The sequence below is a fragment of the Ctenopharyngodon idella genome, chromosome 15, assembly GCF_019924925.1.
Source record: "Ctenopharyngodon idella isolate HZGC_01 chromosome 15, HZGC01, whole genome shotgun sequence".
Classification (NCBI taxonomy): domain Eukaryota; kingdom Metazoa; phylum Chordata; class Actinopteri; order Cypriniformes; family Xenocyprididae; genus Ctenopharyngodon; species Ctenopharyngodon idella.
The window spans coordinates 11,363,031-11,630,083 of NC_067234.1; the positions used below are offsets into that span (position 1 = coordinate 11,363,031).

General features: G+C 37.8%; 11 protein-coding genes and 2 long non-coding RNA genes across 19 annotated transcripts in view; 7 read left to right on the top strand and 6 right to left on the bottom strand.

The window, feature by feature from the left end:
* Positions 1-1,264, top strand: part of or55e1 (odorant receptor, family 55, subfamily E, member 1) — a 1,723-nt gene extending 459 nt beyond the window's left edge. Inside the window, 1 exon segment of the mRNA XM_051862446.1 lies at positions 244-1,264. Within this exon segment, the coding sequence (XP_051718406.1) occupies positions 244-1,264 (1,021 nt within the window).
* Positions 1,265-3,925: 2,661 nt separating this feature from the next.
* On the top strand, positions 3,926-4,870 carry or55c1 (odorant receptor family 55, subfamily C, member 1). The gene has a single exon (XM_051862587.1). It carries the CDS (start codon positions 3,926-3,928, stop codon positions 4,868-4,870), a length of 945 nt encoding a protein of 314 aa, XP_051718547.1.
* A 15,579-nt stretch (positions 4,871-20,449) lies between these two features.
* On the top strand, positions 20,450-21,951 carry LOC127495643 (olfactory receptor 52K2-like). The gene has a single exon (XM_051862588.1). The coding sequence runs from the start codon at positions 20,450-20,452 to the stop codon at positions 21,386-21,388; it is 939 nt and encodes a 312-aa protein (XP_051718548.1). The 3' UTR covers positions 21,389-21,951.
* Positions 21,952-26,001: 4,050 nt separating this feature from the next.
* LOC127495529 (olfactory receptor 52N2-like) lies at positions 26,002-26,961 on the top strand. The gene has a single exon (XM_051862447.1). It carries the CDS (start codon positions 26,014-26,016, stop codon positions 26,959-26,961), a length of 948 nt encoding a protein of 315 aa, XP_051718407.1. The 5' UTR covers positions 26,002-26,013.
* An 11,514-nt stretch (positions 26,962-38,475) lies between these two features.
* On the bottom strand, positions 38,476-94,825 carry arrb1 (arrestin, beta 1). 5 transcript variants are annotated; one of them, XM_051862569.1, is made up of 17 exons: positions 94,410-94,824; positions 94,257-94,315; positions 60,295-60,325; positions 59,616-59,676; positions 59,064-59,108; positions 57,571-57,767; positions 57,371-57,430; positions 57,181-57,248; positions 55,097-55,232; positions 53,525-53,609; positions 53,352-53,424; positions 53,123-53,260; positions 52,954-53,037; positions 44,970-44,993; positions 41,311-41,381; positions 40,784-40,835; positions 38,476-40,559 (listed from the first exon to the last, which is right to left on the bottom strand). In XM_051862569.1, exons 2-17 carry the CDS (start codon positions 94,274-94,276, stop codon positions 40,448-40,450), a joined length of 1,257 nt encoding a protein of 418 aa, XP_051718529.1. In that variant the 5' UTR covers positions 94,277-94,315; positions 94,410-94,824; the 3' UTR covers positions 38,476-40,447. The 5 variants fall into 5 exon arrangements, with proteins under 5 accessions (XP_051718529.1, XP_051718530.1, XP_051718528.1 ...); XM_051862570.1 differs by having other exon boundaries at positions 94,257-94,318; XM_051862568.1 differs by having other exon boundaries at positions 94,407-94,824.
* Positions 94,826-95,003: 178 nt separating this feature from the next.
* On the bottom strand, positions 95,004-138,498 carry LOC127495624 (protein Atg16l2-like). The gene is given in 19 exon segments (XM_051862565.1): positions 95,004-98,735; positions 99,892-99,993; positions 107,840-107,887; positions 108,745-108,894; positions 125,236-125,341; positions 125,475-125,595; positions 126,832-126,903; positions 128,418-128,488; positions 129,095-129,200; positions 130,970-131,075; positions 132,034-132,087; positions 132,203-132,292; positions 132,575-132,640; positions 133,873-134,124; positions 136,344-136,380; positions 136,383-136,416; positions 137,007-137,067; positions 137,371-137,440; positions 138,159-138,498. Coding segments are annotated over 19 exon segments (1,776 nt in total). The 5' UTR covers positions 138,295-138,498; the 3' UTR covers positions 95,004-98,641.
* Positions 138,499-140,850: 2,352 nt separating this feature from the next.
* LOC127495530 (uncharacterized) lies at positions 140,851-142,603 on the top strand. Its single transcript, XM_051862449.1, has 3 exons — positions 140,851-140,877; positions 141,348-142,168; positions 142,570-142,603. Exons 1-3 carry the CDS (start codon positions 140,851-140,853, stop codon positions 142,601-142,603), a joined length of 882 nt encoding a protein of 293 aa, XP_051718409.1.
* A 2,135-nt stretch (positions 142,604-144,738) lies between these two features.
* On the bottom strand, positions 144,739-187,352 carry wdr62 (WD repeat domain 62). Of its 3 annotated transcripts, none has more exons than XM_051862561.1 (32): positions 186,926-187,352; positions 186,579-186,670; positions 183,120-183,182; positions 182,973-183,030; positions 180,033-180,203; positions 178,978-179,115; positions 178,233-178,415; positions 176,603-176,763; positions 171,643-171,832; positions 171,405-171,554; positions 169,918-170,081; positions 169,748-169,839; positions 168,738-168,863; positions 168,584-168,654; positions 165,428-165,549; positions 165,180-165,255; positions 164,992-165,103; positions 164,205-164,268; positions 162,984-163,106; positions 159,284-159,423; positions 158,884-158,945; positions 158,535-158,804; positions 156,556-156,710; positions 154,949-155,070; positions 154,687-154,806; positions 152,666-152,777; positions 152,377-152,479; positions 151,581-151,638; positions 150,563-150,643; positions 148,314-149,039; positions 145,989-146,080; positions 144,739-145,672 (listed from the first exon to the last, which is right to left on the bottom strand). In XM_051862561.1, the coding sequence occupies exons 1-32, from the start codon at positions 187,079-187,081 to the stop codon at positions 145,412-145,414; spliced, it is 4,614 nt and encodes a 1,537-aa protein (XP_051718521.1). In that variant the 5' UTR covers positions 187,082-187,352; the 3' UTR covers positions 144,739-145,411. The 3 variants fall into 3 exon arrangements, with proteins under 3 accessions (XP_051718521.1, XP_051718520.1, XP_051718522.1); XM_051862560.1 differs by having other exon boundaries at positions 154,681-154,806; XM_051862562.1 differs by lacking the exon at positions 150,563-150,643 and having other exon boundaries at positions 154,681-154,806.
* On the bottom strand, positions 171,847-176,587 carry LOC127495655 (uncharacterized). Its single transcript, XR_007925158.1, has 2 exons — positions 173,716-176,587; positions 171,847-173,669 (listed from the first exon to the last, which is right to left on the bottom strand). It is a non-coding gene; the product is annotated as an uncharacterized LOC127495655 (long non-coding RNA).
* A 4,420-nt stretch (positions 187,353-191,772) lies between the features above and the next one.
* On the bottom strand, positions 191,773-230,910 carry urb1 (URB1 ribosome biogenesis homolog). The gene is made up of 41 exons (XM_051862558.1): positions 230,692-230,910; positions 230,137-230,276; positions 228,780-228,931; positions 228,449-228,578; positions 224,510-224,606; positions 224,343-224,428; positions 224,133-224,258; positions 222,131-222,252; positions 221,213-221,408; positions 220,895-221,032; positions 220,413-220,586; positions 220,201-220,309; positions 219,976-220,101; positions 219,775-219,887; positions 219,478-219,597; positions 218,023-218,139; positions 216,853-216,991; positions 216,565-216,735; positions 215,689-215,891; positions 212,893-213,105; positions 212,239-212,424; positions 209,818-210,083; positions 209,140-209,422; positions 208,693-208,954; positions 208,380-208,581; positions 207,464-207,641; positions 205,604-205,662; positions 205,288-205,478; positions 205,063-205,173; positions 204,914-204,977; positions 204,654-204,822; positions 203,523-203,631; positions 202,026-202,186; positions 201,214-201,325; positions 200,988-201,094; positions 200,661-200,804; positions 199,136-199,245; positions 198,821-199,018; positions 198,109-198,350; positions 194,005-194,580; positions 191,773-192,043 (listed from the first exon to the last, which is right to left on the bottom strand). The coding sequence occupies exons 1-41, from the start codon at positions 230,822-230,824 to the stop codon at positions 191,871-191,873; spliced, it is 6,708 nt and encodes a 2,235-aa protein (XP_051718518.1). The 5' UTR covers positions 230,825-230,910; the 3' UTR covers positions 191,773-191,870.
* Positions 230,911-232,373: 1,463 nt separating this feature from the next.
* LOC127495625 (nuclear factor 7, ovary-like) lies at positions 232,374-239,699 on the bottom strand. Its single transcript, XM_051862566.1, has 6 exons — positions 238,247-239,699; positions 238,044-238,139; positions 236,639-236,869; positions 236,539-236,561; positions 236,348-236,466; positions 232,374-234,448 (listed from the first exon to the last, which is right to left on the bottom strand). The coding sequence occupies exons 1-6, from the start codon at positions 238,649-238,651 to the stop codon at positions 233,964-233,966; spliced, it is 1,359 nt and encodes a 452-aa protein (XP_051718526.1). The 5' UTR covers positions 238,652-239,699; the 3' UTR covers positions 232,374-233,963.
* A 3,179-nt stretch (positions 239,700-242,878) lies between these two features.
* On the top strand, positions 242,879-247,364 carry LOC127495653 (uncharacterized). The gene is made up of 3 exons (XR_007925156.1): positions 242,879-242,961; positions 246,172-246,230; positions 247,057-247,364. It is a non-coding gene; the product is annotated as an uncharacterized LOC127495653 (long non-coding RNA).
* A 1,535-nt stretch (positions 247,365-248,899) lies between these two features.
* On the top strand, positions 248,900-257,367 carry LOC127495531 (serine/threonine-protein kinase pim-3-like). Its single transcript, XM_051862450.1, has 6 exons — positions 248,900-248,904; positions 250,130-250,349; positions 250,991-251,041; positions 251,441-251,819; positions 251,972-252,148; positions 257,360-257,367. The coding sequence occupies exons 1-6, from the start codon at positions 248,900-248,902 to the stop codon at positions 257,365-257,367; spliced, it is 840 nt and encodes a 279-aa protein (XP_051718410.1).
* Positions 257,368-267,053: the final 9,686 nt, after the last annotated feature.

A 267,053-nucleotide genomic window follows, 5' to 3' on the forward strand; every position in this document is an offset into this window, starting at 1 on the left:
AAACCCTTTAGGAAAGGCTGAAACAGGAGAATGTACCAGACAATTGGTGGATATTTTATAGATGATACATTTGCTGTAATTTGGAGTAATTGTTTCTAGTTCCCAATTCATGGAGTAGTTAAATATGTGATAATGGCCATTTAATTTAGAGGTCACAATGTGTTGCTAAACTAAATGGTTCATTTCAAACATGATGTTTATTTAATTCCATCAAGTGATGATAATGGTAATTTTGTACTTACCCTGTAAAATAGGTTGCGACGACCACATTCAGAGTGCCATGATTGAGGAACTCCAAGGAGCCAACATCTCACATACAAATTTCTTATTTATGGGATTTCCAGAGATTTACAAATACAGACGTCTGCTTTTTCTGCCATTTTTTCTAAGTTACATTTTAGTCGTGCTGGGGAATTCTTTGTTGCTTTTTGTGATCAAAAATACAGAAAGTCTTCACTGTCCGATGTACATTCTAGTGTCTGCTTTGGCGGTTGTCGACATCATTGTACCCACTGGCATTATCCCAGCAATGCTTCTTGGCTTCCTCTTTGACTTGAATGAAATATCTTTAACTGGATGTTTGACACAAATGTTTGTTACTCATTTCTTTTCTTCTGTAGAATCCACCATACTTTTAGCTATGGCTTTAGATCGTTTTGCGGCCATTTGCAAGCCATTGCATTACACCGAAATCATGAACTCGTCCATGTTTTTGAAACTGCTTATTTTTACATTGATCAGAAGCGGCGCTATAATGTTTACACTAGTTGTTTTGGCTTCAACTTTGTCTTTTTGTGGGTCTAATGTTATCCATCATTGCTACTGTGACCACATGGCTCTTGTAAGCTTGGCCTGTGATTCAATAAGCAAAAATAATGCAATGGGTTTAGTTGTGATAATCTGTTTTGTGGGGATTGACATATCTGTTATTTTCTTCTCTTATGTGAAAATCTTGCATGTTGTGTTGAGAGCTGCAGCCGGAGAGGATCGTTGGAAAGCCTTTCATACCTGTGGTACACACTTAATGGTTATGATGTGTTTTTACTTTGTGGGTAGTATTACCTTTCTCTCACGAAATCTTCACATTCCAATCCCAATTGATGTTAATACTTTTCTGGGTGTTATGTATATAGTATTCCCTGCAAGTGTCAATCCAATCATTTATGGTGTGCGAACAAAAGAAATAAGGAGTGCTTTACTGAAAATGTTCAAAATAAATATTAATAGAGTTTCCATTGTAAAGGTTTCTGCAATAAAGGTTTAAGTGTCTGTGCAGTCATTCAATTTGACACTTTGTCTATAATATCAGCTACTGAAATAGAAATGTTTGTAGTCCTATAAAGTGTCTTTCAAGTCAGAAATAGTGATCATAACCAATAGACCATGTTAAAGTCTGTTCAACTGTAAGTTTCAGGTAAACAATGGAGAAAACTTTTGGGAATCACCCTTGATTCACATACCAAGTGCTGTTCTGTTCACTGTTGCATATAGTACACTGTAATAAATGGATTAAATGGATACTCTGTAATAAATTGATTTTTTTTTCTTTTTCTATGAAATTAGAGATTCAATGAAAATGAAAATTAAATTCAAAGAAATGGAAACAGTGTGCTTGTAGCTTTAAGATTACATATCTGTCCTGCTAACAATCAAGTTGTTGGTTCACGCCTAAAATGGGGGGATCAGGAAGTAGAGTTAGATAACGAACAATCCAAAAACAATACTGTTTTATTACAGTTAACTGCATATGAACAATACAAAAACAATCCTGTATCATTACAGTTAGGTGCATACAAACAAACCTTCTCATCAGCCTCTTTTCATAAGTAAGATATGGTTTTGGCAAAATGTATTCAGTAGGCTAATTATAATTAGGTACAGTATTTAGTCATTACACTGATGCCCTGAAAGACGCTTAATCCACAGCTTTCTCCAGGATGACTACATTATATCTGCATTTGGTGTATTAATTTTTTGATGAAAGCAGCCTCCTATAAACAACTTTGACTTCTAATATCTGTGCATATTTAGGTTCATTTCATAAGTCCCATGAAAACAACTACAAATTAAATTATCATGACATTTCCTATACATTGTCACTATTTGTTTACATGCGAAGGCACAGGCTGCTAATTTGCTCAAATTCATTATACTCATTATGCTAACTCCAATGGAAGGGCTCTATATTAAGCAGTGACAACAGATTAAATGAGCTCAGGGATCATCAGAAAATCCCACAGTGATCAAGTGTGCAAAGAGAGGGCCAATTATAACCACTCCAAAATTAATTAAATAACCATCTACTGGTTACATCTGCTCATAATTGGCCACTCATGACAGAGTTTTCAAACAGAAAATGTTAATGAACATAAACTGACTTGGTAAACAAAAGAGCAATTTACATGAAGATCCCCATGTGTGCATATGTTTTCGGGTTTACATGTTTGAAATAAAAATGTCAAATGGGAAGCTGTTTTTTCATAGTTAGTAACTATTGAAGAAACAGCCCTTAATCAATTAGTCTACGTGGTCTACATGGATGCTGGAGTCCATCGCAGTATCTCAAACTGTAGGCAGGGAAAAACCCTGGATGTCTTTGGGTTATGGGGGAAACCCACAACCGACATCAACACAGGAAGAATATGGAAACTCTACACAGAAAGGCTCAGCCAGGACTCAAACCGGGGACCTTCCTGCTATGACACTTCCGCTTATTTGGAATATTACACAATTACACGTGTGAAACACAAAAAGATGTAGTTTGTGATATAGAATGCTGCTTTTCCCAGACAATGAAGGTGGATGGAGACCAGGAACCATTATTTTGTTAGGAATTTTAAAAAGTACCTAAAGCAGCCTTTTTCATTAGAATATGTCAGTTGTGATGTGTAGAGTATGTTGGGGAACAAAAACTATTCTTTTTTACTATGCAGTTATTTTTCAGTATAATTATTATTTTACAGCTGAATTTATTCTGCAAAGCGATTAAATACATTAATACATTATAAGTATGTATGTTTTTTTAATTATAGATCATTTAGATTCAAACCATTTAATTTCAAACCATAATATAGTCTTCTCAAATCAGTGTTGATAACTATTGGGTGTCCATTGTAACAGCTTACTCCATATAATGTGAAAAATGAATGATGAAATAGCTTATTCAGGACATTACTAAATAAAAAATAACATGCAATTTTTATGATCCTTCTTATTTTGTTATAATGATTAACATTTTTGTATATTCTGAAAGGGGTATGTAAACTTTTGAGCTCAACTGTATCTGGTAAAATGATGCAGTTGAATTAATTCACCCATGAGTATAGCATCCTGTTTAAAAAGAGAAATAGTGGCAGACTAATGTCAGTTTTTCTACTCAGGGGTGTTCATCTCATTTAAATGTAAAATAAGTTATATAGTTCATCAATATCAATCAAGAGTTATATCACTAAATGTATGAAGTAAGATAATACTTCCAAACAATCTTACGGAGGAAAAAAAAAAAAAAAACAGCAGCATTTGTTGTGACTAATTGTGTTCCAATTTAACAAGTCCCAAATCGCCATGCAATGCTGGGGGAGGGAAAGATAAAGTATTTAAGAGCAGGGAAGAGTTTCCTCAGTGGTAGGGAGAGACAGAACAGAGAACAAATATAAGACCGACTGTTTCAATGGAGTACAGGAGAGCTTTAAACTAAATATGAAAAACAATATTTTAGCTCATTTCTTCTTGAAGATTTTTTAAGCTTAATATGTTTGAATAGGTAATAATCATGTATTGTCTTTGTTTTGTTGAAAATTGTTGTTTAAAATGTTTATATTTTCATGTATTTGAGATTAAACAGTTTACAAATTATGAGGAATAACTGTTGTTTATTTTTGCTGTTTTATTTTTGAAGGTCTGTACTACACATTTAAAAAGCAGAATGGGTGACCAATCAAACAACGTCTCTTTTAATGATTTCCAGTTAATTGGATTCACAGATCTTAAAGGGTACCGGCCACTACTCTTCATTCCTTTTTGCATCATCTTAATCTATACATTATTTGCTAATGGTATTTTGATGATTGTCATTGCAAAACATAGAAAATTACATGCTCCCATGTATATTTTAATTGGACTGATTGCAGCTTTGGGATTTTTTGTGCCAACATACTTTATTCCAAGGATGTTGGTCGGGTTTTTGTGGGACTGGAATACAATTACACGACATGAATGTCTAATTCAAATGTTTTGTCTGCATTTTTCTGCTTGTTTTCAGTCCACCATCTTGCTTGGGATGGCTGTGGACAGATATTTTGCTATTATTTATCCTTTACGTTACAATGATTTTGTAAATTTGACAAACTCACTTATTTTCTCTGCAGCTTTTAGCATTCGGAACGCTATTGTCATTATTGCCATGGTTGGCCTAGTTGTGCCACTTACTTTTTGCAGAACAAATATGATTTACCACAGTTTCTGTGAGCATACATCAGTTGTCAATCTAGCTTGTAATGATATTTCTAAAAACTATTTAGCTCTTACAATAGCTTTTGGTATAACATCCGCTGATTGTTTTGTGATATTCTGCTCTTATGTCATCATTTTTGTTGTTATATTTCGCTCTCCTTCTGGCGAATCCCGCCACAAAGCCATTCACACATGCACCACACACTTAATGACTATAGCAATAGCCTATATCAGTGTTACTGCTGCATTTGTTGGGTATAGAGTAGCTACAATACCCCGAGATATCCGTATCTTAACTAGCGCAATGTATCACCTTGTTCCTGCAATATGTAACCCTGTTATTTATGGTCTCAGAACCACAGAAATTAGAACACAAATTGTGAAATTTTTTAAATTTAATAAAATTACTACATATTGATGGTCAAACACACTCCATGTAAGACATTTATAATAAGAGTTTTTTTTTTATAAGGTAATTATCTGTTGTAAAATTGTCTATTGTAGCTTTTCCCCCCCCCCCTCCATCCAGGATGTCAAATCCAAGTCTGCAGAAAAGTTAGTCTCTAAATTTCTAACCAAATTCATTTTTTCTATTTTGTTGTTCACCATTTGTGTGAGTTCATTCTACTCACAACTTACTCTCTATTAGTATTAAGACTGCTGTTAGTTCCATTGCATTAATTTGATAACATTGTATCTAAAAAAATAAAATAACATATTTTACAATTAACTGCTTTATTACCATGTTCATGCACTGTATACTGTAGTTTATTTTCTACCAAATTGAATAAACATGAATGCATTCATTAAACTGTCAAATTATTTTGAAAAACAATGGATTATTGTCATACATGTCTATAGACTAAACTATTGCTTATGGTTGAGTATGTTTAACGACTGGCAAAAGAGGAAAAACTTATATATAAAACTTCTCTGTGATTAGAGTGACCAATGTCATTAACATTTAGACCAATGCAAACCATGTTTAGAAACACTTACAGTATACTGATAACTTCTCATCTATAACTACTTAACCTCAGCATATCCATTACCATAATCTCTTTATTCCCACAAAATGAACAGTATACTATTGATATGTATTATGAGTATCATCAACTCAAGCAAATTAATTGCATTACTGAATGTTTTAGTTCTACTCATTTATACAACTATTTACAACTAATTTCATTTCCATTAATTAAATGTTTGACTTCACACATCAATTATTTAACTTATTATTAAGAGGGGGAATCAAAGATATACTAGAAAGATCCTAACTTATCTTATCTGTTTGGTAACCATGGCAATTTATTTTAGGACAAAAGCTATTACAGAATGATGTTTCTTATGCGCTTTTTCTTATACGGATAGGAAAAGGGGTAACACTTTAGAATACTGATCCTTCATTAATGAATAAATACACAGGAACAAATGAGTAATGCATTATTAACACTCTAGTAACTACTATTAACTAACAAGAAACTCTGATTAATGAATTAGTAAGTAATAGTGCTCAGTTGAAGGTGGTAGTTCACTATTAGATAATCAGTATATTTTTTTCAGTCTATTTTTTTCATACCTCCCAGAGAACTACTAAGAACTACTATATACAGGTTCACAATTAACATGAATGATGCATAATGTATAATTAATTCTAAAGTAAAGGTCATGGTAACACACTAGTAATGACTGAAGTATTACCAAATCCTTCAGAAGGAATTACTAATTATTTGGATCAGTATTCTAAAGTGAGAAACATGATAACTCTCTGGTAACTACTGAAGTCATTGTAAACTTTTTAAGTTCTTGTAAAGTATTGGATAGTAATAACTCAAGAGTTACTATATAACTCTAAAGTAACTACTACTTATTTGGATCAGTATTCTAAAGTGAAGATCATGGTAACCCACTAGTAATTACTCAAGTGTTACTACATCCTTCTAAAGGAACTACTAATTATTTGGATCAGTATTCTAAAGTGAAGATTATGGTAACCCACATCATAAGGAATTACTGTACAAAACTGTACAAAAACATACAAAAACATCAAAAGTTTACAATGACTTCAGTAGTTACTAGAGAGTTATCATGCTTTTCACTTTAGAATACTGATCCAAATCATTAGTAATTCCTTCTGAAGGATTTGGTAATACTTCAGTCATTACTAGTAGGGTTACCATAACCTTTACTTTACAAACCCGATTCCAAAAAAGTTGGGACACTGTACAAATTGTGAATAAAAAAGGAATGCAATAATTTACAAATCTCATAAACTTATATTTTATTCACAATAGAATGTAGATAACATATCAAATGTTGAAAGTGAGACATTTTGAAATGTCATGCCAAATATTGGCTCATTTTGGATTTCATACACATTCCAAAAAAGTTGGGACAGGTAGCAATAAGAGGCCAGAAAAGTTAAATGTACATATAAGGAACAGCTGGAGGACCAATTTGCAACTTATTAGGTCAACTGGCAACATGATTGGGTATAAAAAGAGCCTCTCAGAGTGGCAGTGTCTCTCAGAAGTCAAGATGGGCAGAGGATCACCAATTCCCCCAATGCTGCGGCGAAAAATAGTGGACCAATATCAGAAAGGAGTTTCTCAGAGAAAACATGTTTGAAGTTATCATCATCTACAGTGCATAATATCATCCAAAGATTCAGAGAATCTGGAACAATCTCTGTGCGTAAGGGTCAAGGCCGGAAAACCATACTGGATGCCCGTGATCTTCGGGCCCTTAGACAGCACTGCATCACATACAGGAATGCTACTGTAATGGAAATCACAACATGGGCTCAGGAATACTTCCAGAAAACATTGTCGGTGAACACAATCCACCGTGCCATTCGCCGTTGCCGGCTAAAACTCTATAGGTCAAAAAAGAAGCCATATCTAAACATGATCCAGAAGCGCAGGCGTTTTCTCTGGGCCAAGGCTCATTTAAAATGGACTGTGGCAAAGTGGAAAACTGTTCTGTGGTCAGACGAATCAAAATTTAAAGTTCTTTTTGGAAAACTGGGACGCCATGTCATCCGGACTAAAGAGTACAAGGACAACCAAGTTGTTATCAGCGCTCAGTTCAGAAGCCTGCATCTCTGATGGTATGGGGTTGCATGAGTGCGTGTGACATGGGCAGCTTACACATCTGGTAAGGCACCATCAATGCTGAAAGGTATATCCAAGTTCTAGAACAACATATGCTCCCATCCAGACGTCATCTCTTTCAGGGAAGACCTTGCATTTTCCAACATGACAATGCCAGACCACATACTGCATCAATTACAACATCATGGCTGCGTAGAAGAAGGATCCGGGTACTGAAATGGTCAGCCTGCAGTCCAGATCTTTCACCCATAGAAAACATTTGCTGCATCATAAAGAGGAAGATGCGACAAAGAAGACCTAAGACAGCAACTAGAGCAACTAGAACTTGAGCAACTAGAAGCCTGTATTAGACAAGAATGGGACAACATTCCTATTCCTAAACTTGAGCAACTTGTCTCCTCAGTCCCCAGACGTTTGCAGACTGTTATAAAAAGAAGAGGGGATGCCACACAGTGGTAAACATGGCCTTGTCCCAAATTTTTTGAGATGTGTTGATGCCATGAAATTCAAAATCAACTTATTTTTCCCTTAAAATGATACATTTTCTCTGTTTAAACATTTGATATGTCATCTATGTTGTATTCTGAATAAAATATTGAAATTTGAAACTTCCACATCATTGCATTCCTTTTTTATTCACAATTTGTACAGTGTCCCAACTTTTTTGGAATCGGGTTTGTAGAATTAATTATACATTATGCATCATTCATGTTAATTATGAACCTGTATATAGTAGTTCTTAGTTCTCTGGGAGGTATGAAAAACAGTAGTTACTGATTAGCTAATAGTGAACTACTACCTTCAACTGAGCACTATTACTTACTAATTCATTAATCAGGGTTTCTTGTTAGTTAATAGTAGTTACTAGAGTGTTAATAATGCATTACTCATTTGTTCCTGTGTAGTTATTCATTAATGAAGGATCAGTATTCTAAAGTGTTACCGGAAAAGGGTATTATAGAAGCACTCTAACTCAACAAAAAATCCTAAAAAACTGTCTTAACTTTAGGACAGCCCCACTGGTGTCTTAACTTCAAAATTATTTGAAAGGCAACTGTAAAAATCAAATAACAATAGCCCTGTCTGAGAACGGTGTCACATTTAATAATGATACAAGATGAAGAACAGCGATGATGGTGACAAGATTTTTTGAACACCCAAATGATGTGCTGCACTTTGATGACAAAACACTGATAAATAATTAAAGACTTCCATGAAATATAGTGATAGGCTTTGCCTTTTTCTACCAAGCTTAACAAAACTTCTCTTTCTGCAGCACTTAATTAAAAGCACTCCTGTTTTTTTAACTCCATTTTAATCTCTAGAAATGTTTACTTCACTGCAGCTGCTTGGGCATGGTTGGTTGCTTGGCAACAGACCTGACAGTTGATTACCAAACTCGGATGGAGCGGTTTAAGATTTCCTAACCACAAATAAGATGAGATTTTGTAAGATAGGATAAGATTCCTAAATCAAGATAAGATTAGATTCTGTAATACAAATTTAACTTATCATATCTTAAGTTAAGACCTATAAAAAGTTTCTGTAATACACCCCCAGGTATCTATTCTCAATGCATTATAATGCATTTATGATACACTAAAAGAAATTTGCTCAAATATTACTGAAAGGTCAATGTAATAAGTAGAAAAAGTTATGTGAACTCAATAATGATTATGTTAATCTGAATTTAAACTTTTGAGTTGCTAGTTCTCAGCATGTTTTGCATCAGACTGTATAAGGAGAATAAATGTTGAAATTAAATGTTTTTTTTTTTTTGTTTTTTTTTTAAAGATTAATGTTTTTTCAAAAGATTAGTACAGGGAGAGATGTGTGTCAGGGGTTGGCTAGTATAGATAATCCAAAGATGATGCGTGACAGAATGAACGATTAGATGATATTTAATAAACACAGAGAGCAGGAATGCATACACAAACTACGTAAAATTAACATAGAATCAGGAAATGATGAAAACCAAGGGATTAAATACACAAGGGAAGGTAATCAATAGAACAGGGAGCAGGTGTGAAACTCAATTAGAATCCATGGAAACAAACAAGGAACTAGAACTCAGGCAAACAGGAACAGGGAAACCCAAACTAAATGACAACACAATGAAACTAAACATATCCATGATCCGTAATGCAGAAGCTGGCAACACAGTAACATCAGCTTTGATAGGCTGAAGCAAGTCGCTCCCAGTCATGCAGGAAGTATGGCAAAGATATGCAGCGTCTCGTTCCCTTCTCAGGGAAGAAGGGTTACAGTCATGACTCAAGACGTTCCCTTTCAAGGGAACTTGCACTGTGTCGTATGACGATACTTTGGGGAATGAAATACCCACCTCGCCATACTGACAAATGCCTGTCCTGGTGTGAAACTGTTCAAGCACAGCTCAGTACAAGAGCACTCAAGACCCCGGCGTAGCTATTAGGTCCAGGCTATAAAACCTCACAACATATTGCCATTCTTAATGCCATACTTTGGGTGGAATAGGCTTACTGGCAGAGGTGAGGGCAGATTGCACACTTAGAGACCAGAAAATTGCCTCCGGAATCCACCTGCTGATTGTTAGTTAGGTAGCTGGGCAGCCCTCTTGGGGGGCCCAAAGCATACCAACAACTGGTCAGTGTTTTTCACCAAGCAGTCATACAAAAGTAGATGTAGCTTATCTGGGTCTATCGACACAGGAGGAGGATGAGGGCCTGTACGACTATAAGCCAAGTCCAAAGGTCTGAAGAGTGCCAGGGAAAACTCTTATAAAGTCACGGCTAGATCATCCTGCCAGGACTCTAACCTGAGCTGCAGGCCTCACCCTCATAATGCCACAAAGGAATCAAATTACCAAGTAATGCTTCCCCAGAAGTCCAGCACTTAGTGGTGCATGGAAGGTGACTGGTCGTCATGCAAACTTTAAGTGTGGATGGGGAAAGACCGGCAGAGAGACAGTCATGAACGAACTCCAGCACTGAAGCCACTGGGCAGTTAACTGGGTCCAACTAACAGCAAAAGTGCTTTCGCTTATGGTATAAAGATTGCTCGTAGGGGGAGCTCTACAGTTGAGACTAGTCTCCACAACCTCAAGGGTCAGCCCTCCTCTCTCTAGAACTCCTGGGAGCAGAGCAATCACGGAAAACATGTACAGACAAAGCCTCAGCTAAATATGCAGTAGGGCTGGCACAATATCAGATTTTTCACACCATGGTTATCGTGGCCAAAAGAGTTCACGGTAACAATATATTGCGATATAACGGAAGAATATGTAAAAGTATGGTATTTGGTGGTAAAAAGCACCCCTGCTGTTGGGGCAAAAATAAATAACATGATAATAAATAGCTGTCTGACAATAGGGCGCAACTAGCAAGACCTGCTCCTCATCCTCCCTGACCTTGCACAATGTCTGTGCAACTAGGCTCACTGAGGGAAACGCATATTTGTGTAGGCCCTGGGGCCAGCTGTGTGCCAGTGCATCTGTGCGTAGTGTTCCCCCAGTCAGGGATTAAAACAACTGGCAGTGGGTGGTTTCTGGAGAGGCATACAGATCTACCTGCGTGGCTCCGAAATGACGCCAAATCAGCTGGACTGCCTGGGGATGGAGTCTCCATATTTGTGATTGTGCAGCTTGTGATAGCTCATCGGGCACATGGTTAAGTGTGCCAGGAATGTGAATGGCACAAAGGGCTAAAGGTTTGGTGGCAGGCCGGTGTGATTTCCACCCGGTGAGTGCCGCATTGCCATGCCCATCTCGGGACTCAGCCGTGAAGCCAATGCTGAAGCAATCTCATATGAAGCAAACTGAGCTGTGTTACTGCTGCTGCGGCTGCCATATACCCCAGGAGCCTCTGAAAGAACTGAAGCAGTTAAGCACTGACCGGGCACATTCCTCTGTGAGGCGTGCTGTCCGTTCAACCGAATCCAACTCCATATCAAGAAAAGAGACCCTCTGCACTGGCAACATTTTGCTCTTTTCCCAGTTGACCTAAAGACTGGGTGAGGTGACTGAGCACCAGGTCCCTGTGTTCGCATAACTAATTTTGGGATGTGAACACCACGTTCTCTCAGGGGAACAAGGTAACCATTAGTACCTAAGCAGATTTTTTGACTGCTTGGAAGACTGCCAATATATCTCAGTGGGTCCTGCACTTTGGGGTTCCTGTCCTGAGTGGTAGGCCCTGAGCAGGCTCTGGTTATGGAACAGGAGATACAACTCTGCTGGGAAGGAGACTATTAAAATGTGTTCCTCCTTCCAACAGAGAGTCCAAGTTTTTCAGCCAGTATTTTATTGTTCCGAAAAAGGATGGGGGGTTGAGTCCAGTTTTAGATCTGTGCGCTGAGGCGAATCGGGACATAATCAGATCCGAGGACTGGTTTGTCACGATAGATCTTTTGGATGCGTACTTCCACATTTCATTCTTCCTCAACTAAGGAAGTTCCTCAGGTTGCTTTCCGACAACGCATACCAGTATTGGGTTCTTCCTTTCGGCCTAGTCTTGTCACCCCATGTTTCTGGCTCAACGTGTGAGCAGATGGCTGATCGGCATTGAGATGCCTTCCTTGAAAGTATGGGGGTTAAGGCTGAACGCAATGAAAAGTGTGTTTTCTCCATTTCAGAGGAACACTTTCTCAGGCGTGGTGGTGGATTAGATGACGATGCAGGCACGTCTTTCTCCTGCTCATGTCAGTTCAATCCTCACAGCCGTGAGCAATATAACTAGGCCAGTCACTCACTGTCAAAGAGTTGCGAGACTGTTAGGTCTGATGGCAGCTGCGACCAACGGGATACCTTTTGGCCTGCTGTACATGAGACCTTTGCAGTAGTGGCTCAAGACCAAGAGGTTTCCTTGAGGGGCAACCCATTCCGCATGATCAAAGTTACGCGCAGGTGCTTCGTACTTTGGTTATGTGGAAGAAGTCTTGGTTCTTGTCCCAGGGTCCTGTGCTGGGAGCTCTTTGTCGTTGCGTAATGCTTACGACAGATGCCTCCCTCACAGGCTGGGGAGCGATCATGGATGGTTGCTCAGCGTCTCTGAATGGGTTATCATTTTTCCTGGCACCTGCCTGGTGATGATGACTCTCTACATCCCTGGGCACTAGATTTAGCCCGGGGAATGGAGACTCCACCCTGAGTTGGTGGAGCTCATTTGGGGTGCAGACGTGGCTGAGGCTGTGTCTGTACACGGTTTCCCTGAACGTTCTACTCCCGGGAGTTCTGGAGAGCAGAGTTATGGAAGTGTGGGTTTGGCCTCTGAGGGGACACAACTCATAGACTCAGGTCTCTCAACTAACTCCAGAGCTCCCTGCACAAGGAAACTGGCAGAAATCATCAGAAATCATTGGATCCAGTTACTACCCGGTTGGTACAGTGCTGGAATTTCAGCAGTATCGATTCTCTGCCGGGTTATCCTCCTCCACTCTAAAGGTTTACAGCTGCCTAGCTGCTTACCACCCACCTTTGGGTGGTGTCCTTTGGGAGAAACCCATTGGTGTTTCCTTTGTGATGCGTCGGATCAGGAGTATGGTGGCTTTGAAGCCTTTTTTTAAAAGGGGTATCCCTACAAGAGGTCTGTGATGTGGCGGGCTGGTCCTTTCCACACACTTTTGTCAGGTTTTACAACCTAGATTTGGGCTTCACCCCTGGGTCCCAGTTGCTTGTCTTAGTTGTGCTCGCCTGATTTCACAAAAGACAGGCACTGGTCAGTATGGCTGCGTGGGTATAAATGTTCCCACAGCGTCATTCTTGACGCAACGCAAGTTCCCTTGAAAGGGAACGTCTCGGTTACGACTGTAACCTTAGTTCCCTGAAGAGGGAATGAGACGTGTTGCGTCGCCATACTTCCGGCATGCCTGTGATTGACTTGCTTCGGCCTTTTAGAAGCTAACATTGTTTAGTCTGGGTGCGCTTTATAGTTTCCTGGTCATGACGTCACCCACCTTCCGTCACGCCATTGGACTGATTTCACAGGTTCCCACAGCGTCATTCTCGAAGCAACGTCTCGTTCCCTCTTCAGGGAACTAAGGTTACAGTCGGAATCGAGACATTTTCTCACACTGGTTCCTTTACATTTTTTTTTTTGGTAAAAAAGCACTACACAAATAAAATAAATTGATCATCAGATTTGTCCACAAAAAGCATTTTTATTTGTTCATGTTGATTAAAAAGATATAGAATTCAGAATATTACCAAAAATAAAGCATTGCCTTTTGGGAAAAATTTCAGTATTCTTAATTACTGAGCCCTAAAAGAAATACATAAAGTCTACAATATGAAGTAGACATATACTAGTATACTATTATAACATATTGAACATTATGTGAACCTAGTTACACTAGTCACACAAATGTTCAAACATGGAAAGTAGTAGCCAAGTTATTAGCTCATTAATGAATCAGAAGATTACACAATTCAGTAGAGAAATATGATTGTAACTGAATATTTTGTGAGCCTAGTTATAGTAGTCACACAAACAGACAAACATGGAAACAGCAGCTATTAATTAATCTATAAATCAGAAGATGACACATTGCAGTAGATATATACTGATGTAACTCAACATTGTGTGAACCTAGTTACACTAGTCACACAAATAGTCAAACATGGAAAATAGTAGCTATTAAGTCATTATGAACCTAGTTACACTAGTCACACAAATAGTCAAACATGGAAAGTAGTAGCTGTTAACTCACTTTCTATACAATAAATCAGAAGAGCTGAATTCGCTGGTTACCATGCTGTGCAAAAGAACGTTTAATGAAAGCATCCATGTCTAGAACTTTTGAATTGAGCTTTGGATTCCTTACAGTCTATCTCCATATGCTGTCCAACTGTAGATGTTATGACACAACCCCTGCAGTGTTCTTGATAGCTGTCTTTTTCGCTTAGGGAGTGGCATGTCTGAGGAAATGCTGCAACTGTCGCATGTCTTGATAATCTCATCCCAGACATTATTGAAGGAAGTCTCACTACGGTACTCTTCAAAGGTTTGTTTCAGAGCTCCAATGAGATCAACTGCTTTTGACATCTCTAACTTAGGAGACTGAAGCGTGTCTGATAAAAATTTTGTGCTACCAAGAACAGTCTATCACGATGGCCTTCCTCTGAAATGTCCTCAAGCACTCTTTTCACAGCTGGCAATCGATCCATTAGGTTTCGGCAAGTTATACATCTGCACGCCCACCTGGTGTCACTCAACCTCTGGAGCTCTCTTGTTGCACCCTCGAACATCTCACTTTGCACTTTTAGCCATTTTTGGTGAACATACGAACTGGAAAAGAAAACATACAGCCTCTCCAGTAAGGAAAAAAAAACATACAGCATCTGGAACTGACTTCACACAGTCCGCAAGAACTAGGTTCAAACAGTGTGCACTACAATGTAACCTTGTCCGACAAGGTTTTTCTGTATTCCAATCTACATTTCTCCAAACTTTCAATTATTACTTTTGTTAACCCTGCAGCATTTAACAAAGACCATCTGTTTTTTCTTTTGTTTTTTAAGGTCCTTTGTCTCATCCGCTATAAGAGCAAATTGCTCACTCTTTTTTACCTCCTCAATAATTTCATCACGCACCATTCCGGCTAAACTTTCAAGGATTTCGTTTTGAATTGTGGCTGTCGCCGGCCAATGACATTCTCGCGTTTGAATCACATGCTTCAGACACTGTCACACTGGAGGCATTCCCTACAAAGTGTCTTTGGACACAGTGCAAGTTCATATTCAAAAGGAACTCCTGTTTTCTCCAAATCCTGAAGCCTGATTGGTTCACGTCTGTGCAACCATTGTGCGCACCCAAACTCTTTCTCGCCATTATAGCAAACCAAACTAAATTTTTACATACTCACAAAAAGAGCATTTAGTAACACTTTCTATGAAGCCTGTATTTATAATGTATTATAAGTGTATTCTTAATGCATTACAATGCATGCATAATGCATTATAAACAACATTATAACATGTTGTACCAACTGATAAATAATCATGACAGTAGTTATAATATTTTATAATACTTTGCTATTTGCGGTTATAACTTTTAAGAGTATGATGCATTACAACACCAGATGAACCCTGAAATTTATAATGCATCATGAGGGTATTCTTATAATGCACACATAATGCCTTATTACAAAAAAAATCAAGCTATCGGCTCGCAGAGGTTTCCGTTTTGCGCTTATAGCACAGCGCTATTGGATTAAGTTCGCCATAAGTGTCAGCAAAACTGATGCAATGCGAGTTTACCGTATCGAAAGGGAAAGTTTACGGTTACTCATGTAACCCTGGTTCCCTGAGATAACGGAATGAGCATTGCGTAGCTTGCCGTGCCATTATGCTGCACAGCATGTCATGCTAGCTGCTCCTCAGTCGAAAGATTCTGACTATACTGCATTTCTGCATGACTTATATAGGCAGTCAACCCCGCCCTTTTTGGTGAGCTGAAATGCCAAAAATGCAGTTACACAGATGTGAACCAATTAGGCTTCAGGATTCTGAGAAAACAGGAGTTCTCCATAAGCGTCAGAAAACTGATGCAATGTTCATTCCCTTTATCTCAGGGAACCAGGGTTATGTGAGTTATCCTAAGCATACAGCATTTATCTTGCTTAAAACGTTTCTTTCGTCATCTTTTGCTATATCCAGCAAAGTAAACCATCAGATTGAACAAGATTAAACATTGTCAGATTAAACATTTAAATAATAACATTAACAACAATGACCAGATTTTAAATGAACAGAGAATGTTGGTTGGATGATCTACCAACATGCATTACCACTACATGTTCAAATAAAGTTGACAAAAAAAAAAAAAGTTTTTAAGTTTTATAAAATTATAAAAACCACACATTTCAGGAGAAGGTGCTCGCTGCAGAGCAAATGGGTGGAGCTTACGTTAGCTCCCCCTCGCTAGACGTCCAGTGAGGAGGAGCGAATGTACAACCACACCCTAATTCTACCCTAACCCTACCCACAACTCCATTTCTCCACCCCATTCGACGTCCAGAGAGGTGGAGAGTTCTATCCCTCCACCCCACTGGACGTCCAGAGAGGCAGAGCTGGCCATCATAGACTCTGCAGTGAGCACTTGCATTTTAGCCTTTAAAACATTTTTTAAGAAAAGGATGAGTCAAAATGATAAATGATAATTGGTATTTTATCTGCTCTGTGAATACTTCAAGGTACCTTTTTTCCGAATTGTTTATATTTTTTGAATACACATCAGCTTATTTTCCATCAACTGGTTTAAATGTACAAAATTGCATAAAAATCACCCTGATTTTTGCATTGGTCCAAATCTTTTGAATCACCAAAGGAGACATAAGGCTGGTTCAATTTACACCAGTCATGCATTTGTAGTGTTCAAGATACATTTGTAGTGCTCTGACAAGGCACAAACTGTAAAGATATTCATTCTTCCAGACTGAAAAGGATGAGAACAGAAGACCTATACAAAACTAAGCGGTGTACCTTCAGTACAAAACTGACCTACGGTTGAAGTATCTCATCTGGGGCATATTCAAGACAAGAAAGTTTACTGAAAGGGCCTTCCAATAGACTGAAAAGAGAGCTTAACAGAGAGTGTGCACAAGAAAATGAACTCCAATGGTTCAAATAGAGCAGCCTCAATCATCTCCAACACCACAGACAGATCCCACATAGAAACTAATATAGGATATGTTGAATGATCTAAAGGCGTACAACCATGAGCCCTCATAATACACAAATCAATCTTGATGTTGAGGATGGAGACATTCTAACTGGGGATCAGAGAACTCTTGAACCCGTTGTTCCTGAGCAAATTAATTTCTGCCACCCCTGAAAGTGTTAAGATCAGCCAATCATCAGGACTGAGACACCACTCAAGGTTAAAGAAGCGAGCAATGCAATGGTAGTCCATTGTATCCAATGATGACATTCCTCCTCATTAACTGTGTTCTCTGATAGCTATGGAGTCCAATCCTTGATCAACAAATTTTCATGTTGCACATGTAAAGTCAGTGTGGGTGAGGACAGGCATAGCTGTATGACCGCTCAGTCTTTTTAGCTGTTACATTATGTTCCTCTCCTATTTTAGCTGCTCTATTCCTGCATGAAAGTGCTGTTGCCATGTGGAACGGTTATGTTTTTAGCTGGTCTTAATACCGCTTCTTCTGACCCCCTGAAGACTGGTGAACCACATGAAGTTGTCCATATAGAACTTGTCATGGTAGGTGATCTTGAGGCACCTTGCTAACATGCTCGACTTAAGTTAGTATTAAGTGATTGTGGGCTCCATGCTTTTGAGGTTATCCTAGCAAGTACACTTTCACACCATGTGATCCACAGAATTCACTTCAGGCAACTATTTGGAAGCACTGCAGCCACCTGGTGTACGTATGTGGCCTAGTCTTCAGAGCTGATTAGGAGAGTCAAACTTCCTACTGCAAATGGCTTTAATGATAGTAACTTTGGTGTGCAGTTGAAGGTGCTTGTTTTGAAAGACCTTTCGTCTGAGATTGCCAAAAGTTGCAAAGGTTTGTTTTATCTGGTTGTGATTGACATCACAGTCCTCTGAAAGGATGCTGCCTAGTTTTTCATGGTTAAAGCAGACATAGTGGGTGGGGGGCTGGACCTCCATTGGCATGCTATATCACCTCCATCTTAGAAGAGCTGACTGACGGGCAGAGTCTGCTGTAGGTCTTCACAGCAGCAACAAGGATGGTTTGCTGGTCTTCTGCAGAGTGAGCCACAAGCAGTCATCAGCATACTGCAACTCAAAGATTTGCACTGTTGAGACAATGGTGGTTGCTTAGTGCCTTTGTATATTAAAAATATTTCTGTCTAGCCTGAAGTCTAGAGTGATCCAACTACTTCTTTCAAGCTTGCCATGATGAAGCTTCGTAACACATTGGAGGAAGATGTGTACTAACACACACTCTTGTCATGCATTGAATTTATTATACTACTTTTAAAAACTAATGCCTTTCTCTCAGCCCAACTGTGTTATATTATGTATGTTGTTTATTTTTGGTGAACTAGAGACTTAAAATGATTGTCAATGTTGTAATCAACATTGTTTTTAAACCTGATGTGTTTTTTTTTTTTTAAATAAAATGGATCAAGTTAAAAGTAAACAATCAGCAGCTGACCACTGATGCAATATAAACCTGGTGTTTTCCTTTTTTCAATACACAGGTATGATATCTCTTGTGATAAGTGGTCAGAGTCTAATTAACAGAAAAATAAGATAATTGGACCCTTGGTGATGTCAACTGTACCTCACGGTTCAAGCTAATCTTAAGCCTCCCCTTGAGTGCCACTTAGTGTGTTTACTGCCAAGTTGTAAGTTTGACCCTTGTTATAGCAACAAAAACATAGAGGACCCTTGAGATAGGTCTAGCTAATCAAAGTCCAGTAATGAGTGATGAATTAAACTTTGTGTAACTTTGCCCCCTTATGACAGTAGTTAGGGAACTCTTAGAAAGATCTATCACCATGACTCTTAAATGTCAGTCAGACCTTATAATAATTTAAAAAAAAATAATAATAATTGTAAAAAATGAAAGGATAAAAAAAAAAAACAAGTTTATTGGCCATTCACCCATGGGGTTTCCCTGTCAAAGGCCAGAGACACTGGGATAGGCTCCAACATCCCTACGGCCCTACATAGGACGAACAGTTTGGAAAATGGATGGATAGATGGAAAATCACCATATGCCCATTTAAAGAGCCTGATCAAATTTTAATCTTTGAAAAGTTGCCTTTCCACAACTTTTTGCAAGTTGTTAAGCTGATAACACCAGTGACAAGAAATCAAGGGACAATCATTTGGTATGAACAGGACAAAGGATTTTTCAGGAACTTGACAAATTATTATTATTATTTTATTTTTATTTTTATTTTTTTCGTACAATATGTGCAAAATAATATAAAGTTGTGCAAAACAACAAACCTTTTTGTATTATTTAATAAACGCTTTAAAATAATGCCTTTTATGTGAATATTGAAACTCTTTTTCATCATTGAAAATTCTAGGGGCCCATTTTTCATCATATTTTACATGTCATGTCTGCACCATAAAAGAAACCTTGTAAAATCTACCATAATATAATGCAATATTTGAAATATGGAATATTTGTTTATATGTCACTAGCAAAAAGTATATTGTCAGAATGCAACCTTTTAGTTGCCATCAACAAAAAAAAAAAAAAAGGGCCCATATGGTGACATACACCAGAATGGGCCATGCTAACCACCCAAACCTTGACCCCTTAGTAACATGTTTTGTTTTGTTTTTTTGTTTTTTTTTAATCTTGTTACATAATTATATATTTTACAGACTCATGGGAACATGAATGGTGTATTTAGAGACCATGATTTCATTTCAAGCTTTCATTTCACTCTAACCTGTGCTCTTCCCATTACATTGATGAACTGAAATCTTTGCTCATTTGTTTAACTATCATAATGCTCTTACTTACATGTTAATGCATGAAAGGCCTAAATAATAAGTGTAACTTTACATCTAGTTTACTACAGTTATTTGTGAATTTTCTGCTGTTTATATGATGAAACATTCATTGAACATTTAACTTGTAAAAGTCAGCTTGATTTTTTTTTCTTTCACAGCAGCACAGTATAACAAAGAGGCCTCACAAATAAGGTAAAACATAGTTGTATTCTAATCCTTTCACAATGATAGTAGATGAAAAGCACATTCCCTTGGCATTTTTATTCATATAGTGAAAGTGAAATCACAGAATCACATAATTGTGTGCAATACTAGTAATTTTTTATTTATCACTCTCAAATGTAGCATGGCCTACTAGACAAACATGGAAAAATGTTTAAGTTATCTTTAGGCTTTAATCCTTTTTTATCAAAACCCTGTTTGTAAAGGGATTGAAGACTGAACATGAACATGAAGAATATTTCTGCACCAAATATTTCATTCACAGACTTCATATTAAATGGTTTTTACAGCCTAGGGGAATGGAGGCCCTTTTTATTTATTCCTTTCTTGCTGATGTTTTTATTGTCTATCACAGCAAATACTATTCTCATATATTTAATTATATCTCAAAAGTCTCTGCATTCTCCTATGTATGTACTAATAGGTTTAATGGCTGTTGTAGACTTGATCTTGCCTATATTTTTTGTACCCAACATGCTTCTTATCTTTTTATTTAACTGGAGTGGGATATCTCTAGTTGGTTGTTTAATACAAATGTTTTGCATTCATTATGTTGGAGCATTTCAGTCCACTTTGCTTTTGTGGATGGCACTGGACCGTTACTTTGCAATATGCAAACCTCTTTATTATCATAAATACATGGAAATCCCTAACTTTCTAAAGTTTGTTGTTGTCCCATTAATCAGAAATGGACTCCTGAACATCACCATGGTCTCTCTGGCTGGAAAACTGTCATTTTGTTTAACAAATGTGATCGATCACTGTTTTTGTGAGCACATGGCATTGGTTCAGTTAGCATGTGGTGATATATCTATTAATAACTTGGTTGGACTTTTGACTGCTTTCCTTATACCAACTGCAGATTTTATTCTCATTACTGCTTCCTACATTGTGATTTTTACCTCTGTGTTTAAATCTGGTAAGGCCCAAATGAAGGCCATAAACACCTGCATTACTCACATCATTGTAATGACAAGTAGTTTGATTTTTGCCCTGATTGCATTTATGTCATACAGAATAAGAAATAATTTTTCTACCAATAGTCGTGTATTTGTGAGCACAATGTACTTACTTTTTCCAAGTTGTTTAAACCCAATTGTTTATGGAGTGAGAACAAAAGAAATAAGAGAAAGGTTTCTTCAGTTTATTAGAAAAGTATAATCTGTATATATCTGTATATATGAAAAATATGTCTCTGTCCATTGTTAAGAAATCTAAAAAAAAAAAAAAAAAAAAGGTCAATAACATAATGTGCTGATACTGTAACATTTTAATAAGGATGTGTTGTTTTGTTAAAGCTATAGTTTAAACAGCTATGTAGGCCCTATCTGAAAATATGAGACTGAAAATATGTAGCTAATAATGGACATACTGTAAACACTGATGGTAATTTAGAAGAATGAGATCCTTGTGCACAATTTTTGTATACAGAAATGGAGGAGTTAATAAAGCAAAAGAAAGAAAGAAAGAAAGAAAAAAGAAATACACAGCATTCTCCAATTCTCCAATTCCTCCAAGAAGCTACAATTTTACAATTTTTACAATTGTAGCCAAGAAGCTACATTTTTTCTCATGCCTGCTCAAAAAAATCTACAAAATAGAACCTTTTACTCCATTTATACTAGTCTCCTTGTAAGAGAAATACAACCAATTGCTCTTTTTGTGCTTTTCTATTTGTGCTTACTGATATATATACACACCTCTAAGAAACCAATTTCTATGGAGCAAACAAAACTACCAGAATCCCCACAACCAGAATATTGTAAAATCAGGTATACAGCCATATAATCATTTTCAGTAATATACCAAAGAGCTTAGAATTGTCTGTACAGTTATCTGTAATCATTATGAGGTATAAATTAAGCTTCATATAGTTATATATATATATATATATATATATATATATATATATAAAATTTACTTCTCCAGCAGTACAGACTGCTACCAGGAGAGGGAGACAACAATGTATTGAGGTAATTGGAGAAGAAATAACATGAACTTGCATATTGTTTTTCATTGCTGCTTTATTATTTCACTTAACGCTTATGTTTTATTAATAATAATAATAATAATAATATAAACCATAAACTGCTTTCTAGCAAAGCACTAGCCATTGCAATCATTATCCAAAACAACTGCCTAATGTGTTATTTCCCTGATGTCATCTGTCATTCATTTTTTAAAAATGTAATTTTTTTAAACAATTTTTTAATCTAATAATATCTTTCTGATAACATCTGAAAAATTCTATTCTATTTTATGCTTGTGCTTAGAAGCTTAAATGTAATTTAACTTGTAAATTCTTGCTAAAATGCAGTGTTGAAGTGCTCATTGGCACTCACTCCAGCTTGTGGTGGCCTAGGAAAGTTTACATAACTCACAAAAATACAAACAAACACAATAAACAAACTATACCAACCCACAGGGCTGAGGCTCCCCACGGAAGGAGTTATCACCAAAAATGATTTATCCAAAAGCACACTTCCATACACACCACCGTGTGCTTGGATCACGCAACCAAAAACTCCATCAAAAATGCACCACCATCACAGGGAGACGAGAGATCGTTCCACACGTGGGAACCCAGCTCCTGAAATAAATCACAAATTAGTAAATAGACGATCAAAACTTAAATGATTCAATCACAATTAGATAGTTGGGTTCATACAGCTCACAATCAACAAAGCAGATAACAGTGATGGGCAATCACAAAATGTCACAAACAAGACACAAAATAAAATAACATGAAATGAATTCACATAATATAGACATTCAAAATACAAGTAATTAATAGAAGAAAAAACACCCCATTAAAATACACTCCCAAAACAGAAGAAAAATAAACTCAATACATAAAAGGAGGGAAGACAGGGGTCTTACAGAGCAATCATGTAGCTTGTTCTCCGACAATTTAAGTAATGTGTCTCACCCCCTACAATACAGATAAATCAAAATGAAACCATAAAGCAATGAAAGCAGACAGCAACAATCCCCCTTAAATATTTGAACAATGTCGACGTTCCTGTATCAATGCAGAAAGTTACCACAATACTGTGAAAATGGCAACACAGCAGCAGGCAATGGTCACAAGTAACGAGAGGGAGAATCCTGCGCTGAATGCAAACAGAGAAGTAATGTATTACTAATGGTTATACATCCCCCGGTCATAATTGCATAATTATATTGCATACAATACACAAAACAGGATATCGCCCCAGCTAAATAATCCCTTTAAAGGCAAAGGCGCACAGTGTTCATATAAACCACTGATTAACTTTGATACAGGGAACCGCACATTACTTAAAACATTAACCAATTGCTATATCCCAAGCAAATCTAAATCACCTGCTCAGTAAAAACTGCTTCAATCCACATACACGAGAGGTAAGCAATCATCCAATCCACTAATAGGCGCGCACTGAAGGAGCCGAGAAACAATGGCAAAAAGACGTGCTAGAATTCAACATAGGCAAATCATTAATGCCACACACGCAAAAAAAAATTGATTTTGAACAAATTGCTACATGCTAACAGCACCTACCTGCAACTACCATCAACAACACAAAAGGGAGAAAGTCGGACGTGACGCATCTCAGGCTACAGCCGAACAGCATTTAAATACACAGCACCCTTCGCTGATAAGCAATCGCAAGCGTCAATCACCACTTACCTGGTTCTGCTACACAAACATAAACAAATTCAAAATAAACAAAGACTTGTCTTGACTTAACCTGACTAGGAATCATGAAACTCACCAACATCAGATACAGGGAACAAAGCAAGACAAGAGACTATGGAAACATGAGTCACATATATATTATGGAATATATATGGAAATATATATTCCATTTCGCGGAAGCAAACTTCTGCCCCACCCACCCCCGGCTCTATATTTCTTTGTGCCCTGACGAAACTTACCAATTTACAAAATTAACGGAATGCATAGCTGATATAAAAAATTGGATGACTATTAATTTCCTCCTAAAAAAACAGTATATTTTTATATAAAAAAATATATCTAAACTACGACATATGCTCTCAATGACAAATGCGGAACGGTTAGTTCATGCGTTCATGACCTCAAGGTTAGATTACTGTAATGCTCTACTAGGTGGTTGCCCTGCACGCCTAATAAACAAACTCCAGCTGGTCCAAAATGCAGCAGCTAGAGTTCTTCCTAGAACCAGGAAGTATGACCATATTAGCCCAGTTCTGTCAACACTGCATAGGCTTCCTATTATACATCGTAAACATTTTAAAATCTTGCTAATTACTTACAAAGCACTAAATGGTTTAGCTCCCCAGTACTTGAGCGAGCTCTTAACACATTATAGTACTTCACGTCCTTCAGTGGCACAGATCCTTATCAACCCCGTTTCCATACCAGTGTGATGAATACGATCTTCAACCAGATGGAACTGGATTAAATATTTTGACTGTTTCAATCCCAATCTGACTTCTGACCTTACATGCTGCCTGAATCATAATCATGCACTGTTCATTTGTTGACCAGAGGAGAACTAGCCCCCCAACTGAGCCTGGTTTCTCCCAAGGTTATTTTTGTTTTGTTTTTGGTCACCTAAAGGAGTTTGGGTTCCTTGCCACTGTCACCTCTGGCTTGCTTAGTTGGGGACACTTGATATTCAGCAATGTTTTTGATCTGCTTGCATTGATACCATTGTATGCAAACTGAACTGAGCTGGACAATGACACTATTTTTTTCTAGAGCTGCTATACAGTTAAAATTATGTTCTCTCTATCACTGTAAAGCTGCTTTGGCACAACATTGTTAAAAGTGTTATATAAATAAAGGTGACTTGACAAAAAAGTAGACATTTTACAGTTTCTAATGATGTATTGCTTGTATTATTGACCTATGCGGGAAAAAATTCTACCATAACGTGCTGGTGTGTTTGTCGACCCCAGAGTAATTGACAATGATAGCAATGGATGGGACAAAAAATTCTAATATGTAAAAATAAATCTGTTCATTATTGCAAAATAAATGCATACTGATAGATAGCAGCACTAATCAGTGTTAACTGAATAATAATATACACATTATTTTATTAACATTTTTATAAAATACAACTTTTATAAACAATTTATTACTTGACAATTTTAAAACAAAATTTATTTAATCGAAAAATGTTGGAAAGTATATGCTGGTGTTATAATGTACCGTACTATTTACTCAGCAGTAATAATTAACTTCTTTAAATGACTTAATATATTTTTATTCTCAAATAATTTAATAAAATATTTAAAGTGAAGCAAAAAAAAAAAAAAAATTAAGCAATGAAAATTATTTAGGCCTTATCGAAATATCTAGGGTTATTTTTAATACAGTTTACTTCACATTTATGAGGATGTACACACCATTGTATTTTCAGGAGGAAAAATGGTGTTTGACAATCACTACTCTATGGAAACATTCTATGGGAATAGTTGACTCATGGGAACACAGCATGATGTATTTAGAGAACGTATTTAGTGTCAAGCTTTCATTTCACTCTGAAATGTAAGACAAACCATTATGATATGAGGAAGTGGTATAGATTTCTATTGATCAACATATTGGGAAGATCACAGGTTAATGAATGAAAGGCCTATATAGATTAAAAATAGCACCATATATTGTTTAGTTCAGTTATGTGGTCTAGGTGTATTTTCTTTGAGTAATTTGTTGAACATCTAACTTGTAAAAGTTTCAAATGTAGCTTTAGTCTTCAGGCTTTTAACTTATTTCTTTGAACAGAACATTGTTTGTAAAGGGACTGATCGGCATGAAGAACCTTTCTGCAGGAAATATTTCATTCATAGACTTCAAACTGAATGGTTTCTACAGCCTTGAAGAATGGAGACCTTTTTTATTTATTCCTTACTTGCTGATGTTTTTATTGTCTATCACAGCAAATTCTAGTCTCATATGTTTAATTATATCTCAAAAGTCTCTGCATTCTCCTATGTATGTACTAATAGGTTTATTGTCTGTTGTAGACTTGATTTTGCCTATATTTTTTGTACCTAACATGCTTCTTAGCTTTTTATTCAATTGGAGTGGGATATCTCTAACTGGTTGCTTGGTACAAATGTTTTGTATTTATTATGTTGGCTCATTTCAATCTACCTTGATTTTGTGGATGGCACTGGACCGCTACTTTGCGATATTCAAACCACTTTATTATCATAAATACATGGAAATCACTAACTTTCTAAAGTTTCTTATTGTCCCATTTATCAGAAATGGACTCCTGAATATCACCATGGTCTCTCTGGCTGGAAAACTTTCATTTTGTTTAACAAATGTGATCGATCACTGTTTTTGTGAACACATGGCATTGGTTCAGTTAGCATGTGGAGATATATCTATTAATAACATGGTAGGACTTTTGACTGTTTTCCTTATACCAAGTGCAGATTTTATTGTCGTTTCTGTTTCTTATTTTGTGATTTTCGCCTCTTTGTTTAAATCTGGTAATGCCCACATGAAGACCATAAACACCTGCATTACTCACATCATTGTAATGGCAAGTGATTTAATTTTTGCCCTGATGGCATTTATGTCATACAGAACAAGAAATAATTTTTCTCCCAGCAGTCGTGTATTTTTGAGCACAATGTACTTACTTTTTCCAAGTTGTTTTAATCCAATTGTTTATGGAGTGAGAACAAAGGAAATAAGACAAAGGTTTATTCAGTTTATAAGTAAAGGAAAAGTCTTTTCATCATAAGATATCCAATTAAAAATATATATGCTAAAACTGTAACATTTATATAAGGATATACTGTTTTGTTAAAAGTTAAAGTTTAAAATAGCTGTTAAATATGTGTAATTAAGTCAACAAGATTGAAAATATGCACATATGAGATATAAATGAGAATTAAATACCAATGTGCACTCTTTTTTTTTCTTTACATGCAGAACTGGATGGGTTATTAAAGAATTCAAATCAATTAAATTTTTCAAAAAAGCACACAGCACTTTCCATCAACTGAAAGGCAGTTTCTAACCACTCTAGTGCCTACCTGACACAGCCTACAAAATACTTTATAGAGGATACCCGTTTCACTCTCTTCTGGTTAGAGAAATTCTGAAAAGATGCGTCAGATTCTGGGCCATAGCTTAAGCTATGTAATTGAAATATAATAATGGTATGATTAACTGCTTATGCAGATGCACTTTAAGAAGAGATCTAACTCAGCCAGAGGGTGGCACTGACTGACATTGGCCCTCCAGAAGCAGGATTTGACACCCCTGATCTAAATACATATACGCATAAAATATGACCTTAGAATACCTTAAAGGGGTCCTACAGTATTATGCCCTTTTACAAAGTTTTGCTTTTGTTTTTGGGGTGTACTAGGATTAGGTTTTCATGCTTGACTGTTCAAAAAACGCATTATCTTTCACATATTTTACATTATTGCTGTACTCTCTTTCCAGTCTGTCTCAAACACACTGTTTAGTTCCTGTTTTGATTAAGCCCCTCCTTCCAAAATACGAAATGTTCTCTGATGGGTTAGCTGGTCCAGTGTGTTGTGATTGGCAAACCGCTTAGAGCGTGTTCCAGAAATGTAAGGATTGATTTCCACTAAGAACTCGAGAAGCCTAATCTGCAATAAAACAATAAAACTCAGTAATCTGGAGAGAAGATCTCAAATAAAAAGCTGTGCATCCCCCTCTTCCTGCTCCCTCTTCTTTCCCCCTGACTCAAGTCACACATATATCTGATGTATTTTGTGAATCTATTGTTTTTCACTTTCATGTTTGGTATCATTTTAAATGTCTCAGTGCGATTGGTAAAATAGTCAATTTCACAGCAGTCACTTACGTATATTATGTAAAAGAGTGAACATTTAGAGGAATTCTGTTCTCCTTTTTGGGTGGTGTCTCTTCAAGATATCTGATAAACATTGCTTATCTCTCATGAAACCAGGTACAGCCCTTTGGGGCACAGGAATAGATCCAACACAAATTCAAAAATATTGATGTAGTAATTAACTGTTTTGTTCTGGTCTGGGTATTTAAGGGAAACTAGCAGAATAGTCTTAGGGAATTCTGTAACCAGGAAACCCCAACACACTGCTGTGTGTCCTGCTGTAAAGTATGCATTTCTTTGTATTTTCAAATTTGTAATAGTGTTAAACACATTGTGCTCATAGAACATATTTTAGTTGTTTGTGCTTCTACATACACATAGTAAAGCAGTCGTGTGTTTCACAGAATAAACTCAATTAGTCTATAAGTGTTGTATGCAATACTTAGGTTAAAGGTTGTAGATGCTATGCATTCAAGACCATGTGTCTTGTGTAAAATTGGAATAACTGTAACACTGGAATTGTCCAGCAATTTCAAATTACATGAATTTGTTTGTCTCGTATGTGGTATACTCTGCTATTTCCCATATAGCTGCAATAAAACCATGTACAGGAGCACAATGTGATTCACAATTGCATTATCATTTTTGAATTGGCTTCTAATTGTTTAATTGTGTAATTTACATGATACAATCTTACCTGAAAAAATAAAAATGTTATTTTTTATTTATTCTGTATTCTTCTGACATCATTATATCTAGTAGATTAAAGTAGACATAGTAGATTATAGTATAGTATAGTACATGTAGTAGACATATAGTAGATTAAAGTGGAGTCTGATGCTACTGCAAATTTATGTTCAGGATAGATCAAACCGAAGGCCCAATGAATAGAGCATGGGGCACATCATCTGGGACCTTCCGATTACTGACTATTGCTGATTTAGCAAGTTGCAGTTTCAGCCAATGTGAGTCTCTGTGTGACATCGGGTCCCTAATGAATGAATAATTAAAAGTATGGGATACCCAGAATAATAAAATATCTAAATTAATACATAACCAATATTTATGATTAGTTCCTAATTAGAAACACAATCTAAATTTAGGCCCCGTCCACATGGAGACGCGATTCTGTGTATACGCACAAATTTTGTATTATTTATTATTAAAATAAAGCTTTATTTTGAAGCTTTACTAAAGTTTTACTAAAGGTTTATGCGCATGCTCCAAGTCTTATTCTTTGTTTTTAGTGTATCTCTATTGCAGAATTACAGCACCACATACTGATCTGGCATGTATACTACATCGTTTTGAGTCGTTTCTGTGGTTTCTTGTGTACGCAGATATTTCTTGAGACGAGGAAAAAAAAAAAGATCGGATAGGGTAAGTTCTGGCTTCGTGTGGACATAGCCTTAATAATCCAATTTGAAATTGGAGTCAGATTAAGGATGGAGCTAAAGTCAAACTTAAACTAAATTCTAAAAAATTAAGTGAACTTCACAGAAGCGCTGAAAAGACCTACACGCATTATACCTTCGCCCACGCTGTTGGATTCTGTTGTTGGGTTGACGGCTGGTCCTAACAGAAATGTCACGCCCCTTACATAACCGTGTGTTTCATCTGCTCAGGTGTAAATATTAACAATGCCATCAATTTGAGCCCATTTCAGACCCTGAGAATGTACGTACAAGAGGATCGTGCAGAACCTTTGAAAACATAGATTTTACAGGACGTTTCAGAGTGGTAAGTTTGGTGAACAGTCTTACAAAAGCAAGAGCTTAGGAAAGCGAGAGCCTAGTAGCACTTCATCAACACTGTAATGTAAGTTAGCAGGCTAGGAGAGCCACAAATAATAAAACACACTTACAGGTTGTGGTCCATAAACAACCGATTGTCTCGACAAAGAGGGAACTACTCCATCTTTCAGAAGAAGCTTTTGTGCTTAGTTGGCATTGTACTCTCTTAGGTTCTGGAAGCTGTCCTCTGTAAAATGTGCAGCACACAGATAAATGTTGGGGTAATAATGTTCAGGAACAGTGTTAAAAATACATTTTCTAAATTCGTCACCTTAGGAAGGCCAAAGGGTTTTGCAACCAGGGTGGAAAAAACAGTGTCTCTTCGACATGACAACAACACTCGCAGGTCAACCAAGCCTTGTCCCCTTTTTTGCATATTTTTGCATTCTTTTTGTCTATGTAGATTTATGACGTCTAAAACATCCAGTTGTCACGTGTGTTTTGGGTTCTGAACATGTTTCAGGAGTTTTCCACATCAGTTGCAGCAACCGATCGGCGAGAGTAGCCATGTGCAGGTGGGGAGGAGCTGAAAATGGAGACATGAATTCGGACACTTCGGCCTCCCGCAGTGACGCTCGTGCTGTGTTTGCATACTTTACCACAGCTGAAGTGAAATAAATGCAATATTTGACTAATACATCGATGTTTCAAAGATATTTTCATTCAATACTTTAAGAACTGCTTACAGCGTCTGTACAAGAGTAAAGTTCAACATAAGCATATACTATTTAAATACCAATGTAGTGGGGTTTACGTTTGTTATCAGTTTTATTTTGATAAACATGACACAATAAAACATCGTGACTACATGAAAAGAGCTTTAAATGTTATAAAAATGCAGTTCCCTTTCAGTCGGTCACGTTCGACGTACGTCAGTAGTGACCGACGAATTGGGATATCGCTAGAGAGCCCTATCAGCTTCGAGTGAACTACAACAGGCCAATGAAGTTGGCGTGCGATATGTGCATAATGCGCACCGCCCCCGCCAGGTGGTATAAATATGGGAGCAGATGCCATCGCACTCTGTCTTTCGCTTCAGAGCCAACCTGTGTGTTCCTGCTATTAGTCTGAGAGTGACTTTGCAAGCCTTTGAAGAGCTTTTGTTCTACAGTGCTGGTTTTATGGCACCTTACAGCAAGGCCGCGAGCTTTCCCAGAGTGAGCTTCTCGAGCTGTTATACAGCTCTCAACTGCTGTTTTCACAGCATTATTTGCCCCGTTTGGTTTGTGATTTGGGCCGGTTCCTCTGTGTCTGTGACTCAGGGAGTGAAAAGTGTACCTGCAGTCACATCGCGGCTGTTCCCTGTGTGCTTCGGCACAAAGAACAAGAGCTTCTAAAAGAGCTTCACAGACAGACACTGCGTCTTTTTCAAGACGTCATTCTGTCTGTGTGTTTCTGGAGGCAGTCATTTCCTATCCTCACTGACGGCCACAATCACTTTCTCTCATGTCTGCTTAGCTTGCTGAGACTGTGTTTGTGGGTGGTTCATATTCTCTTGTAAAACAAAAAAAAGAGAGCACGTCGGCGTGTTGTTCGTCTTGCCTTTTTCGTAAGGGCTTGAGCGCTCAGCGCGCCGTGTGCCGTCGAGCTACCAGCTGTCAGCGCGCGTTGTTCGGTGCTCTAGATGCGTGGTCGAGACTCGAGTGCCTCAAATGAGGTGGAGTCCCCTCACCTATTCCCTGATCTAGTTTCTCTTTCTGAATCAGAAAAGTACTACTTTTGGTAAATAAGCCAGGGTGACCAGAGGATCACAGTGGGGCAATACCCGCCGAGCCAATCTCCGTGGGCCACCCACTCCTCTAATGCATCGCAAACATGTTGTGACTGTGTTCGTGGGTGGTTTATGTTTGGTAAAAACATGGCCACGTCGGCGCTCAGCGCCGTGTGCCGTTCAGTTAGACGACCACGTTCACTGTCCCACATGGCTGGTAGCTTCTGGGTGGATTGCTGGTCCTTCTCATGGGGGACCTAGCATCTTAGTCAGGGCTCCAGCAAAGGATCAGATGTCGACTGCTACATTGGAGAGAGGGTTGTTGGGCTCTGGACATGAAGATGAGGCTGAGCGTCCCACGGTTGCGATGTGCTCATGCTGAATCAGATTCAGAGTTAACGACCATGCTTTCCCGGGTCCCTGGGGGCATGGTGCGACGCGTACTCGCCTTGCCCCACCCCACGTCTTAGCCCGGACGTGCATGAAAAACTTGGCAGTTTGGAAGCCTTTTTTGGTGCCAAATATGGAACGCCAAAATGGTCATAATCTGCATTAAAAGTTTTTTCTCTCTCACTACCCTCTGTGGTGGGGTGGCAATGCTATGGGCACACCACCTCTGCCCTGCATGGGTCTTGGCCCCCGGCAAGTCTGTGGAAGGCCAAAGCACTCATTGCATATGGGTAGTTCTGAGTCGGGGTTGAGCTACGCATGATGTAAGTCATAGCACAGGCCCCTGGCCAGACAACGTCCACCATGGTGGTCCGGAAACACCCCTGGCTAGCCTTGCAGAGGTGTGTCATCGTCTAAGTACGCTTTCTCGATGCTTTCATCTCACAAGCTGGCCTAAAATCCAGCCCGCTCAGCCCGCAGCTAAGAAACTTGGCTGGCGAGAAGCGGTCCTGGAGAAACGGGTGACCTGGAGCTGAGGTAAACAGTTCTTCGGGAGACGATGCCCACATCGCTCCCTCCCCGGAGGAGGGCCGGGTGGAGAATTTGTTTGTTCCGCCGCTGGCTGTCCGGAGTCCAGCGGTACCCACAAAGTAGAACTGTTTTCTAACCCTCCAGGTCCCAAGAGGGCACAGCTGGCAGTGTGCGAGGCCCCACCTCACCACTCTCAGCCCCCTCTCACTTCGCCAGCAGGTCCCTTTGTGTTGGTCGAGGCCGTCTCCCATTCACACTGCCACCTTGCAGAGTCTGACCCCACTATGGGCCGCTATGCCGTCAGAGTCGGGTCCCAGCACTCTACCTCGCTGCCCCACGCCCGGTATGTCTGTGGTGCATTTGGTCCCACTGGTTCGGTGTCTGGAAGCCTGGCTAGCGCTTTCCAGCCCGTCCTGCTGGCTCATTCGTACCATCAGACTCGGCTATGCGATTCAGTTCGCCTGGCGTCCCCCGGTGTTCAGGGGTGTCCATTACACTCGTGTGTCCCTGGACAATGCACCTGTTCTCCGGGCGGAGATTGCTGTCCTCCTGGCGAAGGATGCAGTCGAGCCGGTCCCTCCAGCCGATATGGAGTCAGGGTTCTCCAGCCCCTACTTCATTGTACCCAAGAAGGGCGGTGGGCTACGGCCAATCCTGGATCTGCGTGTCCTGAATCGGTTCCTTCACAGGCTGCCGTTCAAGATGCTTACGCAGAAGTGCATTTTCAAATGCATCCATCCCCAGGATTGGTTTGCAGCGATCGACCTGACGGATGCGTACTTTCATGTCTCGATTCTGCCTCATCACAGACTCCTTCTACGGTTTGCGTTCGAGGGTCGGGCATGTCAGTACAAAGTCCTACCCTTCGGGCTGGCCCTGTCACCCCACGTCTTTACGAAGGTTGCGGAGGCGGCCATTGTTCCGCTCAAGGAACAGGGCGTTCGCATCCTCAACTACCTCGACGACTGGCTCATCCTGGCCAGCTCACGGGAGCAGTTGTGCAAACACAGGGACATGGTGTTAGCTCACCTCAGCCGGTTGGGTCTTCGGGTCAACTGGGACAAGAGCAAACTCTCCCCCGGGCAGAGGATCTCTTGTCTCAGTATGGAACTGGATTCGGTCGCCCGGACTGCGCGCCTCACCGAGGAGTGCATCCAGTCAGTGTTGACCTGCCTGAGTACGCTCAAGCGCAGGACAGCGGCCCCACTGAAACTCTTTCAGAGGCTCCTGGGGCATATGGCATCCGCAGCCGCAGTCATGCCGCTCGGATTGCTTCATATGAGGCCGCTTAAACACTGGCTCCGCGGCCGGGTCCCGAGATGGGCGTGGCAGCGCGGTACGTTCCGTGTCCCCGTGACACCGAACTGCCGTCGCACCCTCACCAAGTGGTCGGACCCTTCGTTCCTGTGGGCTGGAGTTCCCCTCGAACAAGTGTCCAGGCATGCTGTGGTCCACACAGATGCCTCTGCCACGGGGTGGGGGGCCACGTACAACGGGCATGCAGCGTAGGGTCTTTGGACGGGGCCCCAGCTGCATTGGCATATCAATTGCCTCGTGTTGCTAGCAGTACATCTTGCACTGGGCCGCTTCCAGGAGCTGTTGACAGACAAGCACGTACTGGTCCGCTCGGACAGCACTGCGGCCGTTGCGTACATCAACCATCAGGGTGGTCTACGCTCCCGCCGTATGTCGCAACTCGCCTGCCATCTCTTGCTATGGAGTCAGAAGCATCTGAGGTCGCTTCGTGCCATTCACGTCCGACTCCATCCCCAGGTGGTCCAGCTGATCTGGCAGCACTTCGGCGAGGCACAGATAGTTCTGTTCGCCTCCCCGGAGACTGCCCACTGCCAGTGGTTCTATTCCCTGACCGGCGGCACGCTCGGCACGGATGCCCTGGCACTCAGCTGGCCCCAGGGCCCACGCAAATATGCGTTTCCCCCAATGAGCCTTCTCGCACAGCTCCTGGTTCTCGGACCTCACGCTCCTCGCGACAGCCCCTCCCTGGCCCATTCCTCTGAGGAAGGACCTCCTGACTCAGAGACGGGGCACCCTCTGGCACCCGCGTCCCGACCTGTGGAAACTCCATGTGTGGTCCCTAGACGGGACGCGGAGGTTCTGAGTGATCTCCCGCAAGCAGTCGCAGACACTATCACTTCCGCTAAATCTCCTTCTACGAGGAACCTCTATGCGCTGAAGTGGAACCTGTTCGTCGAATGGTGCTCCTCTCACCAAGAGGACCCCCGATCATGTTCGGTCAGAGCCGTGCTTTCCTTTCTGCAAGAGGGCCTGGAGCGAAGGCTGTCTCCCTCCACCCTCAAGGTGTATGTTGCCGCTATCGCCGCACATCACTATGCAGTTGATGGTAAATCGCTAGGGAAGCACGATCTGATCGTCAGGTTCTGGAGACTGAATCCTCCCCGGCCCCCCTCTGTACCCTCTTGGGATCTGACCCTGGATCTTACATCTCTCTGGGGTCGTCCCTTCGAGCCTTTGCAATCAGCTGAGTTAAAAGTACTGTCCCTAAAGACCGTCCTCCTGGTTGCATTGGCCTCGCTCAAGAGGGTAGGGGACCTGCACGCATTTTCGGTTGACGAATCGTGCCTGGAATTCGGGCCCGGTGACTCTCACGTTATCCTGAGACCCCGGCCTGGATTTGTGCCCAAGGTTCCTACCACTCCCTTTCGAGATCAGGTAGTGAACCTGCAAGCGCTGCCTTCGGAGGAGGCAGACCCAGCCCTAGCTTTGCTCTGTCCCGTCCGCGCTCTGCGCCTGTACGTGGACAGAACGCGAAGCTTTAGGACCTCAGATCAGCTCTTTGTCTGTTACGGAGGCCAGCAGAAGGGAAAGGCTGTCTCCAAGCAGAGGATGGCCCACTGGATAGTGGACGCCATCACCCTGGCGTATGAATCCCAGGGCGTGCCTTGCCCGCTTGGGTTGAGAGCCCACTCCACCAGAGGAGTGGCCTCTTCCTGGCAGCTGGCGCACGGCGCCTCGCTGACAGATATCTGTAGAGCTGCGGGCTGGGCGACACCTAACACGTTCGCTAGATTCTATAGCCTTCGTGTAGAACCGGTATCTTCCCGTGTACTCACTTCCACCAGCTGGTAGATGTGAAGAGCCCGTTTTGGTGTCGGATACGTGCATCCTTTTTACTCCAGTCGAGTTCCCCGCTTGGCGAACCCTGTCGAGTTCCTCCGCCTCCCCCTTCAGCTCGGACATTGCGGAGTGTCTGATGCCAGGCCAAACCTCCGTCTCCGACGTTGACGTTTGGCTGGGTTCCACATGTCGTGACCCCTCCACGTGACTGGTCCCATGTGTGTATTTGTCCACGGTCAACTCCCCATGGTGAGCCCGTGTCTTTCCCTTAGCAGAGCCAGCTCTGCTGTCACCTGTCAGATGAGTCTCCCCCTACCCAGGTGGAGCCATCTCAGGGACTCCATATGCGTACTGCCCACGCCCAGTCCATATGTGTACTCTCCACGTAAATTCCTCCCCTACAGGTGGGTAGTGGTCTCCGCAGCGTCCCCTATGGGTTCGCTTCCCCAGTGTAGTCTAGTTTACTTAGTGGGTATATCGGAACAGCAGTAGACTCTCTCGCCGTCAGCTCGCCCCCTTCCCCGTCCCACTGGTGCGCCGGGTGGCTAGAGCTTGCGCTGGGCACTGGAAGGGGTTCACACTGTGGCACTTTATTTGGGATCCCAATTCGTCGGTCACTACTGACGTACGTCGAACGTGACCGACTGAAAGGGAACGTCTCGGTTACGTATGTAACCCTCGTTCCCTGAAGGAGGGAACGGAGACGTACGTCCCGTCGCCACAGTTGCTGTACCCTCGCTGTAGTGCGGACTAGATTGTCTCCTCAGCAAAAAACAGAGTGCGATGGCATCTGCTCCCCTATTTATACCACCTGGCGGGGGCGGTGCGCATTATGCACATATCGCACGCCAACTTCATTGGCCTGTTGTAGTTCACTCGAAGCTGATAGGGCTCTCTAGCGATATCCCAATTTGACGGTCACTACTGACGTACATCTTCGTTCCCTCCTTCAGGGAACGAGGGTTACATACGTAACCGAGACGATTTGTGAGCATTAGTGGAACTGAAGGTGTGAGAACAAACAGGAAACACCCGTGATCGTTGTCATGCCATGAATCCGGCCAATCGTGAAACAGCTGTGTTGTCATCAGAGCTCGTGCAGCCTTTGGGAGATTCTGCGCAGAATGAACCAGCCAGCTGCTCTAGAAAGCGCTGTCTCAAGTCGGACAACGGTTCTAACCGGCATGCACTGCTTTAAGCCAGACGCCGATCGGTCTGTGTGCAGCACTGCATGAAGTCGAACAAGCCTATAGTCATTATTTTCTGATTCATCAGCGCTGCACAGACCGATCGGCGTATGACATCAAAGTACCGCGAGAGCATTTGGATAGCATATGACTCTTTATGCTTTTGAATCGCTCTCGCGGTACATTGATGTCATATGCTGATCGGTCTGCACAACGCCGATTCATCTCAAACAAGCCTATCATGTTCTCATTGGCTTTTCTAGTCAGGGGATTGTCAGTTCTGTTTTCTCATTGGTTCATCGTCTTGATTGTGTTCACCGGTGTTCCTTGTTTTATCATTAGTCTTGTGTATAAGAAGCCCTCATATTTGCCTTGTTCCGGGTCTAGTATTGTCTGTGTAAACACTGTTTGGTAAGCGTTATGTTCCTGTTTTAAATCCAGTCAAGTCAAGTCTTTTGTTTCTTTTGTGTTTTGTTTGAATTCATGTTGGGAATTAATAAAACTGCTCTTGGGTTCTTCATGCTTGTCTTCAGTAGACTGTTACACCAGGTAATAAAATGTTCAAACAAACTCTTTATTAAAAGTCACTGGACTACATAAAAACAAGTTGACATGTTTTGTTGTTCATCCACATACCATCCTCAGTTGTAAAAACACAGGAAGTAACTCTGGCAAATATACACCTGCTACATTCGCATGATCAGCACACAAGTAGAAGTCACAACTTGACTGTAGTGTTTACTGTTAATAAGTTAAAAGATATTCAACAGTATGTAACTAATGTAAATAATTATGAAAGGGTTCTTTCACTTGAGCATCTGCCACCTAAAATGTCTGTGCAGGACCCTGTTAGAAAGCAGCAGGTATTTTCTTTAATGGTCAGTGAAAACAGTTATTTTGCTCCAGCACTACAGACTGCTACCAGGAGAGGGAGACAACACCTGTCACACCCCATGTGTTGCTCCCTCTTTCCCAACAGGAGACTATTGACTGTTTTCACGGTGGGATCGGACAGTTTGTGGTTGTTGCTGTTCGGATATTTGTAGTCTGCTGTAGAAGCCTGTGGGGGATGGATTTTTTTAGCCCCAAACTTGCATGATTCTGTCCCACAAAAAAAAGTAGTATTTCATTTTTAAGTGTAACACTTCCTAAAACCACAATACAACCTCCTAACCAGCCGTAGACCCATAGCACAGACCCCATCAATCAGTTCGACTGCCAGTCAAACTACACATTTATTTTATCATTTATCATATTTTATCATTTAATCATTTATTTATCATATCATTTAATTATCATTTGTTTATGTAATTAAATTATGATTTTAAACTTAATACCGTAATTTCAAAGTACTGACTTTGTGCAGTAGCTTGGAATCACATTGCACATACACTGTGACTGTTTCATTATTATCACAGTCAAATGACAATAAAATTTGTCTCGGATATTTACATTTATGCATTTGGCAGATGCTTTTATCCAAAGAGACTTACTGCATTCAAGGGACATACTGTATAAGTTCTTGCTTCCCCTGGGAATCAGACCCATGACCTTGGCATTGGTCCCCAAATCCTAATTAAACACACCTGAACCAGTTAACCAAGGTCTTTGGAGCCACTATCTATCATCTATCTAGACACGTACACACACACACACACACACACACACACACACACACAAATACATAGAATATAAAGAAGAAACAAAGGCTTTGATATATACAACATAGTATATATTTAATATATTGTAATTTCTTCTTACATTTGATCATCAATATCATTTTCTTTATACTTTCATTCATTCTTGTCAATAATTAAGTTTACTTATTTTAGAATTGTGGTTTATCCAGCACATGGAAATTATAATATATCAGTTCATTGAACAATCCATTTTCATTTAAACTTTTCTTTCTTTCTTTCTATCTTTCTTTCTTTCTTTCTTTCACAAAACATACAAATTATTGACGTCTCATGCAGTAAGTCAAGGCCTCATTCATATAGAAAGCACATAATCTTTGCAATGTAAAAATGGCAACATTTCCAATCAAGTGTCTTTTGTCTTTTAGTGGCTCTCCAGCTCAGAGAATTACTGGATGAGACTAGAGGAGTCAGACAAGTGTGAAATTGTCCATAGAATATTTAAACGAATAGTTTGCCCCAAAATGAAAATTCTGTCATCATTTATTTACTGTGATGTTGTTCTGAACCTGCATGACTTTCTTTCTTCCATGAAACACAACAAGAGAAATTTTAAAGAATGAGCTGTTTTTTTCAGTGCAGAAAAAATTAAAATAGGGACTGGAGCTTTCAAATTTCCAACATGACCATATGGAGCAAAACCATATTAAAAGAATTAGTCACAGTCCATGTGACTTTGTACACTTAAGTCATTTTGCATTGCTAGAGGAACAGACAGATATTTAAGTTATTAAACAATGACATCTGCCCAACATCTACTTGGCCATAGTTCATGAGAGTTCAAGTAGTGATTCTTGATTCAACGTTTATTTTTCTTTCTTTCTTTCTTTATTTATTTATTTATTTGAGTCTGATTTTTTCAATGAATTGTGTGATCTGGTTCACACCGAATAATTCATTCACAAACTTTGATTTTTTTTTGCACAAACGAAATTAAAGAAATTATTTATACAATATAGGCACAAGTTGGGGCGAATTTTAATGATTATTTTATGGTGCTTTTAAATCTTTACTGACACTTGAAAGCTGCAGTCCCTATTAATTATGATAAAAAAAAACAGTACATTCTTCAAAATTTCTCATTTTCTGTTCCACAGATGATGGTTTTGAAACAGATTTAAGTATACATATAATTTATTCAGAATAGATACTGTAACTGGAATGTTTGTAGCACACAACTATTCATAGGTGCTTTGTTTGAGAAGCTTCAATTATGTAAAAATATCCTATAATAATATACTGTCCCTTTAAAGATATATAGGCATTGTTTACAATTAAATGATTTCATAGAAACCCACTTTTAGAAACCATTGAAGAGAAAAAAATGTCATAAATGGTTGTTGCATTGTCATGTATCATATATATATATATATATATATATAGATATAGATATATATATATATATATAGATATATATATACGATAACTTTTAGATTAGATGAGACATTGGTTCTTTTGAAACGTGGAAAAAAGTACCTCAGTTGAGACATGAGACATTATAAAGATTATTCAATTTGGCAGCTTTTTATAATAAAAAATAGTAAATCCAGTTCCTTTTAGAGTAATTAAAACAGAACAAATTCCATACATTAAATAGGGTTTAATACGAAGCCACGACCCTCAAACTCCCCCTCTGTTCTAATCAAAGGAAGAATCTATAAAACAAAGCAACAACAAAGGCATGCTACCACCGACGTTTGATTTAGCTATGATGAGAAGCCATTGCCTCAACCCCAAAAGACCCTCTAATATCCGAGGCACTCAGTGGGCGGCCTATCAACTAAAACCTCACCTTCTAATCGCTTCAACGACAAGGTCACATTTTTCTACACAAGTTTTTATTTTACACCCTCGCAGGATGGAAGAGACGAATGTGAACAAGAACACAACAACTGCACCACTGTGAGTGTGTTAAAGGGTGTCCCATTTTTCCAGGTTATCTAGAAAGGGTCTCTCGTATCGTCACAACACAGGAAACTCTTATCTGCACGTCTATCTGTCATTCAGTTTGGGCGAATCGGCACCCTCCTCATCTTCATCTTTGTCGTCTTTTGCCCCGATCAGTCGTTGCCGAGCAAAGTCCTCGAAGATGATGTCATCGTCACTAGGAACAAACAGTCAGAAATTTTTCTTACAAAAACATGAAAAAATCTTAATTATTCCAGATTTTTGACCGGTAGTGCATATGACTGTCAGATTTTTTGATTAAACAAAATATATGAATCCATTAAATTAACAAGCCATATGGGTAACTATTTATAACCATAAAGCTCAAAGCAGTTTAGTAGGTTAAAATCTAATTACCCCATAGAAAAGACTTTCACTTACTTTGTGTCAAATTCAATGAGGTTCGTGTCAATGGGGGCATCATTTTCTGGGGCTAAAACAGAAAGGTTGCAGAAAGAATATTGATTGGAATTCTGTAGGTAATGGACTTCATTTCCCACTTCCCAAGAACTGTATTATTTTTTAATTTTATAGTATCTAAACTTTCACCCACTGGCACCTATTCAACCAAACAACAACAGAAAAAGTATTTATTTAAAAAAAAAAAAATAGCTTTTGCTCTTCACATAGATTTTTACAGCTGGAATTCAGTACTGTCATGTTAGGATGTTTTTAGGATGTTGTTAGGATGATTCAGTACTGTCATGTTTAAAAGTCTTAAATTAAAGTATAAAATAAATATTTATATATTTATTACATTTTTATATCTTATTCATTAAAATATATTTATATTTCCTGTACAAGGAAAAGTATATGTTTTAGTTGGAACATGCTAAAAATAAATCATAGCTTTAAACTAGTTCACCAGAGCAATATGAAAGCAGATAAAAAGGCAGTCTGGCAAATACCATCTCTGTAGATCGATTCCTCCAATGGTTTGGGATGCATTAATGTAAAGGGGAGCTCGACAGCTACATCACTGGAGAGGGAAACACAAATCATGCATCCAGTAGACATGATAACCAAATAAACCCTGGCAAGTGCTGCTCCCAAACCTCAATCCCACCACTCATGAGATGCTAACAGAGTGCTGGAACCACTAGCCTAAAAGCATCTGCACAAATTATCCAGTAATTGATGGCATCTTATCAAGTGTCTGAGCCTGTCTATACTTCTGGCCAAAGGCATGGCTACTTATAGGAATCATCTTGGGTTACAAATATAATATAGGTTCCCTGAGAAGGGGAACGAGACACTGCATCTGACAATTTGCTATGGGGATCTCCTTAGCATGACCAGTTTCTGACGCATGTGTGCAATGCGACAATCATATTGGCCAGCGACAGCCTATGACGTCACTACCAGTGTGAACGCGAGGGTCAGTAAGGGTCATTGTAAGTGTCAGATTCTTTACAATTGCACCAGCAGGCCACAGCCCATGCTGCATACCTTGAACCAGGAAGTTCTCAAAGGCTTGGAATCATTTACCTACTAAAAGATTCTTCAACGGAATATGGCTAGGCTCACAAAGAGACCTGGCCTGTCACTTCGGGGGATTAAAGCATCAACCCCTAGAATCACCAGGGAGGCTGACCCCTGCCATCCTAGCGTGTTTAGCCTACAACCTGCCTGCCTAAGCAGAATCTCTAGATTCAGCACTCTCACAGAGGCCTCCGATGAGAAGGTATTGCAACAGGCAGTAACCATTTCACACCGGTCTCCAGAGACGGAAGTCCTGGACAGCAGAGACTCAGCATATCAACCCTCCAATCGGAGGCCCCAATTAGACTACCATCAGCCGGCCCCGGATAACGAACCGACCCTCTCAAATTCAGAGAGTACTACAGAAGCTCTGCCCAGAACGATACTTCTATACGGGCTCTAGAGAAGAAGGCACTATACATACTGACCCTCTAAAAGAGGGGAGTACTAAAACTAGCCTATAGAAGGATCTAAGGGGGTTTACAGAGAGCCTAACCACTTGATACTGCAGGTTAAGTGGAGTCTTAGGGAGCAAAGTACTCTACAAAACGACCCTCTAAGTGAGGGGAATACTAGCTAACACACTAGACTTGACTCATCAAGGAGGCTTGATCCAGAGAGCCTACTACTTGACACAAAGTACTCCAAATTTTAAGTAGTACTTAGTATAATGTCTTTTTCTAAAATAAAGGGCAGAGGCAATCATGCTCAACCTAGGATAACTCAGCTAAAACAAGGGGCTCTGATAGACAGAGGCCTCAATAGGAGAAACCTCAAAGAATGACTATCCAGAGAGAGAGGAGGTATAAACTATTGAGTATATATAGAGTATATTCCTAAAACAGATATATCGAGGAGGCTCACAGAAAGCCTTGCCACTTCAAACTGCTAAATCACAGGGGTTCAGAGGAGAGAATCCCAGGGAGATCAATCCGCAGACATGGAGGTTCAATGAAGGAGCACTAATGAGCGAGCAAAACGATTCTCTAAAATGAGAAGAGGCCCAGTCAATTCTAATGCCTACCAATGCAGAGCACTAGAGAGCAGAGGTCTTAACAGGATAGCTCTCAATAAAACGAGAAGAGACTTAACAACACTCTCTGTCAGGGAGGCTCACTCAGAGCCGATAGGTAACAGACTGTGCACTATATATAATATAGGTTTGTCAATTAGGTATTAATAGCTATTAAATTGAAACAACTTATCAACGGGGCCCTAACAAAGCCACTCACTTGACCACTTGACCACGAACAGAGCTCTTAGGGAGAGAGTACTCAGTATAACAACCCTCCGTATAAGAGGAGTACCACCGTGCTCAACCATGATTATGCTTGTGAAGGCTTATTTCTCTTTAAAAAGCCATTCATTTGATAATAGAGCTCTGCAGGGAGCAGGGTACTCTGTATGATGACCCTATGAGCGGAGTACTGTTGACGCTCAATTGCATGAGATTTGTTAAGGAGGCTTTAGCAAAAGCCTGTTTTACTTAACTTAATATGTAGGAATGGTAGTTAAATCATGATTTATCAGGGAGGCCCACAAACGGCCTTCCACCCGGTCAAAAACCATAACATAACATTAAGGGGGCCCAGCAGCCTGCTCCTCAGAGTAGGAGGAGCGCAAGTAGAGACACTAGCCTTCTGGCCCAGTCTTTGGTCATGAGCCCAAGACGGGCAGAGACGCGTTGGGGGTTTGGGCGCAGACCCAGGCCGGTGTGGTATGAATGTTTTAAAGGCTGCCGCCCACGCCTTCACGTCCTTAATCTTATCGACTATGAACTATCGTGCCGAATAGTTCAACCGGCTCATCGAGGAGAAAGCCTTTCTCTTTCTCCCCTATGTTAGCCAGGTTCACCCACAGATGTCTCTCTGTGGCCACCATTGCCACCATCGACCTGCCAATCATGGCAGTGGTCTATTTAGTGGCCCAGAGAGCTAAATCTGTGATGCATATGTGATGTTTTGTGATGTTTTGCATAATTAGATTGCTGAAAACGATGGATGCAGGCTGAATACAGTTTCTTCCAAGCACTTTCCATCTCTATCAGGAAGAAAGGAAAGGCTCACGGGAGTCGGCGGTTATGTCCACACAGGAATCACTGTTCTTGTCTGCCACAAGTGACACCCTCCTTTTCGTGCCTCCAAAGCAGATTTAATCTGGCTAAGGTGCATTCAATAACCTCCAGTAACTCTTCATACGCAGGTAGGCTGAGAAGGCTCCATCATTTCTTCCTCTTCACCTTCATCAGCCGTCTCCTGCTTATCCTGGCTTGAAGCCAGCAGTGTACTGCCTGCTGGACCAGAGGATGTAAGAGATAACACATTCTCCTCCAGCAGGTCACTCTTGTCAGCCACCGAGGAGTGCAAAAGGGCCATCCCCCTCTCAAACTTCTCAGCCAGCTTCACCTGAGATCCCCATGATCTCAGTTTCCTCCTTGCCTCCCCGACAGCAGGGCCTGAGCCTCAGGGTACATGTGTTTGTCCTGGTTCCCTCTAGAAGAGGGACAAACAAGGTTTTTCATGGGAAAACACTCTCAGTGCACACAAACAGCCCCCTCGATGACTGAGCGTGCATGCTTTTCGCCCAAACAAACAGCACAAAGGTTGTGTGTATCATCAGGTGTCAAATAATGAGGACTGATTTCAACACACTTCCTAAATGCCTTGCTACCGCCAGATTCCATTTTGAAAGATTGCTTACTGATAAGCTAAAAACAAACAGCTCCTGAAGACAAAGAAGAGGATGACGTATTCCTCAGGCGCCCTTTTATACTCATGGTAACACTGGTAGTGACGTCATAGGTTGTCACTGGCCAATACAGTTGTCACCTTTGCAGACATACTTTAGACACCGGTCACGCTGAGGCATTCCCCATAGCATATTGTCAGAAGCAGTGTGAGTTCCCATCAAAAGGGAACTATAATATGCACAATTGGCTGGAGTAAGTTTGTCAGTTTGTCTCCATATACTGAAGACAGACTCTTCAGTAAATGGTCATGCAGTCATGGAGTCATGGAGCAACATTTACACACATTACACAAAAATATTAGGATTTCTAAAGGAACGAACAAAAAGATCACAGTACCTTGAGGCAAGATCTCCCAGCAGTCTGAAAAAAAAAAAAAACAGCATGATCTTACTGTATTACAAAAATTAACACTCTGGAGTCGGGAAACACATCGATGCGTTTTGCTGGATTTTTTTCAAATAGCAGCAAAATCAACTTAAAATACTCTGTCATTTTTTGTCATAGAGACAGAAGTAATATATCAATTGAAACTATAGAATGTCTTCTTTTATTTGTGTACACTCAGAGTAAAAACAAAATGTTGTGCTTTTTGCAAAATAAAGAAAACTGATGCGTGATCTGTCGTCTCCCTCTAAAGGAAGTCCATTCTGATAGTCCTCAGAAAATGAACTGTAACTTAGTGAATACTAATCACAAAAAATGAGACATATGTCTAAAGAAACGTTGAAATGTCAGGTTTTAAATCATGTAAGTCAAATCGAAAACAAATATTCTCTGTTTATGTAATCTGTATAAAAAGAGAAGGTTGTCAGACGTTTGCGAGTCAGCTCATTATTCGCTAATACGGCCACACCCACGGAGCGCGAGGCTATTCAGACGCAAATTCTGAGGCGATACATTCAACAGAGTGAACGCCCGCATCAGCTCGGAAAAACATACCAAGCTTGGTTAGTTTCATGTAGGCTACTTTTCATTTGTTTTGAGATGCGGTGAAGAATAGTTCTAAAAGGATTTACCTGAGTGGAAGAGCTGGTTTCACTTTCATTTCAAGGATCAACTCAAGCCAATGATTGTGAATGGTAAGTTTTTTTTATTCTTTAGTTCTTTTTTCTAATTGCGATATAGTGATATAGTGTCTGTGAATATTAAACCGCAAAAAGACTGTTTAAATATGAATCCTGCAAGTTTTGTGTGTCTCAGTGTGAATTAATGGGGCAGATCGACTTACATTAGTAAACTGCCATGGCTATTCCCAAACTATATTGCTATACTGGGATGAGTGAAATTGACTGAAATATGTAATAAATACTGAAAAATGTGTTAGCAATTTATTAAACTGCACATTAACATTTAGGCTCTATAATATAACAAATATAATATATAAAATGCCATAGAGGTAATATGAATGTTTAGACGCTTCGCATCACAGAAATAGATTATATTTTAAAGTATATTAAAATAGAAAACGTCTCAGGTTACGTATGTAACCATGGTTCCCTGAGAACAGGGAACGAGACACTGCGTTTACTGCATATGGGGAACGTCACTCGTGAACCGGTGTCTGAAAGCAATGTATCAAATCTCGCCAATCCTATTGGCCGACGACAGCCTATGATGTCATCAAGACGCGGCCCGGAAGTATAAAGGAGCCGCCAGTGAAGCAGTCAGTATCTTATCATCTGAAGGGACTGTTCAGCAGTGTCTCGTTCCCTGTTCTCAGGGAACCATGGTTACATATGTAACCTGAGACATTCCCTTTCGAAAGGGAACTCAACACTGCGTTTACCGCATATGGGGAACGATATACCCACACCGCTATGCTTGAGGGGAGTGCATGCCAAGAAGATGGCTAGACAAACGTCAACTAGCAGTTTCAAATGAAACGCCAGAGCAACTCCCCCTCGGGTCAAACAAAGGCTGTCAGTGACAGCATTCCCTACGGCCAACAGCCCAAGCTAAAAGCTTCAAAGAGGCCTTCCGCAGAAGGCCTACCAAGGCTGCTCAAAGGCTTCTGGGACCGAACCTTCTGAGGAAAGAGGGTCCCTCTAAGGGAATGTAGCCAGGGGGCCCGAAGGAAACCCAGCCAGTCACTAGAAGGGGAACACAGTCACCCCAAATGCCACCAGTGAGGCCGACCCGGTCCGACAGCAACCTAGTCTTGGCCAGCAACCTGTCTGAACACAGAGCCTCACCAACGCATTCTTCAGAGAAGATATCCAGTTAGAGTGACTGCAAAGGAGCAGTAAGCAACACAGACCAGAGCGTAGAGATGGGCATCCTGGAGAGCAGGACTCAGCTAAGTGCTCTTAACCCTACAAATGAGGGGAGTAAACTCTGCTCAATCCTAGGATCTACTCAGCGCCTGATTATTCGCACTGAGGAGGCTGTGCACTCAAACACCCCGACAAGGGGAGCACATTAATCAGCCTGGGGGCTGGATCACAAACGGGAGGCCTCATAGAGGCCTTCAACCACTGACCAGCTTAGGGAGCTAAGCACTATGCAGGACGACCCTAACAAGGGGAGTACAGAGCTCAACCTAACAGATAGACCGTACTGTAGGCACAAAATCATGGAGGCCCAAGAAGGGGCCTACAACATGACAACAGTTCTACACAGTGTAGAAATATAAATAACACAGCAGCCTTGCTAAAGGCCAACATGTGAGGCTACATGTTTAATCTGCTTAAGTTTCAACACCCAGAAGGGGGGGTGGGAAAGCTTCAAGGGCGGCCTGTTAAGGCCACACACCTCTAGCAGCTAGCTTGCTGAAAGCAAGAACCCACAAACATGTAACTCGTTAGAATGAAACCAAGTTAAACCAGCAGATAAGACTGTAGAGTGCCCACATAACAGTCCACCTAACACAATCCGACAAGCAGTGTACTCAGTAAAAGCACCTTTTACTCTTAAAGCAAGAGGTGTACAACATACGCCATCATGTTCTGTAGGAGGCCCAAAAGGCGGGCCTACGACTTCAGACAGACACATAGCGTCAGCTCGTGGTAGTGTTTCAAGCTCAAAGGGAGCAAACATAAGAAAACCGAACCAAAGTGAGGTTAACTTCGGACAGACACGGGTATAAACCTGTGGCAGTGCTAAATTAAGTGAGCAAAACTCATGAACATCTACCAACAACACTTGTGAAACCATAAGCTATCATGCTCAGAAGGAGGTTCAGATTCACACGAGCCTTCAACTCCACAGACACAATAAGCTGTTGTGGCAGTGATATACTCTAAAGGGAGCTAAAAAGAACCAAACTGAAAGTGAGGTTCCCTACCACTCAACCTGAGCAATGCAATCCATCAGGTTATGTACTCAGTAAAACACCAATAACCCTAAAAACAAGGGGAGTACAAATAGTCACTATGCTCTACAGGAGGCTAGAAACAGGCCTACTACTCATAAGAACAGGTGCTAACCTGTGGCAGCAAAGAGTTAAGCTCACATGTGTAGGGCAAAACTAGAACCCAAAGCAAACATAATGCTTTGCTATTCATACATACCATCCTGAAAGAATGGATGCTTTCACCAAACAGAAATAATACATCTGTACTGAACCCTAGAGAACGGGAGCTAAACCAAGCTAACACCGTAACCTCAAGCTTGAATGCTAATTCAAGGGGCTCAGGGGAAAGACAAATTAGACAGAAGATTCTACATTGTAGAAGGATGGAATCTAGGGTTCTTTTAAGCCTAAAAGAGCCTCCTCACTATCAAGCCAGAAGGCGAGCCCTCAGAAAATATTCATAATGGGCCCAGCCGTCAGCCTGACTGTAAGAGGTGCCTGAGCATGTTACAAAGGATTTCCTAACCCAGGAGGTGGAAGAAGAGAGGAGAGGGCAGATGTGAACTGCCCTCACAGAGAGGAAGTGGATCATTGACGCTGCTGGCGTCTGCGATCGAACACCTCCCTCAAAACCTGCTCTTTCTTCCTCGAGTCCCGCCTTCTCTGGGACCTGCTCCGCGGAGAAGGAGGTGCCCAAGAGGCCATATTGAACTTCTAGCCCTGCCTCCGATCCTCGAATCGGGACGGGCCAGGACCTCCTGTCTGTCTGGGCCCAGACTCGGATCTGAGTGGTATGCAGGTTTTTTTTTTTTTTTTTTTTTGAAAGCCCTCCTTTCTCCCTGATGTCAGCCAGGTTCAACCACAGATGTCTCTCTGTGGCCACCATCGCTGCCATCAAAACCGTCTGAGGCGGCGGTCTTCTTGGTGGCCCGGAGAGCGAGATTCGTGGTGCGGCACGGCTCTTACCACCTCAGGGGACAGACCCTGATCCAGATCCCTCAGCAGATCAGCCTGGTAGGCCTGTTAACACTGCCAGTGTAAGGCCACCCCGGCCTGACCTGCTGCCGCGTATGCCCTGCCATTCAAGCGAGATGTAATGCTTAGAGGGCAGGACCGGAGCTCTTAGCGTCGGGACCCGCCCAGTGACGAGGTAGTTCGTAAACATCTCGTCAATAGGGGGCATCGACACATGCCCATGCTGGCTCAATCCCTCAACATCAGCAAAATTGTTGGTGAATATGAGCCGAATATGGGTTCTTCTATGCCCTTCCGATCTCAACATGTAGATCAGGAAGGCATGGAAGGCTCACGGGGGCTGCTGGTTTATGGCCAGAAAAAGAACCGCACGAGCGGTCCCCCTCCTAACACGCTCCCAAGGCAGCTGCAGTCTGCCAGAAGCGCGTTCCATAACTTCCAGCAGCTCCACATACGCAGGGCAGGGAGGCTTCGAGGTTTCAGCAGGCTCACCTGCTCTCTCTTCACAAGCCATCTCCTGCTCTCGAGGGCTCGAAGTTAGAAGAGCACTCGGACGTCATTGTCATCCAACAGCTTCCACCTGAAAACCCCATGATTTCAGCCACCGCTCTGCCTCAGCATGAGCGGGGCCATAACCAACAGGCACAGATGCCGACACCTCTTCCCACGAGAAGAGGGCCAAACGAGAACGGAACATCTAAATAGGCAGACACTCAGAATTCACACAGACAGTGCACTCAAGCACTGTCCGCGCTTGTTCTTTTCCCAGACAGAAAAACACACAGATTGTGTGTGTCACCGAGTGTCAAACACCTGGGACACGGGTGAACACACATTCTGAAATGTTTGTTAGACATAATAAAACATTCTTACCGGATTCGAAGTAATCGCGATCAGACAAAACAGTCCCGAAAGACGAAAAGATACTGACTGCTTCACTGGCGGCTCCTTTATACTTCCGGGCCGCGTCTTGATGATGTCATAGGCTGTCGCCGGCCAATAGGATTGGCGAGATTTGATACATTGCTTTCAGACACCGGTTCACGAGTGACGTTCCCCATATGCAGTAAACGCAGTGTCTCGTTCCCTTTCGAAAGGGAACCATTATTTTAAATTGTAAAAATATTTCACAGTATTGCTGTTTTTTTCTGTTTTTTTTTTTTTTTGATCAAATAAATGCAGGCTTGATTAGCATGAGACTTCTTTCAAAAACATTATAAATAGTAATTCGTCCAATCTTTTCACTGGTACTGTAATTTAAAATATAATAGGCCTATACAAAATTTTCTTCACATGATGTGCAATAATACGTGCAAGATCACAAAAATCATGTTTTCTGTTAAGAGTGGACATTATATTAACGTTAATACAATAGCTGATATGATCCTGTTTATCAGCATGCTCACAGAGGGTTTTTTTTTTTTCTTCTTTTATTTGAGAATCATAGTGACCAGATATTGGTCCACACTGGACTGCATGCATATGATACTGAGATCACTGACTGGAAGCAGGAAAGTTTTTTTTTTTTTTTTCCTTCTTTTTTTCCCCTCCATTGCAGAAACACCAAATGCCAGGTAAGAGATGTTCACATATATCTTTGAACATGATTTATTTCCAGGTATAACTGTGTACTCAAAATGTGTATTTGACTCTCATTTATATAGTTAACTATATTTTAAATAAACTTAAAACAAAAAATGATATATGTCTTATGTCATTGCATTCTTTCTTAATTGACTCAGTCACATTCCTGACCAAATGGCTCATTATGGCTGCTTAGCAAAGTCCTTTTAATGTAACCCTAGAATGCATAAAGGGTGTCAAACTGATCTGATAGTGTGTCATTTTTGTATGTTTTTCAATAATTAAATTATTTGATATTCTATGCATTTCTAATAAGTAATGTTTTGTGCTTCATTTACGTATTTGTTGGTCATGGGTTCAGAAAAATAACATTTTTGTATCACTAACCCTATACACACACACTTCAGTGATTACTTAAATTTTTAGTTTGTGATAAAGACACATATAATTAATTATATTGAATTACTTTTTTTATTGTATATGTACATGAGAAGGAGCATTGAACATTGTCAAAACATACACAAACATTTGTGTACAATAAAAATCTTTCATTAAACTGAAAAGAAATATCTTTCCTTTAGAAAGAAAACCACTGAACCAATATAAGTGATTTTGGCCCCCTTAATGCATTTGTGCAGGTTAATGGTCATGCACTCTAGGGTTAAAATAAAAATCCTGTTTCAAGCAAACACAAATAATGTAACAAGATTTTTACTTTTTCTAAAAAAAAGTAAAGTACTGTTTTGTGAACCGTCCTTGTCTGTGCTAAACTCACAGTTGCAATGACGGGGCTGCATCCGAAATTGCATACTCTCTTGAGTAGATACTTCTTTTGAATAAGTAATTACTGCTAAAAAAAAATAAAATAAAAAAAAATTCAACCTATTCTCTGTTCAAATCGTAAGTATGCCTCTCCCTTTTTTTCACATTTGGGGAATTTGTGAATTTAGATTAATTCTCGTGTAGTATGAATATGTGTAGCAAGAATGTAATCCGGACACACTACATTTTCCATGCTGTCATTATCATGTGACCTACCAGCGTCAGCTGCATCGCTTTATTGCCATTCACAAATCCTTTCCCGTGGCCTCATGGGATAGTAAAGTGTCCATCATATGCACACTTCAGAATCTCGACGGAAGTAATAGGTCATCTGGGTACTTTTTGCCTACTATTTTATTAGTACTGTGATTTCGGACATAGTTCTTTTGTTACATACATGTTTTTCGCCTACTATATAGTAGGGAAGTATGCAATTTCGGATGCAGTCAGGGTGTTATGGGTGTTTTTAGCATGTTGCTATGCAGTTTCTAGCATTTTTTGAGTGATAGCTATGTGGCTGTTTACTTACCTATGTCAAAAAAGGCAAGTCTCTCTGAAATTCTGGTCCCTAGCATCTCTTAAAAATAAAGGTTCTAAAAGAGGGTTTTTGAAGTGTTGCCATATTTCAAAAACGCTGTTGGACACTGTTGATATTTGAAATCAACCCAAACAAACCCACCCCTCTCTTCATTGCTCCGCCTCCAAAACTCTCACTATCTGGCCACTGTCACACACGCAATGCGAAAGGTGGATGTCTGTTTATCACAGATGACGTGCAACAAAATAATGCTTCACGAAAAATAAAGCACAGATGATGAACGAATGACAAGGAAGCACAAAAAATGAACGTACAGTACACAAGAGCAAACACAAACAAGAGTTTGTTGTTAGTCGCCAACAGCACAGCAGCTCAAGACAATCAATGACACTCAAACCCAGTGTTACTCACATGTGAAGCAGAATCAAAGCAGCCTCCGCATCTGTTTTTAGGCCTTCCTGCTTAACTCTCTCTAGCGCTGGAAAGCTTTTCTAATATTAATACGCGAGTCCTAAAGCGCTTGCCCAGTGATAAACCTTCATTCCAGTGATATTCTTTTAAGCACTTTTGTATTGTCTCATCTCTCTTTCTGCAGTCTTTCTTCAAATCTCCCTCTTGCTTGTTCTGTCTCCTCGACCGTCATACGCCCCCTAATGCTGATTGGCATTCAGTTGATTGTTGGTGTCGGCCCGATAACTTCCAAACAGTGTTTTTAAAATATGGCTAACCCCACCTTTAACAGTTCTTTAAAGAACCAGTGTGAAGAACATTTTTATATTCTAAAGAACCCTTTTCCACTATAAAGAATGGTTCTTCATGGAACCATCGATGCTAATAAAGAGCCTTTATTTTTAAGAGTGGTCCCTTATTCAATGCGCATCTATGGGATTTTATGGGATTTCCAAAATGTATGTAATACCTGGTAAAAATCTTAAGTTGCTTAGAAAAGTGATAGCACACCCTTCCTCAACAAGTCTGTATCTTTTTTGTCTGTAGCACAAATTCCTGGCAAGCGCTATGGCATTTGAGTTTAACATTAATTTGACATTAAAGTTTGAACTTTATTCCAGCATCACACACCACACAAGATGAGCAAAATGTAAACTTACCCTCCACGGGACACCACCAGCTTCACTTTCACCTTATAGGAAACAATGATGCCCAGAATTTCCTTATTGGCTCCCTCTCTTAACCTTTTGAGACAACAATGCCATTGAGAGATGAATTAATAAGAAACACAATCCAGTTTCAAATGGAAGAATAAGAGATTGCACTTACAATGTACTTGATGCTAAATTTGTGTCTTCATGTTTGAGTTTGCCATCCAGAGCCAAACCGCGTTTCTCTCGGTTATTTGCGAGGAATGGGGTAAGAGTGTATACTTTACAAAATGTGGCACTGGGAGCCACTATATCACTAGAACATGGCAAAAAGCAGAGAATAATTAGACAGATGTCAAGGTGTTTTCTCATACGGAAGCATATTGTTTAGTTTGCAGTGTACATACTCTGATTCCTCTGTTGCCACTGGACACTTGTACTGGGCAGTGTTGAAGAGGCAAATATCAGCATATTGACGCACTGCAACGTTTTGTAATAGAAATAAGTGTTATTGCCTAGATTTTTTAAAATACATACTAATGTAAATACAAAGTCCATTGACTATAAATAACTGAATGACCTGAAATCTTTATTTTTTTTACTGTCTTGTTTGTGTTGTTTGTGACATGGACGTTGACACTGATTGGTTCACCATGATAGTAAATCTGAAAGACATTATGCACAAACAGCATCATGCAAACAACAAAAGCTAGAGTTAACAGCAGCATAAGTCAAAAAATATCTGTAGGCCTATTCTGTACAGTATGTGATTCTGAAGAAAGAGTGTATTGTCTAATACATTTTTATTTACACTCATATGCATCACATTAAAGGATTAGTTCACTTTAAAATGAAAATAACCCCAAGCTTTACTCACCCTCAAGCCATCCTAGGTGTATATGACTTTCTTTTTGTTTTTTGATGAACACAATCAGAGTTATATTAAAAAATATCCTGACACATAAAAGCTTTATAATGGCAGTGAACGGGCAACAAGTATGAAGCTCAAGAAAGAGCATCCATCCATCATAAATGTACTCCACACGGCTCTGGAGGGTTAATAAAGGCCTTCTGAAGCGAAGCAATGTGTTTGTGTAAGAAAAATATATTAATATTTAAATATATATATATATATATATATATATTACAAGTTATAAAGTAAAATATCTAGCTTCCACAAGACCGCCTTCCCTATTTAACTTAGGAAGAAAGTGTAACTGACGTCTTTTTTCGTAAGTTGAATACGGAAGGAGTAGGACGTAACGTATGCGTTTTGAACTGCGAGAGGCATTACAGTTTCTTCCTAAGCTGAATACGGAAAGCAGTCTGGCGGAAGCTAGATATTTTACTTTATAAAAGCTTGGATGCATCAGGATATTTATTAATATAACTCCGATTGTGTTCATCAGAAAGAAGAAAGTCATATACACCTAGGATGTCTTGAGGGTGAGTAAAGCTTGGGGTAATTTTCATTTTAAAGTGAACTAATCCTTTAAGTTTATTACTTTGTCTATGTTAAAACTGTGTAATCCAAATGGATGGAAATTTTTTATGCAATTCATACATAAATCTTAAGTTTAGACCTAAATATTTGTGATTCTGTTTCTGTTCTGTTCAGGGAGAGACCCCAAACCTTTTTCAGATGAGCAGGCATAACATTTAATAGTATGTCAAAAATCTGTAATGACATGCTGAGACCCCAGGTCTAAAACATTAATAAATCTAATGAATTTTATTAGAATATGAATTTTATGCAAGAATTCTGTGAATGCAGTACTGATTGTAGCAGTAAACATTCATGCCAAAATGTATTTTTAAATTTGTTTTATAGTTATCTTTTGGTTAAAGCTTCAATAATATCTGCATGAATTTCTTAATTTTCATAGGGTCATATTAAAATAATTTGAAGAAAAGATAAAAGCTTAATTTCTATTATTATTATTAATATTATTATTATTATTAGATACCCCTACTACGCATAACATTGCAGTCCAGCATTTCAGGTGTAATGCCCTGGTTCCATCACTAGATGTACTCATTGTAACTGGAATAACTTTTAGAATAGTATATCAGGATCCTACTGATGTTGCCTTTCCTCATTAGTCATATATTTAATCTTATTCAGACCAGTTGAGTAACTAGACAAACCCACCTCTTTGTCAAGTGAGGCCTCCAGGTGTAATGGTTTGTCTGACATGAGAAACTGCCTTGTGGTTTCAGCCATTGGCTGTGGGCCCGGCTTCTCTGGAGCATACTGCACTTTTCTGATAACAAGACGCACTGAATTTCTGTGGAAGGGCCGGTAATAGGAGAAACATATCATAATTTGTGACATTTATTGACTTTAACAAAATCTATGTTGTGAGTGGTTTCCAGGTCAATTGCAACCACTCACAAATCTCTGTGATTTTCTGGTCTTTATATGTGATTTTTTTTTTTTTTTTTTTTTTTTTTTTTTTCGGTCTGTTCATTTAGATCATAATAGCACATCTCCTCAACAAACTGCCTTGTTTAAGTATCATTTATATTCATGGAACAAATGGTGTGAGACTATATATGAGTGAGAGCTAGAGTAATAGTTACTGCTTTATAAAACTAATAATACAACCCGAATTCCGGAAAAGTTGGGATGTTTTTTAAATTTGAATAAAATGAAAACTAAAAGACTTTCAAATCACATGAGCTAATATTTTAGTCACAATAGAACATAGAAAACATATCAAATGTTTAAACGGAGAAATTTTACAAGTTTATGCACAAAATGAGCTCATTTCAAATTTGATGCCTGCTACAGGTCTCAAAATAGTTGGGACGGGGGCATGTTTACCATGGTGTAGCATCTCATCTTCTTTTCAAAACAATTTGAAGACATCTGGGCATCGAGGTAATGAGTTTCTGGAGTTTTGGTGTTCGAATCTGGTCCCATTCTTGCCCGATATAGGTTTTCAGCTGCTGAAAAGTTCATGGTCGTCTTTGACGTATTTTTCGTTTAATGATGCGCCAAATGTTCTCTATAGGTGAAAGATCTGGACTGCAGGCAGGCCAATTCAGCACCCGGACTCTTCTACTATGAAGCCATTCTGTTGTAATAGCTGCAGTATGTGGTTTTGCATTGTCCTGCTGAAATACACAAGGCTTTCCCTGAAATAGACGCTGTCTGGAAACCTTTATATACCTTTCAGCATTCATAGTGCCTTCCAAAACATGCAAGCTGCCCATACCGTATGCACTTATGCACCCCCATACCATCAGAGATGTTGGCTTTTGAACTGAACGCTGATCAAACGCTGGAAGGTCTCCCTCCTCTTTAGCCCGGAGGACACGGCGTCTGTGATTTTCTAACAAGAATGTCAAATTTGGACTCGTCTGACCATAGAACACTTTTCCACTTTGAAACAGTCTATTTTAGATGAGCCTTGGCCCACAGGACAGAACGGCACTTCTGGACCATGTTCACATATGGCTTCCTTTTTGCATGATAGAGCTTTAGTTGTCATCTGCAGATGGCACGGCAAATTGTTTTTACCGACAGTGGTTTCTGGAAGTATTCCTGGGCCCATTTAGTAATGTCATTGACACGATCATGCCTATGAGTGATGCAGTGTCGTCTGAGGGCCCAAAGACCACGGGCATCCAATAAAGGTCTTCGGTCTTGTCCCTTACGCACAGAGATTTCTCCAGTTTCTCTGAATCTTTTGATGATGTTATGCACTGTAGATGATGAGATTTGCAAAGCCTTTGCAATTTGACTTTGAGGAACATTGTTTTCCACAATCTTTTTATGCATCTTTTTATGCCTATGCCCATCTTTACGTCTGAGAGACTCTGCCTCTCTAAGACATCCCTTTTATAGCTAATCATGTTACAGACCTGATATCAGTTAACTTAATTAGTTGCTAGATGTTCTCCCAGCTGAATCTTTTCAAAATGTCTTGCTTTTTCAGCCATTTGTTGCCCCCGTGCCATCTTTTTTGAGACCTGTAGCAGGCATCAAATTTGAAATGAGCTCATTTAGTGGATAAAAGTGTAATAAATTTCTCTGTTTAAACATGTTATCTATGTTCTATTGTGAATAAAATATTGGCTCATGTGATTTGAAAGTCTTTTCATTTTCATTTTATTCAAATTTAAAAAACGTCCCAACTTTTCCGGAATTCGGGTTGTAATAATCTATAATAATAAGTAATGTTGCTCTGTGTCTGTTATTCAGTTGGGTGCCATTGTGAAAGGTTGTACCTTTTGTGGATTTTTTCTTCAACATTTTCTGCACAGAAAGCTTTGACTTCAAAGTCAACCCCGCAGGCCTTTGCAGACAAGAAAAAATAAAAAGTTACTCTGGAGTGTGAAACTCTGAAAATCTGCAAAGCCCTTTTACTTATATCTATCAAAACCCACATCATAAAACATTATTTGAGGGAAAATGTACCTTTCCTGTATCTTCTGGCCCTGGTTGTAACGTTACAGAACAGGGTAAGTTCGGAGGAATCTGTGAGAAAAGGTTTGATGTTTAAATTTGAGATTGAAATGGTGATGAAGGGACTAAATGTAATCAACAGTGAATCCAATAATCTCTGAACAGCATAACATAGCTGCCATTATGTTAAGAAAATGAGAAAGAAGTTTCACCTCGAAGGTGAAGGGGTAAGCATGTTCTCCAAGTTTCTTTATCAATCGCTCTTGTAGACGTGTCAAGCTCTTTTTCTCTTCAGGCACAGGAGGAAATGCCTGGATGTTGGCCACAAAGAGGTCTTTGCGAAATGTCAAGCCAAGAACATCCAAGTCCTCCCGTCCATAGCGGAAAGCACACGTCAGTGTCACAAAAACTGTGGGAGAATTAAAAAAAACTGCTTAATAACTGTATAGTTAATGGATTTACAGTCAACTTTGCTCTTCCAGTTCCTAATAAAATAAAACCAGCAACAAATGGAACAATTATTGACATACAGTAAGTGTACAGAGCTATAAAATTGATGTGGATTGCACATCTCAGAATGTAATGTAATGAGTGATGTTTGAGTTTATATTGAGATCTCTGATTTATGATTGCAGATTTTGGTATCTGAGTGTGGTTTGTAATGCTGAAATCTCTTCTGAAAATCTCTTCTGAAACTGTAGAGAAGACATATGTGTGATTAACAGGGTGAAACACCTGTTAAATAGGGAATTTCTGCAAATTACCTGTTCTCCCTTTAAAATGCCCATATTATTCTATTTTAAAAGGTTCCTAACTTTTTTAGAGGTCTCCTACAACAGGTTTTTATGCATCCGAGGTCAAAAACACTTTATTTTTCTCATAATCTACAATGTAGCATCACCTCTTTTCTCACAGTGTCTAAAACAGTCCTATAAAGGATTCGGCCTCTCTAAATTCCTCCTATCCAAGAGCCTCCTCTGCTCAGATTGGTCAGATGGCCCAGTCTGTTGTGACTAGTCTACTGCTTACAGCGCGTGTCAAAAATGAAACGCCCATTACCATATTTGCATTTCAGCTCCGGAGGCTTCCTCAGCACTTGATACACAGTGATACGAACAGTAATTATGGCGTCAGTTTTACCATATCAATTCCAGCGCGAGTCCTCATCCTTTGGAAGTGCATGTAAAGTGGATTTGCTTTGACATTGCAGAGAACATAGTCTTTTCGACATGTCAACAACACAAACCAAACTCTTCCAGTCTCAGCTACACCTACAGTGTTTGAGGGTAGGTCAAAGTAGACATTTGCGGGCAGCCAATGAAGACCATAGGCTGGCATTATGCACATTTGTTCGATATGTTTGAGCAGGAAGTAGGCTAAGGCTGGAATTACTGACAACTTATGTCTGGCAGTTCAGAATCGGTTCTTTCATCTGGAAGAAAATAACTCCATTTATCTGCACTTTGAGCTTTGAAATTTTGCTGACCTTTTACATACACAAACAGCAATATTACATACTACATGAAAGGTAATATATATATATATTTTTTTTTAAAAAAGCATAATAGAGCCACTTTAATCTTGTTTAAGAGGAACAACTGTGATGTAAACATTAATTTTGTTCTGTGTTAAATAACATATTGCTACACCGTGGCACTTTCAAAAGTAAAAAAAAACAAAAAAAAACAAAAAAAAGACTCCTTACCTTTTCTTTCTTTCAAGTACTCTGGATCAATTAAAACCACACCATCTGCAATAGGAAAAAGATATTTTATAGGTAAAATGTCAGCTGCATGCTTATCTATGAAATCATTCTTCTTCATCACTTTAACTTTAATCCAATTCATCAACTAAATGTTGATACATTAAAATGTTTTCTTTGGTGAATAATTTTGCAGATAATGCACATGATAATACCTCATAAGGTCACACTTTATAATAGGTGTCTTTGACTACTATGTACTTACATAAAAAAAAAGTTTTTAGGTAGTGTACTTATCGTGTTCATGTATTGCAAAATACTTTTGCTGCTATTGAGGTCAGATACGGGTAAGGTTAGGGACAGGTTTGGTGGTATTTAAGGGGTAAGGGAAGAGTCAAGTGTTTTTGCAAACAGTTCAACAGTTCGTAATTTTGTAATTACAAATTAGGTACACATACTCATTTATGACTTATTAATTACAATGTAATTACAATGTAACATGTTCACTAGCATAAAGTTAAACTAAAATTTAAGATTGTGATTATTATTGCCTACCGACAGGCTCCACAAGGTCCACATGGTCAACGAAATCCCTCTTACCAAGGTACACCGTTAGCTAAAAAGGCAATCATCAAAGTACAATCAGCACAACTCAAAGAACAATTTGAACTGAGCTAAAATGCCTATTTGTGCCATTGTGTATGTACAGTACTATATTTATCTTTCATTAACCTTATCAAAATGAATGCTTTTATTAAGTTATGAGCACTAATTTGTCCTTTAGGTGCATTTTCATCAAGGCCAATTTGTCCCATTAGAAAACATATGTTTATATAATAGTTGTGTTGTGCCGATCCTTGGAAAAGCCTTTCCCAGCTTTGCAGAAGGCTGGGTACTGAGTCACATGCCCCTCTTTCATATTCGCCCCACGCCCGCTTCCTGCTCAAGGACTGTTGTGGCACACCACAGGTCTCCCTGCTAATGATACATATAGACTCATGGCTAGGCTATATGCTAACCGCACAGCGATTGCGACCCATCAGTCTGGCTAACCATGTCACAAGCTTCAAATCCAATTTTGCAACAAGAGGTACTTTGTTGCTCAATATTTGTGGTTATTCAGTCATAACCATTTCATAACAGGCTATGCTGCATTCACTGACAGAAAACCTATGAAGTATCAGATTCAAAACAACTGACACACTAAGGAGGGACAAAATAAATGGAATATTACCTTTCCATTCGGACTTGCCTTCTTGAACACCCTGTGGAAATACAAGAGTGACATATAAGATATAGCATGCAGATAGACGACATATACTATATACTGTAGCAAATCACGGCCATGATTATATCTTTGAAAAATTTAAACTATATTATAGCACAGCTCTGCATATACTGTATAAAAAATGAATATAAGTATATCTGTCACAGATTGGCTGAGGATGAAGACGAGGTGAGACAAAACGGATCTATAATAATAAGCGTAGTCTTTATTAAACAAAAAAAAAAAGAACATTATCTAACAATGAAGTGAAAGCAACATAACAGTGTGCATGAAACACAAACAACACTAGACCATGAACTAGAAACTGAGGGTGCTATATACACAGAGAACTAATGAACAAATAAGGAACAGGTATGTGATAATCAGTAATACAATGAATAACCATGGCAACAAGTGTAAACAGAATGGAAACACAGTAACTGACAATAAACAAATTTAGAGTCCTTGAAAATGAAACAAAAAACACCACAGATTGTGACAATTTCCAACTTTTCTGCATACATAAAGAATACTCGCATAAAGTGATATTTAGTGTAACAAATCCCAACTCCTTGACTGTTTATACCTTTGCAAAATGTAAACTATTTTATCGTACAGCTCTGTATATAAAGTATAAAGTATAAGAAATTCACGTATATCAAACTTTATTTGCATACTCACGTATGGCATAATCTAGCAAATCTCAACTGCTTGTCACAAAATGTAAACTATATATATGATAAATGTAAAGTGATATGTACTATGTGTATTGTGAAAAGTGCAATACAAAAAAAAAAAAAATTACTCAAATTTCTGATGCCATAAAATGTAAAAAGGCCACCTTAGCTGCATTATTTGCAAAGAAACTCTTAGCAGTGTTTCTTACTCAAGGCACAGGATAGAAGTACTGTTTATTTTACAAGACTTATCTTTATCCTAATTTAATATTTTTTCTTTGTAGAAAGATTGAGTGCCTTAGTAACACTGAAATAATACCAAATCTATTAGATCCTCACACACAGTTCAGCCATTACTTTCATGGACAGCACCCTACAGCAAACAACAATAAATGAAGCCGTAAATCAGGCTGTGCTGATGTGATGGCCTAAATTTTTAAAGGAACGCTGAGGCGTTTTATCTGTTATAGCCTAAACGAAATGAGCCGTTTTCTTTCTGGACAAAGACTCAGGGTGCCATCCTTTGTAAACAACAACAGAAGAAACCAATTTACATTTTTTGACATTTGTGAAATGGATAATAACTGACTAACCCAAAGTCAAATGTACACTGGCTATGCTCAGAATAGAATACTACAGTAGCATACTGCTTAGTGCATACTGCAAAGTATACTGCAATATTTCCTGCGCTGTATACTGCCTTTTTGTTATCGATAAACATTTTAAACAATAGTATGCTGCATTGTTACATGATCTCAATTTAGTGAGAGGTGTAAATAAAACTTAGAAAATAAAATAGTTAATTTGCATTTTTAATCTAATTTTGTTTCAACATAATTATTGTTAGTTTTTAAGTAGTTATCACGATCACATTCTGTTTTGTTGAGTTTCTGTTGGTTATGTTCTGCTTGCCTGCCTGATTTCCTAGTATGTTACCTAGGTTACTCATTAATTAGTCATTCTGTTCAGCTGGTCTTGATTAGTTCCCTTTGTTTGCTCCTTGTATTTAAACCCTGTGTTTCATTTTGTTCCTTGTCCAGTATCGTCAATGTTAAGTGGTTGTTTGGAATATTCTCCTATGATCTCCTGTATTCTTTTTTGGATTTATTAAAAGGACTGTTTTGTTGGAATCCTTTTTGTCATGCACTTCACTTCAGCCACAGCTACGTGACAGTAGTTCCCCAAAAATTAAAATTCCGTCATCAATTACTTCCCCTCATGTCGCACCGTACTTGCTTGATGCGTGAGAATAAATCTCACTGGTTTTTGCGGAAGCTCAAACGTGTTTGCGTGACACGCAAGAACAAACCTCATTAGTTCTCATGTGTCAAGCATTATTTACATTGATTAATGTTTATATGTGAATAACAGCCAACATTATTTTTGTTCATCATATAAAGCAATTGTCTGTCTTCAGAAGACTTGGATTAAATCGCTTGATGCATTAATGAACTTTTGGAAGCGTCAAAATTTTGGAGGAATGGACTTTCAGTGTAGGGTCAAAAATCTCTGAGGTTTCATTAAAAATATCTTCATTTGTGTTTTGAAGATGAGCAAAAGTCCTGTTGGTTTTGGAACTACATGAGGGTAAGTACATTTTCATTTTTGGGTGAACAAACTTGGCAGTATGATCAGCCTGGTCTCATTGTTAATACGTAGGTATTAATACGTAACTTTCAAAGACACAAAACGTACATTTTTGTACGTTTAGAAAGGTGCTAAAGCGTACAATATTGACGTAATTATGGCACTAAAACGTAAAAATACTTACGAATATTTACGAATCTTTCATGTCATAAAGATATATGTATAATTTCCATTTTATCGTTTTGTAGATAAATTTAAGAGCCCTAAACCCCATCCCGAACCTAAACCTACCCATTTTATACAGAATGTTAAAAGAATAAAACATAAAGAACAGAAATGTGTAGGAAAATGACAATTTTAGTAAAAATATAACATTAAAACGATATTTTGAGCCACTAATCCTACACCTAACAGTTACCCCTAAACCTACCCATAACCATTTCTTTAAACTACCTACTGTTATAAATAAAAGAATAACAGACAAACAAGCGTAGTCACAATAATTTATTTTTTTGCGAAATTTTCAAAAGTGGTACCAAAAGTAGTTCAAATGATGATGAGTTCCAGTCACAGTCCTTTCTGGCGGTAATAGTTTTTTATAGGGTACAGAGCAGAATTTAACTTATTAGTCCATGAAAATATGATAAATCCGGCTTCTCTCCCTGAAGGCGCGCACTCATTTCAAATGTCAATCCACAGCACAAGTCACGAACAGAAATGTTATTTCATATTAAGTAGATGAGTAAACTGCTTTCAAGAAATTAGACTAAAAACATCGTTAAATCATTAAAGCCATGATTTTAATATTAATACATGGGAATTCATATACATTCACACTTTACGTTACATGATTTACGTTTTTTTGCTGTTAATACATAAGTATTTTTACGTTTTAGTGCTATAAATACATCAATGTTGTACGTTTTTGTGTGTATGAAAACATAAGTAAATGTACGTGTGGTAGAACCACAATTTAAGTAAAAATACACACGTTTTCTCATGAGATCACGTTGGTATGATCAAATAATCAAGAAGTAGATTTAAAAATGCAGCTGATATTACTCCCATTCATTTGTGATATTAGAAATGGAAGTTCTAATCAAGCACATTGTATTGTGGGATACAGTACCCAGTACAGTGTCATAGATATTATTTCTAAAACCTTTGCTAGCTAAACAGCTTTTGCTCTAGCAGACCTTGCAGCTAAGGCTAAAGTTAGGCAGGTGAGGTGCAAAAGCTTCTCAGCCTGTCTTTTCGGTGTCCTATGTAGTGATAGCCTACAGGCATGTTTGTTCTAGTTAAAGGGCTTCAATTAAATTACCCAGCTTTCCTCTCTGTTAAGTCCTAATGCTGCTGTAAATTAGCTGTGGTGTCTCCACAAATCCCTCTGGGTTCCAGCATATCCTCTCTCAACTTTACATCCTTATTAGAGGAGTGTCCTCATTAATGGACATAAGGCTTTCAGAGGAAGCATTTTGGTACAATAAAGAAGTGTGTAATGATAAAGATCTTACAGGCAGTTAGCAAAAAGCTGTTTACTATTAGAGCAGTGAGTGTGAACCATAAAAACACAAGTTTGAGGGATTTTTATGGCTTTAGCATTAGAGGACAAATTTGAAGTGGTTTTAGTGGCACTGATGTGCAACTTGTTTATACAGCACTGAAATAAAGAGAACACAATATTAGCTTCACAATATTAACCACAATTAAGGGGACCTCAAAAAGACTAGTTATGCAGAGCTCTAAAAGATATTATCAGGTAGAAATTGTGAGTAGAAAATCCAGTAAATCAAAAAGAGTGTGATCCCTGAAGAACATTCAGCTCTCAAAACTTCTGAAACATACTTATTTTAATTATAATTATAAGTATTTTTCTAGTTCAAGAAGGACTTACAGTTTCTGTAAACTGAAAAAAGTGGTTCCACTTAGGTGTCTTTAACTACTAAGTACTAACATTTAAATTAATCATTTGAAACAACGCACTTATTGTGTACATACAGTACGTTTTATATTGTACTTATATTTTATAAATACCTGCATGCAATTACAGCTGTAATTAATTTCTGTAATCACATCTATAATTACACCGCTGACCCTTTTAACCCAACCTTAAACTTACCCATACCACCAAACCTGTCCCTTATCTTACCCGTATCCACCTCAATAGCAGCAAAAGTGTTCTGCAATACAATATGTAAGTACATAGTAGTCAAGGACACCTGATATAAAGTGTGACCAAAAAAGTTTTTGAAAACCAAACTTCGTCATTACAGCAGATGTACCAGAGGAAACCTTTTAGCCTACAACAATAAAAGCACTGTGGCTATGGACAAACTGAAATAATTTACTACATTACGAACACACTGTCCCTCCTTGGTAGAACAAACTTCCATTTTCACTGTATTATTACTGTTGTCGCAAATAGTGTGGTCCAAACGTTTGACACCACTAATGATTCTTTTTCATTTTACATTATACACTGATCATTTCCATTTATTTTTCCAGGTTTGAATGAAAACAACCCAAACTTTGGTCTAAAATCCGATTTATGTTTCTTATATCAAAAGATGGCAGGTAGATTTGTAGTATTCTCTGAGTTATGAAATGACATGTAAAAAAAAAAAAACCATTAATTTTAACTCTCCACAAATGTTATTGGCACCACAAATATTCTTGGCTCCTGATTGCTGTTTTCTGTTTCCCCTCAGATAACAGCATACGATAAATGAATGAAAAAAAAATCAGTGACTATCACTGTTTATGTTACCATGGTACAGCTGGCATTGCTTAAAAATAGAGAAATGTACCCTAGCATATGTCATTCAGTGAAAGAGACCACTCTTTCAAAATATAGTCGGCATGGCAATGAATGATGCCTTTTAACACTCAAGTAAATAGTTTTGTTATGCAAATGACCATATTAGGGCACTGACTTTATGTTGCCCGGGTCAGTGGGACACCAAACCATTCAGAGCTGGATACTGGTCTAGCTGAGTTTCCCAAAGCACCATGTACAGTGAATAAAATTTGGTGTAGGATTTACTTTTGGCCATTAAAGTCACTGTACAATTATATTTGAAAATAAATTTTTAAATATTTTTTAAACAAAAAAATCTGTAGCCTCATAATGTATAACTTTATATGGGCCTGCTATGATAATCATAAGTAGTTAATTTCAATAGAGTGATTATATATTGTTAATAATGATATTCATTTCACAATAGGAGACCCTGCAGCAGATGTTTATAGTAAAATTATTGTAAAATATCAACTATAGTTCAGTATAGTTTGTACTTCTCAGCCTTCTGTAAGCTACTAGTAACATCTCTGGCTACATTATCAGGTAAAAAATAAAAAAAAATTAAGACTAACTTGGGGTATGTTTACACGACAACGATGTACTAAAAACGGAAAAGTTTTTCCTTTACGTTTTCCACGTACAGACGACAACATTGTCAAACAACATTGTCAAAACAATCCCCGTTCACACGAAAATGACTAAAATGCTGTATTATGCATTCCAGGCCAGTAGTTGGCGATGTCACTGTAAAGCCTACGTGCCTATAGACTGAACACGTAATACGCATGCGCATCAGCGTTTTCACAAATTTGCAATTTTGTAGTTTACTCAGAGACGATAATGGTGTTGTTTTCTAAAACTTGCACTTTGAATGCCACTTTCAAAAGTTTGCATTTTCAGACCCAAAAAAACATGTAAATTAATGGCCTAAAACACATAAATAGTTTTCTGATTTTGGTTGATGCTGTGTTGTGTAAACGGCCCCTTTTAGAAAAGTCTGGTTGCTAGGTGTTACGGTGTATGCTGTATTGATGAGGCGAAATACGGAAATCCACAATATCAGGGCTTTAATATCATCGAAGGACAGAACGACAGCTTTACACACATGTAGCAAACAATATAACGGACCAGGAGTGCTGGGAATCCGGGGAGATGGCGGGAAGACTGATGAGGGAAGTGCAAACAGGAGTGCGGAACAGGAGGATTCTGGGAAACGGAGTCCGGGAAGGCGTGGATGTGACATTACCTCCCCCTCCCCGGAAGGCGTGTCCTCACGCCTCAGATGAAACAGCGGGGAGGGGGGGTGGGCGCCCTGGAGACCTACAGGCAGGTGCGGGGGGTGCAGGCGGGTGCGGAGGTCGCCACGGCGGGTCCGGAGCCAGGGAAGGCCACGGCGGGTCAGGAGCCAGGGAAGGCCACGGCGGGTTAGGAGCCAGGGAAGGCCACGGCGGGTCTCCTAGCCCACCCCCATCTTTCCCACCCACAGATACCCTTCCCCCCCAAAAAAAATATTTTGGGAGATTCAGGGGTTCAAAGGGCTCGTGGGCTACTGGAGTGGGTTCAGCGGCTATTGGGGCGGGCTTGGTGGCGGCGGCAGGAGCCGGGGCGGGCTCGGCGGCAGCGGCAGGAGCCGGGGCGGGCTCGGCGGCGGCGGCGGCAGGAGCCGGGGCGGGCTCGGCGGCTGCTGGAGCGGCGGGCTCTGGGGCTGCTGGAGCGGCGGGCTCTGGGGCTGCTGGAGCGGCGGGCTCGGCGGCGGCGGGAGCTGGAGCGGCTGGCTCGGCGGCGGCGAGAGCTGGAGCGGCTGGCTCGGCGGCGGCGAGAGCTGGAGCGGCTGGCTCGGCGGCGGCGGGAGCGGCGGGAGCGGCTGGCTCGGCGGCGGCTGGAGCGAGATCGAGGAGACTTGGGGCAGGTTCAAGGAGGCTAGGAACAGGTTCAGTCCAAAAGTCTATTAACCATTCTTCTTCCACAATTATTGGCGTTTTGGGCTGCTTGGCGTTAGAAAACTCAGGAGATTGGGGCTGCACGGAGGCAGAAAACTCAGGAGACTGGAGTTGTATAACGGCCTTCCTTCTTTTCCTTCTTGGCCGTTTCGGCCCCGCAGAGGATCTTTCTTCGGCCTTCCGGGGTTTTGGGTCCGGCAGGACACCAGGGGAATGCTCACTGGAGGGGCAGGCGGAGGGAAGCGGCAATTGGCGAACTGGCCAGGCCGCCGGTGTTTCTGAGGAAACTGGACGAGGATCACACGACTTATCAAGAACCTCCTCAATGACAAAATCAGAACAATATGCTGTCCATTGTGGCGAATGAAGTCTGGTTTCATGTCCAGAGGTCCAGAGACACAACAGCACAGAGCGAATCATATGCGCGAGACGGCGCAGATCACAACACGTATCGGACCCATTTGAATTCTGCACAGAATGATATATTTTAAAGCAGTATGGAGGAGATTAGGAGGAGAAACGGTTAGAGATTAGAAAGAAACTGAGGCTTTACTGAGCTGTGATATAAACGAAATGCTATTTTTAAAAAGGGGAGGAGCTGTTTGATATGTCCCGCCCTGTCTTCCTGTTTCAGTGGAAATTATGTCAACACATTGAATACTGCTGCACGTTTCAAGGCACTTCAGTGGGCCCTTAAGGGTTTCTCTTCAGTCACCAGCTGGGATCATTAACCATGGGACCAAGACATCCTACAATATTACCATGAGCCAAAAAAGTCATGTCTTAATATCAAAGAGTTGAGAGCAGATTGGCAGCTACAGTGCTCCTGAATATGTCATGCGTATGCAAACACCTGGGAAGAGAAGAAACCATTCAACTTGCCACTCTGCAGTCTCCAGAGTCAAATTGTCTTCATCAAAATGAATGGCTCATTCAGTGGAGCCTCTTATTACACTCCCTTGGCTCAGGCACTGACAGCAAAATAATGACAGACAGTGATTTAGATCATTTATGGCAATTACAGCAAAAAATATTCAGCTTTTTCACACCAAGCTTTCCTGAGAGAAATAATGAAGAAATGATCAATAGGAAAAAGCAAGGCTCTCGGGTAGCAAAATATTCATGAAGAGGAAAGGGCAGGATGTGAGATGTGATTATAACTAGAAATGTTTTATTCTGTTCTGTCTAAAAACTGATCATAATAGTCATAACCTTTACAAGAGGTGTCCATGTTTGATACTCCGACCATGAACATTGGGGAAGCTACTTTGAAGCTCTCTACCAATAAGGATAATAATTAAGGTGATAGCATCAAACTAAAAGCTGCAGTATATAATTTCTGCACTACTAGTGCCACTGACTGGAACAGCAAAATCATTTCCGATTACGTCCCACCTTGTCAGCCATTGATCGGAAAAAAACAGATAGCCCCGCCCTGAAATCACACCATTTGTTGAGCGAGTGTTGATTTGTATTACTAGACTGGTCACTTAAGGCTACATCTACATTATTCATTTAAAAAAAGTGGGTTTTTTCAAAACATTCATCACTGCTGTTTTCAAGCATTTCCAAATGTTTCTCGTCAACACTGAAACAACGTCAAACATTTAAATCATCTTATTGCACACACTGCAATAAAATCTCCCTGAATGTAATACATTTCTTCTGCTATTCTTCTGGCGCTATCATTTTATTAGCAAAATATCCCACTACTTACTGCTGCATCCAAGTCTCAATAGCCATTCCTTGTATCGTCTAAAACACAACTGCCCTCATGTTTTGCCACAAGACAGCAATTGAGTAAATTATCTGTCATCTTTGCAGGAATGGAATATTAGGATCAAGTGAAAGGCACGTTTTATTGGTCACAGCTTACGGAGAGAAACAGCGCAAACATTGGACAAGGATGAAACTTTCTAGTGCGCACGTGTTAACCATCTGTGTTCGTGCACACTTATAAATGGAGTATCCTTTGAAACGCTATGTGTTCATTTGTAGTCATTGCATACGTGTCAAAGCTGAAGTTTGCTTTGGGCTTCAGACTGTGCGCATACAGTATGTGTGTAAATTTACGTCATGCACACTGTATACATACAATAGGGCAAGATTCCTCAAATCCAGTCGTGGAGGGCCACTGATCTGCAGAGTTTAGCTCCAGCCCTAATCAAAGACATCTGAACAAGCTAATCACAGTCTTCAGAGTGTCTCTGAATATTAAGCTGGGATAGGAGAAAGTATTTTAAGACATTAAGTTTTTACATACGTTTTTATATACACGTAAATGTACACCAAAAACTAATAACACTAAACAGCATGTAATTGAATAATAAACAGCAGTATTTATAAATTGTTAAAATGCATAAAATGTTGCAAAGGAATTCCAAGAAACCATCTAAGTTAACTGTTTTTTGAACCATTTTCATTAAAAAGTACTATCTAAAAATGACTTTGTAAAACGAATCAGACTTTGAGACTTTGCTTTTTGAGAGCGAGAGACATTCTAGTAGAAAGCGTTTGATTATTGCCTCAGCTTGCTTGCTGGGCAACATAACATGGCATAAAACATCAATGTAGCGATCTGTCACGCTTGCTGAATAAAAGCCTTTTACCGGAAAAGCTACAGTGTTTTCAAAACAGTAGAGCTACTGTCACACTACTGAGAAATGTAGCTAAGTTAACAGTTTTGATTACTCACCACTGCAAATCATAGGCGGCACTATTATTAGGGCTCCAACCCTGAATGTTCTTAGCAAAGTGGTAAATGTTTTATTTTTCACTTTGTCTTTCCCACTAGAATTTTATGTCTGGTTATTTTTGCCTCTAGTACAATCATTAGCCCCATACAGTCTTTCCTGGTAAATTACAATTACAGTTTTTTTTACAATCGCTATAGGACACATTTCTCAATACTTAGGTCACTTTTTCAGAACTCTTCTGACAGTTCTTCTAACTGACTTTCAACTTGGCACAGAAGTTAATTTCACATTCAAAATGTGCTAAAACTACCAAAACACATCATACATGTCCCAAATCAACTCATTCTTCCATAACACTACACTGTAAAAAAATAAATCGTAAAAAAAAAATGGTCAATGACTGTCAGCTACGGCTGCCAAACAAAAACCTTAGAATTAAAATAAAATATTCTAATTTAAATAAAGTGTAAAAAACTTTAACAGAAATTTTCATTATAATTTTTCTGCAGAGAAACACTGTTATTTCACAGGTATTCCCTGAATTATTACAATAAAACACCTTCACTGCAAAACACAATCTTAAAAAAAAAAAAAAAAACACAAATGAAAGAAAGAAAGAAAGAAAGAAAGAAAGAAAGAATGTAACTATATGTTATTGCCTCTGAAATAAAGCAACATGCAGTACAACGTCAATGTTTTCTGGCTCATCCTGGACTGAAGCACAGGCTCTACTCTCCAGCACAATGGTGACTCATGAAACAGACAATACAGAAATCCTTTAAATCCCAACAAAACATGAAACACTAACAGATCTCTCAAGATCTCAGCATCTTCACTTATTACAATCCAGACTTTATTTCATATTAAAGTTCTTATTGAGAATTAACAGAGGATTAGATGTTGATGTTTTATTGAATAAAATAATAAAGTTTGAAGTAGGGATGCTCCGATCCGCCTTTCTCGCTTCCGATACCGATTCCGATACCTGGGATTCAGTATCGTCCGATACCGATCCGATGTTCAAGTAATAATAAAAAAAAAGTGCTAAATTACCTAATAAACTGTATGCCTCACTGTGTGGAAGAAACTTTTGTGCAAGGCATCAGGCTTGACTTAAACATTACTTTCCTAACTTTGTAAAACAAAATAACAAACAGACACAAATGTAGTGAATTATTTATTAAATAATTGTGCATCAGTGCAAGCTTCACTAGCTTCGTAGACATTCAAAATAAAAAGTCCAGCTGACTCCTTCACCCATGACTCATGGCTTGTTTTTCATGAATGTTTGAGTCATACATGACATAAACTAAATATATTTATATATAAATATATACTATAAATTAAAAGATTTCTTTTAAATTTATAGCAGAGTTTTTTTTTAATGAGTCAGCAGAACAAAAAATGCTATTAACAATCTTTCATTGCGCAAAAGTATTATAATATGAACGGCTCCCATACAGAGTGGCACAAAGCGCTTATGCGCATCCTGTGTGCAGAATGATGCGCTTGAAGCATCATGGAGTCGCAGCGCGCAGCATTAAAAAGTTAAAAGCACAAAGTGAAGATATACTGATGCGTATTGTATTACCGGTATCTTTGTCTACAGATGAAGTATAATAATAGAAACATTGAATCATCTTGGAAAGAGTTTCATTGTGTTGACTGTCGTAACCGAACGCGACTCGCAGTTTAAATGCTGAATTGAGAATGACTGACAGCCACAGCGGAGGGAGGCATTTACGTGAACTTTAATTTAACGACGTAAATATTTATCTGAACCTCAAATTAAACTATGGAATGGCTTTTCAACACTTGGAATATAGTGCACGGAAACTTTATGGTGCTTTTTAATGTTTTTGTGCCTTTTATGGGGCTTAACAATAACACAGATTAGTATACGCACAATATCGGATTTGGATCGGTCCCATCCGGCCGATACCCGATCCGGCAAAAATGGCAGTATCGGAGCCGATACCCGATCTGAGTATCGGATCAGTGCATCCCTAGTTTGAAGTCACCATTCTGGTGGTCAGTGTTTGCTTTAGTTGGGCTCTTGATCCTTGACTCTTTAACATTAGTATTTCTCTGGCTGCTTTAACTGTGTGTTTCTGATACACATTTGTTATAGCAAAAAAAAAAAAAAAAAAAACTTAAATCAGTTGATGCTGGTCCCTTTTTAAGTGATGGTATAGTCATCATAAAGTGGTCTGATTCACTGACACCAGAGTCTGGTCTCTGACTGAATTGTTTAATATTAGTTGTAATTTCACATGCCAATACTACTGCAGTGCTGTGATACTATAAACAATTTTAATAAATCATTATGCAGAAAATGTTTTGTCAAGGTCATGCAGACTCACACAGACATCAAGAATCAGTGTACGAATCTCAACAATGGTGACAAAAAAATAAATAAATCCAGATCAACTCACGTCGTCACAAAACAAGCTACTAAAGTCACAAGAAAGCTTTGTTGATTGTCACTATTGATGTCTCCCAAAAAAAAAAAAAGCCTGAAAACACTTTCTGCATAATGACATAAAAATCAGAATACCAGGTTATCATAATATGATTCCACAATATCACATGGTTACAGTAAATCATATGAAATTAACAGTTAATATACTCAGAAATTTGACACTGTGATATCAGTGAATCAGTGAAAACGAAACAAGCCAGAATAGCGCTTGATGGTGAAGTGAGTGATTATGAAAGGATTAAATGGAGAGTGTACAAAAAATCCTGTCGATTCACTTTAATTCATAATTTATTTCCAAATTTCAGTGTTTATTTAGGCTTTCAGACTGTGTATTTCTTTGTGGTACTCAGTCTGATGGTTTTGGCTGTAGTGCTCTTTGGCGGGAGAAAAAAAATAGGCTACAACAGGTCAAATTTGTTCTTAAACATTATTGATTAATAAACTTTTAAAACGCAGTTTCGTTTTAACTGTATAACGTTAAGCTAACAGTTTTTGAGTTTGTAGGCCTATTCTTTTCTGCAAATGTTCTTACAAATGTTCACGTTGCTTGTATTATATTTTTGTCCATTTTGGGTGTTCTTGCTATAAATAAATGTTAACCTTTTTTATTAGTCTATTACTGTTCCATGTTTTTTACTGTAGTAATTTCCTGTGTGATTTTAATTTCCAACTTATTTTGGGGTTCCCTTTTTGACCTTGCTCAGCTGTGTTGCCTAAATGACTCAAATTGGGTTGTTTTTACCTCACCATTGTTTAGAGTGAATTGTAAATTGAAATAATCACAGTAATGTACTCCATGTATTTTTTACAGTAAATGGCTGTAAAGCAATTCCACAGTATTAATACCGTAGAATTACAGTATATTGCTGGCGACTCTGCTGCCAGTATTTTACTGTAAAACTAAAAATACTGGAAAATACTGTATTTTGTTTTTACAGTAATAAGCTGTAAAGCAATTTCACAGTATTCATACCGTAGAATTACAGTAGATTGCTGGCGACTCTGCTGCCAGCACATTACTGTTATTTTACACAGAATTTTTTTACAGTGTAAGTTTCCCCTTTTTTATAGATGATGGTAATGAAATGGAAAGACTAACACTTGTGTAGGTGTTCAGCTACATCTAATTGTTTTAATAGTATTTAATTTTTTAGATTCAGAATAAATTTTAATATGGTATTACTGTAAAAATGTACTGAGGAATGTATTCATGTCGTTTCAAATGATCCACAGTTTAGCCCACATAGACTGATGTTGTGCTCAGTGTGTGAAGAGTTTTGAAAAAGTGACCCAAGTATTGAGAAATGTGTCCTACCGATTGAAAAAAAAAAAAAAACCTACAAGAGATGTGTGAACAGGACCAGGCAAATCAGTTCGGGCAATTTTCTGGTATGAAAAGTTGTAACATTCCCAGTAAATTACCGGTATGATGCTATGTTTGAACAAAGAACAGGATTACCATGAGCTCTATTGGAGCTGTTTAGCTGTTTTGTTGCAAAGTGCCGGATGAGCAGAAAATTACAATATATTATTTTTGGCTTAATATACAATATACCATTTTAGGCTTAAATATATAGTGCATACAGCTATATATTTATATAGAAATAATATATATGTATATAGTAAATATATAGGCATACAGCTATGCAATTTCAGACATAGTATGCAAACAATGTCAGTCACCTTGGTCCACACATCATTTTTCTTATTTATGCCGCTGTACGCAAACAGGGACACACGTCGTATATTATTGGGAAACCCGCCACGGCAATTATTCACCTCTCCTCCATTTTGCTTGGGAACTAATGTTCGGTTGGAACCAAAGTTTATACGACTGCGTTCTCTGGAATCCTCTCAAGCGGTGACCTCTAAATTCCGATTGGTTGCCGCCGAACCGCGTCATAGCTCATTACCATAATGTTGACCTGACTTCAACTCTCCTCGACTGCTACTGTTGCTTCAAAATGATTTTGTGGATCTAAAATTTCAACCTTTATCATAAAGTGTCTCACACTATTTCATCAAATGACGGCTATATGGGCTACACCTTACAGTGCATTTCACATTAATGTGATAGACCATATGTCTTTTGGCATTTTTCAACAGGTAAATATCCTTAATATTTTAACATTTAATGCTAGAAAGTTTAAACTGTCACATGATCAATATAGGCATACTTGCAGAACATCAATTATACATGTATGATGTATACATGATTTATTAATTTTTGTTATTTTTTAATACATCCTGGCTGCTTCTACAAACCAGGAAGGAATTAAAAATTAATTATTTTAGCTGAGCACATGATGTGGTCATGCCATAAACCCTGAGTCATCTGGAAGGAAATTTGTTTTGAGAGATATTCCCAGCAATCGTATCCTGTTCATGAAAACATGTGTCCTTCGACATGCAAATCAACAAAGATCACAGTCATGTACAATGCTTTTGTTGATTTATTTTGATTTGATAGTTGACTTTTTTTATTCTACACTGCAGAAAAATCTAATACAAAATTGGATTTAATATGGTCAAACATTTCATGACTGACTTTTAGAACCAGCCACATAGATTTTTTTAAGGTGTTTAAGTGTAGAATTTCTACAAAATTCCCTAGCAGTACAAAATGGAATTGCAACAACATTTATATAATGCCCCAAACTCACTGTGTTCAGACAAGTCAACCCACAAATGGGTTAATTATAGTTGACAAACTACAGACACAAGGTGACCTTTAGCCTTAGGAAGTCGAGGACAACGCTGGCTTTTTAATGATGATGTAGCCTAAGCCTTATTTTTTGAATTGCATGCATAAACTACTACCTATATAACTGAAACAGCCAGAAATAACTGTTTTTAAATTGTAGTAATATTACTGTTTTTACTATATTTTTAATCAAATAAATGGAGCTTTGGTGAGCATAAGATACTTCCTTCAAAAAATCTTATTGACCCCAGTCTTTTAAATGGTGTATATGTACACAAATCTACTGTTGTGGCATAATGTATTTTAGATAAACCAGCCCCTAAAAGACATAAAAAATAACAAACTATGGTATTCACCACATGAAGCCATACGAATTCAACCTTTTCTGAGAATAAATAAATAAACAAATACTGGCAGCCGTCTCTTTGACCTACATTTAGCCTCATTCAAATGAGCCAGATTAGAGTCTTCTCAAGTAAAGACGTATTGAGGCACATTTGAAAGTATATATTTTTTCAGTGATTAACCATTTTGCTAGAATTTACAGTCTTCAGAGAGATGATCATTTTCAGATGCATAACCATGAGACCAAACAAACTTACTTATGCTTTAATTGCTGGGATTGTTTTTAGAAATGTTTTCAAATTTACAATTCCCTCAATATTATTTTAAGCTTATGCATCTTGAAATATCAGCAATGTGTCACCTAAATATAATTTTATAGAAAGCTGTATACAATTACTTACCCACCACAGCTCTACAATGGCTGATTTGGCCATACATAGACACCTGGCGTTCCCTAAAAGCATTAGATTATGTGTTAACATAAACATGCCACAGACAAAGGTTTCATGAAATTAAACCTGAGAGGCACCAGGAAGCTTTCAGCTCATAATGTGCTTTCTCACTCCAAGTTTTAATAGCCAGGGTACATACAGTAAGTGATTTCAAAGTGTATGTATGAATTTTTAAATATGGTGCATGCAAGACTATATGCAATCTTTACTGTACTCTTAAGCTAAAGCAGCAATACTGACTGACTACCGGTGTAGTTAAATAAGTTAATTATTTAGACCTTATACATACTAAATTAGTTAATATTTTCACATTGTGAGGCTAGCATGTTCTGAAAAAGTCCATACTGTTTTTATTTAATTGTTATGAAGGCTTACTAAATTAAACAATAATTCACCCAATAATGGAAATTCTGTCAGCATTTAACCTTCATGTTATTTTAAAAACTGACTTTCATCAGACTTTCTCACAAATGGAGAGGTCTGTAGATTTTCTTCTTGTCTAAACAAAGGGGATGGATGCTATAAATCTCCAAAAAGGATGATAAATGTATCATAAAAGTAGTCCATGAAACTCAAGTTTCCTAAGGCATCTTTACACAGACGATTTAAGGCTGCTCTAAAGCGGGTCTGTGTCTGCTCAGAATTCAGTGTAAAGACGCAATGTTCGACCTCTTTTAAATCCTGTGGTGATCTACCCGGTGTAATAATGAATAATTTCTTTGTAGCATTTGTTCCAACTGTAATCATTTTTATTAAGAAATAGAAAATAACTATCATTGCCACATAATTATGACAAACATCAAAGCGTGAGAAAGTTAATAGCACGCAGAGGAAATTAATTTAAAATTTCGTATTTTTTTATTTCGAGATTTATTTAATTGTTTATTATTTCATTATTTTTAAATTCGTTTTGTTAAAACTGTAGTTTTAAAATAGTTATGTTCAAAGCATTGTTTCCCGCGATTTTAATTCCTGTGTAAATGCATTAATGCCGCTTCAGAGAAGCATTAAACAGTCTGTGTAAATGCAGATTTTTGTGATTTTATGCCGCTTAAGAGTTTGTTTCTGTGCCGCTTTTTCTGTGTAAAGATGCCCTTAAAAATTGGACATGAATGCCCTCTCAAGTCGTATTTACCACTGAGAAGCTCTGAGATAAATTTTGATACCCAAGTTCCCAAGTTGGGAAAGCCAAACCTTAAACATGGGGGAAAACGAGTGCTGCTGTGACTGGTATTCTTATATTAGTTTTTCCACAACAGCTACAATGCCTTGTCTTGACATTAAAGTGCATATATGTATAATCATTTGAAGCATATCATATTGTATGTTTTATACACAGCAAAAATAGCCTGTAATTTGCCTGAAATTCCAGAATTGTCACCAGCTGACTATCTTAGAGAGCATAGTGAATGTTTATATGGTTGTCAATGAATGGGACGCTAAATATCATTTTGGTTTTAATACGATTTTCCCAATGAATATGCAAGAATAAACCTGATGTCTTTCATGATTCCTGTTCTTTCCGACAACAGAGGACTTGAATGCGACAAGCTCGCAATCACAACTTCAGAAGTGGGAAGTAGGAAATTTCCAGTAGCACGTGAAGGCAGCATCAGTTTTGTGCTTCAAAGTGTGACCACTTGCTTTTGGTCATATATTTGTGGCAAGTGATTTAACAATCTCAATTCAATGGATGTGAAATCTATTTTGCTGAAATATGAGCATAGAAAGTACTGGGCTGAACACTTTTGAGGAAGAAGTACTCACAGGATTTGCCAGTTTACTCTTAGAAGAAAAGGTTCTTAAAATGTACTTTCAGGCGCTTGATATGTAGAACTGTCACGATCATGTTTTGTTTAATTTCATTGTCTTGTTCTGTATCCACCTTATTCCTGACGAGCCTGTTGCATTTTGAATTATGGGTGGCACTTACAGTTTGGGGAAATTCCATTCAAAAAGAATGAAACAAATCATTTTAAATCATAAGGTTGCCCTACAAATAAAGCTTATCCATCAGTTTGACTGAATGAGCTGTCAATTTTCCTTCATGTTTTATTTTCAGACATCATGGGAATAACGTTACGCTTGGTATTTTAATGTGCCATGTTATAATAATATCTATGGCAAGAGCTCTTTTCAGTCGCTGCGATCTTTTCCTCATAATTATTTTCTTTTTTCCCTTTGCATTACGCTGTAATAGTATGAAAAAGGGCAACATATACTGCACATTTGTGGTCTGTTCTCCCGATTTAATTTCTGATATATTCCATTAATAATCCACTGGAATGCATGAAGAATCTCTCACTTTTTTTCCTCGAATCCTCACGTCTCTTTTCAGGCTTGTTTTCACTGGTAAATAAAATTTATTATCTGTCAAAATGATGGAAATCACTTTGAAATAGTATTATGCAATGCTAAAGTTAATGAACATTTTTGATTAAGGCAATGTATGTTACATAATACAGATATATATTACTACAGTGATGTTTAACCTGTCTGTTATTTCTGTGGAAAGAATCACACTTTTGGGGTTCCCATTCAGTTGGTCACGTTCGACGTACGTCGGACAGACTGACGAATAGGAATCTCGCTAGAGAGGCCAATCTGCTTCGAGTGTAACTAAACGAGCCAATGCACACTGGCATGCAATCATATGCAGCAGCTGCTCTCCTCACAGCGCGGGTTATTTAATGAGCAGCAGGTGCATTGCATCTTCAGCTTTTCGCTTCGGAGCCAAACGGTGTATGTCTCTGTTTCTCTGCAAGCAAGTGTCCGTGACGAGTTAGCTCTTCAGGACGAACTTCTTCCTCAGAGACGGGGCCCCCTTTGGCACCCGCATCCAGACCTCTGGAAAATCCATGTCTGGTCCCTGGACAGGACGCGGAGGTTCTAGGTGACTTACCCCTCGAGGTACTTAACACCATCACTTCGGCACTTGCACCGTCTACGAGACGTGGAACCTGTTCTTCGAGTGGTGCTCTTCTCGCCGAGAAGACCCCCGAAGATGTTCGATCAGGGTCATGCTTTCCTTCTTGCAGCAAGTGGTTGGAGCGTAAGCTGTCTCCCTCCACCCTCAAAGTTCATGCTGCCGCTATATCTGCATATCACGACCACATCGATGGCAAGTCTGTTGGTAAGCACGACCTGGTCATCAGGTCCTTAGGGGGGCGAGGCGGTTAAATCCTCCTCTACCCCCCTCCATACCCTCTTGGGACCTTGCTCTGGTGCTTCGAGCACTCCAGAATGCTCCCTTTGAGCCCTTGCAGTCAGCAGACTTAAAGATTCTGTCTATGAAGACTTTGCTGCTGGTTGCATTGGCCTCTATCAAGAGGTCGACGAATCGTGCCTAGAGTTCGGGCTGGGCGACAGCTACGTGGTACGTGGTACTGACTGTACATAGAGCGAATTCAAAGCCTCAGGACCTCAGACCAGCTCTTTGTCTGTTACAGAGGCCAGCAGAAGGGAAAGGCTGTCTCCAAACAGAGGATGGCCTATTGGATAGTGGATGCCATCGCCTTGGCTTACCAAGCACAAGGCATGCCCTGCCCGCTCAGGTTGCATGCTCACTCTACGAGAGATGTTGCTTCTTCCTGGGCGCTGGCTCGTGGCGCCTCGCTGATAGACATTTGTAGAGCTGCGAGCTGGGCAACACCTAACACGCTCGCTAGATTCTATAGCCTTCGTGTCGAGCCGGTATCCTCCCGTGTTCTCACCTCAGCTTGCTGCGCTTACATGCACTTATTACTCCAGAGAGTCCCTACAAGGCAGACCCTGTTGAGTCCTCCGATCTCCCTTTGGCAGCCGGACGTGGCGGAGCGTCTGGCACCAGGCCTATACTCCGTTGTATCCTTGAGAACCGGATTTAGGCTGGGTACCATATGTGTGACCCTACAGGGATCCCATATGTGTAGTTCCATGGTTGCTCCTAAACGAAGTCCGTGTCTTTCCCTCTGGGAGAACCCACCTCTCATCAGGTTGGAGCCACCCCCAGTACTTCCATATGTAGTACAGCCCTACGGGGTTAGTCCATATGTACTTTTCCACATAACTCCTTCGGGGAAGGATGTGGCTTCCGCAGCGTTCCTTTTCCAGCGAAAGGGTACGCTTTCCCAGTGTTATCCAGTAGTCTCACTGAATGGGTCTTTGGGGAACAGCAGTGATCGAGACTCTCTTTGTTAGCCCTGTCCCACCGTCCTTAGGCAAGGGGGTTCAGGTGGCTTGCAACAGAGCGCTGGAAGGGGGCAGCTCCTGTGGCACTTTGGTAGGGATTCTTATTCGTTGGTCTGTCCAACGTACGTCGAACGTGACCGACTGAATGGGAACGTCTCGATTACATAGGTAACCCTCGTTCCCTGAAGGAGGGAACAGAGACGTACGTCCCGTCGCCACAGTCACTGTACCCCACTGATGCTGCCGCCTAACCTGTTCGGTTCCTCAGCGAAAACCTGAAGATGCAATGCACCTGCTGCTCATTAAATACCTGCACTGCGAGGAGAGCAGCTGCTGCATATGATTGCATGCCAATGTGTATTGGCTCGTTTAGTTACACTCGAAGCAGATTGGCCTCACTAGCGAGATTCCTATTCATCGGTCTGTCTGACGTACGTCTCTGTTCCCTCCTTCAGGGAACAAGGGTTACCTATGTAACCGAGATGTTATTTATGGTCTGTTGAAAGTTCTTTGTTAATGCTTTTACACTTTTAAATGTCCTTTTATTGTTTGATGGTTGAAGGGTGAGTAGAATAAAGTCATCTCACTGTACCCAGTTTAAAAAAAAAACGTATTATTGTGTTCATAGAGTGAGCCTTTCACTGATTGTTTACAGCTTAACGAAAGTTACACCCATGATTCACGCAAACCGTCACAGGGCATAGGAATAAGGTGGATAGTTTCATTGTCATGATCTGTAGTTTTTAGGTCATGGTTTTCTTTGTTACTGTCTTTGCCTGAGATCCCTTTTATTTCCACGAATTCTAATTAGTGCACACCTGTTCCGTTATTTTTTTTTACAAATTAAACAGCTCGTACACATACTTCATCACAAGAAAAAAACTGAAATGACTTGTTAAACATAAAAGTATTATGCAATAATTTAAGAAATTTCTCATTATATAGAACATTTTTGGAATAAAGGTTCTTTAAAATTAAGTCAAGAATCCTAGGATTTTATATATTTTGTAACATTATTTTACACTGTTACAAAATATTTATATTTCAAATAAATGCTGTCTATTAGGGCCTGAGCACCGGTGGTGTGAGGGCCCTATTGGAATTGCTCCTTTTCTTCTTCTGCTGCTGCTTCTTCTCCGAAATGAATCGCATTTTTGAGGGCCTAAACTGCTCGCAAACTCATGAAACTTTGCACACGAGTCAGAAGTGATGAAAATTTACGTCTGGTATGGGTTTCAGAATTGGGTGTGGCAAAATGGTTCGATTGCACCACCTAAAAAATTTCAATGAAGTGCCCTGAATGCTGAGTTTCAGGTACAGGTATGAAATTCAGTAGACAAATCTAACAATGCCTACAAAAAAGTCTCTTGGAGCAAAATGTGAAACCCAACAGAAAGTGAGGTATTTTGAATTTTCTTTGCAAAATTTGTGCAGTTTTTGCCATTTCCAGACCTTGTACTTTAACAAACTCCTTCTAGAGCTTTAATCAGATCAACATCATATTTGAACTAACCCTTTAAATTGTGAAGATCTTGAGTTTTCGCTGGATGATGCGTCCGTGGCGGCCTGACAAAGTCTGATGTTTCGCCATGAAACAGGAAGCTGTTGTAACTCAGGCATACAATGTCCGATCTGCCCCAAACTTCACATGTGTGATAAGAGTCCTGGCCTGAAGACATCTACATGGCAGTCTTCAGTTGTAGTCAAAGCGCCACCTGCTGGCAGCAGGAAGTGTGGCACATCAAAATGACTTTGCCATATTTCTCCTACATTTATCCGCTTAAATGTATGTCTCGCCCACTGTTCACACACACACGTCTCTTAGTTTAGTTTTTAGTTTTTTTCTATGCTGTTTACTGTGGTTTGTGCAGGTGGATAGCCTTTATACTGTTGACCTGCAAAACTTAGCAGGATAAGCTGATTAACCAAGTAAGATTGTTAGTTAAGCTTGTTAAGAAGTCCCATGCTGGTCTAGGGTATTATCCTCCTTTAATCAAAAATACATAAGTTTGGCCACTACAGTGGATTGTCTTTTTCACATCTAAAGCTATTATCATAATAACATCAAGTTCAAACACAAAATGTACGTTTAACAGCGAAACGCCTTCCACATTTCCACAACGTCTAAGAACAGGTTAAATCTGTGTTCAACTGCATCCTCTTCATCCCATGCAGCCTCCAGTCCCCAGCCTCTGAAGACACAGGATGTGCACCCAGGAACAAAGAGCATGGGTGGGATCGAGGCAGGTGGGGGTTGACTGGGGGAGGAAGCGGAAAGGATAGATGACAGGCCCTCTCTGTTTAGCACGCTAATCATGACTGCCATGCTTGCTTCTGTCGGTCTTACACATGCAAGTCTCCATTCTCCTGAAAATCTGGACATCAGTATCTATTCTGACAAGGAGGAAAGTGTAGAAAACACTTGAACACCACCTTAACAATACAGACAGACATGGACCATGATTAAATAGAGTAGCATATTTTCAGTTCTAAAGCATGGTTTCACAATATTTTGGCACTCTGTACTGCCTTAATTTATGTTCTTGACTGTAACCAACAATTAAAATGTCATAATTTTGAAAAACTGTTCAATTGATTTTCATTCCATTAAAAACTAGTTTTAATAAACTGATCCAAAATGTAGTGTAACTGTTTCTCACATTTTGATTGCAACCATGTTACTGCATGATTTTGTTCCATTGCCAAAAATGCTAAATAGCTGAAAATTTGTTTCAAGAAATAACTCTGGACCCTTTTCACATAATTTGAAGACAGATAAATAATCTCATTGCATTTTTAAATTTTTTACGTAGATTGTTGTGTATTTGTTAACCATTCAACCATGTTACCAAAAATAATCTAAGAAAAAAGGGTGTATATAAAAAAAAATATGTTAAACGTTTGTGATCAGATCTTCGTTTTTGAAAGAAATCTCTTGTGCTCAGCAAGGCTGTATTTACTTGATCAAAAATACAGTAAAAACTGTAATACCGTCACATGTATGTTCCTTTTGTTCAGTTTCCCGACACTTCTTTTGTTTCCATGGTCACTGTCATTGTGTATTTGTGTTTGTGTTTGCAACTACCTGTCTTTTGAGTTTGTAATTAAACTTATGAGATTTTGGAACCTGATTCATCTGTCTTCATCTGTCTGCCGTGACTGGACCTACAATAACAAACTGGGCTGAAGATCATCTCCTCTCCTTCCGGCAAGATGGTCATCCTCTGAAGCGTTATGTGTAGGAGTTTGTGGAGTTTTCCCATCTGGTGAGTTGAAGCGATACAATGCTCAGTGCTTGCTTCCATATGGGACTGGATGAGGAAATGATTCAGTTTTTGTCTCCTGGGCATTATTTGCCCTTGGTTCCGATTTTGTTGTTGAAGAAGTTAAAGAAAATAAGAACAACCCTCATCCAGTCCCAACTCACCCCAAGCCTGCAACTAAACCCTTCACATCCATGAACATTGGGACCATCTCACCCGCTCCAGAGGCCACTCCAGTCCCAGAATTTGCTCCAGCATTCAGCCCAGAGCCCACTCCATGCGTCCATAGTGGCTGAGCCTAGCTCCCGTGGCAAGGCCACGGAGGCTGATCCTCCTGGCCCCACGAACTGCCGGCGCTGCGGAGGAGGCTTCCTGTTCTGCGAAGCCCTCCCCTCGTCAGCCTTCAGGACAACCACTCTCCCACCCCTTGGGACTTAGATGGCTCAAGGATGCATCTTCCGGGAGGGGGAGGTTAATGTCACATGTATGTTCCTTTTTTTCAGTTTCCCGCCACTCCTTTGCCACTTGAGTTTGTTTGTTTCAGCTGTGTTTGATTAATTATCTTGTTTCAGTTTGTTATTTAAGCTGCACCCTTGCCTGCACTCTTTGTCCTGTCACTGTTGTGTTTGAGTTTAACTAAACTTTTGAGATTTTGGAACCTGATTCATCTGTCTTCATCGGTCTGCTTGCATACATCGTTACAAATACATTATTATAATTTAAAATAATTGTATAATTTATTCTTGTGATGCAAAGCTGAGTTTTCATCATCATTACTCCAATCATCAGTGTCACATGATCCTTCAGAAATGATTCCAATATGCTGATTTGCTGCTCAAGAAACATTTCTGATTATTAAAGCAGAACAGTTATGCTGCTTAATATTTTTCTGAAAACTGCATTTTTTTCAGGATTTGTTGATGAATAGTAAGTTCAAAAGAGCAGCATTCATTTGAAATCCATTTTTAATAATGTAAAAGATTTTACTGTCAGTTTTAATCAATTTAATTTGTCCTTGCTAAATAAAATTAATAATTTCTTTCAAAAAATCTTTTTTTTTTTTTATGAATTTTGTGTGTTTAATGTTTATTGCTATAAAAAAAATCATCACAGAAATCAGGATTTTAAACTATAATTAAGAAATGTCCCAAATTTTGGTAACAGGGTTGCAACCCTAAAATAAAATTAACTTAATATATAAAATAATATAATTTACAATATTTACCTGACCTCCTAAGATGTATGATTAACGTTTTCTGAAGGTTAAGCTCCTCACTGACCACTGCACTTCTGAAAATGACTTTTTAAAGCATTTCAGACCCTAATTTGAGCCCTATTCATGGAAAGTGCCATTTACATCATCCTTTGTAGGCCAGAGTAAACCAAAGCTGCCACAGCTGAGAGAGCGATTAGCAGGTCAGGGCTCTCACTGAATAACCTCTGCTGTAGTGAGTTGTGCTCTTTAAGATAGCTAATCAAATGTTGAAGAAGAGAAAGCCATTCTCTAGCAGTCCATGAATAAAGAGAACAACAGGACAAAACACAGGGGAAGACAACCAGTTTATTGGCAGCTGCTTGAGACTATCTTGCTGTGGTAATAGATTTTGCTCATGGTTATGTCAGAGGCTTTCAGGCTGAATCAATAAATGAAGTCAGTGCTCTTAACAAACAGTGGTCGTGCCCTTTCAGACGGTGGGCTGAAGCTTCTCCCCTCACCACCTCCACTCATTCACTGGCAAACAACTAAACTGCCATCCTGTACATCAAGCCAACAGAGGTGCTTACGCTAATCATCAAATAAAATGGAAATGGTATTTATTGTGATTAAAGATCTAAAATCTGGAGTTTAAAGTGAAAATAAACTGTCCCACTCCTGTTAAAATGGACTGAAATGATATACGATGTACACTATAAAAACATTGGCAGCTGCGTTTGTCAGACTGTGTTTTAGAGAGTACGGGATGTGATTGTTGATTGACAAAATACCATCAAAACACATGCATATTGTAAATTAAGATGATACTTTTTGCTTAAAAAAAATATTTATTAGTAATTTATACTTCTTTTCTTTTCTTTCTTTCTTTTTTTTTTATACATGCTTTTAGTTTAGTGTTTTATAATTGATTCACGTGTATTGCCTTGTTAAATATTATGCACATTTTAACCATAAATACAGTTCATTACTTAACAGACTGTAGCATTTTAACTTTTTTTAATTTTGTTTTAACCTTAATGTAAATACTTTTTTGCTTAAAAGCAGTTTTAATTGTTTGGTAAGTACGTGTTTTGTCTTATTATCTAAGTAATTTATAATTTTTTACATATTTTTAAACAGTAATTCATAGTACATTTACATGTATTGTTTTGTTAAATATTATACCAATATTAACCCTTAAGATAACATACAATACAGCTAATTAATTAACAGGCAGTAGCATTTTTACTTTTTTTCAGATCAAAAAATTAATGTTTTACAGTATACATTGTCTTTTTGCTTATGACCAACACAAAAAAACATCTGAATTCAAGGAGCATGTTGATCAAAACGTAAAGTATGTGTATGTGTATGTTTGTGTCAGATAAGGGAAGAGCACACAGACCACAAACTTGATGTTCCCTTTTAAGGGAACACACTCTGCGTAGAAGACGCTGCGGGAACGCCTCTGCGTGATTGCGTCATGAAGCACATGTGAAATCAGTCCAATGGCGTGACGGAACGTCATAGGCGGGTGACGTCATGACCAGGAAACTATAAAGCACACCCAAACCAGCTTCTCTGTCTTCAGCAAGCATTCTATGTTGAAATTGTGTGTCTTATTTGGTGTTGTCTGTCTTTATCACACACACACACACACATATATATATATATATGTGGGGTTTGCAAATGGATCTTGCAGAGGGGTTAGAGACGGGCGTTGCCCTTTCTCTGCCCTCACCTGCTGGGTCCAGTGCTTCATTTCAAGGGTTGGAAGCAGGGTCTGCGGTTTCTTCCGCTGCTTTCCACACTCCTTTAGATGGTATGTCTGTTGGGAGACACCCATGGGTAACTCTGAGGCTGAGGCCTGCAGCACATTTGAGGCTGCCGACTTGAGATTTGGCCATAGTTTTAGAAGGCCTTTCCCTAGCTCCCTTTGAGCCTATTGAGGAGGTTCCTGAGAAGTTCCTAACTCTCAAGACTGTGTTCCTTCTCACTATTTCATCTCTCAAGAGAATTGGAGACTTACAAGCCTTGTCATTATCCCCTTCCTGCCTTGATTTTGCACCGGGCATGGTAAAATCCTTCTTATTTCCTAAGCAAGGTTATGTTCCTAAGGTTCCCACTAATGTGGAAAGCCCTGTTATGTTGCAGGCCTTCTACCCGCCTCCATTTCATACCCCAGACCAGGAGAAGTTAAATCTACTCTGCCCAGTTAGGGCATTAGATGCTTAAGTCCACAAAGCTGCCCTGTGGCATAAAACTGATCAACTATTTGTGTGTTTCAGGTCTCCCAAGAAAGGGTACCCTGCATCTAAGTAGACGATGAGCAAGTGGATAGTTGGGGCTATATCACTTGCTTACAAGACAGCCAGCCAGCCTTCACTTTTGGTGTATAGCTGCTTCTAAAGCTTTGCTTTTGGGAGTTTCACTTCAGGAAGTCTGTGATGCGGCAGGGTGGTCCTCGCTGCATTTGTGAGGTTATATAACCTGGATCTGGCCTCGACCCCGGGGTCACGGGTGCTCTCTTCTTAGTGTGCACTCACAATTTCACACAGACAGGTATTGAGGTTCCCACAGCGTCTTCGATGCAGCGCAAGTTCCCTTGAAAGGGAACGTCTCAGGTTACGTATGTAACCATGGTTCCCTGAGAGATAACGAGATGCTGTGTCATTCTGCCATACTCCCTGCATGCCTGTGACCGATTTGCTTCAGCCTATTAGAAGCCTATTTGGTTTGGGTGTGCTTCAAGACTCAATCACGCAGAGGCGTTCCCACAGCGTCTTCGACGCAGCGTCTCGTTCCCTCTCAGGGAACCATGGTTACATACGTAACCTGAGACGTTTCCTGGCATATGACAAATCGAATTGCTTCCTCATGTCATGCAGGTTAAAGGTCAATTGAATATATCCAGCGATTTGACACACTTAACAATAAATTTGTGTCGGTCATTCTGATGTGTTGTGTCTGAATACTGTTTACAGCCAGTAAGACATTCTCTGCCTGATACTGTTGTGTAACAAAATACTACATTGTGCGTTTTTATGTCACGTTGTTTATGTGCAACTTTATGATCGACTGAACTGTTATTTTAGTATCACTGATATACTATTTATTGTTATAGTTATTGTTAATATTTTGAATTAGATGTTTTGATTTTAACTTTGTGTTTTTGTCTTTTTTTTTTAAGGTTTAGTTTTTAGTTTTAGTTTTAGATATTTTAGTACTTTAAACAAAAATGAGAAATGTTGACTTGGCAACACACTGAAATAAAATAATATTAATATTTTTCTTTTTTTTTATTTCAGTTAATGTTTATTTTATTTCAAGTAACCCTGAACTGAGAAAATAATCAAGCATGCTCTCCAAAACTTGTTTAATATGCAACATTGAAAAATATGATTCTTTTCTTTGTGAATTTGTTTGTTTGTATGGCACATGATCATGAAGTAGTTGAAAATGTTCCTGACCTCCACTCATAGAAATGAGATTCCCTAGGGCCCCAGCTTATCTGAGGGGCCCAACAAGATGGTCAATAATAAATGCAGATCATTACTCCCGATAGGAAGATCATTTAATAACACTGGGGTCTATTTTCATTATCACACAAAACCCTTAGGCTTGCTCTATATATTCATATTTTTCTTGTGTAATTGCAGTTTTCTTATAAAAATACAAAAAAATACACCAACAAAATCTTTATAGGATTAAAGACATGTGCCTTCTATTATCGGATTCCATATATCAAATATTAATTGACTTTCATCTGCCTCTTAACGGATCACACACAAGAGACAACTCATTCTAGACAATCAAACTGTGATTCAAGAGCTTATATGCATCATGGAAGATTACGATTGGCAGGAGGATTCAAAAGCTACTGAACAGTTCTGTGATACTCAAACAGTCCCACACAAAGACACTAAAAGCATAAAAATCATTCAAAGTGAACAATGAATCAGAAAGAATACCAATTTATTTTAATTGTGGGGAGCACAAGTAGGACGCCAGTGCTGAAATCACTGCACAGGAGATCCATAACAGAACAATTCTAGAACTGAAGGCTTTTGAACTAAAAAGCACTTCAAGTAACAATAAGCCATTAAGGGCTATAAAATTTTAAACTTGCTTACTGCACCGGAAACTCAGAAATCAACTCTGAATTTTAACGAGTGCATCAGTGCTGATAGCCTGATACAATCCTAAATTAGATTAAGTGCAAAAAATGAATTTTTATCTCACAAAAAAGCACTTCAGCATGAGTTGCAGATAATGCAAAACTTCACAAAACTTCAACTGCCAGTCAGCCCTGAAGCCTAGTTTCTGGTTCAGAAGTAACACAAGGCTGATAATGCAAGTCCATAGATTTTCAGTTGGTTATATGTCTCTGCAACTTTCAAAGAGCAGAAGCAGAATAGATTCTTTCACGAACATGCTTTATTTTATGCAGTGTCTGGCTCTAATGGTCAAAGAACTGACATATGTAGGGACATTGGAGACTCTACATACCTTCCGTTAACGGGTCTCGAGGCCTTCCATTCAAAAATTATATGTGATTAACTCATATGTAGTCTAGGATTTTGTCCGTTTTAATCTAAGGACTCTAAACAGGTTATCCTGGTTACTCCAACATATGGAAACTATTATTAGGATCTTTCACTTTAGGTGACCTTTCAATGTTAACTCAAACTTATCAAGTACTATATGAATGAAAATGTGAAAATTAATAAGCATTAATCCTAACTTGGGGTTCACAATGATTCATACAGGGCATTCATTATACAATAACTAGCTTATTAATGATGTATACAACTTGAAATGTTAAGCAGTTTATTAGTATAAACTGTGAAAAGATTAAATGACCATGTAATTTTATTCAAAGTGCATTTTTATATGGGTTTAATTGAAAATCATGGTTTCCAGTTTAAACCTCTTGTTCACTTGGGCTAAAAACAAATAACACTTCACAAGGTCACACGTACGTGAAATCAGATATAGTAAATTATGCTTATTTGGCGTGCTGTCCGGGGATGGGCTCTGAGCTCAGAATTTGGTCCGAACCCAAAGTACTCTCCAAAAGGCAAAATAAGCACATGACAGCAACCGGAAAAAGATATAAAATTAACCCCCCAAAACCAAGCTTGACCGTTCGACCGGGAGGGCTCTAGCAGCATCCGACAGGAGCTTAAAATGTTTGCAGCATTGGGCAGGTAAGCCCTGCCAGCAGTTGAACAGATAGCTCTTGCATACGGCGCAAGATTAGAAGAGCGTGATTCAGAATCGTGTATAGTCGTTCGACCGGGAGGGCCCTCATAGCGTCCGACAGGAGCTTTGGATGAAAATGCTTGCGGCATTGGACTGGTAGACACTTACATGCATCCAAGGTCAAAAAACACTAATTTTCTTTTAATATACATTGCACATCTCCTCTTTGCTCAGAGTCTGAGAATGGTTAGTTCGAAGATTCGGTCTCTCTAAATTCAGTTGTGATTGGTCTACTCTGTTCTGATTGGTCAGATGGCCCAGTCTGTTGCGATTGGTGTACTGTGCTCTGATTGGTCAGATGGCCCAGTCTGTTGTGATTGGTCTACTCTGCTCTGATTGGTCAGAAGCCCAGTCTTTTGTGATTGGTCTACCACTAACAGAGTTAGTCAGAAACAAAACTCCTATTACCATATCTCAGTTCCAGAGGTTTCCTCAGCGCTTGATACACAGTGATATGCACGATGGCGCCGATTTCACCGTATCAATTCCAGCACAAGTCCTCATTCTTTTGAAGTGCATGTAAAGTGGATTCGCAGTGCTGAAAACAGCATCTTCTCAACATGTCGACAACACAAACCAATCTCTTCTAGGCCTCAGCTACAATTACAAGGTCAAAGTAGACGTTGTTCGCAGGCAGCCAATTAAGATCATAGACTTGCATTATGCTGATTTGTTACATTGTTACGTAAGTATGCTACAGGAAGTGAGACTGGAATTGCTGACGACTCGTTTTGGCAGTTCAGAAGCGATTCTTTCTTTTAGAAGATAATAACTTTATTTGTTGTGCACTTTTTACAGTTGCAAACAGCTATATTACACACAGCATTAAAGGCAATATTCGAAAAAGCACATTTTAAGGAGTTTTGAAGTTAATTAAGTTAATTAAGTAAGTAAATTAAATTAAACACTAACAAAATGCTTTCATCTTAAGTGAAAATTCTGCTTTCATATTCTGGCTAAATTAAGTTTTTTATGATGAAATTAAGTTATATTAAGTAACATTTTGGCTTATGTCTAAAAAAATGATTAGTATGTGTGTTCTTTAAATTAATTATTTATAAAAAAAAAAAACCTTTTTACTTTTTATGAATGTTTTTGTCTGTGGGAAAATAAATATTTTTGATTAATATTAAATAAAAATTTAAGTTCTGAACCAAACCTTTTTTTTTTAAGATTTTTTTTCAGTGTATCCAGAAATTAAGAACACATATAGATCTATATTGATGAACGAATATTGTAAAAGCACTGATCGCTTTTAGTTCATAATACTAATGCATGAGTATGTTCAAGGTAATAACAGCATCTATAAGTCACATAATCATGTTAAGCAATAGAAGATAGCTAAGGATGTGCTTCTTTTTACTTATTCTGACTGGCTTGAGGTATGCAATTTCCAGGAGTCAGAGTGTACAGGTATTTATCAGCCTGCTATGAAAGTCATATCTTCAAATTCTTAAGCTGTTACAATGAGCACTTTTGAGAAAGAGCTAATCACTGCGAGGTTAATGCAATTGAATGTCTGAAAGAATTCCATAATTGTGTTTGAGACAATTATTAAACAAGACATTTTTGAGCACGTCATATTCCTCTTTTCTCTTAGCTTTATATTCTTATGTATCATATCTCTTCTAGAGATGCGCTGATCCAACACTCAGTATCTTATTGGTCAAATCAGGTATCAATCAAACAGGACTGCTCCAAATTTAATACTGTTATACCAATTTGCCAAAATGTAAAATAGTTACAAATGGCCATGAAATTGCATTGGTCACATCATTCTCCATTCAATATTCAAACATCATGTCACATTCGGTTACGACAGTCAGCACGGTAAAACACTCTCCAAGATGTTCTAACTTTCCCATTTTTTATGCGTACACTGAACATAAAGGCCTGTGCTTTTGATTAAATAGACTATTTTGCTGGATATTTTTGGTGATTATGAATGATGTGGTACTTGCATGTGAGTAGCAGACTGAATGTAACTTTAATTATGGAACAAGATTAAAAGTGAATCATCATGCGACCAGAATATACATAAGTGCTTTTGTGCCACTCTGCATTGGAGCCTATCATACTGTTTTTCACAATCAGAGATTAATGTTTAGACTAGATTTTTGTTCTATCATATCTGTTGTCTTATTGCAAACGCAATGTTCTAATGTCACAAATGTTAAGAATGCCATAAGGGTTTGAAATAAAATGAGAGTAAATCATATCAGAATTTTTATTTCCAAGTGAACTGTTCCTTTAAGTGGGTGATTATTGACCAAAATAAGCCGTAATGTATACCAGACTTTATGCTTATAGTCAATATTCTGGAGTCTGTTTTTATTGTATTTTATTTATTTATTTATCGACAACACTGATGGCATCACTAAAAGTTAAAGGTTTGAGTGGGGAGGGGAAATATGTCCTACTGTAATAAAGGGTACTGCCTTTGGGAGTTTGGATGTAACTAGCTCAATTATAAAGCCAGGTTCCAAAAATGAGTTTTCGTGGCTATTTTGGGTTCCTCAAAGAACCTATCAGTAAACTGTTCTTAAAAGAACCATTTTTTCTCACTGCGAAGAACATTTCAATAGAGTGTATGCACGTGACGTCATCGCTGGCCGGAGTGACTGCGGTTACGTCCACTGAGTGGCAAAAAGACCGAGTGGCAGCATCGGTTTTCAGTGTAAATGCCAAGAGAAACACATAAAACACATCTAAAACAGGAAAGAGCTGGACTCCAGGCAATTTTGAGGTAAAATCATACTTTTATATATTGTATTGTCAACTCATCAATTAAATATTTACCATCTTATATTCTGCATAATTGGGTGTTTTAAAATAAACACAAAATTTTACAAGTTTTAGGGCTGGATGATACATATAACATTGATATATAAGTGATTACCCGGAATTAGACCTACCTACATTGCATTTATATAAAGCGTTCACAGGCACATTTGCTTTATGTATTTGCCCGGTGTCGAAATCAGTCACATATAAATGTCAGGAAACACGATTCCTGGCTGCATGTCAATATTCATGGATCACTGGATCTTTGGTAAGTTGTAAGGAACACTATATCGAGTACAACCTTTAGTTTAAACTGATAATCATTTGTTTTCGCAGTTACCCCAATTAAATCCAGTCATGCGGCAGGCTCTTTTGCCACTCAGTCCAGCTGAGGGGGTGTGTTCTGGTGGGAAAGTGACGTCAATGCATACCCTCTATAACATGAAGAACCTTTTTAAAGAACCTTTTGTGCAATGGAAAGATTCCATGGATGTTAAACGTTCTTCAAGGAACCACAGACGCCAATAAAGAACCTTTATTTTTAAGCATGTAGATGATTTTGATGAGTGAACTATTGAGTTATATCATAAAGCTTTGGGCTTTGAACACTGACCTGGCTCACAATCCTGCTGAGAGTTTAGAAACAGTGGGTATGTCCTAGTCAAATGTGTTCTTGTGTGAAATGTCAAATATCAATGGAAATGCCGCTATGCCGAAACAGTTTGATACCTCTACCAACCTCTAAAACCTTCCTAGAGAACTGAAGCAAATGCATAACATGAAACAAATGGGTTACATTTATGTAGTGGTTTCTGAAGGGTTGCAGGTCTGTTCCTGCTTGGTTCACAGAAAGGAGGGGATAAAAATGCAACTGACCATATAGCTAATTGTCCATTTAGCATAGCAAATAGGCTTATTTGTAGTGTAGTGCATGTGCTCATTAGGGCAGGTTCCAAGAGTCCCAATCCCAGTCTCTCCCTCCGCTTACCTGTCCAGTTTCATGTTTTCAATTGAACTATTAAACACTGTAATTTTTATTTTATTTTATTTTATTTATTTTTGTAATATAAACTGTAAAATGCAAGTAAAAACTGCTAATTGGTTAACAGTAAGTTCCCTTATTATGGGGAAAAGCTGTAAATGATCTAGCCCTACATGTCACGCAATTCTTCAGTAAAATACTCTTAAATGTACCGTTTTTGCAAGTAAAAAGAACAAATCATCTTATAATTTACAGTGAAAAGCTGTAAACTGACATATCCAGAATTCATATTTGATAGTTTTTCATTTTAATAATTACATTTCTTCTTAGTTTTTTTATCAGTTATGTGCATTAGAGTTTTATGTTACATCTTATGTTGTTAAATTAATGTTGTGTTACCATGATGGTGTTTTGTTTTGCACCGGGATACAATAGCTACTGACTGCGTAGATCCACTGTGATGTTAAATAGCCAATTACATCTAGAACATAGAATGAATAAAATTAAAATAAAAAATAAAATAAAAAACTGAGCAATGGTACAATGTCTTCCAGTAGCAGCTAATCCATCTGAAACACGCGGCTTACCTTGTGCCTTTATCACCCATCGCGAGGATCTGCGTGCGACACGTTCCACAGAAACTCTTCTGCTAGTGGGAAAGAGATGACAGGGGTTGCCGAGAAGGCAGAAGGAGAACAGAAAGGATGGAAAGAAAGACTGAAAGAAATTGAATTTACTACGCTGCGTTATAGCACCGCTGTCACTTAAGCAGCTCTCCTTGCGGTTTGAGAGCTTTCCAGATGAATCCAATTACAGGAGCATCTCCACTGCCGCTTGCCAACAGACAAACCCCGCGTTTCCAAATAAAACAAGCAAAAGCCGGTGATTCTTCACTGCCTTCCTGTGCTGCTCTGGTCTAAGAGTCCTTCAGGTGAGAATGTACGAAAATTAAACGCTGGTTGGAAAATCCTAAAGCTTTAGAAGCTTCCGTTTGATATCCACACTGCCTCCGTCTACCAGAGCTCTCTCACCCTCCCTTCCGCTGCGTTTCTCTCTCTCTCACTAATATACTCGCTGTCTCCCCTCCTCTCTGGACGTGTGAGGGTATGTGTGCGGGAGCTGAGGTGAGTGGGTGATGATATTCTCTTTCTCAGCTCGCCATCACTGTGCAGAGGCTGTGAAATGAGCGCGCGCACTGTCGCCGCGGCGACGAATGAAGCATTATTTACATCTTGACATCGACATCATTTAAAGTGGTGTCACATTTCAGTTCGAAACTCCCTAAGCATTAAATCAATATTGGACAGGATAAAGCATATCAATCAGCCATCGTGTGGGTTTAAGATGGTTTTATTAATTGAAAAAGCATCCCTGATGTTTTTAGTGTTTTTTATCAGGTTTTTTTTTAAAAACCAGTGGTGACTGGTTTACAGTATAAGTTCAGATGTAGCTATAAAATAGCCTAAATTCGTTTCATACAGGCATTGAAATTAAGATTTCTAAAAAATAAAATAAAAAATCATACATATGACATCAGATATTACACAGCAATACCCATGCATTTCATAATTACTTCAGACTGTTATGAGAAAACATGTAAAACTACTAATGTTCTAAAATGAAATCATGTTATATTGGCACTTCCCACAAATATGATAACATTTGGTGTCCCGTTACTCTTTTATTAGACACAATCCCCATTTTTTTAAGCCTAAAATTAAGCAGGAAGCTAGTTTTAAAACATCAAATGTCTCAAACATTTACATTTCAAACATTTATCAAAGTTTCTGTACAAAAAAAAAGATATCAAACAAATATTTTCTTCAAGCTTAACTCTACAAAGTGATAAATCTGCAACCAGTACTTACAACACAGTTAACTATTATTTTACTATTTAATTTTTATGTTCATATAATGTAGACAACATTTGAAAGGGTTTAAACTATATCATGACATGAATGTTGATGTTTCAGGACCTATTTTTAACCTATTAATAAAAAGTGCCTATTAGAACAAAGACAAGCATGGACTTATTCTTATTTGCTCTTGTTCTTTGCTTTCCTATGTAAACAACAGACTTTATCATCAAACTCACTTTTTGTACTTACTCTGTAGTTTTGCTTGGTATAAGAGTTATTTTTTGGTCACAAAACAACGATAAATAAAACTAAATAAAATAAAAAATATAACAGAGTTTGTATATAAACTTTTTTTAACAAAAATGAGTGTGTTGTTAACAAATATATGCAGCTGTTCCCTTGATAAATGCACATCTTTGAAAACAATCCATATTTGGAAAGGCAGGGTTCAGTAACAAATATAATAATAACGCTTTCCCCAAATATCTCTTTTCGGGGCAAAACGAATACAAAAATTCCTGTTTTTGTAAGAATTTTGCTGTTCAAACGAATTTAAATGTGCAACAGTTATTCTCATAGAACCAACAAACATATCTACCAGATGTTTTCTTATCAACAGATGTTTCTCTGGTACTTAATCTCATCAAGTGGCTTCATCATTTTTGATTTATCTTACCCTAGAGTATTTCAAATGTTTTCAAGCAGGCCCTGAAAAACATATAAACATATGTAATCAATCAGTCTATCTATTTGTGGCATTACATTGCATTGCAAGATTATTTTCATGACAGTTAAGTACATTTCCATCTCAATTCTCATGCATGGTGATAAACCTCATTGCCATATGTATATATGTAAACTTGTTAAGTATTTATAACTTGTAACATTTTAATTATGGTAGAATTGGTTGTACTGCCTTTTATTTATGCTGGTGTTATTTAAAAAAAATAATAATAATTATGAAAATATAAAATTCTTTGATTTTGGGTTGAAATATGATGTTATAATTTTACAATAACTCACAATACAAATCAGTGATTTCTGTGGCACACAATAAATCAATAGCAACTACACTATAATAAAAAATAATTGTTGGTTTAACTTAAAAAAGTAAGTTACCTGATCGCCTTAAAATTTTTAGTTCATTGACATAAAAAAATTTGAGTTAATACAATGAAGCCAATTGATTTAATCAGCAGAAACTCAAAATATTATGTTATCTGAACCACATTAATTATCTAAGTTGATTTGACAAAAGAAAAAATGTTGTGATAGCTAATTAATTAATTAAAATAATTTTTTTACAGTGTAGCAAATATGGCAGTTTTAGGTTAATAAATATATACATTATACTCTCTGGTCCAACAGCTGACAAGAGTAAGATGGGCATTAGACTTGCCTCACCTATAATTAAGATGCAAATGAACGCAGCAGATTAAATCACATGCCAGTCTGTGCATTACACTGGACTTGTGTGATCTGTGATGCCAGTAATTTGTGTCTTCAAAGTCAGTCAGAGCAGTGCGGTGTGATTCTCATCAGACAGAAGGCCCTTTTAAATGCTAATCCGAGCGCAGTTTAGCAGTGAGCATACTGGGTCTCTATGGCAGCACTAAAGAGTGTGGCGGAGGGCAAGGCTTCCTCTCATTCATTTTTAAAACACGAGTCCCTTTTTATAATAAATTACCAATCAATCCAGTATGACTGAGCACTTCCCTGAGGCAGTGATTAACAACATACAGTGGGATCTAAATGTATGGGATGACTAGTGAAATGTTTCTATTTCGCATTTTTCTAATTTAATACTATTTTTCTAATTTAAATTTCATTACAAATTATATTAGCAGCATAACAATTTGAGTGTAAAAACATATTTGGTGTGTCTCCCTTTTGCTTTAATGACAGCAACACTCAAACTGCATGAACCTGAAGATCATGTTGTTCTGCATGTGATATTAATCATTATCAAATACATAAATCATATCAAATACATCATAATGATTCAGATTTTCATTGTGGTCTAAGACTTTTGAAATACATACATTACGGTTCAAACGTTTGGGGTCTGTAAGATTTTAAGACAAAGTCTCTACTGCTTACCAAGGCTGCATTTATTTGATCAAAAATAAAGTATAACAGTAATATTGTGATATATTATTACAATGTGAAAGAACCGTTTTCCATTTTAATATATAATTTATTCCTGTGATCAAAGCTGAATTTTCAGCATCATTACCCCAGTCTTCAGTGTCACATGATCCTTCAGAAATCATTCTAATATGATGATATGCTGCTTAAAAACATTTCTGATTATTATCAATGTTAAAAACAGATATTTTCAGGATTCTTTGATGAATAGAAGTTCAAAAGAGCAGCATTTATTTAATTTTTTGTAACATGTCCTTACTGTCACTTTTGATCAGTTTAATGCGTCCTTAAATTTTAATTTAAAAACGGTTATATATATATATATATATATATATTATAAACTTATATCTCTTTTTGCATTGCATTCAAGAAACAAAGTCATTGTGTGACAATATACAATGGGCTTTAACCAAGCATTCAAAATTATGCATCTGTTCTGTGTTTTTGTCTCTAAAAATAGGACCGACATGCGAATACGCTGGGGTCGAGTTTCCATATATTCAGAAATGTGCTGTCATGTTCTTAAAAAACTCACTGGTTCCACTTTGTTCATGTTTCCCTTTTTCATATCAAATCCCAGAGGCAGAAATATCTGGTGAATGTCAAGAGATCTCAGATTTGTAAGTGGCTGACAATTATAGTAAGAAGTCAAGCAACAGGAAGGCCTACAAATGCTTCGCCACGTCCTGCGTCAGTAATTCATTTGTAACAAGGTTTCAAAACAAAAACCCAGACAGCTCCGCTCGACAGTCGCCAGACCCTTGTAACATTAGCACATCTGTTTGTGCTTTTGAATGACACGGCTTCTTAGCAACAAAGACTGTCACAACACTAAGGGTCTTGCTATTGACGGAGTGCAGAGTGTGAGCTTTTCCCAACAAGGTTGTGTTTTGATGACATCCCTGAGTGCATTTCCAGGAGTGATTTCAGTTGATAAGATGGAAAAAGGAAGCCCATGTCTGGTCTCAGATATCACTCCAGAGCACAGCTCGACGGCTCTTGTCCACGCTTACCACGTATTCGCCCGACAACGACCAGGCCACGGCACTTATTGGAGCACTGCAAAGAGAATTTCATCTTAGAATTCAATTTAAAGGCAAATTTAAAGAGATAATTCACCACATCCCAGAAAAAAAGTGGAATTATTGACACAAAAAGCACCATAAAAGTGGTCCATACAACTAAACTCTGTATTCCAATTATTCTAAAGTCAAACTTAATACCAAGATATAGCTATGTGTGAGGAACAGACTGAAATTTAAGTCAATATTTGCTGAAAATCTTTCTTTAAAACCTGTCACACTTAGCCATAATGACACATTTTGACATAATGATGGCTTTTTTTCTTAAAAAAGAAAAACTAATCTAAACAAATTTCTCTCTAAACATTTAGGGACAATTTTGAGCACATCCACACTTCATAAAAACAACACTTTCATTCTCTTTAGACTAAAAGACGTAGAATGAAATTTGTATCTACAGTATATAGAATGGCATATGTGACCCATGCTGGCAAAATGAGTCACGGGCTAATTACGAGCTACAGGCAAAACAAGTCAAAAATGACGATTCTGGTCGAATTTGAGGTTTTCACAAAAATGAGTTCATTAAGTCCTCATCTAGTGATCTAAATGCTTCAAATAACAAACATTTAAAAGTATCTTTATTTGTATGTTTTCTGAGAGGAGTACCTTTCCTTTGACCATGAAAAATGACGTTTTTCTTTTGACGTTTTAAAGGAACCTTCAGAAAACTAACTTGATTTTTCTCAAAATTGACTCTATCGACTTCAAACAGGTGTAGCTCAATCATTTTTTATGTCAGATTCCACCAAATCGTACATAATTTTGAAGGTTCTTTAATAGAGATTGTGAAAATAACAAGAACTCATTTTTGAAAATTTGCTCATTGCGACTCATTTTGCCAGCACGGGTCACATATATAGATTGTACCTCATGTTAGCTTGCTTATTTTACTCAAGAGCATGATCTAAGTCTAGATGAAACTATGCTTCTAACCACAGGTCAAGCACTGTAATTCCAACCACACAATTTTGCAATGCTGTTTGTAAATGTTCATTGGAACTATGGTTTTGGGAAACTTTGGTTTCTGACTCATTGAACTATGTTGGTAATGTCACGACCAATGTTTGCCAACAATACTTTTTCAAAAAAAGTATTGTTGATTAGTTAACCATGACCCATCTCTGACTTACCTGTGCATTTCTGGAAGCCGTTTTTCTAGGTTTCCTGTGTTGACATTCCATATGTACACGGCACCGTCAGCAGAGCCAGCTGCCAGGAAACTGCCATCCGGACTGAAATAGAGAGAAAACCTACAATTGTGACTGATGACTACAGACTGATACACATTACTCTGGAACTGATTCTTTCTTGCCGTATAGATCCCTCAGGCAAGTGATCTGATATCAAATTCACTGAAATGTCAAGAACCTATACAAGACACATCCAAAATCTGTTCCTAAACCAAGTTAAAGACCTTCCAAGACTGCACTTTAAGGCATAGAAACTTTTTTATTTTATGGTGAAATTATGCTGCCTTCAAAGATAGTAGATTTTGGACAATTTAGATATGGTATTGAACATATGCCTCACAGAGTGTGTGAGAAAGAAGAAAAAAAATAAGATGGTGGACAGAGTCTATGAGAATTAGTTGAGTCCAATGTAGAGTGTTTCAAAACAGTTGCGGCTCCATTTCAGACAGGATGCTTCTTTAGAAGACAGCTGCCTATGTAAGAGCCATAAACTGTAGCCAATAGCCATCTGGACACAATTTTCAAGGTTTTTGCTCTATTCCACAACACTGCATCTGAAATGAATCAATGGACTTCAAAAGGTACTGTAAGCGATTTCAGCTTTGCTAACTTCTGCTAGACTGCATTAGACCACCTTCTCTCCAAAACCCCGCCCTCAAAAGACATGTCAGCCAACAGATGTCAGCCAATCCCAAAGCCCAAAAAGACTAACAAGCAAAGAGCATTTCTGGTTGGCTAGTTTTATAATCGGCTGTCACAGTCTAGGTCTGTCACAGAAACAGGTGTGATTTCTTAGAACACCTATTTCACTGATATCCGTCAGGTAGTAAGACATTTTTTTGCATAGTATTTCAAATATATCACTTACAACAACTTAATTTTATCCATGACTGGTGAGGACCTGTTTTATTCAAAATATCATGTATAAAATAATCATAATTCCTATTTGATTCTACACTACCCTTCAGTAGTAGGGGCTTAGTAAGATTTTTTATTTATTTATTTTTTATTTTAAGTCGATCAAACATGACAGTAAAGACTTTTACATTATTACAAAGGATTTCTATTTTAAATAAATGCTGGAATTTTTAAAATGTCAATTCATTAAAGAGTCCTGAAAAAATTCATCACAGTTTCCACAAAAATATTAAAAAGCACAGCTGCTTTCAACATTGTTACTAATAATAAAAAAAATTCTTTTAAAATCCACATATTATAATGTTTCCTGAAGGATTATGTGACATTGAAGACTAAAGTAAAGTAGTGCACTAAAGTATTGCCATCAAGGGAATAAATGACATTTTAAAATATATTAAAATAGTTACTTTATTGTAACTATATTGTAACAATATTTCACAATATTACTGTTTTTACTGTATTTTGATCAAATAAATGTAGCCTTGGTAAGCATGAGACTTTTTTCAAAAACATAAAAAAAAAAAATTGTACAGACCCCAAACCATTTAATGGTTGTGTATGGTCATTTTTAACAGATCTTCGCACACTGCAAAATATTTTGCCAGACAACAAAATTACTTCATAGTAACATTTAAATGAATGTGTTTTAAGTCAAAAAAATATATATTATGACTGAATGAACCTGACTAAATCAGGTTATACCAACAAAAGTCATTTTTAAGGGTCAGAATAGTTAAAAATATATTGCCTAAAGATATCTGTACATTTTTTAAGTATAGTAGATACGCTTTGTGCAACAATTAGTTTGAGTGACATACACTGTTTCCTAATGGCAGTGGGCTGTTTGTACTCAGCCAGCCTAAAAGAAAAGTGTTGGGCAATGGTGAAGATTCTGAGTTCTATGCCTGGCACAAGGGGAAAATGTTGCAGGGTGAAGGTGTTGATGAATGATGAAGCGACCATTAGGTTCCTACTTATGGCTCTTGCTCCCATTTCAAATGCTTGTGCCAGATCTAGCCGTAAAAAAAAGTCTCAGTGCGTTTTGGCCTTACTGTCTCCATGGAAACAGTGTGTATATGTCTATGCAGGGAGGTGCTAAAAAGACTTATCTGTAAGACTCGTTTCTCATCTCACATCATATGGAGCGTGTTGCATTTACTTTCTAACAATGTTGAGAAAATTGCAGGGTCAGACTGTATATAGAGACTGCAAAAGCTCTAGGATTATTGAAAATACATCTGTAGTAAAGCGTACCATTTTTAGGCTAGAAGAAGACAACAATTTTGGCAATGAAACCAAATCTAAAATAAAATAAGGAATCATACTTTGCATAAAGAATGTGAATGTGCAATATAAACAGTTAGGTTCCAGATGTAATTTTTTTTCCCCAAGAAAAAATGATTTGTAGCTTCTGGAGGAGATGCAAGCCAGTGTGATTTCCCTTGAATAATTGAAAAACTACACTAGCCATAATTCTGAAGACAGATCCACCAATCAGAGAAGTCGCTGTTACCATGGATATGGAATTCGGCATAAAAAAGCTCCATTGCAAGAGTCCACTTCTAAAACACTGCAGTGTAACTGAGTCTCCCTACACTCTAAAACAACATGTATTTGTATGTGTTTCAATATTTTGCAATAAACTTCAAATATATTGAATTTTATATAAATATATTGAAAAAAGCAAAGCATTTTTATATTATAGTGCTCTTTTTTTATTAATTATAAAGATAAAAATGAATTTGAAAAATACTTATTGAAAAAAAGTGTCTATTGACCAGTGTTATTTTAGTATAACTGATATATAATTATTGTTTTTGTTAATATTTTGAATCACATTTTATTTTTATATTTTCTGTTTTCATTTTCATTTTAAATTTTTTGTGTGGTTTTATCATTTTATTAGCCATACTAAGGAAAATACCTGACCCATAAGATTGTGAGGTATGCACAATCACAAACTGAATAACCCAGAGGATTCAAGTCTGGGGTCAAATCAATTCAATAGCAACATCATGAATGTGTGTGGAATAGTCCAGCCTGCCACAACAAAACAAAGGCACAAAAGATGCACGCTCGTTTCTGCTGAGTGGGTCCTGTTACCCGGGAACGAAGCCACTGTGTGTCCCATAGATAGAGAGACACATAATTTAGAACACATACCAAGAGGTAGAACTCTTGGTCTCCACAGCAGACCAGTAACTGATCAGATTTATGCCACAAATCTGAGCAGCCAACGTAAATCCTCAAAGCCCTGACTGGACACAAAAGATTTTTTTGCTCCGGCAAGTCAAACGGCAGAGGAGAAAAGGCTTGAAGGACGATCAGATGGAATGTATCCCGGCCTCAGGTGCAATATAACTTTAACCAGTCCAGGGACTAAATCTAGGCAGGACGGGGCAACTGATAAGGCCTGCAATTCTCCTACCCTTTTAAACGATGTTAACGATAGTAACAGGGCAACCTTGAGAGTCAGAATCTTTTCTGAGGCCGACTCTATAGCCCAGGATACACTGCACGATTTTTGGCTGTCCCAGATGAAAGATTGCCATCGTAAAACAATCATGGCAATTTCTGTGATTGTGGCTCTTAATCGGTGGTCCTATGTCGTACAGTGAGAGAGGTTCAAAGACAGCCGTTTTCCCGGTCTTGCGACCAAAGATAGCCTACGATCATTTTCTGAGAGTGTCAGAAATTCAGCATGATCAACGCACAGTGTGTTTGCTGCTATGACCTACGTCTACTGACCAGCCAATAAAAATGCGACATGAAATCAACACGACATGGCGCTAAAACTTAAAACTCCTTACCTCAAGCTCTTTTCCCTTCTTCTTTCGCCGCTTCCTTTTTATTTTCAGCACACATAAAAACTACAGCTGCCAAAGTGTGTTTCAACATGGTGTTTTGTTTACCACTAGCGCATACTGAAGACGTTTTATTCTCCTATAGAAACTTGCATCGTAGCCTACAAGTCAATAGGTGTCATCAACGTACAGTCTACATGCATGTCGTACCCAAGTTTAATAGATCCATGTCGCACAGTGTGATTTGTAATGATCTTATAGGATTGCTAAAATCGTGCATCCCGAGCTTAAGGGCTCAAAGGGGGCCTCTGGTAAGCATTGAGGGAACTTGCAGCCTCAGCCGTCTGGCACCACAAAGGAAACGAGATTTAAGGGGATGCCTTCCAACAAAGGCTACATCCATGTGGTCATGGCAAGCAGAAAGAGCATCCACATACATCTTAAATGTAGAAAGGGATAACCCTGTTGAGAGGCGCTCCTGCAAGAACTCCAGCACTGAACCAACTGGGCAGTGGACTGGCTCTGTAAGGTGCTGCACACCATGACTCAAAGAGACGCCACTTCAGGGCATAAAGCTTACTAGTGGAGGGAGCTCTAGCATTTAGGATGGTCTCAACAACATCAGTTTAGAGATTGGAATTTATGAGCTGGTACTCCTCAGGGGCCAAACCCACAGCTTCCACACTTCGGGCCTGGGGTGAAATATTCCTCCTGGTCGGAATCTCCCAAGGAGAGGCCACGTCTGCACCAAGGCATCCAGCCCTAACAGAGCTGGAGGTGTGGGGACGAACCAGAGGGGACAGCAGGTTGACTCCTCTGAGGACTCCGCTCTGTCGAACCTCTGCCAAATTAACTCTACCACCTCGAGATGGAGTATCCATTCTCTGGGCCCCAGCCCCTGCCTCAACACAATGTCTGCTACCACGTACAAAAACCCTGGAATGTAGATTGCCCTCAGGGAGAGCAGAGCAGGATCTGCTGCACCAATCTATACACCAACTTAAATGCAGTCAACCCTGTTAAATTTATGTAAGAGCCTACTGACGTGTTGTCTATCCATACCAACATGTGGTAGCCCCTCAGGTCTGGGAAAAAGTAAATGAGAGCCAGAAATACAGCCTTCATCCCCAGGCAATTTATGTGCCAAACGAGATGTCTGCCTTCCCAAACCCCTTGGGCTGGGTGACCATCCAGAATGGCACCTCAGCTTGTAAGGGAGACACAGTAGTCATTATCTTGAGATGACAACATGCCCCCAGTGTGGGACCCCAGGTGAGGAACCAGCAAAGCCCTCTGTGTGTTACCCTTATCTTCTTCAGGGGGTTGCACAATGGGTGGATTCCCTTGCTTTTTAGTCAGAACTGAAATGGCCTCATGTACAGCAGCCCAAAAGGTATCATGTTGGTGGCGGCTACCATAAGAGACAACAGTCTTTGGTATTGTTGGACAGAAATTTCTTAAAGGAAGGGGAACATGTTCTATGCCCCCCTTTGCTAAAAGAGAGTGCAACTCAATAATAATCTCAATAATGGAACCTGCTCTTGCTTCACCATAGTGGGAGCACACCATTGAACTGAGAAGGATGAAAGTCTGACTAAATTCTGTAACCTTTTTATATTGTTCTTAGAACCCACTGAAAAAACATTCATCAGAAGTTCCCATGCTGCCAAATGTCGTGAGAGAGGAATCAGTCTCTTGATTTCTATTTGTAATGGGGTTTATTTGTTCGGGCCCTGAAACAGCATGCTGGCATGATTTGTGGGATATCGTTAACTTCTAGAGCCTCTTATTACATTATCAACACAAGGAAGACACAAGTGTAATAAAAGGGGTTTTATTAATTAAAGGATTGACAAGAGTAGCTAACAACTACTAAATGAATAGCATGAGTGTATAAAGTGCATAAAATTGATAAATCCAAGTGATTTGGACGTTACTATGGCAGTTACATGTTATCTTATGGAAAGATAAATTGTGTTTTCTCTGGGCTAAAAAGGTGGAGAATCTTTTTCTGAATTTAGCAAATAAACTGAATGATTGTTTGTTATTAGCTGATATCAGATATACAAATCTAATGCAAATTAGATAATCATATACTGACAATACACAGTAATGCCAAGGTCTCTAGAAAATTAGGTTTGGTCAAGTGATATTTATGTTCTGCCTGGACACGAGTCAGGAGACGGCGACTTCTTCCACTGGTTGTACTGTTGCAGTGAGAAGAAAGAAGCTGGATTCCGTTTAAACAACCTTGAGCACAAAGACTGGAAACACTGAAACATAAGGTTCTTGTCTGGAACACACAGAGGAAAGAAGCCTTGAAAGTGAATGTTCTGAAGTCTGTGCAGAAGATACAGATTATCTGGAACATACAGAATGAGGATCTCTGAAGACAATGTTCTGAAGTTGGTGCATAAAGTCCTGAAAATTGGAGGGCACATGCTTGGTTGTTGTTGCTGTTTCTATTTCCATACTCCCCAAAATTCCCTTCTTCCAGAACTCCCTACCTGGGCATAGCAAATTAAGCTTCTCTTGATCTACCGACATGAAAAGAGGAGGATGAAAGGCCTGCAAGATGGTTGAATGTGCTATGTTTGTTGGAACCTTACACATTTAGCTGGTCTGGGGTGCAAAATTACTTTGACTCTACCCGGAGCAGATCGAGGCAACTGACAGGACCTGCAAGTCTCCTACCCACTTAAGGGAAGTAATAGCCAGCAGAAAAGTCATCATTAGAGTGAGGAACTTCTCTGAAAGTCCTCTGAAAGGGCTCGAAGCCAGGGATAACCCTTCTAGAACCATGGCCAGATCCCAGGCCGGAACTCTTACATGAACTGCAAACCTCTATCTCAAAGTGCTACCAAGGAAACAAGTGATGTCTCCCCAAAGAACCATCGCCTAATGGTGTGTGGAGGGCAGCAATGGTTGTCACATAGTCCTTAAGCATGGAAGGGGAAAGACCGACATAAAAACAATCCTGGAAAAACTCCAGCACTGAAGCCACTGAGCATTTAACTGGGTCTAACTGGTGTTCTCTGCACCATAAAGTGAATACTCTCCACTTTAAGGTGTAAAGTTTCCTCATGGAGGGAGCTCTAGAGTTTAGGATGGTCTCATCAACCTCACTTTAAAGACCATAGATTAAGAGTTGATCTCCCCAAGGGCCAAACCCACAGTTTCCACATCTCCGGCCAGGGGGTGATAGATTGGGTGATAGAAGGTCCCTCCTGACGGGAATGTCCCAAGGAGAGCCATCCAGGAGATATTAGGTCCATAAACCACACTCGTGCCCACCAGAGGGGGCTACTAGCAGTAGATGGACCCTTGTCCCGGCGAACCTTCTCTAAAACTCCTGGAAGCAGAGCGGGGGAAAATGTGTACAGACGTAGCCTTGGCCATGTCTGCACCATGGCATCTAGCCCCAGCGGGAAAATACAACCATCATCTCCAGGCAATTTATGAGCCATGACAGATGATGAACTCTTCAGAGACTCTGAGTCAAGTGGCCATCTAGGACCAGCCTGTGAGGGAAGCGCCTGTCGTAAGTGTAACAAGAGCACAACTGTTTTCAACATTGATAATAACAATAAATGTTTATTAAGCAGCAAATCTATCTATCTATCTAAAAATAGGCTTAATTTTCATGTAATATAGCCTTGCTTTGCCTTGTAAAATTTATATATATATTTTTATTTTCATTTTGAGGTGAAATATGACCTGCACAAGTTTTGTGAGATTCACTTAAAATATTATGCAACACCACGCCTGAATAATCCAGATTTTTACCTGAGAGAAAATAAGATGTGACTCCTGCTGATACTAGAAACTGACAAGAGTAACAAATGAAATCCATCTCACCAGCTATCTTTACTCAGAGGGTCAGAGTCTTTTCCCATTCATTACAGTAGCAGGATTGGATTTTCCATCTACGTGTAAATCCACATGACCTCTCCAACGACTAAGAAAAAAAGTCAGGGTTGGTGTAGATGCCAGAAGTACTCAACAACACAGCAATGCGCTTCAGAGGTTGTAAGCATCACAACGCATGCCATCTCGATTGAGACATAGCACAGACATGTCCTATTACTGTGCAGACAGTGGTCTGCAAACTCCATATTGATAGATTGCTAGCGACGACTCATAGTGTCCTGTTTGATTTCACTCACCTGAAGATGGCCTTGGTGCTGTCACTTCCACATTTGAAGCCCTCTGCTCTGAAACAACAAAGACAAGCAAACAAAAAGAAATTATTGAGTGTTCAGTAAATTGAACAAACAAAACAAATCATGAATTAAGCTCATTCAGCTTTAAATAAACATACTTTTTAAATGCTTCGCCATGTTCTGTATTACTAGTATCCTTGTAATTGCATTTTGACTTGCTTTAAAACAAAGGATAATGCTGAAAAGACTGTGGCAGCCACAGATGTATCAGGGTATTGAACATGCATGGTTGATGCTTTAAATAACCAATTCATTTCCTCCTCTCTCTTGACTTTAATGATTAAAAAAAAAAAAACATTCTCATTGTAATTCGTTACAAAATCAGAATTTATATCTGTATTTAGAAGTCATCTGTCATGTATATATAATATTATTGATAAGATTTTTTGATTAAAAACTGTAATATTATGAAATATTACAATTTAAAATGACTGTTCTCTATTTTAATATATTTTAAAATATAATTTATTACTCTAGTCTTCAGTGTCACATCCTGACACAGTGTCACACATGACACAGTGTCATCCTTCAGAAATCATTCTATTTGGTGCTCAAGAATGATGCTCAGCTATGTTTGGTGCTCATGTTGGTTTGGTAACACCATGATCTACCGTTGAACTACAGGAACTCTTCATCACTTAGAGTCAGACATTGTTCTTAGATTTTCCTCATTCACTAATTCAGTTCCTAATTCACTTACTCTTCAACTGGTGGGGTTTTTATTTGCTCGCCACAGGCAGGTATTACTCAGATTCGCAAGTGTTTATCTTTAACTATATTTTTGTTCTGTGTTTGGTACGCAGTTAAAAAAAATACACCGCCACCTGTGCATAACCTCGCATTTCTACCTGAAGGCCACCCTGTCGTTACTCTTTCTCAGGTCAACCAGCTGCAGGATGTCGTCCCTGGAGCAGCTGAGCAACTGCCTGTGGTTAGGGCAGAGGTCCAGTGACGTCCCTCTGCCCTGAAGAGGCACTTCCTGTGTGCAGGTCGCTGCCCTACGGAACACAAACATGGACTCATCAACCAAATTTCATTTTACCAGCATATTTTAATGTAACATCATTAAAACAGGTAAACATAACAATTAAATACTTGTTTTATAAGTGCTCATAAGTTTACAAACCACTTGCAGAATATGCAACATGTCAATAATATTAACAAAATAAGAGGGATCATAAAAATGTCATGTTAATTTTTTTTTAGTACTGTCCTGAATACTGTACTTTTATTTATTTTAGGGTTGGGAAGCACATTAATTTCTGTGAATACTATTTGCTGTTTAATGTGTTAACTGTAATTTTTTTGTTTGTTTGTTTTTTTCCAATTCGTAAAGTAGCTTATGTCTGCAATTAAATTTTTTAATATTTTTAATGATTTGTAAGAGGCAGGCATTTTTTTATAGGGGTGGAAAACAGCGCAATCATTTCTGTGAATACTATTTGCTGTTTAACACATTAAAAAAGCAATTGACGCAGCATCCGTTTGTTTTTTCAATTCATAAAGTAGTTAATTTCGTTTCACTTATATTAAAAGTTGTTATGATACTTTTAATGTTCTGTAATTATTAATTAGTGAAAATAAAAACATAATCTGATCATTTGTAGGCCTGGCTTTCAACTATACTGTAATATAATATATAATTTATATATATGTATATATATATATATATATATATAATTATAATTACTCATTTTATCTCCAAAAAAAGTTAATTAATTACAGAAATTTGTTACAGATCCTTGTAAAGACGTGTTTAAAACAACCTACTTTTCATGCTTTTGTTATACTAATAGTTCTAATAGCTAATATTCAAAATATTTAAAAGGAATCAACACAAAAACATGGGATTTGTGTCTTTTAAAAGCTTTTAAAAATGTAATGGGACACCACAGTGTTCCCTGTTTGGGAAAAGTGCCACTAGTTGTCATTATTGCCATCTGGCCTCATATTATTTGCGTATCGCGTATTAGGCAGATCAAGCAGCATGATGCTGAAGGCGCATTTGAAAGTCTGAAATCTGTCAACTGCGGCTCTCCATTGAGTTTTAGCAGACTGATGTCATGAAAGTTTGTCTCATTACACTATGAGTGATGGGCTTAATAAGACAAGAAAGGCGACTGCAGATGTGCAGCCCGAGGTCATAGTCTGCGCTTTCCTTTTATATTCTAACAAGTTATCATCTGGGCAAGGACAAGGAGAAAGATTTGGAATCTCAAGGCATTTAACATATAAGATGTCTGGGGTGTCACTCTGTAAACCAGAGGAGCCTCATCTGACAATGATTTGAATTCCAATCACAGAGACAGGCTTGAGTGTTTATTGCCTCTTAAAGAGGCATGCGATTTTGTAAAGCCCACATATGTGCATGCATTTTACACAAGAGATGTTTAGTGATCATGTCTGTCATTTAATTGCCACTTGAAAGTAACTCTTCTCTCCAAAAGAATAAAAAAGGGTCAAAGCATTGCATGGTGAAAAACGCAAATGTCATAATATAGCACAAATCCCATTACAACAAGATGAGAGGAGAGACAATTATGTGGGCTGACGGTTGCTAGGAGACAAGCGAGCCGTCATCTCCTTGGCAGCTGAAAGCTGTGGTTGCTGGGAGTGAATGAGAGATGTCAAGGACTGAGACATGGTGTAAATAATGGCTCTTCTACCTCTGTGGCGTCATCTATATTGTAAGTTTCGTGCTTTAAGTTTCATGAATTACGCTCGCCGTGAGGCTTTATGAGAGCAGAACTTTGCTGGACTAACATCCTTGGTGCTATTATTTTACATCTCTTATCCAATCAGAGAAATCGAAATCCACTGAGACGCTGAATAACAAGGGTTACACAACAAATGCGCTGTATTATTACAGGGTCGCTTCGACGCTACAAGGTGGTTTTCAAAGCAGCCTTATTCAAGAAAACCCGACCAGCTCCAGTGTGACATAAGATTTATGCAACAACATTAATATTTAGTAGCGAATGATGTATGCTGTTGTTACGGCATCACTGTAATGAATTAAAGACACATGTTCGCTGTTCTTGTTTAAGGCAAGACACAAAAGGTAAAGAGGGTCATGTTGTAACTAATAGATATCACCTTACCCAGTTGAATAATCACAGTACATTAAGGCTGTTTTGTATTACACATTTTCTGAAATGTTATGTTTAAATATGCAAATGAGCTAAAGCCAGGTTCAAAATTCTAGTTTCATTTTATTGACATTTAGGACTTAAAGGTTTTTACAGAGGGATTATCTCATTTTATCACTTCATAAATTATGAAACAAATAATATGCTATATATAAATCAAAAACGAATGATATATGAAGAAATCCCTATGTAAAACCTTCAGAATATTGATATGAATAAAACTGGTGTATGTCTGGTATATGTAAAGTGCTACAAAAGTGGAGATTTTTGGCTTAGTGCAGGAAGAAAAAAACTTATTTTGAGAAAACGGCCTTTAAAGATATGTATTGAAATCGAAATATACAGATGCAAATTGATAAAGTGTAATAAAATAAATGTTTAAATATGTATTTTGGATCTTTTCTTTCCACTTGTCTGACTATGGAAGCAAAATAGCCCAAAATCTCAAAATCAGTGTATGAAAAACATTAGTTTGGCGTTACTTTTCCACACAGTCAATTACTCTTCCAAAACGGTAGCTCTATTCTTGCCTTGCATGGGTTTTTGTCATTCAAAGTAACAATTGTTGTTGTGGACAAGTTTGTCTCCTGTCATGTTTTGCATGTAATGTCTATGTTATGACTAGACGTCACGTCACTTTCAGAGTAGACCACTAATTATAAAGAGCAATGTGGTTTTGTCATGTTGAGTCACATAGCGCCGCTCGATTGCAGTGTTGATGTCACACTATTATGGCTTTATGAGAAAGGGAGAGTGTATTTGTCAGCAAATAAGTTAAATAAACAATGGGTCTCATTCACTAAGCATGTGTACGCACAAATTTGTAAATTAAATCTGTGTTCAAACGTTTTTACGAACAAATCATGATTTACCAAAAACCAATATTTATTCTAAATTTACAAAAAAAAATGTAGGAACAACTGAAACCACACGTATGCAAAAAGATATTTCTCTGTGCGGCTTTATAATCATGTTAAGAAGTTGTAACATTAGGAGTGAGCAGGGAAATGTCAGGATCTAAGTGCAAAGAAGTATGTTTAATAAACAAACTGAAGCAGGACCAAAACAAGAAAAACACAAGGAACACAGAACACGGAACACGGAACACGGAACACGGAACACGGAACACGGAACACAAAACACAAAACACAAAACACAAAACACAAAACACAAAACACAGGAACATCCAAACCCATGAAGCTCCAAACATCAGCTGACAAAGCACAAGATAAACACAAGGGCTATATATACACAGAAGGTAACAAGCTTAACAAGATAAGGAGTTAACAAGACACACCTGGGGAGACTAATCAAGGGGGAACCAATGAACAAATGGACTACAAACAGAATACAAAGCATGGCACAAGAAACAGGAAACACTTCAACATAAAAGTCCAGGAATCCACACATGGAATATGTAACAGAAGTAATATTTCATCTTAACACAATTATATTATATTATATTATATTATAATACAGTTTGATTTCATCTTAAATATATTTTATCATGTACAGTGAAACAGTAAGCTTAAGCTGTGAGGTTTCTCTGAATAATGCAGATTTACGTGTGTACAAATGGCTAATGAGAGGTCTGTAATTTGGGTCTGTATAAAAGATGTTTATTGTGTTTGAACTGGTTTTGGGAATGACTTGGCATTGCTGGAGGATCTGGCGAGTGCGCGTCTGCAGAGAGCAATGAAAGGCTGCAAAGGAAAGGTTGTGCAGAAAGTCTTTATATGGAGATGGTTTGGGCGTGTTTTATGCAAATGACTGACCCAGTGCACGCGGCTGGTCATTTCACTTACAAATAAGTCAGATAAATAAATAGTATGCGTATTTGGCGTGCTGTCCGAGGAGAGGGCTCCGAGCTCGGTATTTGGCCCGAACCCAGAGTACTCCCCCCGTATTCTGGTTTACGAAGATAACTAGGCGAGTGTGAGATTTGGTTAGGAAGATAACCAGGCGAGTGTGAGATTTGGTTAGGAAGATAACCGGGCGAGTGTGAGATTTGGTTAGGAAGATAACCGGGCGAGTGTGAGGAGACGCTGGGATGCTGAAAAACTGTTGAGGAACATGGGTGAGTCGACTGCGTATTTATAATATCCTCCACTTATGCTGATTGGGTAGACATGTTGATTACTGACTGCTGACAGGCTGGTTGGAATGACGTGATGATTGAAAGGATCATTTGAAAGCGCTCCTCCCGAATTTTGTTAATAAAACATAATTTAGAATACTCCAAATTCACTAACATTAGAACGAGATTAAGAACAATTTCATGTGTGTATGTTGTTCCTTAGCACAATATGACAAGTTTCTAGTGAGCAAGTACTTGGTCTGTTCACACTAAAAGCAAAAGTTCTGCACGACACAATCACAGTCATTCGGAAAATACCTAATTTTTACAGCTATGTGGAGAGGGATTTTGGATCAATGAGATTTCAATATGAACTAACAAGCAGGGTGCAACTGAAAAGGTGATTGTGGCTGGTTAAGATATGGTGCAGCTTTCTTTATTAAAACAAAATTATTATTCAAAAAAGTACACTGAACTTAAGGGCAATTACTTTCAATTAATACATTTCAAACTTTGGTTCATGCTAACGTGTCACGAAACAGTCTTGTAAACATTAAGAAGATTAAGGAGAATAGGAATAATGGTATTTAATGATAAAACTCAGGAGATCAGACAGGAAACTCACACTAACACAACTTAACTTTGACGAGAATGGACAGAGGATGAGGAAGAACATAGGGTATAAATACATGGAGCAAACAAGGGGAACTAATGAGTAAATTAACAAGGCACAGGTGAATGAAATGACTAAATAGCAAAAGAGAGAAACTAGATCACAGGGAAACACAAGAAACAGCATACATTTTACAGTACGCCCTCTCTTGAAAAGGCACGTCCTCACACTGTAAATAGTCCAACTAAGGAGGGAGGGAGAGGGCTTTGGAGAAGGGCGTGGAAAAAACAAACAGCAAAAATAGTGCAGGGCACTGAAAACAGTCCATTGGGGAGTGGAGGGTGGGAGGAGCCAGAGGAAAGCCAGGAAGAGGAGGAGTCTGGTGGAAATCCAGAGTCCAGCCAGGATGCCCCACGGCGGAGTCGAGGGAGGGAGCTATGGTGTAAATCTCCTTGAGGAGGTCATGGGGATGACCGATGGAGATGGAGCCAGTGGAGCCCAGAGCGCAGACGGAGAGCCGATGGTCAGGCACGACACCGAAGGCTTTGGTGGCTGTGACGGAGCTGTGGCGACGATCCCCCGAGGTGGAACCAGGGTACCAGAGGTCTGAGGTGGAGCCGGAGAGACTGAGGGCTGAGGCAGAGCCAGAGGAGAGGCGGCGCCAGACGGAGCCGTAGGGGTGGAGCAGATGGCTTGCAAGTCCGTGGCGAAGCCCGACTGAGGTTGAGCCGTAAGGCCGATGGTCCCAGGTGAAGCCAAGGGAGGGAGGAACCAGGGTGGAGGAGTCTGGAGGCCGGCCGAGGTGGAGTGACTGGATCAGTGGCTGGATGCGGAGCCAGGGGATCTGAGCATCCAGACAGTGCTATAAAACAGCTGGCCCAAGGTGTATCCACACCACAGAGGGCTGGAGGAGGAAGAACCGAGGGGCTGACGGGAGACAAAGGAACTGGCAGGGATCTGAAGAGGAAGTGGGAGAGGGAGGCTGGGAAGGCATTCTGGAAGCAAAGGAGAATTATAGCTTGGCGAAACCAATGTAGACATAGGAGAACTTTTGCTGGACGGAACTGGCAGAAACACAGGAGAAATTTTGCTGGATGGAACCAGCGAAGACTCAGGAGAACTATAGCTGGGTGGGATCAGCAGGGGCAGGGGAGCATCCTCTTCAAAATAGTCCTTATTAAACCAACAAAATTAATAGTCCAGCACTAGCTCACCCTCTGTGGTGGGAGTGTGAGCGGGGCTCCATTCCCTCAAACGTGTTGCCAGCTCACACACCTGGTCAGACGATCATCGAGGCCCTGGCTCTGAGGCGATGTGAAGCTCAGTCCTTCTCATTGGTGACGGCTCGTTCCTCACAGCAGGCTGAATTCTTCCATCTGCAGTGGGCTCTGGCTCGTTGTCCATGCAGCTGGGTGATGGTAGGATGGGCTCTAGATTAGGAGCGGGCTGATGATTTCCTCCTCAGTGAGGCCGATGGTCAGAGGCGAATCGCAGTTCACCAGTATCCACTCCACGTACTCGCCGAAATTCCTCCGAGGACCCACACCGGGCAGGCGTGCCTTCGTTTCTGCGCTGAGGCTTGTATGGTAAAAGACACTCAGCGCTTCATCCAGGAAGTTGGTAAGGCACACCCGATCTAGAAATCTGGTGGTGTGGGTCTCGAGAGATTGCTGCTCCTGCTCAAGGCATAACAACTGTACTGCCGGTAAGTCCATGTTCGGCATGGGTCCGTTCTTCTGTCACAAAACAGTTGTGTAAACAGCACAAAGATGAAACTAGAATAGGAATAATGGTATTTAACCCTCTGGAGTCTGAGGCTGATTTGGGGCCCTGGAGAAGTTTTGACATGCCCTGGCATTTGTGCTTTTTTCAGTTGTTCATGAACATATTAATGGAAAAGGTGTCATTACACTGTATTCAGCACGAACTAGGCTACCATAATATGTGAGCAACATGTATGTACATGTTTGTATTTTTGAAGGAATAACGTTTATGCGTGGTTATTGAAAAAAAACAAAAAACTTAAGTCACTGAAATAAGGCCAAAAAGCAAATATTATATATGTGTTCACAAGACTTCTGGGTATTGGAGGTTGTAGACTAGAATTTTTGCTTCAAAATGATGTAAAAATTATCGTGCCTACTTGTTCATATAAAACAATAGAGAGATTTAAATTTTCTAAGACACTTTTTGTCAAGAAACACAGTATGCGTGGAGGCGTGAATCTTCATGAATAATGCTGTGATTCACACCTGAAAAGACAAAAGATCCGCATAATGACCTGCATAATGACCCGCATAATGAGCCCTTTCAGTCAGGTAGACTATGTGAAAAAACCCTATGATAACAGGACCACATCAGCTATTGTATTAAAGTTAATATAATGTCAACTCTTGACAAAAAAAAACATGATTCTTGTGATCTCATGCATGCACGTATTCTTGCACATCATGTGAAGAAAATTTTGTATAGGTTAAATTACAGTACCAGTCAAAAGACGTCTGACATGTCTCTGTTTTCATACAGATTACATAAACAGAGAATTTTTGTTTTTGATTTGACTTACCCGATTTAAAACCTGGCATTTCAACGTTTCTTTAGACATAAGTCTCATTTTTGTGTCATTAGTATTCACTAAGTTGCAGTTCATTTTCTGAGAACTATCAGATTGGACTTCGTTCAGAGGGAGACGACAGATCACGCATCATGTTAGTTTTCTTTATTTTGCAAAAAGCACATTTTGTTTTTACTCTGAGTGTACACAAATAAAAGAAGACATTCTATAGTTTCAATTGATATATTACTTATGTCTCTATGACAAAAAATGACAAGCGCGTTATCCGACTCCAGAGTGTTAATGATAAAACTCGGGAGATCAGACAGCGGACTCACACTAACTCTACTTAACATTGATGAGAACGAACAGAGAATGAGGGAGAACACAGGGTATAAATACATGGAGCAAACAAGGGGAACTAATGAGTAAATTAACAAGGCACAGGTGAATGAAATGACTAATTAACAACACAGAGAAACTAGATCATGGGGAAACACATGACACCTCAAAATCAAAATATCATATATATATATATATATATACACACACACACACACACACACACTATATTGCCAAAAGTTTTGGGATGCCTGCCTTTACGTGCACATGAACTTTAATGACATCCCATTCTTAATCCGTAGGGTTTAATATGGACTTAGCCCACCCTTTGCAGCTATAACAGCCTCAACTCTTCTGGGAAGGCTTTCCACAAGGTTTAGGAGTGTGTTTATGGGAATTTTTGACCATTCTTCTAGAAGCGCATTTGTGAGGTCAGGCAGTGATGTTGGCGAGAAGGCCTGGCTCGCAGTCTCCGCTCTAATTCATCCCAAAGGTGTTCTATAGGGTTGAGGTCAGGACTCTGCAGGCCAGTCAAGTTCCTCCACACCAAACTCGCTCATCCATGTCTTTATGGACCTTGCTTTGTGCACTGATGAGCAGTCCTGTTGGAACAGGAAGGGGCCATCCCCAAACTGTTCCCACAAAGTTGGGAGCATGAAATTGTCCAAAATGTTTTGGTATGCTGAAGCACTAAGAGTTCCTTTCACTGGAACTAACCTCTGAAAAACAACCCCACACCATAATCCCCACTCCACCAAACTATAGACTTGGCAAAATGCAGTCAGGCAAGTACTGTTCTCCTGGCAACCGCCAAACCGAGACTCTTCCATCGGATTGCCAGACAGAGAAGCGTGATTCATCACTCCAGAGAACACATCTCCACTGCTCTAGAGTCCGCAATGTTCTTGAGCTAATCTGAAGGCCACACGAAGTTTGGAGGTCTGTAGCTACTGACTCTGCAGAAAGTTGGCGACTTCTGCGCACTGTGCGCCTCAGCATGCGCTGACCCCGCTCTGTGATTTTACCTGGCCTACCACTTCGTGGATGAGTTGCTGTTGTTCCCAATTGCTTCCACTTTTTATGATACCACTAACAGGTGACCGTGGAATATTTAGTAGAGAGGAAATTTCACGAATGGACTTATTGCACAGGTGGCAACTTATCACGGTACCAGGCTTGAATTCACTGAGCTCCTGAGAGCGACCCATTCTTTCACAGAATGAGCTTGATTTTATACACCTGTGGCCATGGAAGTGATTGGAACACCTGAATTCAATGATTTGGAGGGGTGTCCCAATACTTTTGGCAATATAGTGTGTGTGTGTATATATATATATATTGCGGTTTCAATAGATTTTTGCATTACAAAAATGAATTTTTGCATTATGGTATGAAACATTAAACATCAAAAAATCTTAATGGTCCAACATACAGGTTTCATTTTCCTTAAACAAAATACAGTTTCTAAAAATATTGAGCTGATATATTAACTGAACATGTTTTTGGCAGGTTTGGGAGATTCACAACAGTGAATGGATAGTTCACCCAAAGATCACAGCATTGAATGGATAGTCCACCCAAAAAAACAAAATTATATCATAATGCTAATATTTGGAACTTTTTTAAATTATAAACTATTTCCATCTAATTGTCGAACACATCCACCAGAAGGTTTACGACTTTTCACTTGATGTAACTCAAGTGTTGTGAAGCTAACCTGATAAGTGACAGCCTTCTGCACTTCCGCATCACATCTTGCGCAAGCCTCATAATGTGCTTACATTTACACCAAGTGTAAACTCGACCATCTTGTGAACATGCATATGACAGTTGGCCGAAAGTAATGGTTTATAGTCAAAAAAGTTTAAAACATTAGTACCTATTGTTTGGCTTTAGAAAGCATTGATTCATCCACTAGGGTCGTTTGCATGACTGTCTTAATGGCTGTATATGCTTTTAGGAGCATGAACATTTGGGAACCCATTCAGAAATATTATACAACCTGGTCTCATGGAAAGACGTGCCTGTGGGAATGTTTTCACGAGTCGCAAAAATACGTACCAATACGTACATATCACTGCAGTTTCCAACAGAAATGAACACTAGAGGCAGTAAAATAGCAAGCGCTTTTAATCGTTTTTATACACAGTTACGATCAGATAAAGTCAGATTATGGATTAATAAAGACTTGTTTTCACGTCTCCTTGCACAATATTATGTAATGACTTCAAAATGCTTTTTACCAAAGTGCACGATTTGTGAACGACTATATTTTGGACTTTGCATCACTTAACCAGCTCCATATGTTTCGCTTTTCTGACAAAACAAGCTTGCTCAGTAGCTCAGCTGATACAGAGTTGTACTTAGGACGAGGGAAGCCTTGGGTACGAATCTGGGGAAAAACGAGTCACGGTAAAAGAGTTCAAAGATAAGAGATCATAACAAGCTAAAACGGCACAATTATGGATGGTTTTTATGTCACATTTGCTTTTGTTAACACTATCAGGTAGGTTTAGGTGTAGTGGTGGTGGTACGTTATTTTAAAACGCAATGGAGCATTACACTTTTAGTGCCACTCACCAGACAAATTTCAAATCAGAACTGCGGTGATTCGTATAAAAACCAACGTCATAAAAACGTACCATATTCACGTTTATCTGTTCCGGCAAAAAAAAAAAAAAAAAAAAATGAACACGCTTTTAGCGCCACTCAGTGGACACTTCACATTGAAACTGCAGCGATAACGTTCCCACAGGTATGTTTTTCTAATGAGACCAGGTTGGTATTATATGGACTCACAGAGCCGCATTATTTTTCTAAAAATCTTCTTTTGTGGTTATCTGAAGAAAGAATGTCATATACATGGTGACGAGTAAATGATGAGAGAATTTTTCATGTTTAAATCATAAATCATGTTTATGACTGAACCAAAAACATCAAAGCATTTAGCCTAAAGAGAAAATCACATCTGGAAAATGAATTCTATGCAGATCAGCACAAATGCCTTTGAGCGTCAACTGTCAACACGTGTGGAAGACGTTCTGTCTGTACAACTGGGTCCGTGGAGAATCCAATCTCACACATTACCACCAAAGCGTTAACAAGCCGTCTCTCGCCAGTGATGACACCACACACACCTGAGGCGACACTCTTTTAGGTCATCACACTAGCCAGACATGTGGTGATGGACGGCAGGCAGTGCAGTTCGAACACTGCCAGCTGGGTTCATTATTCAAGTTTAATTGCGCCAACTACTCTTGAGTCAGACCTGGAAGCCTAGATGGTTGCTGTGAAAAGCACTATAGTGATCAACACATTTATGATGTGAAATTTGCACAGTTTTACATTGCTTCAAAGCCATCAAACCACCGCTTGTTTAACAAATCCACCAACAACGATAAATTTCAAGGATATTAATCTTGGACAAGAAAAAATGTTAACAGCTGGTCTGTGTACACAAGCAGACTCAGGCCCACTTTATACATGGCATCAATATCCGTCTCAGGTGATCTGATAACAAGTGCTTATAACAGAATAATAACAAGTGATAACAGTGTTTACACCACAGATGCTATGTCGTCACATGCTTTACCTCCAAATGTAGTTTGAGTGATCTAAACACATGTATTAAGATGGATCTAATACCAAATGTACTATAAAGCGGGTTGTAAGTAAATTAGAAATTCTAGAGAACATTTGTTTATTCTGCTTTGCGCTCAAGGTTACATCCATTTTCTATGGAAGCTTCCATTATGGAATAAAAGTATAAAAAGGTCATTATGCATTTTTCTCACAATTTTTACTTTTTTTTTCTTGAAATTCTGAGTTTATATCTCACAATTCTGACTTTTTTTTTCCAGGATTGTGAGTTTATAACTTACAAATGAAAGTTTACATTTCGCAATTCAGACTTTTTTCCCTGAATTCTAAGTTTCTGAGTTGCGAGATGTATTCGGTCACGTCAAAAAATGTCAAAATTGTGAAATGCAAACTAGAAATTCTGATAAAATGACATTATTGTGAGATATTAACTAGCAATTGGCAGAAAAAAAGTCAGAATTGTGAGATATAAACTTGCAACTTGTGGCTTCCATAAATTTCAGATTCAACAGATCTGCACGTTTGTGAACTGAACATATGGGTCAGATAATCTCTTCCCGTCTAAGAGAGTGGTTCTTAAGCCTCAATCAGACAACCAAAAACACTTTTGCCTATCCGACAAATTCATTTAAAACCATTAAAACCATTGTTTTTGATCGTGGTTTTAAAGTATTCTTACACCAGGTATTACAACAAGAAAACATCTCAGGTTACGACTGCAATCATAGTTCCCTATTCATTTGAAAAGCTTTTCCTTTTCATTTGAAAGCCACGTTTCTAGCATCTGTAAAACCGCATTCTTTCTTCTTATAAATATATCTAAATTACAACATATGCTCTCAATGACAAATTCAGAACAGTTAGTTCATGTGTTCATGACCTCAAGGCTAGATTATTGTAATGCTCTACTGGGTGGTTGCCCTGCACGCCTAATAAACAAACTAGCTAGGGTTCTTTCTAGAACAAGGAAGTATGACCATATTAGCCCAGTTCTGTCAACACTGCATTGGCTCCCTATTAAACATCGTATAAATTTTAAAATCTTGCTAATTACTTACAAAGCACTAAATGGTTTAGCTCCCCAGTACTTGAGCAAGCTCTTAACACATTATAGTCCTTCACGTCTATTTTGATCTCAAAATTTTGGCCAGTTGATAATACCTAGAATATCAAAATCAACCACAGGCAGTAGATCCTTTTCCTATTTTGCAGCTAAACTTTGGAACAGTCTTCCTTGCATTGTTCGGGAAGCAGACACATTTAGCTAGACTAAAAACACATCTCTTTAACCTGGCATACACATAACACATTATCTACTTCTATAATTCAAATCATGTAAATTGTTAGGCTGCATAAATTAGGTCACCCAGAACTGGGAACACTTCCCATAACACCTGATGTACTCGCTACATCATAAGAAGAATGGCATCTACGCTAACATTAGTCTCTCTCTGTTTATCCGAGGTTTACCAGAGTCTGCCGGATCCAGGCCGTTTCCTGATGAGATGAAGGACCTGCGCCTAGACACGATGACAACGCAGCCCTGAAGTGTCAACTAAACTATCACCTGAGAAGGCCTCCTTCACTTTCCTTTCCCTATGTATTGATAAAATGTTATCAAAATGATTCCAGTTCACATGGATCCACGAAAACGACGAATAATTCTGTATTATGCAGACCAGACAAGTAATTTGGCATGTCACTTTGTAAAGAAAGACTGCGCACATACACATTCAAAAGTGCATACATATAGACTAAACACGTAAATGAACGGCAAAAATGCATTCAAAGTTAAAAAAGGTGTCATTTAAGCAGTCCCTAAGTTAATAAATTAAATGATTTTTTTGATGATTTCTAAATTAATGATTTTTACAGTGGAAGTGATTCAATCAAAAACTTACTTTAGCTCGATAATGATTTTTCCTAGAGCTGCTGTAAAGCCAAAACAATCTCTGTCCATTAATTTTCCCATTATCACTGTGAAGCTGCTTTGAAACAATCTGTATTGTAAAAAGCGCTATAAAAATTTGGGAATGCCTCTGTGTGATTGCATCTTAAGCACTTGTGTCAACTAGCCCAATGGCAAGACGGAACGTCACAGGCGGGTGACATCACGACCAGGAAAGCATAAAGGCACACCTGGAATGACCGGTGTTAGCTTCAATTAGCCGAAGCATGTCGATCACATGGATGAAGGAAGTATGGCAGGGCGACGCAGTGTCTCGTTTCCTTCTCAGAACTTGTGCCAACTAGTCCAATGGCGAGACGGAACATCACGGGCGGGTGACGTCACGACCAGGAAAGCATAAAAGCACATCCGGAATGACCAGCATTAGCTTCAATTAGCCGAAGCATGTCGATCACATGGATGAAGGAAGTATGGCAGGGCGACGTAGTGTCTCGTCCCTTCTCAGGGAACTATGATTACAGTCGTAACCTGAGACGTTCCCTTTTGAGGGAACTCGCGCTGCGTCGGTGATGCTTTGAGAACGATAATACCTAAACGCCATGCTTACAAGTGCCTGTTGGTGTGAATACTGAGAGAACAACTAAGACATGAGCACCTGTAACCCTGGAGCAGCATCCAGGTTGTAAAACCTTACGAAAGTGAGCGGAGGGGACCAGCCTGCTGCAAACCACATCCTGTAGGGGATACCACCTTATATAATAAGGCTTTCTAAGCTGCCATACTCCTGTCCTGGCCTAAAAGCACCACAGAGGAAACGTGTCACCAACGGGTTTCTCCCCAGGGATACACCACCCAAAAGGATATGGTAGGCAGCTAAGGCCACCACATACACCTTCAGTGAGGAAGGGGATAACCCTGAGGAAATACAAACCTGCAGTAACTCCAGCACTGTACCAATGGGGCAGTTACCTGGGTTCCACAGTTGAGATCCACAACATGAAGTGAAACACTTTAATGCATAACGTTTCCTCGTTGAGGGAGCTCTGGAGTGAAGTATGATCTTCACAACCTCGATTATGAGACCAAAGTCTATGAGTTGGGCCCCCATAGAAGCCAAACCCACAGGGTATCTCTGGGTGGGGGTAAAAGGTCACGCCTCCCACTTGAGACAGATGGACCTCCTGACTGGAATCTCCAAGGGAGAGTCATCGAGGAGGGACACCAGGTCTGAGAACCATAGTCGGCTCGGCCAGTAAGGCGCTACTGGTAGTACACTTATTTCGTATTGGCAGACCTTCTCCAGAACTCCTGAGAGCAGAGCAATTATGGAAAAAAGCATTCAGACGTAGCCTTGGCCATGTCTGTACCATAACACCCAGGCCCAAGGGAGCTGGGTGTGTGAGGGAGAACCAAAGTGGACACTGTGTCGTATCCTGAGATGCGGACAGATCCACTTCTGCTTAGCCGAAAAACCTCCCTGTGGCAAGAGGGCGTGGTTCAGCGAGGTCTGTGACTGGAGAGTCAGTAGACAAGCGGTGAGTAAGCGGGTCAAGTACTAATGACAAACACCTGTGTCTTGTTTCAGTAATTGGCGTGAAGAGACCATATAAGCCACCTGGGAAAGTCTACTGTCTACTGACTCTCTCTTTAGTCACAGACCTTGCTGAACCACGCCCCCCTTCCCACACTCCCATATACGCTTCACCACCTCGGGGTGAAGTTTCCATTTTCCATTTAAATTCTGGTACCCTGGAATGTATACTGCTCTCAGGGAGAGCTGTTTTCCTTGGGACCACTGGAGGATCTGGAGTGCCAGTTTGCATAGCAGACACTGACCCCCTGATGCTTTATATAAGAGACAACTGATGTGTTGTCAGAGTGAACAAGCACAAATCGGCCTCTCAGGTCTGGGAGGAAATACTTCAGCGCTGTGAAGACAGCCATCATTTCCAGGCAATTTATGTGCCATTAGAGATGATGACTCCTTCACAGACCCTGAGCTGAGCAGCATTCCATAACCGCTCCCCAGTGTGTGAGGGTGAGCATGAAGCAATGACAATGGGCTCCTAACACGGGACCTTGGGACAAGAACCAAGGCTTCCACCATATTATGAAGGTGCAAAGACCTTGATCATGCGGAGTGGGTTCCCCCTTGGGGAAAACCCCCTTGGTCTTGAGCCACCACTGCAAGGGTCTCATGTACAGCAGGCCAAAAGATTCACATTGGACTCAGCTGCCATCAGTCCCAACAGTCTCAGAAACTGTTTGACAGTGAGTGACTGGCCTAGCTTTATCTTGTTATCTTTTTATCAAATCGATACGAGCAGGAGACAGATATGGAAAGTGGGAGGAGTTGGATCCAGATCCAGGGGGTGGAGATGGGTAGGTTTAGATCCAGGGGGCGGAGACAGGTATGTTTAGAGATATGGAAAGTGGGAGGAGTTGGATCCATCTCAACAAGTGACAGGTGGGAGATGAGCATGCAAAGCATAGTATCTCGCAGTGCTCACAGAGCATGCTACTGGATTGGTAAAAATTCACCAAACAACAGTAAACTGCACCTTTTCACTGCTGTCTGTAATGAATGTGTTCAGATTTAAATACTGCCTTTGTGAAAAACAACATAAATGGTGAAACATCCATTGCTAACACATGGTGAGCCTACTTAAGTTTGTGTCATTACTATGACACCTAATGTGGCGTTTGCCATGATTTTTCCAAGTAAGAACCTTTTGTTGATCCTGGAACAACATTCCTGTCTAAAAACATAGTCCTAACCCAATCCTTACTCCTAAACCTAAACCTAACCATAACTTATCCTTTAAATCAGAGCGAAATGAATGGTGAATAAGAATGGCGTAGAAACCCCTAACCCCGGTTGTAAGCCTAAACATTTTGAACAAGTGTGAACAAAGCCTTAGACTGCAAAAGCCACAATGTGAACCACACTTTACACCCATAGTCAAAAGTCTGGATAAGTCAGCCTAAATAGATGTTAACATTTCATAAGCATGTATTAAGATCATTTTTTTATGTTGTCAGAAAGATGTCAGAAGTGTAGGCAATGGGTGGTGTTGTAATTGCCCTGTTCTTACCTGCTGTCCCAAAACCGTATTTTTCTGTCATAATGGCTACTGATGATAAGGTACTCGGAACACACAACATCACTACAGAAAGACAAAACCTCAATGGTTTGTATGCCTGTGAGAAGTACAGAGAGAGAGAAATATGAAATTACTGATCTGAGTTAATATGTTGAGCAATTTATTGCAGACAGATGCGAAAAAGTGCTTATTGCTAATGCATGAGAGATTTGTTGCAAATTTTTACATACACGCTGCTCGCTGGAGGTCCCATATCTTCACGGTCCTGTCCGCACTGCCCGTGACCACCTGCCTCTGACTGTATTTAAATTTGGCTGCTGTCACTTTACGAGAATGACCCGTCAATGTAACCTACAGCAACAGCAAACATACTTATTAATGAGAGGCTGAACAGAATCTCTCTAATCCTGTCAAGAACATGTCCATGGCCAAAACTAAAAGAAATAAATAAGAAATTATATTTTTTATTGCATTAACAAAATAAAGACTATTTTTAGTTATCAGTTTTTGCATTTATTTTCTATAAATTAATGACAATTTAATTACTGATTAATGTGACACTGAAGACTTAAGTAATGGGAATAAATTACAATTTAAATATTTAGATTTGTGGGTGAAATGTGACCCAGACATATGGCACACATATATTCGAAGAGATTCAGCCAAACATTTACTTTCTTTCTCTTTCTTTCTCTCTCTCTCTATCTCTCTCTCTCTCTCTCTCACACACACACACACACACACAAACATAGGGATGAAATATTCAATATATTTTACAGCATTTGTAGGCAATTTTGTCTTGTTAAAATAGTCTCTTCTGATATTCAGAATGACAAACTGGTTTTGAGGGGGAAAATGTAGTCTTTTTATCTGGATGCTAAAAAAATAGGAGCAATTTCATGAAGGATATGCTGTTTCTCTTTGCTCTATCAATACTCCAGATGTTGTGTTTATTAAAATTAGTGAAAATTAAAACATTAAATTAAAAAACATTATTATGGCCATATCTGTCCCAGTTCTTAATGCTTCGCTTTTTTATCTGCCCTCTTTATTGTCTCCGTTTCTGTCACGCTAGTAAATTTTCAGACACCGTTTTTATATGACATATGGGTCATTCCTTTTATGCAGTACCTTTTGAACTTTGTACCTTATAAAAAATATAATTCAAGTAAACATTTCTATAAAAGCGTAAATCAGAATCCCAGGCATTTTTTTTTTTTAATTCACCTCTATGTTCACTTAATTGTTATATTTCCTTAAAAGAACTAATACAATTTCCACCTTTAAAAATTGTGAGATTAATATTTTATACAATATGTTAAGACACATATGGGCCATAAAAAGTGTAAGAATGACCCATGCCTGGACTGTTTGCCTCAAAAATCATGTGAGAAGCTGCTTCCTCACCATAAAACTCTCCCACGCCTCACAGTCATGTAAAACACAATGGAATCTAAGCAGGCACAGCAATACACATCTTCAACATGCTTCATACTGGTCTGTCTCATCTGATGATGCTCTAGAGTAATTCAGAGAGACAGACTAACACACGGGAGGTTTGGGTGGGTGAGAGGTAAGCTCTGTTACCTTGGGAACGCTGTCCTCTAGCCTCCAAAATAGAGCTGACTTGTCATATGACGCAGCTAAAATCCGAGTGCCCTGATGGAAAAGCACAGTGACACATCCCACAATGCATTACAGCAGTAACCACAGCATAATCAACTCAACAGCCTTACAAGAACAGTATCCTTATATTGCTAATAAAGATCCTTCAGTGGCCGAGGGCTCTTGTAGTCATAACAGCTCATTGGTACATGCTAATTAACAATGACTCAGGGAAGTCATCTGGAATGCTCTACAGATCATCTAAAGCAGAGGTTTTCTCTTCAGAGTAGCTGATTGGTTCTCCCAAGATGGCAGCGCAGCCAATCGATCTATCTTTACTATATGCAACCTTATTTTTTCCCATCCCGACCTGGTCCCAGTCCCTCCTCCTCCCCAGCACCACCTGTTTAGATCTGTTACAGGATTCTCCTCACTTTACGCCAGCAGAAGCGTAGCAGATCTAGCCCACCAATAAGTAAAATAATATCTATTTTGAGAGTTGTTTTGATTGAAATATGATTAACACAATATATTAAAAATTTATTAAAGGGGTGGTTCACTGTTTTTTTCTCTAGGCTTGATTGTGTTTATGGGGCACAGTTTAACATGTCTTAATGCTTCTTTTTTTTTTTTTTAAAAAACGCCGTTTTTTTTATATATTTTACCTTTATTCTACACCGCTGTTTCCCTTCTCCTAAAAACGCTCTATTGAGTTCCTGGTTCTATGAAGCCCCTCCCTCGGAAATACACAATGGACTGAGATTGGTTAGCTGGCCCTGTGTATTGTGATTCGCTGTCCGGAATACGTTGTCACGATTCACGTTGTCCGGAAACGCCACGCCCCTTACTATTGCGGGCAAATGTCGCATGTGCTTCAGTCAAAGTCCAGTCTTTGCTTCGGTGGAAATGTAAGTAATGGCATCAATATTGCCGTATCAATTTGAGCCCGAATCAGACCCAGATAGCAGTAATGATGAAGAGGGTCAAGCAGAACCTCTGCAAGCACGGCTTTTAATGGATGTTTATGAATGTTAAGTATTTTTGTTTGTATTTGTGTCAAAGTGTTTAGATATGCTGTCACTTGTAAATGTTACTGCTGCCCCATAGTGTTCTGATTAAAGCTTTACTGTAGCTAAATACATGACTGAGTAGTAGGATCTTTGTAAAGGTATTGTTTTATTTATAGCATGAACGAGCATGTGGGTAAACACAACATAAAAGCCGTAATGAAATGCTGTACACTGATAACAGAAACACCAACAAACACCAACAGAAGTTCACTGGTGTGATTACATAGAAGTTTGATGGTGTTTGTAGGCGTTTGTTGGAGAAGTATGAAATAGAATTTAGCTAACTGGCTAGCGAAGCCAAACCGCGTTATATAGTTTCCGCGTTGGAAACTATATAACTTTATAAAAAAATTCAATTCAAATTCAATGCGTATGTACAAACATTGGGTGGCGCGCTTATTCTGGTGACGAGATTTGCAAAGTGTACTTTGGGCTTTACATTGCTTACTTTCTGTGTACAATTTATTCAAACAAAATTATGTGTGTGTGTGTTTGTACCGTAGGGTCAAACTCAATGCTGGTGATGCCCTCGTTACTTCCATCTAACGTCCCTCTGTTCTGAAGAGTTCCTGTGAGGACAAAACGCAGCAGTATGTTACATCAAGCCTGGGAATATTCACTAAATCCTGTTGTGTGTCTATTGACTGCACAATAGAGCACATCACATGAGATCACAGTTTATCTACACACAGTGATGCTTGCCCATGCAAAATGTGCTGACATGATGGTGGGGTATTTTGGGTGTTTGCCAGGGCATTGCTCTGCTACAGTGTTTGCAGTGTGACATTCTGGTCTCCACAAAAAGTGATTTTCTTACTCAGCATTTGCCTTTTTGTTCCAATGCAAATATAGAAAAACAATACCTTAATTCAAAGGAAAAATTTCTTAACCCACTAGCAGATATTTTTCTTGTTTTAAGAATAATTCTCACTTAACTTCGATACATTTCTCAGAAAACAAGACTTCTTATCTTCTGCATTTTGCATCGCAAGTTAATGTATGTTTAGATATTAAAGTACTGCCATCTGCTGGTGGTCACAGGCAGTCACATGTACTGACAAAATCATTTTGTATCACTTGACGTGGCTCTTTATTATCTATCTGAACCCTGTCTATGTGGATAAAGCTGACAACGAAACAGAAAATGACTTTTTCAGATTAGTTTTGTGATGTACCTGCTTCAATATCCCACAGTTTGATGACTCTGTCAGTCCCTCCTGTAGCCAACAGGTTTGAACTGGTACTGAACCGCACAGCGTTGATTCCCAGCTCATGAGCATCCTGAAACCATAAAGCATACACTCATTTCTAATTCTTTACATGTATGTATTAGACAATGCATGTATGTATTATAGATTTACATGCATTAGAAATTTTTAATCCAAATCAACATTTAGATATACAAACATTTAGGTATAAATTTAATCAGTTCATGCACTGAATGTTATAATCCTTTAAACACCTCTAGCAAATACCCAAAACAGCCTAGCAACCAAGTGACCACCCAGAATACCCTATCCTGTCATGCAATCAAACCCATTACCTTGGAGTTGCAAGCACTATATTCTACTTTTTGAGCTACCAGAACACTTTTATGGCACTTATTATTATTACAATTTAAAATAACTGTTTTCTATGTTAATATATATTAAACTGTAATTTATTTCTGTGATCAAAGCTGAATTTTCAGCATCATTACTCCAGTCTTCAGTGTCACATGATCCTTCAGGAATCATTCTCATGTGCTGATTTGATGCTCAAGAAATATTTATTATAATTATCAATGTTGAAAATGGTTGTGTTGCTTAATATTTTTGTAGAAACTCTGATACACTACCATTCAAAAGTTAATAAATAAATTAATTAATAATAAAAATAATACTTTTATTCAGCAAGGATGCATTAAATTGCTTAAAAGTGACAGTAAAGACATTTATAATGTTACAAAAGATTTCTATTTCAAGATATTTTGCTGTTTTTGACCTTTCTATTCATGAAAGAATCCTGAAAAAAATTATCAAGGTGTCCACAAAAATTTTAAGTGGCAAAAACAGTGATAATAATAAGAACCATTATTAATAACTGAGCTGAAATAATAATTGATAATAATCGAGCATCAAATCAGCATATTCGAATGATTTCTGAAGGATCATCTGACACTGAAGACTGGAGTAATGATGCTGAAAATTCAGCTTTGATCACAGGAATAAATTAAAATTAATTAATTAATTAATAATATTAATAATTAATAATTTAAATAAAAAAATTTATATATATATATATATATATGTAGGTGTCAGTAGCTTTAGCTCTGCTTCTTATTAATGCTGCAGAAAAATGATTACAGTATTCATATAACATGATATTTTCATACAGTACACTAATGTGAAACTAAAGAAGGGGAAGAAACTTTAATAAGGTGTGAAAATTATAAAAACAAGCAATGTATTACTTTACACTCAAGGGGAAACGAAAGCTGCGTGCGATAAGCACTGCAATATTTTAACATCAAAAATACAGCAATATGAAGATTTTTCTTGAAACAAAAATTATGAAATGACCGGAAGTAGTATTTAAATCTTGACGTGACAGCATTTAAAAGATCAACAGGAAATGCAAATCAGTAATTGTGGCACATGTCCATTTAAGGAAGTGGCAACTCCTCTCCATACCACAAATAGGACCTGCTGTCAAATAGTTTCCTGCTGTCAGCTATTCAAATGAAAATGGGTGGCTGCACATGACAGAGCTGCAGTGTGCTACAGAAAGACACTGTTTCTCAGCGACACACAGACGCTTTGTTCCACAGCCACATCATCCACAGACCACCAGCCACCACCATAGTGGATGTGCTTGTAAAATATCATTAAGATATTATCCCTTTAAGAACCACAAGATAAATATTGTTGTCCATTTAGCCTATCACTCCATTTACTAGTCCATCTGCACAACTGTTTCCTCATCATTTTAACAAAGTTATATAGGTTTCTATAATATAACATCACAAAATATGATTTGTTGTTGATCGTGTTGTAAACAGTAACACGCACCAGTGTAAAAATTGCCTTGGTTGGGACTCTGGCAACCAGACAGACTCCTAATGGTATAAAGAGATCTTCTTCTGACCTGCACACTGATTTACCTCTAATCTTCCTCCTAGACACACAAACAACAGAACAACGATAAATAATACTTATGGGTAGTACATCTTATATATACAGTATAAACTGAGTTACAGTGTTGGGGGTAACGCATTACAAATAGCATGTGTTATGTAATCACCTTTTGTTTTGGAAGTAATGGGTAGTGAATTTGTTTTAAAGCATAAAGTGAAATCAAAGAACAAACTGGTGTGACACCATTTCGAACTAAATCAGGCCAAAAAATTTGCCTGTTTGATACATGCTCCGAACAACTGATTCGAAACAAAAGATTCATAAAGCTTCGAAGCTTCATGAAGCAGTGTTTTGAAATCGTCCATCACTAGATATTGTTGAATAAAGTCGTTATTTTGTTTTTTTGGCACACAAAAAGTATTCTCGTTGCTTCATAACATTAAGGTTGAATCACTGTACTCACATAAACTGTTTTAAATATGTTTTTAGTAGCTTTCTGGGCATCTGAAAGTGTTAAATATCTTGCTGGCTATGCAGGCCTCACTGAGCCATCGGATTTCATCAAAAATATCTTAATTTGTGTTCTGAAGATAAATGAAGGTCTTACGGGTGTGGAGGGACATGAGGGTGAGTAATTAATGACAGAATTTTCATTTTTGTGTGTGTGTGCTTTTTATGCTACGCATTATAAAAAGTTTTTCATGCTCAACTATGGAATATCCTTTTGGCAAAATTTTATGTATGTTTATTGTGTATTGTACTGATCTGAATTTCAATTGTTTCTGTTTATAATAAAGAATTACTGCTATATTTTACTTCTAGTTTTAGTATTTATCTATGTGTATTCTAAGTGTATTTGTTTCTGTGTCAGGGAGACACTTGTCTGCAACTTGCTTAGTTTATTATAGTAATTAAATTTTAATTTTAAAAGTAACATTCCCCAACTTATGCAACACAATAATACATCAGCGCTTTTAGAGCTTTTACTGAAAACTTACTCAAAGAGTCCTCTGATGGAGCTGATGATGCGGGGGGACGTAGCTGAAGCAGATCTGAGGAAAAATCACAAGTTGACACTGAGAAAAACCATCTGAACTATTTGAAGAACTCTGAGATGGAAGATCAAGAATCACCATAATAATTATGCATAAACGCCACTACTGTTACCTGAAAAGTGGCCCATGGGATCTCTCGACTCTCTCTGCAGTTTCACATTTGGGGGATGATGGTTTGGAGGGTGACACATTTCCAGACTCTCTGACAGGTGAAAGCAAAACCATTAATAAAATCCCTCAGAATAAAAAAACACAACTCATGATGATCCATATCTTGACTTTATAGTGTTGTTTATGCTGCCCTCATATGCTGATTAAAGGAATAGTCCATCTAAAACCTCATGTCATTCAAAACCGACATGACTTTCTTTTTTTTGTGAAACACAAATACATACATGATGCATTCTTTAAAATGTTATAAGGGTTTGGATCGACATGTGGTCAGATTTATGCTGTCGTGTCACTTTATACAGTTGTTACTTACTCGCTAATATCCACATTCTTACTGGCAGCCATCTGAAGCTCTTTGTGAAGGCTGGCCGCTCTGGCTCTAAGAAAGAAGAGGAAATGTGATCAAGAAGGATGTGGTGTTTATGGAATTGGCAAAATTTTCTCTTAAGATTTAGGAAAAAGGAACCTACAAATTAGCTGCCAGCAGAAAAGCACAGCAGTGGAGAGAATGCGCTCAGTGAACTTTGAAATATGGCCTTTGTTTAACGAAACACCAATTCATTAACTACATTAACCATCTTCTAAGCCATTGAATTTTAACAAATGTTTCTACTGTTGTATAACATGTCCCATTTCTCACTGACAGATGTTGCGTACAGTATAATGACCTCAAAAAGTATTTAAACATTTTTATTAAGGATGTATTACTTTTAGCTCCCACATTGTAACATATACAAAAGTCTCAATCTTATGCTTCTTTGGATATAACATTTCATGGAGCTAGCTGTGAGTGTAAAAGTTCTGCAAAGTTTCAAAGATCAAAGTGCAGATAAATGGAGTTGTTGAGTTATTAGAAGACGTTGTTTTCCACTTTACATGCACTTCCAAAGGATGAGGACTCGGGCTGGAATTGACACGGTATACAAGCGCTGAGGAAGATCCGGAGATGAAATTCAGATATGGTAATGGCATTTCATTTATGACATGCACTGTAAGTGGTAGACCACTCACAACAGACTGAGCCATCTGACCAATCAGAGCAGATTAGGCTCTCAGAAAGAAGAAGTTTAGAGACATTGTGAGAAAAGAGGTGATGCAGCAATGTATATTATGAGAAAACTAAAGTGAATTTTGACCTTATATGCATGTAAATGTATTAAAATTATGTCATCATTTACTCACCCTCAGGTCATTTCAAACCTGTATGACTGACTTTCTTTTGCCAAACACAAAAGCAGACATTTAAAAAAAAAAAAAAAAAATTATTTTTTTTTTTTTGCCCATTCAATAAACTTTAATGGGGTTCAAAATACAAATTGGCTTTTTAAAGCAGTAAAACGTTTTTCAAAAATATCTGTTCCACAGAAGAACGTCATACAGGTTTGATGATTTTCATTTCAGGAATGAACAATCCCTTTAAATCCATTCCGCAGAATCAATGTATAACCAATGGCTTGAATTAGAAGATGGGAGATATTTTTGATAGTGTATTTTTGCTTTTCTCTTTGGTGACTAATGGGGCAGTAATCACACATTTCACCTTTAAGAGATTATTACTATGTACAATTCTTGTGTGTAACCCTTTTACATGCGTCCCATGACCCCACTGACCTCACTCTCTTCTCATTACGATGGTTCATGCGGGCAGCTGCCTGCTGTTTTAGTTGGATCATGTTCTCCAGGATCTCGGAGCTGTGCAGTTTCTCTTGTCGGTACGTCCTCTCAATGTTCTTGTGCTGCTCCAGCAGAGAATCATACTTTTGTTTCAGGAGTTGGTTCCCAGTCTGCACCTCAGCCACGCGTTCCTGAAGCACCCTGTGCTCTGACGCCAGAACACTGAGATGCTTTTGGACCTCATACAGCCTTATTAAAAAGAATAAATAAATAAAAAAATTATTTTAGATATGCAAGATCTATGATATAATGGTCCAATACTTCAGGAATTTGATTAGAGTTATATGGCAGAATGTCCAGTGTCTTTTTTTCTGCACAATGAAAGTGGTAACTTTCACCTGAAGCCATAAGTTAGCTTTGTGACCCAAATTTAGGACATTATTCACTGATAATCATGAAGAGTCAACTTGAGGATGAATAAATGGCACTTGCCACACATAGGATACAAAATATGGTTTAAAACCAATGGGGGTTTTTTTCTCTTTTTCAACAAAGTGTCAGTAAAAGGAGGCTTAATGAAAATGTTGACTGTAAACATTGGGAGGTCAAACTAAATAATAAATGAAATGCCTGATTTGTGTATAAATAAATAAACAGCTATGTATATATATATATATATATAATATATATATATATATATATATATGTGTACATACGTGCAACATTTATATATGTGTGTGTGTGTGTGTGCGACAAGTAACAGGTTTGCAATTTAAAAAAAAACCTGTAACTCAGTAGTGGCAAGCAGGGTTGAGACCAAATGCTGATTTGTAGTTATTTCATGACATATAATAGCACAATAAGTTCATATAAATCAAATAAAAACATTTGTTTAATATATGTGTTTGTTATATTACAATAACAAAGATAACAGGGATGAATGGTTTGAAAATGGTATGTGAAAATTACATAGTTCCGGCATGAAACTCTAGATGGCGCAGGCTGATAGGTCTAACTCATTTGGTAGCGATCATGTCATTATCTACATCGCACAGCTGATTAATTTTTGTATCAGCAGCCAATGAGCTGCAGCTCAACATTCAAACACAGGTAGTGTTGCTGTTAGCAGTCTGCAGCACGCTATCAGAAACCCTCCTCTTTCCCCAGCTCCACCTGTATAGATCTGCTACGGGGGTTAATTCATGTATGTTACATGTGCAGCAGCAGCACCATGTCTTACATTTTCACAGCAATGTCTGTGAATGTACTGGCAGTAGCAAGTCTCGGTACTTGCTCTGCAGCAGCAGCATAGCAGATCTATTCCACCGAAACCAAATACATTAACATTGCCATATCCATCACCATGCCAATCTCAAGTATCATACCTATCTATCCGAGAGTTGTCATGACAGAATTGTGTTTTTTTACTACAATCAATTTTATATAAATGTGTCAATATTATGACACTGTCAAAAATGAGGATAAAGGCATGTTCACACCATGAAAGATAACTATAAATGTAACTATAACAATAACTATAAATTTAACTATAACAATAACTATATTTGCGTCCAAACCAGTGAACGATAACGGTCTGTTTATTCTAAGCTCGCACGCTGCGGTTTCAAAGTGTGTACAACATGTTTTTGCCATTCTTGTTGCATTTACACCAGTAGATGTCCTCAGCATGCTATGTTTCGAGTGAATAGCTAGTGTAATCGATCTAATCTAACAGTGAATTTAGCTTAAGAAGTCAATATAGTGGAATAAAAACAACGCCTAGTCTTTTTCACTGCAACTTCAAAGGAAGCAAGACAATGTTGTCGAAACTAGTGCTGGATACCTGAGGTCATTTTATGTTTGCTAGCCTAACATAATGATCTCATCGTTAATACTTCTCACCATTTATTCCAAGTGTATGACCGACTGTTTTCCATATATCCATTTCATTGAAAAGGGGGTTTGACTTGTCAAACAGTGGTGGATTTTTCTGGACCTCTGCGATTAACTTCTCCGCAATTTCGTCTGCCATTTTAAATGCATGAGCCCTTAAATTAATGATTCTGATTGGCTGTCAGTGTTTTATAGTTCAACAGCTGAAAAAAATTGTTCTGAAAGTGATCCCAACGATATCGTTTCTCTATATCGTTATCATTATAGCTGTGGTGTAGATAGTGCTATTCGTTTATATTTAGATCGATTTTTAAAACGATATCTTTATCGTTATCTTTATAGTTATCGTTCTTGGTGTGAACTGGCCTTAAGGCATTTTATGTGTTTTACTGTATGTTAATCTTAAATAATAATTTATCAATCATATCTAAGATTTGTGCCTCTAACCCTTTGAAGTCATGAGTCAGCAAATTGTACCCTATTTGTGGAAAGTGACGAATTTAAAGTGTGGTAAGAATGATGTACGTTTTGTGTCTTTTCCTGTTTTTGTGCCATAAAAGAATAAGGAGGTTTACTTGGTATGTTGTTCATCCAGTGTCACTTCCTTTATCTGAGTCGCTGCTGCAGTTCCACCACTTGGTATGCAAGCTGCAAGAACAAAAACAAATGAAAAGCCAAAAAAAACATCATATTTCAATGAAGACAAATTCAGACAGTGTAGCTGCCCACTTCTTTATAATATTAATAACATATGTTTAAAGAAGTTTTCTATAGCTACAATAGCTAGATATAGAGGAGAGGACTAGTGTGTGTTGATAAAGCAAAGATACGCAGCAGGTTTTATCACATGCTTTCACAAAAAAAATTTGTGAAACTGCTTCAATGTGAGATTAGGTGTAAGAACTGGTTATGCTCGATGCACAGACTACTGTGATCATTTCTAGTGAAAAGGTAATGTTCATATTTACGTTAGACTAATATGCTTTGACTATATGCTTTGCTTGTACAGGTGAAAAGTCTGTATCAGTTCAGGTGCTTGAAGGTTTGATGGCTGACTGTCAGCTAACAGGAAGAGATAACAACAGGCCAACTTGTAAACCTGTTAAGTGAAACAGGTCACAACTTGTGCCATAAAATTCAGTTTGTTCTATAAATGTTCATTGGTAATCCAATCATCAAACTGCTTTCTTATGGGAGAGGCTGATTCTGTTTTTCCCACATATACCATCATATCCTACCTCACCGGTCGTCGTCTTAAGAGACGTCAATGCATCTTCAGATGAGGGGACCACTGACGGCCTGCAGGGGCCAAAAAAAACAGCATTTTGAAATCAAGAGCAGAAACAGATTCATGCCTGAATATGATTGAAACTGATATAGTGTTATTTATATGGTACTCCAAGAATTCATGCTATTACTATGTTGTCATGATGTCAGTAAAGCATGGTTTGTAAAGTGTTACATATGACAGATTCTGGATTTAAAAAAAAATATTATTTAATATGACTGCATCAAAGGTTCTCCAACAAATGTCATTTTATAGGGTCAGTCACTTTTTACAGTGTAACGTCAAAGCATATTATGACTCCAAGTAAAGATTACCTTGACCCCGATCCCAGAATGCCTTTGGTTATGAGGGCTCTTTGCTTGGACTTCTCCAGCAAACTGTGATCTAGAAGAAGACAAACTACTTGTGAACATATATCCAGAGCATCATCTTAATATTTGTTTTAAAAGAGGCCAGCTGATGTTTACATGCACACCAAGTGTGTTTGTTAATTAGATTTTCCATTTGCACCCAAGTGTCAAGATTCACAGAATGAGTGAGAACTCACACAACTCTGAATTTCCTTTATATCAGTCTAGATTATACTCAAGATACGCAAATGAGACCTTCAGTTAGTCACATTTTCATATTCTGTTCTTAGATCCCCATAAGCGTTCATAAAAATGGAACCTGAAGAAATTTCATGTATAAATACTTTGCATTATAATTATGTTATGGTAAATATAGAATATATCCCTAATTTTTCAAAATATGATTATAAAACTCAATTATAATATATTTAAAATTATATAGTGTTTAATAAACTTATATGAATATAATAACATATAAACAAATTACAACATATATAGGCCTACTACTAAATTACAATGTAATTAATACATATTGTATTTTAACTAATTCGTATTTTGTTTATTAATTGTGTGTAATTGTATTTATCTTTAAGTACTTTAATAGGCTATTAAATCAATTGAATCAACCATAGACATTAGATAGATAGGCTATAAACTTCAACTGCATCCAAAACAACAGTTTCTCCATTTTCATAGCACTGCATTGATGATTTAATAAGTTAAATGATATGAACAGCATTAATAAAGCTTACATGACTCTATAATATCCTGAAAGACGCTCGTCTGTGTCCTGTTGCGATTTTTCAGCTGTCTGATAATGTGACGCTTCCATGTTTCGCTCTGTTTAAGTTCAGAGTTTCTCGCGCGCTGCGACGCAGCCATGATCATAAATAATAACAATACAATAACAATAATCTACTTTTTTAGACATAGTACATATGTGTACGCGCCGTCATTAGGAACTTATAAGTATGTTTTCCGTTCTTATGAAACGAATTCACTGGAAACGGCAGAAAGCGGCGCAGCTGTGCGCGCTGAGGCGCGACGCGTCATGTCAGTGGCTGTAAACACATGGATGGACCCGCCTGCTTCTGTCGCTGATGAGTAATCATGACAAATCTGAGAATGCCTTTTAAGCGTAGAAACGGAATAGGCAGAGCGGCCAATAGAACTAAACAACGTAAAATAAAATGGGAGTGGCCTATCGACCAGGCGTTTTCTCTGATTGGTCAGGTGCGATGGATCAAACTCTTCTGTTGTAGTTCTTTACTGTGTATTTTTAATTCAACGTCTGTTGAGTGAATTATTTATTTATATTCTTTTTATACTTTTATTGAATAACATGCACATAAGCAATATAAACAAGTATACATATAAAATAAAAAAAAACATTTTTTTGTTGTTGTTGTTGTTGTTGTTGTTGTTTTTGAGGGCGAAACTGATTCAACATACTGTATTCGTTTTTAAACCCTTAAAAACGTAGTTAAGAATTTGCATTTATGGATTTAGTTAAAAAAAAAAAAAAACTTGATCTCGCTTTTCTTTCTGACTCGCATAGAGACCCAACAACACATATTTCATCGATAATTTTTCATCAGTATTTTCAATTAAAATGTCAAGTACATTTTGAATAAAAAAGTAACACAGAAGAACAATGAAAATGAATAGCCGTCTCTTGATACAAGTGCAAAAAGTCTATAACGTTTAAGTCACAAGATAATGTTTAGCAGGGTATATTATAAATGAACTTATTTGATCTTGTTTGTTATAAAATAACGATAACTTTTTACAAACGTGCTATATCATGTGACATAAGTTACTTTTCTCAGCGATTAGTCATGATTGACTAATCATAGTCGTCGTGATTACAAGATGTGGTTCTTTTTAACCATTATCTTGGGGAACATTTTGATTTCTATGTCTGGTAACAATCCGTAGAATTAAAATATTTAACATGTTATACATTTACTGTACTAATGAGTCAAAAAAAAAAAAAAAAAAAACGTCTTGAAATGTGAATGCTGCTCATGGTGAAATAGCTTTCTGAGCCGCAAAGCGCCTCCTGTCGTGCCTAACTTTTATGTTCTATAGAAATAGTTATATTTGCAAGTAATTGCCACCCAATGCGACGAAGTGGTGCAGCTGTACAAACACTTCCCTCAAACACCCCGGGCTTCTTTATTTAACACTTAAGCACAGAAACGTCAACTCACACTATGATTTAATGTGCATGACTGCAGTTTGCCACTACGAGGCTGACTGACAGTCAGTCACAATTCAATGACAGTTTATGTATGACAAATACCGTGGGAACCACAAAAATTTAAAATATAAATGTAAGTGGAAAATAGTGCGTAACGCTTTGTATTACATTGTCCATTACAAAAATGTGATTTCTGCCAAAATACATAGGCTACTTTGATAGTTTTCAAGCTGGTGTTGCCAACTACTTTTCAGGTGTTAGTTGCAAAAGGCAGGTCGATTTGTTGGTAAAAGTTAAATTACGTTTATTAGCCTATTATTAATATTATTGAGAACATTATATAAACAAAGAAGCACAATACGCTAAATGACGTTTTGATGTCACCCAAAACTGCGTCATTGCGTATACGCAATATAATAGGCTACATATATTATACTATTATAATAGCCTATATATTATTTGTAAAAGTAATATAAATTTAACACATTTTTTATGATAATATATTTTTATTTTTAAATACAACACTGAATTACTGAACAGTTACACATTTTTGAACAATTACATTTTATGTATTTTCTTATTACAGTTTTTCTCGATTGCTTAAACACATTTCTTGAAATTATGCCCCCTTTTCTCAAAACTCTACAGTAAATACAAATCAATAACTTCTCACCCATTTCCCCAAACTTCCTATTTTCAGGTCAAAATTAAGCTCTCAACTCAAAACTATTGAATCTTGCTGAAAAACCAAACTTTGCCCTCAGTCAGGGACAAGCCAGAGAATTTTGTCAACATCACAGGCTATATTGGCCCTAGCCAGGCAATGGGGTTAAAATCCTCTTGCATGCTTGATCCACCCCTGGCACGCATCAACTGAAATGTCTAGGCAGGCTTCTTCCATGGCCTGGAGGAGGTGAACGTGGATGTGGGTTTTCAGTCATACACTTTCCACCGCCATGCCGAAAAACTCCTCTATCGGGTTTAGTAAGGGAGAGTATGGAGGCAGAAAGATGTTGGAAAACCTTGGGTTATTGGTAAACCAGTCAGGAACAAGTCAGTAAATGACTACCCTGCTACAGTATAAACTGCTGTACTGCTATACTGTGATGGTACACAATACTTCATACAATATAAAAACTCATACTTCAAAATATTCTAGATGTTGGTCTTTCATTCTGTCAGAGTTTCGTTTGAAAGGGATGCGGTAGGCCTGTTTCATCCAGAACCTGTGTTTTCAGAGGATGTGGTCAACTGTGGAGAGGCTGATGGTATTTATATCACAAAATTGGTGATTGTCTCTCGCAGGTGGATTACATTGTTGGCAATGACCATATTTACCAGCTCCCTCTCTTGCTCCTCCGACAAAAGCCTTAGCCTGCCTCCACCGGGTGCTCGTCTCTGTATCCTACAAAAGTAGAAGTACTGATTACTGTAACTGTAACACATCCTTTTTGCAAAATGGAAGTATACAGAATTTTTATCTGTATGTGAGGCAATTTGATACATCTCTTTTCATTACAGAAGTATAGTGCAACAGCTACAGTACAGAGTACAGCACTCTAAAGTTACAGCAGAGAGCAGTCTGAACTCTGAAGTACACCTACCTGTTTTCCTCCCTGAAGCTTCTTATGATTGAGGCGATGGTGAAGTGACTCAAGTTTGGCTATACTCGAGTGGCACGAATTTCATCCGAGACTGCTTGTCACCTTGCTCTTGCCCTTCATCATCTTCTTCCTAGTCGTCATCCTCCTCCTCCTCTCCCTACCCCTACTCCTCCTTCCCCTCTTCCTCCTCTCCATACTCTTCTACCGCCACCTCCTCTTCTCCCTACTCCTCCACCTCCTCATCCTCCTCCTCTCCCTACCCCTACTCCTTCTTCCCCTCGTCCTCCTCTCCATACACCTCTACCTACACCTCCTCTTCTCCCTACTCCTACTCCTCCACCTCCTCATCCTCCTCCTCTCCCTACCCCTACTCCTCCTTCCCCTCCTCCTCCTCTCCATACTCCTCTACCTCCACCTCCTATTCTCCCTACTCCTCCACCTCCTCCTCTCCCTACCCCTACTCCTCCTTTCCCTCCGCCTCCTCTCCATACTCCTCTACCTCCACCTCCTCCTCTCCCTACCCCTACTCCTCCTTCCCTCCTCCTCCTCTCCCTACTCCTCCACCTCCTCATTCTCCTCCTCTTCCTACTTCTACTCCTCCTCCTCTCCCTACCCCTACTCCTCCTCCTCTCCCTACTCCTACTCCTCCATCTCCCCATCCTCCTACTTTTACTCCTCCTCCTCCACCTCCATCCTCCTCCTCCTCCTCTCCTACCCCTACTCGTCCATCTCCTCATCCTCCTCCTCCCCCTACTTCTACTCCTCCTTCTCTTCCTACTCCACCTCCTCATCCACCCCTACCCCATTACTCCTTCCCCTCATCCTCCTCTCCCTACTCCTACTCCTCCATCTCCTCATCCTCCTCATCTCCCTACTTCTACTCTTCCTCCTCTTCCTACTCCACCTCCTCATCCTCCTCCTCTCCCTACTCCTACTCCTCCATCTCCTCATCCTCGTCCTCCCCCTACTTCTACTCCTCCTTCTCTTCCTACTCCACCTCCTCATCCTCCCCTACCCCACTACTCCTTCCCCTCCTCCTCCTCTCCCTACTCCTACTCCTCCATCTCCTCATCCTCCTCTTCTCCCTACTCCTCCACCTCCTCCTCCTCTCCCTACTTCTACTCCTCCTCCTCTTCCTACTCCACCTCCTCCTTCCCCTCCTCCTCCTCTCCCTACTCCTACTCCTCCTTCTCTTAATTCAAATGCTCAAATTCAAATGTCTGGTTATAATCTTTAAGCAATCGAGGAAAACTGTAACAAGTAAAACTACACCTTCCTACACAAAATAGGAATTTTCCGCATTGTTCATAGGTGTTTTATCTGTATTTTAAATTATGCATTGCATTTGTGTTTTAGGGTTACAGGAAATCTCCGAAAACTTAATAGATAATATCCTGGCATAAAATTACAGTTCTGTTTTTCTACATTTTTTTTTCTTACAGTGTACTATTTGATCAACAATTATAGGTACAAGCCAATAACAAGGTGTTTCATAAATGAACAATAATTATTAAACAGTCAACTTAATTGTCATGTGATGTGTCTGTACTGCTAGACACATCTTTCCAACTCTGCAGCTTGGCTGCCTTGCTTTTCAATGGTTTCCTCTTTTTGTGTAATTTAGAAGGAAAATGCATACCTTTTTATCATCTTTTTATAGTCACTTCTCAAAAATTGCTATAAGTTGCCAAATAAATTTTAAAATTGTGAATTATGATGTGTAAATTCATAACTGAGTGAACTACAGTAAAGGTAATTTATATATTACATATTTAAATATGAAACTCTTAAAAGGTTTACTGTTAAATAAAATGTTTATTAAAATCTTTTTCATTAATTACAAAAATGAAACAAAATATAAATATTATATATAATAGATGAAAAACTTAAATGAAAATGTTTCATTTAAATTACTAAAACAGATTTATAAATAAATTTAAAAATTAATAAATGCTAAAAAAAAGACTAAAAATAAAATAGATTAAAATTAAAATCCACCTAACAGTACCCCCACCCCTTCACCAACAAATAATATTTGAAGGCCCCCTACATCTAAAAAAATGTCCCTTTTTTGTCATTTTAGCTTAATTTAATGCTTGTTTTCTCTTATTTTAAATAATTTTGTCATCTTGAGGCCCCCTAGTTGAGAACCACTGCTATAGTGAGTAAAAAAAAAAAAAAGTAATAATATAAAAGAAACAGAATATTTATCTCTTATCAAAGTTTAAAAACTAAAGAAACAGAGTTTCATTTCATGGGGTCTTAAAATAAAACACTTTCCTAAAATGCAAAACCACAAGTTCCGCAAAATGATTCTGCTTCTTTTTTTGAAAAACCTACTTTTGTGAACTAGTCCTAGGTTTTTGGCCCGATCGGAACCAAACCAGTGCAGCGAGATTCTCTGGAGTCTGATTGTCAATAGTTATCAAAAAAAAAGTTATTCCGATTCACAGACCAAATGTTTGAAGGGGACGGAGACACTTTTAATGGTAAGAATTTGTGAACAGACTGAGATATTTTCACCAAACTCAGCACATGTAAAAGCTCATTCTGTGGTCGTGTGAAAAAAGAAGCGGCGACTGGTCACTTGGTGGCGCTATAACAGGGAAAAAAAACATGAAAATGGCTATAACTACTTCACCGTTAGTCCGATTGACTTGAAAATTAGCATGATGTATCTTTGTCTGAGGTGCCATGATGGTCTGAGGACATTGACGCATCTCAAAAAACATGGCTGCCATCGCCCACTGAAGTTTGAGCAGCTATCAGATAAGGTTAACAGAGGCCGATCAGAATGAAACTCGCTGGGCCTGTGAGAAATTCAAAAGAAATCAGTCACTGGGGGGGTGCCTTCGTGTTTTTCATGTGCGTAAAGGATTGTGTATCATGCGATTTTTCACACATGCCCATGACATTCGTACCACATGGTAGAACCCCATTCTGAGCAACTTTACCTCTAGGACCACCGCTGTCCATCGAATCATTCGTTAAATATTTTTTAATTCAAAAAATTATTTAAAAAAAAAAAACTTTGGCAAACTAGTCCTAGGCTTTTGGCTCAACTTCAATTAAACCACTGCGGCACAATTTGGGTAGTTATAACAGGGGCGTGGCCTAGTGCTCACAAAAGCCTATAACTCTTAAACAAAAACTTGAAACTAAGAAATTAGTTGAGCACATGCAGCATATGATTCAAACATGCAAACTCTTATAGAGATCGAACTATAGGTGATGATATAATTGTTAAAAACCTATATATTCCCTATGGTAAAATGCCTGTATTGGCTGTAAATGGTCTTTTCCTTTTATGTATTGTTTTATTTAGTATTGTTTTTATTTAGTAAAAAGTATTGTTTTATTTAGCAAGCATGTAACCACTTAAGTGGTTACATGCTCGCTAAATTTTTTTTTTTAAACACGTGCTTAAAGACCTTAAAGAGTTTGAACCACAATAACTGCTGCTCGCAGCTATATTTTGTTATTGTAAAAACAGTCTTTCAGAAGCACAAGGAACCACAAAAACAATCATATTTAAATGTTTAATATTAAAATAGTGTAAATGGCTGACTAAAACATATTTACAAAGCTCTCCTAAAAAGTCAACTATACATTTTCAGTGAAAAGGAAAAAAAAGAAGAAAAAAAAAAAGAATTGCACATCAACATGACAAAGCATAAGCAGCACACCAGTGGAAAGCAAATTGTGAGTCACAGCCTGATGCTTTGGGAAACATCTACACGTCACTATCCAAAACATAAGGAAAACCTCGTCGTTAGTCTGCGTGAAATGGTGGAAAACTAAAAAAAAAAAAAAAAAAAAAAAAGCATCAAACATCAAGAACTTCAACACAAAACTCAGTACATAATTCAACTGTTTGTATTCCAAAAGTAACACTGTTTCAAAACTGTACATGAAATGTGGAAAAGAAACAATTCGAAGGGAAAAAAGGTCCTGAAGAGTTTGCCTTGATAAATCTTTAAAGGATAAAAATAATTAAAGTGTAGGTGACCAAATACACTCTGGTATTGAAATGTAGTGTTAAAAAAAAACATTGTATAAAGACAACTCAAACTGCCAGTTTTACAAAAAGTTCCAAATATGCATTTACATGTTTATTTAAAAGCATAAAACAAATGCAAGACATTAAATTTAAAGGTGCTTATGGGGGTATGGCGTTAGAAGTTCATTTTGTGAGCCGTTACTCCAGAGTAGCCTGTGCTCCTTTTTCAGTCATTCGCAGTAAGAGCATCTCGGAGTATTTCTCCAGGAGGGCCACGGTCCTGTCGTCCCGGAGCTGACGGCCGGGAGAGTCTTCTGGTATGGGACGGGCGCTCTGGGCCGAGGGGCTTGTCTCCTGTGGGCACAGGGAGTGTAGCTCACTCTGTACACCCACAAACACCTCCTGCAAAATACTCTTCATCTGTTCCTGCTGCTCCGACAACTCAGGGATGGAGCACAACTACAGAGAGAGGGAACAGAAAACTTTTAACAATTAGAGGGATTTTTCACTTTGAAGAATGCTATAGAACAGGGGTCTGAAATGGACAGTGGGTCTCATTCACTAATAATTGTGTGAACGCACAGGAGAACTTCTCACAAAAAAAAAAAAAAAAAAAAAATCCCTGCCTAATTAAAATGCATAGTATATAATTAACAGCAAAATAGCACTGAAGGAATATAATTTTAAGGATCAGAGAGGGTGAAAAATAACTATAAGAGGAATTAAATCTGAAGACGTGTTATTCCTGATGGAGATAGAGATTTAGACAAATCACCTTGCTATAAAAGCCAGTTGCTTTATGGATGGTGTGCCAGAGTTCATTCACCATCTCCTTGCACATCTGGACACTGGATCCTGCAGAAAGACCTGAAGACAAAAACATACATTACCATCAGTAACTGTGCTTACATGCGCAAAAAAAAAAAAAAATTGTTAATAAGAATTCAGTCATACTGCTATAAGCATATTATGTAAAAAGATTAACCTAATGGCAAAAACCTGATTAAAGGGTTAGTTCACCCAAAAATGAAATTTCTGTCATTAATTACTCACCTTCATGTCGTTCCTCACCCATAAGACCTTCGTTCATCTTCAGAACACAAATTAAGATATTTTTGATGAAATCCAATGGCTCAGCGTGTATCAAACTGCCAAAGTAAAGTAACAAAGCCTCGTTTACTGAAATCACGTGACTTTGGCAGTTTGATACATGCTCTGAACCACTGATTCGAAACAAAAGATTCGTAAAGCTTCCAAGCTTCATGAACCAGTGTTTTGAAATCGGCCATCACTAGATATTGTTAAAGTTGTTATTTTGTTTTTTTTGGCACGCAAAAAGTATTTATCGCTTCATAACATTAAGGTTGAACCACTGTAGTCACATGAACTGTTTTAAATATGTCTTTAGTACCTTTCTGAGCATTTGAAAGAGTTAATTATCTTGCCGTCAATGCAGGCCTCACTGAGCCATTGGATTTTAATCAAAAATATCTTAATTTGTGTTCTGAAGATGAATCAAGGTCTTAGAAGTGTGGAACGACATGAGGGTGAGTAATTAATGACAGAATTTTCATTTCTGGGTGAACTAACCCTTTAAGCCAATATTCTGGTTAGTAGAAATGTGAATCAGACAGCAGCCATAAACCTATATTAATCTGGATTTTGAGCAATGTAAACAATTTTGGATCTGTGCACATCTATATGGAACTATTTATTTCTATGTATTAAGGAATAATTCAGCTTGCTCAATATGGTCAACAACTTCCTTACTATTTAAAATGCATTATAGTATGTAGCAGGACTGCACAATTTGGAGGGAGAAATATTGAATTAAGATTATTCTGGGGAAAAAAAAAAAAAAATTATATATATATATATATAAATAAAAATATAAAATAATAATAATAATAATAATAATAATAATAATAATAATAAATATATCTATATATATATCTATATATATATCTATATATATATATATATATATATATATATATATATATATATATATATATATATATATATATATATATATATATATATATATATATATATATATTAATTGCGAATTAAAGCAATTAGCCTGGCAATTCCAGGTTTGCTGTGCTTGTTTGTACAGTATAGGGCTGGGTATCGATACAGATGTCCAGATTCGATTCGATTCCAACTCACAAGATCTCAATTCAATGATTGAATTTTCACTGGCCTCACCACAAAAAACAAGTAATAAATGAATAAAATAGTTATTGTTTTTGACCCATGTATCCTTGTATTGTAATAAATAAGGTTATGACACCAAAATTTTAGATACCAGGTGAAATTTAACAATTCAATTCCAATTTCGATATCACAGCTAAAATTACTAACATAAATTTCAAAGATTAAGACAAATAAACAGTCATTAATAAAAAAAACAAAAACAAATAATTAAACTACAAGCAATAACATAAATACAATAGAACAAAGATACAAATGAAATAATTAGTGCTTTTCAGGTTTTTCAGGTATAGAAGTTGAATAAAGTAATCAAATGTAAAACAACACTGCATATGATCTTCACTGTACAAATTAAATAAAGGTTAATCCTTATTAAAGTTACAAAAAAAAAAAAAAAAAAAAAAGTTATTCAGTGAAGAGCAGGGAGTGATTGTCTATTTGTCTTGTGCATTTTTGCATTAAAAACAGACAGCAGCAGGAATATTAGGCTGCTGTCACTTTAAGACTAATGCACGGATACAATATAATGATACACATGCGTTGTCTTTCACTTAAGCAATAACCGACTGTGTTTACTAGAATTCTCGCCAAGGCAAGCATTTTGAGATAAATCTGTGTGAATGTCCATTCAAGCCCAAGGAGACGGGGGAAAAAAAAACACAAAAAAAACCCAACAACATTTTATTATTTGCACTCTGTCTGAGACACGCAGCTTTCTGTTTGCAACCACATTTTTAAAAACGATTAATTGAAATTTTTTAATTGTACATTTTTTTGCCCAGCCCTTGTTCGGTTGCTAACTTTGGACAAAATTTGTGTTAGATGTTACGCTCCCAAAAGCGCATTATAAGCAACCCAACTCAGAGATGGAGTTACAAATTACCTGTGTCTTCATCAAGGCAGCGGTTTTCTGTAGAATCCTCTCTGTCTGGAGTTACTGAAATCTGACCGGAGGTTTGTATATTCTCACATGACCCCGTAAACTGCAGGTCTTCAACCACCGTATGACTGGTTTCTGACACTGTGGGCTTCCTGGCAAACATTTCAGACCCTGTTGAGAACCTGCTTGAAGTCTTAGGAGCCAAACTCTGCTCAATATTAATGATCTGCTTCCGACACTCTTTCCCCAGTGACCGCATCTCTGTTGGCGTCACCAAAGCCTGTCGATGTGGAGACGCGGGACGTTCAACTTTCCCTAGACGGCTCTTGAGCGAAACAGGTGACAGACTGGCACGACTGGGGCCAACAAGGTCTAATCGAAGCGCTGCCCGGGCACTGTGGTTTCCCAAGGCAGGAGTCGGATGAGCCTGTACCGAGGAAAGAACTGAAGAGGAAGGTGGAATAATGTTCTCTTTGCTTTGCTCTACAGTTGGGTCCAGCAACGAGGATGGGGCGTTCAGCTGCATTTCCTCTGACGCACACATGTTCAGACTCTCCACAGAGTTGCTCTGCGCTATCTTAGCGCGGGAGCTTGCAGTGGGACCCATGTAGCTTTGGCGGGAACGTGTAACAGATGCATCAATTGTGTTGCTGGCAGATTTGGTGGCAAGAATTGCTGTAGCGTTGACAATATTATGAGCTTTGGAATTAATGGTTTTGTTTGAGATTTCTGAAAAAGAACAAAAAGACATTTAAATTTGCATTCTTTTAAAGGGATTGGTCACCCACAAATGAAAATTATCACGATTTACTCACCCTCAAGCCATCCTAAGTGTAAATGAGTTTCTACTCTCAGACGAACACAGTCGGAGTTATATTAAAAAATAAAAATAAAAATTCCTGAGTCTTCCAAGCTTTTTTTTATAATTTTATAATGGTAGTGAGTGGCACTCCTAATTTTGAAGCCCAAAAAAGCACATCCATCCATCATTAAAAATATCCACACGACTCCAAGGGGTTAATAAAGGTCTTCTGAAGCGAAGCGATGGGTTTTTGCAAAAATATTTAAATCTTTATAAACTAAAATAACTAGCTTCCAGCAGACGACTGTACACATATTGCGCAAATCGACTTGCACCAAACGAGTAACCCCTGACGCGATGTATGATGCAGGATATATGGAGTATTGTAAGCTTAGACGCCTCTCGCGTCCAAACAAATAGGGCTCTTATCGAAATCCTCCGACATTTCTCTTTAAAAATTCTCATTTTAGACTTTTATCGTTAATTTGTGACCGGTGTTTGGTTTTGCTTTATCCTTTGCACTTCCACATTCATCAATGTGTCAGGTCAGGGGTTACTCTTCCACAGTGACTCGATTTGCGTAGGCCGTCTGCTGGAAGCTAGTTATTTTAGGTTATAAAGATTTAAATATGGATATTTTTCTTACAAAAACCCATTGCTTCGCTTCAGAAGGCCTTTATTAACACCCTGGATCCGTGTGGATTACATTTATGATGGATGGATGTGCTTTTTTGGGCTTTAAAATCAGGAGCGCCATTCACTACCATTATAAAGCTTGGAAAAGCGAGGATATTTTTTAATGTAACTCTGATTGTGTTTGTCTGAAAGAAGATAGTCATATACACCTTGGATGGCTTGAGGGTGAGTAAATCATGGGAAAATTCATTTTTTGGGTGAACTAACACTTTAATAAACTTCTACAGTAACTTTTAAAGCTGGTAGTTCAAATCCCAGTTACATAAGGAAAACCAAGAAACAAGAACCAAGAGGTGTACAAACTAAAAGAGATAAACTGAGCATGAAAACACCAAGGCTGCGTCCGAAATCACACTCTCTGAATAGGTACTTTTAAATAAGTCATTTGTGTCCGTTAAGAAAGTATGTTCTACTGTAGAGTATGAATGCGTGTAGTATGAATTTAATCCTGGCATACTACTTTTGCCATGTCATTGTCACGTGACCTACTAGTGTCAATTGCGCAGTTTTACGCCATACATAAATCCTCTACCGTGGCCCCATGGGATAGTAAAGTATCCATTGGATGCACACTTTTGGGACCTTTTCACCTACTGTTTAAGAAATACTGTGAATTCGTTCCATTTTTCTCCTACTATATAGCAGGGAAGTATGTAATTTGGGATGCAGCCAAAGACACCCATGTGAAACAATTCTGATTTGGTTACTTTAGAACCCCAGACATTAAAAAACCACCCAACACACTCTCACAGACCTCCCAGAGCATTTTTCCAGCGTAACACAGATAAGTTTTGGCAAGATTTCCGAGCAGCCATCGAGGAACGTTTCTTTGTAACTGGAGGACAAGATTTTTAACATTTAAAATTTACTAAAACAGTGCCAGAACATTAAATTTGTGCTGTTGTTAAAGGTGCACTCTGTAATATTTTCCCACTCACTAGAAGAGCTCACACCAATAAAAGTACTCTGTAAAATTAATAAGCATAAAATCCATGTACTCTTACTGAGCTGAAGACTCCAGTCTTATCAGAGGCAGTTACTATACATGGTGCAGATTGCCTCATGGGACCAAACATGTTGAGATTACACGACCAGTCAAATACTAGTCTTAAGGCCCCAATATACTTCAAGTGAAATCGAAGAATGAACTGGTGTGATGTCATTTCAAACAAAATCAGGCCAAAACAAAGTTTGTTTGGAGTTTTAGGGAGTTCGAAACAGCTCGCCAGAGTGAATTTTCTGGAAATGTTCACTCTAGCTGGAACTACCATTGGTACGTAGAGTTTACGTAATAGGCTCTGATGCTCCACTTTTTCTGATAAAGTCTTCTCCAGTTCATTTCTTCTGTTCAGTCCGTTGAGGTCGGACGTCCAGGAGTAAAAACATGAACAGACTGAAGAGCTGCTTTATATTAGAAATTGAAGTTGAAATTCTAACTGAGAGACACAGACAGTATTTTCATGTTTAATACTGTAAAGCTGCTTGCTTTTAAGCAATCTACTGCATAAAGTGCTTTCTTAACTGCTGTTTTCTCACTGCTGTCATTTTTGTTGCATGTTTACAATATTATAAAGAGGAAAGTGCATAGAACACTCACATCTAAACACCACTCTCAGCAGCTTGAGTGGCACTGAGATGTTCACTAACAGTTTACCGCTGCTCTATTTTTTTTTTGCCTTGAGTATATCAGGGCCTTTAACCTCCCTGTTAGTGGACACTTTCACTCACAGACAGAAGTAAAACACATTCTATTAACAGGTAACTGGACATACCACTTTTCTCGTTCTCCTCAATGGTTCCACTGTTGTTTGAAAGAAGCTTTGACTTGTCCTTAGAAGCAGGAGAAAAAGAAAATATTAACAAGAAGTCCTAAAGACAAAGAAAATAATTCAAACTATTGAGCTCAATTTACAAGTACTCCATTCAATAAAAGGAAAAAAAGAAAAAGAAAAAAAAAAGTCTAAAATTGTTTCTAATGACATAACTAATATTATCATCTCCTAACACATTCCTATCCAATGTTTCTACTGTATATAGTTTTACTTAGAAAAGCATAAGAAATAGTTTTGTGGCTTTTAGTCCACATCTATCAGCTTTAAAGTCATCTTTACTATAAGAGTAATTCTAAACATTGACAAAATTAGCAGATATACACTTAAGAGCTAAAGGAATATCTCACGAAAATCTCAATGAATAGCTCAGTGAAAATTGTAATTAACTCATTTCATATGATGAGCTGATTTAATTTACCATATAAGGCAGATATACATTTTTAGGCTTATTTTTATTTACATTTGATCAACACACATACTGTACATAGAACACATTTGAGATTCTGAGATTATTTTTGACAATATAGGAGAAGTGGATAAATTTAGGATTGTTTGCGCCATATCATTCTGGAATTAAAAACAAAAGCTGACACAGAATGACCTGTCATATTAGTGTTCAGTCATTGTGACCGGTATGAAGAACCACCGGGATCGTGTGTGATCGTTATATATATATATATATATATACATATATACACACACACACACCATTCAGAGTACATAGTAAGCATCATACCATTGTTACATCGAGAGTTTGACAGCTATCACTGGACTCATCAGGTATACTGGGCAGGCAGGCTGCAGGCCGGCAAACAGCACTGCTAGTAGTCCCTATAGTGCTGAAACAGCAGACAGAAATGAAATTTATAATATCATCTAAACTATAACAAATACATAATTACACAGCTACTTCCCCCGTTTCATTTAGATCTCAAAAGGGAAAGGAGAACTAGAAGTGTGAACTCATATTTCTCCATTACATAGCTTAATAGCAAGATGTGTAACAGACACTGATGTTGACTCACCGGAAACGGCTCTGAAAGCGGGAGAGGAAGCGTGTGGAGATACTGAGACGAGGATTGAGGAAGTTACTCTCTGAGCTGGGCTGCAGACTGCTCAAGTCTGTGTTGAACTTTTCTACGAGAGAGTTTCCACAGCAAATTAGATCAGCAATAATGATTTCACCATCATCTTAAGACTGGAATACACTACACATCATACATTTGCTGAATTTGTAATGGGTAACAGAGAAAAACCGGGCATCATACAATTCACACTGCACTGACAGATGAGAACCGACGCTGACAACCACCAGATTGTAGTAGGGGTTGCACCGAATAATCGACTTTAATGCTCTGCCATGGCGCTTTAAGCTCGATGTCAACTAGTTGCTGATCATGGCCTATAGAGGGCACAGCAGGATAAGAAATCTTTGAAGTTCACATTTATGTTCCATATTCAACTGAAAGTGACAAATAAATGCATATCCTGAGAGCGCTCCACAAGATATGTTTGCTTATACCATCTGGATGCTCAATATTGATCAGGTGAATGTACATTTTAAACCGCTTATTGTACATGTAAATTAATCGCCGTTCAAAGATAATGCGCTGGCTGTATTGTAACGTGCACACACAGACAGTAGCGCGTACATCACATACAGATCAAATAAGTTCAGGCTTATTTGTTCATTAATGACGTCTTCAGCGAGTAGTCGACGTTGACTTGACTTTCAATCACAAATATCCAAAAAAAAAAAAAAAAAAAAAATCTGAAGTCGTTCAACTCTTAGATTATAGCAAGTTACTTCTCAGACATTCCACGACCTGACAAACACAGATTCAACATGTTCAATCTGTGAAAATGAGAGCCAACCAATGGTAACAAAACCCAGCGAAGTGTCTGTTGCGATCTGTCGATGCAGTGTGAATTGGACTATAAACTAAATGACTGAGAATCACACAGGCTTTTAAGTCATTCAGAATGTTAAACTCCCACAGAAACAAATATTTTGTTGCTAGGGGACACATGGCAAATGAAAGCGCATTTTAAATTCGGATAAAAATATCAAACAGGTTTGATATTCTCTGACTGGATGAATCACTTGCTGTGTCCCAATTCACATACTATAAATAGTATTCAAAATTGAATTAGTGTGTCCCAAATCACAGTATGTTGAGATGAGTATCCCAAAGGTACCTGGATGGTTTACTATTTCCGGTAGAAATAGCCGTGCACACTCTAACGACTGTTATTGCACACATCCAATTACGTTTTGAATGAGAATTTGATTAGAACTACAAACACGAATACAAAGCATTAAAACTACAAACATGGCGGACGTGCCAGACCAATGGTTGGGTAGAGAAGATTAGATAAAGAGGCTTCAGTGATTAATAATCAAAACCTAACCTGATGAAGAAATATTTATTCAATGGTACCCACATTATATTTCATCTGCAACAACACTGAACTTTTATAAAGATACATTTGGTCATTAACTTTTACAGATTTCCCTGTATGAAAGACCCATGACTGGCAGATCCCATTTCATTTCTCTCTAAAACAATAGGAAATTAAATTAAATTAAATTAAATTAAATGTGGAGGATGTTAACCAACTGTTTATTAACCCTCTGGAGCCGCATGGATTACTTTTATGATGGATGTGCTTTTTTGGGCTTCAAAAATCACAGTTACTATTCACTCCCATTATAAAGCTTGGAAGAGCCAGAATATTTTTTAATATAACTGATTGTGTTCTTCTGAAAGAAGACAGTCATATACACTTAGGATGGCTTGAGGGTGACTAAATTATGGGGTAATTTTCATTTTTGTGTGAACTAACCCTTCATGTAGTGTATTCCAGCCTTTAGTGGAAAACTAATGAATCCCTTTGATATGCTTAAGATGTGAAAAGATAAGAATTATGCTTAGCAAACATTAAATTTTTTTTGAAGCCAATAGAATTTTATTTTTCATTGAACTGCTCTTTTAGCAAAGTAGGGCATTTCAGACCAGTACAACAAATGAAGTCATACCATTACCAGCCACACCCAGTGTGTCGAAATGTTGGCGAAGCAGAGTTCCAGATTCTTCTTCATCCTCCTCCTCTTCAACTCCTGAGCTTCCTGTGGAGCTCACCTGACTGAGGGAGTCTGTGTCCTCTTTAAAAAAAAAAAAAAAAAAGCAACAAAACAGATAGAGTCACATCAAAAGATAGACCTTAAACTCTTCAAGGCCACTAATAGTGTGTTAGGTCGTTTCATACTCTACAGCACTCCAAACACAGCATGTAATGTAACTTACGGTCATGAGGCTGGTCGCTATGGGAGGCTGGGCTCTCAGCCGAGCAAGCACTATCTGGGCTCAGCTCCTCTTCCTCAGGGTCACCACCTGCCCCCTCACATAGAGCTTTAACATCAAACTCTCTGCAGGGAAGAAAAACAGCAACAAAAGTTTATTCAATGAGTGAAAAATACTGACTACCAGGAACTTTCATATAGCAATGTCTAGTTTACTCTGGGTACAAAGTCCAGTTTCACAGTATGTAAATGGAAGAAATGTAAGAAACTGTCACACTTTGTTCGGTGTCACTTTGATTAGATCCAGAGTTTGAATCCAGCTCACCCACACACACAGAGCAAGTTCTCTTTCACTTATTTTGTGCTTAAGAGGACAAATACAAACAAAATTGTGTCAAAATGACCATCTTGGCAAATATCCTAGTTAACACAGTTGGTTATGTCTTAAATGACCATAAACAGTTGGGAAAGAATGTGCATGCGTTTCAGTATATTCATGGATCAGTGCATTCGCTCTTAAAGTGACAGCAGCCTAATATTCCTGCTGCTGTCTGTGTCATTAAACAACAAGATGAAGAGAAAACCTCTCACTGCTCTTGACTAAATACCTTTTATAAATCTATATTTAGTGTTATTATACATTTAATTACTTTTTTTAATTTTTAATTTCTGTGCCTGAAAAGTTCTGCTAGACCTACCTGCACTGATTTCATTTTTGTCTTTGTTCTATTGTATTTATTTGTGCTACTTGTAATTTGGTTATTTGTTGAAAATACTCTTAGCATTGAGCCCTGCATCTCTGCATGTGCCCCAGAGGGCAATGTACTAATAGCAGCCAAAAAAACAAAACAAAAATAAAACAGGAAATAAAAATAAGTCAACAGCTTTTTTTTTTTTTGTAATTTTTTTTTAATGTTTATTTTTCTAAATGAATGTATTTTTCTACAACTGGAGTATCTCATTTTGGTTGTTTTCTGATGAGAATTTGTCATGTTATAAGCTGCCATCATTACTGATCTCATGTGTAACTATTATTAAAACTATTATTAAAACGTTTTTGTTGTTGTGGATGTCCCAATTGGGGTACAGGATGTGCAATTTTCAGAGAAATGTTCGTGTTACATACTGTGGTTGCATTTGTGAGTTAATAAAAACGTAACTGGTTGTGTAAAATAGGCACATAATATCATAATACCGATCGACATACCCCTGAATCGAATCTCAGAAATTTTTTGAGGTATCTGCAAATATCCTATTACAGGCTATGACAATCGATATCATATTGTATCGTGATAAACCGCCTGATTTACACCCCTACAAAAAAAGTACCTCCAATAAAATTAACTCCAATGTCAAACATGGGGGACTGGTGAGTGTCACATCAAGCAAACACTAGGATACCTCAGGGCTTGATACTTGGACCTCTTACTTTTCAGTATACATCACAATGTCACTAACTCATCCAAGCATTTTCCAATATTAAACCAAAACAAACTGCATCGCAGCAATTCTCATGTTGCTGGAAAACATCTGCCAAACAAATAAATGTAAATAAACCTATTTCCAAAACGGAAAATGAATCAAAGCCAGATGTCATTACAAGTGGTTTACCCTTCTCCAGTGGACAGAGCAGTGCTGTTGGCTGGGTATAAAATGTATCCAGTCTTCTCTGGTGAGCTGAGCTCTGGATTGAAGTTCTCCTCTCCATGTGGCAACTGCAGAAAATCTGGCCCTTGGAGCGAAGAGCTAAACCCATCTCTGGAAACCTATAACAAATAAACAAACTATTTCATGTTTCAGCTATATCACCACTATTGGCTCATACTTTGAGTTAGAGATTTTTAATTGTTTGTCCCTTGAAGATGACTTGAAATGACAACAAAAACAACTTTATTATATCTAGTTATTACTTTTTTGGTGGTGGGGCCAGGGAAAACTTTGTCAGGGCAAGTAAAAATCTGAACCACTGGCTCAGCGTTGAGAAGCTTAACACTGACGCAGTTCATATTCCCTCTGCATAATGTTCATTACTGGATTATGGATGGATTATTATTTGTCAAATTTGAATGACGTTTTGGGAAAATTTGGAAATACAAGTCATTAAAACACTAGCACTATTGTAGTTAAAGGGGACCTATTATGCAAAATTCACTTTTGCATGGTGTTTGGATATAAATGTGTGTTGGCAGAGTGTGTACACAACCACACTATAATGATAAAAATCCAACCACTCCTTTTGTTTAATCCCCATAAATCTTAAGCAGTGTCTCAGGTCCACAGGCCCCGCCCCATGTGACATCACATTAGCCACAGGCCCCACCCACAAATGTTGACAGACACTGCCATTTTAACATAGAACTGCTCTGAGCGAGTTGCTGCACTGATGAGAATGTCTCCCAAGCGTTTTAGGTGTTCTGTAGCTGGATGGATTAATCCACAGAGCTCTCTCCATTTACTCCCAAAATCTGAGCCGCTGAAGACGAGGTTTTAGATTAATTTTATGTTTGCGCGAATCATTTCACACCGGACTTCTTTGTGAATGATTGTCAATACAAAGGAACAATACAAAACAGGTTGTGCTAAAAATTTGTTACTCAAGGATAGATCAGTAAACTGTTCGTGATCCAGCTTACAGTCTCCAGAGTGATACTGGATACGGCAGTAATAAAGGTGAGAGCACTTTATTACAGTTCATCGGAGTTGATTTACGGATATAAAGTTTACCAATTTATTAAGCACCACCTGAAAAGGCATAAATGTCTTTATATATTTGTTTACTGTTAGTTGTAATGAGTGTTTCTGTATACTAAGCTATATATGTTGATGATAATGCATGGATAATATATAATATAATGCATATAATAATATGGATAATATTTTAATGCACACTTGCACTGTGTTTTATTAAGCTCTTACAGTGATTTTCTAGAGTGAAAACAGACGCTTCATATTTTGTGTGAAGTACAATAAACGTCAAATCTCATCGGTAAACTGGCTTGTACTAATATAGTGGATAAAAACAAGTTATAAACGAAATTGAACTAAACTATACCTGTTCTATCTCCATGCAGCATATATTCGCAGTTTCTGACATTATAATGCGTCCTGACTGACTCCTGACACCGGAGAATGAGCTCTTGAAGCTCCGCCCTCTTAGGCCAAGCGCAGCAGCTCATTTGCATTTAAAGGGCACACACTGAAACGGCACGTTTTTGCTCACCCCCAAAAAGTGGCAATTTTAACAAGCTGTAAAAAAATTATCTGTGGGGTATTTTGAGCTAAAACTTCACTTCTTGTAAAAGGGGGCATAATAGGTCCCCTTTAATATTAACTCTCTAAGAGCAGAATGTTTCTCTTTAATTTGACTAGGAATAAGATTTGGTGCTAAAAATTATATTTTTATAATTTACCAGCAATACATATCATCTGTGACTTGCATGTCCAGACGTAGTCTACCAATAACATTACAGTGACAGCACTAGGAGTCGCTGGTGGTGTGAGGAGGGCTTAAGGCTGCTAACATCCACCTGCTGCAAGATGCCATGACCATGTTGAAAATTGGCAAGTGGAACACCAGCTTGACAGCTTACACTGCAAGTCTTTTCCTCTTCCTCTAGATCATCATCTTCGACATCTTCATCCAACAGACTGTCCAAACTCTGCGGGTGAAAGCGGGAGTCTTCCTCAAGCTCTTCTTCTCCCACGGCTCTGCTGGGAGTGTGTGAGAGGGGAAGCTGCATGCTCTTCATCTCCAGTACCGTGCGGATGGCTAGTGGATCGGACTGCACTGCCCAGCGTCCCTGTGGCTGGTACTGAGCTCGATTATCTATGCCACTACCATCATTTTCACCTCCTCCACCCTATGATATCAAGGAGATCCATTAGTCATGAAAGAATTCAATATGTAATAACATTCTATGACAACAGGAACATACGTACCAGTCTGCGCACCCACATGGGCATTTTGCCATTGGTTTGGAGCACCACAGAATCCAGAGATGCTAAAGTGTAACAGTCAAGCCCATTAAATCACATTTTAAACAGAATTATATACATTTTGCTTGTGCACTTGATGTAGGGCCCAATGATTCCCGCCATGTTCAAAACATTTTTTTTTTTTTTTTTTTTTACAGGAATTTACAGTATAATGCAGAATGTTGCAAAGATTGGAAATTTTTGAACAAATAAATCAAAAGTAGGTCTGTTTAATTTACTAAAATTTTAATTTTATCATTAAAAATAAAACAATCTGGGGAAGAAATAAAACGGATTTCATAGGGCCCTAACTTGATGTGATCAAGAGACCCAATAACACCAGAAAAGAGTCAAATCAACACACCATCGGTGGAGTCGAGTCTGTCTGGAGTTCTGCAGTCCTCCACACAATCTTCTGGATTCTCCTCTGGCATCAAGCCGTCCTCCTCTTCCTCCTCCATGTGAGGCAGTGCACTACAGGGCACAGCGATGTAAGTCTCTCTCCTGAGCAACAGGAATTTAAATAGGAAAATAATAAAATCAGATAGTCATTCACATTTCTGACAAGATATCAGTTTTTAAAACTAATGTCCAAATTGTTGTAAACATATTTGCCTTTCACATTAATTTAATGAAATCATGGCCTTTTGAAGATTAATAAATCATAAAGTGCTGTAGGTATGACGTATGTTTGTAGGCCAAAACTAGAATTAGCACTTCCGTTTCCATCATCCTGAAGTCCATGGGTTTTTTGAATGGGTTTTTGGTTAAAGGCCTGAAATAAGGTCAAGCTCAAGATATTTTTACATTTTATTCCATGACAAAATACATCAGTAATACCCCCTTGTGATTTTTTTTTTTTTTTTTTTTTTTTTTTTTAACTTGTTTTGAAAAAGGCAGTTGCTAACAAGTGGCTAAATGTGTCTATAGAGGTTGCCGGGGACATTATATGTCACCACACCAAACAGGTAAACTCATCGAACTCACGAGTCACTTTCACAGCCTCATTGAGTTTATAATCACACTCTTGCAAACGAATTTTAACTCAAACTTATGCAAAATGCTTTTTAAATAAGGACTGAAAAAGCTGTCAGAAGTTTAACGGAAGTGACGTTGAAGTAATGCGTCGGTGATGTAGTTCTTTTATAGCGTACGTTCAGCTTTTTACTTCTGGCGATTGTATTTAGGCAAAATAAATTCAAAAATTGTTAATTTGTGAAGATTATCATGATAAAAATAAATTAAAATGAAAACAAAAGTGTCATCATTGCAACTAGAGCTGCACAATTAATCATTAAAAGATCACACTCTTGATTTGAACACCCATGTGATTTCATTCGTAAATGACAATGATTCGCCGGTCTCTATTAAAGCTTTCACAAAATCACCCTGGATCAGTTTTGCAATATTTGCAAAATGCAAATATTATTCTGATGTTATTACTCGAAATGCAAATAAGCCTAAAATTGTATTTGAGACTATAAATTCAGTCATTAACCCTGTTCAAAATAGGGTTCCAGATCCCGTCATTTTAAGTTGTGAAGATTTTCTGAAATTCTTTTATGGGAAGATTGTCGACTTGCAGTCAAAAATACCAAAAGTGCTTGTGGCTCCATCTGTAGACCCGGCTGTGCCTTGCAGCACGGAATGGGGTGAATTTCATCCTATTACCCTTCCAGTTTTGGCAGATGTTGTGGCACATCTTAAACCCTCTTCATCTGAAGGGGATATTATGCCACCGTGCATTTTCAAACAGATTTTTGATAGCGTAGGGACCACTGTGCTGCCTCTTATTAACAAATGCCTCAGTCAGGGCATTTGTCCAGTGGTCTTTAAGCATGCTACTGTTTTCCCATTGTTAAAGAGGCCTAATCTGGCAATAGAGGATGCTAATAATTTTTAGACCCGTTTCAAACTTACCTTTTTTTTAGCAAAGGTTTTAGAAAAAGTAGTTTTTAAACAGTTACAAGCCCACATTACTCTGAATGCAATAGATGAGCCTTTTCAATCTGGCTTCAAGTCTTGCCATAGTACTGAGACAGTGCTTGTTATAGTGTTAGAAGACATTTTGCTGTCACTGGACAATGGCGAAAATGTTATTCTAATTTTGCTTGATGTTAGTGCGGCGTTCGATCACGAGATTTTAATCAAGCGTCTGGAACACTGGGTCGGCCTAAAAGGCAATGTGCTGAAATGGTTTGAATCCTATCTCATGGTGGGAACTGCCATTCAACAAGAGTACATCTTCCCTGGGGAATTCCAGAAGGGTAGATTCTCACTCCAATACTTTTTTCCCTTTATACGTTACCCTTGGGGGCTATTTTTTAGAAAACAAAGTATCATTTCATTGCTATGCTGATGATACGCAGATCTATTTGCCCGTGAGAGAGTTATGTTCAAACTCATTTGATGTTCTATTAGCATGCTTACAGGAGGTGGATGCTTACAAGGACTGGATGGCTGTACATTTTTTGAAACTTAATGAAAAAACCAAAGCGATTGTGTTTGGCCCTAGAAAGCACGAAGTGGTTCAGTACTTAAAATTCAACCACCTTTTCTGGCTCTACTAAAACCAAGGTGAAAAACCTGGGGTTTGTTTTGGATAGTGAGCTAAAGATGGATAGTCAAATAAACAGTTGTTAGATCATTTATTTTTTTTAAATCTACATTGGTTAGCAAAGAATAAACCATTTCTATCTTTATCAGACTTTGAGAAGGCAATTTCAGCTGTTTTTTTCTTGAATGGATTATTGCAACTCCCTTTATTATGGAGTTGATGGTAGAGCGCTAATGTGTCTACAGAAAATCCAAAACGCAGCAGCGAGAATGATCAAGTCTGCAAAAAAACATGACTCCGTTACTCCGTTATTAATTTCACTAAAGTGGCTGCTAGTACGTTATAGAATTATTTATAAGATTTATAAGGCCATTCACAATTCAGCCCCTGTTTACCTGTCCAGGATGGCGACAATTTACACTCCCCCCAGATCCTTGAGATCCGAAAATAAATACCTTCTTCGCGTTACTAGGACAAAATACAAACATAAAGGTGATCGAGCCAGTCCTAAATTGTGGAACAATCTCCCTGTCGCTATTAGATATCTGCCAAATCTTTACCTGTGTTCAAAGCCATGTTAAAATCACATTTGCTAAACTCTGACTGAGTTTTAATGATGGAGTTTGATCTTTATTGTGTGTATGTTTTCTCTAAGGTTATAAGTTTGTTTATACCGTTTTATTTGTTTTTTCTTTCTTTAGCTTTTTGGGATTGTGAAGCACTTTGGACAACCAACATTGTATTAAACTGTGCTATATAAATAAAGAACAAAGAACAACAAAGAACAGAACGTCAGTGGAGAGGCATATAGTTCATCATAACATCGTAATATACATCATACACCTACTATATTGCTTAAATCTACCCGATTTTTCATATCGACAGAAAAATATACCGGGATAACCTGGCTTCTCGAGACCCACCACTTCGCAGCAATGTAATGATATGCTAAAGCCCACCTGCCACCAGTGATTTCAAACCACATTTTAAAGAGAATTTATTCAGCAATGGTGTTGACTGATGAATTTGCACATGGTTTGTCTTAAAGAATATTAAAAACACCACAGACATATAAACACTAAAAACTTGATTGTCACCACAGGGGGACTTTAAGACTTTCGTTATAACATTTAAGACATTTAACAGCTAAAATACCATGGGCAAAAAGGTCACAGATGTGAAATGTGCATGGGAGAGTCTGTAACCCTAAAGCGACTATGTAGATTCCTCTTAAACTGACTGGATGTTGCGCATGAAATTCACCAAACGAAAGTAAATGTGACCGCACCTTAACCACAACAGGTTTTTGTTCATGCTGACCACTTCTAGTGGTACATTTGCAAAATGTTTTCATCAATGCAAGTGCTCCTGGAAGCTGTTTCTCTATATAAATAAACATAAATCATACACTCATCAACTCAACCTGTGTCTACGCAAACAGCTCTAGTGTGAACGTGACATAAGAGGAGATCAGGATTGCAGTTTGCATGGGGTTAAATGACACTACCTGATGGCTTCTTGTTTGCTGGGGGCCCGTTGAACCCTCAGGCCTGCTTGCTGCTTCCTCTCTGCTAACCTCTTCCTCATGGAGTTGGTCATCTGAGAGTCCAGCCGCCACACAAACACACAGCTGGAGACAGAGAGACACACACACACACACACACACGCACACACACACACACACACACACACATTAGACTATGATCTAAATCAGTATGTTTTTAACAAATTTGTAAAATCAAATTTAAGATTAAGACAGTTTTTTAGACCTTCAAATAATTTCAAAATGTCAACAATCTCAAAATAAATGTTACCCCTCAGATTCTTTTACGTAATTAAACAGGCACACATTTAACTGCAAAAACATACTTATGTTACTTATTAATAAATCCATACATTCAAACCAGGTCAACCAATATTGGATTTTGTGATAATAATCTGTTAAAAAAAAAAAAAAAAAAAAAAGATTATAAAGGGATTACAATTGTAGTATATTAGTAAAATCTATATACTGAATATAATGTTCATAGTCTTTCCTTTTATGAGGCGGCCCAGTGAAAAGCCACAAGAGTTTGTTCAATTAAATGCTAGATATAGTTTACTGTGTCAGCAAAATACCAATAATAGCCAGCAAAAAAAAAAAAAAAAAGAAAAAAAAAAAAAATCGTTTGAGATTTATGATTTACGCAGGACCTTTAATTATAAGAAAAGTCAGAAATACAATGGGAATCTTATTTTGAAATGTCTATGGTTTACTACTACTAGCTGGTCATTCAAAAAGATGAGAATACAATTTCAAACATCAAGGACATTAAAATATAAAAACATAGGAATCACTGTCGAGTCATCAAAAGATCATAAGCAATCGCTTAGTACAAATGCATGGTATTTATTGATTGTGAACTGCTCTGAAACAACAGCCTGCAGAACGCACAGCAGTGCCACATTTTGACGTTTAGTGCTCAATTTAATTAAATCATCGCCTTTTGAAGTTTAATAATCATTAACTGTTTGATTATTCCTGTTTTTCCACACCCAAATTTAAAACCTCTTAAAATGATAATTAAGACTTTTGTTATAACATTTACGATATTTGAGACTATATACTGTATGTGGTTTAATATCTAAAAGGTGAATGTATGCCCCTTTTTCTTTATTACTGTATAAAACATTTTCTTGGAAAATCAATAATAAAATAAAGTAAAAAATACACATTTAAAAGTCTTACCTGTCACCAGATACAGTGATCAGATGCCTGCAGTCCTGGCTGAACTTCATACCTGTAACAATTTCTGTAAGAGAATAAAAGTTCACAATAAGACCACCACCAAAAATAATAATAAAAAAAAATTATTTATTTTTTATTATCTTATATGTCCAAAACTGTATTTTTTTTTTTTTTTTTTTTTTCCACAAAGAGAGAGAGAGAGAGAGAGAAAAAAAAAAAAAAAAAAAAAAAAAAAAAAAAACCAACAACAACATTGTTGCAAGATTTTACCAAAATCAAGAATGAACACATTTGGTCAAAATCAAAAAAGGGTGTAACGGTCATAACTTATTTTCATGACTAATTTATTTAAACATATTAAATAATTAAGGAATTACTAACAGGTAAAGTAAATAAAACAAATATATAAGTTAATATAGTGTATATATTTAGTGAAATACTCCCTCTAGAGTTCATTTCTCTAGTGAACTAACATGCTGTGGACACTAAATGACTTGCCTGAGGTAAATGTAATGCTACATGAGATATTATTCTCAAGCTGTTTTATTGATGTTTTTCCGGGGTTGAAAGACCGGTTGAGAGATTACACGTAAACATATCTATGCATAGATCGTCTGTTCTTCGGTGCTTTTTCCTGTTGTGGCGGTTAGCAAATAGCGTTGCATTAACACACCACCTTCTGGATTGGAGTGCAGATTGCCTGTGACTGACTGTATTCATCTTCTGACTGTATGCACTGAACCATGACTGTTCGAATTAAATCACTGATCAAGAAAAATAAACATACCTGAATGTCCAAATAAGGTGGCCACACATTCGCCTGACTCATAGTCAAAGATACAGATATTTTTGTCTGAACAACTGGTGGCTAGAAACATCCCAGAGGGATCCAACTGGACCTGAGAGCAGAAAAACAATCTCACTGCCAAAAATTTAAAGGATTTTGACTGCAGGCATCATTTACACCATACATACCTTGAGCAGTGTCCCATCATCATTCAGGGAGCCCTTGAAACACTTTTTCATCTTGCCACTCCTCACATTGTACACTCTGAAAATGCAAAAGAGCCTTTAAGCAGCATTCATGCATACAACTCTATGAATTATCTGATAAATGTATTATTGTACTGAGCGCAAAACAAACAAACAGATGATCTCATCTGATCCTTTCAAATCAGAAATTTACAGTACAAGCAGTAGTAACATCTTACACAAAGCCCTACCTAATGTTGCGGTCCTGGCACGCAATGGCCGTGTGTGTGCGTGTGGCATCCAGGTCCATGTCATACAGTGTGGTCTTCTCCACTATGTGATGTGATCGTGAGAAGATCAAGCCCTCCGACGTCTTTAAGAAGAGAGACACAACAATAGTTAGAAAGTAAATTTAAAAGTGCCATTAAAGGGGGGGGGTCTAATGCTATTTCCTGTATTCTGACTTACTGTATTTACACTGTTAAAGAGTTGGATTCTCATGCTAAACATGGCCAAAGTTTCAAAACACGAGTTGGACGTATGACGGAGTATTTCTGTGCCAAAAATTCTCTTCCAAATCCTCAAACTTCGGGGTCTTTTTTTTTTTTTTTTTTCTTTGAGTATGGGGCTGAGTGATGTCATAATGGTGGGAATGCCTTGTACAGGCACTTCTCCCGGAAAAGCGCGTGCACACATCTACCAGAGTGAGAGAGCAAGAGCACGCCCGTCAACACGCGTTCAGCTTTACGGAAGTCGTCGGCAGCACTGCACAGGTCTTCACGAAATCAACAATGTCACCAAAGAAGTGTGTTTTTGGTTGTGATGGAAAGATAACCTTGCTTCCTAAAGAACCCAGCGTTAAGTGGAGCTGAGAGTTTTGTGCTCACGCATTACATTGATGCGCTCTCGATATTTGTCATTAAAATAACCATAGAAACTGATAGTTGCAATCACTTTTTTATTGGCTAAAATGAATGGAGAATATCTCGTGTTTTCCGTGGCTGCTCGAGCCCTCAGGATCGGTGCTTATGGTTTCATAAACAAGGCCCAGTTCTACGCTGGATTTACAGATCGTTTGAAACTGAAAGATGGAGCGGTCACAGTGATAATGATCCCGGTCATGAGTCGGAACAGCAGGTGGTGAGTAAAACTGCTTCAAATGTCTGTTTTGTTGGCAATAGGCGCCTAAGTGCATATAATGTAAACAATACGAACGTAGTCAATTTATAAATTCATTATACGCTATATTCATTTTAGTGATTCAAAAGTTGGATGGTGTATTGTGTGCGTTTAAATACATTTGTTTAGCTGACCATTGATAGCTTGCAGATGATTGCTACGCAAAAGCTGCGCGTGCTCGTCACTCTTTAGCTTCGCTCACACAGCACGCCTCCAGGCACTCGGCCGTTTTCGGAAAGACTCAGTACAGCGCATGTATCTTTTATAAATATGTTAAAACTAAGGACTTTTTGGAGATATGAAGGATGCTATACTACTCTACAGGTACTCAAGATTGACATGAGATTGGCAGAAACTGTGTGTGATACCCCCCCTTTAAAGGACTAATCAAAAGCAAAGCCAAGAAATTTATTTGCATGTTCATTTTTCATATTAACGCTTAGCCACATGTCGTCCACTTCAGTGGACAGGTCTTTTAACCATTCACCGTGTTATGTCACATCCTTACCTAGGGCTCTATGAAATCAGTTTTATTACCAAATTCCATCTTTCTGGATTCATTTTTTTTTTTTTTTTTTTTCCTGTTTAAAATTTTTCTAGATTCCATTTGTTGTTGTTTTTTTTGTTTTTTTTTTAGACAAAAAGCATGTCTAACTAATTGAAATCAAGAAACGTATACAATTTAACATCAATTAATTAAAAGATTAGCAAAAAAATTGTAGGGGCCCATGATGCGTTTTATTTTCTTAAATTCTGTAATTTCCATTTTTATTTTCCTGGATTCCGTTTTAATGGTTTAATTAAATTTTAAAAATCAAAAAGAATGTCTAAACAATTGAATTCATAAAACATCAATTTAATCATTTTTACAATAATAAGCCAAAAGAAATGTTTTAATTTTTCAAAAAAATCTGTTGTCCATTTTAATTTTTCTGGTTTTATAACTTAACACAAATGCATTATCAAAAAATGTGGTAATCAAATGACTAATTAAAAGAATAATTTAATTGCTCAATGTAATTTTAACAATTCCTTTTATTTTTATAAGTGCTGCACAACAGAAGTTCATTGTTAAAGTTAAAACACTGAAGAAAAACTGAATTTTAGAGTAAAATTGCTTAATTTTATATATATAAAAAAATGCAAACAAATATATTCTATATTTATTTTTATATTTTATAAACAAAGCATTTTTCTACAACAAATACAATTTTGGGGTGATAAAAGTTGAATGTTTACATTTAATTATTTCTTTATATTATCCTAGCATATGCTTTAGATTAAATTATATATTATAAAATGTATCTATTAAAAATCTAAATATACATACAGTATTAATTTAAATCATTAAGGTTTTTTTTTCACTTTTTGATTTAATTGATGTATCAGAGGGTTAACATTATAAATTAAAAAAAAAAAAAAAAAAAAAACCTAGAAATGTGGAGCTCATGGCATATTTAGCCTGCATAATTGTTGAATATCTCCAAAAGCATGATAATATTTTGAATTATCTGTTCCAGGGCTGCCTATTTGTCCAAGGGAAACCTCTATGCTGTCTATGTAATAGATCTAATAAAATTCCTCTATAACAATAGGGGCTTTTCACACCAGAGGAACCTTTTCATAGTTACTAGAGCTAATGGCCGAAGTATCCTATTTTTGGCATGTTCACACCGCAGGAACTGGGAACAATTTTAGTTATAAAAAACCTTTTGGGGGAACTAAATTAGCTCCTACTTCAGAGTAGGGTCTAAATCAGCATAATAGGAACTACCAGTGACGTAAGTGTAAGTTGATTCATTGGCCAAAGCATGCGAAACACTGGCACCTGGCATTTTTAAAAAGCTGTGTAAAACAGTTTATAGCTAATTATATCAACAAACATGAAAACGGCAATAGATGGACTGATGCCGAAGTCCAGGCACTTCTCAACCCATTGTTTAGTTCTATCTAATAACATAAAATAGGACTGTTAAACAGATCATAAACTAAATCGTTCTCAGCGCCGTCAAAATTAAAGTACTGCACAACAACCAGAGCGGCATGACGTAAGTGGCGGCTTATGTCAACTGGCGATGCAAATGCAACTAGGAAAATGGTCCTAGAGGACCATTTAGTTCTCTGGGGACTGCCGTGTCGGCTAGTTCCTATAAATACCCGGTGCGAAAGCCCCTATTATAGCAGGAACACAGAAAACAATATTTGAAAAGTAGCCACTTCATCCTCACCTTCTCAGCAGATCGAAAATAGATGCTCTTGTCAGCTCCACAGCTGACCATACACAACTCTGAACTCAGATCTACAAAAACACACGCATATTATGCATGAAAGACAAGATTTAGCGGAAAACAACAACAAATCTCTTATCGACTGTTAACTGACCTGTGAATTTGATGGCAGTGATGGAGGCCGAATGATCGTAAACCGTCTGCACTAGGTTGCATTTGTTTTCCATGTCAAAGATGTGAATGAGCCGATCACGACTTGCAGTAGCCAACAGATGCAAACCTGACAGGAAAAACACTCATCTACACGGTGGATAATGACAATTTGTAGTTTTCCACAGCTCAACTCAGCATGCCTAACACTAATATACATTCCTTCTCAAACTTAAAGAGTAACTTCACTGATTTTCAACCTGCTTTGTATTGTTACAATGTCAGTAGTATATGTAAAGGAACAATGTTTACTCATTCTCCGTGTTACCTGGACCAAGAAAATTCAGCAGACTTTTGACAGCTCCAGGGCTTTCGTAAAAACTACAGATTGTACTTCCGCATTTTCGTATCCCCGCCCACTGAAAGTCGGAGCGAGGGTTATTAACAGAACAGTTATTGTAAGGGCAGGGTTATTATCGCTGAACATTTTATCATACTTTTTAAAATACCATTACAGTACATGATGCCGTTTTGCTTCAGGTGAAACTGACAGAACAGCAGTCTCTTTCAGTTTTTCCCCTCCGTTTAAACATTCGAAATGTTGACTACAAACACACACGTTTTTCAGTTTTTCTGTTTGATTCTTTGCAGCATTTAGCCACTGCCTACAACACTCTGGATCCTTCACTGGAAACCGCAATTCACTCCCGCTAAACATTTACTCTCTGAATTCTTGCACCTGGGAACAATAGAAGTTGACGCCATAACTGAAAGTTTGCTAAGAAGTATTTCCTACTAAAGCAAGGCGGTATCTGACTCTGATAAGCGTATCCATAGCAGACTGGTGGGAGTGGCCTTGGACGGCAACATTATGGGTGTTTTCCTTCCTATTTAGCAAAAGGGAAGACCACAGCCTTTTTCCTCTGTTTTCTCTAGTCAGGTCAACTTTCTACTGCATAGGCAGCCAAGTACAAATACAAAATATGTATTTGAAACAAAGAAAAGCTCACTTACCGGTCTCATTAGGAGAGAAGGCTAGACACAAGACCTCCGAATCATGAGCCTCGATTTTCTGCAGTTCGTCCATGAAGTGCAAGCCGAAGATTCTGAAGAAGAGACCGATGATTTAGCATATATATTCATTTATGATTTAGTTGTCTGCACAGACCCTTCATTCCCCTCACCTCAGGTTTCCACTGCGGTCTCCGGCAGCCAAATGCTGGCCATCTGGGCTGATTCCCAGCACCCTGATCCCAGATTTACCATCCTGGCTTCCTCCCTCAACTTTCTCAGCCTCAGCTTTGAGGTACTGCATGTCATCGTCCACATATACTATCCTTACGATGTCCTGAAACACATTTTACATACATTAAATCGACGAACACAAGAAGAATTGGCAAATGATTCGGTCATCAATTACTCTCCCTCATGTCGTTGCACAAATTTAGATATTTTTAATGAAACCTAAGAGATGTGTGTTCCTCCACATGAATCAAGTGGATTAATCCTTAATCCAAGTCCTCTGAAGAGACACGATCACTTTATATGATGAACAGATTTAATTTAGGCTTTTATTCATATCCACCTTTTTCCTAAAGTCTCGCCCGACTCATAGTGGAATTATCCTTCACATTTCCGGTCTCCGGTGTTTCTAGTTAAATTAGCTTATTTTTCAAGCTGGTAAATGTAACGTTAAATCTATGAAAATGTGTTTTTTTTTTTTTTTTTTTTTTTTTTTAAAAGCACATGGCTTTATAGTGCCACCACTTTACAGTGTCGCAATGGCCGTCTTTTGTCAGTGGCACACCCGTCAAAGTTTGTAGTGCGTAGATGACACGAAGCTGCCTGAAGTCACGCTTTAGGGGTTTACACCTTGCTGTATTAGTTTCGACACAAATATCAACTTAAATTGCAACAAAGGCAGATGAAAAGTCCAAGAATATATTCTTACATAGTTGTTAGTTTTGTCTAGATGTTTAGAGACAATACATACTAAGGCTGCCACTGCGTCTTCTGTACTACAACCTTGTTTATATGTCAGTTTGCTAGATAAGACCCTTATTCGTGATCTGGGATTGTGTAGAGCTCTTTGAAGCTGCACTGAAACTGTAATTTGGGCCTTCAACCCCTTGGGCGTTGAACCCCAGTGAAGTCCACTATATGGAGAAAAATCCTGGAATGTTTTCCTCAAAAACCTTCATTTCTTTTCGACTGATGAAAGACAGACATAAACATCTTGGATGACATGGGGGTGAGTAAATTGTCAGGAAATTTTCAATTCTGAAATGAACTAATCCTTTAATGAATTCCAAGTATTCTAATTTGTTAACCAATATTATCAATTCAATTTCAGCCTCAATTTCGGTTTGGAAAATGAGAGGGATTATAGTAAAACTATGCTCAATACCTGCAATACCACTCCGAAATTCAGGCAATCATTAAACATATTCTATTACAAAGATATTTGTGAAACAAATTTCCATGACTTCGCCAAAATTAAAATCAAAATTCTTAAATTTCCATGTAGTTTCCAGGTTTTTCATGACCATACAAACCCCAAATAAATAAATAAAAAAGCAAAATATGTGTTCTCTGTTGTTCAGACAAAGTATGAAAATCTTTTTGAATACTGTCATGTCCTGGCCCAATTCAGTCTAGCAGTAATCCATACCTGGCTGTAAAGGTTGTGGCGAAAGCCAAGTCCTGAGCCGTGACTCTGCGGGGACTCACTTTTCCACAGGCGGATGGTGTTATCAGATGAACATGTGAGGAAAGAGCCAGGCGACAGACATCCTGATAAATCTCCAAGCTCAGGGTAGGTCTGCAGAGAATATTAACGCATTAATAAAGTGGCCTTGCGTATCATTCATCTGATAATCTCAATATGAACTGCTCTGTCACTAACGCACCTCCACACTCCACACACATCCGCTGTGGTACAGAGCTGAATAGACCTTCCCAACATTTCGAATGTCCCGCACGTCCCATACGTACACACTGTGGTCATTATACACACACGTCAAGTGCCTGGTCACAGGGTCAAATGTTAAAGCCAGGGTATCTGGATACTGTGCTTCTGGGTTTGCACCGAACAAATGCCTATGAAAAGAAAAGTAATCCAAAAAAAAAAAAAAAAAAAAAAAAAAAAAAAATTAACATTTGATGTTTAACGTTTGATTTTAACACGTTTAACAAAAAAAAAAAAAAGTTTAAACAATTATACATGAGATCATTCAAACCACAAGAACACTGGTAATAGATTTTGTGAAACACCATTATAACTTTCGTTAATTTATTTTTATATATTTATATATTAATTCTAGTTAACATTTTAGTAATTTTGTTGTTTGTCATTTTATTAGCTTTTTAAAATAAATATGTCTGTATTTTTTTTTTAATTAAGATTTAGTTTTAGTTATTTTAGCACTAGCTGAAATAAAATAAGTTTTTTTATATTTTAAGTTAATGATGTTTATTTTAATGAATGCAAAGTAAATCACTTAACATTTAAATAAAGCAAATTCCTTTTACAACATTAAACTCAGAATAGTTGTTAAGTTAAAGCTACATGTCTGCATTAAAAGTATTGTATTTTCTGGAATACAAGTTTTGTGTTTTTATCATCTGAAACATGTTGTGACTTATATTCCAAAGTTAAGGTACGCCAAACATTTTTGCGCATGTGAAAGTTGCTTTTTTGTGAGTGAAGTACAAAGAATAAAGTTTTAGTAATAATGGTAGAGAACATGGAAACACTTGGATTCATGCAGAATGAGAGGTACGTGAGATCATAAATCTGAATTAAGCTATATGCTGGCTTTGTATTGTTTTGCATGCTGCTCACCCTACAATAATCTCAAATACAGAAATCATTAATCATCTTTGTTTTTTTGGGGGGTTTTTTTTTTTTAATTTGGTAATGAAGGTAAAGAGTGAGTTTCAATTTTTATCTCCCCTCACATTTAACATTAACATAGTTTGTGCAAGTTTTCCACATGCCAGCTGTTTAGTTTTAAATTAGTTTAGACAGTGTTTGTTTTTTGTTTTTTTAAATAATGAATGTCAACTATTTATTTTTCATACTAATATTTTTAATTCTTATTATGAATACCATCAAATTTGAAGATTTTTTTTGTGGAGTGAGGGAAACTAAAACACATGTTTATGGTGTTTATAATGTTTGTAAATGTTTCATTTTAATTACCAGTATTTTACATTATTTAAGAGTGTAATAATACAATGTGACTAGTTTTTTTTTTTTTTTTCCCCTCTCTCTCAGAAAAGCAAATCTGACCCAGTATCACTTACATTCAGGTGCAACTTTTTTCCCCCCATAAAATATGGTGTACCATATTGTGTATCTACAGGGGTTGGACAATGAAACTGAAACACCTGGTTTTAGGTGTTTATTAGTATGGTGTAGGGCCTCTTTTTGCGGCCAAACAACATCAGTTCATCTTGGGAATGACAGACATAAGTCCTTCACAGTGGCCATATGGACTCTGAGCCATTCCTCTTCCAGAATAGTGGCCGGGTCACTATAGCCTTGTTTCCACCGAAATCGCTCGGAACAAATTGTCCCTGGAACTTTTTCCCCCCAGACCTGTTACTGTCTGCGTTTCCATTGCGGTCTAAAGTACCGTGAAGATTAATCCAGTGACGTAGGACTGCGCGCGACTTTCCAGTTCCTGCTGGATTTCATCCTCCACATATAAGCCATAGACTGTGACAACACACCTTCACTCTCTTCCATTGTAGTAAGTGAAGCTGACAGTGTGCCAATATGGCGCTGACATCGAGTCTGCGCAGTAGTGAGCACGAAGTGGAGCTGCGATATTAAGGTCCTGCCCACACTCCCGCAGAACTGGTTAATGCACTTTACTGCAGAACAACTTGTCGGTGTGAAATAAACAGTTCTTGAAATGTTAAAGCCAATCTCCTCCTGAGGATCCAGAAAAAAAGTCCATTGGTGCTTTAGTGACGACTTTGCTCAGAGAAGCTGTCAACCTCAGCTGTCAATCATGATGTCAAAACCTGCATTTTTATAGCATCAAATAACTAAAAACAAACTTATTTAAAGAACAAACATTTTAACTTACATCAGCGTGATAAAAACTGCCTAAAATGACAGAAACCATCTTTGGAAGAAAAAAAAATATTTGACATGTAATTTGACCATTTAGTTTGTCTCACGTCCCATTAAATTACAAGGAGAGGATGGGGTTTATGACCTATACTGCATCCAGACACCTGGGGGCAATCAAGACACTTTGGCTTCACTTTTCAGGACTCGTGTGGTACGCTTGATATAAGCTTAATAAAGCCTGAAACTCGTTGTGGGTCAATCGGTCATAATTTTTAAACTCCAATTTTGATTCAAATAGCAAACAACTCTTACTGCACACACCGCAACAGACTTTTAAAAATGGTGGTTGAAATAAAATGCTGCATGAACTCAACCAATCAGCATGTACAGCACCCAAGTCCCACCCTCGAAAGTTCCTGAACTTGAAAAAAGTACTACCTCACGAGCAGGGACTTTCTGAGGGGGGAATTTTTACCCAGAACTTAATTTAGACCCTGGTTCCTGCGGTTGAAACACACCGAGTACCACCCCGAAGTCCCTAGTTCAAAACACCATAAAGACTTGCTGTCTTGGTCACAGATAAGCCAGTAAGACATGCACCAACAACTTGTTCTCTTTTGAACGCTAATATGTCTCCCTTTATGTTGTGTGGATTGCAATATTTCATGTGCAGCTGTGCTATTGCTCTGCTAATTCAACCTTCACACTATGCTCTTACCGATGGACTGTAAAATCAGTAAAGATTGGTCACCAGGCGGTGCATATATAGGCGTGAAACCTCCAACACTATATTGGCCAGTGTTTCAGTTTCATTGTCCAACTCCTGTATATTTGCTTTTGTGGTCCAAGCAGGCATTCACACAGGACACGTCCTTAAGTTCAAAAACAGCTAGAAGGAGCGCAACAAAAACACAGTGGTCTCTTGACACGTATGGCAAAGCTGAACTAAGTTTAACATGACTGCATCATGACACTTAAAAAGGCACTGGCATGCAAACATACATACATACAAAAAGGAAACCAATGCTATTTTTACCACTTAATTGAAAAGTATTAAAGGGTCATATAATGCTATTTTAAAAGTTCATTATTTTGTTTATTGTGTATGAGATCCCCAGCACCAAAGTTGAAAAGTTGGAACGGCTGATAAGCATATAGCTGAAGCAGTGGCTTGGAATTCCACGTTGTTTAAGTTCTGTCGGAGTTTATGGGCATGGCAAGTTGGAATTACCAATCACAGGGCTCGTGGAAGAGTTCAAATGCACCAAAGCAAGGCTCGTCAAGACCCTAACTGAATCAGAGGATGCAGTCATTCGAACAACGGCCCCCCGGGTGGTAGCGGGAAGGAAGTGGAATCCATCAGAAGCTGTTCAGAGTGCAAAGTCTGCGCTTCAATTCAGGGTTCGGACTCATCCCAAAAACTCCTATGTGGCACAAAGCAACATCAGTGCAGAAGAGACAGCTAGTGGTAGAAGAAGTCAGGAGACAGGAGGAGGGAGCGTGATATGCCAAAGCCATCTCAATGGCTAAGCAGGGGAGATGAACCAACTGGGAGGGCCTGGAGAAGAAAAAGCTCAGCTGGCGTGACATCTGGCAGATGGAGGGAGCGCGGCTGAGTTTTGTCATCAGAGCCACATACAACCTGCTACCCTCCCCCCAAAATCTGGTATGGTGAAGTGGTATGGAGAAGATCCTGCCTGTTCCCTGTGTCAAGTACCTGCATCCTTCTATCAGGGTGTACTAAAAGTCTCACCCAAGGGCACTATACTTGGCAGCATAACCAAGTACTCAGAGAGCTGGCATCAATACTGGAACAGAAGCGAATCACCATAAACAACCTCCTACAAACATTGGCAGGACAGGTCAAATTCACAAATCTCGTACCAGCTGGCCAACATCAAGAGCATTGTACAACAAGCATCCTGCAGTCAGCGTGGGATTGGAAATTGGAAGAGGACCTTGATAAGAAGCTTGTGTTTCCCCCAGAAACAGTGGCTACAACAATCCAGCCAGACATGGTCCTGTGGTCTCCAACAACAAAGCAGGCATATGTTGTGGAATTAACAGTACCATGGGAAGATGGGGTTGAAGAAGCTTATGAGAGAAAAAAGAACAAATATTCCAACCTGGCAGTTGAAGCATCCCAGAACGGCTGGAAGACCAGCATCTTCCCAGTAGAGGTGGGATGCAGAGGATTTGTTGCAACATCTACCACTAGTTTGTTGAGGAAAATAGGGGTGAAGGGTCGCTCTTTCCAACAGGCCATTTTTTTCCCCCCTCACCACTCCATACCGACTTGAAACATTTAATTCTATTAGCTTTACTACTATTGGGTGTACTAGAATAGGTTAACATGCTTTAAAAAGTAAAAATAAACATTTTTAACACATTGTACATTATTGTAGCACCTCTATTCCCAGTCTGTCTGAAACACGCTGATATCTACAAAGCCCCCTCCTTCCGAAAAGCCAGAGAGCTCTGATTGGCCAGTTGACCCAGTGCGTTGTGACTGGCCAAACACCTCAAGCGTCTTGGTAATGTAACAGCCCTTATCATAATCATGAGCTTCAGCTTCCAAGGCTTCTAAAACATTTCTAAAAATGGTTAACAATGTCATCTGTATTAGAGTATCAGTTCGAGGATGAGTCAGATTCTGAAAATGCGAATGATCAAGAAGGAAAACATTAAAAAGCATCATATGACCCTTTTAAATCAACAAATTTATCATAGTCGCAGCTCTATTACAGTCCTCATTAGCGCAGGCTCATCTGAAAGACTCTTACCCAGGCTGTGTGCCCTGAGACACATCTACTCCCAAGCAGTGTGGCCGGTGTAGAGTGGTGACGTAATGCAGGTCCTGAGGGCTGAACACGCGCACTGTGCCATCAGCACAACCGCAGAAAACAAATGTCTCACTCACCGATAAGCACTGTGCAGATGTCGTCTACAACAGCAAAACAAAGACACATGACAGCATACTTTCTAAATACCATCCTATAAACCCTGTCCTATTTGGCTCTGTAACAGGCTACGTTCACACTGTCAGTCCAAATCCGATTATGCGTTTATCGGACTGGAATCTGGTCAAACATTATTGACTGTTCACATTGTGCATCGCAACTGTTCAGATCTGATTTGTGTGTCCATCCAGCTCTTTTGTTTTCCGGAATATCTGCATCGGTTTATATGCCAAAAACAACAACCGCAACATGGAGGGGTTTGCAATACAGATGTTGTCTTATTTACAACATGACAATGTGTATCCGCCGCGCTGGACTACTACGTCTTCTCAGGAAGCTGGTATGAGTGGCTTTATTCAGTGCTGTCGTCTCCACCGGTCTCAAAACATGTCTCCGTCATTTTCTGCTCGTCCGGCACTTTGCAACAGCACAACCTTGTTTCTGCAGCGATGTTTCCTATATCAACATCTGAAGTTTACGTTTATGTGGCGTGAGAAAGTCACATAAACCACGCAAAATCCGATCAGAGCAGTCAGACTGAAACGGATTTCCAGAAATGCGATTTAAATAGCATTTCAAACCACACTTGCTTAATCTGATCAGATTTCAATCGGATATGCACAAAAATCGGATTTGAACTGACAGTCTGAATGTAACACTTGAATATTGTGTAGGGCTTTACTAGCTAATAAGGGTTTCTGTCATTAATTACTCACCCCCATGTTGTTCTACACCGTAAGACATTCATCATCTTCAGAACACAAATTAAGGTATTTTTTGATGAAATCCTAGAGTTTTTTTTATTTTTATTCCCTATAGAAAGCAACTTAAGTATCATATTCAAGGTCCAGAAAGGTAGTAAAGACATCGTTAAAACAGTCAACGTGACTACAGTGGTTCAACCTTAATGTTATGAAGCGACGAGAATACTTTTTGTGCACAAAAACAAAACAAAAATAACTTTATTCAACAATATCTTCTCTTCTGTGTCATTCTCATGCGTTGTTTAAGTTCAGCGCTTCCATGTTCTACGTCAGAACGGCGACTCATTATTGGCTGGCTCCTGCATCAGCATCACACGCATGTGTCGTGCTGATCACATGAGCAGCGTCGGCCAATAATAAGTCGGTGTTCTGACGTAGAACACACAAGCGCTGCACTGTTCACTACGTCAACAGCATAGGAGACTGACACAGAAGAGAAGAAATTGTTGAATAAAGTCATTATTTTTTGTTTTTTGCACAAATAAATAAATAATTGTAGGCCAGACAGCTCACAGATTTCATCAAAATCGTATGTTCATTTGTGTTCTGAAGACGAGGTCTTACAGGTGTGGAATGACATGAGGGTGAGTAATTAATGATAAATTTCATTTTTGATTAAACTAACCCTTTTATAGTGTTGGGAAACACTGCATTACAGTAATGAAATGAAGGCACAATGTGTAACTTGCCTTGAGATCAACCCAGGAATCCAGCTGTCGGTTGCTGTTGAACTGGCACAGCAGACCCGTGTGTGTGATGCAGTAGGTGCTGCTGGCCATAGAGCCACGGCCACACGCCAAACCACAGAACTGACTGTTCTGATGCTCCCCGAGCAACCCTGAGCGACCAATCAGAGGCACTGTGCTGTTCACCTGCAGGAGCCGACAACAGGTGATAATCTTCACAAATGCTTCAATAACATGACAAAATTGTGTGCATATTTGAACAGAGAAAAACAAGCGTTTTGTGCTCCATCTGGTTAGAAAACAAACACACAGTCACAGAAGGATGTGGGCAAACACAGGAAACTGCACTAAACACTTCAATTCATATCAGCACACTTGAAATAAGGTTGTGAACAGGACTGAATTAACATGGCACCAAAATCAAGTGCAGATGCCATTTACACTCAGAGAAAATAGCAGTATTTTTTTGTGTAAATAGTTGTTAGACAGGGGCAGAAACTATTTGCATCTCAGTGTATTGTAGCACATTATAAAACAGCATGCAATAACAATATTACGTGTATATTATATTTATTAAAATCATAAATGGATGCTGCCATATTGGGTCATTACACCTCAAGATACATAAAATATTAAATTATTCTAAATAAAGTATTTTTTAATCTTAAAAAAAAAAAAAAATCTAATTTTCAGCGACTGGATTTTCCTTGCATCTGTAGACTGTAACAACATGTGCCAAGTGTCTCACCCGTCTTTCCTTTGAGGCATCAAGGTACCAGAACTTAACATGTCTGTTCCCTGCGGTTACAAAGTAGCTGTTGTCCTCTGAGAAAGATACAGCAAGCACACGGCTGGACACCTTATTGGATGCGATAACAGTCCCCTTCTACAAGCAAAGAAAAGATTTAAAAGCATTATTTATATATGTTCTTGTAAAACAGACTCACAAGCTGCATTCTGATTGACAGGGTGCCTATGTAGTGTCCACCGCTCCCTACTCGCTGAGCACAAGATATATTAACGTTCACTTCACAAAATTCATTCTAAACACCCTGTAACCTAAACAAACATCACTAGAGTAGATTAAAGTCAGAAATATCCTAATTATTCAGCACATGAATGATTGAGCGACATCTTATTTACTAAGTGGGAATCTTAGTATTCCAGATGATACACGAGTTGCAACATTGTAAGGGGCATGTTGATTTGAAACATGTTTCAAACACTGATCTATAAAATGCAGATATCACCATACAGTTGAAGTCATAAGTTTACATACACCTTGTAGAATCTGCAAAATGTTAATTTTTTTTTTTTTTTAACAAAATAAGAGGGATCATATAAAATGCATGTTTAGTACTGTCCTGAAAATGCATGTTTAGTACTGTCCACAAGACAAAAAAAAAATAAAAAAAATAGCTGAACTCAAAATCAACCATCACAAAACATAAAAACAGTCGTGGATCATCCAGGTAACCACACACAGTATTAAGAATCAAGGGTATGTAAACTTTTGAACGGGGTCATTTTTATAAATTCAGCTATGTTTTTGTCTTGTGGACTATGTGTAAACATTTTATGTAAAATCTTATTCAGGACATTACTAAATAAAAAAAATAACATGCATTTTATATGATCAAGAAGTAAAAATTAAAATTATGTCAAGACCACAAGAATACCAATACACTGCCTGTAAACCAGTAAAGCTGTACACTACTGTCTTTGTAAACTTAAACTCCAATATCATTTTTCTTAGGTTAAACTACTATTCATGGCAGCCAGGCAGACGGCTGTCAAACCCACCTTCCACTCCCAGACGCTGACGGTCCTGTCGTGCTGGTATCCCACAGACACTATATAGCTCCCATTGGGGGAGAATGCCACACACGCCACCCCATACTTATGGCACTGGACCTCTGCCACCTGCATCCGCTCTGCCACGTCCCACACCCGCACACAGGGCATGTGCCCGCTCTGCCCAGCAACAGGGAAAAAGAAGAAGAGAGAAAGAAAAAAAAAAAAAAAAAAAAAAAAGTGAACAGATGAATAGTAAAAATAAAAAGCATAATAACTGTGTGAGACCCCACACCCAGATTTGTCTACTACCCTACTATTCAGAATAACAGAACGCAACAGTCAGGTTATGGAAGTAAAAAGCCCATCATTTTCTCTATAGAGGAATTTATTTAGAATGCTAACTTAGCCTACATTAGGTCTTTCTTGAAAGGTGTATAAGAGATTGTTAATCGATTACATATACCTTTGTTGAAGCCTTCAGTTTTCATTATTTCAACTTATTTTTTAGAAATATTTGTTTAACAGCAGGATCTATGGTGAAAAACTACATTACCCATGATTCTGCACAAATCTCCACCAATCAGAGAATAGAAACAAGCAAATCACTCCAAAAGACCTTTAGCCCCACCCACTCCCACTGCAAATGACGTAAATGAGTCAAGCCATGTCCCACGACACACTATACTCTATGAACTTATACTACTCAAACATCTAATGTATGAATTTTATACAGTTATTTTGCCCCTCCCCCTCCACTACGCAAGTAAAGCTGCAGTCACATGCAAGAAGTGTCCAATATTCTACCCCTATTATCCAATATTCTATTAGTGTGGCACCATTAGTAAAATAATGCTTCACGAAAAATAAAGCACAGATGAACAGATGACAAAAAGCACAAAAAATGAACGTACAGTACACAAGAGTAAATACAAACAATTGTTCATTGTTAATTGCAAACAGCACAGCAGCTCGAGACAATCAATGACACTCAAACCCAGTGTTACTCACATGTGAAGCAGAATCAAAGCAGCCTCTGCGTCTGTTTTCAGGCCTTTCCGCTTAACTTTCTCCAGCGCTGGAAAGCTTTTCTAATATAAAAGCAGGTCCTAAAGCACTTGCCCAGTGATAAACCTTCATTCCAGTGATATTCTTTTAAGCTCTTTTGTATTGTCTCATCTCTCTTTCTGCAGTAATTCTTATTTTCAAATCTCCCTCTTGCTCATTCTCTCTCCTCGACCGTCATACGCCCCCTAATGCTGATTGGTTACACGTTTGTTGTTGGTGTTGGTCCGACTAACTTCCAAACAGTGTTTTTGAAATATGGCTTACCCCACCTTTAATATGTGAGTCATTGGAGTCAATTTTTCATACAACTCATTCAAAATGCTTATTCATTTACAGACCAAGCAACGGTCTTTATGAATGGGTCATTGAATCACTTTCTCAAACAAATTGTAGATTCATTCAGAAACACCACTGTGTGTTGCTAAGAAACGTTCTGCTCAAGTTTTGTTTGGCACTATTTTTGTTGGTGAAAGACAATATTTTTTCTAAAATGTAAGTCACTTATATTAACCTAAGTGAACTGTTGCAGAAAATCAGAATCACATTTGCCTGTGCCTCGTGTTCACAACACTAGTCTGTGCTGCTCTAAAAATGCGTAATGAATCGCTGAACTTGTGATTCACAGTAGAGACCTGCGTGGGACGGATTTTTCCCGCTCCCACAAGATTCTGTCCCGTTCCCTTCTCCCGCCCACAACGTTCATGTTTTGTCCCTCCCATAAAAGTATAAATTTTTTTTCTGTATGTCCATGAAATTTCCATTAAAGTTGTCGCCTAGCCACAACCTACACATCCCAGCATAAACACTCCCATAAATTATTTGTTATTAAAGCATCAACATTCACAAACCAAGACCAAGTCCCATTTACTTGAATGGGGGAATCCTAAAATCTCAAAAACTGCTTGCTGAACTCACAAATAACATATTTCAAATCAGCAACAAAATCTGACATGAACTGTCTCAAATGATTTCTTTTGCTCAAATAGCATTTAAAAAAGCTTATATTTCATAAGCACTCATCTCAGAACACTTCTTATAGCAACGGGAGCTGCACTGACACCATGACTTTCTATATAAAGTCTTTGCTATGTTATTACAAATATGGCCTCTAGTACCTTATTATTTAATTTTGGCTAATGTAGTAGGTAATTTGGATATCTTATTCCTACACACTACAGAAATAGTATGAGTAGTATGGTAGCATGTTATTTTTAATTTGCTTTTCATTTATTTAGATAGTGACAAAAAGCATGAGTGGAAAAAGCAGCCACCAATAAATAATCATAATGTAGGACAACATGTGCCTTTCAAGAGTTTAAATTTTAAATTCTCATCTAAATGCAGCTACAGTGATATGAAGACAGAGGAATCTTGTGATTCCCAAACCCAAACTGTTGAAGAAATGGTTCACACAAAACTGAAAATTCTGTCATCACCCTCACACTGTTCCAAACCCATTTGAGGTTATTCTTTCTGTGAAACACACATGGGAAATACCTGAAGAACCTTCAAGCAGCTTTATTAAAAAAATTGAGTGAACAATCCTTTAAATATCTGCCAACTCCCCTATGCAATATGCAGCATTATTAGTCAGATGCCTAAAAAAAGCAAAGCAGCCATTGCACTGCATTTGTGATCTGCTGTCGCAACAGCGATTCTCTGTTGGTTTACCAAGTTGGGACAGACACTGGGCCTCACCATGGCAACCGGGGAGCTGGAATGTGTCGGAACGCACAGAGCAGCCCAGACATAAGCCCTCCTCTAACACATATACATAAGATAACCATAGGAATCAATGTTCCCCGTTCAAACGCTGCAGAGAAGGGCATTTAGCACAGTCGTCATTCTTTTGGCCCTCATAAAACATCTCAGAACACTTACCTCACCAGTGACCAAATATTTTCCATTCTGCGAGAAAGCCAAGGCACTGAAGGTTTTCCTAAGTAACAAACACATGATTTGGACTTAATTCTGTTACAATGTACAACATTGTGCTACGGAACTAAAGATAAGAAGTGTGCTTTTTACCTGGAGGTATTAAATATGTGAGTCTGCTTGTTCTTCTGTGGGCTCAGGATGACAATAACGCAACTGAAACACACAACATCACCGCATTAGTTTACAGATGAAAATAGTCATTTACAGTATGCATTAATTACCCTTCAAAAGCTTGGGGCAAGTACAATTTTTTTTAATGCTTTTGAAAATCACCAAGGCTGCATTTATTTTATTAAAATACAATAAAACAGTAATATTGTGAAATTATGAATACTATTTAATTAATATTATATAATTTATTGATAGCAAAGCTGAATTTTCAGTCTCCAGTGTCACATGATTCTTCAGGAATTATTCCAATATGCGGATTTGCTGCTCAAGAAATAATTCTTATCTTTTTATTATATAATAGTTGTGCTGCTCAATATTTTTGTGGAAACTAAGATACATGTTTTCAGGATTCTTCAATGAATAGATCTTCAAGAGAACAGCATTTATTTGAAATAGAAATCTTTTTGTAGTATTATAAATGTCTTTATAATCATCTTTGATAAATTTAATGTGTCCCTGCTGAATAAAAGTATTCATTTCTTTCAAAAACAAACAAACAAAAAACTGCTGAATGGTAATCACCACTTAGAAAAATCACACTAGTTTGTAGTTTCTCTCTTGTTCCCAGAGGTGTCCAAGCAGAATAACCACAACTCTAACATACATAAGTTTAAAGTTCACCTAAGATCAAAAATCTGTAATTTACTCACATTTACCCTGTTGTTCCAAACCTGTATAACTATTCTTCCATGGAAAGACTGCAGGATTTTGCTTATAATGAAAGCGAATGGGGACTGGAGCTGTCCAAACATAAAAAAGGACAATAAAAGTCCTCCATACAACTCTATATTTCAAGTCTTCAAACCAGTGTTGGGGAAAGTTACTTTTAAAAGTAATGCGTTACAATATTGCCTTACTCCCTAAAAAAGTAATTTAGGAAAAGTAAAAGTTACTTAGTTACTTTTTATGAAAAGTAATGCATTACATTACTTTTGCATTACTTTTTCTCTCCTGGGCTGGGCTTGTTTGTTTATTTATTAATAATAAAAGTGTTATATTTTTGGCAAATGTTAAGGCCCTTTCAGACCAAAAGTGAAATGAATAAGCCTCATGGGGCGTTCACACCAGACGCGACTTGCGCGAATAAATTGCACTATTCGCACGTAGTTGGACGCTTGAACATTTTGAGTTTACTCGCTTCATTCGCGCGTGAAATTCACTTCACAACAGATGCAAATTTGCATCATGGGAGGAGAAAGTAGTTGTAAAATATGGCAAATAAACTCAATTTGCCGGCTTTAGCTAGCTTGTAGCGCATTTTTACAACTTACCAGATTGTCCGACCTCCTCACTCACTTTCTTCCAAGCAAGATCCTTTTTATTCCTGTTTCTATAAAAGTACGAAGATGTATCGTACAGCTCCGGATATCCACATACAGCGACAATGATTTTGTCCTCCATTGTCGTTTCGGATTTCTGCCTCTGCTCGCTACTAGAGCAAGCCCCTGATTGGTTAACACGGCGCGAATATTCGCCAAAGTTCAGATTTTTCAACTTGCCTGAAACGCTCAATTCACGCCGCAGGATGTCTATCGCGTCTTTGCATTGACTTAACATGTAAATCACTTGCGCTTAACGCTTCATTCGCGTCTGGTGTGAACGCACCATCAGGCTGAAGGAAATGCATATTTACGCCTGTGCAGTAGAGGGCACAGCTCAAATAAACCTCAGATGTGCAGCGATTCTGGATTAAAGAATAGGATATTTCTAAATCTAAAGTAGTTTTTGCATATTAGTATGGTTGAATTAGATAACTGAAGGTCAGCAGCAAAGACATTGGTTAATAAAGTGAGATTAAATACATAAAATATATTTGTGTAATTTAATATAGTTATTTACAAGTTTGCGTAAATTCTGAGATTGCATTTCAGTTATTTATTTATTTTGAGGAATACTGAATGTTTTCGTGCAAGTGAGATCAGTAAATTCATGCTCACATTTAGTGTAGAACTACAATAACCATCATATTTACACAGCGCACACAACACCTGACCTTTATTTCTCTCAACACGGGGACAGGAGAGCTGCCAGTCAATAAATGTGAAAAAGTAACTTCGATATTTTGTTGTAAATTGAAAAAGTAATCTGATTACGTAACTCAAGTTACTTGTAATGCATTACCCCCAACATTGCTTCTGATGTCAAAAGAAAACTTTATGTATCAAACTGAATTTATGATGATATAAGCTCGGAAACAGACAAAAAAAAGTTGACCCATATAGCACCAAATGTCACTGATTCTCTCATGACTCATGAAGAAACATCAATGATGGGACAGCACCATGTTTGATACGATATTTGACAGCTACAGCGAATTTCGGTTCTTCGTCAACACAATTAAAGGGTTAGTTTGCCCAAAAATGAAAATTCTGCCATTAATTAGTCACCCATAAGACCTTCGTTCATCTTCAGAACACAGATTAAGATATTTTTGATGAAATCCATGAGGTTTTTTCACCCTCCATTGAAAGCAATAAAACTACCATCATTCAAGGTCCAGAAAAGTAGTAAAAACATTGTTAAAACAGTCGACGTGACTGCAGTGGTTCAACCTTAATGTTATGAAACAACGAGAATACTTTGTGCACAAAACAAAAATCAAACAATATCTCTTCCGTGTCATGCTCATACGTTGTTTACATCCAGCGCTTCCAGGTTCTACGTCCGAACTCCGGCTCATTATTGGCCGGCTCCTGCGTCAGCATCACACGCATGCGTCGTGCTGATCACGTGACCAGAGTCAGCCAATACTGAGCCGGTGTTCAGATGTAAACACAGAAGCTCTGCAACGAAAATAGCTAAGAGAATGACAAGGGACAGACGAATTTGTTGAATAAAGTCGTTATTTTTGTTTTTGCACACAAAAAGTATTCTCATCGATTCATAACATTAAGGTTAAACCACTGTAGTCAAGTTGATTATTTTAACAATGTCTTTAGTACTTTTCTGTACTTTGAATGATGGTAATTACGTTGCTTTCTATAAGGGATAAAAATAAAAAAAAACTCAGATTTTATCAAAAATATCTTCGTGTTCTGAAGATGAACGAAGGTCTTACGGGTGTGGAACGACACGAGGGTGGGTAATTAATGACAGATGTATTTGGGTAAACTAACCCTTTAAGAGCACAAACACAGCATACAAATCGTATGTACTACTTTTCTTCTTTGTCGGTTTTGAGCTTGACAGCTGCATCCAGTCACCTTTCACTTCAATTATAAGGAAAAAAGCAGTCAGGATATTCTTCAAAAATTAACCTTTTGTTATACAGGAAAAAAGAACGACAAAAGTGTGAGTAAATGACATTTTCATTTTTGAGTGAACTATGCCTCTAAGTGTGGACTTTGACACAGAAAACACTTATAGAAATAGTCGTACCCTGCAGGATAAGCCACCAAACCCGTGTTGGGGTCACAGGTTAAAGCACTACTGCTGGAGGCAGTGATGCCCAGGACCTTCTCCAAGACAACCTGCAATCACAAAGCAACTTCATCAACTACTTCACACATCTATTCATGCTGGTAAATACAATGCAATGCAATGCAATAAACAGGGCGTGTAACGTGCATTTGTTGTATGAAGGACACACAAACAATAATAAACTGCATGAAAAAGCTCCTTGCATGAAAATTAAGGTAAAAACAGGAAGAGTCGTTGTGTTCTCTGGCCTGCTCTAAAGTACAGCAAACACAGCAGGCGTGAGTGAGTCATAATGTGGATCATACCCGGCTGTGAATGTCTCTTCTGTTGCTCTGTCGAGTCTTCCTCCTCATGTTCGCCTGTACTGAAGTGCTGCTGCTGTTGTTGTTAACTTTCCTTGCTCGAGAGGTCAAACAACTTGCGTTTAGACTCGCTCCAAACACAACTGCTCCATCCGCCATAGTGCAACACTTTTCTTTAAAACGGCTCAATAAATAATCCACACTCTGAAATCACATATTAGTTTGCATTTAAAACGCTTTAAATGCTGTCCATTGATCAGAAACGCAAAAGTTCGACTACTTTATACTCCGACGGACAGTATAATACTGACTGTGGATCAAAAGTTTTAATTTAGAAAGTACGATGAAATGACTTCTATTTTTTTCCGACTGAAACGAAACTTGTCGACAATGTACAAACAGCTGTAAGCAATGAAGTCCATGTAATGTGATCTGAGACTGGCAGTTTCAAACATACACCGTCTTCTGTGATTGGATGAATCCCGCACGGGAGGCGGGATCATTCGTGGAGCTCACTCACTATTGGTCGACTTAGTATGACATCATTTATAGGTTTGCCCAGACGTCTGAACTTATCATCACTACAAGTTGTGATCATAAATCCATTACAGATCATTTTTAAACACATAATCATTAATCATTAAGCATAAACATAATGAAAGCAAGAATCATTTGCAATTTTTTAAAATTAGTTATATAAATGGTTGTAAACGTTAGGATAGTTGCTATATTACGTGATGATGAAAGAGCTCCTTTAAATTATGAAATGTAACTCCATCTTTGATGTTTTTATTATGTAAACAGGGCACAAATAAAAAAGTTGAAAAAATGCTTATTTTTGGATGCTAGCTATATTTTGATTCACTGATTATTTTGACTCAAAGCTTTCACTAGAAGTACTTTTACATTTCATTTTTGTAGTAAAATACGTTGTAATCAGCAGCAAAAAGCTTATTCTTATGAAATAATATTAATAATTGTTAGTATTATACAAATATTATTAATATTAACAATAATTATACTAATTGTTATTTAATAAATAATAGTAATTATAATTATTAATAGTAATAATAATTATTGCTTTTGTAATTATTTAACAATAATAATTTATAATAATAATAATAATTATTATTATTGATTAAATTAATGATAACAACAATGTTATTTATTACACTACTATTATTTATACACTACTAATAATCATCATTTTTGTATAACTAGAGAAATTCACCTGTATAAGAAATGTTCGATTTTAAATTCAGAAATATTAATAAATTAAAAAAATAATAGTAATGACAATAATTATAATGAATAATTATTGTTATTAATAAATAATTATCAATAATAATGTTATTATATATTAAATAGAAAATAATAACAACAATTGTATTTATTTAATTATTCATTAATTATATATTATAATTACAATAATAATTATTATTATTGTTACTGTTACTTATTTGATAAATAATTATCAATTATAATAATAGCAATCATCATAATTATTGCTGTTGTTTATTTAACAAATAAAATTATTATTAAAAATTATTATTAAAATATTATTTAACAAATAAATAATGATTAATCATAATCATTATAATTGTTATAATTATTATTAATAATTGAATGAATAACAATAAAATAATAATAATTCTAGTATTATTGTTATTATTTATCACACTAATAATAATCATCATCATTTTATTTATTAATTTATTCTTTCATTTTTTATAACTAGAGAAATTCACCTGTATAAGAAATGTTCGATTTTACATTCAGAAATATAATAATAAATTTAAAAATATTAGTAATGACAATAATTATAATGAATTATTGTTATTAATAATTATCAATAATAATGTTATTATTTATTAAGTTAACAGAAAATAACAATTGTATTTATTTAATTATTCATTAATTATATATTATAATTACAATAATAATAATTATTATTACTGTTAGTTATTTATTTAATAAATAATTATCAATTATAATAATAGTAATCATCATAATTATTGCTGTTGTTTATTTAACAAATAAAAGTATTATTAAAAAATAATGATTAATCATAATCATTATAATTGTTGTTATAATTATTATTAATAATTAAATTAATAATAACACAAATAATAATAATATTATTATTATTATTATTATTATTATTTATTACACTAATAATACTCATTTTATTTATTATTATTAATATTATTATTTAATTTTTTTTTTTTATTAGAAAATTTCACCTATAGTCAAACCAAAAATTAATTAAAAAAAAAAATAATAATAATAATTTTTGATATTTTTGATATATTTTTACTAGTGGGTGCAGGACACTATAGTTCATTTATGTAAGTGAGGATAGCAAAATAAAGTAAACTGTGACATATTATACTCAAAAATTCTTCATACAGTGGACTACCAGTAAAATCGATAAAAATTTGGAACCAAAAATTATTCAGACACTTTGACCTGACCATGTTTTGCTTAAGTGCTATCTGACATTATTAAGATATTTTTTTCAGACACAGTTTAACTCTAAGATCTTGTCATATTTTATTACCATTTTTTTAAACTACAGTGAATAAACTATTAATTAATTAAATGTTCAAGGTGTCTGAATACATTTTGGTTTGACTACATTTAAGAAATGTTTAATTTTAAATTCAGAAATATTAATAATAAAATAAAGAAGTATTAGTATTGACAATATTTACAATAAAAAATATTATTTAATAAATAATCAATAATAATTATTATTATTTATTATTTTATTATTTTTTATTATATAATAATATTTATTTATTCATCCATTCCTTATCCACTGGCCTGTATAAAATGTTCAAGTTTAAATCAGAAATGTTCCAGAAGGGGGTGTGGCTTCACTGTGATTCCCATGGGTGGGATCAAGAATTTAAAATCCAACAGGAGTTTGGAGTTTCAGATTCACACCATCACCGAATCGAAAGACAATGAAGAACTCCACTAAGTCATCAGAATACACGCTGGAATACGAGTACTACTACGATTACATGGAACCGGTCTTTGTGGATGCCAGTACACTGAAGTACAACAGATGTGAGCCACCTTGACTTTCTCTTCTCGATCACAGGTCAGCTGATGTGACGTCTAACTGTCTTTCTTTTTTCAGATTCAATTGTCCTGATATTCTGGATCATTCTAGCTGCATTTATAGGGTTCTTCTTCTTGATTTTGTCATTTATATCACACTCGGGGCAATTACCAAGGTGAGAATGGAAAAAGAAATTTCACTGTATAAACACAATGGTTATTTCAGAAGCATGTTCATTTTTTCTATTTTAAAAATATTGTATTTGTGCAGTTGCACTGGCCATGTTGAATCTATAGAGGTTACATAATCCGCTAAAGACAGTCTTTCAAGCTTAACAAAAGAACAACAAATATTTTATGAAGTGAATATTATATATTTATTTGTTTATGTAGGGGTCCTCATGTCAAAAAATCTGGTTTGCCACTGATGAAAGGCTATGGATCTCACCAGAAAAGATAGAAATAAGAAGCAACTTCAAGACGACACTAAAGCCATGATGATCTTTAGTGAAAACAGACACTGTAGAAGCATCACTGCTGACAACTGCCATTAAACCATCATATCCTGATCAATGTTTCTCTCTCTCTCTCTCTCTCTCTCTATATATATATATAATTTAATAATGGAAAATCCGATGTATATAATATTTCTGAAATTGAACACTTATTTCATACAGTATTTACTAATTACAAAAATACGTAAAGAGAATGTATGTCATTAGATAACTGACAGTTTTGACATTTCATCTGATAATCTCAAAACTATGGAAGCTTGTTTCCGTCACTAAATATTTTTTATAAAGGTGATTGCGACTTTTTGTCTCACAATTCTGACTTTCTCACAATTGCCAGTTTACTTCTCGCAATTGACTTTTTTTCTCAGAATTGAGAGATATGAACTTACCATTCTGAGAAATAAAGTCAGAAATGTGAGATATACACTCACAATTCCAAGTTATAAAGTCCAACAGTGATATATGAATTCACCATTCTGAGAAATAGTCACAATTCTGCAAAAAGTCAGAAATGCGAGATATAAAGTCGCAATTGCGAGAAAAAGTCATAATTGTGATATAAACTTGCCATTCTGAGAAAGTCGCAATTGTGATTTATTAAGTCTGAACTTTAAGACACAAACTTGCCATTTTGAGAAATGTCGCAATTTTGAAAAAAAAAAAATCAGAATTACAAGATATAAACTCACCATTCTGAAAAATAACGTCAGAATTGTGAAATAATCTCGTGATTCTGAGAAGTAAAGTCAGAAATGTGAGATATAAACTTGCGATTGCGAGAAAATGTCAGAATTGTGAGATATAACCTCGCCATTCTGAGAAATAAAGTCAGAATTGTGAGATATAAACTCACAATTGCGAGTTATAAAGTCAGAATTACGAGTCGACTTTTTTCCCAGAATTTGACTTTATCTCGCAATTGCAAGTTTATATTTCATGATTCTGAGAAAAAGTCTGAACTGAGAGATATAAACTTGCAATTGCAAGAAAAGTCAGAATTTCAAGTTTATATCTTGCAATTCAGAGGAAAAATAGTCAGAATTGTGAGATAAGTCGCAATTACCTTTTGTATTTTTTATTATTAGTGGCAGAAACAAGCTTCCATACAAAACAGCCAAATATTGGGTGTTATTTTTTTTTTTACCAAAAAAAAAAAAAAAAAAAGGTCGATCCATGATAAACTATAAAAAATGTGCAATGCAAATACAATTGTACTGAGTACATTTGACAAAATCATTAATAGCCAACAAAACTCAAACACAAAGATCTGTTCATCTTTTTTTATTTTAAAATTATAAAATTACAAAAAGATCCAGTCAAATTTTTTTATTCCTATTTTGCTAAACAATCTCATAACACAGCAGTCACGAGTCAAGCGCAGACAGGATGTCTTTACACATTTGCAGTGTGTGAGATTTGGGCTTCTTGATGGCGGTCTTGTTGCACAGCAGTCTGGCGTGGGTCAGCAGGAGGTCAGGTGACCGCGCGCCACTCCACAGCTCATAGATGTACAGCGACAGCAGTTTCAGCCCGCTTTCTGTCAACAAAACAAGCACAAGAATGATTTCTGAAGGATCATAATGTTTTGATTAGCAAGCCTGTAACCATCTTGATCATAGATGGAAAAGACCATTTACCATTTAAATATATAGTTTTTAAAGCTTTTTAACAGTTATTGAGTTTGAGCCAAAAACCTAGGACTAGTTCGCCAAAGTTGTTTTTTGAAATAATCTCCAATATTTAAGGAATGATTCACATGATGGACAGCGGTGGTCCTAGAAACAAAGTTGCTCAGAATGAGGAGTTCTATCATGTGGTATGAATGTCATGGGTGTGTGCGAAAAATCACGTGATATACAATCCTTTACGCACATGAAAAACGCAAAGGTACCCCCCGGTGGCCGATTTTTTTTTATTTTTATTTCTCACAGGCCTCTAGGGCCATGAGTCAAACAGGCCTAGCGAGTTTCGTTCCGATCAGGCCTCTGTTAACCTCATCTGATAGCTGCTCAAAATTCATTGGCCAATGGCGGACATGTTTTTTGAGATGCGTCAATGTCCTCAGACAATCATGGCACCTCAAACAAAGACACTGCATGCCAATTTTCAAGTCAATCGGACTAACGGTTAAAGGAACACTCCACTTTTTTTGAAAATAGGCTCATTTTCCAACTCCCCTAGAGTTAAACAGTTGAGTTTTACCTTTTTCAATCCATCCAGCCGATCTCCGGGTTTGGCGAAACCACTTGACTATTCTGTAGTTACACTGTGTACTAAGACCGACGGAAAATAAAAAGTTAGCTAGGCTAGGAACTATAGTCTCATTCCGGCATAATAATCAAGGAACTTTGCTGCCGTACCATAGTCAAGTTTTAAATAGGAAAAATATCGAAACTCTTTGGTCATTTTTGATTGAGATGCTAACGGTCTAATCAGATTCAATGAATTATGCTAAGCTATGCTAAAAGTGCTACTGCCAGACCCGGAGATCGGCTGAATGGATTCGAAAACAGTAAAACTCAACTGTTTAACTCTAGGGGAGTTGGAAAATGAGCCTATTTTCAAAAAAAGTGGAGTGTTTCTTTAAGTTGTTATAGCCATTTTCATGTTTTTTTCTGTTATAGTGCCACCAAGTGGCCAGTCCCCAAATTTTTCGATGAACGAATCCAAGACATGCATTTTGTCCACCTTGAGCCAAGAATTCCAACAATATGACACTTGAGCACTATGCGCTCAAACCTCTAAATACTCCGTCATTTTTGGTCATACATGCAAGAGTAATACATCATTTGAAACTGTAAAGTGTCTATTTTTATTTGTGTAAACTAGCAATAACTTGTGCTTTTGTAAAATAAAGAAAACAAACAGGAAGCGCTTTCTGCCGTCTCGGTCTCTGTGAACTGGAGCGCGTCACAAAAATGAACTGAAACTCAGTGTATACTTGCCTCACAGACATGAGAAATAAATTTATTGAATGCTTGAAATGTCTACTTTTAAACGAACAAGTTCAGATAAAAAAGAAATACTCCCTGCTTATGTAATCCGTATGAAAGGTGCATTTCTCTCTAAAGGCGTGTTCACTATACTGCGAAGATGGTGAGTCAGCATCATCATCTTCATCTTTGCAGCCGACACCGACTCAGAAAACACTAGTTTTCCGACACATTCATAATCATTACTTTTGCCTGTGCTTTGCAGCAAGATTTATGTGTGTGCTTTAGTGTGGAATAGGCATATATTACTCCTATATATATTAAAGGCTCATTATTGTTTAGTAGCTATTCCCCCAGTATATTTAAATTATTAAATTAATATAAACATGCATTTAGTCGTCTAATGGCTTAAATGAACGACTACTAGTACAGTAGAAAAATCTTGGGGGCAGCTCTAGTGCCCTTAACACACCTTAATCCTGAAACCTAAATGCTACAAAAAATATATTTCTCTACACAGGAAACGACTGGGATTAACTGTTGTGCTCTATGGCTGTAGCCTTACCTTGCTTGGCACCATCATCTGTATTTGCAGGCAAGCAGGTTCTTAACACCGTCTGGTGGGTGTCATTCGAAAAACTGCCACGTGCCTCTAGCAAATGAACCATGACTCTAGAGAACAGCTGAAGGGTGTCCACTGTTGAGGGATGCTCTTGTGCTGTGTGGTGATATAATCTTAGAAAGTCCTTTCTTGTGCCTTCATCAGACAGCACAGCGTCTACGATAGCTGTATGCGGCAGTATGACGCTATTCACCCATTTTAAAACGGCTAAGGTGCTGCTGTCATCATACGGACTCTCTGTCAATGTCTTAAGGGCCCACTTGAGAATTAAACATGCAGTTGCAACGTCTAGATTGCTTGAATCAGGTTTGTCTATGGGTTCAGGTTTGGAACTGGAAACCTCTTGCTGTTTGGGCTCCCAATGGATGAGGATGTTTCTAAGAAGCGGTTTACACTCGTCCAGCAAAGCCTGCTCCAGTTTTTCCCCTTGTCCATCTACAGTTTCTGTCTGTTTTTCCATTCGGAATTGAACGTGCTTTGCTGAGTGGCATTTTCCTTGCCCTTTCTCTCTTCCAGAGCCTGAATAAACACATGGAATGTTTAGTTAGGAACAAGAATGTGTCAAAACATGTGATCTGTGTGTCTAACATTCATCTAGTTTCCACAAGGCCAAGGACTGCCCATGTACACTACTGTTCAAAAGTTTGAGGTTGCTAAATTGTTTTTGTAAGAAATCTGTTAAGCTCACTAAGGCTACGTGTATTTAATTAATAATACAGTAAAAACAGTAATAACATGAAATATTACAATTAAAAATAACTTGATTTACTTATTCCTGTGATCAAAGCTGAATTTTTCAGCATCATTACTCCAGTCTTCAGTGTCACATGATTCTTCAGAAATCATTCTTTTTTTAAGATTTATTTTTGGCAATTTTTGCCTTTATTGTGATAGGATAGTGGAGTGGACCGGAAGCGAGGTGGGAGAGAGAGAGGGGGATGGGATCGGGAAAGGTCCACGAGCCGGAACTAGACCTCGGGTTGCCCGAAGTGCAATGGCGCTATATGTTGGTGTGCTGCCCACGAGGCTATCGGCATCGACATAAATCATTCTAGTATGATGATTTACTGCTCAGGTTAAAAAAAACAGTTGCATTGCTTAATATTTCTGTGAAAACCATGATACTTTTTTTCCGGATTTTTTAATAATTAGAAAGTTCAAAAGAACAGCATTTATTTTAAATAAAAATATGTTATATTATAAATGCCTTTACTCTCACTTTTGATCAATTTATTGTGTACTTGCTGCAGAGCTGTATTAATATCTTGTGCCTGCATCCAGTGAATATGGATGAGTTAAGAAAAAAAAAAGGGAAAAAAAAGAAGCAAAAATGAAGATTACAGTGAGATACTTACAATGGAAATAAACAGCCATTTTTGTTGGATCTAAAAGCAGACAGCCTATAATTTTATAAAAGCACTTGTGGCAGACTTGGACTTGAAGCGGCGCTGCACAGACCAATCAGTGTATTACATCAAAGTACCACAAGAGCGATTCAAAAGCATATGGAGCGTCTGCACTCTAATCACACTCACGGTACTCTGGTGTCATACACCGATCGGTCTGTGCAGCACTGCGTCAAGTCCTAATGATTCAATGGACCATTCATAAAGAGAACCATTCACTTCACTCCTGAATTAATCAGCCGTTTGAACGAATCTAATGAATGAATGACTCAATGACTTAATCATTAAGACATTTACAACCACCTACTGGCAGTTTTAGTTTCCTATTTAGAGTATAATTTCATTAAAAAAATAATTTCATATTTTCATTAGGTATAAACAAAGGCATAATTCCCCCAAAAATGAAAATTCAGTCATCATTTACTCACCCTCGTGGTCCAAAAGACTCTATGTTGAATCAAATAAAAATATTTCTTGCTGAAGCTACTTTTTGTAATGTGTATTTGATGCTTCACACAATAATGACTTTAAATTATCTTTTGGGAGTAATTTCTCAGCCAAATTTGATGTGTGATTAATTTGCAATTAATTACATTAATTAATCGCCACATCACGTAATTAATTAGATTAAAAAATTTTAATCGATTGACAGCCCTAGTTAAGACATGCTTTTTGGGAGCATTAAACAATAGTGCAAATTACAGTAAATTGACTGCCAAAAACCTTAGCAAATCACGTTGCATAATTTATTAAAAAACTTTCTTCAGTTTTAATTTCATTGACAAATCATTTGTCATAATTTTCGTCAACAACATTTTTTCACTGACGAAGATGAGATAACTAAATAAAGACCAATGGAATTTTGAATGACAAAAAGTATGACGAAATTCTACTGTCATTTTCGTCAATGAATAAAATGAAACGAAAATGTTGGACGATTTGGGAAGAGATCAAGTCAGAGCTGAATGTTCTCCTCTAACCGCGGGAATATGCGGAACTGTAGCACGTTCTACAGGCTCACCAGTGTTGCCAAGTCTGTGGTTTTCCCGCGGAAATGGGTTACTTTAACACGGTTGCCGGCGGGTTGTTTTTTATGTCTGCGGGTTGAAGCGACCCCAAATAATATGATATTTAGCCCCTGAATGCAAATTTTACTAAGGGAACCCCGCCAAAAAGCGGATTTTACTACCCGGAATCTCCCCAGCCATGCGACTGCTTATGAACTAGTGTTGATGATTATGACGTTTACTTTACGATGTTTATATGGTATTATGTTTTAAGAATTTATCTCCCCCAACTTAAATGAGCAGCCTGCAACTGCAATAGACATTTCAAAATAAGAGTCACTGTGTATTTCGGGCTTGTTTATAATTAAAAGTATATATACATTTTTTTTTTTCCTGGGCATTTTTGATATTTTGGTTAAAATATCAAAATACACAAATACACAAACTGTATTTAATTTAATTTCCATTTAATTCATAGTAAACTATTGTAGCTTCTGTCTGTGATTTCCCGTCACAGAAAGGAAAGACTAGAACATTATTTGACACACATTATTCAATATATAGAATTTACTAGTATCAGGGCTATTATAGTTAACTAAAACCATAAAAAAAAAAAAAATCTTTAAATACAATAAAATAAAATAAAAAAATCTGAAATAAAATGTTAACCAAAATGAAAAAAGTAAATATATAAAAAAACTTAAACATTTTAGTTTATCTAGTTCCTAAGCTTTATCTTAACCTGATGTACTAACTAAAACTATATAGACATTTAAAAACTGTAAGATATAAACAAAAACAAAATACTAAAAATTTAACTAAAATTACAATGAAACAGAAATACTGAAAATCAAATCCAATTGAAAATCTTAACAAAAACTATAATAGTACCTCAATGATACTAAAATAACACAAATTTAGTTTTTTTTAGTGCATATTTTTCATTGCTCCCCAAAATCTTCTAAATGCGCTTCTAAATTTTTCAATTTAGGTGCACATGTGCTCCTTCGAAAAAAAGTATGCATCAAGCCCTGGCGAGTACTGAATTGACCTATCAGGTTAATAGATGATTTCGGAGTATATAATGAATCTTAGATAAATGCTTATTAATGCATTACAATTTAACTAAACTCATTAGATTTTAGTCAACTAAACCTACTGTAGATTTAGTAGACTAAAATTGTATGATACTTAGTCGACTATAACTAGACTAAAACTAAAACAATTTAGATGACTAAAATATGACTAAAACTAAATGGCATTTTAGTCAAAAGACTATGACTGTCAAATTAACAGTGCCTCCCATAAATTTGGGGTCTGAAAGGGAAACTCCTGCAAATGCATATGCAATAAGGTCAGCCACAAAAATATCTGTCCATGGCTTTTCACCGCTAATTTTTCACTGCATGTTTTTAGTAAATCCTGACAGTAGTTTTTTCAACACCAACAGAGGGTTTGCGCTGGCGTCAGCTGTTAGTAAATCTGGCCCTTAGATATTTCTCAAAAAGTCTTAAAAAAAAAAAAGAAAGTCATAGAGATTTGGAATGACAATGACAGAATTTTTATTTTGGGGTGAACTAACCCTTTAACTTGTACTGAACCTGGAATATCCCTTATGTTGTTTAGACTCTTACCCGTCAGCTCTTTGACTTTGTGTTTGTTGCTGAGAGTCTGAATAGCAGACAGCAGCGAGGCGTCACGGGCCAGTGTTGCCCAGCGCTGCAGGAGACCGAGGACTTCAGAGCACGACAGTTTCTGTGGGTGTAGCGTTAGCCATCCTGCCTCTTTGTGAGCATTCAGAGCTGTCCCACGATGCAACAGTACAGAGTAGAGTGTGTGGAGGACTGCCTTCAGCTGAGGTGCGCTCACACCACTCCTGATCATGAACACAGAAAAAGTAAATAGTTCATTATTAAATATGGATATTTTTCTTACAAAAACCCATCACTTCACTTCAGAAGGCCTTTATTAACCCCCTGGAGCCCTATAGATTACTTTTATGATGGATGGATACATTTTTATGGCCTTCAAAATCTCGCCCCCTTTAAATGCCATTATAAAGCTTGGAAGAGCCAGGATATTTTTCAATATATTTATATGATTGTGTTCGTCTGAAAGAAGATAGTCATATACACCTGCGATGGCTTGAGGGTGAGTAAATCATGGGACAGTTTTCATTTTTGGGTGAACTATCCCTTATAACATTATAACATTGTAAGCTGACTTTATGGAAATAAATAAAACAGTGGTCATATCATGCATTTAAGTAAGTTTAATCTACTGGCAATTTATCCTCACAGGATAATGAGCCTGAAATCACAGACTTTTCATCTTTTACGGTCTTACCCCAGATGTCTGGTGACTGTGATCAGCGTGCACAGGAACTCATTGATGATCGGCAGAGGAAGACATTTGCCTGAAGCCTGTGGCAGCTCTGATGTAGAGCTGTTTGCTTCTGGTTTACGCTCTTTTTTACCCAAATTAGTGAACCACAGAGCATGAAGCAACTCGATGAGTGAACTCAACAGTGTACTGTCAACATACCTACAGGAGACAAATGTAATCAGTTTCTAAAGTCACCCCACAAAGTAATGAGACTTGAAGCACATGCCAATGCTTAAATTATTGAAATATTCTTTCAATTAAAAACCCACCCCTCACCTCTTTTCTATCATCTGTAATATCCATGTTAAGACTCCATGCTCTTTGGTGAGGACATAAGCTGCTCTGTTGCAATGAGCCGTCTGCCGCAAAACATTTATTATCTGAATCTGGAACAGCAGAGCAGAAAATTGTCAAATCAACAGTTTTCCAGAGAATCCATGCCATATTATTACTATCTGTGACAATTAGAAATCTTGGGCTTTTCACACTTAAAAAAGTAGTTAACCCTGGGTCATTCGAAACCCCGGGTAAATGATACCCTGACTTATTTTGCTTCACGTCTCACACTGCTCATTTTACCCGCATTTTTAAAAGCATTTTTTGCAGTACAACACAAAAATATTAAGGAGTCTGCACTAACCAATATTTTATTTAAAATTATTTTTACATTTTTAGAGCTCACTGTATTCTGCAAGTACTTAAAGAGGATCATGACATGAGAAATCAAATTTGCCTTGATATTTTGACATATAAGAGGTCTTTGTACCATTAAAACATCCTGCAAGTTTCAAAGCTTAAAACGTCCTCCTCGTTATAAACAAAGCATTTATATAATCACGCTCCAAAACTGGCTTATTTTGATATTGCAGGATCTGTGATATCACACGGGCAAATACATTTGCATATGACTGCATCCAGAGCAAGATATCATCGAATATTTATACATCATCACACCATAGGCCCCGCCCACTAGCGTTCAGTCACTTAACGGCTGACATTTGCCTACACTGGATGTGAGCGTCACATCAAAAGCAAACAGAACCCATTATAATCTGTAAACCACTCGTTTGCATCTCTGTACAGACTTCAGAAGGATCCCAGCGTCGGAAACAAGTGGATGGTTTAGTTTAATGGCGTCCCGGATTGTGTCGGGAATTATATGTTTGTTTGGAGCATTTTGTTTTGTAAATGAGGCACAGTCTAATGGAGAGTTCACAAAGAAACTTTTGTTGCCAGCAGCAAACTGTATTGGATCTGACAGCAGCTGCATAACAAACCGTAAGCAAACCGCGGGTTTGAGACTGTCTTTTTTTCACTGCAGTTTTAAACAGAAAATACTCAGCAATGGTGTTGACTGATGAATTTGCGCATGGTTTGTCTTAAAGCATATTAAAAACACCACACAGACATATAAACAACATTAAAAACTTGATTTTCATCGCAGGGGATACATTTATAATTTCTTCCACATTAAAAAAATATTACTTACTAATTTAAACCCTGAAATAAAGTTTAGGATATTAAATATTTTAAAACAAATAAACATTAAAAGTTATTTAGGATAAAAAAAAATTGGATTCTGCAATAATCAAGAAAAACATTTTATTTAAAATAATTTAACATTTTTAGAGCTTATTGTATTCTGCAACTAATTCTCAGCAGCAACCTATTTAGACCAGTAAATGTTTCACTTACAGGGACATCTGAAGATAATGGAAGTACATTGGAGTTTAATCGAACCTACATTGTTGCTTTGCTCGCTAGCACCACATTTTAACAAACACAGAGACCAAATGTGCACCTGAGAGGCCTGGTCAGAGAGTGACGTGCTGCAGAAACCCAGCAGGGTCTGATAGATGCCTTGCTTCTCACAGAGCTCGTAGCAGAGCTTATCCCGGACCCCTTCCTCCAAAATGCTCAAACCCCACTCACGCTCCATTTTGTGCTGGACAGAGAAACAAAAACAAATTACATGTTTATTCGAACAGTCATGCTTCAAACTATAGTACATTTTTGAATGTGTACTATATTACCTAGCATATTTGTCACCCATGAGTTATTTGCTATGCAGCCAAAAGTGTCTAATAGTAGCATTCAGCGAGTCACGTGATCTCTGATGTTAAATTACCTCCAGATCAAAGCTGTAGAAGAGTTTGAAGAAGTCAGGGACTCTCTTGAGGTCCAGAAACTGAGTTCCCAGAAGAAATCTGCTCACCACCATGTACATGTGTTCTTCTGCAAAGGGAAAAAGTTGAACTCAGGGTTTTGGCAAACTTCAACTGAATCGATATCTCTTATTACATGTTAACATGTGAAGTGAGCACTCGAGTCTATGGCTCCGTGAACACACTCACCAGGTCTCAAGATTTGCTGAGCAACTTTAGCAATGTAGGTCACATGTACAAAAGGAACCTGGAGGTTTTGCTTTTGGATCCCGTTCTTGACAGTGTCGAGCAAGTACAGTAGCTGGAGATTAAATAAAAACATAAATATTAAAATAAATATAATACCTTTCAAAAATTCAAAAGTTGGGGTCCGTGAGATTTAGCATTTATTTGATACAATAAAATACAGTAAATAATACTGTGATATAGTGAACACTGTAATATTGTGAAATATTATTACAAATTAAAACATTTATTTTCTATTTTAATATATTTTAAAATATAATTTATTCCAGTTATGAGAAAGCTGAATTTTCAGCAAATATTAGTGACACTCCAGTCTTCAGTGTCACATGATCCTTCAAAATTCACTCTAATATGCTGATTTAGTGCTCAAGAAAATGTTCTTACTTTTATCAGTGTTGTAAGTTTTTACAGAATTCTTTAAAAAAATACAAAGTTTAAAAGAACAGCATTTAATTGAAATAGTAATCTTTTGTAACAAATGTTTTTACTGTAACTTTTAATCAATGTAATGTTTAGTCACTGAATAAAAGTATTTATTTCTAAAATCTTACTAAACTCAAACTATTGAAGGGTATATTATATTATATTCAAAAATGTAGTGTCAAATTATATTAATATTTCTGATTATTTATTACAACACTGAAAGCAAAGTATGAAATTGCATAAAATATGAAAAAGTACAGAAATTGAAGAATCTTTAAATAAATTTTACTAACAGGGATATTTCACAGTGGTAAACAGTAGCGCTTCTCTACCTGTCTCTTCTCTCTGAATCGCGCGCCCTCTAGGTGCTGATAAAAGGATCCCAGCACTTGGTACGCCGCGGCCCTCACTTTAGGGTCAGAGCTGCTCAGGGCCGCCACTGTGACACCCAAAGCATGACTGGAAACAAACTTCTGACAGTCTACTGCACACTCTGATAAGAGAGAGATGGATAACAGCACAGGTTAACAAATGGAAATAAACCACAAAATGTGTGACCTTGAAATAGCAGGCTTGCATGCAAATGTTTAAATCTGATGAAATAAATGTTTTATATTTAAAAAAAAAAAAAAAAACAAAACTTGCCATATGTCTAGATACCGACTAAAATTTTCACTATTTTGTTGGCAATATAAAATTAATAATTAATTAATGTGAATATTGTGATGATCTTATGTGCAACAGATTTACAGGGGTCATGACATGGATTTTTTTCTTTTAATATGTTCCTTGCGGTTCACTTAAATTTTAATATGTTTTTTGGCAAACAAAAAAAGAAAAAAAATATATATATGCGGAAAATACGATCATTTTCAACCCTCATTCTGACCCTCTGTCTGTGATGATCCGTTTTTAAGGAGCGGCTAACGTCACTGTATAGGAAACAGTATCAACGAACACTCGCTATTGAACATGTGTAAGTGTTTTGAAAACATTATCCTTATAAAACTGTCATTTACAGACAAAGCATTATGAGATCGTTTCCTTGTGCTGCAGTCAGATCCAATACAGTCGACTGCTTCATCCTTCAACAAAAGTTTCTTTGCAAACTCCATTACACTGCGCCTTGTTTACAAACTAACATATAATCTTCCGACACGATCTGGGACGCCATTGAACTATACCATCTACTTGTTTCTGAACACTGGGATCCTTTTGAAGTCTGTACAGAGAGGCAAATGAACTGTTTAACCTGGAAGCATCGAATTGATCATTCTTCCACTCTATCATCTGTCCTGTTGTGGACAGACTCAAGTATGGAGTGTATGGAGTATGTCAGAAACTGAACACACATCTGTATACTGTATCAGTGTAGACATGTGACGTCAATATCAGAAATAGCCATTTTTGGAGCTTGATTAAATAAATGCTTTGTTTATAATGAGGAGGAAGTTAAGCTTTGAAACTTGTAGGATGTTTTAATGGTACAATAACCAGTTATATGTCAAAAGATCAAGGCAAATATGATTTCTCATGTCATGACCCCTTTAAACCTTATTAGCCAAAATGGGAGATTTATCAAGTTGGATTCATTTCTGTAAATATGTGGAAACAAGATCAGTTAAATCAATTAAATATCGACTGATACAATAAATTGGAGAAAAAAAATCACTAATAACAGCTGGCAATATGGTCCCAATTTATATTGTATACATACTGCTAGTACAATATACATAAAGTGCTAATAAACCTAAAGTGCAAAGTACCTAAATACTAGTAAACAAACAGAGCCAAGAAAACAGCATTATGGGCATGTCATGTCAGCTTACCTGGGCGAAGGATGAAGCTGAACAGAGGGAGGAGGAAACAGGGGTCATACAGAGATGACAAATCTACAGAATGCTTGCCTTCCTGTGTGTAGACCAAGTTTTTGCAGCCCTGTAGAAAGAGTTACATACTATTCATGCATGACTCAGGCTTTAAAGGTTTCCAATTCATTTATTTACCTACTTCTATATAGTAAACAGGAATAATTGACTTTAGAATTTGTTCTAATGTCTTTAAATGAATCAAATTAATATATATATATATATATATGCGTGCCTTGCAACCATGGAGACATTTGTGAGAGACGCTGTGTAATATCATTGCGCCTGCTGCAGCCATGGTACGGCAGCAAAGTTCCTTGATTATTATACCGGAATAAGAGCATAGTTCCTAGCCATATAGGCTGAATGGATTAGAAAATGGTAAAACTCAACTGTTTAACTCTAGTGGAGTTGGAAAATGAGCCTATTTTCAAAAAAAGTGGAGTGTAACTTTAAGTGAAAGTTTGGTTAACTGTTAAAAATATCTGATGTGTAACATTATATTAGACACCTGTGGTACAGTAGGTTTAATATATAGTCTCTCTGTTTCATTAATGTTATATGTTATATATTTTTTCCTATAGTTATGGGTTTTGACTTGGTTTGTGCCAAATTCAGTGTTATTAACAGGGATTTTAAAGTATGGTTGCTAGATGATTTTGTTTTGGAACCTTCAGAAAACTTTAACTCGATTTATCTCAAAATTGACTTTGCTGACACTAATGACTCCAAACAGGTGTAGCTCAGTCATTTTTTGTTGGATTCCAACAAATCATACATCAAAACAAATAGGTTTTTTTATATATATATATTTATATAAGGTTTTGAAGCTGAAGTTTTGGTAGGATACACTTTCAATGAAGAGACAGAAATCTCTTCAATTTCAAAAAAATATCTTGATTTGTGTTGTGAAGATGAACACAAGTCTTATGGGTCTGGAACGACATGAGGGTGAGTAAGTAATGACTAATTTTTATTTATTTATTTAAAATTTTACTTAAATATTTATTTATTTATGAAATAGCCCTTTTAAGACAGATATATCAGAATACCTTAAAATACTGTATGTTATTTATTCTAGCCTTTCATTACCTGAAGGATGATGTTTCTCTGATGTGGGAAGTGTGTCACAGTGTTTAACATCTTGTCTGCAGAGAGCAGTGACAGCAGCTGCTCTGAGCTGGGCTTCTGCCACAGTGAAGGTCCCAGGCTCTTACGGGCTTTATGGTGCTCCACCGCGGCGGGACCCCAAAGCACATACCTGACAACAAACAGACACATTCAGTAAACAACCATCTTCTGTGTGAGGAATTCACCTTCAAACAAGTGATGTGAAATATGCTGAAACGTACTGAAACTCAGTAAGACTAATGTTGTTCTTCTCATACTCCTGGAGCACAAGTAGAAGCTTCTGATCTGTGAAAAAAATATTTTACTAAATCACAGAACTGACTTCATCCAAAATCCAAATCAAATGAATTATGTCAAGTGGGTAACTTACCTGTGGTGCTCAGTGAAGCTCCATACGCACCAAGCAGCACAAGGAAGTGATTGCTGTTACACACTTCAGGACATTTTTTCACCAGCGTAAGCAAGAAAGATACCAATGACTCTGGAAAACAATATTTTTTTATTATTATTTAAAACAACTATCATTCTGAGGAGGTTGTTTAAATCCGTAATCCTAAGTCTAAGTAATAATAATAGGGACTCTCTACTTCATTACCTTTAGACGGATGAAGACTGTCGGACTCGTTCTGTGTGGCCAGCATTATGGGCAGGAACAGAGAGTGACTGGTGGTCATCATGTGGATAGTAGACATGGACAGCAGCTCTTTAGGGGTCTCTGGTGTTCCATATATGATCTCCACAAGGGTGTTTAAGGTCCCCAAAAAGCTAGAGTCACTAAATCGATACCTGAGAGAGGAATTTTAAGAGAAGTTTTAGTTAGCCAGAATGCACATGATAGTGTCAACTGAGTAATAAGTAGTGAACAGTTTTAGTCCTATTAGCTTTTGTTTATCAAGAGAAAAGTCACTTACTTCAGCCCAGACTTGACAAAGGTGTTCCAGTCTGATGCAGAGATATTTTCTGGAAAGATCTGAAATAAACCCAACATGCAGTAAACAACAGCTGAATATTGAGCAATTTACATTACAAAAATACTGTGAGCTCATGTTACTACATTATGCTGATGTGCAGGGCTTGATATTAACTTTTTTGCTCACCAGCCACTGTTTCTAGTGGTTTTCCAAAGTTACTAGCCACTCAGCATTTTCATTGGGCACAATTTTGACATCGATACCATGGGAAAAACTGCCATATAGATATTTTCAATATTATCTCATAATTTGGCAGCAGATATATTAGGCTGCTGTCATTTTAAGATCTGATGCACAGATCCATTATACTGTTACACATGCGTTTCCTTTCTCAAATGTTTACGTTCGTTTAAAAAATATTTGACTGTGTTTACGTGAATACTCGCCAAGACTGGCATTTTGACATTATTTTGTGTGTATTTGACTGTTTAAGTGCAATAAGCAGCGAAAAAGAACTCAATTTAGTACTGAGAGGTGGCTTTATGTGGCACACTTTGGGTGTGAGCACAAAATCTGAGAGAATGAGTAAAATTATGCGCAATACACGCCCTGTAATGCCAACAATATTCATCCAGAGCAAATGAAATGAGTGAGTGAGAGGAGGAGGGTTTGTGTGTCGACTCGCTGTGGGAGAGACGAGAGGGTGAGAAAGAGCAGCTGGTATTGTGTATCTATTCTGTGAAAAATGAGTATTGGAAGCATTTCTGATATTTCAGTGTCAATATGTATCGAGATTACACTTGAAATATATTTATATTATATATAAAATTGAACCCGCCAAAGTGGCTAGTAGGATTGACTGCGTTACACGCCACTGCTGAAATACACACGCATTTGGCGGGTTGGTGAGTGTTAATGTCAAGACCTGCTTGTGTGGCACATATCTTTTTAGCACAGTTTACAACTAACAGTTAATATCTGTAAATAAAATAAAAATTAGTTACAATATCAATACTCAGTTTTAAAGGGTTAGTTCACCCAAAAATGAAAATTCTATCATTAATTACTCACCCTCATGTCGTTCCACACCTGTAAGACCTTCGTTCATCTTCAGAACACAAATTAAGATATTTTTGATAAAATCCGATGGCTCAGTGAGGCCTGCATTGACAGCAAGATAATTAACACTTTCAAATGCCCAGAAAGCTACTAAAGACATACTTAAAACAGTTCATGTGACTACAGTGGTTCAACCTTAATGTTATGAAGCGATGAGAATACTTTTTGTGTGCCAAAATAACGACTTTATTCAACAATATCTAGTGATGGGCAATTTCAAAACACTGCTTCATGAAGCTTCGAAGCTTTACGAATCTTTTGTTTTGAATCAGTGGTTCGGAGCGAATTTCATCAAAAATATCTTAATTTGTGTTCTGAAGATGAACGAAGGTCTTATGGGTATGGAACAACATGAGGGTGAGTAACAAATTACATTATTTTCATTTTTGGGTGAACTAACCCTTTAAAAACATACTTTTCACAAGTACATAAAAGCGATTGCTTTGCCAATGGATTACAAGCTTGCTTTTGTTAAATATAATTAATCAATCATTTTTTGAAATAATATCACAATTTCATAATTTCTGACTTATAACCCATTATTGTTTAAAATATGCAACTGCCAGTTTCAATTTTCCAACACTTACACATGTTGGCATGAGACTAGTTTGAATCACTAACCCATTTCAACTTTAAACTCCTCTAAATCTGGAAAACTAAGTAACATGGATCTGACTCCACCCACAGGAATTGTGATGGTCCCCTAGAAAAATAAGATGACTATAACAATACTTGACCCACCAGGAGTGACTTGAGTCTTGTCAGCATGGTCTCTTCATGATGGGATTGTGGGTCTTTCTGTTCTTTATATACAGCGGCCAACCAGCGGAGAGCGGCCGAAAGCAGAGATTTCCTCCATTGAGACAGTTCCTCTGAATTATCAGACAGCTTTTCACAGATGGAGTCTGCCAGCTTCCACCTGAGAATATATGTAAGTAAATAAATAAAAACTTTAAAGGAATCTTTAAAGCTTCAGTTCAAGTTTGCATTCAAAAATATATCGACTACAAAAATTAATGTAAGATGTCAAATATTTAAACTTCAGAACCAATTTAAACCTCAGCAACAAAAAAATGTGATGTTTGAATAATTTCTATGATCTCTTTTTTAAATGTAAAAGTTCAATTACTACTTAATTTTAGCTCTAAAATGGTAAATATTAAATATAGCTGTTTTCTACTAGGTATTGTTACATTAGTGCAGGGATTCCCAGACTTTTTTGTCACGTGAACCCCTTTGACCCTTCTTGTCTGAAGTTGGTTAATGGTCACATGATATGCAGGAAAACAAATAAAATATTTTTAGTAAGTGTTTTTTTTATTATTATTATTTATTTTAATTTTACATTTTAAAGATTTAAATATTTATTATCTCTCATGAAACCTCCAGTTTGACCTCAAAACTTAAAACTTTCTTACTACCTTACATTTTTAATATTTTAAATATTCTAATTCTTTATTTTAACATTTTCAATGTATTTGGCAACAATGGCCGTTTAACTAAAATGACTGAAGCTCTGAATAGAAAAAAAACACTTAATTTATTAATCCTAATAAAAAAAATATAGAGAGAGAATATTGTCAAAAGGCTGAAAATATAATTCGGCTAAGATATGTTATCACCTGGTTCTATTTGACAAAAAGAGTGATGAGTTTACCTTTCATAACTGTCTGGTTTCTGAAGGATGGCAGGTAGATCTTTCATAAGTTGCATGAGGTCAGCATTTACAGCGGCCAGTCGGATGAGACCGGACAGAACCTCCACATGCAGGTTGGTCATAACCCCAACTTCTTGCTGTACTGTGTGCCACAGCTCAGACAGTAAAGCTTTCTTCAGGGGCTTCAGGACTGATTTTTGAACTGTGTATGGTGATAGATAAGACAACATGAATCAAACCTATGGAAGTACTACGTCAAATTCAATGTGAACAACATTTTTTGAGCTTCTACAAAGAAAGCAGCGATACTGACTGTCTTTAGGGCGGGTGGGATCATCAATAATGGCTCTCTTCAAGTAGGCGTTGAGTAAAAACAGGAAGCTGCTGCTTTGGGAGCTGATCTGCGCTAGGTTAGACGGCTCCAGGCACCAGAGCTCAAAGCTGAGGACGTGTGTGGAGCAGTTCTGCAGAAGAACAACCCCAATGGCCTGGGCTGAAGGACTTTCCCTCTGGATGCAGTGCAAGAGGACATCTGTCTGAATGAGTTTGGCAGTGCCTGGCTCTCGGGACAGCACCTAGAGAGAAACATTTTTACTAAAAGTGTGCAAATAAACAATGACATCTGTAAGCACTGTTTATATTAAAAGGTATAGCATATAAGGTATTTCAAACTTCTTTTTACCACTAAGTGAAGAACAAAAAAAAACTTGACCATGAGTATATCAGGACCTTGAGTGGAATGTTTCACTGTTATTTGTACCTGTAGCAGGAAGTCCTCCAGCTGCACACACTGGCAGGAAGTAAGGAGAGCAGCCAGACCTCGCAGGTGGGCCTGAGACAGGGCAATGCAGCTGCTGTGGTCTTCAGAGAGCAGCTTCAGCACTGCATGGCCATACACACTCAGCTGGTTCTCAGAGGCCACGAGACACTTCTGAGGGAGCAGCAGCAGGGTGGACACCACCTCCTTCAAGCTGGACGGCTCGATGTACTCATGTAGAGACAGCAGCGCTTGGACACAGAGGGATTGCTTTTTGGGACAATTTCTGAAGAGCAAAAGGAATTTTTAAGTCATGCACCAAACAAAAAACTACTACTAACACACTACTGGCATATTGCTCAAACTATTTTTGAGCACATGATGAAAACCTTGTGTATACATGCAGCTCTCGCTTTTATTTCTCAATGAAACGTGCTTGCATGACACAAACTAAACATTTGTGTTTTGAAGATGAACAAAAGTCTTATGGGTTTAGAACAACATGAAGGTGAGTAACTGAATTTTCATTTTTGGGTGAACTAACCATTTAATATCAAAGTATTATTAATTATATTGTAAAATAGTATGTAAACAGATAACTATCTTTTTAAATTGTATTAAACACACAATATATTCCTCAACTAGCAGAAAACATTGCATGTTGAGACCGGTGTGACATACTTGCTTCTCTTGTCTTGTAGTTCTCGGAGCACGGCTCTCTGCACGGCTGTCAGGTATGTGTTCACGAGCTCTAAGGCGTCCAGCTTTCGGAGCGTGGCAGCACTGGACTCCAGCAGGGTGAGCGTGCTCTCAGTCAGACGGCCGCACAGCTGCTTTAGCCTCACTGGATTCAGGCTGTGAGGAGGGAAAGAGCTCAACTCCAGAGCCAGAAACCATTGCTCCACAGCTGGGTGTTTAAACACTGATCTGAGGACAGCCAGTATGATCTAGAGAGCAGAGAAAAAGAGATTTTTTTTTTTTTAATTTTAGATTTTAGATTTTTCTGGAAAAAAATGAGATTGCGATTTGTCCCTCAAATGTTATGTTGTTCTGTCATTTTTTTCTTCTGTGTTTGTTCTGTGAAAAGCGAAAAACAAATAAATGTGCAAAAATATGCTTGCGATTTACAGGGCTTACTTGTACGGCTGCACAATTATATTGTACTATAATTATGTGGTTATATAGCAATATGGCTATCTATCTATCTACCTATCATTTATTGTCATATCAGCATCAAAAGGCTATATTCATGGCAAACTCAGGAGCAATAACATTTGATAAAAATAATCAGAACATTAATATTTAAATTATTAAATTATATGTATACAATTTAACAATATATCAATTTATATGTATACAATTACATGTTTACAATTTAACAATAATCTCTACAAACAAAAATAAATAAACAACAATAATAATAATACTACCAATAATAATAATAATAACAGTTATATACAATCTTTCATAATAATAACAAAACAATTATAATAATGATTATTATTATTGTTATTATTATTATTAACACTAGCTAAAAATAAGAAACAGTACTCTGGAAATATTTCACTGGAAAAAAAAAAAGTATTTAAGAAAAATAAAATAATTTTACTTTACATTACAACTGTAAAATTTCAATACTAAAATTTAAGGCTGTCTTAATTTCTTAATTTTCAAACTATAAATCTTTTATTTTGATGGAAAACACATTAAAGCTTCTCTTTTGTTGACAAGCGATTATTAGGCATGTTACTTTCCCAAATGCACATTATAAGCATCCCAAACTCAGAGCAGATGAAGAGATGGAGTTTGGGTGGAGAAGAAATGACTGTGAACCGAGCCACTGCAAACACCAGCGGATCACGAGCTGCTCACGAGTAAATGAATATAGTGTTGCACATCAATCAGAAACACGCAACACATTTATTTATTTAAAGGGGACCAATACTGCCTCTTATCACAAGATGTAAAATAAGTTTCTGGTGTCTCCAGAATGTGTCTGTGAAGTTTCAGCTCAAAAAACCCTACAGATCATATATTATAGCTTGTCAAATTTGCCCCTATTTGGGTGTAAGCAAAAACACACCGTTTTTGTGTGTGTCCCTTTAAATGCAAATGAGCTGCTGCTCCCGGCCCCCTTTCCAGAAGAGGGCGGAGCTTTAACAGCTTACACTTCGGTTGCTCAACAACAACAAAGCTGGAGAATCTCACGCAGCCAAAATGAGGATTGTCAGTAACGGTGTTCAGCCTTACATTGTTCAAACCGGAGTTGAACACTGATGGAGAGACTCAGGAAGAAGTTACAACTTTTAGAATGAAACTGGACGTTTCTGAATGGTTAGTGGATAAATTTATGTAGTTGCTGTGGAGTTGATTCAACTCATCGACTAGCATGTGCCGTCATGTTAATCTTTTTTGCAAATCCAGCGTTGAATTGACCCTCATTTGTGAAGCAGTCCGGCGTGAAATGATTTGTGCAAATATATAACACTTTACTGACTATCTTCAGCACATTTCCTTTATAAATAAAACTCAACCACAGTGTACTCAGTGGCTCAGATGACAAGAGTGTATGGAGACTCTTATGTTCGTTGGTACATCCAATAACAACATTTGTAATGTATTTTGCTGCAGACATTGTATATCTTCAGCTGCTACAGTGAGGAAACAAAAATGACAGACTGCTGCAGCTCTCTCAGGGTGGGATCTATGCTAATAGGGCAGATCATCACCAGTTGTGGGCGGGGCTTCACCATATTCTTACGTATGTTTGGAGAGACTTTATGATTTATGGGGATTATAAAAAAAAAAAATGAGTGGGTGGATTTTTACCATTATAGGCTGGTTGTTTACTGTGGACACATCTGTGTTCAAACACCTTATAAAAGTGAATTGTACACAATAGGTCCCCTTTTAATTAAATCACAGCTTTTGCGATTTGATAACCATACTAAGCAATATGCGATTACAGTCTTATTTTAATTAATTGTGCAGCCCTAATCCAGTCCCATACTTATTTCTATGAGTGATTTGTCTCATCCCCTTATAATGTTTCTGAAATAACCCAGGATATTTCTTTAGAACCAAACCAAAGATCAAGCCTACTTGTTCCTTATCGATGTTCTGAGCAGGTACATGGTCTGTGTCAAAAAAGAGGTGTCCCTCGCCCTGCTGTTCTGCAGGTTCAGGTTGAGAGGGCTGTTGTGTTTCTGAGCTCAGCAACTTGAGGATGAGAGAGTTCAGCAGTGCCATCAGACGGCCCAAGACCTCTCCTGCCGTCTCCTTAGGGAGCTGCAGGCAAACACAGAGGCAATCATTCAGGACAGGAACTCAAACTTTTTTTTCTCAGCCAAACTCCTTAGACTGTAGTACAGTTTTCTGAAACTTTAAAGGGATAGTTCATCTAAAAATGGAAATTCTGTCATCATTTACTCACCTTAAAATGTTGTTCATGACTTTATGTGAAACATCAAATATTTTGAGAAATGTCTCAGTGTTTTTTGTCCATACAATGGAAGTCAGTTCTCAGCAAAATGGTTTGGTTTCCAACATTCCTTAAAATATCTTTTTATGTCTCCACAGAAGAAAGTAAGTTGAGGTTTGGAACAACATGAGGAGTAGTAAATGGTGACAGAATTTTTTAAAATTTTTGGGTAAATTATTCCTTTAATACCTTGAATTAAATACTATCTGCACAGTTTTAGTTATCTTTAGTTACATACAGAAACCACTCAAATATATTTTTAAAAGGCTCAATACCGAATTGAAAGTGACGACAACGTTTCTGATGTAGAAAAGCACTTGATTGACAGCCACTGGGAACTGGGACACATCCAGAGCGGTCATAGCTTCCTGTGCAGCCTCCTTAAAAGAGTCCTGTAGGAAAGCATTTGCCCCTTCACTATGAGACGCCTTCAGCAGAGCGGTGAAACCAACGTAAGATCGACCATCAGTGAAGTCTTCAGTCGTGGACTGTGAGAAAGTGTGACAAGTCAATCAGGAACTTCAAGTAAATGAAACTTCATACAGTCATTTATATAAGAACAATTAACCTAAAATTTAAACGGTAACACTTTACAATAACAATCCATTTCCTAACATTAGACATATAATTACATACATTATATAACTTTTTGCATACCTTCATGGCATGGTGCCGAAGACACATACTGAGTTTTGTAACGATATGCCAATGCGTTTGTAAAATATAGCAATATGCAAAACCATTGCAGTTACAGCTTTGGATCTTTTTTGCCATCATTTTGTAATTAAAATGACGGCCATGTTTTTTAAGGTACACCAATGTCATAAAACACTATGATAGCAACTGAGACAAAGACACTGAATGTCAATTTCGAAGTCAATCACACCAATGGTACTGTAGTTAGAGCCAATTTCATGTTTTATTCAATTATAGCACCACCAAGTGGCACAGTCCCACCACTTTTTTGTGTGTCCTCAGAGTGCCCCCATACTTAAGCGTGTCAAATTTGGTGAACATCTCATTTTGTTTAGGAATTATAGACATTTATATTTATGAGTACATAAAAAAAAAAAAAATTACCCACTCCTGACTTTGACTGCATTTTTTTTGCCACTTACTATCAAAACTATGACATTTGGCCAATAGTATATAGGCAATGACCTATGTTTTCAATTTTCCTACGATGGTTTCCTTTCGATCGGACTAACAGTTTTGAAGATATTTGCAAAAGTTGTTTAAATGATAAATCACATCGTTGCAATAACCAGAAGGCGAAACCTAGCATGTTTGGTATTGTTGGACTCAGCAATGATTCAGAAATCTAAGGAGATGACTCAATTGAAAATAAGTCAACCAAATCCAAAGATGAAGCATGTGAATATCTGATTTTACCACTAGGGGGCACTGTCTCAAAACTCAAAACTCCCTGTTTACACCGCCAGTGACACGCAGCAACAGTAACCATTGGCGACAAAATGTAGGCGTGTCAAGCGACGGGAGACGCGACGAAATTTCAGAAATTTCAACTTTATGCAAATGAGGAGCGAATTTCGCAAGCGACAACCAATAGGAGTGAAGGCTCTGGCGCTCACGTCACCGTCTCGAGTGCAGGCAAGACAGACAGGACATAGTTCCGGAGCGATTTGACTGTATTATATGATTTGACTGTACATACATGGATATAATAAAATGATGCGTGGAAAAGAAACTGTCGGCAGTCTTGTGAGTTTGAATACATTTTGTGTTGTTAATTATATGATGTCGTGAGCAGTTTAGCACTGCTGCAGTTCATATTACAGTTTCCCAGGCATTGTGTTGATTATTAGGGACAAGAAAATTGATTATTTGTCAAATTCGAATGACGTTTTAGTATTTTTTGACAGTATGAGTGAGTTTAATTTGTTGATAGATCGATCGTTAATCTAGTTAATGATTTAATGCACTGAGCTCTGCAGTCACAACACTCTACAACAGCAGAATGTTACTTTTAATTATTTTAATCCTAAATTCCTAGTCAAATTAGAATGATTTCTTAGTTTTATATATCATTTGTGATTGCATTTTCTATAGATATGATCAGACGTAGATATGATCGTAACGATATGCTAATGTGTTCATAAAATACTGCATTTTATTACAAAATTCAAAATGGCTGACGACCAAAATGGCCTATATGGGAAAACTGAATATCATTTGACTGGGCATGTCTCTCCGAATCGAACGAGAACACTTTTATGATTTAAAAGTTTTTCCTATCTCTGGACCAGTAGGTGGTGCTGCACCGAAACGCAGCATGTAGCCTCAGGTCATGCTTGTGATGACATGTACCAAGTTTGGTCTAAATATGCTAAAGCCTTGCAGAGATATAGCCGAGCGTCCAATTTGGAGTGCTCAGTTGGGTTTATCAAAAAGCTTTTGATAACTTTTTGCCAGCATTGTCTGAAGATAATCTGATTCGATTATCGTAAATATCGGACAAACCGTCTAGAAGGAGTTCAGAAAATTAAAAAAAAAGTGGGAAATTTTTCATGATGGAAAATGACATCATACGGCACCAGGGAATCAGAATTTTGTTTCGAGTCCTTATGATTCAAAAGTTATTAACATGAATTTAAGTGAAACTTTGGACAGTTGGTGGCGCTAGAGGGATTGAGTTAGAGACTCCAAATTTGCAGTGTTGAATGTTTGTACTGTCCTCTATCTGTGTGCCAAATTTCACAACTTTTTACCATACGGTTCTATAGGCTGTCATAGACTTCCCGAGCGGAATAAGCGGATGAATAATAATAAGAAAACTAATGGATACAATAGGTACAATTTGGTGCTTGGCCCCTAAAAATGACATAATTGTTATCACTGTTCTCAGCATGAACCAAGGGATCTATCAAGACCAGCTAATTTGCTATGATAACAGACTTAATCAATAATCAATTTGTGTGCCAAATTTAATAACTTTTCCTATGTACTATACACTCAAGAAGCAGCAGCAAAAGAAGATAAAGGCTAACAATTACAATGTACTTTTGGTGCTTGGCCCCTAACGGGTTGTACTGAAGCTGTGAAGAACTAACCAGTGTCTTCTGTGTGTTCTTGGGGAGCCATTGTGAGTAGTAGTGGTAGAAGGTGAAGACAGAGGCATGAGGAGGTGATGGAGCATCTGATGTGTTGAGCTCTTCGTCGTAGAGCTGGAGGGTCAGACACAGAGCCAGCGGGTCTCTCTGACTGTGCAGAACATCACACAGGACTGCTGCCATGTACTCATACACCACCACACCTATACAACAGACAGAGCTGATCACAGCATAACCTACACAAACTCACACTCCTCACACTTCATATTAGGTGGCCTTAACTACTATGAACTAATATTAAATACCCACAAGACTATGTTCCCACATTTATTGCTAATGAGCTTGAGGTATGGTAAGGTTTAGGAGTAAACCTTGCGGAATCTGTAAAATGTTGATTATTTCAGCAAAATAAGAGGATAATAAAAATGCATGTAATTTTTTATTTTTAAGGCGACCTATTATACCCCTTTTTAAAAGATGTAATATAAGTCTCTGGTGTCCTCAGAAAGTGTTTATGAAGTTTCAGCTCAAAATACCTCACAGATCATTTATTATACTGTGTTGTAAATGCCCATTTTTGAGTGGAAGGAAAAACATGCTGTTTTCATGCATGTATCTTTAAATGCAAATGCAGATCTCGGCCCCCATTGACTACCATAGTAGGAAAAAAAATACCATGTAGTCAATGGGGGGGCGAGATCTGCTTGGGACAAACATTCTTCCAAATATCTTCCTTTGTGTTCAGCAGAACAAAGACATTCATACAGGTTTGGAACAACATGAGGGTGAGTAAATGATGACAAAATTTCCATTTTTGGGTGAACTAACCCTTTAATAAATTTGGATCTTTTGATCACATTTATCTGTAATTTTTACCTTTCCCATCTTTAAAACTCTCTGGCAGTTTGTTGCGAGCTTCTAGCACAGCTGGTACAATTGCGCTAAACGGGAACGTCTGGAGGATGATGTCTTCGGTGAGGGAAGGTCCGATTTCTTCAACGTCCCCTTCGCTGCCCTCCACTATAACATCAACCATGTCGAGCACATCTAAAACGCAGAATATGTACATGTTTGAACAACCCAAATAAAACCATAACATTCCTAACAGCGCCAGTATCACCTCCGATTATAGATACATATGTGAAAATGTGAACAATGGCTAACCGTCGATGTGTGATATGGGGATGCTGGCTTCATCTCCCTCCTGGCCGCTCAGATTAGCCTGCAGGAACGCTGCCTCCTGGACCGCACTCGCTGCTTTCTCAGTGTACACGTGAGGGTTACACACCACCCGCATCAAAACCTGGACAAAATATCAACTTCAAATCATTCATAATGGTGACATGATTATATAAAAAGTTGATATATGAATTGGGTAATGTTTTTTTCTAATAGATATCACCATAATTCCCCAGTTGATTAATCACAGTACATTTACACAACTGTTTTGCATTACAACCTTTCTAAAATGCATGAGAAAACAAGTCATTCTGAGAAAACAGCCTTTAAAGATATTGTTATTGAAATCTATAGACGCAAAGTGTAATAAAACAAACACTCAAATGTGTATTTTAGATGTTTTCGTTCTAATAGTATAAAAGAATACATATTGTCAAAATTGATCAGTGTATCAAAGTGTCTTTACTGTTTTTATTTCATTATATTTCTTTTAAACATCAATTTTATTGACATTTTTAAACACTTTTTGAGAGGATTGTAAATGTAAATGTACATTTAAGTACATTTGTAAATATGTAAAATGTTATAGGTTTAAATCTTATTTCATGCTGTAACTGCTATGTATGCATGTCCCCTATGAACTGCATACGTGAATATTATGTAGAATTACTGTTTACATCAAATTCATGCTTTAATAGCAGACTAATCATTGCAGGTTTCATCAGTCCAGTCTGTGACTTGCAACATAAATGTCTGTGTTTAGCTTCAAAGGGCGTTTTCACCAATGGTATTCTATAAATGTGTCCCGATCACACTAATCTATTTTAATGACAAAATTTTAAATAAGAGGTCAAGTGACAAATACCGATCAGACAATAATTGTTTGTTAAAATCGGTCTCTGCCCTAAAAAAAAAAAAAAAAAAAAAATCCCATCGGTGCATCCCTACTTTGAAGTCAAAACACGCTTCAAATTTGACTACTTATTTGATTGGGATAAAAACAAGTCCTTCCCTAAATATTTTCTCACTGAAAATCTTGTTTCACTCGGGTACATGGTATTAAATGACAAAATAACAACTTTTTATCATTTGTAACACTGACAAGACTATATAAAAAGCCCAGTAAAAATGGTAAGAGTGATCTGAATCCAGTACATGGTCTAAAAACTGAATAACGATCTCCTGCTGGGATGGGTCCAAACGTGCCAGATGGTCCAGCCACAACTCCAGCTCCTTCCACGTGTGCTCAAATACACCACTGTCCCTCAACACCTGAAAAGCAGAGGAGGATAAATCAGCACCCAGTGGATAATTTAAAGTTCAGCCAAAGATGAAAATTCCGCCATTATTTCCTCACCCTAACGTCATTCCAAACCATACGTGCTGTTAATTTTTCTGTGGAACACACTATAGCTGCTTTTCCGAGGGCCAAACCATTCTCATTGCTTAATCGTTCCATTCCAAAGTCAGAATTGTGAGAAATAAAGTCAGAATTGTGAGATATAAAGAGAATTGAGTGATATAAATCAGAATTGCGAGTTATGAAGTCAGAATTGTGAGATATAAAGAGAATTGAGTGATATAAAGTCAGAATTGCGAGTTATGAGGTCAGAATTGTGAGATAAAAAGTCAGAATTACCTTTTACATTTTTTTATTTAGTGGCATAGACAAGCTTTCATAGATAACGGAGCTCTTAAATGTAATACAAGTCATTGCCTTGGTAATGCAAGAGATTACAGATGATATGAGATCTGCGTTATGGAGGATGATCAGATTTTTTTTTTCAATTTTATTATTAACTTGTGTTTATTTTGCTCAAATAGCGCACTTGTCCAGCAACAGAGAAATTGGCAGCCAGGCAACAGACAAGAGGCCAATCCTGACTGGCGACGTCACTACATGCATTCTACCAGCACAGTTCAGCACAGTTAGCCAATCGTGCCAAGAATTCTGGCCTAAAAATGGTTTGTAATCGTGCCGTGTCGTACTAGGCTCAAATGGAAATATAACAGAGCGTGCAAAAAAAAAAATGATTTCAGTTAACGAGGCTTCGTTACGTCATAAGTGTTTTGAAACTTCAATAGTTCACGTGACTTTGGCAGTTTGATACACGCTCCGAACCACTGATTCGAAACAAAAGATTCATAAAGCTTCATGAAGCAGTGTTTTGAAATCGCCCATCACCAGATATTGTTGAATAAAGTCGCTATTTTGTTATTTTTGGCGCACAAAAAGTATTTTCGTCGCTTCATAACATTAAGGTTGAACCACATGAACATGAACTTTTAAATACATCTTTAGTAGCTTTCTGGGCTTTGAAAAAGGGAGTGTTATTGCTGGCAATGCAGGCCTCACTGAGCCATCGGACTTTATCAAAAATATCTTAATTTGTGTTCTAAAGATGAACGAAGGTCTTATGGGTGTGGAACGACATGATGGTGATTAATTAATGACAATTTCCATTTTTGGGTGAACTATACTATAATTAATAAAATAAATTATCTTTAAATTGTAATCAAATATTTAAAGATATAATAAATTATTTACAATTCTTTTTGTTTATTTATTTATTGTTAAACAATTATCAAAGGGGTATGAAGTGAACTCACCTTTAGGACCAGCATCCTGGTTGAGGTCTTCAAGTAGCTACTGTTAGTACTTACAAACATCTTAAGTAACAAATAGAAGACAGATTTCTCTCCTTTTTCAAGATCTGGATCAGCCAGTTCCTGTTTGACAAAAAAAAAAAAAGATGAAAATCTTCAACTCAAGAGAAACCAAATAAATAATCTGAAAAACATCATCAACTACACCAACCATAGAAAAGAAACATGGACACCTAAACTTGAATAATGTGACTTTCAAGCTAACATACAAATACAGCACCCAAGAATAAATGTTTTTACCTGAACACGGAACCAGGAGAATTTGCTTGCAGGAAGTTCAAGAGCAAGTTGAAGAATCTGATACTGTAGAACTGGAGGAATTTCCTGTTTCATTCCCCTCTCCGTCACAATGCCTGAAAATTTTTCAATAAGTCACTTGCTCCTTTCATAGCAGGTTATGCACTGTATGTGTTACATCTGTTTTTAGTTGATGTGTTCTACCTTTCAGGAGTTTGCTGAAATCGAATTTGCTCTGGCTGACAAGGTGAGGCACTACCCGCTGATACAAACACATCACTTGGAGCAGCAGAGCTTTCACCAGGATGACCTGTGGATCATCCTGCCGCGCTGTTGGAGAAAAAGCATTTCATATTTATAGTATGTAAACAACAACAGCAAGCCTACAGTACCAAGAAAAAAAAAAAAAAAAGTTAAATATTTGATTACAGTGTTCTTTGCTCTCATTTTGTTCAGTGTTCTTCGTCTTCGCTACATCTTCCTTCTCTTTTGAGAGCGACTGCCAGTTGGAAACGACACACACCATATCTGGTAGTATCTGTGGCACCAAAAGGATAAATACTGATTGTTTCCTTATTCCCTCAGCTGCACAGCATGGAGTTTAAACACTTCTATTCCACTTGTTTTCCCATCATCCTCACCTTGCTCAGCGCCTCTCTGTAAAGCTGCACAAACTCCTCCATCACGGCAGGGCTGTAAATGTCCGAACTCTCCCAGGCTGTTTTGTCCAGGCAGTGTTCAATGTTCTTCTGAGCTCGCTTGAGAATAAATGCCAGGAGGGAAAGTATTGTGTGCTGGACCACCACGTTGGGTAACTATTAGAGCAACAAGAAATGTTTTAAATCATTTTAAGATTACGCTAAGTGAAGGAATGATTATAGGTGGACAAGATCAGCAAGTCTGGAGTCAGGATGATTTTTTTTATGAACTCAAGCATTCATCAACTCACATCAGTTATGGTAAACAAAAGATCAAACATGCTTGCTTAACGTGCAAGAACCAATGAGGTTCATTCTTGTGTGTTGCGCAGCAAGTTTGAGCTTCAGTAAGAACCAATGAGGTTCATTTTTTTTCATGTTTTATACAACTTCTGATGATGTGATTGGTTGAATCTATCACTTACATTGAGACCTTGAGTGAAGAAGACTTTATTGCACACTGAAGGGAGAGACGTGACCAACACCATGGACAGCAGACGAGGTAAAGGAATCATTTCACTCGTCTGGAAAGCCTTGGACACCTCCGGCTGAGCCTCATAGATCTGTAACAACATCAAACCTTGAGTCAGCAGCATCTGTAAGTTCCGTTAAGGCAAAAGTACGTACGATACAATTAATAGGTGAATTGTCACCGTTATTACATGCCAAATGAAATGAAAGCACTGCACCACCTGATACAAATCACAAAGCAACCAAAAGACATACAAAGGAATCAGACTCACTTTCTTGAGCAGAGTGATGTTGTCCTGCCAGGCTTTCGCGATTCGTGGAGAGAATGAGAACTGGGTTTCTTTGAAGTATCTGGTCAATATATCAGGACTGGCCTTCAGAACACTAACAACCAGATCTGCAACCATCTTGTCCTCTGTCGCCTGCTTCAACCTCACCAGGAACTGCAGAAGAACAATGTTTCCTGCTCTGGATACAGCAGGGTGATATAAGTACAAGGAGGATGAAGATAAGGGGGAGAGTGTTTTGGGCACAGTCTATTGTTTCTTTTTAACTTGGGAGATTTTTATGAAGAATTTGTGCTGTTACTGTCAAATTTTACTATGGCAAGTTGATAAAACAGTGTTTTAAGCATATATATGGATAATTTGTAATTTTGCATTTAAGTGATGCACACCTAGAGTGCTGCAGGGATGATGTATTTTTGTAGCATTTCTGGTTTTATCGACCTGAATTAAATGTTTTTTTGAATGGTTATGTTAAATGTCTGACATAATGTCTGAGGTTAACACAAGCTCAAGATATTTTTACATGTGATTCAGTGACATAAAATACATCATTCGTACCCACTTGTGATTTCTGTAAAGCTTTTTACTTGCTAACAATTGGATAAACGGGACTATAAAGGTTGTTGAGGACATTAAACGTCTGAACAGGTTGACTCATCTACTCTCTAGTCTTTTTACAACCTCACTGTGTTGATAATCACATTCTTTCAAACCATTATAACTTGAAATTTCAGGGAAATAGTTTTTAAATAAATACTGAAAGAGCTTAGCTTATTTTCTTCAATAATCCACAAGTTTCCTACCCTAATTCTGGGGCAGTCATGGACTACCCATTGTCCTTGTTAAATAAACTACAAAATAAACTGTTGCTGTAAAAATAACATGAACATCTCAAGGACTTACCTTCCAGCGGTGCCCAGGCTTGGGTCATGAAAACTGATCCCATTTTTGCGAGAGCAGCAGATGTCCAGCAGGAAGTTATGCACCAGCTCCCTCACTATACGTTTCCCTGCCTCTTCATCGTTCTGTTTCCAAAAGATGTTAATTATGATTACAAAAACTTAAACCACAATATGAAAAGCCATTCGCAATGTACTAAACATTTGTAATGTGATGCTTTTCCTAGCTAAATAGAACATTCAGTGGGAAATGTAGGATGAGACTTGATGTTATCCATCAGAGTTTGATTGGATAATAAGGGGTGAAACATGCTAGATAATAATGGCATTATTGGTTAATATTATTTTTTTCCCATCTACAACAGAAAATAGGATTTCAGAGGTAGAATTAAATTATTACAATGTAATAACAATGTTATTACCAGTGACATGTTTTTTTTATTGTCTAGAGGAAGCAAGATTTCCCACTAGGGTCATCACAACATCAGATTTTCACTCCACGATTATCATGGACAAAATAAATTCACAATAATGATATTATTTCAGTATTTAAAGACAAATTGAATAATGCCAACAGGCAAATTCATCTTTAATTTATTTATTTATTTATTTTGTTTGTTTGGTTTTTTTAGCCAACAAATCTAAGTCTAAGGAATTGGAGAGAAAGTTTATAACCATAACTGTACAAAATGAACTTACTGTTGATTTGAACTTCCTGCTGACTGTGGTGTCTAAACCCACACATTGTGCGGCAGTAGTAGCTACACACTGCATTTTCTTCCGCTTCATCTTACGATATTATCGTAAGTGTAGGGCCCTATGAAATCCGTTTTATTTTTTCCCAAATTCCGATTTTTCCATTTTAATTTTTCTGGATTCCTGTTTTTTTTTTGGACATTTTAATGGTTAAATTAGTAATCAAAAAGCACATCTAAATAATTGAACTCATGAAACTTGTACAATTTAACAACAATTCATTAAGAGTTTAACAAAAATTACATTTTCAGGGCTTATGAAATACATTTTTTTCAAATTCCGTTTTATTTTGACTAAGTTCTGTGTTTTCTGTTTTAAGTTATCTGGATTAAATTTTTTATGGTTTAATTAAATTTTATTAATCAGAAAGCATGTCAAATTAATTGAATTCATAAAAACAACAAAATTAATTTTAATTATTTATTTAAATGATCAATTCTGTTGTGTATTTTAATTTTTCTGGCAATCAAATAAAGGCATAAAACATGAATTTATCTTTTAATCATATGACATTACACAAACTTTTTGGTCAAACAAAGTGCCACATAACAGAGCTTCACTGTTAAAATTAAAACAACAAAAAATTGTGATTATTCCTTAAAAAAATAAAATAAAATAAAATAAAGTTTTAATACTTCTTTATTCTTTTTGTGGTTAAATGTTCACAGACACTAGTCTATATCACGATTTGATTTAAGTGTACTGACCTAGTTTTTATTTGTTTATCAAAAAATTCTGTGACATTCCACGTTGTACAGTAATTTCCATTTTTATGAATGGATTCTGCGATTCTGTCCGCATTTTCTGCATCACGAAAATCATAGGGCCCTATATGTGTACTATTTACGTAATATAAATATTTAATTTTTTCAAATATCATGGTTATTGTCAATATAGTGATGCCCTATTTCCCACTCGTAAGGAAAACAATTCCCGGTTTCCAAAGTTACTCATGCATTTCCATGAGTAAAATTACAAAAGAATTGTGCCTTAAAAGTGTGGTTCAGATTGAGCAATAAAATATTATTTTGTCAGCCATTTAAATATGTGTTATTCATCTTTCTAATACAGTCAAATCTATTGGATAATTGTAGAAATGATTTTAAGCAGGATTTGATTTTCCCCTCACTAAATCACGGCCCAAGTATATGACGTGTTGCAGACTGTATCTATAGAGACATAAGCATATTGACAAAAAACGTCAGAAGTGGTGTCATTGAGTGCAAGTGTGTCCAAAGCATCTATTATACCTCGTTCTCATCCATGCGGACATCCACAATCCCGTTCCATTTATAGAGAGAGGCTATCTGTCTCAGTATGGAAGGATTAAAGAAACGCACTTTCTGAGTTTTCGTGATGGTCTTATTCTGCACAACCTATGGACAAATATTGTAAACAGTTATGACAGTTATACACAGCATCTCACATTGGTAAACGGCATTCACAGTGGAGGGTCTTACTCTGGTTTGTAGGGTGGATAGAATCAGGTTTACAATAGATAATCTATCTTCTGTAAGACCACTGGTCAAGATTTCAGACAAGAAATCTAAAGAACAGCAGAAAAAAAAAATATTTAAGACAACTCAAAAGCAAAATTCATAACGCACACAGATTTAGTCATTTATACCTTTAGTGTCCAGTATCTGGCCAATAGTTGTATTGTCTCCAGACATCAGGAATGAAAGGACAAACTGAATGTAAGCCATTCTCACATTTGGCTTTCCCTGGAAAATAACACAGTTATTACAATTGCATGCAAGAGCAAATTATACATCTACTACAAGTACATCCAACCTTACATACGGTACACTCATGTTCAGTGGTATGTACTGTATTATACAGCAAATCTCAACTGCTTGATTGTTATATTGTCGAAAAATGTCAACTATATTATCGCCAAAGATATTAGAGATATTAAAAGGACTCTTGGTAGTGAAGGGGGCGTGAGATTTTGAAGCCCAAAAAAAGCACATCCATCCATCATAAAAGTAATTCATACCAACGCATGGCGTATTGGTGAACGCGGAAGCACAGAGGATAGAGAAAAACAAAACACCGGTCATGAATTAGAAGTCTAAAATAAGAATTTTTAAAAAGAAATGTCATGATTTCGATATAAGAGAAGAGGAGCTTGAGTTTGTTGCCCAGCTCTATTTGTTTGAACTGTGAGAGGCGTCTAATCTTACGATACTCCTACATCGCATCAAAGGTCACTCTTTCGCCGTAAATTGATGCATACGGCCATCGGCCGGAAGCTAGTTATTATAGTTTATAAAGTTATAAATATGGCTATTTTTCTTTATGACCATATATAATTATTTCTCAGTCTCTTTATTAGATTATAACCAGAAAATATTGGAAATTTATATGCAGTACTAAAAAACAGAGAAAAAAAAAACCCAGAAAAAATTACTTCTATAGGCTAAGTATTTAGTGACCTCTCCTTACACTTGAGGAAAAGCAGGAACTGGATCTTTTAAACCTAAATGGAACAGAAAAGGGCCGGAAGGCCAAGAAAACTTTCTTAGGGTTTCTTCTTTGAGAAACTGGAAGAAGTCCAGGAGGTCACACTAAATACTGATTTTTGCTTTAAGATGCCATTTTGTTCAATTTTTTTTTCTTTTTCTTTTTTCCATTTTGTTTATATATATATATACACAGGTGCTGGTCATATAATTAGAATATCATCAAAAAGTTCATTTTTTATTATAAATTATTTTTAAAAATGAAACTTTCATATATTCTAGATTCCCTACATGTAAAGTAAAACATTTCAAAAGTTTTTTTTTTTTAAATTTGATGATTAGAGCGTACAGCTCATGAAAGTCCAAAATCCAGTATTTCAAAATATTAGAATATTTCCTAAGATCAATCAAAAAATGGATTTGCAAAACAGAAAAGTTCAAGTTCTTTAAAGTATGTTCTTTTGTGCACTCAATACTTGATCGGCAGGACATATTACAGCAAATGACTTGCTCCTAGCACAAATTACTGGTGAAGTGTGGCATGGAAGTGATCAGCCTGTGGCACTGCTGAGGCACTATTGAGCCTTCAGATCATCTGTATATTGTTGGATCGACTGTTTCTCATCTTTCTCTTGAAAATATCCCATAGATTCAGGTCAGGCATGTTGGCTGGCCAATAAAGCACAGTAATATCATGGTCAGCAAACCACTTGGAAGTGGTTTTTGCACTGTGGGCAGGTGCTAAAGTCCTGCTGGAAAAGGAAATCAGCATCTCCATAAAGCTTGTCAGCAGATGGAAGCATAAAGTGCTCCAAAATCTCCTGGAAGATGGCTGCATTGACTTTGCACTTGATAAAACACAATGGACCACCACCAGCAGACGTCACGGCCCCCCCAAATCATTATTGACTTCAGAAACTTCACACTAGACTTCAAGCAGCTTGGATTCTGTGCCTCTCCAGTCTTCCTTCAGACTCTGGGACCATGATTTCAACATGAAATGCAAAATTTACTTTTATCTGAAAAGAGGACTTTCGACCACTGTTCACTGTCCAGTTCTTTTTCTCCTTAGCCCAGGTAAGATGCTTCTGACGTTGTCTCTGGTTCAGAAGTGGCTTGGTAGTCCTTTTCCTGAAGATGTCTGAGTGTGGTGACTCTTGATGCGCTGACTCCGGCTTCATTCTACTCATTGTGAAGCTCTCCCAAGTGTTTGAATTGGCTTTACTTGACAGTATTCTCAAGCTTGCGGTCATCCCTGTTGCTTGTGCACCTTTGCCTACCCAATTTCTTCCTTCCAGTCAACTTTGCATTTAATATGCTTTGATATACACTCTGTAAACAGCCACCCCATTCAGTAATGACCTTCTGTGACTTACTCTCTTTGTGGAAGGTGTCAATGATTGTCTCCTGGACCATTGCCAAGTCAGCAGTCTTCCCCATTAGTGTGGTTTCAAAGAACAAAAGATACCCGGAATTTATGCTGTAGGGATGGTCATTTAATGAAACTCAAATGTAAATATTCTAATATTTTGAGATACTGGATTTTGGACTTTCATTAGCTGTACGCTCTAATCAACAAATTAAAAAAAAAAAAACCTTTTGAAATGTTTCAACTTTTTCACGATATTCTAATTATATGACCAGCACCTGTATATATGTGTATATATATATATATATATATATATATATATATATATATATATATATATATATCCTTTATTTTCTGATTGTATCATAATGAAGAACAAAAAATAAATATGGATGGTCATTAAAACATTACTAAAACAACAAAGCTGGTGGTGGCCTAAGACTTTTGCACAGTACTATATATTATATCCAACTTTTTGCATACATACAGTATACTATATTTAAAGTGAAATATATTGCACATCACAATTCCCTGATTTCGTATTTTGCAGCAAAATGCAACTATATTATCGCCCAGCTCTTTATATAAATTAGAATATATTAATATGTCCAACTTTATCCACATACATACACATACATAATATCTTAACACCTTGATTGCTTGTCTCATTGCAAAGTTTAAAATGTATGTAAACCCACCTCTAATCTGCTAAATGTGACTATAAGGCATGAGGGTATTAACTTATTATAAATATAAATATAATTTTCAGTAAATCTGCTTTGAAACCATGTGTATTATAAAAAAACTTTATATAAATGCATTTTGACTTAAAGGGTTAGTTTAGCCCAAAATTAAATTTCTGTCATTAATTACTCACTCTTAAGTCGTCCCAAACCCGCAAGACCTTTGTTCATCTTCAGAACACAGAATTATGATTTTTTTGATGAAATCCGAGAGCTCTCTGACCCTCCATAGACTGCAACATCATTGTACTTTTCAAGGCCCAGAAAGGCAGTAAAAACATTGTTAAAATTGTCAATACTGAGCCAGCGTTCTGACGGGAGCGCTGCACTGCGTTCACTACGTCAACAGCGTAGGAGACTGACATGGAAGAGAAGAAATTGTTAAATAAAGTCGTTATTTTTGTTTACTTTTTGTGCACAAAAACACTCTCGTCGCTCTCGTCACTCTAAAAAACCCAACCCAAGTTGGGTTGAAAATGGACAGCGGTTGGGTTAAATGTTATTATTTAATCCAACTATTGTTTAAAAATGACTACATGGCTGGCTTAAAATGAACCCAAAATCAGACACATAATTACTAGAGGAAACAATAATAAATCAAAAGGTGAACATTTATTAGCCTAATAAGCAATTTAATAAATGTTTATTAAACATTTTAATAAATGTAATTTCCAACATACTTTGGGTTCATTTTAAGCAAGCAATACAGTAATTCTAAACAATAGTTGAGTTAAATAAATCTACATTCAAGCCAATCGCTGGGTTTGTCCATTTTCAACCCAACTTGGGTTGTTTTTAACCCAGCATTTAAGCCAGCATAGAGTGTAACATTAAGGTTGAACCATTGTAGTCGCATGGACTATTTTAACGATGTCTTTAATACCTTTCTGGACCTTGAAAGTGGTAATAACGTTGCTTTCTATAGGAATGTTGGACAGCTCTCTGAAAATGTAAAGTTAAGTGCCATTTGCAGTTTGTGAAGCACTTACCGATTTGTCTTTTCTCTGAGCGAGGCTAGAGAGACCTTTGCTGAACTGCATTTGACTGAAGATGTCCCTCGCCGCCTCCACGCCCTGAGACACCAGAGCAGACAGCAAACACAGACACTGACGGACAAACCTGTTCAAAAAAAGTGGGTACGCAAACTACATTGAGTGCATTTTCAAAACGTTTAAGAGGTTAATTTTGCCTGCTGTACATAAAAACAATAAAGATAAAGTCCTACAAAGATGATTATGAAATAAATGCATTGTTCATTTATAATAATACAAAAGTTAAACAAGCAAATATCTAACAGACAAATATTTGTGTAAGAAATACCTATGATCCTCAGAATATAGAGAGGAGAGCAGAAGCTTCATGTGACTGGAGACAATCTTCCTAACGATGTTGGAGCCCACCATGCTCAGCTGAGACAGATCACTAGCCGTCCGCAGCAAAATCATTTCTAGACTCTGAAATATCAGAGCCAGCTACAAAAGACATTAAACAGAATTTGTGATTATGCAATTCTGACTTTATTTCTCACAATTTTGAGTTAATAACTCACAATTCTGACCTTATAACTCGCAATTCTGACTTTATAACTGACTTTTTTCCTCAGAATTGTGAGATATATACAATTGTGTGTGGAAAAAAGTCAGAACTGTGAGATAAAAAAAAATAAAAAATAAATAAATAAAAAAATCACACTTTTCTATTTTTCATTCCGTGACGGAAACAAGCTTCCATAAGTCTGCATACAACATGCCTAACAAGTTTATAGGAACTGTCAGCCATAGTCTGCAGCATTCATAGTGTGGACAGTATGCAAATTTCCTGTATGTATGAAATACCTAGATTAACTACTATAAATGCCAAAATGTATATAACATGTTAATACTGTATCCCACAAAACAATGTGACTTGATCTTCCACTTCCTATGTGACGAATGAACTGGAAGCCTTTTTTCTCTCTCTTTCTTGACTCATTATTTGATTGTGGACTCGTAAACGTTAAGACACTTTTAAAAAATTAAGTAAAATGTCCATGTTTATTTCCAAGATGACACCACCTACCAAATTATGTTCAAAGTAGTAGTAATGTCATACCGACCACAGTGTTGCATACTACTGTTTGAAATATTTATTTCTTATTGCATATTGTTTCATTTACTATTCATTAAAAAGGCATTATTCAGTTAATGGTGTGCAGTAAAAAGTACACCAGTGTTACAATTTGAACACAGCAATATACTTGCAATAAAACACATTTCTTCATGTGCACAATGAAACACCAGTATTCAACAAGGTTACAGTAAACATCAAACCACAAGGCAACAAAAACTGGCTATATTAAAATAATAATGGTAACACTTTATTTTGATAGTCCACTTTAGACATACTATCTCTAAATAACTACATGTCAACTATCAGTCATTAGTGTATCAGTAAACTGTCTGCTTCATATCTGCTCTTTATTTTGATGCTCCCCAAGAGACATAAGTAAATGTGAAAGTACGTTAAGTCATTTTACTAATCCAAACCTAACAGTCTACTAATAGTCTAATGAGAATTAGTTGAAGTAGTTTTAAAGTTACTTATAGTTAGTGGAATGTTTAAAGTGTAACCATAATAATAATGGAATAAATAAACAAACTAATAGACAAATAAATCAAAATCCTAATGCGTGACTTACTTCAGACTCTGACTTATTTTCCTCCTCCAGTAATGCGAAAATTTCTGAACATTCAACTGAGATTTTTATGTAGCCCTCGACTACATCATAGAGGTCTGGACATGGAAGTTTCTTCGCAATTCTTATGAAGGTCTCCAAACCTACATGGTATTAAAGAAGCATGTTAATATACCATAACATTTCTTTGACACTGTCATCCAAATAATCTCATGTACGTTTATATAGACATGCATAGACATAGATGTACATATTTAAATCTAATCTTATCTATGTATACACACAGAGACATAATAAATATGTGTGGATTTATGTATGGATAAATAATAATTTAGTATTGTTCTGCATTTTTGACTAATTACTGGCAGTTCTAAGCATCTATGCGCAACAAAATATGAAAACAAAATAAAAGCCTGGGAAACCTGGAAGCGTGATATTTACAATTTAAAGAAGATTACTGATCAACAATGTACACGAATCGAGCATTTTCACATTCAGCTGTACAATTCAACACATGAGCGGTTTATGGCTGTAAGCAGACGGCTGGACAACACTCACCCTTCAGCGCTTTGGATGAATCCTTTAGCATGGACTTAAAGACAGTGCCATTAAACTCGCTTTCGTGTGCTTTGGTTTTCTTTGCTGTTGTAACGGGCTCAGGAGGATTCTCATTTTGACGTTTAGTAGCCATTGCTGTATCCCAGTATCTGTGACCGTAAACAGACACATGGAACAGCGGAAGTGTAAAACTAGAAGCGATAGAGGAGCAAAACACGTGGAAACGCTTATCTAATGAATATTAAGTTTGACGTGCTGACGTTCTTCCTTTTCTCTCTAGAGCGTCACCAGAGCCACTGAGAGCGTCACGAAACCGAATTAATATTCATAAGCTAAGTCAAGTATAATTTCGGCCTAAGAGAAGCCACATTTTAGCAACAAAGAGAAACCGTTATCGGCTTCATGGTAGTCACAAATATTAACGGTAAATTAAAGTAACTCTGTATGTGCTATTTAAGTTATATAGCACATACAGTATTACTTTAGGGAATTACTGCGTGACGGCAGAACTTAAGGGGATGTTTAAAATTGTGTACCCTGTTATAACAAATTTTAAACATTCCCGAAAATCCTGTAATAACAGGGTCATTACCGAAAGTTCTGCCGTCACGCATTAATTCCCTCACACACTTCTAAACTATAGGCTACCGCCGGATTGAAACTACACCCCGATGTGAAAGGATTACTTTCAAATGAAAATTAGCCTTTAGCCTACTCACCCGCAAGCCATCCTAGGTGTATATGACTTTCTTCTTTCTGATGAACACAATCGGAGAAATATTAAATATCCTGACGCATCCGTGCTTTATAATGGCAGTAAGCGTTACCAAACGAGTATGAGCTGAAGAAAGTGTCTCCATCCACATCCATTCATCATAAACGTACTCCACACGGTTCTGGGGGGTTAATAAAGTCCTTTTGAAGCGAAACGATGCGTTTGTGTAAAAAAAAAAAAAAAAAAAAAAAATCCGTACAAGTTATGAAGTAAAATATCTAGCTTCGCCTTCCGTATTCAAGTTAGAAAGTGTAAACTGCCGTTGCGTCAGTTAACATTACGCTTTTTCCGTAAGTTGAATAGGGAAGGCGTAGGACGTAGTGTAAACTTTTTTAACTGCAAGAGTATACTTTCTTCGTAAGTAGAATACGGAAGGTGGTCTGGCGGAAGTTAGATATTTTACTAGGGAGCTAAACCAATTAGTGCGTTGTAAGTAAAGCACGATTTTAAAATCTATGATGTTTAATAGGAAGATAATGCAGTGTTGACAGAACCGGGCTAATATGGTCATACTTCCTGATTCTAGTAAGAACTCTAGCTGCTGATTGTAATATCATACTTGTTCATTAAATGTATATGCTAAATAAGTTACATTTAACATGTGCTATGATAGCTGTGGACTTTAACTGAAATGGATCAGAGTAATTGGTTCCAGGCAGTGCTACCATTCAAGTAGTTGGAGCAAATTCTTTTTTTGAGTAATGTTTTTTACAAATTATTAAGTTTCTCTTATTCAGTGGAGTTTGTTGGTTGTTGGTTTCATGTTAGTTGTAGTTGTTTTTTAAAGTGTATTCAGTTTTTCAATGTAAAGGAAGAAGGCTATATTTTGTTCTCTTTCATTCTTCCTTTTTTTTTCTAGATGTACATATACAAAAAAGGTCAAATGTGAGAATACAGATGTTTTCCTATTCGTACAGTAATAAAATGACTTTGACAAATGTAAAGTTTTAACTGGATTGGCACAGACTACCCAACATTGGGTTAAATCGACCCAGCACTTGTATTGACAGTAAATGGCCTAGCACCTGGGTAAAAATATTAAAAAGAATCCAATTGCCATGCTAGTAATCACACGACACAGTAGAATCCAAACAAACACTTCTTTATTAATTCACAAGGTAACATATGAGATCGCAGGAGCAAACTAACACACAACACAAAAATGACTACATAAAAATGCGACTACATAAAAATGACCCAACAGCCTGAACTCATCATTTAGGTTAAAAAAAATAAAAAAATAAAAATAAAAATAAATAACCCAGCATTTTTTAGAGAGATGGAGAAAAATAAACAGACCCCTATTTTACCCCTAAATTTTATTTTTATGTATTTATTTGTTTATTTTAATATAATGTTATTTTTTTATTCAATTAAAAAAAAATTATTTGTTTATATTTATATTATCTTATTATTTAATGTTGATTTTTAAACATTTAGAGAACCTCCTACTCTATGTTTTATTATAATTTTATTTATTTATTTTGATCCGTTTATTTATTTATTCTATTAAATCTATTTTTTATTCATTTATATTAATCTTATTATTGATTTATTTTTTACATTTTTACAATTTTCCCTAAACATTTAGAGAACCTCCTACCCTATTTATTTTAATCTAATTTTTATTTTTTATTTATTTGATTTTTAATCTGATGTATATTGATTTATTCTAGTCAACCATTTTGTTATTTGTTTATTAATTTATTAATTTTATCATTTATAATTTTTTAGACTTTTTCCACTAAACATTTAGAGAACCCCTAACACTTTTAATCTATTTTTTATATATTCATTCATTCATTCACTCAAATCTATTTTTGTTCATTTATTTATATTAATCTTATTATTTCTAATTTATTTGTTTTAATATTTTAATTATTAATAATTAAACTTTAATAATTAATAATTATTAATTTTAATAATTAAACGTTTCTTTAAACATTTTTTACGGGCCTCCTAGAATTTCCTTGCGGCCCCATGGAGGTCTTTGGACCCAAATTAAAACCCTGGTCCAGACAAGTATATGTATGAATTTGGTGACTGAATGTTGTAGAACGTTGGTCCGTGTTCTTCCTTCAGACGCAGCATGGACAAAACTCCAGGAAGTTCTGCTGGATTCTGGATCATCGTCAAAACTAGCGAGGATGGTGGAAAGCGTCACATCCATCACATTTTGAAGAATGTGGTTAACCAAACAGTTTCTGGTCCCCATTGACTAACGGTATGGAAAAAATGCCATGGAAATCGATGGGGACCAGAAACTGTTTGGTTAACCACATTCTTCATAATATCTTCTTTTGTGTTCAGCAGAAGAAAGAAACTCATACAGGACTGGATCAACATGAAGGTGAGTAAATGATGAAATAATTAATAACATTTTTGGGTAAACTATCCCTTTAAGAGCATTTCTGAGAAGATTTACATATACAAATATTGGAAACATGATGACTGTAAAAGATGAAAGCAGATCGATCCAGACCTACAGGTGTAACGTTTACTGACTATTGTCCGGTAAGATCCTTAAAGGGTAAAGAGTATAGAAGAATGGAAAGACTTTGTCAGTGAAGGTGGTTGTGAATGTGTGTAGATGTGTTTTAGTTACAGCATCAGAGAATGACACCGTTCCTCTGTCATAGTCCAGATCAACTCTCACATGATCAAGCTTCTGTTCAACAGGAAAACCAAACCGTTCACCCAGTCCATACTGCACCCACCAGACATCAGTGTTCCTGTCCCATCCCTTTCTGTGGTTTGATGCTGTAGTTACTCCAAGACTCCAGGCTGAACTCTCTTTAACCTCCACATCCCAGCAGTGTGTTCCTGAGTTAAAACCCTCTGAACCCAGAACACACTCGTAGATGTCAAATCTCTCTGGATTATCAGGAAGCGGCTGTTTGTTCTCGCTCCATCTTACGCTGGTCAGATCATCAGACACGACGAGACGTGGATTTGCAGTGTTTGGATCCAGGATCACAGGAGCTGATGAGACACAATCAACAGCTGTTTTTATTCTGATGTTCATATAAAAAAATCATCACGAGTGAACCGAATACAAAGATTATTATGAATTATGACACATCCTATTGATCAAACAAATCAGACATATTCCTCTGATCACAGTCAGTGTTTTTAGTTACATACTTTTATTATCAGTGTTTAATGGCATCAACTACACAGATTAAATGTGTTATTCAACAATTTGTGTCTCATCATGAGAAATGATAATTTGGAAAAATTAAAATCACAATCAAAACTGTTGAGATGAAAACTGTATCTGTACAAATTCTATTCAGCATCATCTGATCATGTTTCTAACACTGGGTCTGTCCCCAGAGTGTGTATGTGAAGTTTTAGCTCAAAATACCCCACAGATAATTTTTTATAGCATGTTAAAATTGCCACTTTTGGGGTTGAGCAAAAACGCGCCGTTTCAGTGTGTGCCCTTTAAATGCAAATGAGCTGCTGCGCTTGGCCTAAGAGGGCGGAGCTTCAAGAACTCATTCTCCCCTGTCAGGATTCAGTCAGGACACACTATAATGTCAGAAACTGCGAATATATGCTGCATGGAGATAGAACAGGTATAGTTTAGTTCAATTACGGTTATAACTTATATTGTCTTCTTGTTTTTATCCACTATATTAGTACAAGCCAGATTACCGATGAGATTTATAACGTTTATTGTACTTCACACAAAATATGAAGCGTCCGTTTTCACTCTAGAAAAATCACTGTAAGAGCCTAATAAAACAGTGCAAGCATGCATTAAAATATTATCCATAAACTCTCTCCCTCGCATTATCATCAAGGTATACAGCGAAGTACACAGAAACACTCGTTACAACTAACAGTAAACAAATATATAAAGACATTATGCCTTTTCGGGTGTTGCTTAATAAACTGGTAAACTTTATATCCATAAATCAACTCTGATGAACTGTAATAAAGTGCTCTCACCTTTATTACTGCCATATCCAGTATCACTCTGGAGACTGTATGTTTTGTATTGTCCCTTTGTATTGACATTCTTCACAAAGCAGTCCGGTGTGAAATGATTCGCGCAGACATAAACAAATTTCGGTAGAGTTGAGGGAGCATTTTCTTGAAAAATAAAATGAATCCACCTCGTCTTCAGCAGCTCAGATTTAGGGAGTAAATGGAGGGAGCTATGTGGATTAATCCATCCAGGTACAAAACACCTAAAACGCTTGAGAGACATTCTCGTCAGTGCAGTAATGGCGGACTGTGTAAATTTGCTGTGAACTCGCACAGGGCGGTTCTATGTTAAAACAGCAGTGTCTGTCAACATTCGTGGGCGGGGCTGTGGCTTTTGTGACGGCACACTGCCAGGGATCTGGAAACGGCTTGTTCTGAGACACTGCTTATGATTTATGGGGATTAAAAAAAAAAAAGGAGTTAGGTTCTCCCTTTGTTTGCCATGTCTATTTAAGCCCTGTGTTTCCATGTGTTAATTGTCAGTTCTACGTTTATATCATTACATATGTTGGTTGTTCTGTTCCTTTTCCAGAGATTCTCCAGTGTTTTGTAAAGTTTTGAGTTTGTTTAATACATTTATTAAAGTATTAGTATTAGCATCTAGATTAGCATCTGCTGCATCTAGATCATGCCAACTTTCCTTTGTGCTGCAACCAGCGACCATGACAATATCGAATTCTTCTTAAGTTTACTCTTTAGTATAATCTTTAAAAATCAGACAAGAAAAGTAGTAACTTTTGGAATACAAAATATTCTTAGCTTTTTCTCAAGTTACAAAATAAGAAAAAAATAATATAGTACGTTTATGTTATGAAAACCCTGTCTAGCCAAGTGTGATTTCCAGTGTGTGTGTGTGTGTGTGAGCACAGATCTTCTCAGACTCACTGTTTTGGACAATGTCCTGCATGTTCTTCCAGACTCTGAACTGCAGGTTTCCCAAGTAACGTGGCACATGAATCAAAGCTCCAGAAGGCATCTGTGGATCCGGCTGTGAGATCTGGAATCTGGAAGAACATTTAGGAGTCAGAACTGCAGTCGCTTTGGGTCAGAACCAGAGACAGGAGCAGATCACTCACCTTTCCACTGAGACTGGAAACTCCTGCAAAACAAACACACCATTTATCATCAAGAACTCAATCAATCATCAATCTATCAATCAATGATCTGAAATCAGACCTTCAGAAAGCGGACATCATTGGCTTTCATCATTTCCTCCATGTCTTTGATTGTGTGTGAAAGAGCTGAGATGTGTCTGTTCATCTCCTCCAGCTTCTCCTTCATCATCTGCTTCTTCTGCTCCTCTTCCTCCCTCAGTGCAGTGATTGTAGCTTCTTCTTCATCTCTGAGAAACTGATGAAGCTTCTTAAACTGCTGTTTAATCTGCTGCTCCGTGTGCTCAGCTTGAGACTGAAATCAAATCACATTCACTTCAGTCATCTCAAGGATGCAACTTATTCTGGAACAGTGAAATATGAAGAGTGAGTGGGTAAATGTGGGTTTAACTACAACTTTAAAGGGTTAGTTCACCCAAAAATGAAAATTCTGTCATTTATTACTCACCCTCATGCCGTTCCACACCCGTAAGACCTTCATTAATCTTCGGAACGCAAATTGAGATATTTTTGTTTAAATCCGATGGCTCCGTGAGGCCTACATAGGGAGCAATGACATTTCCTCTCTCAAGATCCATAAAGGTACTAAAAACATATTTAAATCAGTTCATGTGAGTACAGTGGTTCAATATTAATATTATAAAGCGACGAGAATATTTTTGGTGCGCCAAAAAAAACAAAATAACGAATTATTTAGTGATGGCCGATTTCAAAACACTGCTTCAGGAAGATTCGGAGCATAATGAATCAGTGTGTCGAATCCGCAGTTCGGAGCGCCAAAGTCACGTGATTTCAGCAGTTTGGCGGTTTGATACGCGATCCGAAACATGATTCATAACGCTGATTCATAACGCTCCGAATCTTCCTGAAGCAGTGTTTTGAAATCGGCCATCACTAAGTAAGTCATTATTTTGTTTTTTTTGGCGCACCAAAAATATTCTCGTCACTTTATAATATTAATATTGAGCCACTGTACTCACATGAACTGATTTAAATATGTTTTTAGTACTTCTATGGATCTTGAGAGAGGAAATGTCATTGATCCCTATGTAGGCCTCACGGAGCCATCGGATTTCAACAAAAATATCTTAATTTGTGTTCCGAAGATCAACGAAGGTCTTACGGGTGTAAAACGGCACAAGGATGAGTAATTAATGACAGAATTTTCATTTTTGGGTGAACTGACCCTTTAACTTTCTGAAGTACTAGTACTGTAGTAGTAGATGTTCTGTGTCTGTAGTGTGTCCCAAACTAATTAGCTAAAATGAAATGTGGAAGGTGAATGCTAGCCAGTGGGATTAGCGTTGACGCATTAGTGCTGACAGAGGAGTCTGAGCTTGATCATCATTTATACAAATGGTTGTTAGTGTGTGTTTGTTTCAGTCAATAAATGAACATGTAATTATGCCAGACAAATCAATTCAGCTATTCTAATCAAACTTGTAAATGTCAAAAATATCAATCCTCACCTTGATGTGTTGAACTGTTTTCTCAAATTTTCCTTTAATGCTTTCTTTGTGTTTAAGTTTCTCTTGTAAGGACTTCAATGCTGTATTGTGCTCCTTCTGGAATTTAAAGAGAAAATCTATAAGATACCAGACATTTCTGCAATATATATATATAACACATAAGCTTTAACAAGTGTTTATCCTCATCTGTAAATCTGTCTTGCCTTATATGCAGGAACAACTTCACTGATGGGTCTGAATGAGTGATTGATGTGTTTCTGTGAATCTCTGCACACTAAACACACAGGCTGTTCGTCCTCCAGACAGAAGAGTTTGAGTTTCTCGCTGTGTAAACTGCAGACCTCGTCCTCAGACCCTGATGAGCGCCTCTCATTTCTCTCCGTCAGGAACGACTCACACAAGTTTTTTAACACGAGATTACATGGAGGATCATCTCTTGAGGATCTTCTACTGCAGACAGGACACTCCTGAGTTTTCTTGGTTCTCCAGAACTGTTGAAGACACTCTTTACAGAAACTGTGACTACATGATAAAACAACAGGAGCCTTGAAGATTTCGCAGCACACGGCACAAGAAAGTTCTTCTGCAGATACATTTAGTGAAGCCATTTCACTGTTTGAGCTCCAGCAATCTAAACTTTACTTTAACTTTCTGAACGATGGTTTCAAAAATTAATAACCACAAGAATTACAAGGATCTGCTGTCTGTTCAGAAACAAACTTCTCAAAAATCCTCAATGAGTGTGTTTCTCTTCCTTCTTCATTGATTGCTGATTCTTTTATGCTTTTGTTGAAAGAGAAGAGAGTCGGTATGGCAGGAGAAACAAGTCAGTCCCTTCTTGGTAAGTTTTGTAAGAGGGTGATGTTTCTGATCATGTGAGTGTTTAAACATGTTAAATCATGTTTTAACAGTTCAAACAGGAATATCAGGATTTATTCAGGTTACATTTAAACAAAATGCATTCAAAATTAACTTACATTGAAACTATCTAGTATAATGTTACAAAACCTTGATACAAACAAATATTGATAATAACAAGACTCAAGAAACTTGTGTTTTGTTTATTGCACTCTATTTGTTGTTGAGTGTGTTTGAATCTCAGAGAGTTTCTCCAGGGTTTCAGGGTTTCATTTGTCTGTTCTGTCTGTCTTGTCTTGGTTTAATGTGCCTTGGTTTAATGTTTCTTTGTTTAATGTCCCCTTTGTTTAAGCCCTCGTGAAGTCTTTATTGACTGATTGAGCTCACCTGTTCTTCATGTTTTCTGCTCCCTATTTATTGTGTTCTCCTTCCCTCATGTTTTGCCAGTTTGTTGTATTTGAGTGAGTTGTGTTTGTGCTAATCTGTGACACCTTGTGCTTCATGTGCATTCCTTGGAAATAGTGCTTATCTTGGAATAGCATACTGACAGCATATGAATGTTAAGGGGGTAGTCCACTCAAAAATAAAAATCTTTTACTCATCCCAAATGCATATGACTGTCTTCAAATAAACAAGAATAAAGGTAATCCATATCTGAGTCCATATAACACAAATGAATAGAGTCATTCCATGTCAAATCAACCAAATTTCGTAAACTTCTCCGGCTCATATTTTTGATTTTGTTAATATTTTTTTTTCTGTAGAAAGACAAACATAAGTAGTGATAAAAGCCAAAATATTAAATGTCACAGATGTATATTTACTGAGTAATCCACTATTTTGTAGAGGGGGGTCAAAATGACAATTATTTTTACACAGAGATTGGTAGGTCTATTAGTAAAATCTGTTGACTTTAGCAATCTTTGTTTCATTATATGCCAACAATGACAGTTCAAAAATGGCAAAAAACACTTCTTGTGTTTTTTGCCTCAAATTTGCATGCCTGTAACTCAAGAAGTATTAAAGATATCTTAATATCCTTTTAGATTCTGGTTCTTAACAAACTTTCTTTTGGTATCTTTATTTTAAAGGCCCTCGTTGGTTCAATCCCAGAGATATGGAGATCTTAATGCAGCTCTATGAGTAAACTGGTAAAATGTACACATTTTCAGTGGTCAAAAACCAAATATGGGTAACTTTGCATAAAGCTGGTATTTCTTTTTCTTTTAAAGAGGAATATCTGAAGAACAAATAATGTTAAAACGAGAAATGTATCTCGTGTTTTTTCTGTCAGCTCAATTTTATTGAACATACCCGAGTTCCATAAATATTCCTTTTCCAAAGTTTACATGCCTGTAACTCTGAAAGTATTCAAGATATCTTAATATCCTTCTAGATTCTCATTCTTAATAAAATGTTCTTTTGTAATCTTCATTTTTAAGGCCCTGTATGGTACAATCCCATAAATACTGACCTCTGGTTAAATTGACACGGAATGACCCGTAGGTATTTAAAAAGTTTTCGCATTAAAAACCACACACAGTGACTGTGACAGTTAAGCATACAACCCCATGAAGTGAAACAATAGATAACTATTAACCATCGCTTCTGACCAACTGTCATACACACATGGGTTACAATCTACTTGTATAAGGACTCACAGAGATGGATTATTTATTTTCTTAAAAATCTTTGTGTTTGTGTGAAGAAAGTCATATACATCTGGGATGGCACGAAGGTGAGTAAATGATGATAGAATTTTCATTTTTGGGTGGCGTATCCCTTTAAAGCATGATATTTTGCTCCATTACAATGTACCCTGTCACTGCTTTGTTACTTATGGTGCTTTTCCACTTACTCGGCTCGGCTCACTTTACTTTCAGTTTGCTTTTCCACTGCAGTTTAGTACCGCTTCAAAGTGGGTGGAATTATAGACTGATCGTTATAGTTGCACCGCCTCTACTGCCGTGGATCCTCTCCTCGTCTACCAACGAGTCTGCACCTCGTCTACTGACCATGATACAGACATTTCTTTTTTCCAAGTTGAGTGAGACGTTTAAAGTAAGTCGTTTAAAAAACAATGATACAGCAGTGGCTGTTACTAGCCAAGTTTCCATCCAGTTTTTGCAATGTTTTGTTATTGACAAAGCAAATATCCGCAAAAAAATATTTGCTGTCTCCAGGCTGTTTCCATCCAGTTTGCCTTTTACCGAAAAAAATGGTATGCGTGGTTATTACCATATAAATACTGTATACCCAATAAAGTAAAAGAAGTGCATTTTAAAATTTTGCATAATATATACCCTTGTAATGCTCTTGTGTCGAAATTTTGTGATGTAGCTGATATATGCACCTTCTGTAAAAAAGAAAGTGAAGATATTTGTCATTTATTTTTCTCATGTAATGTTTCATCACTTTTCTGGAAAGATTTGAGTTCCTGTTGTTTTTCTAAAGTTAATATGAACTGTAATTTACACATTAAGGATGTTGTTTGCTTTTTTGAAAACCAAAACAAATCTTTAGTATCTACTGTTAACTTTCTTATCCTTGTGGCAAAATTCTATTTTCACAAACAAAGGTTTCTTAAGAAAATACCCACTTTTATAGATTTCTTATGTGAAGTAGAACATTTAATCAAATCACTAAGAGTAATTAATAACAAAAAAAATTATTTCTTTTTTTATTTTTTATTTTTATTTTTATCCTCTTTACTTTCTTTGTTCTGTTCCTACCTTTCTTTATGTTCCTAAAAAGCTATTTAAATGTATCTTTCTCTGTTAACGGTCATTGTCAATTTATTTTTTTCTCTTCCATATGTTCAGATGACTTTGGACGTATTGTTGATACATTCTGTGTAATGTATGCAAAGTTGTATTTCATTAATGTCATAAATTGTTTGAAATTTAAAAAAAAAATAAAAAATAAAAAAAGATCATCTTTGTACTGTTAGCACTAAAAAAAACTTTTAATTTTAGTAAAAAGTATGAATTATATTTTTAGTGAAAATCTACGTTTACTGTAAAAAGTTATGTCTGCCCTCAGCAAATATAGCTCATTAAAATAAAACAGATTTTACTTCATTTTAGTTTTGCAAATTCCTACAATACATAACATATTGGGTTTACTGTTTACTTTAATTAATAAAGAAACACGACTAGAAATTTTAACTAAAGTAAATCTGGAGTAAATCAATTTAACATTACCACGTAATGCTGTACCACGTGAACTGACTAACATGAAGCGCGCAATTTGTGGTGGCCATTTTAAAAAACCCAGTTCTGAGCAGAAGATCGTCATCCACGGCGAGGGTAAGTTACTATTAATAATAGGTGATATAAGTAGAGTTTCCCTTTATGTCATATTCTGAATATACACGTTCCTATTCTGTTAAATAAGTGTAGATGGCAATTTACTAGATATTGTTAACATCTAAGCGGTTGTTCTGGGAGTACAGGTATGTATCGGTAGACAGGGCTACGCTCGCGTGACATTGCAGTTCATTGTCATCACGAAGGTTTATACTTTGCATGCGTTTTATAGTCTTGCCAGTTTAAGCTTTCAAGCCATTTTATTCGCATGTTGTTCTGAGAAAAGCTTTTATGCGCGCTCACGCACAAAAAGCCTGTCACACAGCGCGAATACTGAACTCGGATGTTTTCGCGTCTTACCGCGCTTAAACTGACATACACACAAGGTTTACAGGTAAACAGGGGTGTGTGTCGACAGTATCTTAAAGGTCCCCTATTATGCCCATTTTTAAGATGTAATTTAAGTCTCAGATGTCCCCAGAATGTGTCTGTGAAGTTTCAGCTTAAAATACCTCACAGATCATTTATAAATCCATGTTGTAAATACCCATTTCTGAATACAGTCAAGAACAGGCTGTTTTCGCATGTGCCTTTAAATGCAAATGACTGCTCAATACGATCACAGTTCCTACCTCAATAGGTTGTTTGCAATCACGTGATTCTGGTGACGCGCGAAATTCCGGTGTAGGGCAAGCAGTGAAAATTAGAATGGAAGAGATGGAGAAAAGTCCGTTCTGTGCTGGTTTAGAAAGGTATAAACAGAAAATCACAACATATGTTGGACGTGATCCTTATGTTAAGAAGAGGAGCGACTTTTGTACTGAATTGAAAGACTTGACTGCCATCGAGGCGGTAGATATAGAGCAAGTGAAGCTGCCGTCACGCCGTGTTCAGTTAGTTTGGTTTGTTTATACGGCGCTGCCTTTCTGCTAGTAATGTTAAGGGCAGTATTTTAATTTTCTGTCGCGATTGTGAAAAATGTCGCCATTGTTTGTCATTTATGCTGAATCGAGAATTTATAATAGGAACTCACATCATCGTTCGGGGAAAAAGACTGGTAATACAATTTTCGCCTTGGTTGAGGAGGTGAGGGAAGACGACGTTTAGCAAATGTAATGTCACTGAAAAAACCCACTGCCTTTAACTCAAAGTAATCACATACTTAGCTGAGTTTTGTATTTGTTTTTTGTGTAATAATAACATTACGTTTGCGAGTATGACTCACTTGCTTGTGAATGATTATAACTTGCACACAGCCACTTCAAAATTGTTCATGAGCTTCTGTGGGTTTGATTTTGGTTGTCGTTTGTTGAAATAAATACAAAAATACAGGGTGTCGGTGTCTGTCCCCTGAATGTGACCCTCCGATTCTCCTTCTTGGCCATATGGGAAAAGTGAATATTTATAAAGACAACATTAAAACTAAAAGTTACATTTACACGCTTCCAACAAATAAATGGATCGAATTCTGTCAGCTTGTTAAACACATTTATTTTATTTGGACATTTTCTACCATATGATGGCTGAAGCAGCAGCGCGTGACGCTGTTCTCATGGTAACCAGATCAACATTGTGAACGGGATAGTACAAAACTGAAGTGAAAACACCAAATTATCATTCAATAGGATAAAATATCTTCTCTTACCTGCAAACGATAGCATGAAGAATGATAATATTTAACCAAGTCAAAAACAAGAGGTAAGCAGGTGTCCATATTCATTTCAGTATCAGCAGACGCAAAACGCTATAAAAGGCGACAACTTTTAAAGTTAAAAAATGAAATAAGTTATAAAAACCGGTATAAGTTATGTAAACGATATAAACACTTTCTGGGTTCTCGATTTTAACGATTTGAGCAACCATAAACGACGCAAAACATACAAATTTTGAGTTTTTGATAGGATTCCTATATAGAAAAAAAATCACTCCCTGCCCTCCAGACTCGCGCTGCTGCAGTGACGTCATGTGCAAACAACCTATTCTGCCAAATATTAACAAGACATCTTGTTCTCACGGATAACATAGTTTTTCTCTCATCATTAAAGTTTATTATTTCCACGAGTTTTACAGCTATATCAGTTTAAACTTTTTCTAATGGATCGTTTTCTGAGCGCACTTATCTGAAGTCTCGTGAGTAACTTCTCTTTCACATTTTTTTGTTTTGTTTAAACTGTCAAATACACACAAGGTTCTGTCAAAAACACACACAGCTCACATAAACACAGTCAGTTATGTCTGTGAACGTAAATAGCAGGCAACGTTACAGTGTATATTAGATCTGTGGCGCATTCCCTTTAAAAATGAAACTAATCCACTGCGTTCAGCGGCTCAGATGTCAGTAAATGAAAACTGTTATGTTCACTCTTACATCCAACAACAAAACATCTCAATTACTTACCAGACGTTGTTGTCGCTACAGCTGCTCGGGCGCGGAGAAAATGGCGGACAGCTTACTGCTCGCTCAGGGGCGGAAACTATGGTAATACAGGACTGTCAATCAGCGGCCGTGGGCGGGGCACGAGTAATGTGACGTCACATTACTCAGAATTAAAACGGCTTGTCTAATGAGACTGCTTTGGTTTAATGGGGATCTTAAAAAAAGGAGTGGGTGGATTTTCATCATTGTAGTGTGGCTGTGTTCACACACTGCTAACACACGTTTATATCCAAACACCTTGTAAAAGTGGATTTAACATAATAGGTGACCTTTAAATCCGTGCATTATAGTCCTCAATAAATATACCATATATATACCTGTTATTGATGTTAATCAAACAACATGACAGAAAACCAGTCTCAACATTTTACATTTTCCTCATAACCCATTAAAATAAAAAAGGCATGAATACATTAGAGGTCGACTGATAAGGGTTTTTCTCTGGCCTATGCCGATATTTAGAAATCAGGGCAGCCGATATATAATGGCATTTTTTTTGGGCCGATATGTTTGGCTGATTTTCATTTTTTTTCCCCTTCATCTCTAAAATCTAACAGTTAGCCTAAGTAATAAGAAGTGATACAGCAAATTGCTTAAATTAAACATTTATTGATTAATACAAGCCTCTCCAATCAGCTCACTTGTATAATTTAAACAAATAATGTAGGTATACATTAAATATTAAATATACAAAACAGGTAATCAAAAAATCTAGTAGCCTAATTCATAATAATAATACATGGCTCAATTTTTTAAGCACCTTCTCAAAACTGAATTACACATGTTTCTACTTTCACATGCAAATGACTTGTTACTCGTATGATAATCATGGACGGCAATAATTCTGGTAGGCTACAACGTAATTACGCTTTCGAAACGGTCGGTTTCCCCTGCCATCGTTACCTGAAGCTGTGTGTGAACAAGGCACGGGCCGCACGGCTGCAGAGTGACTGTAGTCAAGCCAGCCACCACCGCAAAATGCACGGTCAATCTAGCCGCCACTATATTTTGGGGTTCACACATACACTGGCTATTACGGTAAGAACTGATCTGAAAACAAGTAATCTTCCGCTGAAGCGATTTTACATTCATTTATTCAGTCAGTCTTCGAAACAGTGAATCATTTTGCGAAGCAATTGACTAATCGCAAAGACCCGCCCCCTTTAGTTACTGTTGCTATGTCTGACAAGCCATGCTGCTCTCACGCCACACATCATGTTCTCACGCAGTGAAAAAGGTACATCGCGGAGCAAAGAGGACACTGACAACGTGTCGACAGACAAGGCAGAGCAGGTTACTTTTGATATGAAACAAAGTCTCAAATTTCAAATATTGTAATTTTTAAAGAAATTTAAACAATAAATACCATTTTGTGGCTCTTTAATGTGTCGTGACAGATCGCTGTAGCGCCTCAGATCAAGCAGCTCGTGAACAGATCATCTCTTCCTACTAGTTAAGAAAATGAATAGGATCAGTTTTGATTTCATACAAATTTAATCTCTCTCATTTCTCTTTTATTTGTAAGGCATTTCTTGAATGAAGAAAAAAGAAAACCTTTAATCATCTGACTTTGATAGAGTCAAGGTAAGAACTTTTACAGTAATTTTTCAAGATGATGTAGGAGATCTCTGTGCACATATTGAACATATGTGTGAATTGTGACTCTTGGTTGATCTTTCCACGGTGTTACTCCCTAAAGTATTGTTAGCCTGTTTTTTTCTATTTCATTCAGAAATGCAGTAGTATACAAATTGTTGATTCTGTCTTTCTTGGAAGATCAAAGAATTCAAAAGATTGACGGCTGTCGATGTGGTATTCACCTTCATTGGGAATTTCGACAATTACATGGGAAGGCTCTTTTGTTTATTTCGCAATAAGGGAGGAATTGCAGGATGCAAAATCCGTGATGAAATTACTGGACCAGGTATTGTTTTCTGTTTGCACTCAGGATCACAGCGTGGACATTCGCAGAGAGGTGGTGATGCGCTGTCTGATCGTATACCTGTCTGAGAACACAGAGTCTGATTGCACAGTACCTGCTTAGTGAATATGGTTCATTTGTGTTCACTTGCAAAGCTGAAAATATAATAATTAATGTTAAATAATAAAGTCAAATGTCAGATCAGAGAGGTTCAGAGGTTTGAGTAATTTAAGGGATAGTTTATACAAGACTTCATACATGTCTTTCATTGTGTTCTAAAGTAATTATGCAGGTGAATAATTAACCATCCAGTAATAAAGGTCTGTGTACTGTCTATTCATTTGTTATGATGTTGCTGATTTGTTATTTTACTTGTCCTTTTGGTTTCATGCGTTTGCTGTTGTTTTTTAAAATGAGCTGTGCCTGACTTTTTTCCATTTATGAACAAACAATGCACAATACGTATTTTGTTTTATTGTTTTGTTTCAGGACACTAATGGGGAAGTGGACCAACAAGACATTGGAGAGCACACGCTGAAAACTGTGACCATATTGGAGTCCTTTAGCAGCAGGAATAATCTTAGAAGGTGTTGAGGTTCTGGGAGGATTGTCCAGTGTTGCAATTGCATGTGGTGCTCTTCTTGGCCTGATGTAAACCTGAGTTACCCCAAGCCACTGAGGTATACATTTGAACTTTTCCAGGAAATCCTGCTTGAACTAGACAGTCTTTTTTTGTCAAATGCGCATTTAATGGTTCACCACAGCATACATATAAAGGTTTGGTTCCCCAAAAATGAAATATCTGTCATTAATTACTCACCCTCATGTTGTTCCACACCCGTTAAGACCTTCGTTCATCTTCCTAACTGTTTTAAATATGTCTTTAGTAGCTTTCTGGGCATTTGAAAGTGTTGATTATCTTGCTGTCAATGGAGGCCTCACTGAGCCATCGGATTTTATCAAAAATATCTTAATTTGTGTTCTGAATATGAACGAAGGTCTTACAAGTGTGAAATGACATGAGGGTGAGTAATTAATGACAGAAATTTTATTTTTGGGTGAACTAACCCTTTAATGGTTGACAAACACACCATTGCACACTAAACATACTAACACAAAATTTTAGAATAAATCATACAGATGTAACAGAACAGCTGAAAATATTTTACGTTGCATTTGTCTAATAAAGAAGTACTTACATACTCACCAGTTGTCTGTTGTTTCTTCCACTCATTGTAATGTATTACTAATTGTAAATTAACTGATTAGTACCTTTGGTATTTTAAAGTTCAAGAACTAAAAATTATCAATCTAAATGAGCTTACATTTTATAATTGGGTAAACAAACTTTTTCAGGTAGAAATAACTGTAATTTGTCATATAAAAACTACTTAAAATATTGTTACACCAACCAATAAATTTGAGCAAAACCATTTGCTGGGATACTCAAACATTTAAGCGTCGCCACCTAAAGATTTTTAGGGAATATTGCTTAAAATTCAATGTGAAAATTGTTTTAAAAGAGGTTTGCAAAAATGATGCACTATATTTTTAAGTAAATCTAGTATTTTCTTTGTTTTTTTTTTCAGTGTTCATTGAAACAATATAACAATATTGTTTTGTCTTTGTAGCCTACGTAAAAAAAAAAAAGTGTAATTCTTAGACATTTAAGGTGAAAACAGTAAAGACCTTCAGAAGTCCCTGCATGCCACATTCAGTTCTTTAGTTTTGTAATCAGTTTGGTGTTTTAGGTTCATTTTATACTGTTGAGTTCATGTTTATAGCATTATTTTATCATCACATCCAGGCCAAACTAAACATTTACTGTTTAGTCTGTTTGTGTGCTGATATGTCTAATCATTCATGAAGGCTCATTTTGATTTTTTGCAGTGGCAGATGTAGACATTTTCTTCCACAAAGTAATACTGTTTACACATAAATACCAAAATATAAATGTTCATTTACAGGAAAACTGTAGGCTAGACCTAAAAATAATAGCTTTTAATTTTTTTTATTGAAGTCACCTACAGATTTTGAATTACAGAAAGGATTAAAAGCATTGAAATGACTAACAAATGACACATGTCCATGAATTTGCCAGCATTATAAATGAAGTACAGTATTTTTTTCATGTCACAGAGAGTTTAATTCTTTCAGCACCTTTTGTTCGGACAGCTCCTTTAGTTCTTCGGGTCCTTAAAGTTCGAAACCATCAAATAACGCTATCGGGAATCAACTCCGAAATCAGTTTATTAAAAAAAATAATAATAATAAAAAAATTAAAAAAACTATATTCTTAAAAAAAAAAAAAAAAGCATACACATCTGCTTGTATGAGGTAATACTGTTCTAACACGAGACATATATGGATTGCAGGCTATACACATTAAAACAAATAAAATAAATCTCACAAGTGTTCAGATGAAATGTCAAGGTTTCGATTAATATCAACATAACAATTGCTGAAATTAGATTAATTACGCCATTGCTGAATTCAGGCAAGAAGTTTCAAGCTTCATGAAAACATCATAATATCGAAGTTTTCCATCATTCTTTATAATTTTGGGCAATTATCAAGCACCACTGACACTTTTTTCTTTTAAATCATTTTATTTCTTTTAAATCATTATCACTGAAACATAAATGTTTATGAATGACAAAACGCTTTTTACCTCGAGTCGATTATGATCGTCGAGCTCCGTGTTTGACATCAGAAGTTGTAGTAATCGTGACATGAAGCTTTTGAAAGAAGAAATGTTTTAAGATAAAGTTGATAAATATATTTATTTTATGTGTAAACAATAGCAGTTATCGTTTGTATCTGTATATTCTCGTGACCAAAACATTCGAAAAAATCCCTTGGCAACCGGCCGACGCGTCAGCACTTGTGACGTCACTGCCCAAGCCTACATATGGAACTCCGCGAGCGCTGAATTTTAGTTCATTTGTTTCCTGCTGTATCAATCGATCTGACTAGTATTGTAGTACATCTGTGGTGAAAAGTCGCTCAAATTGTGTTATATCACTCTGTGTGTTATATCATTTGATTTGTAGTTTTTCACTGATCTGTGTGCTATAAAAGTTCAGTCGATTTGCGATAAAAGTTTGTGACAGAACATCAGCGAGTGATCTGACGCAATGGGGCAGTGCACATCTCACAGCTGCATTGCAGTCCAAGATCCTTCTGCTTGTATGTCACCAACGCCTGTCCCTGAGAGACTAGAAAAGAAGAGAGGGAGGCTTTATAGATGGGCTTTTTCTAGGAAATCCAAGAAAACGTCCATCGAAGCCCAACAGGGTCGGTGCAGAATTTGCAGGAGCCAACCACCTCAGAGATGCTCTGATGGTGAAGATGAACACAAGAACAACACCCAGAGCATCAACGCTCCCAGCAACAACAACGTTGTTCATTCACTGAACAAAGCTGAAGAGAGCAGTGACACTAACACTTCAGTGTACAGCCATGTGTCTCCCTTCAGCGGTGTGAGGATAGTTAAAGTAGATGTCCATAGGGCTGAAGACAGCAGTGCCACTACACTGCACAGCCATGTGTCTTCCTTCAGCACTGTGGAGAAAGTTAACAAAGATGAAGCTGAAGAGAATAGCAACACTTCAGTGTACAGCCATGTGTCTCCTTTCAGCGCTGTGGAGAAAGTTAACGAAGATGTTCCTAAAGCTGAAGAAAACAGCAACACTTCAGTGTACAGCTGGCACAGCTGTGTTTCTACCCTCAACACTGTGCAGGAGGCTGATGCTCCCAGACAAGAGCAAGAGGACATCAACGTGAACAACGGTACTTTTCCAACTGTGTCATCCATTACTGAAGGGGACCTCAGCGCTCCTTTGCTATCGGACGACACTTTTTGGAAAGCTGAGGATGAAATTATCAATATAAGTTCAAACGCAAAGAGAGGTCAGTTTACTACCACATACCCCAACATTAATGTCTTCTTCTGGACATTGTCTTTCTTATCCTAATGAAGATGTGGACTGAGGATGGATTTTGTTTATGTGAGGCCCCATAACACCACAATAATGTGTCCATCTTTAAAGTGTTCTTTAATTTTATGGCTTATACTGTAAATTTACTATAAACCTCATTTATATTCATGCATACATACATATATAATTTTTCTTTTTTTCTTCTTCTTTTTTTTTACAGGGAACATCTACCAGGACTATAAAATTGGTAGACTTCTCGGTCAAGGAGGATTTGGAAAAGTGTATGAAGGAACGCGATTGTCTGATTCACGAAAGGTTTGTTTCTTTCCTCACTAACAAAAGTATTTGGTACTCTTTAAATTTATTAAAAGTTACATCAAGGTTCATTACTAGAATCATGTGACCTCTGCACAGATAATTAATTAATTGTAACCCATTCTCACTAAAAAAATCTTTCTGTTTTTGTTTCCCTTGGAGAACAGGTGGCACTCAAATATGTGGCGAAGGAAGAATGCTATGAAAGTGAGCGACTTGTAAGTAGGCTGCTGCTCCCTTCATTTTCTTACTCTCAGAGTACGCGGTCACATTAGCGATAGGATATTTTAACAAAGTTTTGTGGGCAAAAAAGGTCCATTGTCAATAGAATATTAACTTTCAAACCAAGCAGCTCTCTGAGGGTCAGCATGGCAAATTCACATGACCAACATGAACGAGCTTTTTCACCCTCACGCAAAACTCCAGAGCGTGTGGATTCCTGTTAAAATGACTGAATTTTGCCCTGCAAAATTTTGACAATCAGCCATAAATGTGACCGCAACTTCAGTAACTATTTCCAGTTGAATTTGTTTAAATTACAAGACTTCAAACCTACTTAGGACATAATTCTGTCCTCTAATTATCTCACTTTCGTGTAACTTTTATCTCTCCTGTAGGGTCTATTTGGCAAATCGCTTCCAAATGAGGTCGCTATGATGATTCAGGTGAGCAAAGGCCCCAGCGTTCCTCAAATAATAAAGCTGCTGGACTGGTATGAGACACGGAAGGAATACATACTGGTCATAGAGCGGCCCACGCCTTGCAAAGATCTGCGGAAGTATTTAGTGCAGAATGATGGCAGAATCAGTGAGTCAAAAGCACGAGCTGTGATGCATCAAGTTGTTACTGCTGAAAGAATATGTTTTGAAAGGGGAGTCTTCCACAGCGACATCAAGCTTGAAAACCTGCTAATCAACGAGAACAGCTTACAGGTCAAATTAATCGACTTCGGTGTTAGTAGAAGCTTGAAGACGTTTGGTTATACGAGGTACAATGGTACGTATTATTCCACAAATCTATGGTGACAAGTTATAATGAGCTTTCTAGACAGAGCCAATAACAGCAGAAATCACTTGTTGAATAAATAGACAAAAAGATGTAGAAATACAAATTCATTGTAATGGACAAAATCTTGTTCTTTCTTTCAGGCACAAAACTTTACGCTCCCCCTGAGGCTTTCCACAGAAGATGGAGGTACCACGCCAAGCCGGCAACAGTATATTCTTTAGGTGTACTGTTGTTCGTGTTGCTGTTTGGGAAGTACCCTTACAAGGTGAAACCTGAGGCCCTTGCCAACATCTTGAAAGAAGCAGAAATTTCCAAAGGTAAGAGCATGTGGACGGATCCTACAGGAACTTTCATTACAGCTTAAAATAATGTGATCAGTTACACAAAGTATAAAACTTACAATAATAATCAGACATCTCTCCCCACTTTCTTCACAGAAAGCAAAGAACTGATATCTTTGTGCATGGAAAAAGATCCAGCCAAGAGGATTGACTTGGACAAGATCCTCGACCATGACTGGTTCCAAGTTTTGCTCCTGAAGCCGGAGAGTCAAAACGAGGAACCCACAGTAAGTGAATTCCCATGTGTGGATTCATGCGTCTTGAGAAAAAGAAAGCTTCGTGTGGATTCATGCGTCCTGAGAAAAAAACGTCTATGTACATAGATGCAAATACGGGTCCAAGCACAGCTTACATGCACTTTGCAAAAGAAGAAGAAAAAATATTTATTTAAAAAAATATTTATATAAATAACGGACGATTGCCGCATAAATTTAAACAAAACAACAACATAAAATCCAGGCCTGGTCCTCTCTCATCTTGCACTGCCATCACTCCTCTTTTTATCCTTCCGGAGCTCCTCCGTGGGACTCGAGACTGGTGTGGTGGGCAGGTGACGCTCATTAGCACTCGCTTCGTTCCCACGGCTCTCGGCCCCGCCCCATAACCTCTCGCAGCACCTGGGGGTAAGGACAGATGAGGCGAGAGAGAAGGAGATGGAAGGATGAGGAGAGACGAGAGAGGGGAGAGAAGAAAAATAAGTCTTTGTCTGGTTCCCAAAACACACTGCCATCCGGTCTTCCACCAGCTGGGTGAACTCCTCCGCGATGCCTGGTGGTGGCCCCGGATACCCCTCGGTGGACGGCTCGACACTCCTCCGCTGCTTGGTGGACGGCGACAACTCCTCCGGCTTTGCGCACCCGGCAGTGAGTCCCCCTTTCCCACAGCGGTGAGGGATCTTTGGCAGTGCGTTCCTCCTTCCTTCTGGGTTTCGGCTCAGGGAGGAAGGAGGTGGGAACCGGCAAAACAAAAGTAAAGCGGCAGTCGTCCTCATGAATGAAAACAAAACAACAACATAAAATCCAGGCCTGGTCCTCTCCTTCTTTATCCTTCCGGAGCTCCTCCATGGGACTTATAATGCTTAACGTGGCGCTTATATCGCTCTGTTCCCATGGCTACCCCCCCCCCCCCCCCTTTTTTAAAATAAAAAAAATATATATTTTTAATAAATACTGCAATATTTCATAAAAAAAAAAAACTAGTCAGTTTTGATTTCATGGTGACTGTAAAAATGTTTTTGTACTCATCTAGCAGCTGTGGTGGTTGCTAAGATTTCATCGTAAAAAAATATGGTGACATTGTTTCAGGTATTATGGGATGGCATATTGATGCCAGTATATTTTACAACTTATAACTGCATATTTCATCAAGTGATATAATGTTAAATCATTACTGATAACAAAAATGAGAAGCAAAATTATACAATATAATCATTTTGTGATGTGGAACATCACATCAGACTTCTTCTGGGAATGTCTTTTTACTGTTTTTCATTGGGACTTGTACATCAATGCATTGCTTTCACTTGTTAAACCATTTACAGTGTTTCACTGTATATCATGGATATTCAGTTAAAGTTCCATGAGGTCCAGTCTTTCCACATTTCATTTCCAGAGGAGGTCCAGACTATTCTTTTGGAATAGTTATAAATGTCCATGTGGACAGCAGTAGTACTTTGTAAAAGAAAAAGAAAGTCAAAATATCAAGGATAAGGATATTGGGAGCAAAGCATTTATAGACACAAGCACCAATGAGCCATTAGCGATCCAGATGAAGTGTGTCTTATTATGTGTTTTTTACAGCAAAGTCCACCTTGAATCTTCACTGAAAGTTCAGGTTTGATCATTATATATGTGCTGTATGTGTGGACTCATTAAAAAAAAATAATATAAAGATCAAACTGTCATATTACTTAAGACAGCATGTTATAAAAAAGAAAAGAAAAAGAAAACATTTATTTATTTATTTTATTTAAAATAAATCATATAATTCTTGGGCTGCAGGAGCTTCTAAGCTGGTGTCAGGTTATATGAGAATGTGCTGTCTGTAAGATTACTCATGCTTAACACAACACATTTGTTTTATTATTCATACCACAACAGTACTTAATAGAAATGTTAATCTTGAATAAGACAAATAAAATTAATCGAGTAATCTGATATTGTTTGTGGTAATAAAAATAGACCTAAGCAAAGACCCAAGCCTTTAAAATGACTTAAAATACATATATAATAATAACAATGAGGCAATGATATTTGGTTCAAATAAAGTATCAAGACCAAGTAATCCTATGGTTTTATAGAACAGCACTTGAAATAAATAATATACACAATTTAAACAATCATCTTATGTACATTATGTATTATAACAAATGCCTGCAGAGGGCGCCAATGGCCTGGTGATTGTTGCACTTTACAGCAGATCAAATCTTTGTTTAATATTGGCCAAACAACATTTAATTCTAATATGTACTTAATCTTTCATATTTGGCCACTTTACGATAGAAATGCTACAGCCACTGTAATTTCTTGAACAAAAATATGTGGACATAAAAAACATGCAAACTCAGTGAGGGTTTAAACTTTTGAAATTGCACTGAACAGTTTGCATTTCTAGAAATATATCGATTAGAAACATAAACCTATTTTGGCGTAACTGTTTAACTGTTTTGGTGTAGGTTTATAAATGATTTACCTTACAAATCTGATGAAACGGCGCACACTGTGTTATTTAATTGAATTGACCCTTCGCCAAGAGTTTGATTGACAGGCGATCTAACCAATCATAATGCCGAATCCACCATTTTGTCTGACAAAGGAGTCAGGGGTGTTAGTAGATTAACGTAGGTGGACTTGAACTTGATAAATGGTGTGTACTGACGTCTTTCTGCAGTTGAAACAACATTCCTTACAATGTTCTTTCATGTTTATTTGATGCTATAAGTGAACTAGTAGGAAGAGATGAGTTCATGAGCCACTTGAACTGAGGCGCTACAGCGATCTGTCATGGCATATTAAAGAGCCACAAAATGGTATTTATTGTTTAAATTTCTTTAAAAATGACAAAATTTGAAATTTGAGACTTTGTTTCATATCAAAAGTAACCTTGTCTGTCGACACGTTGTCAGTGTCCTCTTTGCTCCGCGATGTATTTTTCACTGCGTTAGAATATGATGTGTGACGAGAGATTGGCATGGCTTGTCAGACTCAGCAACAGTAACTAAAGGGGGCGGGTCTTTGCGAACTGTCAATTGAACTGACTATGCTATACATTGTGCAGCCTGAACTGAATTGTGGGTTCCATTGCGTCGCTTCACTCGCGTTCTTCATGGCAGAAGTTGAAGATTTCTCAACTTTTCAAGCACCAACGGAGGCCAATCAGATCACAGACGCTAGCCAATTGCGTTCATGCAACACCAGAAAGTAATGTGATTGGCTGTTGTCACTATGACGGTCGCATCAGCGCAAGCTTCAGACACGCCCTCCGGCAAGCGTTGATGCCGACGCCCCATGTGAGGCAGTGTTGCCAATTTAGTGAATGTCACTAGATTTAGTGACTTCCCCACCCCTTTTTTCAAAAGTTTAGGGACAAATCTACCAACTTCTTGGACAAACCTTATCTAAATTCTTATTTTGCCCACTGATCTATATTCATATTTATATAGATCAATGAATTTGCCATTATGATCTATAGTGACATTTAGCTACCAGTTTTAGCTACTTTCAATTGAAAGCAGTTGACAACATTTAAGGCAGCGTTAGAAAATGGTCTAATCATGTGGTTGATGAATTCTCGTCCGTGGAATGCGCTACGATATTTTGCTGGTTACGTGACACAGGTAAATAGCTTGTTTGCAGTCACATGGTTCTGATGACACGCAAAATTCAGATGAAGGGCAGGAAGTGAATGTCCTTAAGAATGTCCTTAATGTACTGGTTTAGACACTATTACAAGAGAGGTATAAACAAAATCATATGTTGGACATGATCCTTACATTATCAAGAAGAGTGATTTTTCTACTGAATTGGAATATTTGCCTGTCATCGAGACTGTATGCAACTTCTCCAGTGCCCAGTTGTGTAAAGAACCTCAAGTTTTTCCCTTAAGTATGAGACTTAAGGTGTGATTTCCCCTTATCTATTGAAATATCTATATTATATGTCTATATAATATATAAAGTCTTTGATATAATACCTTAAACAGTTCTCTAAAGGAAACCGCTAAGTGTTTCACCACAGCAACCAAGGTTTTACCGTTATAAAATTCTGTTGTTGCCATGGACACATTATTTGTTAATACAGATAGGGTATGCTACATATGTAATTTAAGCAATGTTTATGTGAATACACACTTAAATTAAAATGTTAGTCATATAAAGCGGCCGATCATGTCCCATTAGAAGACTTGGATTGTACGTTTTCCAAAACATATGTTATACTAAGGAAAATAAGGTGCTTTATGCAACCAGGCACGGACATCCTTCTACTCCATGAAACAAATGAAAGCATAGAAAACAATTACTTTTTTGTTAGTGGTTGCATATTTAAGCTGTATTAACTTTTGACAAAGCGGTCACTGCACACACAATCCAACTCGGCTCCTGCCGACAGCAGACGCAGGGTTGCAAGCCACTTTTTCCTGCATTTTTCAGTCAATTTCTTGCATTTCCCCCCCTGATGAACAATAACTTTTGGTATGCGATAAATGCTCCTTTTGGTTTCTCAGTTTGATCGATTAGAGCAACAATAAATGACGCAAAACATAATCATTTCTTTATGCTTCCCTGTGTAGAAAATCACTTCCTGCCCTCCATTTGCATTTCGCGCCACCCCATGACATCATGTGCAAACAACCTATTGCAATTTTTTTTTTAAAATTGAGTACTCAAATTTAATCAAGGAATCGTGACAGGCCTAAATTGATGCTTCATTTGATGCTGTTTCACTGGGCCGCTATTCGTCAGCTGTTCAACGTATTGGAACAGTCAAAACACCAGTTCGTGACACTCGAGAGCAAGATGACTGCGTCTGCAACCGTAGTTAGAAGCATGTATGAATAGACTTCAACAAATTATTTTGCTAAACTAACACAATACAACAAGACAAAGGCATCAGCTAACACGACATTAAAAATTTACCACAGTATAAACCAACACATTCTCACCTGTGAAACATTATCCCTTTTCTTCAGGAATTTAAATCTCAGCGGTTTTACAACCAGAAGCTGCTTGCATGGTTGCATGATTGTCTGCTGTAAATAAAATGTCATGCTTGAAAAATACAAGTAAATTAATATTTGATTTAATAATAGGAAAATAATTGTCAGGTGTTGTGTAGTAAGATACAATACACAATGAAGAAGTTGGGTACCGTTCACATTTTAACCGGTACCAGTATCGGTACCTGAAATTCGGTGCCGGTACCCAACAGTACCTTTTTTCGGTACTTTACTCTCTGTGTAATGACAAAAACATTTATTTCAGGGGGAAAAAAAAGTCCAAGCCTCTCAATTTCAGCATTTTTTTATACACTAAACAAAATAAACTTATATGTTTCCTCAGTACAGAAGCGCAAAAGTTTTGTTTAATTTTCCCCACGATTCTGTCAGAGCTGGAGTTTGACTAACAACACATGGGAATTATAACTGACAATATTTAGTACGTAAAAACAACATGCGGAGCGCTCATGAAAGCGGTTTCTGCATGGAACGCCGTGATGAGATTAACAATGCTCATAACGTGGATCATAGATCATAACGGACTGGAGGAAGCACGTTTCAAGTTTTTATGGACATAATATTGCAAATAGTGTTATCTCATTCTGCATCTAGTTTTGTGAAATGTAACCACACTTCAGAATGCTTAGCCATTGCCCTGTGTGTTTGAACAAGTTGCAGGGGTGATGTTGCGTGGTCTCTCTCTCTCTATTTCTCTAACCTCTACCTTACTCTCGCGCCCAGATGCGTTCTCAGGTACCGAAATTTGGCACCGATTGATTTAATGTGAATCGGTACTCGGTAGTACCAACGTAGTTCGGTCGGTGCACTTAAAAGTACCAAGTTCGGTACCCAACCCTAGATATAACAGGCTTATTTAATCCACAAAGACAGTCCAACACCGTTAGGCAGTTTAACACAACATACATACTGATGCGATCCGACAAAGACACACAAACTGAGCTGAACTTACACAGGGGAGATAATGACACTTGCACACCTGAACACAATTTCAAAATCAAATCAGTGAAATACGACAACAAACCAGGCAAGGAGAAATGGTGAACGAAAACAAACAAAGCGTTTCTCAATACCAAGTACGCAAATTTCGGGCTTATGTCCTTGGTAGTTCGGACTTGGCAAGGACGCGTCCGGTGATCTGCAAATGGTACAGCAGCGTTCTTGATAACATCACTTAGCTCGCTCTGGCTACCCCTGTTATCTCTGTATGTATATTTTAAGCAACAATAAAACTAAATATGTTAAAAAAAACCACTCTGCCTCTTTTCGTTTTCGTTTACAAAATCTTAAACATTCAGGCAATATGTGCATACACTGCTTATCTTCACTATAATAAAATGAAATGTAACAAAACACAACTCTGTCTCTTTTTGTTAAATGTCAGTTTTAATGATCAATAATAGCCATTATAAAAGTATAACTTATAAAAGTATTTTACTTATAGTATACAAATCTATACAATAAGAAATTGAGCAAACAATTCAGTCAAATATACAAAGTCAGCGCTTTAGTAAGCTACAACGCTAAAGTTAAATAGCCTAAATATGTAAAGTTATGAAACTTCACTTTGCCCTCAGCCAAAACGATTTGCCAGGGAACAAATTATAGATTCATGAGACCAAAGATCACCCATTAGATATACAAAAGACGAATTATATCTCATGTTTAACCACTACAGAGACATCAGAGCCAGCGGCAAACGTCAGAAGGATTAGCCGAGGTAAGGCTGTGTCCGGTGATCGCCTGGATCTCACAACTCCGAAAATTTTCAAACAGGCATTATCTTTATCAATAAACCACAGATTTGAGCTTTAAACCAGTACATTCTCGTCTGAAAAACTCTTAAAACTACATATCATGACATAAAAACAGTAATATGTTTAAATTACGCAGGTTTTCTCCTTTACTATGACACTTGCTGGTTAGTGCGAGATGCATTCTGGGATACCTGGCTGTCTCAAGTTCGCACAAGTCACCTTTCGATGCATCCTCGATAAAAGGGGTGGATGCGAACTGGAATAGTACTTGGGCAGCGACTAATGACGTTTTACAAGTCCACCAGAACACAAGTACAGACAAGAATGTGTATTGAGAAATGGCTAGAGTCTTTGGTGGTTTGAGCATGTGACAGAATGCCCCCTCCCGGATGGCACGTCCTTGCGCCGTGGTGACAAGAACGTGAGGAGGATGAGGAGATGGCAAAGGGACAGTGAAAAGGCTGGCAAAGGGTTGGCAAAACAGGCAGAGGACACAGGAGGAGGTTCTGGAGGTGGATGGCAGACCGGGAGGAGGTGAAACACAGAAGTTCTGGGTGGTGCAGATGGTCCACCCAGTACGCAAGTGCCGTATCAAGTCCCAGTTTCACCACCAGTGTTCACCCAGTTTTGTAGCAAGGGAATTTAAGAAAAAAAAAAAAATACACACACAAATAGAGAAAAGTAAAGATAAAAAGTGCTAATATTACTGGGTCAAATGTTGGTGAAAAAGGTATGTCTTCAGCAGTTTTTTGAAAATGGCTAAAGACTCCACCAGCAGGGAACAGACCAGGAGAAGGTCCATGAGAGTGATTTTGTGCCCCTTTGGGATGGCACCACAAGGCGCCATTCACTTGCAGAACACAAACTTCTGGAGGCCGCATAAGTCTGAAGTAGTGAGTTTTAGGCACAGTGGTGCAGAGCCAGTGGTTGTTCTGTAGGCAAACATTAGAGCCTTGAATTTGATCCGAGCGGCTATTGGCAGCCAATGCAAACTGATGAAGAGAGGTGTGACGTTTGCTCTCTTTGGCTCGTTAAAGACCACTCTTGCTGCCGCATTCTGGTTCAGTTGTAGAGGCCTGACAACGCAAGCTGGAAGGCCTGCCAAGAGAGCATTACAATAGTCCAGTCTGGATAGAACAAAAGCTTGGACAAGAATTTGTGTGGAATGCTCCGATAGAAAGGGTCTGATCTTCCTAATGTTCTACAAGGCAAATCTGCAGGACTGGGCCGTTGTAGCGATATGATCTGTGAAGCTTAATCAGTCATCCATCACCACTCCAAGGTTCCTGGCTGTCCTGGAAGGAGTTATGGTTAACGAACCAAGTTGAATGGAGAGGTTGTGATGAAGTGTTGGGTTGGCACCGACCACAAACAGTTCTGTTTTTGCAAGGTTGAGTTGAAGGTGATGGTCTTTCACCCAGGCAGAAATGGCTGTGAGGCAGGCTGCGATGCGAGCAGCAACCATTGGATCATCTGGTTGGAATGAGAGGTAGAGTTGTGGTTCATCAGCATAACAGTAATAGGAAAAACCATGTTCCTGAATGACAGATCCTAGTGATGACATGTAGATTGAGAAGAGAAGATACCCTGAAGGACCTACCTGAGAGGTAAGACTTGAACCACTGGAGTACGGTTCCTGAGATGCCCTTTGTCATGAGGGTTGACAGAAGGATCTGGTGGTTAACGGTGTCAAAAGCAGCAGACAGATCCAGCAAGGTGAGTACTGATGATTGTAAAGTTGCTCGTGCCAGTCTCAGGGCTTCAGTAACTGAGAGCAGAGCAGTCTCAGTTGAGTGGCCACTCTTGAAGCCAGACTGGTTGTTGTCAAGGAGGTTGTTCTGTGTGAGATAAGTAGACAGTTGGTTGAAAACTCTCTCAAGTGTCTTTGCAATGAAGGGAAGAAGGGATACTGGTGTGTAGTTTTCTAAAGGTGCTGGATTCAGAGTGGGTTTCTTAAGCAGTGGGGTAATCCTAGCCTGCTTAAATGCTGTGGGAAATGTACCAGTTTGAAGAGAAGAATTGATAATGTGAGTGAGTGCAGGTACTATTGAGGAGGAGATTGCCTGAAGAAGATGAGTGGGGATAGGATCAAGCAGACAGGTAGTAGGGTGATTGGAAAGGATGAGTTTGGAAACATCTGCCTCCGAGAGCAAAGAGAAGGAGGGGAGAACGTGTGTTTTCCGTTAAGATGTGTATGTGGTATGTGTCAGTATGTGGTGTGGAGAATTGTCTGCTGATGGTTGATGAGAAGAAACCTAAAAAGCTTTCTAACCTGCATTTGTTTACCGAAGTTCAAAAGAGACTTGCTTATGGTAAAGAATTCATTCAGTCAGTCATGTTTGACAATCAAACAATCAATAAACTTTTACCATGAAAACACTCTGCTTGTAGGGCTGTGTATTGACAAATTTCACAATTCGATTTAGATTCTCAAGCTTGCAATTAAATTAAATTCTGATTAAATTCCATTCGATATCGTTTTATTATGGTATATATCAGTTAAAAATACAATGAATATACAAAATAGCCTTGAATATAAAATTAAGCCTTGTCCTGTGCTTGTCCTTTGGACAAGTAAATTGGTCACTCACTTGTCAGAGCAAAAAAGTTGCTTGTCTAGGATTATAGGATTTTTTTTGTGGTGTAAATATAATTTATTCTGAAGCAATATACTCAACAGTATTCCATCAGCTTTTGCATATTTAAATCTGCATATTTGTGATATTTAAGGACTTTTTTACCTTTTATAAAGAGCAATTTTCTTCCAAATCTTATTAAATTTTTACATTTGATCAATAAATTCAATAAGAAAAATAAGACAGGGCTGTTACCAATCAAATTAAATCATTTACACTGAAAAATTACAACTGAACTAAATAATGCTATGAGATTGTTTAAATATTTTTGAATATACAAATAAGAAATGTTACACTATTACTATACTATGTTAAAAAATTATACTTTTAAACATGAAACTGAACCGCCAGTGGGTGGCGGCAAGTGACTGTCTTAGTCATTCAAAGGATTCGTTCAAATGGCTGATTCATTCAAGAATGAGGCAGGTGTTTATGAATGGACCATTGAATCTTTGACTCAACCGATTTGTTTAAATCGCTGAATCATTCAGTAATGAAACGCGGTTGAGTGTTGCTGTGAGATGCGCTATGGTTCTGCTGTGATCTTTTGCAGCGAAAATAGTTCCAAACAAACAAAAACAGTCAATATTGCATCTAAAATGTAAGTGACTTTATTAACTACTTGTTTATTGAACTGTTGTATAAAAGTAGTATCACATTTTCAATCGTCAAGTCAAGTCATCTTCATTTATATAGTGCTTTTCACAATACACATTGCTTCAAAGCAGCTTCACAGTGACAACAGGAAAACCATTATCGAGCTAAAGTTGGTTTTGATTGAATCACTTCCGTTGTAAAAATTGTTAATTATTACCTTAGGGGCTGCTTAAATGACACATTTCCTACTCAAAAAAAACCCTGAATACCTTTTAATGCATTCTTGCCGTTCATTTACGTGTTTAGTCTATAGGTTTGCGTGTTTGAGTGTGTATGTGCACAGAAGCTTGGTCTTTTTAAAAAAAAAAAAACAAACAAAAAAGAAGATATTTGCCAAATTACTTGTCCGGTCCGCATAATACAGAAAAATTTGTTGTGTCCGCGGATGTATGCGAACTGGAATAATTTTGATAAGGTTTTATATATACATAGGGAAAGGAAAGGGAAGGAGGCCTTCGCAGGGGATAATTTAGTTGAAACATCAGGGCTACGTTATCATCATGTCTAGGCGCAGGTCCTTTATCTCATCTGGATACGACCTGGATCTGGCAGTAGACGCCATTCTTCTTATGATGTAGCGAGTACATCAGGTGTTATGGGAAGAGTTCCCAGTTCCGGCTGACCTAATCTATGCAGCCTAACAATTTACATGAATTGAATTATAGAAGTAGATAATGTGTTATGTGTATGCAAGTTTAAACTGACAGAGTGTGTCTGCTTCCCGAACAGTGATAGGAAGACTGTTCCAAAGTTTAGGTGCTAAATAGGAAAAGGATCTGCCACCTGCAGTTGATTTTGATATTCTAGGTATTATCAACTGGCCTGAATTCTGAGATCGCAATAGACGTGAAGGACAATAATGTATTAAGAGCTTGCTCAGGTACTGGGGAGCTAAACCATTTAGTGCTTTGTAAGTAAGTAGCAAGATTTTAAAATCTATACATTGTTTAATAGGGAGCCAATGCAGTGTTGACAGAACCGGGCTAATATAGTCATACTTCCTGGTTTTAGTAAGAACTCTAGCTGCTGCGTTTTGCACCAGCTGTAGTTTGTTTAACAGGCGAGCAGAACAACCACCCAGTAGAGCATTACAGTAATCTAGCCTTGAGGTCATGAACGCATGAACTAACTGTTCCGCATTTGTCACTGAGAGCATATGTCGTAGTTTAGATATATTTTTTAAGATGGAAGAACGCAGTTTTACAGATGCTAGAAACATGGCTTTCAAATGAAAGATTGGTATCAAAGAGCACACCCAGGCTCCTAACTGACGACGAAGACTACACAGAGCAGCCATCAAGTGTTAGACAGTATTCTAGGTTATTACGTGAAGAAGTCTTTGGTCCAAAAATTAGAATCTCTGTTTTTTCTGAATTGAGTAGTAAGAAATTACTGCTGCCTGTTCCTAAAGTCTTACCTCAGGTACACACTCAAAATCATTTCCCTTCAAGCTCCTCAAGGGTCTTCTTCTATGGCCTACTTGCATTCATACCAGTGACAAACACACACACACACACAAATGAACTTACTCATCCCATACGCTCAAGTTAGGCTGCGTGTCCACCAAAGCATTTTTAGCCAGCTGAAAATGCTAGATGCTCTGCTGAATCTGTGAGTGATTGAGAGCGCTTCGGCATCGCAGCGTTTTTTTTTTTTCAGTTGAGAATCTTTGTTGCTATGATACAGAATATCACGGTTACTTGTAACTGATTTTGCAGATAATTGTTTCAGTCTAAAAATGTCGACACAAAGTAGAGCACTTGCTATGTTTGTTCGGAGGCAATATTAATTTCTCATCCATTTTGTTCCGTTCTCTGCTTGTTGATGTCATTGTACAGCAAGAATGTAAGACCTCCTGTATGCTAATGTTAAAGATGCATACAAATGTTCTGCACTGCCCCCCCTTGGTCAGTCTGACCATAACATGGTACATCTCTCTCCCTCTTAAGGCAGGAACACACCAAGCCGACGGTCGGCCCTTGGGCAGTTTTTGTTCATCAGCAGAATGGACGTGCTACTTGGCCATCGGGTGTCGAGCATTGGTTTGGTGTGTCAGGGCAACTTTGGACCAAGACGCTGCCGACGTGAGCCAACCCCGCAGTCTGCTTTCGTTGCCACTAGTTCGTCGGTACTGTTAAATGAGAAGAAGGCGGCTTTTAGAGAGGGTGACAGGGAAAAAGTCAAAGAACTTCAAAGAGTACTGACGGTGAAGATTAAGGAGGGGAAAGAAGCATAGAGGCGCAAATTAGAGCAACAGTTGCAGCAGGGTGGAGTGAAGCAGGTCTGGGCTGGCATGAGAAAGATCACAGGCATGAAGCAGAAAGGGGGTTTGCTGCTTGACAGTGACCAGAACCTGGCTGACAATCTGAACAGGTTCTTTAATAGATTTGATAACCCCATGTCACCCCAGCCCGTCACATCTGGTCTGCTACCTGGTAATCTCAGCCTCAGACGTCATGCCCACGGACCATTGGCTGAATGTATAATGGATATAGCACACTTAACTGGAAACACTTCATTTTCTAAGTCGTCATCTGATTGGTTGAATTCTAAAGGATGTCCGGGAGACGTGCGTGTTCTTTAACAGTCCACCTGGAAACAATGCCGTGACACCAAACCCCCTCGTAGAAGAAGAAAGCCGTTGTGTTTACAAGTGTGACAATGAGCGCTTACCAGGATCAACTAAACTCTGGATTTTCAAAAGTATGTGAAGTTCACAGCTCCATTGTTGCAGTAAACTTGCACAATGTTCTTGAATTAATAATTTATTAGATGCACGCTGGTCTGTTATTGTAAGGGCCATCGAATTTACATTTTCACACCCCTACACATGACGTTGAATAAAACGAACTGTGATTGGTTGCATTACATGTCAGTCAAACGTCCTCTTGGGCAGTCCTTGGCAAATGAAAGCTGTGATAGAGTCCAGACCAGTCCCTGGGCTGTGGAAACATCTTGTCTGATCCCTGTTCCCAAGAAGAGACACCCCTTTGACCACAATGATTATAGACCTGTAGCGCTCACCTCACATATTATGAAGATGTTTGAAAGACAGGTTCTCTCCTACATCAAGGCTAGCGTGTCAAATTACATGGATCCTCTACAGTTTGCATATCAGTCTAACATGGGTGTAGATGATGCCCTCATTTACATGCTACAGAGGACCTATGCACATCTGGACACTCCTGATGCATCTGTGAGGTTCTTATTCTTTGATTTCTCAAGCGCCTTCAATACGATCCAGCCTCGATTGCTATGTGAGAAAATTGAGAAGAATGCAGGTAGATTAATCATTGGTCTAGTGGTGTATGAACTAACTATCTTGCAGACCATAGTATGTGCGTCTGCAGAACAGTGTCTCCAATACTATCCTGAGTTATACCACGGCACCGCAAGAAACTGTTCTGGCCCCGTTCCTGTTTACCATCTATACGGCAGACTTCCAGTACAATACTGGCAGCTGCTTCCTCCAGAAATTTTCCTGACGATACAGAAGTTGTCGGTCTAATTAAGGGAGGTGAGAGGAGGAGTACAGGAGATCAATTAAGGACTTTGTGTTTTGGAGCGACCACAACCATCTCCACCTTAACATCCCAAAAACCAAGGAGATGGTTGTGGATTTTAGGAGGAAGAGGACACAGTCAATTCTGATCACCATCCGGGACATGAAGTGGACATGGTCTCCAGTCAAAGATATCTTGGTGTGCAGCTTGACAACAAGCTGGACTGGAAGAGCCACATGGAGACAGTGTACAAGAAGGGTCAAAGCCGAATTTATTTCTTAAGGATGCTGAGGTCATTTAACATCTGCCGTCCCCTACTGTGCAATCTCTACAAGACAGTGGTGGCCAGTGCTTTGTTCTTTGTTCATTTTTCCACCATTTTGAATTTTCTTAAAGGGTGGTATCACACACAGTTTCTGCCAATCTCATGTTAATCTTGAGTACATATAGAGTAATACTGCATCCTTCATATCTTTGAAAAGTCTTTAGTTTTATCATATTTATAAAAGATAGATACGCTGTACCGAGTCTTTCCGAAAAAAGCCAAGCTCCTGGAGGCGTGCCTGCCGTGGGCAGAGCTAAAGAGTCACAAGCGCGCACAGCTTTTGCGTAGAGAACGTCTGCAGGCTTTGACATCATTATAAATAGAAAGAGAAGGAAAACGTTTGTGTTTACATTCTATGCACTTGCGCGGCGATTGCCAACAAAACACAGACATCTGATGCAGTTTTACTCACCACCCACGATCTGCAAATCCAGGGCCAAACTGGGACTTGTTTACAAAGCATTCATCAACAAAATCCCAGGAACAAGCAAATATACATGCACAACTCCGTTGCTGCCCCAGAAAAACAAACTTCATCCACTGTTCCCTTAACACTGGGTTCCATGGAAAGCTAAAAAAAAAAAAAAAAAAAAGTCATCTTTCCCTCACAACCAAAAACACACTCCTTTGGTGACAGTAGCTGCGTCTCATTTTGGAGGCTGCGTCCTCCGGAGGTCGCATTTGAAGGCTGCATACGTCATCAAGGATGTCATATTTAAGAAAAGTAACCGTAAAAAAATTGACTGATATACATTGTGAGGTGTAAAATAC

Coding starts and splice junctions, on each gene's coding strand:
- LOC127495625 (XM_051862566.1), bottom strand. CDS start 238,651: ATGGCTTCACTAAATGTATCTGCAGAAGAACTTTCTTGTGCCGTGTGC. Junction 236,870..238,043: donor AAACAGTTCAACACATCAAG/GTGAGGATTGAT, acceptor ATTTGATTTCAG/TCTCAAGCTGAGCACACGGA. Junction 236,562..236,638: donor ATGATGTCCGCTTTCTGAAG/GTCTGATTTCAG, acceptor TTTGTTTTGCAG/GAGTTTCCAGTCTCAGTGGA.
- LOC127495529 (XM_051862447.1), top strand. CDS start 26,014: ATGAAGAACCTTTCTGCAGGAAATATTTCATTCATAGACTTCAAACTG.
- arrb1 (XM_051862569.1), bottom strand. CDS start 94,276: ATGGGTGATAAAGGCACAAG. Junction 57,431..57,570: donor CTTACCCCTTCACCTTCGAG/GTGAAACTTCTT, acceptor CTTTTCTCACAG/ATTCCTCCGAACTTACCCTG. Junction 55,233..57,180: donor GAAGAAAAAATCCACAAAAG/GTACAACCTTTC, acceptor GCCCTTCCACAG/AAATTCAGTGCGTCTTGTTA.
- LOC127495643 (XM_051862588.1), top strand. CDS start 20,450: ATGAACATGAAGAATATTTCTGCACCAAATATTTCATTCACAGACTTC.
- wdr62 (XM_051862560.1), bottom strand. CDS start 187,081: ATGGCGGATGGAGCAGTTGTGTTTGGAGCGAGTCTAAACGCAAGTTGT. Junction 186,671..186,925: donor GAAGAGACATTCACAGCCGG/GTATGATCCACA, acceptor TTGTGATTGCAG/GTTGTCTTGGAGAAGGTCCT. Junction 152,480..152,665: donor CGCTTTCAGAGCCGTTTCCG/GTGAGTCAACAT, acceptor CTGCTGTTTCAG/CACTATAGGGACTACTAGCA.
- LOC127495531 (XM_051862450.1), top strand. Junction 250,350..250,990: donor AAGAGCAAGAGGACATCAAC/GTGAACAACGGT, acceptor CTTGGAGAACAG/GTGGCACTCAAATATGTGGC. Junction 251,820..251,971: donor TGGTTATACGAGGTACAATG/GTACGTATTATT, acceptor TCTTTCTTTCAG/GCACAAAACTTTACGCTCCC.
- or55c1 (XM_051862587.1), top strand. CDS start 3,926: ATGGGTGACCAATCAAACAACGTCTCTTTTAATGATTTCCAGTTAATT.
- LOC127495530 (XM_051862449.1), top strand. CDS start 140,851: ATGTGGTCAACTGTGGAGAGGCTGATG. Junction 140,878..141,347: donor CAACTGTGGAGAGGCTGATG/GTATTTATATCA, acceptor TCTTCTTCCTAG/TCGTCATCCTCCTCCTCCTC. Junction 142,169..142,569: donor TCCTCCATCTCCTCATCCTC/GTCCTCCCCCTA, acceptor TTTGTGTTTTAG/GGTTACAGGAAATCTCCGAA.
- urb1 (XM_051862558.1), bottom strand. CDS start 230,824: ATGGCTACTAAACGTCAAAATGAGAATCCTCCTGAGCCCGTTACAACA. Junction 204,978..205,062: donor AGCTTCACTGAGCACCACAG/GTAAGTTACCCA, acceptor TTTTTTTCACAG/ATCAGAAGCTTCTACTTGTG. Junction 199,019..199,135: donor TTACAGATGATAGAAAAGAG/GTGAGGGGTGGG, acceptor TGTCTCCTGTAG/GTATGTTGACAGTACACTGT.